Source organism: Gavia stellata, chromosome 5 (genome assembly GCF_030936135.1).
Source record: "Gavia stellata isolate bGavSte3 chromosome 5, bGavSte3.hap2, whole genome shotgun sequence".
NCBI classification, from domain to species: Eukaryota; Metazoa; Chordata; class Aves; order Gaviiformes; family Gaviidae; genus Gavia; species Gavia stellata.
In genome coordinates this window covers 17035769-17256923 of record NC_082598.1, presented here as the reverse complement: position 1 = coordinate 17256923, position 221155 = coordinate 17035769, and the positions used below count along the sequence as shown (strand labels likewise).

The 221155-nt window shown below is 39.4% G+C and overlaps 6 protein-coding genes across 8 annotated transcripts; 2 read left to right on the top strand and 4 right to left on the bottom strand.

The window, feature by feature from the left end:
* Nucleotides 1–12936: 12936 nt before the first annotated feature.
* On the top strand, nt 12937–15145 carry FGFBP1 (fibroblast growth factor binding protein 1). Its single transcript, XM_009820893.2, has 2 exons — nt 12937–13085; nt 14404–15145. Exon 2 carries the CDS (start codon nt 14429–14431, stop codon nt 15143–15145), a length of 717 nt encoding a protein of 238 aa, XP_009819195.2. The 5' UTR covers nt 12937–13085; nt 14404–14428.
* A 20107-nt stretch (nt 15146–35252) lies between these two features.
* Nucleotides 35253–58373, bottom strand: CD38 (CD38 molecule). The gene is made up of 8 exons (XM_009820892.2): nt 58145–58373; nt 44093–44222; nt 43292–43427; nt 42410–42492; nt 40583–40659; nt 39781–39873; nt 37415–37501; nt 35253–35526 (listed from the first exon to the last, which is right to left on the bottom strand). Exons 1-8 carry the CDS (start codon nt 58366–58368, stop codon nt 35445–35447), a joined length of 912 nt encoding a protein of 303 aa, XP_009819194.2. The 5' UTR covers nt 58369–58373; the 3' UTR covers nt 35253–35444.
* A 16864-nt stretch (nt 58374–75237) lies between these two features.
* Nucleotides 75238–93256, bottom strand: BST1 (bone marrow stromal cell antigen 1). Its single transcript, XM_059817935.1, has 9 exons — nt 92950–93256; nt 86292–86421; nt 85074–85209; nt 84503–84585; nt 83860–83936; nt 81546–81638; nt 79466–79552; nt 78977–79036; nt 75238–75854 (listed from the first exon to the last, which is right to left on the bottom strand). Exons 1-9 carry the CDS (start codon nt 93114–93116, stop codon nt 75740–75742), a joined length of 948 nt encoding a protein of 315 aa, XP_059673918.1. The 5' UTR covers nt 93117–93256; the 3' UTR covers nt 75238–75739.
* A 4118-nt stretch (nt 93257–97374) lies between these two features.
* FBXL5 (F-box and leucine rich repeat protein 5) lies at nt 97375–134057 on the top strand. 2 transcript variants are annotated; one of them, XM_059817608.1, is made up of 11 exons: nt 97375–97487; nt 110833–111048; nt 112839–112934; nt 113746–113929; nt 116226–116408; nt 118951–119076; nt 120020–120168; nt 120368–120450; nt 122175–122897; nt 125368–125516; nt 133426–134057. In XM_059817608.1, the coding sequence occupies exons 1-11, from the start codon at nt 97404–97406 to the stop codon at nt 133500–133502; spliced, it is 2070 nt and encodes a 689-aa protein (XP_059673591.1). In that variant the 5' UTR covers nt 97375–97403; the 3' UTR covers nt 133503–134057. The 2 variants fall into 2 exon arrangements, with proteins under 2 accessions (XP_059673591.1, XP_059673593.1); XM_059817610.1 differs by having other exon boundaries at nt 97399–97485; nt 110882–111048.
* A 1749-nt stretch (nt 134058–135806) lies between these two features.
* On the bottom strand, nt 135807–199607 carry CC2D2A (coiled-coil and C2 domain containing 2A). The gene is made up of 36 exons (XM_059817900.1): nt 199518–199607; nt 198356–198455; nt 190627–190715; nt 189993–190108; nt 188060–188141; nt 187065–187241; nt 186737–186890; nt 185194–185330; nt 183586–183717; nt 181451–181660; nt 178684–178790; nt 175685–175825; nt 175109–175265; nt 172755–172984; nt 171660–171837; nt 170280–170436; nt 168991–169138; nt 165615–165753; nt 164637–164840; nt 159650–159742; nt 156789–156880; nt 154870–155037; nt 153272–153377; nt 151831–151940; nt 151614–151710; nt 150288–150386; nt 147506–147682; nt 145538–145558; nt 144249–144452; nt 143660–143749; nt 142153–142266; nt 140467–140601; nt 138956–139078; nt 138286–138344; nt 137620–137797; nt 135807–136646 (listed from the first exon to the last, which is right to left on the bottom strand). The coding sequence occupies exons 1-36, from the start codon at nt 199605–199607 to the stop codon at nt 136458–136460; spliced, it is 4803 nt and encodes a 1600-aa protein (XP_059673883.1). The 3' UTR covers nt 135807–136457.
* Nucleotides 199608–210048: 10441 nt separating this feature from the next.
* C1QTNF7 (C1q and TNF related 7) lies at nt 210049–212947 on the bottom strand. Of its 2 annotated transcripts, XM_009810479.2 has the most exons (3): nt 212771–212947; nt 211606–211851; nt 210049–210875 (listed from the first exon to the last, which is right to left on the bottom strand). In XM_009810479.2, exons 2-3 carry the CDS (start codon nt 211841–211843, stop codon nt 210247–210249), a joined length of 867 nt encoding a protein of 288 aa, XP_009808781.1. In that variant the 5' UTR covers nt 211844–211851; nt 212771–212947; the 3' UTR covers nt 210049–210246. The 2 variants fall into 2 exon arrangements, with proteins under 2 accessions (XP_009808781.1, XP_059674187.1); XM_059818204.1 differs by lacking the exon at nt 212771–212947 and having other exon boundaries at nt 211606–211858.
* Between the last annotated feature and the right edge of the window lie 8208 nt (nt 212948–221155).

Below are 221155 nucleotides of genomic sequence, written 5' to 3'. Positions count from 1 at the left end.
AAGGGCAAACTTTTTTTTTTTTCTTCCTCACTGTTAATCATTTTTCTGTGGAGGCTTGTGTCATAAGTGTTTCTGACTTGAAAAGAATCCAGGATCCAAAATTAAAGATTACCTTAAATCTTTACCACCAGACAAATTATTCTTCTGGGTATATCATGGCCCTCTTTAAACATCTACATATTAGTTGAACTCGAATAGCGAGGAGCAATATATGACTACTTGGTGGCTTCGGCATAATTTACATGAGCAAAGAAAATACACTGTCAAGGACTAGAAAGCAATGTAGAAAACTGACTGCCTCCAGCATCTGTGAGAAGAAAGGTACGTCGTAAATATCTGAGCGAGAAGAAGGAATTCGTCTGAAAAGGAAATCCTCAGGTAATTAATTTTCCACGTCATCGTCGTGTCTATGTTTTCTGCTGCGTTATCTAAAAGTTATTCAAAACAAAAATAATTGTTGCTATTTAAAGAGACAGAGAACAATTTAATTGCTCGTGTGCTTTCTACAACAGCTTTGTGTAAGTGCATCACTTGTCAGCCTGTAGGCCTGGAAAGGAAAACTGAATACAACAGAACACTGAACGCAGCTAGAAGTTAGTTTCTCAGTTGTAGAAATTGTTTAAAATTGTAATACATTTTATTTCCACATTGCCTTCTATTTGTACATTTCAGGATGTTTACAAAAAAAGAAATATAAAGGTAACTTTCTTGATCTCTCTGACATAGACACGTATCATTATCCATCTTTAAAAGGTTAGGAAACAGACATGTAAGGGGCCTTCTGACAGCAGATGTTTCGACAGAAGCTAGTATGTTAAACAGTGTTAGCTGTGTATTTAAGCAGAAACAAAAATTTAACACACGTTTTTGAAATTCTACTGGATGAGTACACACATGGGGACAAAGTCCACCCCTCACTTGCCCCAGCTTTGGACCTTGAACATGCAGTGAGGGCTCTCAAGCAGAGCCAGCCCGTTACACAGTTTTACTGTGGCTGTAATCAGTAGGTTATGCATATAGATACAATAATGAAATTCTACACTTCAAACTCCATCTCTTTCTCACGTCTTGCTGCTTACAATTTTATCTGTTTGCATATCTGTTTGTCTGCATCTCATTAGTTCTTCCAACCGCAAATCTGTCATGCAGCAAAGTGCAGATTAATATATATAGTGTGTCCATTGAATACAGACCTGCCTATGTATGCCAGCAAATAGTTTAATGTAAATCTCCCATCTGAATGCAACAGTTTTTCTCTGGTCTAGTTACATTTATATTTAATTAAAGCCATTACTCTTTGGTTCTTTCTGTTCATTACCTTAAATATAATAATTTAGAGAAGGGAGAAAGACCTGATAAGGAGAAGAACAAAAATAATATTTAAAACCTAGTCTGTATTTTTATATTAAAAAAAAAAAAGCCTTGTACAAATAGTAAGCAACTGGTCTGGGGTTGCTGCAGGAACAGAGTACATATTGATGGGTTAACAGGAAAGGGCCCTTGAGAATGCCAAGATTTCACTGATTATTCCAAAACTAAAATTTACAAGTGTCTACATGGTGAGAAGACAGCAATGAGAAAGGTTGCTTTTGCCCTTTGTAGTCATTCTATTTTATGCCATCCTTAAAATAAATTACAGTTTGAAATGATTTTGTGAGATCATTTCACAGATTTTGTTTGTCTGCAAAAATCTCTTTTTGTTCTTTCAGAGCAGAAACTGTCCAAATGTTGTTATTTTTTTTCTTGATTTCAACCTAATGCTGGAGTGAAAGAAGCCTATCTGGTGCACCCCATCTTACTCCTTACCATAGCGGTGGGGCAGCCATCGAACCCTTTTGTGCTGTAGACCGTGGTTATGCAGAAGGCTTCAGTCAGCAGCTTATCCTAGTTCAGAGCAGCTTTGGGCTCTTAGTGGTGCTGAAATGAGGAAGGACTAAGGTTTCTTTGCTGAGCTCAAATGAGGAAGGATTAAGGTTTCTTTGCTGAGCTCAACTATACTTCAAAAAGCTATAAAATACTGTTCTCAAAAGGAACTGGCTAGCTCCATTTATTTTAAGATCTGAGGTCAAAACCTGGCCAGTGCTAACAGAAAGAATCCCACAACCATCCCTACCTATTCTGAGGCCTAGCTTAAGGAAACACTTTATAAAAGTATCAGGAAAGAGTGCTCTACGATGTATGAATTGCACTCTTGTACTAATCAATAGCAGATGTGAGTTCAGATCATTGGACATTTATTAAAAGTGTGGTTTGCAGGCCAAATGTCGTCGCACCTAGTGTCTCTCTTTTTTCCGTATTTTCCTCCATTTCCTATTCAACCTCAAACCTTCAATCAAAAGTATTAAACGATAACTTCTTGTAAGTTACAGGCATACATTGGGTATCCTTGTGATAACTGAAAGCTATCTGAACAACCTTTGAGAACGCTGGCCATTTCCAGTTCAGCTGTGCCAGTGCTTACTCTCCAAAATTCCTGTGGAGTATCAGGGGTTTCTCTTTTCTTACCTTTTCTGTTTGCCTCAAACCTAATGCTTATCAGTGTTTAATGAAGTCATTTGGACTGTGTCATCAATATGCAGCTAATATTCACTATCTGTTAAATAACTGTTTTAATTATTGCATTAAATAATCTAGGATGCAGTTTCTGAAGCCTGTGGACAGGCAGTGTGGGAAGTGGTTATGGGAAGGCTGTTCTTTACTAGATACAGCCTTCAGCCCTGTTCCCAACCATCAGGTTAGTTAACCAGGATTTAGGTCCTCTTTACCAACATACAGGAGAAAATCCCCGAATTCCCTGATAGCATAAAGTAGGACATAGATGTGAGATTTCTATACAGGCACACAAGAACAAATAGAATTAAACATGAGTAAAAAGTTAGTTTGCATAATTCGTGTGATAACAGAGGAAAAAAGGGTAATTTAAACTAGAATTGGAATTCTAACACTGCAGCATTAGCAGTGGCATTCTGATGTACAGAATTACTGCACTGCTTTTCACCCATTTTCAGAAAATGGGTTTCTGGCTGAACAGTATTGAATACCTCTAAAAAATGTCCTAAATATTCAGAATACTGCTAGTCCTCTGCAAAACCACAAAAAAAATTATTCATACCTAGTGTTTAGGATTATTAATTTCTTGTTGGTTAATGATCTCCACATGGAGGAGCTGTAGAGTTAGAAATGATCCGAGAAAAAAACACTTAATTTTTGAAAGAGCAATATAGTCAGAGACATCATATCTTCTCTTGGTTAACAGAGCAACCCCCAAATCTATCATAAATGCTGAGGGATGTGTGTCCTTTCAGCTTTTGCTAACCATAACAAGTTGCACTAGCACTTGGAAAGATGGCTCAAGAAACCTTTTTCTTAATGGCTTCTATTCACTATATACCCAAACACGCTGATCTCGGTAAAATTAAAATGGCAAATAAAATTTGTCCATACCCTTTGTCCTTTCTCTGTGCCTTCAGAGACTTATGTCAGATGTGAAAATGCTGAAAGCTACCAGCCCACACGGTAGCTGTGAAACACAGTCCTTTATAGTCATTCTTCTGACTTGCTGAGCTTTCAGCAGGACTTTTTGGAGCCCCTTCTGGATGTGAGCTCTTGAGCCTTACAGCCCAAGTGTGTTTAAAGGATGCTTATACTATGTTTCAAGGATAACCCAAAGATTATGGAGGATAAACTTTATGGCTAATCCTGTGAGTGCACAGGCCAGGCTATGGTGGCTGACGTGACTTGTGGAGACATAGTTTATGTTAGCCCAAGATCACTTTTTCCATATAGCTGAAACAGTTTCTTCAAATGTAGTAATCTAAATCAGCAAAGGAGTTGTCACAGCTGTGACTGTACCTTGCTGTCTTTGCTGTGATAACTGTTGCTGTTTAGAGGCATGGAGCCAAGGTGGTATCGGTGTAGCTTGGCCATCAGTATTTTTAGCGAAGGGGAGTTCTGCACATGGACTGAACTCTCTGTTGGTTTCTGTCCAACTGGAAATAAAAATTTCTGTTAGTTATTTGCAGGATTGAAGTCTCTGTGGTGGGTTGACCCCAGACAGAGAGGAAGCAGCCACCAGCCACTCACTCCCCCTCCTCAGTGGGATGGAGGAGAGAAACAGAAGAGCGAAAGAGAGAAAAAAATGTGGGTTGAGATAGGCAGCTTAATAAGTGAAGGGAAGAGGGGGAAAAAAACACCAGGTGATGCAAAGACATTCACTCTACACCTCTCACAAGCAGGCTGATGCCCAGCCAGTCTCCAGGCAGTAGCTACTCTGGAAAGACTACCCTCAGTTTTATTGCTGCGTGCAACATCATATGGTATGGAATATCCCTCAGGTCCCTTTGGTCAGCTGGGGTCAGCTGTCCTGGCTGTGTCCCCTCCCAATCTCTTGCCCACCCCTAGCCTACTCGCTGGAGAGGGGGCAGAGTGTGGAACAGAGAAGGCCTTGATGCTGTTTAGTAATAACTAAAACATCAGTTTTAGCACTGTTCTAGTCACAAATTTAAAACATAGCACCATATAGGCTGCTATAAAAAATTAATTCCATCCCAGCCAGACCCGGCACCTCTCCTATACCATAAAGTCCCTGGTTTTCCATTCCTGGTATCTGATTTCCTTTCTCCGGAACAATTTCTTGGTTCCTGTTTCCTTTTTCCTGCTATGTTTAAAAAGTGTACTTGAAATGAATGTTTGTTCCATAGCAAGTGCTAGAAACATCTTGCTGTGCTTGGAACCAGTGCTAAAACCCACAAAATTACCAGGCACTGATAAACTCCCTCTGCACACATATATATGCACCCCTTATTTCAACTAATATACTATAACGGAAGGAAGAAAACTATTCAATGCTTATTGTATCACATTATAGATAAATCTGTGTATATATGCACATGTATATTTATTGATACAGCTTAATTAATTTACAGAACAGCTTTAAGCTTTATGGAAAGGATCCTGAGAACAGATGAAGACCAGAGTTGTCACTGATATCAAAACCAGAATTTTGAAAGTCCATCTATTCTGACCAGGACTGCATTAGAGAAAAACTCGAAAGGAAATCTAAGTTGCTTTGATTTCTTAAAGTAAAAGGTAGAAAAGATAATTGTTGCATCTTCCTTGAAAAAAATACTGTTGATTATATCAGTTCAGATCAGATGTGGTTTACAGAAGCCCAGACGCAACCTCAAAAAAGGTGGTCAGCAGGTAGGAAAGAATTTCTTTCTAATATACCACATCTTGGCCCATACATTCTCTGTCTTCAACTCCATTCATGTTCACCCTGTAGCACTCTGCAACCACACCAAGGTGTGGAAGAATTTCACCACTGATCTTGTCAATATTTGAAATGTTCCAAACCACACTATAACCCTCAGCTGATCTTGGTTCCCTTCACTTATGCACGATCAATTAGTATTTTTGCTGCCTGTAAAGGAACTAATTCAGTGGAGACCACTGTGTATACATCAGAAAAAAACCTAAAAAAAGTGCCTAAGTAATTTCAAATTCCCACTAAGAAAAAAAAATCCTACTTTTATGAGAAGATGGATTAGAACTAGAAGAGGGCTGAATCTCATTTCTTACCCTCATCTGCTGTTAGTAACTCCACCAGTATTGCCTTAATGCAAAGGCTTTTTTCAGCTATTCATTTGAATAAGCATATGGGGAATTTTTTACTGCAATGTGTTAATGAGAGGTAAGGCATTTGTGACAGCTGAAAGACTTTTTTGGTTGGCGTGTTAAGCTCAGTGCTTATGGTAAACAGTGCTGCTCATAAGACAGTCCCTTGTGCTCTAGTGATACCTGCCTGATGATTTCATGTAACGTGTCGCATTCTTCCTTCTCAAAGATATGCAGGACTTGCCATTACCCTGAGTAGACTCCAGTCTAATGGCAGGCAGTAATTTACAATGGCATTTTTTTATTATTTTACTACTTTTGTCTTTCTGAAAGAGAGTAATCCTTTGTCTGATTGTATTTCTGAAGCTGTTCTGGTCTGACAGACAGGCTCTCGCATTGCTCTAAGCTATAAAAATCATAGCAGGCTAAATAGTTCAGATGGCAATTAGTCAATAGTTGTTTCTCCTGGCTGCCAAAACAACTCGAGCATGCCCTGAATATAGTGATTCTATGCTAATAAATCAAGCAGCCAGCCTGCTCAAATAAAATCACAGGACAATGAAATGATTGTGCTTGGAGAGTCTTTAGCTGTGATTGAGACGGAGAAGTGATAACTTCCATTAGAGCCAAAATTAGATAAAAATATGTAAAATTCAGATTTTGAGGTTAAGTTTTTCCTGATATTGGAAAAATCAGTATGGAAGACACATTTCAGTATAGTATCCCTCTATTTTACATTATTTTTCTTCCAAGTTTTTTTTTTTCTTTATAAAATATAGTCTTTGTATTGTGTGAAAGCTAAATACTAAAGAAGAGGAAAAACCAAATTTTTTTGTATCTGTCTAATCCCATCTCTTCTTTGGTGATGCTGTAGCATTATCAGATGCAAATATGCAGGGATGAAAATCTTAGGACCTGCTTAGATTTGGATATATTTCCCACTAATTCTTGTATAGTAACAATCATCTTTATCATGGTATCAGCATTTAACATCCTGCATAGAAGAAGGTAATCATGTTTAGTTAGCAATAGCAATTATTTAGATTACTTTGTCTTTGAATTGTTTCAGAATCAAGGTGAACTTTCTTTAAGGTTGGTTCAACATACTTTCACAATAAAATTAAGGGAGAAGAGGTATCTAAAATTTTCCTATCCTTGTTTGAATTTGGAAAGCCTCCTCCTGCCAAGGTGAAACACTCTTTCAACCCCATTTGGCATCAAAGTTTTCTGTCTCCTTTATATATGTGGTCCACAGAATTTTCCTCTGTATTATGTAATGAAACAAGAAGGATATCCTCATCATTTCAGAAACACATTCCTAATTGCTGTGTTCCATCACTGGCTTGAATCTCCTTGGGCTAATTAAAACCACTTTTATTTTTCTCCTGGGGCTAATTAAAACCACTGTCCTTCCCTACCAAGATAAAGCAATACCCTGCAAGTCTCAAAACAAACTCCCCCTTTTCTGACTGCATGTGGGAGTGTGTTCAATAAGCAGCTAGGTAATAGATGAACAACCAGGTATGAGCTGGGAGCCAACAGGGTTAGAGCTCTGCTGAAGAGAAACTATACCTTGGCAGTAATAAATTTCAGGATATTTTAATCAAAATGTTGCCAACATAATGCAGCAAGTAAATGAATAACACTGCAAGTAAGAACTACTGAATTTATAGATGGTGAAGATAATCAGTAATACTAGGGCTACAAATGATGGATGAAATTATTAAGCTGCTAGTTTCACCCACAGATAACCACGGTAGGAAGGAGCAGTGTTCACTTAATTTACTAGTGTTTCAGGAATTTAGTTCTTAATGAAAACGCCTGAGCATCTGCAAATGGGAACCTCAGCATGAACTGGTGTTTGCTGTAAAATAACCTTACTATTTAGTCTTGTAAGGTGTTCTTCTTTTTATTAGCTTATAATTAATATAAAGCAGTCATACAGTTTCTGTTGTTCTGTGATTAACTTAAAGTTAACAGTTGTTTGAATTAGCTAGTTTTTGTTTCTTTCTTATCTGGGTTTCATGATATCGGTTTTCACGTGGATGCTCTTCTGCCAAATTCACTTGTCAGTTTTGGCCAGTTTGTGAAATAATTGGATACTGTTAAAGTCTCAGTGAAGAGAGACTATGGTGCCTTTTTTTCATACATATTTAGCTAATGTGACTTTAACTCCAGGTCAGAAGTAACTGAAAATTATTGTTAACTGATGAGGTTTCTTCAACCTGCTTTCACATAATTATGCCTCCATGTAAAATAGTTAGTAAACAGATCTCAGTGCACTGAAACCGTCACCACATTTTAAATTAACTAGCCTCTTCCAGAGAAATGCCAGCAGGCTATGGAATATTCTTCTGACGTGTTGGGCACAGACGGTGAGATACAGAAAGGCTGGCATTGGTGCCACTGCCCTTGTGACAATTGTTTTGTTGCCACTTAAGAGGGCTTCAGCATTTAGGGCTGTCAGCTTACTGTCTTTTGCAGATACTAGATTCACAGAATGAAAAAGGAAATAAAGTTACGAGTTGCTTGCCTGAAGCTTGTTTACCTAGGGATGGAAGTGAGGTGCCAGAGAACAACCCACCACCAGTGTAAAAAGGGTATTGCACTTGGAGGTAGGGGTATGGCTGCCACATTTGTTAACATACCTAGTCTTTCAGCAAGTATATTCAGCAAAATGGTATACACCTACAGCCTGTACATGATTATATTTCGTTAGTAAACAGTACATGAACAGGCTAGTCTGTTTTAATTATAGTAAGAACTGCATATTAATAATGTGTGTACCTATACACTGTACATGTCTGGTTTACACATATTGATGGTATTCATTTACTTGCAGGGAACACCTGGAATGCTAGTCACAATAAAAATAAACAAAAAAAAACCCCAGAACCTGCTCCCCACCCCCCCCGAAAGTATGAGAATATGAAAGTAACTGCAGTTTAACATCATCCACTTAGTCAGGCTGGTAATTTTAAAAGGAACTTGGATGTAGGGTCCTTAATGTCATTCTTTCTTCAGGTCTTGCAGCAAATATGTATTAACTTCTAGCATATATGTAAAAGTAGAAAGTGAGATTTATAGTACACATGCCTGATCCTGCTCTTTTAACAAGGTTTGCAAACTTACTCTAGAGAATTGTGGCTTGATGGGCATGGTGCTGTGTGGTGGTGGGTGGGTTGGTTTTTGGTGTGTGTAGTTTTTTTTTTTTTAGGTTGGACTTGATGATCTTACAGGTCTTTTCCAACCTTAGTGATTCTGTGATTCTGATTCTGTGAATCACCGAGAGGTACATTCTACCAGGTGACAGTTTTCAAGGAAGCCTGTATGCAAACTGTTTACGCTAAAAGAAAAATTGTGACAGAGGGACTGATTCTACATGTGTCCCTGGAGTCCCATTAAAATCAAGTCCTCCTGTTATATCCTTGGAACATTACCTGATGCCGTGAGTCACTCTCCATCATCAGGATTGCTTGAATGCTGCAGAACGATACTCACGGACATTAATTTGCAATGTAAGCAGCTGTTCACTTCACTGATTCTGGATCTATTTTAATTCACTCTGCCTGAACGTTTGCATGGAGAACAACAGCCTGATGTCTACACGTATGACTGACAAATAGCTGATATTCTTATATGGAGCCACATTTGTAGGTGGTCAAGGGAATTCATCGATCATTTACTATTTGTAAATTAAATTAACTTTTTACTGTCTGTATATAAAATTAACTTTTTATTCTGTGGGGAAAAAAACTATAAATGAACATGAGCTTCACAATGTCACATAGATGACACCACAAGCAAATTGTAGTTTGCAAATAATGCACCAATGCAACTAATGGTTCAAAAAGATATAATTTCCTATTTGAAAATACATATATTTATGGATAATATATAAGGAGCAATAAGGACTAACTTAGAAAATACTGCACTTCTTCCACATAAATGAATCATAGTTAGGAATAAGGATAAAACAACTTCCTTTCTTTGCTTGAACAGCAGAAAGACACCAGTTAGATTTAATTATAACAGTTGTAATGAAAATTTTAAAATGCTGATGAACTGTCCCAGGTTTCAGTCAAAAGGCAGCAGGAGTATGTCTGGATTGAGATTTTCTATACAAAAGTCACATTGGGATTTGGGCATCCATGTTTGTAATTCTCAATGGTTACTTTTTTTTGCTAGTCCTGCCAAATATTTTCTGTGCCTTTCTATTTTAATAACTAAACAGCTCCCCATATCTTGCCAAATTAACTGTTCAAGTTTGCCATATGTTGCATGGATCAAATTGTCTTTCAATTACTAGTCTGCACTGTTTGTTTTGTGGCAAAACTGTGCCTGCAGTTTACAAGCAAACAGCGTTGCAGCTCAGCAAAGGGCAAGACTAAGGTATATTTTAAAATGTGCAAGACAAAGAAAAAAAAAACTTTAATGACAATCATATTATAAACAAGTTTTTGCACTAATTTTTTATTGACAATTAGATGCTAATTAGGCACCTAAGAAATTGAGATCCTACTTTAATTTTGTGTACTTTCTTTTCAAGATGAAAGTTGAAGAAAACAAATGTCCTGATCCCCTGGAGATAGTGATGAGGCAGCTCCCAGCAATATTATGAGGGTACAGTATGAACATGCACTATATGCCCAGGTAGGTAAAAGTCATCCATAAAACACCAGTTCATGTCTAATTAAAACAAAACAAAACAAAAAGATATTCTGGGAGCATAGCAATAAAACCGCAGGGTATCCGGAACAGCCTCCATAGACTGAGACTGTATTTTATGCATCTAAATAAGTAAATCTTGGTTTACTGCGATTTCGAAATCATGTAAGCAGGTTAGGCAAGAGGTCCAGCTGGGTCAAGATGGATCATCTCAAAGATGTAATTGCCCATATCATTGACCGCAGAATTCGCTACAGAAGTTTCTACGTGCTAAAGACGGGAAGAGCTAATGTGTGCCCAGTCTGCCACAACCTCAGGCAGGGAATATCAAAGCAGCAGAAAGGCAAATCTTCTCTTGCGCATTCTTTTCTCTCCCTGTCTCCCTCATTATTAGTCAAGTAGGAAGACTACGCTGACATGTCCCACCAACAATGGGGCAGCTGAACTGAGACTGACATTGAAACCTGATTTTCTAGGCAAAGCTGTCAAAATAGGCAATTTTGGAAGTGATGAATTGTGAAGGGCTTAAATATTTTCAATACATTGTGATTAGTTTCACCAGTAAATGGTATTTTGTAAACACCAACAAAAAAAATCATTGCAACGTCATCTACAAGAATAAGTATTATACTCCCTTTCCAGGTAAAGAACATCTGGCACCTCCTAGTGAATATCTCTGAGAAAGTCTGTGGCAGCACTGGGACAGGAGCGTGTAGTTCCCTACTGTAAACCTCTGCTTGGTCCCGTTGCCCGTGGTTCCTTACATACTTCTTTGTAACCTTCCTCTCTTCCCTATTTGTAGAAGTTGTTCAGCCACAGTAGCGGGGTGTGTGTTGGTGGTTTGGTGGTGGGTTTTTTTGGTGATATGCCTGAACCAACCCCCAAATCTGTCACACAAAAATCAATTTGTAGTATGCTTACACAAGGCAATGGTGCATGATAAAGACATACCTGAATTAGTGCCAGAACCTGAGGTAGTGTAGCCACTTTGGCTTGATGCTGTCCCCAAAGTAATTAGCCCTGATGAGAGGCTCATTATAGGGCATATAGCCACACTAATGCAGCTGCACAGTTTTGAGGGTGCACGCTAAATAGAATCATAGAATCATTTAGGTTGGAAAAGACCTTTAAGATCATCGAGTCCAACCGTAAATCTGATACTAACACATAATACTGTAAACCTAAATGCTAATACTCCAGATGATACTGTGGATACTATGTGGTGTTACTCCTGAGCAAGATAGTCCTTCCCTTACCTATCTCTTACATTATCCTTGTTCTCTGATTCCCATCCAACCTGACACACTGTTAAACATTTTCTGATGCATGAGTCATCCTTACACTATTCATTAGCCCTTGCCAGTGCTAACCACAAATCGTTCACATTTAGTGGACTGTTGTGAGTAGTTTCATACTAACTCATGCCAATCAAAGGTGCACAAGGGAGATCTCATGGTTGAACTTGATCAGAAAGCATCAAAGGTAGCTGAACATACATAGGTAGATTAGGACATAGTCCCAGCACACAGATCAGACCCTTAGTATTTCAACTAAATGAATCCCATTCCCCACATTTCTGTCCTGCACTCATCGCAGAATTAGACTTTTTCTTCCTTTTTTAGCTTCTGATTTTTTTAAAGAAAGTTAACAGCCTCCTCATAATAAAATGAGTCCAGACAATGCCTTGCCTTCAGATTTGTCCCTTTGTCTCATTCCATTTATATCTAATGGGAAAGAGTCAAAGAGAAAGACCTGCCTATATCTTACACCAATTTCTACTTTTATCTCTTCTTGCATCCCACCTTTTATTCTTGTAAGTATTTCTCAAGCACATATTACAAATATCCCACTTACTTACTCTTCTCCAGTAAAACCACCTGAAGCAACCAAGCCACAAAGATGCCAGCTGCTCTATCCATTCTTTAAGGGACGCCTTTTCCCAACTCTGAATGCATTTTTATATTTGTCTAATGCTTGTTCTTTCACTGTCATCATCTTTTTCAGATTAATATGCATTAGACGTAGTCCCATAATGAAATCTCGTGATGTAACCCACTTCTTTACATACACAAAAGCTGGCAGAGAGGGAGGACCATAGATCAGTGCTGTGCAATTGATCCCCGCTTTTAGACCCCATACAGTCACTAATTCTGAGGGAGTTTATATTTGTTTCTGAACTTTGTGCTTATGACCATCTCATCATAATGAATGCTGTCCATTTGATTTTTAAATGTTCTCCCATACATTTTATGACAGGAGGTAACAAAATGTTCAAAAGGTAACTTTGAAATGCTTTGTGGAATGGTTTTCATTTCACAAAGAATCACTGAACACTGCCCAAATTCTGCTAAACACAGTGGTAGGGCAACTTGTTGAGGGCATTGCAGGATACATCCCTCAATGGCTGGGAAAAGCACTTTTAGAGAAGTTCATGATCTAATAAAGTTATTATCGTTGTTCATGAAAAGGGAAGGACTTGGCTAAAGTAACATCTAATGTACGCAAACACACCTTGTCACCCCACCATAGCAGTTTTTGGTTGGTTTTGTTGGGGGTTTTTTGTTGTTGGGGTTTTTTTTTTATGCTAAGAATGAGAACTGGCACTTTTCCAAGGAGGTGTGTCAGAGGTAATGAACATGGCACTGAAGTATCCTATTGTGTTGTAAGAGTCTTGCTGGAGACTTGAAGGTGTGTCTCTGCCTTTATAAATACCATGCTGCTTTTACAACTAGCTGGGATTCTTTTGAAAGAGACAAGTTGCATCAGGAGTTGTGTTTGGATATCTCCAAGCTCTGTGCAAGGTATGTCTTTTAGTTATCTTACTTTTGTACTGTTCCACTTGCAACAGAAGGTTACTGTCACATCATTATTAATTCTAATGTTATTAGTTGCTGTATTTGCAAGAGAACTGTAAATACTACATGGTGTTCTCTAAAGAAGGTTTTATAGTGAAAATCTCTGTGTATAGTATAAGGCATAAAGCAAGTCAAGTAAGAACTATGCAGAAGTAGGACCTGCTTACATCTGCTGCTGCCTATGTATTCTAGATTCTACATTTATGTAACAAAAGGTATTTGCAGGTAGTTGAATGTTGAAATAGATTCCTTATTAGCATGCCTACACATGAATTTCTGCTTTCTAACACGGAAACTTGGCTACAGAAATGGCTATGATGGGAACATCTGAAAAATACATTTAGGGATTTAATCAACTAAATGCCAGTTTTAAACCCTCTACTATTATGGTATGCTCTGATCCTGAAAGCTGCTTCATAGCTTCGTAAAGAGAAACACCTACAGAAATAAATGTGCTCTGTGCAGATGCAGGGATCAGCTTGATAATGATCTGCTAAGTAGCTACATTTCAAAACTGAAGTTGCGTATTTGTCCCTTGAATTTGGTAGCTTTAAACACAGCCAAGTATACTGCAGGTGTCTTCAAAAGCAAAAAGATAGTTCGGTTTGTTTAGCAGTCAAGGCAGTAAAGAATGTATCAATAGTTACTTTTTGGTGTCTGGAAAAACTACTATCATTATTTTTTCCAACAGAAAACTGAAATACTGGCATAACCAGTGAATTAAGACAATTTTAGGGTGCCTAAGAAATAATTTTTTTCAACTTGAACCAAATGATTTCCTTTCTGTCTGGCATATTTTTGAAGAATAGCCAGACGTGGGAGTCAAAATTGCTTATGTGCCATTTACAAAACGGAGATCATGGGAAGAACAACTGCTTTATGTGTTATAACTTAAGATATCCATCTGAGATTGACAAATCCCAGACAAATTTCTTCTCTCACTGCAGAAGAGATTTTAATTAAGGTAACTCATTCAATGGGCAGTAGCACGTCCTGGGAGTGACTCTCTTCTGTTCCACATTGCATAGACAATTAAGTAGTTGGATCAGAAGGACTTGCTCCATAGCCATCTACAGTTCTCAAGGATAATACGTAGTAGTTCTAGAAACCAGGTATTATTCACACAAAGGACAGAAGATTGTGCCAGTAACATCATTTTAATAGGTTTCAAAGAGCAGTGCAATACCATGTCTGAAACACTGCAACTGCCAAATGGAGTCCAGCATTAAGTGAAAATGTTTTTATATTTTTGTTTGTTTTGAAGGCAGATAACAACCAAAACAGTGACCATGAGGATCAAAACCTTTGGACTTCTTTGTGTGTTGATTCTGGTCTCCCAGATGCTACTAGCCAACTGTGAAAGACAAAAGGAAAGAAAAAAGGGAAGACAAGGCATAGAAGACAGTGGAAAAAACCAAACTGAATCTAACCAAGAAAATGAAAAAGGGCGGAAGTCAAAAGGAGGAAAAGCATCTCCTAAAGGCAAGTTTAAAACCAAAGAAAATGCTGAGTGCACCTGGGCAGTGACCAACATGAATGCTGCTACTGTGCACGTAGAGTGCAAGCATGGTGACAGTGAGTTCTGGTGCGAATTCTCTGGAGACCCTTCCACCTGTCCGCAGTATGCAGCAAACCAGAAGTCCTACTGGAAACAGGTCTCCCGATCCTTAAAGAAGCAGAAGCAGATCTGTCAAGATCCCAAAAGTGCCCTAAAATCTAAAGTATGTAGGAAAGGCCCACGAAGCGCTCATCTCAAGTTGACCCACTCAAGCCTGCTAACGTCAGTGGGTCCTGCAAAAGGGAACACAATTCATCATGTAAAAGAAGTTGTTCAGACTCCAGCAGCTGCTTCGGTGACTGAAAAAATCCTAGAACACAGTCCTCAAGACTGTGTTGAAGACATAGATTACATTGATCAGAAAAAGGTGGCTGAGGAATACTGTCCAGAAAGCCTGCTTTCTTTCTGCAACTTTTTTATCGCAATGGTGCAAGACAAAAAATGCTGAGGAAGTGTTTCTAAAGCTCTGTATCATGAAAGTCCAGTCTCATCTAAGTTACTGCAAACTATTCCAGATTTATTCTCGTGTTACATAGTGTATATAAGTAAAAAAGGCATATATTTTTCTGATTTTGTATATACAAAACAGACTACACTTAACATAGCTGAAGATTTTATTTGCACGTAGATCGTTACACAGGTGTTACCAATGGATGTTACATACTCTACACGGAAGTATATAAGTAGTCTCCTTGCGCCTCTTTGAGCTGTGCTAGACAAAGTGTTGAATTCAGTGCTATGCACTTCTTGGTTATGTACAATACTTTTGACCTAAAAATTATTAAGAAAATAAATTTCAAAATATATTCAAAATATTGTCACTCTCTGTGTGTTTAACTAGATTTCTCTGTAAGTGCTAAGTCTTTGTCAAAGACTGATCTTTCACAGGATCTAGGCAAAGTGTTGCTTATAAAGCAGTTTTTAAAATACTCTGCAGCTTTGCAGACTTCAGCTTTCTCAGCCAGTGTAAGCAACATTTTGATAGGGAACTGCATTATCATTAGTTTTTCATCATTGTGATAATGAAGGGCAAAAAGATTTTCAATTTTTCCATAATTTTGCAAATCTTCGGCTTGCCAATCTCATCAAAGGATGTCAGAAAACATTGAAAACTTCGATCCTCTCTTTTCTCCTATAGTATGAAGCATGCTATACTCATTTTCTGGCAGGTAAACAGAGACACAGAGATAAAATGGCTTACACAGGTTCGTACATAGGCCCAAGACTGGACCCCTTACTTAAGCAGCTAAAGCACTTGTGCTCAACACTGCTTGTATGTTCTTTTGAACTTCATTTTCTGTTATCTTTTTGTATGGACAACACTAATAAATACTTTTCTATGCATTAGACTTCATCAGTACTTAAAAAAAAAGAAATCCAAACTCTGCAAAAATAGAGATTTTAGAAAATGTAAAGCTAAATAATGACAACTGAGCTTTGCTAATATTTGAAACTCTAGCTGGAAGAAATGTAATATACAACTTACACTTTTCTGGTGGCATGCAGCTGGGAAGGATGGTCTCCTACCATAGCAGTCCACTTGAAGAAACTTGAACTTTCATGAAATACAATTTTCCTGAGCATTTCTAGCAAATTAAAAAAATATTTCTCTTTCTTGAGAAAATATAGGCAGTTCCCTTCTATAATTATCTCACTGCTAGAATATTTGAGAAAATATTTGTAAGATGTTATGAGTAACTCACCTCCTGCAACTTCCCTCTTCTCCTTCATTGTCACATATACTCACTTTTTATTTAAATGAGCGTGTCTGGGGTGGGCATTTTAATGTTACTCTGTCTTGTCACTACAGCAATAAACGCCCTTGCCATTATTTAATATCAGTTGGTATTTTCTTTGCAATGAAGAATTAACTTAGTAAAAATACTTAAATTTAGATGGAAGTCCTCAATGAAAGAGGAAAGTGCTACTAAACACACAGCTTTACTTTTTTATTTTTTTGCTTGTTAGTAGGCATCAAGCCTTCTTACACAGGGTTGAAATTGTTTTGGCGGAGCTGGGAATAAGGCATGGCATCAGCTCAGGCATTAGCCACAGTATTTTAAAGAAGACAGTATTCTGGAGTCTCTCATAAGTACTTCATATGATATTAATTTACATTTTTTTGCTACTTAACAATATTGTGATCTCTGTGTGACTAATATCTTGAATATGGGATGCTGCTATTAGTCAGGCAAACTGCGTTTGAGAGGGATTCAGCTGTATTTTACCAAGTCTGAATGGCAAAAAAAGAAGCAGGTTCTTCTTACTGAAGTTCCAGCCTCTGCACGCCCTGTGGAAACACTGGGTATTACCAGGCTGTACAGGATTAATTCTGTTAAGACTGATGCCCACACCAAAGCAAAATTCTAGTTAAAAGGGGCATCAATACTAACTCCTGTGGAGGCTGGAAGATACAGCCACTCTGGTGCCAAGCAGAGTGGAAAACCAGGTACCAGCTCCTTACTATTAAGGTAGGTATGTAAGTATTGAAAGCGCAGGTGAGTTCCAGGTGCTAGATACTTTGTGTATTGGCCTACACCACTTTGCTTTAGGAGATCGTTGAGATAAGAAAGTCAAAAGATGCAGAGGAAGGATTAGGAGCACACATTGGGCTCAAGCAATCATACACTGTAGCAATTAATTATGAATATCTAATCCGGTATACAGACACCTGTATAATAGTCCCAGATCACAACCAGAGCACTGGGCAGGCCTGGCTTAAGAGGCTCAGTTGCTCCAGATGTTTTGGAAAATGTCCAGTCCTAGCTACCCTTAGCTGCTGTTACCCTCACGAGTACTACGGTAAGTACTTTGTTGCCTGAAGTGTGATCCGCCCCGCTCTGAGTTGCCAGGAGGCACCGCTCTCCCTGTGGCTGCCAGCCAGCCAGGCACACGGGCCAGCCAGGCACACCGAGTTTGCAGTGCCATATCCCAGAGCAAATTCCAGCTGGAGATTCCAGAGCTGTGAGTTACACCTCCGTGTGCAGGACTGTCAGCACCTGGACCCATGTGGGAGCTGCACGCTCCTCTCCAGGGATGCATTACATTTCTGCTGCTTCTTCTTGTTTAGTTTCAGGACTGACTTTTATCTTCACGCGTGGTTCTTTGCAGGAGGAAAACATGCTTGATCTCAACAGCTCCTGGGTGCATTTCACCTGTGATGCATGCAGTTGTGCCAGTATCCTACAAGGACAGTGTGGAGCATCAGGAGAAAAAGGAGATCTCCGTGCAGCCTTTTTCCTTGGAAGGTGGGCTAGTGTGAGAGTGCAGTTCTCAGAACTATCTCAACCAAAGGATGGGATTTTTAACGTACATGGGTATGTAGTTTTGGCTGTTCTTCAGAAGGGCACATTTCAGAATAGCAGGATCTGAGGCAAATATATCTGGAGTCTAACTTCATGAACAGCCTTTTCCGTGTTTGCACAGACTACAAGTTTACGGCTAACTGCGTCTAAGTTCTCATTGCACTTACCAAGCCTTGTGTTTCAGTCCTACATCTACAAAGCAATCACTTGACAGCAATTACATATGAGTCGCTTTCTTCTGGGCATTTACAGAGCCAGTTAGGTCAGTATAACTTTGGTGCTTCTGGAGTCAAGCTGGTTAGGATAAATAAAACATTTCCCGGCATTCTTCATCTTAGGATCTGTGGTCATTATGCAAAAGTTCACAGCTGAGCTCTATTCTGTGCCTCTTTTCCCCAGGTGCACCAGTTGTCATTGTGTCAGAACTTCATGTTTGAATAACTTGGAATAATGGTGGTAGTGACTTTTCTAACACCTTCTATAGTAGGGCAAGTTGGAACACAGTGAAGGAAAACAATGAACGGATTTAAATTATGTCTGTGCAGCCCAAGTCCTCTGTCCTACCATATTGAAAACATAAGGATCTCTGCTTTCTTAGCATCAACCTGAGTTATGGAAAATCAGTTCCGTTTTACACCTGGGGAAATGAGGTGTAGGAAAACTGGATGACCTTGACAGTGATGGGGAGAAAATCAATGGCTGAATCAGGAACCAAACAGAGGTCTTCAGAGTTCCAGTGGTCCCCTTCTCATGCCTTGTGATTAAATCATTCTGCACAAGAACTACACGTATTTGTTCTTGAAAATATCCAGCTAACTTCTAGGTATTTTAAAATTATTAAGAATATCTTTGGGAAAAAATAGGTTACTTTCTAGGCAATATAGTTTGTTTCTCCAGACAACCCTGGGTATTATAATTTGAATATTTACTTGGAAAGAAGGATAGGGCTTTTGAAGATAGGAAGCTTATTCTAGCTTCAGAGGTAAAGAAGTTTCAAGGAGTTTCCCTGCTCTTGCAATACGGAACACTTACACATTTGGTAACTGCTTTAGATTATGGATGATCTTTTTTGGTGGACCCAATGCCCACATACTCCTACAAATTCTCAAACTCTCACTAAACTTTGGAGAGTCAAAAAATTGATTTTTTTAAAAAAGGGGAGAGAAAAATTTGAAAGTAAGAGTTTTTGCAAAGTTATCTCCTAATATATGACAGTCTTACCTAGAAAATTTTAGATGTATCTTTGTATTCACTAGGAAATGGGGAGACATTGTTAATGCCCAGCAAATAGCTCTGGCAATGCAGTACTACTTAAGAATCTGTAAAATTTCAGCTCCTCTAACTTCAAAGTTTTATTCTTTTATTATTTTCTGCAGTGTATTTTCTACTTGCTTTCACACCCAATTTCATTTGAGTGAGTTTCCGTTCCTTTTGCAACCTTCTTTATTCATTTACCGCTTTGGCGACAGTACAGATTACATATCTAATCTCATATTTTGCATGACTACTTGTAGGAGAATCATGCTGAGTGACTCAACTTTCCTGCTTCCAGGAGTGCCCCACCCTTCTCTTCCCCTGAGGGGGCCAATGAGTACCTACCGCCTGATATCACCTCACCTGAATTTGACCAACCATAGCGGAGATTGAGTGTTCAGACAGGACACATTTTACACGGCCGTGCTCAATCCATGTAGACATAGCTGAACTTAGATAATACATTCCACTCCCTTTTCCACCTTTACCTTATTTTTTTTCTGATGCTGCCCTAAGCAAGGCAGCTCAATACTTGTTGGTAGCTGCTGCACCTCACCCGTGCCTTTGCCTGGTTTTCATTCCATTTCAATATATTATATTGTTTGTTCCTCTCGGCTGTTTCCAAGAGTGATGCCACTTTGATTAGCACACTGAGAACTGATCAGATGGAAAAATCCAGCTTCAAGGATGGGAAGTTCAGCAGGTTCCAGCCTGCAGAGGTTCCTTGCAATCTTGTCGCTAGGGTGGTGGTACCATCCCATCCCTGGCCGGAGCATGCATGGCTCCTGCCTGTTAGCACCGTCAATGATATAACAAATCCTATGGATCTCAAGACAACTGTAGGTATTCCTGTGTTCTAACATCTTTGAGCTTCTTTCCGCTCCCTCCCTTGAAAGAGCAGGGGAACTTTGAACCCCAGCTGCAGTCATCACCTCTCTTCAAGGAGCCAGAGAGGAGAAGGCAGAGTGCAAGAATCCTAGTAGGATTAGAGTTATCAGATACTGAACACCTAGAGGTTTCGAAAGGATATCCAGGTGCCTTGCTTGCTCCTTCCACTGCCTTTACTGCAGTGAGATAACACAGGGTCACAAATAAAGAGAGGGGACTGGCCATGTCACAAAGCTTTTTACCTGTTTGTAAAGTTACTACTAGCAGAAGAGGATGTATTAGGGCTCAGCTTATCTCTTTAACAAGGATTCATATGACAGGTTTCTCTGGAAACATGCTGCTTTCCATGTAAAATGTATGTTTTAGTCAGCTACTGGAACGTCTTCCTAAGTTGTTTCTTGATCCCACTAGAAATAGGTGTTTTAAGACAAAGAAGTGATAATGAGTAGGTGGAAGAACTGTGAAGACTTCCCATGAAGTTGTTGCCACCTGGCTGCCTCAGTCACTGGTCATACCAGGCCCCAAGTAGAAATGATAGACTAAATTAACCTGGAGCTCCCAGTGGACCTTGGAAGTCTCACACTGGTTTCCAGGCAACAGACAGACACATCAAAAGGACTCTGTTATCTAATGAAAGCCTGCAACATGTTGAAAACTGTCTGTGAGTGTGCATGTACAAGCACTCTGTGGTGCTTTGTGCACGTCAAGGAAGAGGAGAGTTGTTCCAGTCGGCCAAAACGTTTGATGTTAAGATGAATCTTAAAATCCAGGAATCACAATATTATCTGTAACAGGAATGTATTTTATACCTCCATAATATGTGCACTAATTATATGTAATGAGTATGCTTAATAATATAACATTATTTATATAATATGAGTTACCTTTACATCTGTTGCCTGAAGGTGATGTGGTTTCTAGTGTCACTCTAGAGCTGGTGTGATTCCCTGGAAAATCTTGGACTGCTTTTGGGCTATTCCACAGCAGCTGAATCCCTACAGATGGATGTGCTATGGCAGCTCTGTTCCTACTCCTTGTTCCAAAGGGCTCTCCGAAGGATGGCTGCAGTTCTTCCCTGCAGTGCAAACTTCCAGGGAATTTTGTGTCTTGTCTCTTATGCCTGCAGGTATGAACATGGTCTTTGCTCTGTATGTGTGGCAGCCTATAGACCTTAGTGTCCTATCAGGAGGACTCCAGTTAAGTGCTGATGTCAGAGACTCTGTATTCCTCACTTGCATGTGCAAATGACACAGAAGTGAGCTAAAGAGGTCAGTTTGTGGACAGAGAAAAGTTGGGACATCAGGGATGCTGGTTTGTGTGAGATTTCAGATGACATCTTGTCTCTGAAAAAATCCTCATGCAAAGCATTAGGGGTTGCATGCGCTGCTGCAGATGGGATGTTTGGGTTAACAACATTCCACTTGGGTGAACGATCAGGTTGCTGGTTGTACAGGGTCGTTAGAGCTCCCAGGTTACTATCATCGTAAGAGTGAAGATGGTAGCTGATGATGTCCTGGCCAATGTCCGGCCACGTAATTATACTCTGCCGCCCAAACTCTTCTTAGAATTTCAAACAGATGCAGCTTTCTTCACCACCTTAAACTGCTTTGTGCTCTGACCACTAACATTCAGATGTGGCTGATTTTACTTAGGGGGGGGGGGCTGGGAGGTTATTTACTGAAGTCCCTGCAAGCCTGAAGGAGGACCAGCTGTTAAGGTAATTTCCAACTGTTAGGCAAAAGGAAGGCAACTGAAGGCAAAAGGAAAATAAAAAGTGTAAAAACAAAAGCAGGAAAACTGCTGTTTTCAGGAAGGTAGAGTTAATGTTAACAGTTAGAATCAAAGTCTTCTTATCCAGTGCTTTTACCTTGAGCATCCTTGTGCTTGATGTTTCTTTTATACTACAACCCACAGAATCCTATGAAAATGTGAGTATCTTAGCTTTCATTCAAATAAAGGAATAGTCCAGCCCTCCCAGTATGAATAAGGCTTAAAAACACAGACAAGTCCACATCAGCAGTTCAAAAGCCAAATGCCAAATACAAAGACGTCCCCTATTTATTACTCCCTTAAAAACTGCATTCTAACTTTATCTTATAAGGGTGACCCATGACTTTTAAGTGCTTCGAATTGGTAAAATGAAGGGAGATGTTCCAGGCAACAAAATGAAAGCAATATTAATAGAAATTACATTTGTAAAGTTGACTTCTCTTTTCAAACTAAAAGGAGAGAAAATGTACATGCAAAAGAAATGCTAAGAAGTGATCACATGAGATTCTGTAGAAGTGATGCTTAGTGATGAATACAAATATAACTCACAGAAAACGGAGACTGATAATTTATGTGTACTTTGATTTCAGTGTATTTTATTCAGGGTATAGGGGAGGCTCATTAAAAAAAAATTCTATCCCCATAATTAAAAGGCTCTGAAGAATAGCGTGTGTTGTTACATTATGCAGAGAAAAAAAGAGGAAAGACCTGTTTTAACATAAAATAATTTTACTACCGAAAGTAAAACAAAGCTGTCATGGTATTAAAAAGACTTCTCAGAACCTGAGTATGTAGTTTTTCCTCATCCAGCTGGAGTATGTTTCCAAGCAAAGTTCCAATGGAGTTTCCCTTTTCAAAAGCTGGCAATGCTTAGCTGGATGCCACTGCTATCATACATAATATTTCTTGCTTGACATTATGAACCTACCCCTTATCTTCAGGTGGATATTCAAGTACCAACTTGTTTTATAGCCCTTTGTGGCAATGAAAGAATGGAAGAAGACGTATATAAGCCAGGATCACTCCACAAGAACATCATACAAATTTATGTCTCCTTCCTCGCTAAGAAGAACAGATGAAGTATGAGTCAGGGGCATATGGAAAAAAAACCAAACAAACCAGAATTGTATTAGAGCAGGTTTGGTGAGGCTTGGTGAGTCAGTACAACCACCTGAACTGGCAGGTGCTTGTTGGCTTTTTGAGCCCTTTCCCTTAAAAACTGTAGGCATTCCTTTTTTTCCTAATTTTTTTTTTTTTTTTTTTTTTGTACCTAGTATTGCAGAACTGAGGTCACCTTAATGCCTGAATTTAGGCTTTTATTAGGAGCTGATGATACCGCATCATACCTGCATGGCTCATCTGAATTTTCCCCGTGCTTGCTCCTGTAGACAGTTCTGGCAAGAGTACAACTAACATTTCTATTAGTATATTGGCTTCAGTCTTTGGAAGCGGGGCAAGATATATTTAGATATGAAAACTAACTCACCTTCCTAAAGAGCACCAGTCTTCATATCAGTCTTCCTATTTCTTGCCAAATGAATGTTGAATTTGGCTTCTCATTTGCATTTGAAAACTTTGTATTTGTATTCCTTGAGAGGCCCTGTGTTTTCCTCTTGAGGTCCACCCATTTACACAAAACCACTGTTTTAAGGGACATACATTTATTCAATACTAATGGAGCTCCTCTGGACTTACATAAGTACTGCTCAGAAGTAAATTTGGCTAATAGCCTATCATTAGGGTTAATTTTATTCTTTGAAATAGCTACTGTAATTTACTATTGACCAGTAAGCCAGAGTTGGCCAAATAATTAACTGCTTTCAGATAGAATTAATTGAATAACGGAAAACAGGACCAAAGGAGAAAGTAGCAAATGCACAAAAAATGACTGTCAACAGCTGACTCTTTCCGCACTATTCGATAATGTAAAGAAGTGTCATATCTCTTAGGCCTCTTCATGAATACAAGACATGACTGCTGCATGAGTTCAGCAAACATTCCAGTCAACATGACCCCACTGATACCTAGAGGTAAGGTATCTATCTGACCTGATGAATATGAAAGTTCTACAGTTTCCAAAAATATGCAGCTCAAATCTCTTCATGATGGCAGCCAGCATATTGAGCAGTACTTCTAGGCAATATATCTTCTACTTTGATGATGGGGTATCAAATGATGGTTATGTTTAAGCATACCTTTCTCCCTTACGTTTGCCTGCAATGTCTGGTTCAAGAGGATTGCTAGTCCATGCAGTACAGAATATTGACTTCCTAATGTTGTCTTATGAGATAGTTGTGTGATGCAAAGAGTTAACTTTTCATCCAGACAGCTTGTGGAATTAATTGAGAATAGTATTTGTGTAGTCATTAGCTTTGTTCTGCTCAGATAAATAGCACACTGTTACTTTTCCTGACAATAGATGTGTCAGGAAATTTTAAGAAAGGTAGAGGTTCTGTCTTTATGAATCCAAATAGCAAGATGAGAAGAGAAAGAGAAAATGTGCATTGCTGCAGGAACAACAGAAGCTTCTCTGTTGCTCAAGTTTGGACAATGGGAACTGTTTGGGGTTTTTTGGCGGGGAAAAAGGCAGACTCAGTAGGACTGACCAATATCCCCTTTATTATGTTTTCTGATTATGGAACTACAACTTTTAAAAAAGTTGAAAGCTCTTTGGGGTGTGATACAAGCAACGGACAAGATCAAAACCCTGGAAAGCAGATGAAGCCATCATGTATCTGTAGGTGTCCTCGCCAGTTCTAAAGACAATTGCCTTTCATGATTCCTGTGGAGCTGAAATAGGTTCTTCCACATATCACAGGAAGATTTGTCTTTCTCAGAACACGCTAAACAAAAATTAGCCACGTTTCATACATCTGCAGAATGCTAGGCGGGTGCTGTAATTAAATCTTTATGCTGCATTACTACCATTAGTCAAAGGCAGCAGGAAGCAAAAGAAACAACAAAATACTGAAGACTTTCATTCATATGGGGAGAAAGCCACCTCTGTGCAGGGAAACAACAAAAGGCCCAGCTCAATGACTCCATCTGAAGACCTTCAGAATGTTTATAAACCCTTTGCTTTTGCATCCTGCAGTTTTCTGTTCTGGACGACATTGAAAATCTGGTCTGGGTAGTTTTCTTTAAGTCTGAAGTACTGAAATACTCACCACTGCTGCTAAGTCAGGTAGATGAGAATTCATCCTCATGAAAATTCATGATTAGCAACATCCAGTATTCAACACAGAAATTAATGTACTGAGGTATACAAGCATAGGAAATAACAGATTAATTTATTTCTTGTTGGCAACCTTTGACTCTTACAAGTGCAACAGTTTAGATGCATTTATGTGTGTATGCAGGATGGCACGTACTTGAAGACAGATTCAGAGGGCAAAAAGTTAATTTAAAGACTTACAGTGTCACACATCATCTTAAAATTATATGCCAAAGTGTTTTATTCAGTAGATAGCTTTTTCTTGTTTTCTCAGTTGCAGGGTTTAGAAGGTAGAATTTATGTTTTTGAGGAACTGTGGGCAGAGCTGATCAATGAATTGTTACTTGCATATCACTGAGATTATTTCTGTTTTACAAATAAGGGAATGGAGACAGAAGACTAAAACAACTAAGGCTATATGTCAATGTAGAGGTAGAATCTGTAGGCTAAATCTGTTTGTAGTTTAAGCGCTTTCAAGTTTCTGGACTTATAGTAAGTATTAATTTGGTTTCAGAACTTGCAGATTTGAATGTTCAGTTCTTTGAGTTGCGACAGAATGGCACTTGGGAACATCACGAAGCCAAGTGACCAGGAGCTAGCAATTTCACTGCAACTTCTGATTAGTCTGTCTGAATGTAACAGTGCTCTCCTTGTAAATCTTGGATGACTTCCACCAGCACCTACACTCTCCAAGAGCTCAAAATGTCAACACTTGCACTGACTTCTCAGTTCCTCCAAAAACTGGAACTGTTTCTATGGGTGTATGGCTGAACATAAGCAATATGATCAATCATGAAGTGGGAATCCAACCTGTTCCTAGATTCTGGAAGAATTGATATGTAATGCAGAGCCAGGCTATAAACTTAATCCAACTCCCCTGTTAAAATTATCAGTCTAGTGGACAATCTAGTCTATTCACTAAATCTGCTGAATAGCTTTAATTTATAAGCAAAAGAAATCAACTTAAAATTTTGGGCATCTTAAAAACATTTTCATTAGATTATATAACCAATCATGTGAACAGAAATGTATAGAAAAAGGCAACTTAAAATTATATGCTCACATAAATTATATAAATTATGTAAAATAGTTGTGTGCCTAAAAAGATCCAGGCATATTTATTCTGGCTGGTATTGTGACTGGGACATCCAGTTATCATGGAGTGTTATTCCTATTCCTGGGTTGGTTGTTCCTGATTTTTGTTGGTGATGAAAAGTTTTTAAGGGTTCCATTCCATTGTAGCCCAGAGCTCACATTGATTGTTGGTAACGAGCAATAGTCTCAGCCAGTGGCTGCTATCATGTCACAATATCCTTCCGAATTTAATTACAGAAAGAGACAGATTTCACTGTTTGTAGTAACACTTGAAATGTTTGTTTTCTTTAGGCATGTTCCCACTAGTTTAAATGTTCTTGTTACTGCAATCAACTGCTCATCTTAGTCACCTCAGATTTCATCTACCAATTGCAGGCGTGCAAGAGACTACAACATACCTGCTGTTTGCTAGAAGTGCCTTTGAAACTAGACAATCTTATGGTCCTATTTTCTCTCCTGTATTTGGGGTGATAAGTGTTTCCAAATGCCTCTGGTCCTCAGAATTCAATCAATAGGGTCTAAAACTTGACCTCTGAACTCTGAATCTTATAAGAAAATGTATTTTCATGGAATCTTGGAGTCTTTGGATTTGATCCATCAGCTGATGAGTTACAGGTATCTGAATTGTGCTTCAGAGCTCTGATGGAGGATATGTAGCACTCCTTCTACTGTGTGCCATTTCATCATAGAGTACTAAATCACCAAACACACATACTGCTGGTACACAGGAAACAACAAATAATGGGCACAATCTGAGTGAGGCATTGCAGTGCAGACCACTCAGGGGCCGCAGGGGCTCCAGTCTGGAGGTACAAAAGAAATCTCCTTTGAAAATCATTGTAGAAAAACAATTACCAGTGGTCCTCTTGTACCAAGTTGATTTATTGCATGTTGGATATGCATCTGTCTGGCAACAAGCAGCACATATGAACAATGCTTTCTTTGCTCTTTCCAGAAACCAGCTTGCTTCACTGAGATTTGCAGAGACCTCCCGCTGAGATGCTAGTATGCAGTGAAATCTGTCTGATGAAGGCATCATTACTGGTGAGCTGCCAGGTAAGCTCCAGATTGGAAAAAGAGTTCAAAAAATATCCTTTTTCACCCACAAAGAAATTCATGTGCCTCTTTTGTGGTCAGCATCTCAAAATCTATGAACAATGGATGCAGCAAATGAAGCAAGCTGGCAATCCTGGCCACCACTGTGTGCAGACTTTGAAAATGCATGTGCAGTAACTTCAATTTTCTGCACAATTCAAAAAGTTTCACGTCTTCTACACCCACATTTAAATCACTCAAACCGGTATGTTGCACTATAGAAATGTCTTCCCTGGCCCCACCATTGCTTTAGACTTTCATACTACACTGACAGCTGAGCAAGTCTGCAGTATCCATCCTGCCTCAGAGAAAAAACACCATGCTCCAAGGAAGCTCCCGAAGTTGGAGGCGAGTCCCTTTCACACACCTCGTAGCTGAACTTGACTTGTGCTTGCCACTGTAAGGAAGACACAAATTCAGGTTAAATGCTGTCAAAATAGCCCCGCAGTTATCACAAAGGTGCACATATAAAAAACTCAGTCTTTGCTGGAAATTTTGGAAAAGTCAAAGATCAGTAATAGTATAATAATAAGATCAAGCAATGGTACCTGCTGCTAGACATTTCGTTTAATGGTCATTCATATGAAGAGATGGTTCAAATGTGGAATGAAATATTCAGTCATGCCTAAGACTTCCGTTTAGTCAAAAGCCTACAATTATTCGTTATTCATTCATTATATGTCATCTGCTAATGAAGAAAGATGAAGTGCCTCAGGATATATGAGGGATGTGTTTGACTGCATGTAGCATACTAACCAGATCTTTGTAGTGCTTAGTTACAAGCAGCAGTACAGAGTACCCTGATGAGGAAAGCTGTTGGCATTTTGGATCAGAGTGACAAGACCTGGGACAGGAATAAGATGGGAAATCATGAGCAGCAGCAGAGCAACAGTAATGGTCATGTTGAGTGGTGTTGCAAAAAGCATGAGTTTAACTCACCAGCAGCCCTGCACAGTCATTCTCAACCACAAGGGTTATATGATGGTAGTGAATACCTTGTTTGCTAATAATAGAGCAAAAAAGTGCTATAATAAATACTGTGGAGATAGGGGAAAAGAGAAATGTGTTGCAGCTTGATTTTCCTTTGGGGAAATCAACTAGAAGAGCAATGTGCATGGCCTTGCCTGTGCTTCATCTCTTTTTCCATCAAGAAGTGTTGTCCTGGATTTCTCTGAGGACTTCAGGCATTTACCTAGGACTCTGGGTATCTAGTAGTTTAAACAAAGCCGAAGGAAAACAGCACATGCATAGTATGTTACTAAATTCTGGATGTACTGGTGTCATTTCACATGCTGTCTGCAACCAGAGTCAAGTACAGTAGTTTTATCAGAGGAAACGCAGAGAGCAGTGACAAGCCTGCAGCAGCTTTAGGAATCTGTGACACCGATGCTAATCTAATCTGTGCTGCAACTTAGACACATGCCTTTGATGTGTGCTATTGTCCAAGGTCTTATAGGTCACAGATTGAGCTTCTGTTATTCCTGTGCTATTTCCACTACAGACTTACCCAGAACACGTAAAATAACCCTATCCTTACAAGCAGCATGTTGTCCATAGAACCTGCTGATGTTGATCCTGTCTGCAGAAAATTAAAAAATTAAAGCTAAAGCTGACAGGTCAAAATCCAACATTACTCACCCTTTACTTGCTTAGTACTATTGCCAGAAAACTGACAGAAACATTTCCTGGACAAGGGCATTCACCTGGGGCTATCATCTTGTGAATTTTACAGGAAGGAACATCCCAAGAAAAAATGTTTTCTATAGGGAACAGTTTGTTCTGTTTCAGTTGGTAACAAGAGCTGTAGTTTTGTTGAGACCTGTGTTGAGATACTATATCCACGACAGGGAAAACTATAATTACAATAATATAAGTTCCTTATATCTTGATTATGCTATTGTGTCATCATAATTACTAATACATGCATATTACCAGTAAATCTGTAATATTTCATTCAAGCACTGAATTTGGATTTAAATTCCCTGCATCTGCCAGTATGCTGAGCATCACAAAACTGTGGGTGTTTGGAGGGTGTTCCTGGGTGCTAAATGGGGAGCAGTCAGAGATGCTGGCTAATCCCACTTTCTTCTGACTGCAGTTAAGGCTGCAGTGTGCCCCGTGAGACCTTCCAGAGATTACATACCTTTTTCCCAGCATTAACCTTTTCTAAGGCTTGCATATTCTTAGGGGTAAGCAAAAATCCTGACAATCACACCAGGAAGAAAATTTCACCACTACCAATGATGCATCATATTTCTTCACTCCTCCTCCAGCTTTTTATTTCTGGGATATGTTGGGTCTCTGGTGACAGACCTCCTATCCAGGCCCTGGGGAATTTTTTCCTGCAGTGTCTCCTGTTTTTCCTTCCTCAGGTCTGAGATGCTGGCGCAAGCCCAGGGAACGGCTGATGCTCTCCTCCTCTGGGTAGTCTTCCACTGCCAGCACTGCTCTTCAAAATGGTGTCAGTCGCGAATTCTGACACACCACGGACCGGGCTGCTGTAGCACAGTCACTACATTAAGGGTACCGCTCCATCCACACGCGTGGGAGCTGGGCTGTTTCCTGGATGGGCTCACAACTGGGGGTGAAGCAGCACAAAAGGCTGGGTTCTGTCTCAGTAATGATTAACTGGAATATCCCTGCCAATACTAAGCAGACTTTTTAACTGAATTCCGATAATAATAACGACATTCTTATCTCTGGCTAGGGATGTTTTGCAACAGACTCTACCATAGGTTTATGGACCAGTAGGTGCCTATCAGCTCTTGGGACAGCCCAGGCATTTTCTACTTTTGCTGCCATTGATATTTAGTACAACTCACCTGCTGCTGAAAATAGTACTGGAGGAGATATATAAATAATTTCCCGTCCATTTTTAATTTACTGTGTCAAGTTTTATCATGCCCAGATTTGACCAAAGTAACCTTGCTTAAGCTAATTGAACATAATGTCAATGAAAAGAGTGGCAATTTTAGAAATGCAGAATGGTATATTTCTGCTGTGGGACTGTATAATTTTTGACATTGCAATTAAAAAGCAATTACTTTTGCACTGACACAATTTGTCATGGTGTACATCCCCAGATCAAAATCAGTCATGTCCCAATACATCATCTCTGTGCCACTTAGTTTAAGGTAATATTGTAAGACTGTGAACACAAGCAATCCAAACCAAAAGCACATGGAATATTAAGTGATTTTGCTCCTTTTCTTTGAAATGTCGATAACCTCTTTTTGGCTTCGATGTTCAGTTATATCCCACAGCCCATGTGCTTGTGCCTTCCATCCAGTTTACTTATGGGTGTCTCTGTTTCCCCGGGGGGACTGAGTAGAAATTAGGCATAAACAGTAAAAATGAGTAGAATTATGGTCAGATGGAACATGTGTGGCACTTGAGCAGGGTTGGGGCATTAAAAAGGACTACAGAGCATCTGCAGATCTAGAGCTATGTTTCCTTGACTTTCTGTGCTTCAATTTAGCCTTTAAATTAGGAAGGATCTCAGACATTGGTAAAGAGTTTTTAGCTTGCCAGAATTGTTGTTTTTCTCTTCGTAAATTAAGATATGTTGATGCTGGTTAGGGCTTTTTGGTTTTCAGGAAAGCTAATAAGTAAAGCTTGATACACATAATTTGTATTTGCAGGTATATTGCTATGTAGAAACTCTTTTTCTCAAGAAGGTTGGAGTGACAAAATGTCTGGATTAGAAAAGAAAAATCAACTTGTTATAGTTTTGTTAAGATAGAATGTTTGGGCTAATAATTGAAGAGAAAGGTTATTTTGTAATCAATTAACTATGGTAGAATGTCAAGAAAGTATTCTGGTGCAAGTTTGAAAAAAATCTTGCCTACTATAATATGTTAATTGATGCCATGATATTATGTCATGAAAAATAATGTATGAAAGAGACTAAATGAAAGACATACTTGAAAGAGAGGTTTCCTGAAACTTTCCTGCACCTGAGTATTTTGACCACAACGTCCAGCCACTTCTGCTTGTTAGAGTAACAACTGAGTTGGTTTTAAGTAGTAGAGAATCTGCCTCTCAACTTCGCTCCAACAAACCTGTGAGTACTTTCTGTAATCATTTTACTATGACTCATCAGTGATAAAGACAATAAAAGCAGGGAATTAATTTCAGTCTAGCTATGTCAATCTAATCTAACGGTCAACATGCCACAGAGGATATAAAATGTCTCTTTGCACTACAAGAATAATAAAAAATGGGAGAGGGCAAAGTAAAAAGTCACAGATTCTAGCGAATGTATCATCCTGAGATGTTTACAAAGCTTGATCTCTTTAATTGACTAGAAAAAGAGAGTGAGAAGTGTCTGGATTAAGGTTCCCTTTCAGGAGGAGAAGCTCCCCTTCCCCACAAGACAAAAGATCTTTAGCACAGGATACAAGAAGAAGAAGTTGCTAGAACATGAATATAGGCAAAGTATAAATTAATTTCCAATAATGGTGCTGAGTAATTACTGGAACAACCTAACATGGGAAGCGTCAATGCTTCATCGCCTCAGAGATGGAGGTGTTGAAGCATCGTTATCAGAGAGCATGCATGAGGCTACTGCCCCTCTGCAAAGGTTGCATTAGCCTAAAGCACAATTTGAGGAGAGAGCGGAGGCATGATATAGCATGAAACTGAGAAGTAGCATTCATAAGACCATTTAGATACTATGATAACCCTCATAATGTTAAAATTTTAAAATATCAACTTATTTTTCCTCCCATTCAGGCAGGAAGTCTCAAATTTGGAGATTAAATTTTTTGCCCAGTGTCACACAGCAAGTCCCTAGTAGCCCTAGAAATGAATCCTTATCTATATAGTGCATTCGATACAACTACAGCTCAAAGAAAAATGTAATTGATTAATGAAAAAAGGATTCGAGCATCCCAGGACTTGCTTAAACTTATCAAGCCATATGTTAGTTTTTTACTTCTTCACATGAAGCAGACACACATATCACATACTACATACCAGAAGTGTCTGATACTACTCACGAAAGTTATGAGCCTCTGATAAAAAATTGTGGAAACTGTCACTGTCTTTCTGCGTCCTGGTTTTAGTAATATTTTTAGTATAAGGAATGAGCTATTATCCATATTGCTATTTTGTTTATTTCTGTAATTTATGTTTGTCTAGACCACTTCTTATCTTTTCTTGATGTTTTCCTGCTGTAAACCAAACACATAGCCACATACTGATGTTGTTGAAAGTCTGACTTCAGGGGAAGCAAAGGTGGCTCCTTCTGGTCACCTAATGTTGTATGTAGCATATTATAGCACAAAAATACGGCTCTGCATAGGGCCTCATCATCAAGAAGTTTATCTATGCCAGTGCAGCTCCAACTGACTGTTTAGCGAATTGTATATCCCCTCTGTGTCTGACCCACAGAGAATGTAATTTTGGTAATATTCTCAGACAGGAGACCTTTTGCTCAAGTTCCTAAGGTTCAGACCTCAGCTGTGGAAGTCCCAGGACTAATTGCAATGCAACGCTATTGATTTGATTAGTATTTCAAGAAGAGTAGGAATGGAAAAAAAGTTTTTCCCTGGAGTTTGTCCCAGTCCTATGTAAACCATTAGCGTAACTCTCCTATATTGACTAATTTCTGGATTTTCAATTTCAATAAAAGAAAAAACATTTAGACTACCCTTTAAGCTATTTGCACTTTTTGAGTTGTGTTTTTACTCCATTAGGAAATAGGAAAGAAACTGTAAGATTTCTACCATGGTGGCATCAGGCAATTTTGGCCATGCTTCTGTAACTAAACTGGCCAAAAAAAAATCTTAAGAAGTACGGCATGTACACGAAAGGAAAATCCTAAAGCAGGCATAGGTGGTCTCAGTCTTGAAAATGGTGGCAGCCAACAGAACATAACCTATGAAATGGAGGCAGCAGATTAATAACAGCATATTTTTTTCTAGCACTATACTAGATTTTCCAACTGACTGCATCTCATATGCTTGAAAGACTGCATTATCACACAGTCAGCTCCTGAAACAGTCAGGAAATTTTAGAACAGGTGCTCTGCATACTCGTTTTTACATAGCTTTAAAAGAAAGGCATTTTGCTGGGAAAACGTTCATGCCAACCACCTGTGTTACAAAGCTGCCATTTACTGCAGCACAGTTGCCTGTATTAAGTGTGCACCTCAGCTTTCAAAAACACAGATTCGCTTCTTAACATTTTACTACATAACTGCTGATAAGAACAGTCATCTTTCTTAACTAATATGGCTGAGGACAACATACATATCTGGATGTCTCTGTTCAAGATAAAGACACAGGATGTTTCACTTCCTTCAGTTCCAGCCACCTAGAAAGACAATGACTTCTTGGTACAAGATGGAGAGTGAAGTGGTGAGAGTACAGTCCAAGGAGGACAGGCACTGTGACCTTTCTCTGGTTTCCTGGGTGGGTATATGTGGAGTTTCATACGTTGAATGAATTTCTGAGTTATTTTTAGGAAGTGGCTTATTTTCATGTTCAGTCTGAGGTTAAGTAGAATGTGAAACTTAAATAGCAACATTTGCCAACAGCAATTTTATTTTAGATCTTGATTTTACAGCCAAGATTTTATATTACAACAGAAGAGGTGCAAAAGTGAGCATGAAGACAAACTCTTGACCTACAGTCAGAAATAACCTATTTGAAAGTATTGGTATGTGTCTGAGTTGATGCATCTAAGTAGTTACATAACAGAGTGTGAATAAAAATACATTTCACTTAATGTAAACATTATGGGCGAGATCTTGGGTGTGGTCCAGATATGCTCAGTGCAGGCCTGTGTATTACAGAGCAAAGGTTTATCTTGAGATGCTCAAAATTACACCAGCTTGTATAGTTCCATAAGGATGCTTCGCACTGTGAGTAGTCACTAAAACATATGACATTATAACCTTCTGCCTGTGGGCTCACGGAAACCTCGGTCTGCCTAATGAACTGGCAACTGCTAGTTATGCTGACCATGCAACACCTAGGAGTATATCTGTAGCAAAGCCTGCTCTGTTCTCTTAGTGTCAATGGCACTGCACAAAGGCACTACAGCCAAGGCCACAAGCTGGCCTCAGATCTTTGTTATGAACGCTGCGCTTGAATATGCATATGAGACCAACAAAATGGAAATCAAAGGAAATCAATGAATCCTGCTGTTTCAGTGTATTACGGCATGTCCATGCCTGTGAATTATACACTGCAAGGCATCACCTTTCACCTCAGAAACAGAGGTCAGGAGAGACTCCTTATTGTGGCAACCTGTTCGTGTTTGTCTCTGTTCCACTGGATGGCCAAGCTGTGACCTGAGGGACCTTTTATGAAAGTTGGAAAGCTTATCCTTACTGCTGTATTAAGAATAAAATGTAATCTGAACTGTAACGGTGTTTCCAGTAGGATTTTAATGGCGTTGTCTGAGTCAGTCTTGCTATTTTCTCTCCCCAGCTACACACTCGGCCTCTTCTTACAGATGCTGGCAACCCTCTGAGGGGTTTCTGGTCTTGTCTTCACTCAGCTCAGCCGTTTCCCTACCAGCCACTTACTGTGATGCCCATTCAAAGGTAAGAACTGGTCTGCCTCTGCCATCGCTTGCTTGACCTGCTCAGAGGGGCCACGGTCCCTGGGAGAAACATGATTTATGCCATGTGCCACTGGGCAGTGTTCCCCTCTGGGGGATGTTGCGCTGGGATGCAGACAGAGTATAGCATGCTGCAGTCGCTTCCCATCCAGCCTTCCAGCAGGGAGCAAGCCAAGCGCTGATCCGGGCAAGTTCTGCTTCTGCTGGAAAATCTCTTTCTTCTCTGTGCCCGCCCCAGGGAATCCCTGTTCTGAGCCTCTGGGCACAAGGGGAGCTGTATAGGAGGCAGCAAACCAGGGCAAAGCATCTGCCCTCAACTGCTGAACATGCCCCTGGCCCCTCTGAAACAGTATGTTTGTGTGTGTGTGTGTGTACAGTAATCACACCTAAAGTATCACCTCCTGCTATTTGGCTGTTAGTATCACAGCAAGGATTTCTGGTTATGGACTCTGTACACACCATGCTACTATTTATCACTCTAAGCTATGTAGCCACATCTTTTCCAGCTTTCCACGCAAATAAGGAAAGTCTTCAGTAGCGCGGAGGACTCCGTTTCATGGAGTTGCCGTGGTGTTGGTGCAAAGTCTGCAGTCTGTGTGGTCAGGGTTATGCACACACTGAAGGAGCTGAACTGGCCTGTGATAAGACACAAAACCAAACAAATATTTAGTATCCACTTCGCAAGTACAACAGAAAAACTCCACAGTTACTAAATGCAACGTGAAATTCAAAGTGCATGTTACATCTGTGCTTATCAAGTGGATGTCTTTTCTTAGGATAATTTTTTTTAGATCTTGCTGCAGAAAGATAACTTTGGTCTTTATAGGGGCTAGGGACAAGAGCAAGTAAGTATGGAATAAAGTAGGGTGTGAACTCACAGCATGTCAGCTACACTGCGATAACAAGAATAATTACAACAATGTAAGATCTCTTGAACGGACTACAGAGTTGCTGCCATGCTGGAAGTTCACCATCTTGCCTACTCAGTGTTAACCCCTACTGCTACAACGTAAAGCTGTTGCTAAGAATGTCAGATACGATTGGATTTTTTGCTAGAAGTGCATCCAGTGAATCTATTTTTTGAGTTACTTCTGGAAGACACTGCTGACATGGACAAAAGCGTGAGAAAATGATCAGCATCAGTTGCTACGTGGCATGAAAAGCCAGATGCTCAGCTGATACGGACCCACACGGTTCTGTTTGCAATGACTTCAGGAGAATTAAGCTAACTTAAACAGTCTCTCCTGAAGAGTTTTACTGCACATGTAAATTGCTTACTTTATTATTGCTCTGTATATAAAATAGTAAAATTAATTGTCCATGTTGCTCTACACAGTTGTTCATGTACATGTTAGTTGAGTTCTGACAAAAAGCCCTACTTGTTATTCTATCTTAAGAAGCGAGTTGTGAGCCACAACAACAAGCGTGTCAACAACTCTTCATGATGTGTTACAGATTTCTCCTTGGACTGAGCACGAGGGATCTAAGCTACTACATATTTCTCCTTCTTCCCTGGCCCCTTAGCTTATTTCATCATAGGCTGAAATATTCTGTACCTACTTACAGGTCCTGGGAGTATTGGTTAAAGGCTGCATTTACCCAAAGAGAAAGCGAGTACACGAGCATCACGATTTGGCAGATTTATGCACTGCACCAGTGTTAATTTTTTTACAATGTGCAAAGCACCCATTAATCAGGTTCAGCAATACCTAAACAGGAATATATTGCTCTGCCTTCCGGATTAAAGTCCTGACACCAGATAAGACATTTGTCTCCTTTGCAGACCAACTTTTCCTTATTTAAAACTAATGTCACAGACTCAGTAGTTTGTAGAAATGTTTGTTTACTTCGGAAATGTTCTTACCCAAGTACGAGTTCTTCACTCTGAAAAGCTGTTCCTGACAGATGAGAGCAATATGGAACCTTTGCTTCCTTTCTAATGTCATTAAAGAACACTTTTGCTCTGTGTGAAGGTCTCTGAACCCACACAGAGGGACAAAGGGTCTCAGGCTTTTCAAACTTGGGCTGCTGTTTCCCAGACTCTTGTTTTTCTCTCCTGACAGTGGTGAATTATAGTAATTAATAATGCTTATCGTGCCTCATGCCTCACTCTCTGACAAAGCAGCTGGACAAACAGTAAGCTCAAACTATAGCGAAGGAAGTAAGGACCATCCTTGACATACTGTGTTACCTGCATGCAGCAGGGAGGAAAGCTGCCTATTTGGTTCTGATTATTGTAGGTAAAAGCCCAGTCAGATGAAAATCTGTTGAAGGAGGCTGGATTGCTCCTTCCCTGAAGACAACTGAACATGCTCAATGGCAAGTGCAGGACAGAGCGCAAGCCCCAGACCCAGCCAACATGAGGTCTGCAGCATGAGTGGAAGCACACAACCACATCAAAGGGATGTGATGGCAATAAGAGGGGAGTCTGCTGTAGCTTGCTGTAAACCTATATTAAGTCAAGAAGGAGATGCTGTATTAGTTTTATGTTAACAAGTTGTCACCAATAAGAGCAGGTAATTACCTGTAATTGTCTTCACAGGTGATCTTAAAGTTTCGCTCTTCTAAGATGCTTATTAGCCTCTTTATGGAATGACCTGAGCAGGATTCACTGGAGAGAAAAGTCTTTTGTTACTTGTGTTCCTTGTGTGTACAAGATGCTCAGCTAAATTCCACACTATGTCATTTTGCTTTATTTCAGGTAAGATTCTTTAAAAGCTTGTTTGCCAATGTGCTGCAAAGTCCATTGTGTTTGTGGAGTTTTGGTTACCATTGGGCCTTTGCTGGTAGAAACTGTGTGATGTTCAGCTGTGCATCTTGCACAAGAACTTTGTGCAGGAAGATATCTGTGGGAAATGAAATAACTCGGTTCCATTCACAGTTCAATGTGCTCTAGAACTGCTCCAGAGCTGCTGGTGTCCTCCATCCACAGGAGCATGATATAAGGCTCATTCAAATCTGTGGAGGGACAAAGGGATCAAATCCTCCATGTGATGAGAAAGGGCCAATCATGAAAACCAGCAGCTAAGTCTCGGGCAGGACGTAAGGAGAAAGCAAATAGAGAACATGGGAGGAAGCAGGCCAGGAGCACCTCCTGTCTGACTCAGTCTGTGGCTGCTGCTGCTTTGTTTTGAGAAGGGGCTGTTCCAAGTACTTTTCCATTGGTAGGAGCCTTAACTTTTGTATATCTTTTTCATCCGGCTAATGGTTTCATGAAGCATGTAGCATTGTCATACCTTTGAGATCTTTATCTCTATGCTTAATTTGCTTGAAATATCCCAAGGGGCTCTAAAGCTGTAGTGAGAGGATTGACAAATGTCATAGACACAGACAGAGACACTGCAAAAGACTTGTTACCTTGGGATAAAAATCATCTCCTGGTCCAGAGTATAGGACACACATCAGAGCAATAATATAATACTGGGGCAAACCCAGTTCCTAACATACAGCATTAGTGGAGAGCAGAGCCAGCTCTTCTTTGTTCACTAGACTTGCCAGATGTTATCAGTGATTCAACATGGAATACAAACCAGAAGATAAAAGGAATACATATTATTGGAGGTACCCTCCCTCCTTTTCCTTGGAAGTAAGTAGAAAATAAAAAGGAAACTGCTGTGCACTTGGCACAGGAGGGTGATGTGTCAAGAAGGCTGGCAGGGCACCAGGTTGTTGAAGCTGTTGAGGAGGAACACGATGGCTTTCCTGATGTTGGGAAATCATGGGAGAAAGGATCAAGTGCCATGTCTGGGGGAAGTAAAGTACAGATTACTCAATGTCCTTTTCTTCAGCAAACCTCTATGCAATGGGCCACAGGAGTATGTCTGGCATGCTGACCACAGGACAGATGCATGTCTGTGAGCTGTAACAGATATGTCAGCCTGTGTGGCAAAGAGACACTTGTGGGTGTCTGGGCTAGGGGAGGGATTGCAACACTGGAGCTGGTACTGTGTCAGACAGGAAGGCTGTCTGAGCACGGGTCTCTGCTGGGTCCACACTCATTCCCGAGTTGCACTGCATCATCACAGCCTGCTTTCTGACCCACAGCGTCAAAGCTGCTGCCTCTGTCATGGGCGGTCCTCAGGAAGGGGAGAGACCATGGCAGTGCATTATAACCACATGAACCACAGAACCGGCTCTGAATATAGGGGTCAAAGGCACTGACCCTCATGCTCAGTGCTTGAAATATGATAGATCTGCAAATGAATCTGATGCGGATGAAAAAGGTCACTCAGAAAGGCTCAGACGTGATTTGTGGCCACTATTCTGCTATCAGTAATTCCATGGTAAGCATTTAAGCTACAGATTTGTTATTAAAAATCACAGAATCATTTAGGTTGGAAGGGACTACTTGAGATCATCTAGTCCAACCAATATCAGCTAGAGCAGGTTGCCCAGGACACAGTCGGGTTTTGAGTACGACCACAGATGGAGACTCCACAATCTCCCTGGGAAACCTGTTCCAGCATTTGAAATTATTTTATCTAAAATGGTTCTGCTCAGCATAATTATACTATTCCTGTGGACAAACATATTTTCCAGCTGTTCACCCTTGCAAACATAGCCTGCTCTGTGACTTCAGTGCGGGACCCATAACAAACGTCTGTAGAGCTCAGTGGGGTTGGAAGGAATTTAAAGGGACCTCTTGAAAGCAAGGAAAATGTCATTGTGTCTTAGCTATAACTGTTCAGCAGTACCTATGAAAAACACTAACGAAAACAACAGTACAAATGTTATTCTTCCCAGTAAAGTAAGCAGCTAGGAGAGTGAATGTAGAGTAGGTTTCGTGAGCAGGTTTAAGACAGTGTCACTGTTAGACAGCCGCTTGTCAGAACTGAGCTGCGCCGTCTGCCTTCTACACACTGCTCGTGATTTCGTACCGATGTGACTTACCTTTGAGGTCCACCGATGTCATGCATAAGCCAAATGTGTACTGCAGAGACTTTATCTGGATTTAGGTTAAAAATCTCGATACTTCCAAAGATGCTGTAAGAATGGGACATGAAAAAGCAAAACATTCATAGTTATCTGAGAAAGACGTACAGAGTATGTTCCCCAAATACTAGTGCTTATTAGTGCTTCTATTATTCTCAGTGAAAGAACATTATGTTGCCAATGGATTTTCATAGACTATTTAATTGCCCTATGGTAAAATATTTTCTCCACGTTCTTATGTCACTTTCAGGAGAACTTTTGCAACTGTCTGCAGACTGAAACAAGCTGAAGTTTTCCCATCTCTAATGCCTTTTCTCCTGTTCGGTTTATTGGCTATTGATTTGGCTTGGTGCAAGGGAAATGAACATGGCTGTTCCCCCGACCAACATATTCTTCATCTTTCAATATTATTCAAAACTGCACTTCCAGTCAGGTAACCCAAGGAAGCACAGTCTGGAGGGATGAAATCCAGTCAGCTCCATGAACAGTTAGAAATATGTCATTCATGTGTAATGAATAAATAAACTGTAATAATACATTTACTTTGTGCAGTAAGAGCAAACTGGAAACCCCACCTGCATACCCTCTGAAGGATTTCAATTACAGTCACTGTCTAGAAGGAGTTAAGTGAATCAGCTCTACAACAGGCAATGATTTAGACCCCTATATGAGTTTAGGAAAATCCATTCTGCACTGGGACTCACTGGCAAAGACACGTTCACCAGCATGCAGGCCGCACAGAAACACGCTGGGTAAATACCTGCTGCTTCTGAAAGCTCCAGCTTCTACTGATCCATTGAGCATCACTTGAACTGCACCACAGGCTGCTTCTGCAAACTGAACAAGACAAATGGGCATTGTACTCTGACACTACATGCAGTGCCACATCAGACTCGGGGCTAGTAGAAATTAGTGTAACTTCTTTGCTGTCAACAGATCTGACTTATACAGGTAGAGGATCTGGCCAATATATTTGCAGAACATGTCAGTGCAAAGAAAACCCTCTAAAGGATATGGCAAAGCTGTGTTTAAGCTGCATTACCCAGCTATGAATTGGCAGTCTGAGGTTGCATGGGATTGGTATAGTAACTTTGCTGTCACTGCAATTTTCAGTTTTTATAGGGCTTTCCAGAGCCCCACCAGCTACAGCTGTCTGATGGGGCTGTAGTAACTTGGAATAAGCCTCAGACTGCTTTAACTCAGGCAGTGAGGACGAGCCAGAACAGAGGTACCACTAGTTTAAGGACACGCAAACTGTCATGTATTCATTACCTTGTGACTCATGCTCTGTGTTCTTTTGTGGCTTGGGATTTTTCTCCCCAGTGATTTTAGTAAAACTCATCACCGAATTTTCTTTGATTTGATTTTTAAATTACTGGATCATGTAATCACGGCTCTTTTATTCTTTAAAACTCATGTCCAAATATTTAAAGACTACTAAGGTTACAACATAAAGTACCCACTCTAGTTATATAATCCACTGGTAAGACAAATAATTTTTAAAAAGATTAACACAGGTGACTGTACTTATCAAATCTTCCAAGTCCTCTTACATCTAAATAATGTGGCCAAACTCAGATCTCCAGAGCTGTGAAGTTGCAGGAAAGTTTCATTATTTGTAAATTTTTAATGTAATAAGCATGCATTTTAGCAGATCTTAAATTTGTTTGGACTGGAAAGCCTGCAGTCGTGGAAGTCTGACTCTGTACGGTGGTTTATCCCTCCCAGACTCTGGAACTGAGGGGATTAATGAGAACATAGAAACTGTTTTGAGCTTGGAAAACTTATGTATACTAGTTTACCCACAAAATAATTTTTTTTTACGGTGAGTAGAGTTTTTCTTACGTACATGAGAGCTGAAGCATAAAGGAATGCTTGGTTTCCACCTGGGCAGTCATCTAATAGTCATATCAGGGGTGAAGTCTTGAGAGACATGTAAAATTAAACTGATACAGGAGAGCAGGTTTTTTTCTGGCAGTTGTTTTCTGTAAAGCGCTGATTCAACAAAGCCAGGCTCACTGCTTAACTGGGACTAGCAGGGTCTCATTCATGTGATGGGAGTTGGCACGTGCATACGGGTGGGTACATCATAGGAACCTTGCCAGATACCATTGTGGGAGGACGTACTCTTCAGGTTTATGCCAGGAAAGTGCAACGGGATTCTCAGCTGCTTGGAAAATTTCTGTGCCAATATGGGCACTGGTCTCTACATTCACATGCTAAAATGTATTTTATTTTAGCAATTTCAGTCCTGTGATTTAATTAAGGTGGTGATTATTATTATTGCAAGCATCATTTGCAAAGCTCCAGATGTCTGCCAAGTGTTGTTCTAGACACTGGCACACAGTCTCTGTCCACAAATAAGAATGCCCAAACTACAGTGACATTAAATATTGTACATAAAATCTGGGACCTTGGAAATACAAATTTCCAATGTCATGATTTTTAACACCTGAAGCTAAAGCTCCTATGAACTTTTACTGTTCCATGTTTTAAGTCCAATCTGCAAACTCACATTTTTGGCAGTGTCAGGAACTTAGTGTCTTTCAACATTCTTGGATTCGGGGAGATTTATTCTAGATCTTACCATCTTGGATGCCATTTTCCAGAATACAGAGCTAGGGTTGCTCTCACATTCACTTCGTTTTGGACAAGATTCATAGTTGATTCCTGAGAAGAAATACATTTATAGAATAGCTAAGGTTAGAATGAATATTGTTGCAATGTTTATATGGCTTTGAGAGTTCATTAATGATGGCAAAAAGATTTGCCCCGTACCAAAGCAAGAAGGCTACATGAGGAAAGGGCTCTAAGAGGAAAAAGAATTTGCATGTGCTCAAAGGGCCTCCTGTTTGCTCACTCCTGTTTCAGGGAGGCAGCTCCAGGCCCTGTATGCAAATAATTTCAGAAAAATGAGAAGGGAAAACATGTAGTCCTAAATGTGAGAAACACGTTGGCTCTTGACAAATACTTTCCAACTGCACTGGAAAACTAAATTTTGCCCAACATTTTCAGTAATTCCAGCCCAGTTTAGAGGTCGCTACCCTTAAGCACCAACCCAGGAGTCATGCGGGCAGCAAGAACCCCCGGCTACCTACATCCTGCCCCCACCACTTCGACTGGTCTATGCCCCGGACCTTTTTGAATGGCATTCTTGTTTTGCAATTTGTCCCACAGAAGTCACAGGAAGGAAGCAAGTAATCTAGATAAAGAGGGCTAGATGTGACCATTAGTCCAAGCAGCAACTTGGTGTTTTAATAACAGCCAAAGTTGTGGTTTTTAATTAACCTGAGAACTAAGTATTATTTTCAGTCTTCCATAACATGGGACAGAAATACAGGTAAGGTTTTAAACTAAATTATAAGAAAATACGTGAAAAGGATTCTGTTCAGGTCTAGATACACAAGAGAAAAACATAATCTGGAATTTCAGTGTTCATATTTGTTTCGCAAAAAATAGGACTTATTACCTGGGGCAGAGGGGTCTCCACACCATGAAACCCTATCAGCCATATAACCCAGCAAGGTGTCCTCCAAGGTAAGGAAATTTTGATTGGCTTTTGTATAACGATGAGCGAGGTCACTTGTCTTGCTCCAGAACAGTGACTGTGAAATAAGGTACAATGTGTAATAAGTGATACTTATACTAGAGCTGATCAGGAAATATTCCTGGAGAAAACCAAAAAGTTTTCATGACAATGAAGGAGTTTTAGTTTTTATTTAAATGCTGCAAATTCACCTTAGTGGGTCAGTTCTTATTTCTGCAGCCCACGCTCCCTTTTCCAAAATCTTTTTGGGTGGCTATTTTTTGTGGAAATGGATGTGTTCATCCTGTAAAGCATTTTGAAAGAAAGGTTTTGACTAGTTCTCATAGGATATATACCTGATTTGTTGTGTGCTTCTGAACTGCACATGGAAGAGCAGCTTTTTGGAAGCAGTGTCCCTCTAACAGCATGACAGCATGCTCTGTACAGAGAGCCGTATGCTCAGGGAACAAGGACATCTCCATCACTTCACCAGGAAGACCCCGGTACTGAGGTTTGAGGCAAGCCTTGCAGAGGGATGATTTCCAACAACAGAGAATGAACAGGGTTACTGGGGTCCAGAGGTGATAACTGCAGGACTACTGCGGTAAGTGCAAAATACCACTCTCGTCGACCTATAGACCCTCACAATTATTATGGACAAGAACCCATCACTCAGAGCAATGCACAGACATGCCATCCCACAACAATCCTACTTAAGCAGCCCACCATGCATTGTACTGTTACCTTGTTACAGGGTATAGGATGACTCGCTAACTCCATTAAAGGCTGATAATCTTCTGATGTAATATTACAGGGATTCTTGTAAATGAACGCATGTTTTAATGATTCCCATATTTTTAGGCAATCCTTATCTCTGCTGAAAGATTAAAACATAATTAATTAGTGTTTATGAGTATTTATGGCTGTCAAAGGATCTCCTTCTGTTATGGTCAAACACTATGGGTCAGATTTTAAAAGAGTTCTAACTATGCTCAGGTACCAAAATACATTATCCATTACAGAAGCAGAGTATCTTCAGCAAATTAAGTATAAAGTGAGGAGTGAGCTGTTCTAAAACATCTTTCTCTCTCTGCTGCATTTTAAATTACTGATTATTGCAATATCTGAATGTCGTCTACGTTTTTGTTCCTTAAAAAGAGCAGTGCAGATATCACATAGTCAGAAGATCAAATTTCTTGATTATTCATACCAAATCATGAGAAGCAAATGTGGCAAACTATAGCTTGTACATTTTAAAGATATGGCTGAAGGATACTGCCTTCTCAGGTACAGTGAGCCAAAAATATGCCCATGTGTCTCTCTGCAGAGTGTTCAACCCTACAGAAATAATATCTATAATTTTATCTAAAACAAAAGCAGAGCTCTGGCTGTTTTGGACCTGATATTACTTTCATTTATGCACTAATTTGCAGCTGTTGACTTTGCCAGAGCCACAGCTGATTTCCACATGTATAACCAAGATCCAGATCAGGTGCTTGGTCTCCAGTGGGTTTTTTCAGTCTCCCTCTGATCCTCCACTGCGTTACAAGTTCTGGCCCTTTTGCTCTCACTGGCACGAGTCAGAGGAATTCCACTAAATTTACATGGGGGCAACTGCTTCATGCCATGATACAACCCTATGACCTCAGCCTACACTTGTTTCTTAAGATGCTGCTTCGTTGGCCTAGGAAATAAAGCACCTCTCTGCTGACAGAAGCAGGGCTCCTTTCGTACTACAAGAGGTGTGGGCACAGTGCGGGCAAGCAATTGTATCTCTGTACTGAAGTAGTGCCATGCGCCCTTCCTGAGGCTGCAGCATGCCAGAACGTTTGGGACGGCTCAGGACATTTGCTGTCTTGTACTTGAGGTAATGACTGAAAACTTTGCATTAAGATAATTCATAATGATCGTCTGCCCAGTATGTGTTTTCAAGGCTGTCCCCTGTGGGTGCACTTCCCTTCCTCTTCATGCTCCCATAGCTTCAGGCCCATGTAGCAAGCCTGCCCCTCTCATCACAGCAGTGACAGTAATGCAGTCATTCTGCATCCTTCCCTTCCCTGTTTCTGCGCACATCTAAAATGCTGACTGCATGTCTGAATGGAGCTATTCTGACTGTCTTTGACTCATCCACTCTTTCTTCACTGTTTGCAATCATCTCCCAGTGTGTTCCCACTAAGAGCCATTTTAAGAATGGACTTTGTCTTGTGTGAAGAAACTAATGCCTTCAGAGCACTAGAAAAATAGCACTGATCAATTAGTACGTGACAGACAGACAGCTGCAGGCTTTGTTACCAGCTGGTACTTGGGTAACACGTAGGATGTGGAATTTGATTAGTCTTCAAAATAGTCCTAAATGGATGAAGAAAAACAGTAGTAACTCATTTTTCAAGTTAATCTTCCCTACAGTTCTGTGATCTCATTCCTACTACTGAACTTGATCATGGTTTCTACTGAGTGCCCATTTGAGCATTAGAGGGGCAAACTGGTTATCAGGAGGTCATACCACCAAGGTGGTTACTACAGCACGTTTCCATGCCCCAACTTCTTCCAGTCCTCCTCTGTGAAGGATCTATGCTGCCCTCATCTCTCACCTTTGGGGCAGCCAAGTGCACCATGCTGCAGAGCTCTGTCTGGGCTGCAGATATCCCTCAGCCTGACCTTGCTGATTTAAAACAGGTTTGCATATTGCCACTGTACATTGCCACTGTTGATATATTAAAAAATAAGCAGTGAGAAGACTTTAGGACTTTTAATCCCAGCTCCAGGAAGATACGTCACTCTTTCCAGCCTCACTGTTGAGGGAGACAACATTAATTCACCTGTCCCTTTTTCCAGCAGAGCAAGAAAATATTTGTCTGGTGTGCAGCATTTAACTCACACTGAGCAGAGGTAAGGGCAGACACCTGCTGTAGCTCTGGGCCTGCTGAAAACACAATATGAGAAGTTTGCTGGCACTTGGTATGCTAAAAATTCCAGCAAGAACAGTTTCAGGTTGAAACAAGCACATCTGCCTTGCCAAAAAAACCGCCTAGAAACAAATTGTCCTCTTAAGGCTGCTCCCAACTTCTTTTTGGGAAGTTGTCAGTCACAGAATGTGCTCATTTCGTTTTCTTTCTTGGTTTACAAAAGGAAGGAAGGGTGCGAAAGAGGTCACCAGTCTACCAGTTAATTAAACTTATCTAATTCAGATACAGGAGCCCATGGTGAATATGCATATGTACCACACTGCTGCAAGGCTTGTGCGCTCTCCTTCTCTGGTTTTTGTTTGTATGTTTTGGGTTGCATATTAATTCTGCATCATATCTTCAAAAAACATATTGTTATGCATAATGGATTTCTTTCTTTGAAGCTAACTTAGTTTATGCTGAAATATTAAAGGCCTTTCATTCTACTACAGAATCCAAAATACTTAATCCAAATTTGGTGACGTGTAAAATAAATATACTCTAATTTTATGTTTAATTTTTTCAAACCTTTTTTATGAATAGAGTTTGGGAAATGGTAAATGTGAAATAATAACTAACAGACTTAGAAGGAACACTGTGAAACCTGCTGTAAACTCAAGAACTGAACCTACAACCCTTTCTCTGGAAAGCAAGGATTGCAGAATTTGCCTTATGACCTTTTGGAGACAGAGACTATATCCTGCATCCAGTATAGCATTGAACAAGAGCTGGGATAGAAATAACCATTAAAATTACATTTCCTTATTAAATCTGAATGTTACATATACTGCAAAGTATATCCTGCATTTGTCCTTACATTTGGGTAGAAGTTGCATTTTCCAATGAATTTGAGTATTTCTATCCATTTACCTTTTATATGAATATCACATTAATCTATCAAACGGAAGCTGGAGCCAAGAATATTTCCATTAGCAGCTATCCTAGCAGCCAAACTTTAATGTGCATATTAGAGAAATGGACAGCTTCTGTATCATTATCTCTTGCATACCAGTACACTGGTCCGGCTGACCTTGAAAGAGTATCCTTTCACTTAAAGGAATGGGATGGCATTGAGCTACCTGGGAAATCACTATTAATATAGATCTTTTTTTTCTTTACTTTGTAATTTTATTTTTTCTTTAACTGGACGTGATGGAGCAAATTCATCCCCAATTGAAATCGATTTAATTGGTATAATATCAAGGATAAGTTTCATCCCTGCTGATTTCAGTTACACTGTGAACAGTGTCTTGCTTTCAGTTCAGCACTGGACTGACATTGGATTATAAAAACATCTTAAGAAGGGCAGTGTTCCCTTGGGCCATGTTGCCTCTAGTTTTTGACTCGAAAATTTGAGAGAGATGTTTCAAGTATGGGACCCATTTTAATTTTACAAGTGAATAATGTCTTCCAGGCTTTGTTCTGTAGATCTCAATCAACTCTGCCCATACTGTTCAATTCACTTTACCAGGCAGAGACACTTCCCTGGTGAGACATGATCTCCCCTGCAATCAATAGCAGCTTTTCCAAGAGCTCGAGGTTTCTTTCTAAAACATGACAGTGTCTTCAAGCCACACTGAGATTTTAATTGTGGCTCTGCAGTGAGTCTCTGAAGTTAGAGCTGGAAAAAGTCCCCTGAGTCCTTTATGTAACTGGCCTTTGCAGGGATCAAACCTCACCAGCAGATGCAATTTGTATAAGAAAATCCTTCTCATTTGCTACCACCGTTAGCCAAAACAGTAATGCAGATAAGCACCTAAGTATTCAGAAATCTGGTTCTTTAAAAAGTCAGTGAGAAGTTTGTGGTTGTAACAAAGCTGCTTAAAGACATAAAACCAATTCACACTCTGCTGGGAGTCTAAGGCATCGTCTTCACCTGTAAAAGCCCAGACGTCTCAGAAGAAGAATGCATATCAAAGGATCTAAATGTGTAGCAATATTTCTGCATCTAAAGACCCATCTTTGCCTGTGTGACAGCTTCTCTGCTTCTTTTAGGTAAACTCTGATGGCTGTAGACAGCGGTGAAATTTATACATCCCTATTCAATTTGTTTTTTTGTGTGAGCTTATGAGTAGCTATGTCTTTATGTTGTCAAAAATTATGCGACGAACAATAACCTTTATGCCTGTGTTGAGAGGAACCCGGAATCCTTCTGCTACCTTTCTTGCCCTAAATATTTCTCCTTTTCTTTCTGCTGTCCCTTCCCTTCCTCCAGCCTTGCTGTGTCTCACTGCTGCTTTGGAGTAGCTTTTTTGGAGCCACTGCCGAGCCCAGCCCAGGCAGCTGTGGTTGGAATTCTCTGCAGTCAACGTGAGCAGCAGGCGCGAGGAGCGAAACGCAGGAGCACACCGCCATCACGCGGGAGAAGGGACTTCTCGGGAGCAGCAGCTGAGGGCAACCCCAAAGGTGTGCGGTTCTTCGGGCCGGGTGACCGCCCGACCCATCTCCAGACCACTGAGACAGAAAGCGGGTCCGTGCATACAACGGATCAGCTTCGTTCCTACTATTCCAGCACCTAAAATCTCCCATCAGGTATCTTTGTGCTAAGTATCGGATAAATGGGAATGAAGAAAGGTCAGCCGATATGCTGTCATTGCTGAGGACTTGAGGAGACTATTGTCTGCCGCTTTTAGCATTAGGATAATAGAGAGGAGAACAATTACCAAGGGAAAGGATGAAGGAAAAAAATCATGGAAAAGCTGTCAATCTCAGCATCTTCAAGGAGCACCAGCCTCTCACTACCCACTTAGTTTAATTATTGCAAAGTGTCCGCCACCGTAATATTTATGGTGGCTGACCTTTTTTCCAATACGAGAATGACATACTTGATTTTTTTGCCAGCTTGATTTTGCAAGTATTGCTCTCTCTTAATTAAATAGTTCAAAAGCCAGTAAAGAAAGCGTTGCAGGTACTGGCTGGGGATAGAGACAGAGATCCAAAACTCTGCCTCAGAGAAAGATGACTTCTGGAAAGGCTGCCTGTAGGCAGAGCAATTAAATTCCCCATGGCAGAGCTGGGGAGTCTGGAGGTCTGGAAAAAGAAGTACGAGGTGAGATTTCCCCTGGGCACACCTCAGGGCTGTGTATGTTCGTGTACGAGGAATGACCTGGAACAAATGATAGCTCCTTGTCACACCGGTCCTTCACCTTTGGCAGGAATGAGAAGGGTTTAGGGCAGGTGTGCTTGTGGCTTTGGTTTATAGCTCCTAGAGTATTTTATGTGAGTTGGGAATTGGTGCTCCAGGACAACACTAAGCCTTATCACCCTTCCGGGAAGGGCTGAGCCAAGAGGTAGCAGCTATAAACCAACGAAGAGTTCATCTACATAAGCAGATTTTTTTGCTGGCTGGATTTCAGCTTTCCTGGGTGAAAAAACAAGCTGCTTAAGCAGGTGGTGTTTTCAGCAATGCTCTATAAGTGGATCGCAGCCTCTAGAAGAGCAGAAGTCTCAGCTGGACTGCATTTTTACAGAGTTATAGCTGCTCTACAGTTTAAGCTTCCAGGTGAGCGCCATGTCATCAACAGATATAGAAGGAACAAATTTAAACTGGCATCTTGCCCCTTGATTAGAAAGTGTATTTTTAGTATTGTTTTATTTTTAATATTAAACTTGGAAAAACACTTCTATAAGAGTGATCTAAATAGAAGAGTGTTATAGCAGGGAAACACTCAATGGCTTAATGCAGCTGCAGATTTTTTTTTCCCATAACACGAATTTGCAGTACATCGGGGTTTTTTTATAGCACTAAAACTGCTGGGATGTGTTATAAATGCAGTAAGTCAGGACAAGTCCCTACTTCAAGGGTGGCATGTGTCAGTAGGACAAGGACACAGGAACAGATCGGAGATTTAGCACGACTGTTGAGTGAGCTCCTTGCTAATACCTTATTTTGGTGTCATCTCCTGGGAAGATAGAATGCATCTTTAGCATCTTTTTTTACCCTTGGACACTTGAGGGAGATTTTCATTTGACTGTAGAGGGAAGAAGGATCTATTCCTCCTATCCCTATGGATAAGCAAAGTTATATTTCTCCATGGTGTTAACTCGGAGGTGTTAAACAGTTCTCAAGTTTTAACCACACCTTAGCAATGACAGCTGAACGATACCACCTCTGAGCACAGCTGTTTTCACTGACATCTCTACAGATGTTACAAGAAAACTGAAGCAGGGAGAGGTGGGAGGGAACAGGATTCCCTTTCAGCAACAACAAGCTCTTAGATTGGCTCATCCAAACATTTAATAATTTCAATCTTAGGGTGGTGCTATTATTTAGATAGCCACCAGTCATTGCCCTGTATAGCCAATTCTATAAAATCAATAAACAAGAGAGAGGGCAAAGAACAGGCAGATAACTGACTGTGCATGACTAAATAGCTGCATGAAGTTGCAGTACAAAACTAAAAGTTGAACAGTATTTCATCAACAAATACTTCTGATTAATGTGTAGAAGGCCAGTACAGACAGAATTATATTCTCTCTGGTATCTGGGATTAAAACCAAAAGAGGCTTTCATTGCAAGGAGATTTTAATATATGATGGTGGGGTAATCGCGATGCAAAATTCGTAGGCTAACTCAAATGTGAAAAATTATTTGAAATCCTACAGAATCTTGCAGTAAGAACCATTAAATATCTAACCACTGTTAAATAAATATAAGAAGTTTGAGTATATGAGAAGCATATAGTCATTTAATAACAATTTTTATATGATTATAACTCAATATAGACAACAGACAGATGAGTTGACATATGGCTGCCAAAACGAGAGATAAATTCAGATCTCAACGTTGATGTTGGCCATGGAGAAAAGACAATGCATCTTTTGACATCTCCCCCTTAAATTTGCAGGACAGTCTCAGACTTTGGCTTGCTGTTGTCAGTGGAGTTACAGCCTGGGAGAGTAAATTTTCTGCACAGAACTGAGTATGAGCTTTGTACAGAACTGGATGGCCTTTCACAGTCTAGCATTGATGTTTATACTCCAGAAGAGCAGAAATAAATATGTTGGCAATTAAATTATCTCAAGAATAAATAAATTATAGCTACCCACTGTCATATGAACTTGCCTCTTGCTAAAGAGAAAACTAATTCTTTCTAATGAACTTCCTCTATAAAGCGATGACAATAAACCCCAAATGGAGTGCTATCTTACAGACCAGAATAGTTATGGAAACTAGCCTTAAACAGCATGAGGACTCAGTTGAAGGACCAACTATAGAACCAGTAGCCCTACCTCTAAATCCTGAAGAGCTAATAACTGTCCATTTGTGCCTACTAAATGTTATATTCCAGTTCCCTCTTAAAGCTCAGTACAGCGTATTTCAATGGAAGTGTACCTTTAAGTAAGACTCAAACAATTGTTAATGTTTATAATCTTAGTTATCAGGAAATTACAAGAACAGTCAAAGTCACTCATATACAAGTTAGGGGAAAATAATTGTAAAAGAAGACCTTGTTATAAATATTGAAAGACAGAAGAAATGAAAAACAGAGCTATGCATGTTTCATATAACAAAGGCTAACACAGAAAAGATATTAAAGTCAACACATTGGCACACGAAATAGGGAGGGCAATATTAAGAGCATACACTGAAGCATTGTAACAAATCTTCTGACTTGGGCATTTTAATAAAGCAGTGTGTTGTTATGATGATACAGTGCCCATCTTACAAACCAAAAGTAGCAACAGGTATCAACATCATTGCCACTACAGATGAGACAAAATGTTTCTGTATCACTGTTTGTCCTAGTTACCTTTTGCAAGTCTAAAAGAGTTTTCTAAGAAATAGAAGAATTGCTCTCTACAATTACCTGAAAGGGGGTTGTGGTGAGGTGGGTGTTGGTCTCTTCTCCCAAGTGACAAGTGATAGAACAAGAGGAAATGGCCTCAAGTTGCACCAGGGGAGGTTTAGGCTGGATATTAGGAAAAATTTCTTCACTGAGAGAGTGGTGAATCATTGGAACAGGCTGCCCAGGGAGGTGGTGGAGTCACCATCACTGGAGGTGTTAAAAAAATGTGTAGACGTGGCACTTCAGGACATGGTTTAGTGGACATGGTGATGTTGGGTTGATGGTTGGACTTGGTGATCCTATAGGTCTTTTTCAACCTTTCTTTGATTCTGTGAAGGCACCTCTGGAAATTATCTAGTCCAACCCCTGGCTCAGAGAAGGTTGCTCAAGGTCGTGTCCAGTCTGGTTTTGAGTATCTCCAAGGATGGAGCCTCCACAAGCTCTCCAGACAACCTGTTCCACCCTTTGATCACCCTCACAGTAAAAAAAGGTTTTCTGTCTTATGTTTAAATGGAATTTCCTGTGTTTTAATTAGTGCCCACTGCCTCTTGTCCTGCAACTGGATACTACTGGGAAAAGCCTGTCTCTCTCTTCTTTACTCCCCTCATCAGGTATTTATACACACTGATAAGATCTCCCTGAACCCTCTCTTCTCCAGGCTGGACAGTCTCAGCTCTCTCAGCCTCTCCCTGTACATCAGACAATTCAATCATCTTTATGGTCCTTCGCTAGACATGCTCCCAGTATGTCCCCGACTTCCTTGTATTGGGGAGCCTAGAACTGGATCCAGCACTCCAGATGTGTCTCACCAGTGCTGAGCAGAGGGGAAGGATCACCTCCCTCCACTTGCTGCCAACACTCCTCCTCATGCAGCCCAAGACACCACTGGCCTTTGCCACAAGGGCACATTGGTGGCTCGTGTTCAGCTTGTCCACCAGGCCCCCGTGTCCTTTTCCACAGATAGATAGTGCAAATAAAAACATTTTTTTGCTCTGGAACCAAAAGAGATGGCATAACAATGGTAACAATTCCAGTTTTTTAGAAAGCATATTTTTAAAAATAAAGAAAAGCTAAATCCTTTGCAGTTTGATGCATATTAAATTGAGAAGTTTTAGAAGTCTGCAGCGCACTCTCATAGGGTGCTAATGCATTACGATTAGGTAGTAACACCATACTCTTCAGAAGACTCTTATTCAGTAAAGGTTTCTCTTATGTAAGGCATATCTTCTTAATGAAAAAACAAATCTCAGGTAAGTTTCAGTATAATGTCGTGGTTGTATAAAATAAAGCTAAGATTTTTGTGACACTGAATCAAATCATGGCTGTTCCTTAGTGCCACGCTTGACGTGAAAGTGTTAACAATCAATGAACAAATACAAGGAGGTAAATTAAAAATGCCTAGCAAAGCATCTAGGCAAAATGCAAAAGTAAGCGTACAACAAGCCCCAGATTTCTTTCTGGAAGAAATTACGCTGCAAGTGCAATAGTAGCTCACACAAAATCATGTTCCATATGTTCTTTTTGACAAAATGTATCTCCACCTCCACAGCTTGCAAAGGAATGGAAAGGCAAAATGCATTCATGATCATGCAGTCAGACAATAAAGCTCTCCTGGATGTGCACCAACTTTTACTAAATTTAATGGAACTACAGACTGTTAAAATTTGCTATAACAGGAATTTGCCGCTAACTATAAAAACAACATTAGTTGAGCCAATTGTATTTAAGGGGGAAATAAATCTTGTGTGTGCACACATTGTATTGAAAACGTAGTGAAGTGCTACGCTTTGCGTCTTCATCACAGGGTTTTTGCACTGCTTAGTCAGACACAGTAGGATTGCTGGGCCTGGAGAGTCACGTACGTTACTGAAGTGGCTCCCTGTCTCCATCCTTGGGGCTTTCTCACTGGCAGAGGTTAGACAAAAAATAAGCTGGTTTGACTTCAGGCATTTTTAAATAGTTGGTCCTTGCAAGCTTGGCTTAGCTTGGGTGAATCAGGAGACTGAGAAGTGACTGCAGATCTGAGGGGGGAGTAGTCATTATCTGGGAATGAAAAATCTCTTGAGCTGCAGATGTAAAATGAGTTTATTTCTAGTTTGCAAAAGCAGCATTGTTTGTGTCTCGAGGATCAGTGACTATGACCTCATTTTAGATGTTTCTTCCCCTCTCCTTCCCCAGGTCACAAAGTGCCGATTGTACCTGACCTCAGCCTGCCAATTCAAACACGGTGAAGAGGAAAACTAAACCAGTTAACTTGGGACCAACAGGTTTCACGCTACATCTGTTACTACCTGTTCTCCCCCAGCAGGCATCAAGGTGCAAACCCATGATAAACAACACCCTGCGAGCGCTGGGTAAGCTGTCGGGTTGCCACAACTGGTCTCGACCAGCACTGATCTGAATGAGCCGGCACTGACCTGGCCCCGCACAAGCCTGGTCCTGCTCCGCGCGCAGCTCTGCCTGCCCCATCGCGCTTCGCTCCTCTGCTGGTACCGGCGGTAAATTCATGGAAACTTGAATTTGTGTTGCCCGAGTCCCGGGTCTGAGACCTGCGAGCGTTTTGTCAGCCACGAGAGGGAGTCCGTGTTACGGGGAAAGAGGAGACGAAGTGCTTTGAGGTCAAACCCTTCGCACCAAACTGCCTTTGGCCTTTATTTGGACAAGACTACAATACATACCAATGGCCATGGTTGATGAGTAGGGGATTTTTGCAAGACTAGTGAAAGCAGAACTTGCAGCTTTTGTTAATGCTGAAAAAAGAATAAGACTATGGAGCTATGACAAACCACTGCTTTGGCTCTGTCTTCTGGCAGCAGCCAGTATTTTCCAGCGAAGCCAAAAAGAAACACTACTCTTTAATGTGTGTAGCTAAATGTGCAACGGTGTGTGCCGGTAACAAAACCCTAAAGCCTGCTGCTATACCATCTGCACCTTTTCCTAAAAATGAGGCTACTATTGCAAATGCATTATTTGAAGCATTTGGTATTCCCTACTTGTTTCTCCTCAGCTTTGGCACAATGACAGTTCTACGCAGGAAGACTAACTGAGGAAACTGTATGTGTACAAATGATAAGAGTCATCCAGCCAGCAGCAGAAATAAAACCAAGGATTGTATTGCATGCAGGCGGTTAAACAAAATTATTACCAGCAGGTGCTGTATACAGTACCTGAGAATTGCTCTTTAGCAAGCAAATTCAATACAGCGCCTGAATGTTTTGATGATCTTGGAGAATAAGCGAATCAACAGGATAAAATCTGATTGCATGAGGTGCTTACAAAACTTGACTGCAGACAGCAGGAGTCTTTCCAGTGGCTTCACTGGGCTTCAGTTCAGCCCACAATTCAGATGGGAAAAGACAAGAACACAACCAGAGCATTGACGACTGTGTATGGTGTCCAGAGCTCCAGTAAGACGACGGAGAGCGCAAGGAGGTATCCTCTAGGATTAAAGCAGTCGTGATGGTGAAGGTGTACATTAGCATGTCCGTGGCCTTCTCACATGATTTATAGCATGCAGTTGCAAAAGCAGAGCTAAATGGGGGCTGCAGATTTATAGCCCCTGTTAAATCCGTCTGATACCTAGAAAAGTTATAAAGTCCATAGTCGTATGTCAACAAACCCCCTTTATTCCAAAACCAGCCAGTTATTCCAATTTGAAATACGGCACTCCAAAATGTAGCAAATAGTCACACTAACTACTGAAGTAGAACAGATTGCTATTTTCTAAAAAAATTAAAATATTGTCAAAGATGGAACTCAGTGGCTCTGATATAAAAAAGTAAAAATATGAGGAAATGTCCATGAATGTACTAAAAGCAGAGTTTTTTAAACAAATGTGCATGCTGGTGTAAGATTAAAAGGGCAAGAACAGACTATGGACAAATTTATGAGGAAATTAGAAGATTTCTAACCAAGGCAGTGAGCTTCCCGTGGTGGGAGTAGTGGCAACAAAAGTCCTAACAGAGTATAGGAGACAGCTTGCTCAGCTCATAAGCCTGCCTGAGTGTCCGCAGTTCCCTGTTCCTACACCTTTTCTTTGATTAAGTGCTCCAAAGATCTCACACGACACAAGATCCAAGGCCTACATTAATGATGAAAGAGCGCAGGATGAAAGATACGGGGCTCTCTGATGCATCCTAATGGTACCCGCTTCATTATCAGAAAGTGCCAGTGACAGAAGCGGTCAGTTACACGACAAACTGCTCTGAGCTCAGCAGGATCAGAAATGAGGAATCTCAGGCTGGATTCCCAGAAAAGCACCTACGTTTAATTCTTTGTTCAGGAACCTCCTGAACATTGCAGGTGTATGTAAATGAGCATATTTTTCCCTTTTAGTGCTCTCTGTCTTGGATAAATTTCTCTCTTAAATAAACAAACAAAAAAGGGCCCTACTATAGAGAAGTCATTTCATCTGAAAGAAAGTGAGCTTACAGCCGTGAAGCTATTAAACACTGTTGGATTAAGAATAGCACAGTTCTGCCTTCTAAAGTTATGCCTTCTAAAAACAACCTTTTTAGAAAGCTTACGATCATGGGTTTGTGATTTTTTAAAAAGTGTCCTTGAAAGAATTGCTTAAACAAATTATTCTCAGGTCAGATTCAGACTGTGTTGTGAGTGAAAACACACATGACATTGGCTGGAAACTTATTCCCACAAAAGTTTTTTTTACATTTTCAGCACCCCAATTTGAATGAAACAAGCTAAAGTAATAAAGGCTATTAGGCTTCAAAATAATTTCAGATTTAAATATTGACTGTATACTTCTTTAATAAATTAATGTGTGCTTTTAGAAACATGTACACGATTTTGCAAAAGCTTCAGGAGCTTTTTAATTTTGTTTGTAAGAGAAACCCCCTTCGCTACACTAAACCCACTTAGGTGTTTGATGTAAAGCATGCACTTAAATCTCTGCATACTCAGGCCATGATTTTCCATGTGCCCACTTCCCTTCAAATGTTGCAAATCAGCTTTTTCATACAGCACCGGACATCCGAGGCCAAGAGAAGTTCAAACGCCAGCAAACTATGTACAGCTTTGTTTTTATCAGCTCAATGTCATGAAAACGAGAGGTGGCAATTGTCTTTTTGAAGACAAGACCATCGCGGTTCTGTCACCTGGCCGAGGTGTGGGGCAGCCCCACAGCACTCAGCCCAGGGTGGTGGAAATCTCTGCCAGAGGCTTACTGAGGACACAAAATAGAGTGGCTGGTGCCACAGAAGTGATGGCTGGGTCCCTGCTGAGAGACCCTGGCTGCCCTGGATCCCGCCCTGAGGGGCTGGGTGCCCCCAGTACCCGCAGGGACCCTGAGGCACTTCTTATTTCATACTCTGCCTTTCGCTGTGGCAAAGGGGATCAGAAAATCAGTTCTCAGCCCTGATACGCTATTGCAGACCTGGGCCCAGGGAGTCCTCTTCTGCAGCAGAGGAGTGGTGACCTGCGCAGGGCGTTACAATACCTGCTGCGATGGGCTGTGCAGACCATCCTTGGGTGAAGGTTTTGCCTGGGACTGCCGCGCTGGCACTGTGTTCCTTCTGTACTTCTCCGTGCAAGCTGGCTGTGCTCATCGCGAAGTCTTACCCGCACGCGAAAAACTTCTGTTTTGGATAACCCCAAGAAATTTCTCAACGCTTTTCTAACATCTTTGTCCATCCTATAAATTTGTGCTGAACATTGCCCTTTTCCTCCCTCCTCTGTAGTTTCAGTTACATGAACGCAGTGTCGCATGTTACCGTTTGGCTTTATAGCGAATTGCCTTCGCCTCCACGTACCCAAACCTGTTAGAATCCGGCTTTTATTTTAGCTGGCTTTCGGGAAGTTGCAAAATGCTTTTATGATTGAGTTTTGACCTAGGATTAGTATTAACTTACATTGGTTCTGCAGGAAGTTTCCTTAAAAAGCCACCACTCGGGCACCGACAGCCGCTGTCTGAGTTCGTACATTTTGCTACAAGACGGAGGCCTCACTCCCCCGATTTCTCTCACCACGGCAAACCCAGTGGACACGGCCAGGTGGAGGTTCTGGTCACCCCACACGCCTGGTGCACGACCGAGACCACTACTCACCCCAGCTGAGGGTAGTTGTAGCATCTTCCCAGGATGATTTCTTGCAGATTCTTAGTGGTCCCTCTGTCCTTCCACTTCAGCATTTTGGGACGGACTTCTTGCTTTCCGTGAGTCAGGAGAGAGGCCAGCACGACGGCGAGGACGAGGGCGGCCAGCAGGACCACGATCCCCACCAGAAGGACGGTGCGCTGCCGCGTCCGGGCAGAGCCCTGCCGGAAAGGCATCCTGCGAGGACGCGGTGAGCAGCAGCAGCAGCTGCTCCCCCAGCGCAAGGGGAAATCCGCCTCCCAGCCTGTCTCTGTGCGCCTGCCCCCCGGCCCCGCGCTCAGCCCCGGCGGCTGCCCGGGAGGCCGGGCTGATCCCCGCCCGCCCCGGGGTCAGCGGCCGCCCCGGGAGCCGCGGGGCGGCGGGCAGCCCCTGCGGTGCGCCGCGGGGCAGGGCCGGGCCGGGCGCGGGCGGACGGCGCAGCGAGTCCAGAGCAGGCGGCCGCTTCCCCCGCCCCGTCCCCGCAGCGGGCTCGGGCCAGCCCCGCCGTTTCCAAGGCCGAGCGACGGCTCCTGGGGCTCGACCCGTGAAGAGGAGGGCCGCGCCGCCGTTCGCCTTCTGTTTCTCGCTTTGCCGTGACCTCCCCGAGCTAAACTTCGCAAAGTTACCGGCGATAACTCACAGAAGTGACTCTCAGGAAATTACTCGTAAAACTCCTGAAGCCTGTGTCCGAAGAAAGACCACGTTGCAGCGACATGCCCCAGTAAAAGCTGAATTCAAACGACCCCCGCCTGTTTTCTCTACATTGATCTCGTTTTAAATGATAGGTGTTGAATCTGACTTTACCGAAGGCTATTATGAACTTTGCAGTAGTCATAAAAATAGAGTTCATCAACACGCAGGGGGGTATTTCATTTCTCTCCCTTGCAGATAGGCTTGGATTAGTTGTCACATGAATTTCTAAGACTAGTGTATAAATTGTGGGTGTTTGAGGATGTGTGAAATCATCTAACGAAGCATTAAGTGTTCTCTGGAAGAGGGAAGTTAGTTCGTTACTGTTCTCTCCAAATAGGGCGATTCTACTGCCTTAGTCAAAAGCAAACATAAAATAGTACTCAACTCTCATAATCTAAACAAAAGAAGCTATGCAATGTCAGAATAATGTTAACTATAAATTATTAATAAATTGTTAATAATTGTTTATCAAGCATCCATCTTTAACTGGTTGACTGTGAGGAAGGGCGTTTGTGACACATCTCAGTTAGGACTAAGCAGGTCTGAAAGACTTTAGAAATGCTGTGCTCCAACCAAAGCCTTCACTGGTAAGCAATGTGTTAAGCACATATTCTGATTTTTTTCTGATCCTGCTTACCGAGAAATGATGCAAACGTTGGGAGGGTTTTACTCGGAACTGAAGCTTCAGTTTTGGAGTGGCTGCGCCCTGAAGTGATCAGGCAGTTGGACTAGAAGATCATGGTAGGTCCCTTCCAACTGACATATTCTATATCTCTTCCTAACAGTGTCATCTCTTCATAACAGAGGTAACAGTGTTCTCTCTTCATGACACTGCTTGTGTCCCCTCAGTGGTCCCTACTGCAGGTTCTGCAAAAAGCGCAGGAAGCTCTGTAGGAGACAATTCAGTAAGAATTAGCTCATAAAGGAAGTTTTCCCCCATAATCCTTTCAGTAAACATGCGGGTTTTGCCTTGGCAAGCTGAGATGATCGTTCTTTACTTGTTCCTTGTTTTCATCATCATGTAAATATGAATGCAAGGTATTCACAACTGAACTTTGTGGTCTTTTATTATACACAAGAGAGATTATTTAATTTGGTGTATTTTTCCTTTAATGTTTGTTTGCGTGTGTTTTCAACTTGCTGCTCTTCAGTTTCATTAACTAAGCACATACCACGTTGGAAAAGACCCCAACTCGTTACCCTAAGCAGTTTATGCAGTAAAACTGCAGTCTCTGCTTGCTCTTGGTATTGAAGATACCTGTCTTCAGTAAGAGTCGCTTTTGGAGTTGAACAATTGAATAGTTAATTAAAAAGTTTAAAACTTTTTTAAAACACTCCTTTCTTCAGTAACCTGATGTAAGAAGGCTTTTTGCTTTCTGTTCAGATACGACATTGACTCATTAAGAATAAATAAATACGGTGAGTGCAGACTCAGTGGCTCTGGAAGGTGTCCTCGCTGCTGATTTTGTAACACCTCGAACTACAAAAGGAATGTCAAAGACAAGTAAATGTCAAGCCTCCTTTCAGCAAGCCTTGGCAGCCTAGTCGGGACGAATAAATAGGACAAGCAGAGTTGAGGGGGCAGCAGAAAAGCCAGTAAAAGGACATACTCCCAGTGGTTGAGAAGGTACTTTCTTTCCCAGTATGAATGTGAGCATGAACTCACTCCTTGCAAATGTTCTGGCCCAAGAGGGTTTCCACGAGAGGTGTAAGTAAGATGATAATGGTGCTTTAGCAAAGAAGGGATGAAACAGTATTCCGGGAAACGGCGCGGTGCAGGGGCAGCACAGAAGAGAAAGTGAAATGGGGAAGGATGGAGGAAGGGAGGTGAAAAGCAGCATGTTTTACAAGGGTCTTGCACCCTCTTAGGTCTGTGGAGTGAGCTGGATTTCACTTCTTTCCTAAGCAGTTTTCCCAAGCAGACGACCTTAAGCTGACTGACTATTCCACAGGAATTCAGTACCCTCAACAGGACCCTAAAGAAATGCTAATTTAGGATTTCCCCTGAGACTGCAGGGAAGCCTCATGGATCTGTATCCTTCCTGAACTGGTTTCCTAGTGGTTATTTTTGCTTTCTGTAAGGAAAATTACAGTTTTTAAAAGCACCGTGTCTCATAAACTGATAGACAACCTTAGGAGCCCTCTGAGCTACGTGAATTTCCAAGATAGCAAACCTAAACCAATCCTGGTCTTATCCAGGTGTGTCCACCCTTCTGCCAGCATTTACATGAAATCTTTGGCAGGGTGATTAGAAAGTGGGTGTAAAAGATCAGAAGATAGAAATACTTCAATCACGTAATTGCCAGCTTCTGCTTTGATACCATGTATTGCAGCAGGGGACTTCTATAAGAATGGACCTGTATTATGTCTAACTTACCAGCCTGCACACGTGCTGCTAGGAGTATTGTAAGAGAAAAGCAGCTAGCTCCCACTGCTACCCGCAACTTCTGCGGATGCTGTTTTTGAGGCAGCAAGGGATAACAAACAGCCCCCCAGCCATTCCCAAGGCCTGATGACTCAAAAGTTTGATTTATCCTTTTCTTTTTTACTATCTGTCAAATGTAGATAGTTCTGGCACCCAAAACACGGCCGAGGACACAAAGAATCCCTCACGGCAGAAATTGCTGGTAAAAGGTGGTGTGCAGCAGGTGGGACCGAACCTGTCCAGAACAACAGCGACGTGCAAACATAGGTAAGAAAATATATGTTGTGCATCTTTTCAGTGCTTCTAGGAAAATCTGGACATGTTTCTTCCTCAGTGAGTAAGAAGTTTGTTAGAAATATTTTATGATTGTGTGGTTTGCCTGTGTTTTGGTCACTCTTTGCTGGCCTCTGTTTCTCGCCCAGGTGTGCTGTGTGGCCAGCGCTCGGGTAGAAATGGTAAAAATGCCCCTGCCTTTAATGGAAGTGAGCTCAGTTATACTAGCAGTGAATTTGCCTGTATGATAGAAAAAAAGGCTGCTTCAAACGCTACACAGTTTAGGAGTCATGAAGACTCATTTTAATGTAATGTCTAGATTATAACAATACCGCAGTATTCACAGTGCCTCCAATCACTCCCAGTCTTGTGGACACCTGTAATTACTGGCTGTCACTTCACAGCAGAACTTATGAATGAGAGAATTTGAACTGAAAAAGCAGAAGCTGTTATAATAACTAAAGAAATTATGTCTTTCCTGGCTTTTGTAGGAATAGCAGTGACTCTCATCTTCTCATCGCTTATCAACTTCACAGGGTAAATGCTGTCATAACATTTAGAGAAGGCTTGAGATGAACACTGAAAATAAAATGATAAATGGGTTGGGATAAGGAAACCAGCTAGTACAAAGTGACAGCTGTGAAGCGCTGTATGCCATCCAACCGCACACACCAGCTCCTGTGAAAAATGCATTTGTAACTCAGTGTCTGGGCATCCCGTTCAGCTCTCCTTTCTTTCAACTCCTCTGCCTGCAACAACGTGAGCTTTCCTGGAGATCTGTGCTCTGGGCCAAGTGCGTGAGCACTTGCAGGATATAGGACAGTTACTTAACCTGTAAGTTGCTCTGTGTTTTCCTGGTGGCAGCCCCCACTGCACCTATCCTAGAGCTATAGGTGGACAAAGAGACCAACAGACACACAGGCAACAGTGTTCTAACTCTGAGCCTGCACTGGTGGCCATCTAAAGGACATGAAAAACGTCCCATTTGTGTCTTCTGCAAAGCCATATCCACTGCTGGGAACACTGACTGCACTATGCTCCTGTTTACCAGATGAGCTGTCTGGAGATGGTCTGAGCGCCAGCATTCCCTTCCTGACCCCAAATCTTTTTTTCTCAGTTGGTTGCCATTACCCAGTTGTCATCTTCAGCATGGTGGTATTGTTTTGCTCACTTCGTTGTTACTTGACACAAATTTCTACTCTGATTGCATTTTCTTCTCTTGTAAATTCTTTAAGATCACTTCTGATGACAAAACACTTCTTTATATGTTAAAGTCCGAGTATCAGATATTAGGGAGGGTTAATCTCCTCAAAACAGGACCGCATAGCTTCCATTCACAGCGACACATACCCTATCTAGGCAGGACCCCCCCACCAATGAGATGTAAATGTAAAATAACAATGTAATAATGTAAAATAACAAGAACAGCAGTTCTGCAGCCCAGTCCACTAGACTTTGGTTGACATTGGCCAATCACTTCACAATTTTTTGAGAGGGAAAGGGCTGACAGGTGTAGGGACAAGCAAACCAAGCAACTACATAGGCCTCCTTTCATCTGTAAACCAGGCTCAAGATAAATTATCGTCCCACTTATAAGGGTGCAAATGACTCTGCAACATCAATGATGAAAAGTGCTGTGTTGTGGTAAATAACAGTATGCTGACATTGCTAACTGCAGGTGCAGTATGAAATCTAGCTGATTAACTAGGTAATTGGCTTTCAGACCTTTGTCAGCTAATCTGATACCGCAATGTTTCATCATCTTTATTTTTTTAATATCTTCAGCATTTTCTGCATTCTTTGAAAGGCTATAGCATGCTTTTCTCTCTCTGCCTCTTTGCATGCAGAAGCTGTTTGAAAGTTCATAAGCCTTTTCTGTTTTCCTGTGTGGTTCATATATAGAGCACAGGGCTCTGCTGACATAGAGCAAAATGCTGCCCTGCATTAAATCCTGTGGCAAGTGTAGAGAGAGACTTTGCATCCTCTGAGCAACTGAAGCTGAGGGTTTGGTGCATTTGTCTTATAACCCTGGTCTATTCTGTTAAATTGTTGCCTGCTTTGAGTGGTGATTTAGTTCGTACCTGACCTATGTCTAGGTAGTTCACTGAAGCAATCACTAATGTAGATATAAAACTGACTGCTGAGTTGAAAGATGCATGTATTTGCATTTTCACCTTTTTATTTTAGAGACTTGCAGCTTTTCAGATCTATAAGATTTCAGACGTGAACTCATCTAATTATGCCGAAAAACTGTAGATAAATTAGTTGTGCAACAGTCCTCAAAAGTAAAAATGCTCTGTGTGTGTGCGTTGATTCATTGCTACTGAATTTTGTGTAAGGAGGGGCCCCTGAACTAATTTGTCGGAAAAATCAGTCTTAATTGCTGACTGCCTCTGAGTGGCTAATAGACCTGAACTTGTTAATACACCCATGTTTAAGCATCTGGGACTTTTCAGTCCAAATGGAAACGCCATTAGACCTTAGGCATCCTTACATTTAAGAATTATAGGCTAGAAAGTGGTGTGAAATTGCTTTCTCAAGGCCATATACCTATATTCTTCATAAAAGTGACGCTCTGTAGGTGTTCTGAATGTGGCCACTTTAATCTTATTTTTGCTGTAAGTAAGGATATGATCTCATGATCAGTATACCCTCAAGAGCAGATGTCCTAGGAAGGAGGAGAGGTATGCAGGGGGACCATTGCCATTACCTGCTGCTGTACACGTTATCACTTGGGTAGGAGACATACCATGTCCCATCAGCATTATCTAGCTGTGGACGCATGCACATCGCTCCATGCTGATGGCATGTTTTGGGGTTAACTTTCCTTACAGCATGTAGGTTTGAAATTGCAAAGTCGTCCGGGCTACTTCAAACACAAGTCCTCCCCTGAGAGCAGCAGGGGAGAGCAGGCGTGCCTGACTGCAGGGCAACAGGCTCAAGCTGCACCACCCAGAGGGCAGGAAATTGTCCTGTAAAATGGCACCCACGGGTCATGATTTGCAGTTTGCCCACTACAGCCTGCTGGGGCTTTCCGTCTCTTTCATCTGTATCACCTGTAAGCAGCCTGTTTTCCCACGTGGAAGTTATTAATTCTGTTTCACGTGCTGCTGAGGGGTTAGGTGGGGAAACGAGAGTGCTAGATTAGCCCGTGCTGACAAGCACGATGCCTGTCTCCTCTTGATAATGCATTCTGCTCTCTCAACTGGAATGTACTATTTTTTTCCTATGTGTTCTCACACATGAGGAGAGTGTGGGAGGACCAAATGTCACCACTGTGCCTTGTAGTTTTGTTGGTGACCTTTCTATTACCCTACATGCACTCCTGGCTATACGTGGTGTGGCTGCTTCTTGTCTCAAGAGCTGCGCAGGAAGTTGAGGGTGTAAGGAAAGAAAGAAAAAAACAATACAGAAAAAACCTAACAGATACGATAGTGTTTCTGCTTTTTGTGCAAATAATGCGAAGAAGCATGCGTATGAAGGGCTTAATGCTGGACTGCATCCCGAGGCTGATGCACCGGTTTTGAACTGTAGAGCCAGAAAGACTCAGCACAGCAGCACATGACAAAGGGACAGCTAAAATGAGAAGTCTTCATTCAAGACAAAACCTTCCTGTACTTGCACAGGCTCACGCCAGTCTCCCTCCCCCATCCCTTTTGCCTCCTGTTTCTCAAATACAATACTTGTGCCCTGCTGAAGGGCAGGGTGGAGTATGTCTGAAGGCCACCAGCACAAAGCCATTTCATTCCTGTGTGAGTCACTGGATGGTCTGGTCCATCTGTCTATCACCCCTCAGATCTGCATTTGGGCATAAGCTTAGATGGGCATGGGACAGTGCCCAGTAGACCTGCTTGGGTGGCTCAGGGAGATGCCCCCTCCACACTCCCAGCTCCTCTTGCCATCTTCCGCAGCTCTCTGCCTCAGCCCCACTTCTACGGTTTGTCTTTGTCCATGCAAAATCCACCTCCCAGGACAGATCAGTCCAATGCTCTGCTGTTGGGCATCAGCACTGACTGGCTTGTCTTTTAGGCACCTGGTGCAGCAGAGGCATGGTGCTTCGCTGTGTTTTATTGGGGATGAATTGATCTAGTAGTAGTTTTCTCAAAACCCATGGAGTCAGTGACCCATTTCTAGGGGTCACCCAATGGGGAATTTTTTGATCAGAACAATCAGTCAGAAATTACTGCTTAGGAAACATTGAAAAATGGCCTTATGAAGGAAGAACAGATACAGCACTGTAGATGCTCTCAGTTCAGTGTGACAGAAACGTTTGTGACTGAGTGACTGTGGCTCTTCCTGACCCCAGGGGACACTGAACGTCAAAGGAAACCAAGAGATTCAAGAACAATCTCCTCAAAGCACAAGAGTGGTCTATCCTGGTGGGCAGGAAGTCGAAGCTGTGGCAGGAGGCCAGCTTGGCCAAATCAGGAATTCCTGACTGAATTTAAATGTTGGAAGACAGTGTAGGGGGCGAGCGGAAGCAGGGAGGGGCTATCTGGGAGGAATGTAGAAGCATTGCTCAGACTGTTAAGTTATGTGATAAAGCTTATCTGCACGCCCACAAAGGTGCTCAGAGAGAAAACGGCAGGATGGGGAAACCAAGTAATACCCTGCCTGGCTCCGTCCAGGCCCATCACAGGGGCCATCTGCCCATCAAAAGCCCGTCTGCACAAGCCCAGAGGAGCACAGGGGCACAAAGGCAGGCAAGAACCCAAATTAAGGACTCCTGAGGAACAGCCACCTTGTCCAGCTCCCTCCAGGGCTGTCCCAGCAGAGCCGTAGCCCCAACATCCGGACGTGACACCCATCACCATGACCACTGGGAGCAACTCTCCAGATCACCTTTTGAACTAAAGGGCTTGTTGCCTAGGGGGGGATATATTGTGGGATGCAGGGGAAAAGCAGTTGATGATCACACAGGACTTACTATAGGATGTTTAGGAGGGCAAGCAAAGATGGGACAAGAGAGGGGTTTAGGTAATTTGGGAGGAAAAAGACTGGTAAAATAGAGGGGTAAGGGGATAGAAAGGGTGACTGCACATAAATAGTTGGCTGGTCAGTTCGCTTGGTTGGCCATGCCCTGTGCCTGACCAGGGCAATCTGTCCTGTCTTCTTCTTCAACTCCTTTCCAGCTACTCCCTGGGTGATGGCTCTCCAGTCTGTGTGTGCACGGGTGTGTACTGGGGTGTGAGTGCAGCAACGGGTTAGACCGTGGGTTGGAGGGTCCGTGTGTCCTTGGTGCCAGTGGCTGGAGTGAGCGCGGGTGTTTGAGTGACTGTGTGAGCGCTAGCAGAGATTAAGCTGGACAAGCTGGTGAGCAGGTGGCATGACTTGGGAGCAAGGGGGTGAGTGGGTCTCTGAGGGCCCGCTCTGGCTGTGAGAGCACCTGGGTGTCTCTAAAGTCAAGAGCATGGGGTGGGGGTCAGCTATGGAACCAGGGGAGACCTGGACAGCTCTGTGTGTCTGACAGACATGCAGGGAAGTAATTAAGAAAGTCAAACCTGAAACGAAGTTAAAACTGGTGAGGTGTGGAAGGGCACCAAGAATGGCTTCCACAGGCGCATCCACTGCGGGACGAAGACCAAGGAAAAGATGGAGCTGCTGCTCAATGGGGTAGGTGACCTAGTCTCAGAGGACACTGAAAAAGCAGAGGTGACTCAAAGCCTTGACTTACTCTTCACTGGCAAGGCCTGTTCTCAGGCTTTCTAGGTCTTTGTGTCTATGGTGCCCAGGTAGGAGTTTTGGGGAGAAAATTACTACCCATAGTAGAGAAAGATTGAGTTATGGACCATTTAAGCACACTTGTTGAATACAAGTCCCCGTGTCTAAATAAGATGCATCTGAGGGCAGTAGAGACAAGGTGGCTTACGTCACTGCAAAGCTGCTCTTGTCTTTGAGAGGTCCTTTCCAACCCATACAATTCTCTGAAGCTACAATTTTGTGATAATTATTTGCAGAATGCAGACAGAGCTCCATGCTTTCTAAAGAGTAAGTAGTGGAACTAAAGAACTTTATCAGACAGGTCTCCGAAGATACTGGGATTTAGGGAATTGAAGACAGATGGAAATCTAGCTAATCTTTCCTTGAAGACAATAGCTGAAATCAATTATGTGTAAGAGCAAGTCTCCAGGTAGCTTAAGGTTGACTGTGAATGCAACATGCTATTTGTGCTGCCTAAATTAGAATTTTAAATGTCCTTGATAAAACGTGTTAGCCATCAGGTTTTAAAATAAACACACCCAGTATGACTGACTGCTAAAATTCTATGGACAGCTAAAGATGTTACAAAAATAAAGCTGTCTTTCCAGTTGCACATTAGCGTTACGAAATAAAAAAGGAGACAGTACTATATATGACAGGCCCTTCCAGAAAGAAAACATTTAGTAATTGCCATTCTTGGAAAACTCACAGTATCATTGAACAATGTAGGTTGGAAGGGACCTCTGCAGGTTATCTGGTCCCATCACTTGCTCAAATCACGGCTAACTTCAAGGTTAGATTAGGTTGCTCAGGGCATTCTCCAGTGGAGTTTTGAAAACCTCCATGGATGGAGAATCCAGAACCTCTCTGGGCAGCCACCCTCATGGCGATTTTTTTTTTTTAATGTTTAATCAGAATTTCACTTGCTGCACTTTTTGACCATTGCCCCCACTCTTTTCACTGTGCGTCCCTGAAAAAGAGTATGGATCCATCTTCTCTACAATGCCCTCCAGATAGTGGAAGAAACTGTTCTTTCTGGATAACTTTCTGGATCTTCTTTTGGAATATTTGTTGCGGTAGCATACAGAAGTGTCTCATGGAGAGTCATGGTGTTCAGCCTTTTACAACAAGGTTTCTGACACCCATCCACCAGTCATTTCTAAAAGATTTTAAGAAATGCTTCCTCTTAGATGAATATTTTTGGAAGAAATAGATGAGATTAAGGGAAGCTGTGATAAAGAGTTACAGCATGGCTGTGTCAGGATCAATTCCTATTTTTTTTCATATTATTTCCGTTAGGGATTTGGTAAAGCAGAAACAGTTGTAGACCCTTCAGTTCGCTTGAGTCCTTGAGTCCTAGAATACAATCTCTGTCTCACCCTATTCTGTCCTTTCAAATGTCCTTACTTTCAAATGGGAGATCACAACTGGAGAAATAAAGGAAGCAATGTGTCTTTTCCTCTCATCAAACATTGTGCTTTAGTATGGAGGAGAAATCTTTAATCAGTAAGTGCTAAATTTTCCTGATCAGTAAATTAATTTTCCAAACCTTTCTGATTGCCTCAATAGGTAAGGTTTGTTTATATTTGTATGGATAATTATTCCTGTTTGCCTATATTCCTGTGATGTTCTTCTTTCAGTAATGATTCAGGGATGTTTTGAAAGGCTTTTTTAGTTGTATATATCTTAATTTTTCTAAAAAACTTTCTGATCAGGAAACTCCTACCAAACACCACATAGAAAACTAGCTCCAATCTTTTACATGTTATTGTTTCACAGCACGCTACAGAGATAGCATAAGGGATAGAGCTTTTCAGAGCCCACAACAGAGCTTAAGATCCCTAAATTAGTGGCCTGCTTTTTCCATTAGTGTTGTGCTCTGCTGGCACTGGAAGGGCACTGGAACGACTAGATTTCTAGGACGTTATTTATGGACAGTCAGATTATTTCAGCAGGATCAAGTATCCGGTGAGATACACTGACAAGAATATAGACGTAGCCTGAGATTTCTCAGAAGTCGTGACATCTGTCCTTCAGCTCAGATGTTTCGAACTGTACTGCAGTTTTGACTACCTTACAAATTAGTAACATTATGATGGGGTGTGCATTTAAAGCTCATGCCCAGGGAAGGGGTGTTTGGGAACAGCTATTCCTCAATCATTCTCCACACAGTCATGCACACAGACGTGCACATTCTAGGTCCTTTCCCCTTATCTGTCTGATTACCACTTGCTTCTCTGCTTGTTGCTGTGCAAGCTCACTTGTAGCCAGCTGGAGCCACAACAGTGCTGACTGTGCTGTTCAGTGTGAGACAGAGTAACAGACACTAATGACCGATTTTTCCTTTGTCTATTGCAAACAAAGATCCCAAAGGGTCCAAAACATTCTCACTCTTTGGACCAAGCTTCTGCCTCCAGTTTCTGTGCTTGTTTCCCTTGCTGGCTCTCTTGAGTGTCAGGCCATCTGCTCCTTCCCCTTCGCTTGGAGAGCCTGGCACTTGTACGGGTGCTTCCTAACCTTTGCTGGTGCCTGAAGAATTTCCTGCTGCCACCAGCGCTGCTTTTTGCATTTTGCAGTTCCCAATTTCTTTCTCACCCAAAGTGGCAGGTTTGTAACAAAACAAAGTCATAGCTGCGGTTTGTGCGTTGATTTTCTCACGGAACAAGGCAATGTGCCGAGAGATTCCCTGCATACAAACACACTGCTGGTGGGGAAGGAGGTGGAGTGGGGACACAAGCTGTGGCGTACCTCCAGAACAGTTTGAGGAAACGTGTTGCTTCATTCTTCTGTGTCACCTTCACCATTTTTTGTTATGCCTTTCTATTTAGACATGTCAGAAAATTATGTCCTAGACAAATTTAAAACCAACACATTCAAGGGTATAGTGTTTAAAGCACTAACCTGCAGGGTGGGAGACCCATGTTTAATGGGTCATGCACTCAGCATGAATCAGGCTATGAAGAAAATATTTTTTACTCAAGACTTGTTTAATTGATACAAAATGGAACAGCTGCAATAGAAGCTAGTTTGCAACTAAGTGAGAGCTATACCAAAGCTATAACCTAGCAGTGCGGGATCTTACCGTCATTTCTGACGAGGCTGCTGTAGCTTTTTGGGCAAAAACATTTTTCAAGGTTTAGTTTTAGTGCAGAGGAAAAGCAAATGCAGTAACCTCACCAACTTTTCATGAAATCAAGTGCTTGTTTTCTGGCCAGTACTAATTATTATGCTGCTCACACATTCTGAAGGGAAATACCCAGCAGGCTCCCATCCCACTGAGGCAGCCAAGGAAACAAAGTTGGTATAGAAGTACGCTTTGCAAGTCCAGGAGTGTGTAAACAGTAAAATTTCTCCTAGAAGAACTAAATGGGGTAGATATGCCACTTGGAAAGGATATGTGTGATGGTTCAAAGGTCAAAAACCAAGAAACTTGAAAAACAAGATCTTTCCTGGTTGCCAGCTATCTAAAATATGCTTTTGTATACATGTGTATAAATATTTGTCCAGGATTTGATGCTGTGGCTTCCAAGCCTATTGGTTATGCTTATTGTCCTTAACTTCTTTTCGCATGATATATGCCATATACTTCGCTTGTCATCACTCCTTTTTCATATTATTCCAGCAGCTCTTCTTTTATTTAACCCCATGCTAATGGGCACTGGTGACAGAAAGTTCAGTGTGAAAGCCCAGAGCATTCATTCTGCTTTGTGGAAATATCAACTCTAGATTTTCTGGCACTTTTCATTAAAACAAAGGGAAAAGTAAGAATGAAGTACAACACAGGCCAGCATGTCCTGCAGTTGGGATTTGATATCACAAGACTAAAATTTCCATGGAATACTTACTCCTGCTCATTTGCTTCTTCGTTTGCTGCTCTTCAAAATGGCAGCATGATGTAGGAGCTTTTCCACACCTGTACCTTGATTTAGTGTAGCATTATGGAATAGCTGTGATTTTCTTAGCATTGCTCTCTTGACTTTACCTGTTGCAAATGGGGAAAAAAAAAGAGTCTTCCTGCAGTTTGGTGGTCCAGCATTTGCCAAATTTTTGACCTGTAATTCTGGTTTCTCCCTTGTTAATTATTTATCCAAGCACTCATTAGCACCTGATACCCGACCATATCAGGTGTAATCACTAAGAGATGCCCATGCAAACACAGTTACTGGATTAAAAAATACTGTTCTTTGTTAATTATTGTAACTAATGGTATAAATCAAGTTACTCCAGACATACAGTTCTGGAGGATCCCCTCTGTTGGCACTTTGGGAACTTACCACACTTACTGCTTACATAGTGCAGAGGCATTCCTAGTCAAATAGTCACAAGTTACTTTACTTCACTGCCTACTACTGAAAGGAAATGTGTATTATAACTTCCTCATTCATTTTCCTCCTATAAAACTTCCAACATCATACTTTTCCGCTCACATATTCCACATATTCATCATATTCCACATATTCATCCGAACCGAGATCAGGTTCACTTTGCTGCAGCTGCAGGAAAGAGAGAAGGCAGGTGAAGAGGGGCTGACCAGGCAGAGTGGATACTCTGGCATGGTGTGAGGGTGGGTATGTGCGTGCCATGCTCCCAGGCTCCAGTTTCCTGCGCCCCTCTCCCCGCCAGCCTGCACTTGAACTGGGCTGCTGCACTGAGGGAAGGGGGACACCTCTGAGCTTGCCTTCATAATTCGCAGGGAACTGTAGGAAATTAAGATGCCTGCAGATTATAACCAACATCTGGCAGATTATATTCTTCACCTCTTAAATATAATGGCAAGTAAATTTAGACTGGGCAGAAACTGGAATTAGGAAAAACCTGAAAATCAGAGAAACACTTGTAAAGCGCTTGAGCCACCCTAACATTTGGCTAAATTGAGATACTGTACCTCCCCATACTGAGCTATTTTAAACCAAACAACTTCTTGGCTCTGCGAAAAGCACCCTTCTTCCACTTTACATGCTCTATTGTTGAAGCAGAATACATCAGAATGATTTCTAGCTAATCCAGCTGAAAATAAAAGTATCCAAAGAGTTTGCTTTCTTTGAACAATAAGTACTATGCAACTTCTTGAGGTTTCAGTTGAAGTTTCACTACATTTGAGATTGCTGATCGGAAACATATTCATATCAGCTGAATATCACATCAAGGCCCATAAGACAAAAATAAACACCAGCAGTATAAAAAGGGCAGAGAGGTGAACAAGTTGTCCTTGCTTTATTCTCATAACTTCCTACTCCAGAGCACTCGAGAGTTTGCATTTAAAAGTAGACAGAGCAGGTATGAGCAGATGTATATGTGTGCATGCACATACATGCTGAAAAAAGGAATTACTCTGAATTAGAGTTCGGCTTTTGTCAGATCCCATGACCGGAACAAGTGCAGCAGAAAAAAAAAAAGGTAGGTTAGCAGAAGGGGAGATTATATTTATTTCTACATAGGAATGAAGAGTGTGACATAACTGAGTTCTGAAGTGGTCCAAAAAATGGCCAAAGACAGGAAATACTACCTTAGTATCAGTAGCTTCCACAGATCTGTCTGCAGAAATGCAGGGCACCTTGTAATGCTCCTGTACGTGATGCTTTCATTTGCCATGAGTCGTTGGATATTAACAGATCTACGCAGGGCTGCAGCATCCAACTGGATTCAAAATGAAGTGATACACATAATGTCTTCATATGAAACATTTCCCCCCTTGAATTCAGGTACGAAGACATCTGTTTTTGCAGTACTGCTAATATAAGTATGAATGATTGAAACATTTTTAATCTATATTTGAAGCACCCTGCTGAACGTTACCAGGCTTGCATGAGTTTATGGAGAAGGGCAGATGCCTTTTAGACATTATGATTTCTCCAAATTTGGCACAGCTGTTACATGAGACATTGCTAATCAGAGCCTTTACTGACTGTTCAAGACAGAGCACAGGCATACCTAGGTGATTGTCACCACATAAGTGTAAAATATATGTGTAAATAGCACTATTCACACACTTTGTAGATGCAGAAATTAGAGAGATAGAGGGATTCTCTTGCTCACAACTTTTTGTTCGTATCTCTCCCTCCCTCTGGGAGTAACAAATTACTTTATTGTTTCTTGCTTTGCTGACACTTCTTCTGCCCCTCTGCTTCCAAGATGCCAGTCACACTGTTCTTTTGCACAGATTAAAACCATTATATTAAACTCAGAACAATACTCACCTTGAAATTTGCTGCCTTTAAGATCTCAGGTAGCCTATGTATCTAAAACTTCGCCTTCTTTTTTTTCCCCAGCTATATTAGTTGGTTAGCTAAAAATCTTTACAGATCTTCCCAAGCTTTTCCAGCAAATTTGAGATGTTTTATTCAAAAGATATTTGGGAAAAAAATTGCTCTCTTTGCTACCGAGTTGAAGTAATGGGAAAAGAGGCAAGAACATTAGAAATAAGAAAACACTGCAAGAGGTTTCTGAATGTGGTGTTCTTGATATAAGGTTATGCAGTAAATAACCTCAAATTAATTGAATCGTATCTATCCTACTTTGTATTTTACTTTTTTTTTTTCAAAACAGAATTAGTTAGTGCTTCCTACAGTGTGTTTGGTATCATATGTAACAGCCAGCACTGACTGCACTGCTGGAGTGGATTGCATCCAGAGCCTGGAAAACTTTCATAGGGTGGAAAGCAAAAGCTGGCCAGCTGGGATGCTTGGCTTGTGGACGGAAGTTGCCTAAGAGGCTTATGGCTTGTTAATAGTATTCAGCTATTCTCTGACTCCCGCACACACTATAATATGCAGGTCAGCGGGTAGGACAACACTAGACCAAACGATGGCTTAGACACCTACCTGTGAGCCTCATATGCACTACCTCTACAGCCTGCAGTCCAAAACGTGCCATGATGTAATCTACTGTGGACAAATAGAAGACTGATCAAAATTGCTTGGGTTTAGTTATCTGAGATGCATCTGTTACAAACAGATAGCTCACTTTTACTATTCTGGCAGCTGCTGTTAAGGACAGCATCAAACAAGCAATAAAAATGAGGCGGATGTTGAAGGAACTAATCAAAGGACTGATGTTTCAGCATAGGTAGGGAACAATTTTGAGGTGTAATACAGCCCAGATTTTCAAAGGTCTGCAACTTTTGATTTCAGTACTTTTGCAAGTGTCTGAAACAGACAGAAAAATCCTTCAAGCTGGAGCCTAAACCCAGCTGTGACACAGGCAAACGCAACTATGTGTGTAATATAAAGGGATTTGCATTAAAACCAAATTAAAGATTATTACAGGAACGAAAGCCAGACAAATAAGCAACAACATATTTCAGATATTTTATCTTTCAAACATACAACATGATATAGTTGTACCAGGGACTAAAAGGATGTAAATCTACTATGGAGTCCTAAATCAGATGCACTGAGATAACAGGAACATCCTATCCCAGACTCCTAACAACCAGCTAATACAAACAGAAATAAATAATACAGAAGCTAACAGAGAATGTGGAACAAAATTCTACTTAAAGTTATTTTCTAGAAGAACAACTATTTTTTTCCAAAGATTTATGTGTCATCTTGGTAGCTGGATGTCTTGGTGGTTTAGAGGAGCATCTAGCTGGAACACTTAGATAATTGAGAGAAGTAACTCAAGAGACCTTCAAGATGGTATCTGCTCTCTCCTCAATATATCCTCAAGCGTGCTGAGTTCACTGCAAGGAGGCAGATGTCTGACTTGGCAGATTATCATCTGAATTTTATATGCCGTAAATCACATCATGGTGATCAACCATCATATTATGGTGGAAAACCTGTGGAACTTTCTAGACCTGGTATTCCCGACTATTGGCCTATCCAGTGGCCAGGAAACAGCCAGCTGAGGAACAGCTCCGCGGATGACGAAGCAATCAATATTGTGTGGTAAAATACCGTATGCAAGTATGCAAGCCAGAATCTCGCTGTACGATAGTTTCAGGTAAGTTTGGCCCAAGTACTGGAGCACTTATGAAAATGAGTTTATTTTTTCCACTGTCTCAACTATTGTCTCTTGTACCAAGTGAGCAACCTAAGCTCTCTCCCATCTGAATTAGTATTTCCCCCTCCCAAAACACGATAATCAGACACTTAAGTTTCCAAGGCCAAATGCTAGGATTGTTTTTATGAACAAGTAAGCTGTGTGGGAGATGTATGACAGGCATAGTTTCACTTTTCTTTCTGAAATACGTGAACAAGTAATATTCTCAGTTTAATTCTGCAGAATAAAGATAAGAGGAAATAGCAATGGATTTCTTCTATTCAACAAAAGGAAATGAAGGATGAGGCTTTCTAGCAGCAGTAGAATATTTTTTTTACTAAAAGTAGTTGGTATCTAGATAGAAGTACGCAGGGTTTTAACACGCAGGTTTGCCAATCCCAGAACTAGGGTGAAATTGCAGTTAGAAATTATTTAAAGCCAAATTTTTAGCCAGTTAAGGCAAACAAAGGATATGGATTCAGTTGATTAACTTAGTACGCTAAAGCAAATCTGAACAAAAAGCCTACAAAAGAAACAAACATGAGCTTGTTCCAGTTGCCTCCTCTGTCTGAAGATATAGGTCCTCTTTGTGCTGCTGGTGCAGATCTAAAGAAAAGAAAACAAACAGGATGTTCACAGAACAGAGCTGAGTTAGGATTCTTTTAAATATCAGGGGTTTGTTGCCAAGGATGAAATTTGCACTCAAGTGCTAAGCTAGAAGTTTCTCTATAACAGCTCGCCACCAGATTCCCTTTGGCTGTCATGATTTTATAAACAGGATATCTGTGTGCAAAACCCCAGGAACACAACTTTCTACCTTAATACCTGAGCCTCCTTGTCTCTCCACATCCAGAGACATTGTAAAGTCTCTGGCCTTACACTTGAGATTGTATAGATCTCTTCTAGACAGCAGTGGTCCTAGAGGTCTACAGTTTTACAGCACTTGTATCCAGATCCATTTCGAAGTCTCCCCGACATTGCAATAATGCAAGTAATAAATACCACTACTAATGGGTTGCATCTGGCTTCCTTTCTGCTTATGTTTGTAAGCCATCTATGCCATCTAGTGGGTACTTTTTTACTTACAAGTTTTCCTCAAACATCAGAGTGTCAACTTAACAAGCCAAAGTCTAAATTTTGACTCAGCAGGAACACAGTTCAAGTCTGGAGAGGAGTTAAGGGGCACTATCACTACCCAAGAAGCCCCAAGTAAATTACAGCACCTTCTAGGTCATCCCTCTGCTACCCTGACACACCCCTACTCTGCCGATGTAACAGGAGTTGTGACAAGAAAGTCGCATGCACAACTCTGATATTTTCGGGCTTGGGACGTTATTCTCTGGAGGCTGAGAAGCCAGCTATCAGTCTTGTAACAGCAAACAGCCATTGTGAAATGGGATGCAATGGAGCCTGCATTCCTAGTCTCACTATTTATTATGGAAGTATGAAAATGGAACATGTGTACACTGAGCACACACTATGCAAAGGAAGCCTTTTCTTAAAGATACACACTCTTAATAGCAATACCACTACTGACCAAACTGTTCCCATGTCAGTTAATGGACCATCAGAGATCAGGGATCCATCCACAGAGAAAACAGATCTAGAAGATAATCATCAAATAATTTAAATACATCTGCTTAAGGCTCTTTCTGAAAGGGTAGCTAATTTCAATGGAGATGTTATTTATTGCAGAGAAGTAAGTGATTTGGTGAAAAATGTAAGTATTCATTGGATTGAAGTATTGTAGCTACTTAAATTTCAGGGAGAGGCAGTGATAATTAGCATTCAGATTGGGAAGCTCCATCTTGATTAGGGATAGCATAGATATAAAGTGAATCAAGGCTATTACATCCCCATGCATACAGGAGGGAATAGAAGGCTCAAGAAGGAAAGACATAAGGAAACTTTTCCTAAGGAGGATGGTAACAGCTGAGTTGCTTAGTAGTTACCCCAGGAGAGTATGAGACTGGTGCTTAGAATACACTAGTGATTCTGTTAAGTACCGACACGGATGGAAAGGAAGGGGTGGCTGCTCTCCTGCTTACATGCTGCAAGCACTATGTGGTAATACTGGAGAACTGGTATGCTCATCCCTTAGGTGAAAGAAAAAGACATTAATGGTTTCCAAAAGCCTTTTCATTCAGGTTTCCTCAGCTGAGGAATGTATCCACATCACAAAACTTTGAGGGAAATAGTTTAAAACCTGGGAGAAGAGACAAATTTTCCATTGAGACTTCACAATACTATATTTTTTAAACTCCTGTAAAGTGCTTTTTCCTCCAGTTTGTTAATATTGTCACCACGTTCACAGCTGTGATTTCGCATGGGACAACTGTATTTTCCTTCGACACATGAAGAAAAGCCCTACCATTCACTGGCAGAACAATCCACCATGCAAGAGATATCTAGTAACAAACAAATGCCTTAACAGGCCTGGGAGCCTGTTCTATGATCTACTACTACCTAGAAGGAGTCTGGAGGTATCAGTGATATCTAAAATGCCACTGTTTTCTTCACACATTTATAGGTTGGTGATGGATATAAGAATAAATGTTGCCACATGACAAGATGAGTACAAGCTTTCAGTGATCAGCAGGAACAGAGAATACTCACTTTCTCTGTAAGGGTGTATTAAAAACTGAACATATATTACATAAAGTGATGTACACCTCCTTTTCTGTACTTGTTAAAGCACTACTGCCACACAACCAGAGGCAGGCAAGCGGGAGTCGCACCTCTCTGCTGCCATAACCAGGGACAGCAAATCAGGTTTTACATAGCAGAAGTTATCATTGCAATATTACATGGGTATTAACATACGAAACATTTGCAGGTGCTTGAATTAGGGCAGAAAGGACAGTAGGAGATAGGATGTAGCCAAATGTATGGATTATGCATAAAAGTAATATAACTAAAGAACAACTTTTATGCATCTATGTATCCTGCAACTTTCCAAACTGTGAGGCGGTTTTCATATTCAGGTGTTCAAGTATCTCATGTGTACCTATACATGCAACAGTATATAGATTAAGAAACTTAAACACAATTGAAAACAGTCATCTTTACTGTAAATTCATTGAAATACATCATAAATTCATTTAATCCTCTTTACACAATAAAGAAAAATATGGATAGAAAGGGAAACTATTAAAACTTGTTTTGGGAGTGATGCTTGCTAATTAACAAAGTTGTATCTTGGATGTAATCTGCATTCTCTGCAGATAACCTACTGGCCCGAGTTAAATACATTAAAATATAGAAATTGGGTTTGCACACAAAATGGAAGATTAAAAAAAAACATCCTCAAAATTTGGAACTGGAAGTTCCAGTAGCTGGAGAAATGTTTTTTAGATCTCTTGTCATTCGACCTACAATTTCATTATCAAGGAAGAGTATTAATGAAAACAATTTCAAATTTGTAATAGATTTTGCATCAGAACACTGATATTGACAAACTTCATTCATACCATCAGTGTGATTGTGTGATTGATGAAAAAGGATTAACATCTAATTTTGAATACCAGGTGCTCACAAAAAATTGTGCACAATTTGTAGATAGAAACTGCTTACTCAATACACAGTAAGTCATAAATTCAAGAATACTGCATATTGCATATGGGTGATATATAATAGATGACAGAGGTGGAATCTGTTGAACTGTTGACCTTTGCATTATTTATTTGGTTGTAATGACACTGAGGATGGATTGAACTTCTTTTACTTACGATGAAAGGGTACACTTAGAATCATCAGGATAATCCAGGCAGAGTAAGAACATTACAGACCTGTGAAGATATAATTTTATTTAGCATCTTTAAGGCAGAAAACTGAGGAAAACAAATGAAGAAATGAAACAAACTCAACAGTATTATAATGTCTAAAATTTCCCTTAAATTATATTTATCTTAAATAACCAGAGCTGTGGATACTACTGTGAATAACTAGCAATTCTGCACACATTCAACAGTGTTTTTCATTGTTGTTTAGATTTTCAATCCAAATAAAGATTTTACAGTGAAGTGGAATAGATGAGGCCATCTTCTGTGTCTGACATGGGGTAAATACAATGTTCTACTTAATTATACAATTATACAATAAAGTGTAGTGTTTTGCTCAAAGCACGGCTGAAAAATGCTAAGTCTGAAAAATGTGAGATTTAAAATAGATGAGGTGTTTCTGCAAACACACTGTATTTATGAAGGACTTTGACTTACTTGTAATTGTCAGTGCAGGTGACATCATAACCAAGGGTTTTCAGCCTGTTTTCTAGTATCTTTACAGTATGAGTTCCACAGGAATCTCTGTGAGAAAGGATTTTAATATTATTGCAAGTCTTCTATCATCTAATTTCCTTTCAGTGAACTTGATGGAATTAATGAAGTAAATCCCCATTATTTTGCCTCTTCCATATTCCTTAACGCCTACAGAAAACTGGTGTACATTGCTATTTATAATGTTTCATTTGCTTACAGTTGTTTAATATTTTATACTCTGTTTACAGAGACTGGAAGATTGGCTTCAGCCTGTGTAGCGTTTGCAGATTCTATTAACCAATATTCCCACGTTTAATATTTCATTAGACAAACAGGAAAAGAGCTAAATAATTTTGTAAAATAATAAATAAGAGTTTCATTTGTAATATTCTTTGGCAGCTATTTAGATGGTGCTAAAGTTGATGATAGCTGCCTTTACAGAATAAGTTGGTTATAATATATTAGAATTATTCTTCTTGTTAGAAGCTTGTCCTGTCTTTAATACAGAACAATAGAAAAACACAGGGAGAACAAAAAAAACCCAGAAACAATCCTAAATGCAGCTTCTGTATCTAGCACTGATTTTTATTTTGTGGTTCAATTAGGAAAAGCAAGCTTGACATAGTACAGAACCTACTGAGACCTCTAAAGCTTGCACCAGTGTCAGGTATTAAGGTCAGTGTTACTTACCCATTGGTCAGTAAATACTCATGACTCTAAAGAAACCATATGGGGATGAACAAAATAATTGTAAAAAGCAATTAATACGCAAATATTCCCATGCATCCAGACAAGCACAAATGCAAAGATAAATCAACATTCAGTGCTTGTCTCAATTTTTCTTTGTAATAAGGGCAACTTCTGCAAAGATGAGCTATGTATTTTTTTTTCCAGAAGGGTATGATTCTTTGATTTAAAGAGAAAAGCTGAGAAATGCTAATCTGAACCATGCTTCTCTTGTAGACTCCACAGCACTATGGCAAAATACGTGGTTTGGGCTGGCCATGCCAAAATTTGATGAAAGAGAAGCAAAAGGAGATAGGAAAGAGAAGAGATGGGATGTGAAAGAGAAATGACAAAAAATTAATGGATATAACTAAAAAAGGTTGAGTAGCAAGAACAGAAGCCTCACGCTCCTAAGAATGCAGATGACACCAGGCATTCAGCCACCAGTGGTGGATACGGTGACATCTGAGTCTGTTTCTCTGGCCCTCTTCAGCCAGGGCAGTTTTAAGACTGATGAAGTGCCACCATATGTTATATTAAATTGCAGGGACCCTGCAGATGGTTGGGGTAAAATTGACTTCCTCTGCTCTTCCACCCTTGATTCATCTATGTACATTTGTATGGGTCCCCACAAAAGCTGTAATGAATTAATTCTTCCTTTAATCAGTCCCAAACCAGGCCCGATTATTTTATTAACATCAAAGTCCATTTTCTACTGTGTTTCTGTTGAAAATCCTCACTTGGTCTTTGACTATTTACCAACAGGCTATTCTGTTTGGACTGATCTGGTTTTTGTTTGTTCTAAATGTAATTAACAGCAGAATTAGACCTGTTAAAGCCTACTTTTTGTTGTTAGATTGATTTTAAGTATTGAGAGAAGATGAGCCCCCTGGTGGCATTTCCCTCCTTCTACTAATTTCCAAACAGTTAAGATAGGTGAAAATTAAAAGGATGCATTTGGCAAGGTGAAAGAAATATTTTATGTGAACATTTAATCTGAAATTCAGACTGACCCTTTTCTTAGTAAAACTGTTTGTGATGTATCTTCAACTCAAGGTCTGAGGTCCACACATGCATATCTCTAAACTAATGAGTGGACTCCAGACCTAATATTAGAATTCATTTTTATTTTTTCTAATTCTGGCACTTATATACTCTTTGGGAATGGCAGAGTGTGCCTTATGTGCTAGTGAAAGCATCTAAAATATTTTTATTTTAATTGCTGTACAAATATAACCAAATAGAAAACTAAGGTGACGTTTTAAAGACAGGTTCAAAAAGGAGAAATTAATTTTTTTTTTAAGATGTAACTTACATATCTGGTCCTTCAATATCATCCACGACCCAGATGACAATTTGTGAGATTTTGTCTTTCTGGAGATTAGGTATTTCATAATCTGCAAAAAAACTGATTCAAGAAACAAAGCTTTAGAACTAAAAAGAATAGGAAAATAAATCTTTCTTTTTTCTCTTTGTAGTAATCAAAGCTCTGATCCTCCTGTAGGATATGGGCTTACTTTACATTTATATCTTCTGATTACAATCAGACTCAACACAAAGTAGAAAAAATCTGATTGACATTCTGAATGTCCTCAAAGGTCAGAGGCATTTAATCAGAGGTTTTGTTCTCATATTCTTCATCTTAGAGGGGCTCAGCTGAAAAAAGGTTACAACTTAGAGGTGAATCAGAATGAAGTGAACTTCAACAAATGCAAAAACAAAAGGCATTTAATACTTAGTAAAAAAAAGAAAAAGCTTATTCTTGTAGTTATTGCTTTTAGACACAATACAGTTTTGCGTTAAATAAAAAAACAACAACAGCCACAAGACAAGTACATTTTCAGGTACAAAATCACAGCAACAATAACATGAAGTATTTGTCTAGGATTCGTAAGATCATAAAGGAGAATCTTCTAGTCATGTCCATCCCTGGCCTTGGAATAATCTTCCACTTTACTGCCTTGTGTAAATTGACTTCAATAGGTATTTAATTGACAATTAAAACAAGACAATAAAATGGCAACCAAATCTTCTTACATTAAATGGAAGATGCCAAATCCAAAGAATTATTTTAACGTCTGTAAATTGAATTTTTTGTGAGATGCAGGCATTTCAAAGCCATAGATTTCTAACCCTTCCAGCAAGATGTACTGTAATGATTTCCAACCTTTTAATTGCTATTTTTTTTTTTTTTTTCCTCAGAAAGCTTGTAAGGGCTGTGTCTGCACTGCGTGTTTGGTCCAAGCCTGAACCTAGGTGTGTGCTCTGATTTGCCTATCATGGGTCTTCTTAAATGCCTACATCTGGGCTGAAGTGTCTCTTAGCCACTTTAAATATTCTGAGAGCCCCCAGACTTGAAGGGACTGTTAGTTGTCACCTCCTGGATGAGACCAGCAGTGGCAACGTGACCACTGCTCTGTCCTCCCGCTGCCTGCAGGCAAACTACTGGTGCTCTGGTCTGGAAGCACAAGACGCGTGGTGGTTGTCAGTGTCTGTTGGCAGCAAGCCGAGACACGTTCGTGAGGTTAGCGAGTTAATTTAAACTTCTGGAGAAGTGGAACGTGAGGAGGCAGATACCAACAGTTGCCCTCTCTGGCCAAGTCTCATATGGTGGTGGCTAACTAGAGACCAGTAGCAGCAACAGTAGGTTTGCTGGTCTGTCTAAGGTGTCCATGCCAGTCTTAAACACATAGTGAAAATATAACAAAAAATAAAGATTCCAGTTATTTTTAACTAATTTCCTCATTCATGCATACGTTATGGCCAGCAAAAATACAGCTTCCTCCAAAATATAAAGAAATCTTTAACTAGAGGAGTCAGAAACTGTGGAGGAAACCAATTCTTGAACGGACTAATATTGTTAAAGAAGTCTGCCAACTACATTCAAACTGTGTGAATAAGCAAAGTTATTTTGCAGTGATGTGAGAAATAAATGTTAACTGAAATGATAACAGGTAACTTAATGATGATTTAAGTGTACAAATTCTACCACAGGATAAACTGTGTTATATACACAGGATAAGTTAAGATAAGATATAAACAGGGTAAGTTCTTAAGGGTGTATTTTTACAATAAATCTTAAATACAAGCTTAGATGAACTTCTGCATAGTGGTACACTTGTAAATCAAGGAAAATACATCTGTCCTTAATATATGAGGGAATAAGGAGAAAAGGGAGCTAATCCTTGCTATTATCCTTCTCAATGAGCTTTTTTGCTTTCTTAAACCATAATGGATCTCAAACTACCTCCGCTCTTAGTCATGGAGAAATAGCAGGACCAAGGACTTTTGCTATAGAACTTACCAAGTTTGCTCCTAGGCCTGACAGAGGCTACACTCCCTGCCACAGTATGTTGGCTGACTTAAAGGCTGCTTTCAAAGAGCATTTATCCTGCTTGTCACATCAGTTTGTAAAATGCAGGAGTCAAAAGGATTATTTTCATCCATTTCATGTTAATTCCTACAGCTGCAGACAATTAACATTTGTCCCCCAACTCAGCAGACTTTGCTGCAACAGGCTCTTTCAGCTACACTTCCCATGCTTTGTGCAGCAGGAGACCCAAACAACTGGTTGACCCTTTTTTTGCAGGCATCAGACCTTGTTCACATAAATCAGTCAGTTTTCTTACCCTGGGTCTGGATAAGCTCCTCCAACCGCAGAACCATTCAACAAGACATGTATCACCCCAGAACTGTGCCGTGCATACTGCAATATATAACAATTTTTTTCAGAACTCATCTTACAGATTTGTCATATGACTTGGTATTGTATTGCAAGCAACAATAACCAAGGAAAGAATTTTACCAAGAAGAGTATCAGGATTGTGAAAATAATAACAAACTAGCACCCTAGCAGGTCACTGCAGTAGAGAGGACAAGAATTCAATGCATCTTCTCAAACTATTTTCTCAAACCTATAGTTTCTTCAGCATAGGAAGAAAGCCCTCTGTGTTGGATTTGATCTGTGAATAAAGGCAGTCAAATGTCACTTAGGACCTGTATTCAGTAGAAAACTAGTGTGTTTATTCTGCTTAGTATATGCTTAATATATATTAACAAAGCTAGCACAGAATTTTAACACATTATCTAGCTAAGGTGAAAGTTAGATTCCCCTTTCTAAAACACTGTACCCAGTCTAAAAAGCGTATTTGTATCATAGGAAATAATCTAGCACAGTTACAGACTTAAATCTGTTTTGATCCGTTGATGTTTCCCTGACCCACCCAAGACACACTCACTAATGTATGAAGTCAGCACTAATGCACTATTTACAGTGATTGAGGCCATCCTCCAGAAAGATTCCACCGCATTGTTTTCACATTCCTCTGTGGTAGGGCAGGATTCATAGTCCAGTCCTGTAGGAAGGCATGTGATTTGTGCTATTAGAGAGACGATAATGACCGTAAAAAGTGACCTTAGAAAGCAATTAGATCTATTCCTGCATTACTCACTGAACATACAAGATGGTCTGACATAACACTGAAAGCTGACAGTTGTACTTTTTTCTATCATTTTCCACCCTTTGCAGTTCACACAAACAGCGACATTCTGTGGACTCAATAATTTGGCTGAAACGGCTCTAACTCTATACCTGGGATGCAGAGCGTTCCACGTCCAGAGGACTGAGAAGGAGGTTTAGCTCCTGTGCAGCACTGTTTAGATTCCACTGTGTGCTCCCCTGATTGCAGTGTTAAATATTCACACAAAACAGGAGAGAATGAGACAGTGGAGCTATGTCGGATTTTTCTTGGGGTAAGAGCAAAACTAGCTCCTCCAGAACACAGCAGTCAGTCTCCATTATGGTTTTACAGACAGATGTTTAACATAGCACTCATTGTCTTACCAGTGCTGTTTGCCTGCCCACACCAGTTTAGAAAATCTCCAAAGAAGCCAAACAGAGTATCACCCAGAGACATGTAGCGACGGCCTCTGCCAGCAAAGCTATTGACTAGCAGCTGATTATTTTCCCAGAAGAGAGACTATATAAAAAAAAAAGAGAAGAAATGAACCATCACTTGGGTGTGGACAATGAGACTATGGGGTGTTAAAAACAGTTTAAAACATGTTTTGATATTTCTTTCAAAATGAAGCTAATAACCAGAAATGTTAGCTATCTCTTTAGAGGAACAAAGTTTGTTCTTACAGTGGTGTAAATTATGATCGCTAGAGGCTTGAGGGGCATTCATACCACGCTGGGAATGGATATAGACCTATATTAAATACAGTTAGGCCTAGCTTTGCCTTCCTCAGCAGACAGATTTAGGAAAAGGGGAAAAAAAAGGGAAAACAGATATTTATAAATGAGATATATCTTACCAGAATTCTCTCATACTGCTATGTTGGCTTACAGTATGAAAAAATCATATGTCTAGCTGTTACTACTGTGTTTGCAAAACTCTTTCATGAATTAAGCTATGTTGACACAAATATTTGTTATTCCTTATCATTTAGAGATAAGGAATAATTGTGCTGGAAAAAAAACCTGTTTTAAAGCACAACCTTTTAGAGAAGGCCAAAACACACATTCTGATGTGATATGATGGCATGAAGAGCCATCTTTTTTGCACTTTCACAGTTCTCTGCAATTGCCAGCACATCAAACAGTTACTGTTTTCTAGCATAGAACTGTGTCCTATCTCATTTCTGCTTATGCTTGTTTAACATGTCAATGTTTAACATGTCATTGCCCTGAGAATTGGCTGTGAGGAGTGGAAACAAAAGACGACAGCAGGCACAATCTTTGCAGGCAGAGCACCTAATTTGTGGAAAAGTGGAAGAGGAAGTTCAGGGACTATAACAGAGCTCCTGGCACAGCAGGAAAAATGGGGGATCTTTGTAGAATGAAAATAGAGAAGTTGCTGAGAAGTTACTGCGTGAAATAAATGCAGCAAAACACACTGAAAAATGCCATCAAGCTTGAGCCTAGTTTGTAAACTACAGACAGGCCAAAAATAATGAATCATGAGTCAGCCACAGAAGGACTCTTGGTCAATTTTGAACTGTGTCATGGAAAATCTGCTGGGTGTCACAGGACTGTTAACATGACATTAATAATGATTACCTTGTTAGGTGGAATTGTGTGCAATGATAGGTTGATAAATAATTCATAGTCTTTAGGTAGAATGCTGCAAGGATCCTTGTTAATAAATGCATTTTTAAATGCTCCCCATATGTCTGAACAATTCTTCTCACTGTAATCATTAAAACAAACAAATGGCAGAATTATTTTTTCAAAGCAGAGCAAGAAACTAATTTGTTCCCAACTTCTTCAACTTCCCAAATTAAAAACCCCACAAGGTTAAGATAGAAAACTGAAGTGAGGGTGGTAGAAAACTTGCAACCCAGGAAGAGCATATACATCTTGTCTTTTCCTGACTCCTAATAGCAACAGATTAGGAAGAAGCAGCAATGAAAATACTAGGATTTACAGTGTGGAATTAGAAATACATAGTAATTCAACAAAAATCTTAGAAGGTACAGTATACACAGCGAGCTTGATACCCAGCATTGTAGAAATACTAAAGAAAACAGGTTGCTTTGAAATTTTCCAGATTCAAAAAGCCATTTCAATTAAAGCGTAGCTAAATGTGCAAAGCTACTGGAATGTAAAATTACTCTTAAAATATCAGATTCAAGTGCAGGAGGAGTGACTAAAAAGTTTCAATGGTAAAATAATGGTTTTGACAAAGAGATGTCTTCTGTGTATACAGGCCCTAGCATTACGCAGCTTTACGCTGCTGGAATGAGTACACTGACCGTGTGGGACACGTACTGTCTGTCACTGTGCAGTAGCTACAAGAATACTGTGAGGATTCAACGTTTAAACTGCTTGTGTAGGGGGGCCTGAAATAAGATGCTAGGCTGTGCACTTCAACAGTTCCCTCTGCTAGCTCGGCGTTGGGCACAATAATCTCCCAGGGAAGGACAGAACAGGCCATCTAGGGATGGAAGTGTCTTATCGCTCTGGATTTGCAGGATCTCATCTGTCACAGCTCTGAGCCTGCCTGGAGTAATTAAAAAGGGAATTGCTACTTTCACCACTTTCCCACTGTACCTTCCCCACATACACTGTGCCAATGTCTAGGCTGGGAACATTCTGCGGTAGAGAATAATGTATTTTATGTGCATACAGCATTCCTAACGCAAACAGCTGTAATTGCAAAAATGTAGCTTGAACAGTTAAGTAAACCAAGCTTTGCCATTAGAGTGTTTTGCTCATTTAACGTCATCCACAGACAGTGGGGTTTCTGCTGGTGCTTCCCCTCGTGAGATTCTTTAAGGAGCTGCTTTGTGATGCTGAATGTCACAGATACTTTAAAGTTAAAGGACTCCTTGTGAGGAGCTATGCCACTCCCATGCAGGAAACAGACCACAGATTCTCATACGGTAATCTCTGGTCATGCTTCCAACAACTATACAAAAAAACTCAGTATATCGTAAGTAAATACGTGATCTTGATGTGAAAGTCTTCAGTGATGCAATATGACCCTTGATCAGTAGTTCTGATGTTCAAATAGCCTTACTTGATAAAAGGATTTTCACCCTATTTCTGACTTCAAGCTGTTAAACTTTAGCTTCTGACAATTGTATATACTTATGTCTCATACTGCTAAAGTGATGGGCAAGGATGAGGGGGAAGGCCAACAAGCCGGATATCCTGCTGGGGGTCTGTTATAGACCACCCGACCAGGGCGTAGAAGCTGATGAAGTGTTCTTCAAGCGACTGGCAGAAGTCTCGCAGTCGCAAGCCCTTGTTCTTGTGGGGGACTTCAACTTACCGGATGTCTGCTGGAAGTACAACACAGCTAAGAGGAAACAGTCCCGGAGGTTCCTCGAGTGTGTGGAAGATAACTTCCTGACACAGCTGGTAAGCGAGCCTACAAGGGAAGGTGCCCTGCTTGACCTGCTGTTTACGAACAGAGAGGGTCTGGTGGGAGAAGTGAAGGTCGGAGGCCGTCTTGGGCTTAGCGACCATGATATGATAGAGTTTTCAATTTTTAGCCAAGTAAGGAGGGGGGTCAGCAATACCGCTACCATGGACTTCCGGAGGGCAGACTTTGCCCTGTTCAGGACACTGGTCGGGAGGGTCCCTTGGGAGACGGTCCTGAAGGGCAAAGGGGCCCAGGAAGGCTGGACCTTCTTCAAGAAGGAAATCTTGAAGGCGCAGGAGCAGGCAGTGCCCATGTGCTTGCTGTAAGAAGAGCCGGCGGGGAAGACGGCCGGCCTGGCTGAACAAGGAGCTTTTGCTGAGGCTCGGGGAAAAAAAGAGAACTTACCACCTCTGGAAAAAGGGGCAGGCAAGTGAAGAAGAATACAAGGACCTCGTTAGGTCATGCAGGGAGGGAATTAGGAAGGCGAAAGCCCAGCTAGAGCTCAACCTGGCCACGGTCGTGAGGGACAACAAAAAAAGCTTATATAAATACATTAACAACAAAAAGAGAGCCAAGGAGGATCTCCATCCTCTACTGGATGCGGCGGGGAACATTGTCACGAAGGATGAGGAAAAGGCTGAGGTACTTAATGCCTTCTTTGCCTCAGTCTTTAACAGCCACACAAAGTATCCTCAGGGTATCCGTCTCCCTGAGCTGAATGACAGGGATGGAGAGCAAAATAGGCTCCCCATGATCCAGGAGGAAACAGTTAACGACCTGCTATGCCACCTGGAGACTCATAAGTCTATGGGGCCTGATGGCATCCACCCAAGGGTGCTGAGGGAGCTGGCGGAGGAGCTTGCCAAGCCACTCTCCATCATTTATCAACAGTCCTGGTCAACGGGGGAGGTCCCGGATGACTGGAGGATTGCCAATGTGACGCCCATCTACAAGAAGGGTCGGAAGGAGGATCCGGGGAACTACAGGCCTGTCAGCCTGACCTCGGTGCCGGGGAAGGTTATGGAGAGGCTCATCTTGAGGGCGCTCACGGGACACGTGCAGGTTACCCAAGGGATCAGGCCAAGCCAGCACGGGTTCATGAAGGGCAGGTCCTGCTTGACCAACCTGATCTCCTTCTATGACCAGGTGACCTGCCTAGTGGATGAGGGGAAGGCTGTTGATGTTGTCTACCTGGACTTCAGCAAAGCCTTTGACACTGTTCCCCACAGTATTCTCCTGGAGAAGCTGGCGGCCCGTGGTTTAGACAGGTGTACTCTTTGCTGGGTAAAAAACTGGCTGGATGGCCGAGCCCAGAGAGTTGTAGTGAATGGGGTGAAATCCAGTTGGCGGCCGGTCACAAGCGGAGTCCCCCAGGGCTCAGTTTTGGGACCGGTCTTGTTTAATGTCTTTATTGATGATCTGGATGAGGGGATAGAGTGCTCCCTCAGCAAGTTTGCAGATGACACCAAGTTGGGAGGGAGTGTTGATCTGCTTGAGGGTAGGAAGGCTCTGCAGAGGGATCTGGACAGGCTGGATCGATGGGCTGAGGCCAACCGGATGAAGTTCAATAAGGCCAAGTGCCGGGTTCTACACTTCGGCCACAACAACCCCAGGCAACGCTACAGGCTTGGGGATGAGTGGCTGGAAAGTTCCCCCGCAGAAAAGGACCTGGGGGTGTTGATCGACAGCCGGCTGAATATGAGCCAGCAGTGTGCCCAGGTGGCCAAGAAGGCCAACGGCATCCTGGCTTGTATCAGAAATGGTGTGGCCAGCAGGAGTAGGGAGGTGATCATGCCCCTGTACTCGGCTCTGGTAAGGCCGCACCTCAAATACTGTGTTCAGTTTTGGGCCGCTCACTACAAGAAAGACATTGAGGTGCTGGAGCGTGTCCAGAGAAGGGCGACAAAGCTGGTGAGGGGTCTGGAACACAAGTCTTATGAGGAGCGGCTGAGGGAACTGGGGTTGTTCAGTCTGGAGAAGAGGAGGTTGAGGGGAGACCTTATCGCTCTCTACAACTACCTGAAAGGGGGTTGCAGAGAGGTGGGTGTTGGTCTCTTCTCCCAAGTGAAGAGTGACAGGACAAGAGGAAATGGCCTCAAGTTGCGCCAGGGGAGGTTCAGGCTGGATATTAGGAAAAAGTTCTTTACCGAGAGAGTAGTGAAACATTGGAATAGGCTGCCCAGGGAGGTGGTAGAGTCACCCTCCCTGGAGATATTCAAGGAGCGTGTGGATGTGGCATTGTGGGATGTAGATTGATGGACATGGTGCTGTGTGGTTTTGGGTGGGTTGTGGCTTGTTGTTGTTGTGTGGTGGTTTTTTTTTTTTTTTTTTTTTTTTTTTTTTTTTTTTCCCCAGGTTGGACTTGATGATCTTACAGGTCTTTTCCAACCGTAGTGATTCTGTGATTCTGTGATTTAAAGAGCTGTCTACTGTAAGCACTCACTTATTCATGCTAGTACTTGTAAATTATAATCAACGAACTCTTAACATCTTTCTTGACAGTTGAATCCAGCAGTAATTTTCTGGTTAATTCACTTGCTGCATTTTTTTTCTTCATGCCTTTGCATCCAGGTTTGAACAGCTTGTAAATTAAAAGGATTATTCTGCTCTGTTACTCAAAATTTCTTAGCTGGCAAAAATACTTTTTGAAACTACAGGGTGGGGAAAGACTAGTTCAGGACAATTACTTCCAATCTTAATAGACACTAATAAGTAGTGTTAGACTTATTTCATACTAGTCAGTTAAAAAAATATGTTTTCAAAACCTCCATTATATACTACCAATAAAGAAATATGGGAGAAATGCACTACAGGGACATTTCTGTTATACAGCATACTCCTAGTAGAAAATTTCAAATATGATTTTCATTCAAATCACTCGCTTGTACATGACCATAACTTTTTGTAAAATGCCTCTTTTAACTGCCATTTTGCATGTTCTGTTTTAACGTAAAGGAAAGGTTTTCTTCTGTTTCTGTAAACATCTGTATATTTAACTATGTTGCAGTGTTTTGCAGCTTTGCTAGCTTCCTTTCTGTTAGCAAAGTATTTTTAAAAAATTATTCTATTTACACATAAATTCAGAAGCAAAACCTATCCAGGTGGCTATGCCCCTGTACAAGCTAGCCTGGGGACAATTAAGAAACAGACAATTAAAAGGAAGGCTTATAAATAATTAGAATATCTGTTTTGCACCTGTGCAATATGAAATTTCCATTTTGTTTAGATTACACTATTTGTTTATAGACCTAAGGGAAAGAGAAAAAAACCATATAAAAAGAAGAGATGCACAATTAATTTCATATTATAATGCCATTTCGGGCCTTAATTTAGGAAAGCAGTCCAAATGTCCAGCCTGGCTTCATGCTATTCTGAGTAAGAATACTTTGATGAATGTGTTCAGACTTTTCAATTTTAGAATTATATTGTGAAAATGTCACAGGAATTAATTAGACCACAAAAGTGTCATAAACATGAGACATATAGAAATACTTTCAAGAATATTGTATTTACATTTCGAAACGCCCAAATCAGTTAATGATAAAGTTAACATTTCCATAATAACAATCCTTTATGATGCTCATTTTAGTGTATCCCGTATTATTAGTCATGTCCTCTTCAGATATAAAGGAAGTGACATCTGTTAACTCCAACAGGAACTCTACCTATCTAGAGCCTACTGCAAGACCAGACTTCATAAACCTACATAACTGTTAACTGACTTAAGTTTTCATAGTTTATATTATATATTATAGTTTATATTATATAGTTTACATTATATATTATATTGTAGATGTGTAGAAATTATATATTATATTGTAGGTGTGTAGTTAATGTTTACAGGCACCTTCCACTGTGACATGTTTATAAATTTGCCAAACTTGAATTGTTCAGCTGAAATTTTAGTACCATGTTATTGGGATTAGGATGATTCTTTCTTTTCATGGGGAACTTGAACCAAAACGCTTCTGGTAAGTTACGAATGTTACTAGGAAGAAACATGTTGTTTTGCCTTTGTTAAAAGCCATGAACCTATTTCCAGTCCTGTATCTTCCTCTTTTGCAGCAGGAACAGAAAATGGGAGGTTGGGGAAGGAGGTGATATTTGCTGATACCATGCAACATAATCATCTAATCCTGTTTAAGACCACAAGTCAAAGCTGCAGGAACCCAGCCAGGCCCCCCTTGCAAATACCTCTTCAAACTATCAGGAAGAATTCCAGTGGCAGAATAAAGGACTGAATTCCAGGAGACTGTTGTTCCTAGTTTTTCTCTTTTTACTGAAGCCCAAACAATGTAAGGAAGACAGAAAAAGTGCTCATTTCAGCAAAGTGTGTGACTTACCTCCAGTTCTGTGTAATTAACACAGACAATGAAAGCTCATGGGTAATCGTATTTCAGCACTTGATTACTACTTGATTTTTCAGGTGGATGAGGTAATCAGTCTCTTCCAGTACCACAGGATAGCTATAAAGTGTGGTGCTTTCCTTCTTACATGACCTGACATACAAGGCATGCAAAGTAAAGCTGGTCTTCCCAGGAGCACTGTCAGATTTGGTACTTCCCACCATCCCCACCATTTCTGTGCAGTGTTCTCCTTACAGAACACTGTGGCACTATGGGGGGAGAAATGTGAAATAAGAAGTTGAAGGATTAAAAATCTTGCCTTAATTACACTACTTTTATTAATAAGACATCCATCAAAGTTCATTTTTTGTTGCCAGACAGCTACAAGCATGTTGGCTTCAACAGGATCACTTTCAAGGCTAGAAACAAAACATCAGGCTTCTGATTAATAACCATTTTGTACAGAACATAAAAAACTGATCCGGAAACAAGCAAAACTTACCCAACAGCAGGATTCACAATTCTAATATAGTCATAGCATCTCCCAATGACAATACTTTCCAGGTTTTGCGTTGTACCTTCACCTTTCCATCTCCTTCCCTGCACTTCTGAGAAGCTGTTCATGAACAGAACAGGGACAAGTAAGAGAGACAAAAAAAGGCTCTTCATCACGAACTCTTGACAACCCAAGTTCTTAAAAAAAAAAAAGGAAAAAAAGGAGAGTTAAATGATATAATTTAAATGGAAACCTGGAGGCTTAACATTTACTATTTTCAATACTGGCTATAGCTCTGTACACAAATGACGAAGTTAGACGGAAATCTGAACGTTGCTGGGGACTGTAATCTTCCTGGAATGATTGCAGCACAGGGATACATCACTTCCTCATGCCTGTTCCCCACTTCAGAAAAACGAGACTTTTAAGGTCATGATATTGCCACCTGGTGATAACTCGGAAGAATTACAATATATTTCAATAAAAGGAGAAAAAAACCCTTATCACTTCAGTATTTATGATGCCTTAGGTTTCCTTAATACTCGTTGCCATGCTACACCTTCCTAAAACATCACAAGGGCTTGCAAGCAACATGTTTAAACCAGTTTCTTTTCATTTTAAAAGGGTTACGCTTTTTACACATATTTCTCTAATGGCTAAAAAAAAAAATCTCTGAAATACGTATCAAGAAATATGCAGGTAAAGTGCTGGTCTCATAAACACCCAAATTCTCAGGTGATCGTGTATGACACATAGGGGTAACATCAGTCAGCTCTTTTTCCACCTCTCCCCTGGATATGGACAGCAACATTTTGGTGCGATGATACGTGTTTTAAAGTCTTCTCCATGAACAAAACCACCTTGCAGTCAGGAATCAATCATAATGAGAACCAAAAGGATTGAGATGTACTTCCCATGCACTGAAGAAATCTCTTCAACTTCTGTTTACTCTTATTCTCCCTCCAGCTTCTTTTCCCTAAGTACTTTGTTAGATCATCAAATGGCATCAATTAACCTAATCTTCAGTGTAAATATTCTGTGGTATACACTGCTGCAAATACAGCCACACTACTTTTTTCCCTCTTTAAAAAAACCCATTTTTTCAACGTCAGAGTAATCTGCCTGTGGACTCACATTTCTGAGGAACATGCTGGTTCGTTTTCTCTTTCTATTAAACAGTCTCCATGCCTCAGTGAATATATAGATCTTTATTATTTATGTACTTCTCTATATAGTGTCATGCTTACATTGATGCACTGGTACTTAGCTGATGGATTTTGCTGAAGGCAAAATCTTGCCAATCATCAACTAAATTGCTGATGATGGAGTTCTCCTGTAAATGTGATAGAAAAGATAACCAGCTGGTTTGTTACCTGCAGCAGAGTCTTCAGGAAAGCCATATTTACCCAGAAATAGATGTGCAATGCTGTGCTTGATATGGTGGAGACACAGCAAATGCTGTATTTCACTTCAGTTACTTCTCTGATGCTTTTTCTCCCTATTTCTTTTCCTAATCTCTCTGAAACACGGCCGTGCTGATAGGGCACCAGCATGTTAATCAAACAGTTCCAAGTCACTGCTTTGGTACAGGATTAGAGAGTGCAATAATCCCTGGAAGTTAATGAATTTTTTTTATTATTATCAACTTTGCTGCAACTAAATTTTGCGCAATAATTTCAGGGCTAACAGAAACCAGAGGCATCACTGATGTGATCTTCTATATAGAACAGGGCAGAAATTGTCACTGATTTTTGCATCAAGACTAAAACTTCTGCTTAAAATATACAGTATAAGTTAAAAAGATATAAAGATGGATACAGAGTTTTGGAATGGCTTTTCTCCAAGGACACACCAGGTTAGGGCTCATCAACTTGGGTGCTGCTCAGCGGTGTTCTCCAAAAAAGAGACACCCTGTCATAACATCCCAGAAGAAATGGAAATAAGTCCAACAACTGCTGGAATCCCCATCTCATCCCCTACCGAGCTCCCTTTCCTCACTGACCACTTTTAGGAACACCACATCAGGCCAGCAGGGCCTCTGATCTGACTCAGCACAGCCATTTTAATTTATGTTCTTAGTTTTGATTCAAAACCTTCACATGATGGCTAACCTAACACACCTCCAGGGAAATTGTTCCAATGGTTTGATAGCCTTGAGAGTCAAACCTTAGCTCTGGACTGACCTTCATTTAGCTTCCAGTCATTGGATCTCATGATGTCTTTTCCTGTTATATTAATGAAGAATCTACCCTCAGAAATCTGTGTAAATACTTGTAGAAAATGACCGAGTATCCCCTTAAACTTGTCCATGAAAAAGTCAGTATTTTAATCCCATTGTCAGGCACTTTCTCTCATACTACTGTACTTCACTGCCACAAACTGGCTGTCCACCTTGCCTCCCAAGCTCTGGCAATTCATACTGGATGCAGATCACTGTCCCTCACTCTCTGCCCCTCTCTCCTAGAAGAGGTTATTGCTCATGAAGCAGAGTCAACAAAATTGGCAGCATATCTGCTCTGGAGATACTCTAGTTCACAAACTGAGTATTAACTCAAACGACCATGAAATTCAGCATATGTTTATATTCTGAAGCCCTGGAAGATGAGGAACAGACATGTTCTCTCTTGTTATTTCTACCAGATGGGAGTGGTTAACTTCCAGCAGAAGGAAGGTGTAACAGGTGGGAACATTAATCCTCTACTATTACTCAGGCACGAACTGCTGGCACAGTAACTCCAATTCTGTACGACTTCATGCTTTAGGCCTGGGAATATGACCTTGGAACTGCTCGTATTAACAAGCTCCTCTGTAAGCAATGAACTTCACCAAACATAGTTTCTTGAGTGTTTGTGTCTTTGCTGCATAATTCTACCTCCAGCAGTAACCCAAGGTCTCACCCCCTCCCTTGTATGCTATGATACACTCCCTGTGCAGGAAATGCACAGCCCAGAGCCATGCTTACTAGCCAAGCAGTAAATGCACCATGTGCTGGCTGGCCAGCTGCTTAACACCTGTGCTTTGCCTTCCTTTTCTTCTCTCATGTGTGACTGCTTTTTTTTCCCCCAAAGTCGTACGAATTTAACCTTCCAAGATATATACGTATTTGGAAATATGATTAAGTAGGCCAGAATGTTCAAAAGTCCTTGGAGGTAGAAAGGATGAATGGAAAAGGAAACACCCAAAACTGCAATTGCTTAAGCCTCCTTTCCTTAGATAAAGAGATAAAAAGATTATTGTGCACAGTGTGATCTAGATAACCCTCATCACGTGATCTCTCCTTCTCAATTCACTGTCTACTACTTTTACCAGCAATAATTTTGCATTTTATTCCCAAGTGTTAGTACATTGAGGAATACTGGACTAAAAACGTGTGCCTTTGCTTGAAATATTTATCTGTTTAAAATTAATGCTTAAATCTATAAATTAAGTACATTTTAATCTATTTAATATCTGCAAAATAGATTTTGTACAGTAATAGTTTTCAGTCAGAAAGGTCTACTGCTTTTATTATCTGTTTTGACAATGCATTTTTGGGACGTTTATTATACGTTGCCATGTTGGCTGACAGTTACACCTTTTGTCAAACTGATGTGTAATCTCAATTCTGCAAAGTATTCCTACTTTTTCTGAAACATTGCATGGGCAGATGAATATCAAAGGCTGGTGTTTCTGCTCCTTTTGTCTTGGACGTTACACGAACGCTGCATTTAACTCTGCTTATCTGGCACAAATGCTGCAGAAAGTTGGGCGCAGACTCCCCGCTGCAGTTTGGGACACACCATACACCTTCCCTCATAAACACCAGTCCATCTGCAGACACCCTCTTTATTCCTCACGTTGTCATCTCCTCAGTTTACCTGGATGAAGCGAGTTTTCTTTACTTCACGTAAACGCACAGTGCATTTTTAAATTCCTTCCGATTTAATTAAAGGCATAAAAACTGATGTGCCCCGGGCGTGCCAGGCTACCTGGTGAGCATGGAAACCCGCTACCACGGGCCAGCGGCCGTGCCCTGCGCGCAGCCCGGGCGCCCGCCTGCACCAGGAGCCCCTCCCGCCGCTCTGGTCAGCCTCCGCCCTCCCGCATCTTGCGGGCCTGGGCTCTGAGCGCTGCTCGCCACGCACAACCGCGGAGCAGCCGCGCTGCGCTGGGCCCAGGCGGGCGCCAGCCAGCCCCCCGCGGCCGCTGAGGGGCCGTCACCGCCATCAGCCCGCCGTAGGCCCGCTCCCTGCGGGGCCGCCATCAGCCCATCATCCCCTCTGCCGCCCGCTCCCCGCGAGACCGGCCGGGGAGGGCTGCGCATGCGCGCGGCAGTGGGCCGGGCGGCGGCGCTCGCGGGGCGGCCGTGGTCACGTGGCGCCGGGGTCGGCGGGGAGCTCGCCGCGGCGCGCCGCGCATGCGCGGGGCGTATGTTACCGCCGCCGTTAGCGCCGCCAGCGCGGGGGCTCTATGGGGAGAACATGGCTCCTTTCCCCGAGGAGGTGGACGTTTTCTCGGCTCCGCACTGGCGGATGAAGCAGCTCGTGGGGCTCTACTGCGACAAGGTAGTGGATGGGGGCGGCCTCTGCCCCGCTCCCCTGAGGCGGGAGGGAGGATTTCGGGAGTGCGCAACTGTCAGCGCCCCGCCGCCCCGGCCCCGGCAGTAACTTCTCCTCATCGCTGCCGCGGGGCTCCCGGGGGCTCCGGCCCTTCCGCCGCGGGCAGCGGGGCTGGCGGTGCCGCCTTCCTCCCCGCGCCCCACGCCCCGCTCGGGCCCTTCGGGGCCGGGCCGGGGCTCCCCTCGCTTCTCGTGCCCCACCGGCTCTGCTGCTGCTGGGCTGCGCAGCCCCCGGCGGGGTGTCCCGCTCTCTCCAGCTTGGAGCAGCGGCGCTTCCTCGCGGCGACCACGCCTTCCCTCTCGCCGGGCCGTGGGGGAGCGGGGCGCCAGCGCTCACCCCCCCGGACTTGCTGCCCTGGGGCTGAGGAGTGGGCGCTGGTGCCGGCCGCGGCGGAGCAGCCACCCCCGTTACGGCGAGGAGCTGCGAGTGTGGGTGCCTTTGGGCCCCGGAGGGGCCGTAGCGCTGAGGATGGCGGCGGGGAGGCAGGCAGCAAGCCCCGTCGGTTTTTGTTAGTTAACCGGTGTCAGGCAAGACACCGGTGCTGTGCATAGTGCTCGCTAACAGTCTGCAAACGGCTGTTTGCGTTTGCATGCGCAGCGTTTAATTGGTGAGTAGCTTAAAGATACCCTAGGTAGTTTTTTTTATTTTAAATATATATAATTTTACTTGTGGGCAAAAGTAATTTTTATTCTTGTATCGGGGTAGTTAGTAATCAAGGCTGATGTGTCACCTGAAAGGCAAACTTCCCTGCAGCAGCTTTGAGTGTAATGGATGGGTTTCAGGCAAGTACTTCAAAGCCAGCACTCATACTGAAAGAAGTACTGCCTCCTATCTCTGGACATAAATGGCTGTTTGGACAACCAAATTGGCTAACAGGCACTTAAAAGGAGGGTGAAGTTACATGAGAGACAGTATAATAGTTTACTGCTGCCGACAGGGTGGGGGAGTTCTCGCTTCCTTCCCCTGTTTTCCTCATGCCACCTTGTACTGCTCTGGGGCTCACCAGATCCCTTCGTGTGAGCCTGTTCAATTTGCTAATCGGGTAAAGAAAACGTGAGTTGTTTTTTCTTGGATTAGCTGACTGAACAGGCTGAGCAGAGGGCTTGGGGGGAGGAGAAGGTGTGAGACCTTGTGTAATTTCACTTTGCCTTTTATCTGTGAGTGCGTTTGCGGTTAACTTTGTTTTTAATCTGTGGCGTCATGAAAACTTGCGATAAGAGTGGATTTTACATGAAGGGAAGCAAACACCTGGGACTCTTTTCCCCCTGGTCCCCAGCAGGAGTATTAGCATATTGTTGACAGCAACTGAACAGGTTTTATTTGAACCTCCAGATATTGTAGTCATTTGGATTTTGTTCCTAGAGAGGCATTTCTGTCACTTTTGTTGAGCCTCCTACAAAGTTTTGACCAAATTTACCATGACTTGATAAAAGTAAAACTGCTTGGGCGGGAATGACTGGTTTTCCTAAATACTGGCAAATGTGATTAAAACTACCCAGTTCTCAATGAACATGGTCTCTCACTTTCTAAAGATTTTTATACAGGAGTTTGCTTGCTTCCTTCTTCTTTTGAAGAAGTGCAAGAATGAATGAATGGCACTTTTTCTGAAGTATTCAATCTTGCATCCTTTAACCCTGTTTTGGAACTTGGAGACTGTGCCTGGCCTATGACCTTTGTATTGGAGTAATGCTAGTTTTGCATCAGAAAAAAATCAGAACTGTGTTTGACTTTCTGTCTTGTGTGATTGACTGTAGTGCTGCTTACATGGCAATTATAATCTGTAAAGCCATGCTCTCTATAAAATTTGTTTGACCTTGAGGGGTCTTTAATTTTGTGAATTGTATGTTACCTGCTGTTCCTCATGTTTCCTGTACGCGGTAATATAGTTGCTATCTGTTAGTGCCTGAATTTAGTAAATTTCACCAAATGTTAGTGAGGGTGAAATGGGCTCATCTGTGCTTTGCTTTTCAGGGGAACAACGATAATGTTACTGGTGGGTAAAGTATGTAGGTACTTAATCCTTTAGGACAGAGAGACACAGTTTATTTTGTTCTTCCAGCACTTGATGTGAGACAGAAGAGTGAATCAAACATTTAAGATGTTTGGTGCATTAGGAAAGTTACCCTACTTCTTTTTTAACAGTTGCTAGCAGAGATCTCGCCATGTGTTTGCTGCATTCTTAAATGGCATTTTTACCTGCATGGTACACAGTGCCCTGGACTTGGATAGTAAGAATAACTAAAATTCTGTTTAGTAAGGAAACCCACAAAGTTGTCAAATCTATTGCCTACTTTGATGATAAGTAGATTCTTTAAGTCCTTAGAGGATGTACTTCCCTGGTAGTGAAGGGCTACAGCAGACAGTCTTTATAGTTAAAATGTTTTTCCTAATGCCTGACGTCATCTTTGCTACAAATAGAGCAGATTCTGTTTTCCTATCTCTAATGAACCGTTCTTCGTTTTCAGAAAGATCTTGTGCTGATTGGCAAATTGTAGCCATGTCCTCCATCTTAGTTATCTGTTTTCTGGCTTAAGCAAACTGATGCATTCTACTTCACTATATGGGTCACGCTTAGTGTACCCCAGTGTACTTGTTGCTTTTGTCAGGACTAAGCTGCCATTCTGTAACAATTTAAGCTATCTGACTGCTGCTGTTAGGACTGCGTGTGTTTCTTGCTCCCATCAGCACTTGAAGTGACTCACAAAGGCTCTAAGCTGGCAGAAAACTTTTTTTTTCTGAAGCGGGGTAGTTTTTCTGCTGATGTAGTGCTGCCAGCAAGCACTGGTCAGATGAGTACTGAAGCCAGTTCAAGGCAGAGGGTGGGACCGTGACAGCAAGCAACTAGATTGGCTTAAGCTACTGTGAAACCTCAGCCTAATTACGTCTATGTTTTCCTACAGTCTGTTGTGCAAAATGGGACACTGCTGGTGTTGAGTAGAGCAGATGTGTTCTGGATATGTTATTCTGCAAGCTCTTTTTTTAACAGCAGCATGCTCGCTTTGTGCTTCGTATAATCCCATGCTCCTCTGAGGACTGATACTCAAATTTGCTTTCATATTTATCATTAGACTTCTATCATGTATGTAGAAGTATGCACTTGTCCAAGTCAGCATGTTGGTGTCCAGTAGAGACCGTTTTGTTGTCGCATTATGATCTTGTGTTTCCCGCACTGGAGAATGTGCCACTCGTATTACCAGCTTCCTTGCTTTCCCAGCTATGGCTGAAAGTGTCGTGTCTGTCATGAGGCAGCACAGATTTCAACTGATCATGTATTGAAAATCCCATTATGGTTTCACTGGCAACATTGGTAGCTACGGCTTGAGAGCACTATTTGCAAGTGCTTAAACTACCCTGTGATTTCCTGTAGACTGTCTTAGTTTGCTGTAAGGCAAAACAGTATAAAAAACCTTAGAAAAATCATTATCTGTAACGTATATCGTCTCCCTCTTAAGTAGTTTGGTTATTGAAAGGAAATCAGATTATTTTTTCTAAACAAATCTGTGCTGGCTGATTCTTACTTCATTAGGTTCAAGATCAGGGCTACTCAAGTAGCAGACCGTGGTCTAGATACACACTGCGATTAGATTTTGGCTGGGCCTTCCCCAGAGACAAGATACCTGGTGTTGCTGTATGGGATTTCAAACTTCCTGCTGTCTTGTGAAGTTACTGCAGCTCAAGAGTGTGTTTTCAAATCTTTGTATTATAGAATTACCCAGCAAATTTAGGCTGCTCTACAAAAAGGAATAAGAAAAATAGTCATCTTCTAAACACTGTAATGCAGTAATTGGTGATTGATGACTTGTTCTCACGTCTTTCTGTTTGCCTCTGAAAACTAGTGTGAGACTTCATACTGTGACTGAGGGGCTCTAACAACTAGCTGCTGCTGGAAGGGTTAATTGTTGCTTGTCTGGCCCCTTGATGAGCAGCTAGTTCATCTAGTGCACTGAAGTGAAAGGTGATTCAGTAAAACCGGCTCACCAAGAGGTCAAACAAGCTCCAGAACCAGGTTGACAGTATGGGAGGAGGGAGCAGGACTAACCATTGCAGAAGTAAACAGCTGCTTTAATAGTTCAGCTTTATTGTGAAACCTTTGTGTGTTTCATCAAAAACATCTAAGGTCCTTCTTCTGTTTGCCTGACTTCAGTCTTCTGTGATCTCACCTTGCTACAAAAGATCTCTGCAGTTATTTCTCATGGTTCAGTAATTACTTCGGCTAGTTCTTCCAGGAAATTTGGATCAGTTTTGTCATGTTCTGCTGACTTGAATGCATTGAACTTGTATAAATATTTAACTAGTATTCTTCTTTTCTAGCCTATACTTCTGACTCCTTGTTAAAAATTAATTGCCATAAATATTTTTCATAATTAACTTCCTTATAAAGACTTGAGCAAAGAAGGCGTTTAATTTTGCTATGGTCATCTCTGTCTTTCCTGTTAAATAGGTGACTTAAAGTATCCCTTTTCTTCTTTTATCTAAGTATATATAGACTTTTTTGCTGTTTTTCTGTGTCCTCTGTTCTCCTCGTTTGAAGTCTAAATGGTGTTCTGCTCTACTTACCTGCAGTGATAAGTTCTTGGATATTTTTGTAGGATTCTTTTCAAAACTTCCATAGAGCTAAAAAGTTCCTCTCTTTATTTCCTAATAATGGTTTCTTTTGATAACTCGCATTTCTCTTTAATCTTTGTGTCTATGTCAGTAGCCTTCTATTGTGCTTCAGTCGTTTCTCTTGCAAGCTTTGGCCTCTGCTGAAGAGAATGAATTGTTTTCATGTGTTAAATTTGTGATGTTCTTACAATAAGGATATTGAGATGAACCATTGTAGGAGTGAAAAATACTCCTGAATTAAGTTGAATTGGCATTATAAAACATTGGGCAGGGAATTAGATGACCCCATTATGATTATACTTTTTGTGGTGGCAAGGGGGACTGAGATCTGAAAAGTTAGACAAATGAAGATAAGTCTCTTTCTGTTTCTAATCAACAAATGTTGGTAAAGCTTTCATTCTACTTTTGAAATCCCTTTTCAGTATTTCAGCCCACTGCCATTCATTTTTCCACTGCTGCTTCAAATGTGTGTGTGTTGATTTAGAAATTCATAGTATTTGGTTATTACCAATTAACATTCTGTAGCATTGAGCACTTGCCTTCACCTATGTTTAGAATGAACAAACAGCTATGTAGGATGCTTAGTGTTAATAAGTCTGCAAACGATGGGCTACACTATCACTACAGGCAGAAGATGGAAGGAAATTCCTTCCTTTGTGATGGAAGGAAATTAAACCTCCTCATTAGCATCCAGAGATAGGTGAGCATTTTGCTGTCCGTGTTTCTGACTATTTCATCAAAGACTCTACCAGTCGTCTTTCCATCTTAGCTTCTAGATGCTGAGTAGTTCAGTAACTTCTTGCTATGCCCATTGGGAAATAACAGCTTGCAATTAATTTTTCATGCGGAAGAATATTTTGAAGATGAATCTGGAACTGACAATGTGTTTTAAATATCTACATTTTAAAGCAAATGCGTTTTAAGTAAAGTGCTAAAGGAGGTCTGAAATGGGGGACAACAGTGATAAAGCAAGTTTGGAGTTTAAGTGAGGCTCTTCAGATCTGCATAGAAACTTCACCCCTTCTTTCAGGACACTTTTAGCTCTTGTTGCCACCTCAAATCTCCATTTCTTTATTTTTTGTCTAGCAAAACACCTATTTTTTCTTACCTATCAGATGCTTTGCCCTTTTGTATCTTTTTTTTGCCTTCATAAGAAAAACCTGAGGGTATTTTCTAATGCCAGACACAGTAGCAGGTTTTTTTCCAAGTAATTGCTTAGCACCTATTTTTGCCCTCAAATTGTAGGAAAAAACCTTTTCTGTTTGCCCTTTGCATGTTGCTTTGATCTCTTGTCCTCTCTTCCAGCCTGCTCTAGAGAGCAGTAATAACCCACCTTTGCCCTTCTCTGCTTTAAGCAGCAACATCTTACTCTCTTCTACTCTGTGGCACAAAAAAACCCCAACTGATGTGTTCTAAAAAGCTAGAGACTGTAATTAGTGCCTGTCAGTGTTCATACAGGTTTTATGCAGCTGTCCCAGGATATGCTTTAACTGATTAAATAGAGTATAAGTTGTAATTCTTGAGAGTCTTGGCACTTTGTTTTTGCAGAAAGTGCCCAAGATGGATTAAGCTGGAGTGGTGAATTTTTCTAGTGCCCACCTTCAGTTGTGTTAGGAAATTGCAGTGAGACTGGTTCAGACATTTCTGCTACGTTTGCAGTTTGTGAGTTACTGCAGTGGGAGAGTGGAGAGGAGCCTTGAGGCTGCTGTTATTTTGCTCCTGGTACTTTACATATCTCCTGACAGAAGGCCGAAAGGCCAGGTCTTGGCACGCATCTATTTGTGTGAGTATATGAGACAGGAAAGAAGTCTTCTGCAGCATCTAGAGTGAATATGAGAAATGCTGTGACACAGGTACCTAAATAACAGCATCCTTGCGAGTGTTCATGCTTTCATTTGAGGCCCTTGTATTTCATATCCTTGAAAGATTTTTCTTTAATGTTTTGTTGGGTTCATCTCTGCAGACCTGGTGACAGCGTGTGTCTCTTCATCCCTGGTAGACTTCTATTTGTAGAAGCTACATGGTGGAGGAGGCTCAGCTGATTTTACTAGTGCTTCCTGAGCTGTGCTTTCTGCTATGGTTCCCAAGGGGGTCTGACACTTGTAGCAATTGCATCACTGAAAATACAGCATTTTTGTTTCCACCTCCACTGTGCTCTTATGCTTGGCATTTGTCAGCTCGACTTTAGCCTTTCAATCTACAGAGAGTACAAGATTTTACCTGCTTTGTTCACTGTGCTCTTTGAAAAACAAAATTTTGTCTGCCTTAATCTTTGAGTTAATATAGTGTTTGTTGTTTGTTTTTTTTCCATTTTGAAAGGCTATCTCAAGATTTTAGTTAAATTGCAAAACAACTGACGAGATTACATACAGGACAGGGTTATATAGAGAAGATGACAGACAGAGATGGGCATTTGAAAGCTTTGGATTTCTTGTTGAGTTCTGCCAGATCCTGTCCTGCCTGCCTTACTAATTACTATTATTTTAGGTTGACCCACAGCCAAGAAAAGCACCCAGGGTAGAAAACCTGTATTACTACTCTGATTTAAGGCTTCATGTGTCCGAATAGCTGGAATGTGAAGTCATTTAGCTAACTCTCTTACTGTTCCCCTCATATACCTCTACATGAAGATAAGTCAAGGAGCAGGTGACACTGAAAGGACAGTCATCCTTTTTTGCTAGGCTATCTCGGCACTGTAGTGCTTTGTTGGGGACAATATAAGCTGAGCTGCTTGTTGTGGATTCCTAAGTAAGACATGATATGTAACTGGGCATCACTGCAGTCTGTCTGTCAGACTAGCGCACTGACCAGGTGAAAAATGAACCCACTAAAAAGGCACAACTTCTTACTGGATCAGTACACCAAACAGGTTCATTTTGCAGCTGCATAATTGCTAGAGCATATTTCAGGGAAGCGGTAGGAATGTGCAGCTGGAAACAGGGGCAGGGCTGCTGCTTCTGGGTGTTTCCTCCTCCATCCCCACCTCCTAATTTACAGCAGATTAAGTATAACATGAAACCGCATGCTTTTGGTGTTGACACAGGCACACCTTCTTATGGTCTTTGTCCCTCCATTTTCTTGCTCATAAAATTGAGATAATATCTCTGCAGAGTCCAAATTCCTGTCCTTTGAATTTTAGTGCTATTGCATGTGCTAAGTGATAGTACCTGATGATAATAATTGAGGTGCTTAGGGACATGGTTCAGTGGGAACTTTGCAGTGTTAGGTTTATGGTTGGACTTGATGATTAAAGGTCTTTTCCAACCTAAACGATTCTATGATTCTACCTAAAAATGTAAGAGTGAAAAGTTGTAGCTGACTAGTAATGCCATGCTGCTTTTTTTTTGTCCTGGTGCTATTCTATTCGAAAAATGTTAGGTTTTCTTATCAAAGTGGTCTGCCAGCTCCATAATGAAAACGATTTTTCTATTTTTTAATGAGTTTTAAATCTGCTGAGTTAACTAGTAGTAGAAATCTAGTCTGCGTTGATCATCAGGAATACTGTATCTTTATTTCACCGCCAGTGGCAATCAGCTGCTTGTATAGCTCTTCATGAGCACAGTGGTTACACATGGAAAGCAGACTATATAGGAATGACCTATCGAAAATATTAATTGTGATGATACATGAAAAGGAAGAAAACTGCCTTCAATTTTTTGAGATTCCAGACTGAATTTTTAGGGTTAGTGGTTGTTCAGAAGTTTAGGTCCTGATGGGGAAACCCTTCATTTGAAATAAACCAGTTTGTGAATTTGTAGCCACTTTTAGCTTCTTTAACCTTGAATAATTATTCCATTTTAAATTCATGAAATCTTTGGGCAGCATGAAAAAAACAAATTTCCCTTTTCTGTTCTCTTCCCTCATATTTTTGTTGTTTTCCAGCTTGTAGTTGGGAGTAAAGGGATACTTGTAACTGGGAAAGTTAGCACACAGTGTAGATGTTTGTTTACTGCTGTGCTAGTCTGATAAGAGCAGCATACTTCTTTTTCTTTATTCCTGTTTGCTACTTTCTCCTTGCCAGTTAACAGTATGCTTGGATATTTTTAAGGAAGAAGCAAAACTTTTCCACTCATTAAATGTATTTTTGGCATAGATACTATGAAATAACTGTTTCAGTTTACTCACTGTAAACTAACATTTCTGGAAAATTAATTTTATTCTTCTTCTAGGAAGACATTTTCCCATATTGGCACATATGTAAAACACTTTCAAAAACCAAGTGATACTGTGTTTTGTTCGGTGATATAATCAGCAGTCTTGAGCTTTCTTATTTATTCACAACATTTTGGGTAGAAATATGTCTTCATCTGACAGAAAGTTTCATTTTTTTTTTAATGAAAGCACTAAAGCCACAAAGAAGATGCAATAGTTGAATGTAGGATTACCTTCAGTTGAGCGTCATGAACATGAAGCACTGTATAAATAGCAGTTACTGTTAATCTTGCTGGTATTGTCACCTTGTTCTTGAAGAACAAAAATGAAATAATAGCTTACAGTAAGGAAGTGTGTTTGTTTTCTACATCTCTGTGCATTTATCTTGACTGTTTTAATGGCTCTGTTGTAGTCCGGTGGAGTTGGGCACTCACCTAAAACTGGTATACGATTGTCTGAGCTGCAAAGATTTTTCTAAGCATAGCTATTTTTCAGTTGCGTAATTTGAGGTTTAAAAAAAGATGTCCATCAAGCGATTTCTTAATTCAGAGTTACTATTTTTCATGCAAAGGAAGGATGGAATTACCTGATCTTGAATCAGTGGCAGAAAACTTCCAAGATCTACTTCTTAATAATCCTAATACTAGTTTACATACTGGTTTCAACCCTGGTGAAAAAATCAATACTTCTGATTTTTATTTCAGTCTTGATTTTAAGTATTGTATACTGCAGCCCCCCTAAATTGACCAGTTAATTATGAGGAACTTTAGAGAACAGCAGTCGTAGGTTAGCGTGACTATCTCCTTTTCATGCTGTCACTTGGAATAGATTTGGTACATTTTGTGACCTCATCTGTTACTTCACTGCTGGCACCACAGTGGCCTGTGGATTATTGATGTGCCTTCCCTAGTTTATGTGAAATAGAGTTGATGTGTGGTGGTGTGGGTGTTTTGGTTTTTTAAGGGTTTAATAAATAAAGTTAATCCTGAGTTTAACAGCTCCTGGCTACTTCTAGAGTATGCCTGCATCAGCCAAAGGTATCTGAAATGTTTCAGTCAGAATTTGCAATGTGATTCACTGTCTGTTGTTTGGCCTGTTTCTCAGGCTGTTTGGATTATGTAGAATTCTTAAATTTCATGAGGCTTCAGGAGGCACCATGACTGTTTCTCTTGTGGTACAGCTTGTCTATTGGAGTTTGCATTCCAAACACAAAACCAGTTGTGCTGTAATTTACAATTGTTTAAATCTAATGTCTTCAAAAGTCCGGAAAGCTCCCAGCTCTAACGCCTCTGGCTGTGATAATCAGTTTAGTGCAGTGTGTTTTAAGCCTGCTGAGGGATCACACATGCATTGTGCTTTATATTTTTGACCAGTCAGCAAATATCTTTAATACAATCCATTTCTTCCCCCTTGCCGTTCTCTTGGCATTCTCTGTCCAAGTTTGGTGGGTGGTGGTTTTCTTTTTGCACTACTAAACTCCTGCACTAGTTCTCCTTGTGTAGAGCTGGTGAAATGTGGACCTCAGGGTGTAGCAGCTGCTGTCTGTTAATAGTCTTGGTCCTGTATCATAAGACTTCATCAGTCCTGGTAATGAAATTACAGATCTGACCGAGTGACTTAGAGGACAGGTAGCCTAGCAACAGAAAAGCCAGTTTTCCTCAGCTTTGGCTGACCTTTTTAATGTACCAATTGCTGATTCAAGTACAGTCATTAAACTTCAATATCCTCTCCATAGTTCCTAATCTCTTGGATATCTGCTGGAAGCCTCAGTAGCAGAGGTGAATATGCAAGCATTGCATGCTACAGTGGCTTCTATAACAATACATTTATAACAGGAATTCTTAAATTGGATGCACAAATGGATTCTTTATTTATTCCAGATTTGTGGATGGTAATAGGTAGGTTCAACGGAAGTTTGAGTCCTGAAAAGATTTTGAGTCAGGAGGATGAGAAGATGCTATTTTGTATCAGGACTAATTTTGTGATTTTTTTTTTTTTTTGTTTTTGTTTAACACGACAGCAAAATACAATGGTTTTATCTAACCTTCCTGTTTACATACTTCAGCAGCCTTGTTTACATTTTTACATCAATCAAAATGCCAAGCATTTGGGAGCAAATGGGATTCTTGGGGGGGAAAAGGGTCTTTGGGGACTGACTTCAGGTATTGTAGATCCTTATGGGTAGAATGAACAATTTTGAGACACTCCTTGATCAAGAGAAATGCTATATTAGAAACCAAACTTCACCATTATTGAGGTCTGAATCACAAATGGCTGGAGGTGAGGAGGCTATCCTGAAGACGTATTTCTGCACACATCTCCTGTGCTTGTTCAAACTTCTGCTTTTCAGTGTGGAAGAGTCTAGCCTGTAGTTTCATCTAGTACCACTGCTCTGTATATTGCATTCTCTGAGCTTAGCAGAGGATAGAAATGGTCTTCGGAGCCAAGATCTTTTCCAGTTTGTGATATGTGTGTAACAATGCATGCCTCAAATCCTAACACAGTGCATCACAAACATAGGAATTTTTCTGACCTATCAGTAGTTAGTCTAAAAGATACTGGGACACACACACACACATACACGACACCCTTAATTTTGCCCTTTTTTCTATCTCTGCTGAGGCAAAGTAAATGTGTTTTTTTCATAATGACAGTCATTTTGCCTATATGTACAGCATGTAATGTACAGTAGGCACAGCTGAGTTGGAGTTGCGTAAGTACTTGGCAGATGTCCAGCGTGTTTTGGTTGCATTGCTAGTGGTTGCCAGGAAGTGGCAATGCAGTGTCAGAATGAGTAAGTGCATTTGGGTTTTTTTAAACGATGGAAGTTTTAGATATCTCAATTTATTGTTATTTTTATGTAAGTAAGTATTATGTATGAACATGTAAGTCTCAGAATCCCATTTCTAGTAAAACCCTTAAATTCCAGGATCTAAACTAAACCATTTCTGAATGCTCCAGTGGCTTGTCTCTGAATTAAATTAAAATATTTCTATTTTTAGAATGCTTGCTCTTGTATATTGCTGTAGGCTATGATTCTTGAATCTACACAAGGAATAAAACATAAGAATGGGAAAAAAAACCCTGGTTTTCTATACTCACCAAAGGAAAATGCAGTTTTAAAACATATTGTTGCTAATGGTGACTGTTTGTATGTATGTAGAAATGGCACTACTGTGTCACCTAGAACGTTGTGCTGTCTTGATCTGTTGTTTCTTGGTCCATTCACTTGGTAGGACTCGGAGTTCCTTGTGAATAATACATCCCTAAAGGTAGGCTCAGGGGCTTATGATAATGTCTTCTTAGTACGGACTAAAATGTAGATCTGGGAAAGTTGCTAAGCCTTTCAGTTACCTGCCAGGCTGGGTAGATTGCATTGATTTCTACCAGGAAATCTTTCTACACTTGTTTATCTCAAGGTTTCACAAGATTGGTTTATGTTCCTTAAATACAACTTTGATTTTACTGGCTTCTTAAAGCTAATGCTGTAACTGCATTGTTCTTTCAAGGATTATCTTCCTTTAAAAAGTTATCATACTACTTTGCTGTTTTCTTAAGCTCTGCTCATTCATGTGGAATGAGACAGTTGCCTTCAGAATTTGTGATGAAATGTAACATGCTTTTCTTTACAGTGTGCATTATTGCATATATTGTGCTTTGTTAAACTCTGGTCGTTATCTTATCATTAGTTCCTTGTAATATTTCTAGAATTCATAGCTTCATTTTTTTTCTTCAGAGCCTGTGATGGGAAATGCAGTTACATAGTTGCCACTGGAAATCAGAGAATTGTGCAATTAAATCCCTTAGTTTACTTAAACCTCATTTACAAAGCACAACATTGTTGTAGAACTGTTCTGTTAACTTATTTTCGGGAGTTAACAGAATCTGAGTGTGAATGGCTTACTGTTTTAATGAGCTACAAGAGGAAACATACATGAAATGACTATGCATAATGAGTTTTTGAAAGTTTTATAACAAGTTTGAGGGTTTTATATAGAATTTGTGTCAGTTCCTGTTAACAAATAAAAATCAAATGGCAAGTCAGTCATGAAGGTTAAAATAATTATGAATTCTGTGAATAATTTCAAAAGTGATATTAATAGAGATACTATATAAACGTTTTTTAATCTGTAATATTCAAATGTCAGTATTAATTCTGCCCACTTCTGGAAGAAGTTGTATTAAATTATACTTTAATGCACCAATTACATAAATTATGGGAGAGTTACTATTCAAATAGAAGACTCGTTTGTGTATTCCTATCTATACACTTGAATATTTGATTTTTATCTATTGCTCTTGAAGATTAGAATTAAAAGCATTCATTACTCTAATTTTTGTCTTTTGAAGTGAGTTGCTTGAATTGCAAATTCAATTTTTATTTTTGCCAGTTTTCTTTAAAACTGAAGGTTTTCAGCTTTTATGTTGTAAGTAATGGGAACAGTGAGTAACAGGAGCCAAATACCTGTTCTAAGGATTTAACTTGTCCTTGACATAATTTTCATTGATTTTTTTGAGCTTTTCTTTCTTCTAGCTTTCCAAGACGAACTTCTCCAACAACAATGATTTTCGGGCTCTTCTGCAATCTCTTTATGCCACATTCAAGGAATTTAAAATGCATGAGCAGATTGAAAATGAGTGTATCATTGGTTTACTTCAGCAACGTAGCCGGACAGTGTACAATGTGCACTCGGACAACAAACTCTCAGAGATGCTTAGCCTCTTTGAGAAAGGGTTAAAGAATGTAAAGGTAAGTAGACTATAAGAAGGACTTGTGTCTTAAGAAAACATGCTGTGATTACATATTAGCTTGCCTCAACTTTTCTTAATACTCTCTACAAATAAACTAAGGAGGAAGAAGAAACATCTGTAGTTTCTTGATACAGTAGTGAAAACTTTCCAGTCTGAAACACAAATTCTTTTGCCATTCATCACAGTTAGTAAATTTCCACTAAAGATTCTTTTCAGAGGTGTATTTTGTGACAGAAGTCCATCACTACATAATTGGAGGTGTTTTGAAGAGACAACATGGAAGTTTCAAATACAAAGATTGCTCTGCTAATTGGTCAAAACGGTTTTTGACTATAGAAATAATGTTTTTTATTAATTTGTTAGGAAACCATAAGTATCTGTTTTTGTGGCACACAACATTGTATTATTGTCACAAATGGAGATGATTACCAGACTTAAAACAAAAAAAAGGCAGCATTGTTTTATTCTGTTAGTGAGTCATGTACTCCTTCCAGTAATCTGTTGCTCAGTAATGCTGTTAATGTTCCAGTCCTCAAGAAATTCTAAAAGTTATTTCTCCAGTTGGCTTTTTCACGACTTAAAGTTGTTAAATGTTTTTTCAGTAGAATCCTACTTGAATTCTGCTGTGTCTTTCCTCTGGGGTACCTAACTTAACTGCTTCTTCCTGCACTCTAAGAACTATAGTCTCCAGTAATAATTTTTCATCCCATATTACATTTCAAGTTGATTGATTCCATTTTACTATCTAAGGCTGTTTTTGACCCAGGAATCCTGCAAATAAATTTTTTTCGCTGTGCATATCAAACCTTAAAATTTGTCCCAAGTTGTTTCCATTAACGAATTGGAAAATTAAGGAAAATGAAGGAGAGAGGAAATTTAACGCTTGGCTTTGTGTTGTACCTTCTCTGATAGGATGCTAGTGTTATTCCGTTACTGGACTTAAGTGTGGAAAAACAGATTTCTCTAGCTCTCTTTAGATATGTTAACTGTTTAACTTTTCTTGAGAGTGTGGTTAGTTTAATTTAAACTGACGGCTTAAGCTTTCTTCTGTAATAGTCAGGGTTTCTGGATGTTGTAGAAGTTTGAAAAGAAAAACTTGCAACATTTACTGTAAGAGCTATGAGGAACTTCAGTATGTTGCAATTACTGGGCAGACTTCAGAACCAGCTTCTTATTACTGGCACAGAGAACAAGCTAACAAATTGATAGATGAGGTTGGTCTAACTTTAACATTTAAAAGTCAGTTACATCTTTATTTAAGAGTTCTTTCCATTTCCAAAGTAAGTATCTATAGACAATGTCTGACTATAAATTCTGATTATAATTTGGAAGCTAGAATTGTAGTATAACTAATGTAAAATGTATGCAGTTAAAAGATGGAAGTGGAACTGCTGTATCCTAGAATAATTCCTATGCAAAATACGGAAATACTTAGATGAGTCTGTTATTACTTTGAACTTTGGGTGAGTCCGTAGATTGGCAGACTTCAGTCTTTGCTCCAAAGTAAAAATGTGATTAGACAAGTTAATTCATATCTGATAACAAAATAAATTGGAATCAGGCAGGAAGGGACTACTTTGTTCTGCCTAGTAACAGGCCAATACAGACTGTCAGCTTGTCATGAAGCTTTGTAAGTGAACACATTCTTACCATGGAATAGAGCAAACACGCTGCATGCATGGGGAAGACATAATGGACTTTACTTTGAAACACTGGTTTATTTAACAGTTCAACCCTTGAATGAATGGAGAAGATTAGATAATAGTTAAATCTTTGCTTTCTTCTCAGAATGAATATGAACAGCTAAACTATGCGAAACAGCTGAAAGAGAGATTGGAAGCCTTTACCAGGGATTTCCTTCCTCATATGAAAGAGGAAGAGGAGGTAGGTAAAAATCTTCCTCAAACATTATGCTGATCTTCCTTGGGGTTTGGAATTACTAAATAGAGACAAAGGGCTTAGAAGTTCAGTTTTTTCACAATTCTCTGTTTTTATTGCTATGCATTTTATTGCATTCAGGACTGTGGTGTCATTGTTCTGTTCTCTGACTGCAAAGTGACACATTCTGAAACAGTGAATATATTGAAAACCTATGATATTCTGGTCCTTTAAAAAATTGATAAGAAAAGTCCACTGGGGCTGGGATTTGTTTGCAGCAGGTAATTATTTAAGGGGATGTGTGGCAAAACTTAAGGGGAAAAAGAGAAGTCCTGTAAACCACTGCTTCATGACTCAACCTGACACTCCCAAACAGCCTCTGACCTATATTTGAAACATAGACTAGTACTGCCAGTCTGATGATTTATGGGTATCCAAAAACTGGGAAGCATCTTCTGGAGAGAGTAAATCTTCCGAAGTCTGTCCAAGAGAAATCTTTTCTCATGTTTTTCTTCCTTGCCACTTTGTCTTCCGTGTGAGTACCTTGATAAGTTCTATAGTTTAAGCAACTTTAATCACTTCCCTTTTCTGTTGGGGAAAACTAACAGCTTGCCTGAGACTATGCAGTGATCCATTGGCAGGCAGAGGGTTGGAACTCAAAACTTCCACGGTCCTGTCCTTAGGTTCACTTAATGTATGAGATGTTTTACTTGGAGAGAATTTGAAACAGGAAATTCTGTGTTGGTAGGTCTGTGTAGCATTATTGACTATCTCCATCAGCACCAGACGGTTTTTTTTCCTTTTTCCTTTGCTTTAGGTTTTTCAGCCAATGTTGATGGAATACTTTACTTACGAAGAATTGAAAGATATTAAGAAGAAAGTAATTGCACAGCACTGCTCACAGAAGGAGGCTGTAGAATTTAGAGGTCTTAGTAAGTGGAATCAAGCAGAAGAGCTTCAGAAGGTCTTCAAGTATTCTGTGGACGAGAAGGCAGATCAAGGTGAAGCATCTAATTAAAGTTAAAGTAATTCTCAAACTGCAATTTTATCTAAAAAGCCACACCAGTGACATAGCTAAAGTTACATACTGGCAGATGAAATAGTTTTTATAAAATGGGAATTTTTTCAAACGAGTTTTGAAACTTCAGGAACTTTACTGTTTGATACAGGCTTCTTGGCAGGTTGTAATGTAGATAGTACTTCACTGTTTACCTGTTCTCAACCTTCTTCCTCTCCCTTTCCTCCCATGGTAATATTTGATATAATAAACAGGCAAAAATAATAATTAGCTTCTAATTTCATACTTTAATTGAAGTGATATTTTCTATTTGCAGGCCCTGCATTTAATTCCTGGTTTTCAGGACCACTTTGTAAGCTTTTCTGTTGATGGTTTAATAACACAGAATAGTTAGCCAACTGACAATATTTCAGATTAAAAGCAACTCACGTTCTCCAACTCCACTACCTAACTTCCCTGAGCCTCTCGGGAATCAGAAAGGAAGAAACTGTGTGTAGTGATGCAAGGGAATGAATCCATGCAGTGTGTGAGTAGGTCAGATGAAACGTGCTCTCTGAAAGTGGGTATTTAATTTGTAACTGTAACTACCTTTCCTGATGAAACTTAGAGTAAATGGATAACTACTGAAGTGCAATTCAGGCTTGTTTTATGACTGTTAAAGCAGTCTAAGTTGTCTGTGTTTGCAGTTTTCACTCTTAACTAACAGAGAGGAGGAATTAATGTACCAAAAGTGTAATACTGGGGTGTGAGACTGATAAGTAGAGCAAGCCTTCATGACCTGACTTTGTGGTGTTGATAAGATGTGGTGCTCTTGTTAGGAAAAACTTGAAAAACTACTCTGTAATAAAATTGTTTTGATGAAACTTGACTTCTCTGAACTACTGAACTGGTCATTTTCTGCCCTCCAGGTGAAACCTTCAGAAAAGATCATGGTCCATGGTGTGAAATACTGTTGAGTCTGAACGGATGAATGTGGCAAAAGTAGCCTTATGGCATTACTTGCTGTTAAATCTAGCTGGGATAGCAGTTTTAGGACAGTAGTAATTCTGCAATGGTTGTGTGCTAGACTTTAGGGAGAAGAAAGTATGTGTCCTGCATCCGGTTTTTTAAAAAATGGAAGAAATAATGTAGCTTGCAGTTCTGTGCAGTTTTAACTGCATTTTAGTGTGAAATTATCTATAGTTTACCTGCAGTGACTTGCCACGTATACAAATAAATATATTGATTTATCAAGTGAAACTGTATTTAATTATATTTTTTTGAAGTAGCAATAGATTAACACAGGGGAAAGTTTACATTATGCTCACTTTTGAAGCTTCTTTGCAAAAAGAAACCTGATCCTTGTCTCACTGTAAAATCTTATGTACTTTGTGTCCTAACTTTAAAAATAAATGCCTATTAATTTGTGAAACTTGCTATTTCTAAGGGCTCCTGAAAACAATTTTAGAAATATTTTTCCTCAAGTAAATTGTCCTTAAACATAACCTTAAAAATTCTCTTAAAACGGCAAAAAAACCCATTAACCAAAGCACTGAATTTGTTATTTTGCGTAGCTTGCAGCTCTTTGTACTGTGGCAGTAAGGGAGAGCTATTGGAGATAGTTCCTACTGCTGTCCATTGAAGTATTAATGACAGTGGTCAAATTTTAGTCTCTAACCTAATATTTAGTATTACCTTCCAACCTGAATGGCTTGTCACCATTCAGAAGTTAAAATTAATTGTCTGTGCTAGCAGTTAAAGCTAGAAATAAAATACGAGACAGCTGCAAAGAGTGAAGCATGGACTACTTGCTGTCAAGAAGCTAAGTGCTTTCGCTGAGAGTGATCCCAGCTGGTAGATTGTGTGTGCTAGTACTGTTTCCTGAGAATGTGGCAAAGCAGGTGTATATATAACCTATGACATAAGGCATTTTTTAAAAGCATTTCATTTATAGCAGATACTGCTTTCATCTTGCTGTGGTTGAGTAGCAGCAGTTTACTTCTGTCCAGAGCTTTTTTTGGACCCTTGCGGGGTGAGAGTTGGAAGAAACACTAGCACGTTGAGAAAGTGGCAAACAGAAAACTAAGCTATTTTTTTGTTTGTTTGTTTAAGGTGGTATTACAGTCCAGCTTTTTAAAGCCCAAGCTATACCTATTTTTTTTTCAAATCTTTTGTCAAACAATTGTTTAAAATTCTTTTCAGACACTATTTTTTCTATTGCCCTAGTCAAAATGTGAGTTCCACTGTTATTTAAAGCTGTGAGGCTGTGCTTCACTTAACACACACTTTCTGTATTTCAGAAACCGAAGTAACAGGTCACACCACAAATATTACTGATCTTCCTCCTGAAGTAATGCTGACCATTTTCAGTTACCTTAACCCCCAAGAGTTATGTCAGTGTAGTCAAGTAAGCACTGAATGGTCGCAGTTGGCTAAAACTGGATCTCTCTGGAAACATCTTTACCCTGTTCGCTGGGCCAGAGGTAAGTTAAATTTAATTCTTCCTTTGAAAGTGTGTCAATTATTAGACTTTGAGTCTAGAGAAGAGAATGTTTCAGTATGGGCTGTCAACCTGACAGCCGAGTATGCTTCTGGCAAGGATGGTGCCCTGAAACTTGGTTAAATGTTAAAAATCCCCAAAACATATTTCCATCTTGTAGAATTAAGAAACTAAAAGTTGTCTTGGTTGTAACTCATGAGTAGCTCTTGTATACAAACTGTTAACTAGTTATACTGAGGTTTGTTTGCTTGTATGAATGCTAACAAGTATATTCACTAATACAACGTCTTAATTATGATTTAAGAATCTAAGGGGTTTTGAATTATAAATGCTGCTGTTAAACCTATATCAGTAACATTTTTATTTCATTAGGTTACTAGGTAGAAATAAAATACATCTGTTTTTGTTAGTTCCTGACTAGTACATTCTCCTCTGAGAGGTCTGTCTTGTGATTCAGACATAACTGCAGAATGGAAGTTCAAGACAAATGGAGTTCTAACATTTCCTCACAATCTATTCTTACTTTCTATATTCAGACTTCAAAGAAAACTGTATGAATGCTAGTTTTAGTATTGATTCTTTAGATTTATCACTTCAATAACTTCTCCTGCAGTAAGGACTAAGTGGTTTTTTTATAACTTCTGTTCATCAGACTCTCCTGTTAATTAAAATTTCCTGTTGAGAAATGTAACCCTTTTCAAAGGTACCTGTTCAAATAGACAAAATACGCTGTATTCCAATGAGGCCAGTTATGAGTCATCAGAGTATATTTGTAGCTTTAAATATTTGTATTTGTCCATATTTATGTGAGTACTAAACAGTCACTGGACTATGGCATTGCAGGCTTCATAGTTGCTGCCATGTGAGTGTAGCTGAGTAAAAAGGAGACCATCTGTGTTGTTTAATAAGCTATATTTTATGTGCCTTTGTAAGAATTTTAAGAGAGAAAGCTAAAATTATATAACTTTTGAGATACATAAAAGCTAAAAACTTCTTTCTGGACAGACCTTTATGGCTTCTAAAATCTGTACAAGGCAGAGAGGAGTTAAATGACTTTTGGTTCTGAATTAATTTTTTTGGTTGGATAAATCTTACTGAAAATAATAGACTGGTCCCTGAGCTGTAAAAGACTGAGTGAAGAAGGAGGGGTTTCAGAGTTTAAACTGTTAAATTTTCATCTAAAACCTAGTTATCTTGATAGCTCAGTGCTATGCAAAAAAGGTATTTGGCAATTGCTTAAAATTACTTAACCTGTTTTTGGCACAATGGGAAGCTAGTCTCATGATGTATTGTCTATACTACTACAGTTGTTTGTGCAGAAGTGCTCTAAACTGGGTGGAAGCTTCTCAGATAGGATTTACTGTTCTTTTGAACATAAAACTACAGGCTTAGTTAAATTTGGAACATTTTTTTTTCCTAATACAGAGAGGGTTTCTGAGGCTTTTTATATATTAGAAATATGGGTTAAAGAAGATGAGAATTGTTACTGAAACCTTTTGATTCACAGTTGGTTGACAATCAGTTAGGATTTCATTGTTACTGTGTTGCTCATGGAAGAAACCTTGTTCATTTGGATACCATTCAACAGGGGTTGCTCTTGCTTTGGGGATAGTAGGATCCCCTACTAGTGAGATAGTAGGATAAGCTGTTTCTGTTCTAAGCACATCTATGCTGAGGGAGGCAGCAGACCTTTTTATACCGAGCCCAACACTACAATATACCCAAACTAGAGGTAAATTATGCCTGTGCAGTAACCCTCGGGGAGAGGGAGTGCCCTACCAGCTGAAACTGTGGAGCTGTTGCTGATATTCCTGTTCATCCAGATGTTCTAAAAAATGATTGTCTATTGATTTGAGTCATATGTGTGATACAATCGAGTATTGGATAGCTGTTGTAAGTAGGCTACTTCTGAAACTTGGGTTTCTTGATCCTGGAGTTGTCATGTGCAATAACTAAAACCAGGCTAATAAAATACATCCTGGTTGACTGTGTATTTGTGAGATTCCAGACGAGAATGGAAATGTCTTAAAGTGTTATACTGAATGTTGATGGTTAATATATCTACCAGAAAGAACTTCAGCCCTACACAGTCCAAATATTCCATAATAGTTTCTGTTATTTTTGCAATCATATTGGTCCCTACTAAGAAAATAAGGACAACAGATATGTCTCAGAATAGCATAATAGGCTGTGAGTTCTGTAACGGTACTGAAACTGTTCCAGGAATCTTTTGAAGCTTTAAAATACAGATCAAATAAGAATTATGTCAAGGTTCAGTCCAACCTTAGTTGAGATGAATACAAAATTCAAGGTTCAGTCCAACCTTAGTTGAGATGAATACAAAATTCAAGGTTCAGTCCAACCTTAGTTGAGATGAATACAAAATTCATTTATATCTTTAGGTCAGGCTGCAGTATACTGAGAGGTTTATCATTGCTATTTTCTGTAGTGATGAGAAGTTTGTCTTGATTTCTTTTTTTTTTTTTCCCTTTTTTCTTTCCTTCTTTTTTGGGGGGGATGAGTAGGTGATTGGTATAGTGGTCCTGCAGCAGATCTTGAGACAGAACCTGATGAGGAATGGGTGAAAAATAGAAAATATGAAAGTCGTGCTTTCCAGGAATGGGATGAAGATGCTGACATAGATGAATCTGGTAGGTATATCTGATTTTGGTGAATTTTCTTTTCTCCCTGAAGATGACATAGCTATAATAAATAAATGTATAAAATGCAGTCTTTTCTGTAAAATCAGTTTAAAATACAGATTTTTTTCATAGTTGATTCCAGTACATTAAAATAATGACAAATGCAATAATACTTCTGTTCTGTCTAGATTAAATGCTTACTAAGCCAAGTAGACTTATACAGTAAAAAAGAACTTGGGAAGTTTTGTCTAGCAACTACTTAAGGTTTCTGAAAGGAGTGCTCTTCTTCCTCGTCTTCATCTCATCCTGATTCCCAGCTGGGTGAAAAAAAGGGGGAATGGGGGGTGAGAGGGTGAGAAGCAGGCAGCTGGTTTTAGTGAGCTGAATTAATATATCTAGGACAGCAAACACAAGTGCTTATGGGGATGTGTCTGGAGTTAGGAAGGAGGGTAAAAGCTAGGCTTCATCTCTTCAGGAAGTTTGGGTGAATCGTTTTGCATCCTAATGCATTCTAGGCTTAATTTAAAATTTGTCTTAATCTGTTATATCACAGAATATGAAATGCTCTGTGAGATAGTTTTCAAGGTATAAGGCAAGTTGGTGGAAACAGCTGCCCCAGACAGCCTTGAGCAGTACATAATCTGTAGTAAATATTTCTCCCAAGTTCTTTGATGATGATTTCCTGTTAAGACTCTTGCTGTTTTTCCTTGCTGTTGGAGTTAAACTTTTCAGGACTGTCAGAAAGACAAGCAGATAGTTTTTAAAGATGAGACTTAAGTAGTATGTTGAGCTCGAGTTCAGCAAAAGTTTGATGTAAGGGATTTTCTGAAATTTAACGCCTTGTTAAGCTTTCTTTAGTTTCCCGATAACTTGTTCCATGTAAGATAGCAATGTGAATTCCAAATGACTCAAAGCATATTTTAAGTCTTTCTCTTTTGGTTTTATTTTACAGAAGAAGCAGCTGAAGATTCACTTGCCATTAATATAGCACAAATGGAAAAACGTTTACTTCATGGCTTAATTCATAATGTCCTCCCACATGTAGGCTCCTCAGTGAAGACATTAGTATTGGCCTACAGTTCTGCAGTGTCTAGCAAAATGGTATGTAATTTGAAACTGGCATTTAATATTTGTGGCTGTGCAGCCTCTAATTAATAACTGATGTGCCCCAGTTTAAAACATTCGGGTAGTGAAAATGAGTTGCAATTCAAGAGAATGTTAATTTGTATGTTGTCTCTTGAGACTGTGTGCAGCCTTATTGGCTTGTGTCTTTACTGATTATTTTCCTTTCCTTTTCCAGGTTAGACAGATCTTGGAGCTTTGCCCCAACTTGGAATATTTGGATCTCACTCAAACTGATATTTCAGATTCTGCATTTGAAAGGTTAGATAATTGTTGTTTCCTTTAAAAAAAAAATAATCCAGCTTTTTGAGGGGGGGAAAACGTTCAAACATGTCTTAGTCCATTGCCAATAAAGAGAGAAATAGAGAAATCACATTCAGGATTTACACATAACTAAGAACTAAACCAGAGTAACAAATCAATGAAATAGCAAGTGAAGCATGTAACTTTGTAATGACCATTTAAAATGCTCTGTCTTCAATACTGGATATGTATTACCTATCAATGTGTAGCTATCCATAACAATAATTGTGGTTTGTTCTAGTATTAGCAACTTGAAATTGTCCATAGATTTTGCGGATTCAGTCAGTTATGTAGTTCTTGGTCCGATATAGCTGGTGGCGTTTGAAATACTGCTGTTTTTAAGAAACCAATCAAATGGTGGGCAAAGCTCTAAAGCTTAGGTGTAGTAACTGTGGATTCCTGAGTTTTACTGAAGGCTGCAGAAATTTCATTGATGTCAGTGGGATGGTGCATGGATGCAGAGCCTACACCAGTGGGTCTCATAGTGATACTGAAACTCAGTGGCTATTTCAGTGTTCAACACTTTCATCATATAGAGCTCTCAAGTTTTATGCGTTAACAACACAGAAAACTTTACCAGCATGGATGCTGGAAACAACACTCTGCAGCCTATGCAAGAAGTTTTAGTTGAATTAAAAGCCTTATGGAATTTCTGTGGCTCAGAAATCAATCTTTGTGAACTTTTGTTAATCTCTAGTGAAACTTGCATTATTTGCTGCTCCTCATATATCTGTATTTCCAACACCCCAATTTGTAACTGAAGAAATGAGTTTGGCTTGCTGTAAATATAAATAATCACTTATGGAAAGTAAATAGTTAACATAAAGTATGGATAGGTAAAGGTCACTTAAGCTGTATACTTTTATAGCTAATAATGTAACAATATTGCTGTATATCAAATTTCTGTTTCAGTTGAAAAAGATAAGGCTGAAGGGGTGAGGTTTTGTTAATTTGAAAAAGTCTGATTTGATTACCATCTCTAATCCTAATCACTTTTATGGAATAAATACTGTACACAGAATGTGTTTGAGGAATCCAGCTACTCTCTCTGAAAGAAATGGGAAATGACAGAAGGATGATCTAAGTACACTGATATTTCAAGATGTATAAACAGCCAAGCTTGAGAAGCTCAAATACCAGAAATGAATATTACATTTGAACTGAATATTACATCTCAGATGTATTTTTTTTTTGGGGGGGGGGTGAAATTTGCTAGTTCAGTAAGTTCACTTTTTTCAGCCTTCTGAGAAGTTAACTGTGATGTCTAGTAACTTAGATGCCTCTTGCTAACTGCATTATACACAACAAAAGCTGCTTCTTGAAATTGTTCTCACATATGTATTTGGTGTTTTCAGGCTGATCTACTGTTTAAAAATTTGTTCAATGTGTGGCAAATTTGGACTTTTAAGTCTCAGAATATGGAAAAAATACAGGTTGTTACTGATACATGATTAATTTCACATTTCTTTAGACGTAATTTTTCTAGGCATATATACAGCACTTGGAGTATCAAAAACTAACCTGTCTGGGGTATTTTCTTTAAATATTCTGTGAATTAATTTAAGTATTTTACTTATGAAATGTTCTTTTGTATATTTAGCCTTAACATGTGTTTCTGAACAAAACCAAAAAACGGCCAAAAACCCAAAAACCAACAAACCGCTTTTTTTCCCTGATTTCAGCTGGTCTTCAGTTGGTTGTTGTCAAAATCTCCGCCACCTTGACCTGTCTGGATGTGAAAAAATCACAGATGTGGCTATAGAGAGGATTTCCAGAGCACTGGGTATCATATCAACTCACCATAACAGAGGTATTCTGAAAAGCTGCAGAAACAGGAATGCTAAGACTTTGTGGAAAAACAGAGAGATTACTCTGCAGTCCAACAAGAAGTATAATTGTTTGCCTGAAATCAACAGTGAAAACTTTATTGAGGGAGGAGATAATGAGCAGCATTGGACTAAACCTGACGGCTCAGAAAACTTCAATTCTGCTTATGTGTGGATGTTAGATGCAGATGATTTAGCTGACATTGAAGATGCTGCAGAGTGGAGACACAGAAACGTTGAAGGATTTTGTCTTATGGAACCAACATCCCATATTAATTGTTCTGCATCTTGCTACAGTAGAGACATTTATGGATTAAGGACTAGAGGGTGGCAGCAGCACTGTGCTTCTACTGACTTGATTTATTGCGGTCACTCATTTTGTTGTGCTGGGACAGCACTAAGAACTATTCGAGCACTTCCAGAGTCCTCTGCACTGTGTAAAAAACCAACAAGGACTAAGCAGTCAGAGAAAAAAGACTCTGCATACTCTGGGAGTGAAAAAACAGATGAAGAGACTGCACGGGTTCTTCAGTTTCTCAGTCTGTCTGGATGTTACCAGATCACAGACCGTGCTCTCAGGTGAGGAGACATTTTTGAACTATTTTGCTGCAGTACACTTTTTCTAATTTTATTTGTTGGTTCATTCTGTGGTGAATCTGCCTAGTTTCGGTAGAAACATTTTTTTTATTGAAGAAACTCTGGTAAGTTTTAAGTGGTCTTTGCATCTTTAAATATTTATAGTCCCAGACTTTAAAACTGTCTCCAGCTTTTTCTCTGGGGATTTTTAAAAAAAAAAAAAGTCTTCTAGACGTATCCTCTGAAGTCAAGTATTTTTGTGAATTTGTTGTTCTAGGCAGCGTTGCTTTTAGATTTGATCTTTAGTGATTTCTTGATAGCAAATTGTGTTGATTCACTGGTTTGTTTCTTTTCATTATGCCTGTCAATACCCTTGAAACTTTATAAAAACTGGAGTAACAGCTCTTTTAACCTGTCTGGATAATGACATAATTTATGGACAGTCTGGATTGATGGGCTGAGGCCAACTGTATGAGATTCAACAAGGCCAAGTGCCGGGTCCTGCACTTGGCTCATAACAACCCCATGCAACGCTACAGGCTTGGGGAGGAGTGGCTGGAAAGCTGCCTGGCGGAAAAGGACCTGGGGGTGTTGGTGGACAACTGGCTGAATATGAGCCAAGAAGGCCAGTAGCACCCTGGCCTGTATCAGAAATAGTGTGGCCAGCAGGACTAGGGAAGTGATCATCACTTTGTACTTGGCGCTGGTGAGACCACACCTCAAACATTGTGTTCAGTTTTGGGCCCCTCGCTACAAGAAAGACATTGAGGTGCTGGAGCGTGTCCAGAGAAGGACAACGAAGCTGGTGAAGGGTCTAGAGAACAAGTCCTATGAGGAGCAGCTGAGAGAACTGGGCTTGTTTAGTCTGGAGAAAAGGAGGCTGAGGGGAGACCTTATTGCTCTCTACAGTTACCCGAAAGTGGGTTGCAGAGAGGTGGGTGTTGGTCTCTTCTCCTAAGGGACTAGCGATAGGACGAGAGGAAACTGCCTCAAGTTGTGCCAGGAGTGGTTTAGACTGGATATTAGGAAAAATTTCTTCACCGGAAGGGTTATCGGGCACTGGAACAGGCTGCCCAGGGAGGTGGTTGAGTCACCATCCCTGGAGGTATTTAAAAGATGTGTAGAGGTGGTGCTTAGGGACATGGTTTAGTGGTGGACTTAGTAGTGTTAGGTTTACAGTTGGACTTGATCTTAAGGATCTTTTCCAACCTAAATGATTCTGTGATTCTATGATAATTTTGTATGTGCAGAACATCATGTTAAATATGAATTCATATAACAATTAAAGGAGAAGAAAAAATAATTGACTTGAACATTGAGATGGCTTCAAGAGTTACAGAACTCCCTGTGTGTGGTAATATTTGCCATTGTTATTTTGTATTGTGTCAGAAAAATGTAGTTATTGCTTCATAATGAAAATGGCATGAGGCTGAAGTAGTTGCAGCTACCTGCTCAGGTGTGCTGCAGCACTTAAGGCTAATTAAAGCTGCTTGGAGTGGGAAGACTTCATGCATGTATTCAACTGAAATAGTGTGAGGTGCTGCTGGCATTGAGTTGTCTCTCCGGAGACTTCATCCCTATTTGATGTTCAGAAGTACCAGCTGTTCAAATGTCTCCCGTAGTAGTAGTTCTGATACTCTTTCACTTGCCAGTGTTAGTCTCGCTCAGAGTAAGCTTCACATAGCTGTGCTTTGCATTTGAGCTTGTTACTGTTCAAGTAGTGGAGTGGACTTCTACTGCTGAGTTTTGGTTTTGGTGCTGATGAGGTCATGCTGTGTGTAGTTTGCATGTTACTGGTCTGTTTTTTCATGACTCAGTAATCTAGGACCAAAGGGAGATTTGGTCATTGCTCAGGTGTGTGATACATCCATAACGCGGTTGCATCAGCAGCCAAACTCTCTTGCACTTGGAGGAAAAATAGAGAATTTCACTTGAATAATAAGCTGGTGTGTTGGCAGAGAGAGGCTCCGCTGTCAGATGCAGGAAAATACAACTATGGATTCCAAAATAATTTTAATAAAAAAGAAGACTCAAACTTTCGGAAGAGTAATGCACCAAACTTGGGAGTGTCATGTTTTCAGGGTGGGTTGTGGAATAGACATCACCTTGGAAGAGTTGCCAAAATCAGCGCTGTTTTGGAGAAGAATGTCTTGGTAGTTCTTTTAAATACGTGGTCATCTCTGGAGTCATTCATAAACGAAGTGATTTACCATTTAAGTCTGTCAGAAGGAATTGTTAGTTTCTGTAGTAATCGGTTCATTTTTCAGGTCTGTTATGCAGCTTCAGGGGTGATCCCCTTTATAGGGTATGAGACTGACAGATTTAAAACTACATGGTTTATTAGAGGTGCATGGGTTTGGTTTTTTTTTTTGGTTACAAAACACAATTAAGTCTGTGACTTGGTGAGGTAGTGGAGTACTTGTCAGTCTAGTGCTGTGTGGGCTCCTAACACCTCTCTTCTGTCTTTCAACAGGGCATTGACTCTGGGAGGAGGACTGCCGCATTTGGAACACCTTAACCTCTCGGGTTGTCTCACTGTAACTGGTGGAGGCCTGCAGGATTTAGTTTCTGCATGCCCTTCTCTAAATGATGAACACTTTTACTACTGTGACAACATTAACGGTAATGTCTTTTTATGAAGATATGATGCTTTTCTGGGGAGCGATGTTTGGTTTAAGGACACTTTTTAGAACAAAATAATCACTAAAGCCCCACTTTTTCTTGGCTGCATAGCACTGAGTTTCACTGATTATGAAATGACAACTGTTAAGTCAGTTTTTCCTCATTTGTTCTTTTGGGTTTTTTTGCTTGATGCTAGTACCGTTCTGTATTACCTAGGAAAGCATTTTTAGTCCATGTATCTCATAATTTAGTTTAGCATAAATAATAGGGGCTAGAATGTAAGTCTCCATATAGCTACTACACACTTGCCCTCTCCATGTGTTCCCTGTAAACCATGTAGTTGTATGCTTTCTTTATGGTCATAACTTCAGACAGAGGCTTCATTAGTTTGGTACCAAAGTGGTGATTTTTAGGAAAGGAATGACATGGTTTTGCCATGCACACCTCCCATATTGCAGTAGTTTTGGTATAGGATATATTTGATCCTACCATCATGTGTCCTTATGAAAAATGTAATTTAGTTTTTCTGGTTTTGCTTGAGTCAACTTTGGGATGGATCTAAGCTGGGGATGGATCTGGATAAATGCATAAAATACATTTATGGTGCAAGTCTTTTCAGCGTTTACCACACTAGAATTCAGTCTGTTAGGTCCAGTAAGCTTTCATAGCATTAGAGATGGGAACCATGGTGTGACTTGTATGCCACGTGTGAATTTAAAACAGGTAAGTGCAACAGAAACGAAGGGAAAAGGAGGGTAATAACTGAGTTCACAGGATTATAAGAGCTAATTGTGTGTAAAACAAAATTATATTCCCTGGTAGATCATGGTGTTCAGCTTGGTAATTTGCATCTATATTGAGATGCAGCCATGGCATGGGTACAGGATGCCAGAGCTGTGGTACTACAAGTAAATCTGTACTGACATTTGGGTATTCAATCCACTGACATTGGTATAAGATGATGCACTTGGATTGGATCCTAATATTAGAAGTGAAAGTATTAAATCATATTTTGCTTCCATAATTTTTGCACTACTTCATACACTTTTTTGACACTGACTGCTGTGGGTTTTTTCTTTTAAGACACTTGCTTTTTGTTACTTCCTTCCATTCCATCCAGACTACAGCTCTTAAAAATCTTCTAGCATTTCAACCTGAAAATTTTAAGGTTCCTTTTTTAAAATCCTTCGCTGACTCCTTCCTGCATCGTGTTGAGTTTAAAGATGTCTTCAAAGACCAGTTAAAAGCTTTTTTCCTTTTGCATCTGATTCCTTGCTGTTTTTCCTGTTTTCACTTCTGTCAGTAATACCGGACTTGGTGTTATGGTTTGTCTTCAGATGTTTCTGTTTCTCTCCTTGTCCCTAAAATACACTATGTTGTCTTAGTATTAATTTACAAGGCAGAATCTCTTGTGTGAGTCCACCACTTTAAAGCTTGACTGTTCCATAATATCCTCAAGAAATTATTTACATTTAAACAGAATATTTTTTGAATTATTCTGTAAAGTTGTCCTGATCCTCTTCCTGTTTATTTCCTTCTTTTTACTGCCTGCTGGAAGCTGTGAGCCTATAAGCTTTGCTTTGTTCTGTAAAGCATCATGCGTGCCTTTGGATGAACAGTTACTCCTGTAGAGAGAAATCAACAGGAGAGTGAGGCTGTGATGGTCTGACTTCTCACATCTATTGAGAAATAGTAGTATCTCAGAAGTTTGTGGCTGTTTTCTTTAAGAAGGAAGTTGATAAAAACTTATAGGGGTGTCCTAGCAAAATTCTGAAATGGGAAATAACCTTTTATAACTGAATCCCCTGCAGTTTTATCTGGGTACCATTCTTTGGTATTTTCATTCAAACTTAATTGTGATAGGGCTGTTCAGTGTGAAACTAATGCCTTATTCCACTCTGTGGGCAGCAGGATTTCTGTGACAGCTTGAACTATTTCTGTATCATTTGGTATTTCTAAAGTAACTGTAGGGAAAGCAATAGCTGTTTCATGTAAGTCAATCCATATCTGAAGCTGTTTGTTTTTGTTTGCACGTATATAGATTGTATTATTAACTGCTGCACAAAGATTACTGGTCTGTAAGCATTTAGAGAATAATTTCATAATTTTCTTTGCCCACCAGCTTATCAGGGATTGTTTTCGGGAAAGGAGATAAGTTCTGGGATCATGTTGGAAACCCCGTCAGTCTTGCAGAACAACAAATGGAGCCAACAGCATGGAATTTAGTCATCTTTGAATAACAAAGATACCACTTTGTCGTTTGATGACATATAAGGGCTTTACTTTCACCTACAGCCTATTTTCAGATTTTTTTTTTTCTGTAAAAAGTGAGCCTAACGGGGGCCCTTACACACAGCTTCATTGGATTTTCTTTGTGGAGGACTTGCTGGACTTGTTTGGTAGGCATGTTTGTTTGCAATTTTCAGATTTTCATTGCAAGTGCTGGTCAAACCGTAGCTGCTCTACTTTTTTAGTAGGCTAAAACTAAAAAGGTAGAGCAGCTATGGTTAGATAGACTCACTTGGGTCTGAGTCACAGACTGCTGTTGCACAGCAGTAATATGATGCAATTTTTATGAGCAGAGACCATGAATTTGTGCACACTTCCAAATTTATTTTCTGTTTGTTTAGTATGACTTCAGTTCTTGGTTTGCATACTAATGTTCAGGATCTCTACCTGTGTTTTGCTCAACACTGGAGACCTGTAGTTAGATGTTTTCAGCTGTAGCTGAGGGTTAAATCTCTCAGTAAACACCCCTTCTAACTGCTGATTTTTGTTTAATGTCTAAACCACATTTCATTGTAAATCACACTGAATTCAGTAAGAAGAGTTTAATGTCTGAGTTACCTCTTGCCATTTAGAAGTTTATATTTTCTCATAGGCCGTTTTGTCCAGCTGTGTTCAGTCTCCTTAGTGTAGTCTCCGTTTTAAAGCCTGGAGTGCTGTTAGCTTCAGGATTACAAAATGGGGTTCCCTAATTTCTGCAGCAGTAGCTCTTTGCAGCTTTTAAGTATGATTCAGTTTCTAGAGTTTTTTGATAATGTAGTCCTCAAGTGCTGTAATTAAAGAAATACGGCATTAATGAAATAAAGTTGTGGTGATTCTGATGAGTCACTTTTCTTCTGGCATTTAGAATTTCATTGGTCATAGTTTGCTCTGTCTTCCAGCAATGGAGCCAAGACTTTGCAATTTCTGTTAAGATTTATGGACTCCTGTGTGCAGATTTATATGAGAATGCATTGTTGTTAGAGAGACCAAACTCTTAAAGTCTAAGTTCTACAGATAACCAAGGTGTTCTCATAAAGGTCTGTAAGTGTAACTTCACCAAAGGCTAATAGAGAGTAGCACTTAGTAAACTCGAATTTGAATTTAATATTGCCTTTATATATTTTTTAAAATCTAATGCTTAATTTGATCACTTTTTTGTAATTCCTTTGTAATGTATTACTTTTGCTACATTACCATCAAATATGGTATGCAGTGTTGATGATGGAGCCTCTCGCTGTGGGTGGCTGTGAAAAAGAACTCTTTCCTTATCTCCTTTGCGTTCCTCCTAGTTCATTTTTACTGCCTTCCTGTGGGCAGCATTAGTCTTTGTGTGGCTACTTGGTAAACTCAATAACTCAATCAAGAACTGGGGTAGCTGAAAGCTGCTTTTTTTTTTTCTAGATGGGTCAGGGATTCATCTTCCTGTAGACTGCATAAATATTTCTGCTGCCACAGGCGAGAGGTAGAACAAGTGGCTAAAGAGACGTGGTAGTGGCAGCCAGTTGTCCTGGCTGGGGTGGCTCTTTCACCGTGGTCTTGGTCTGGGTTGTCATGTATTCTTGATGAAATGCCTGACTTCTTTTTAGGAAATTTTGACCTAATTTTTCGTTTCACTAGTACATGTAACAAAATGGAGTAATCAAATAGTTATGCTCCTTTCTTACATTGCAAGATGTGTTTATATGTACTTTATTTGAAAACACTGGGAGCTGTTCATCATGAGTAAACAGGCCCGTATTCTGGGTCACCTGAAGCACCTGAGTAATCAGACATGCATGTAAAGAGCATTACAGTAATCCAGATTAGAGGTAACTAAACCAGTAATGTAGACTGTGGCAGGTTAGACGAGAATCTTATGAACTTTGCTTTCCCAAGTGAACCATCCCAAAATGTTTAACTTAGGCACTTCACTGCTAGCACTTGTTAGGTCTTCATGATCGGTAGAAAGAGAGGAGGGACCCTTCTGAAGGTGATTCAGCTGCACTGTAAGATCTGAAATGACCATCTCACTCACTGGATAATATAAAAGCAACTGTATACAGTTACCATATTGCTTAACTTGGTGCATCAGTGAGGTGAGATGAATTGGAGACCTTGTATATAGAGTCCAAAGGAAACAGGAAGGAGTGGTTTTGGCAAGATTAAAGAGGCCATTTGAACTTAAACAGAAGATTTATGGACTCCTGTGTGCAGATTTATATGAGAATGCATTGTTGTTAGAGAGACCAAACTCTTAAAGTCTAAGTTCTACAGATAACCAAGGTGTTTTGTTTGAAAACAAAGTCCAATCCATATGAGGTCAGTAGGACTGGGGAAATCGGAGATTAGGAAACCAATGAGATATAGCCAAAGGTCAGTTGTAGTAAATAAAGCAAGGGAAGCAAAACCAGTCTCTGTGGCTATCAAAAGCAAAGGCATTTGAATTTTGCTATCTTTATTGAATGTAAAAAGAACAAGCTAAGGAGGGCTAGGGCATTTATAGAGGAAATAAATAACCTGTGATGGAGGAGATGAACTGACATGTCAAAACATAAATAAAATGAGTCATAACCAAATAGCCTTACTGTTAAAACCACCATTAATGATGCTTACTACCTTGTAGTAAGAGCATAAATACCCTCCAAATTATGGGAATTGCCTGTATATGCTAAGAAAGATTGCAAGGTGGCAGATCTCAGGAGATGTGTTTTGAACCCTGAATATTCCATTTTATTAGAGTTCTTTACCAGAGGCTGTAAAGGAAAGTTAGTGAGGACTAGATATGGGATGAGAAATGCAGCATAGGAAGAAGGGTGGATTTTCACTGTGGTGTGGTTAATGTCATTTGTAATTCAGTGCCTCATAAATTAGGAAGTAAATGTATAAACTTTTCAGATGGTGCAGTTTACTTGAAAGTTTGTAAGTTTTTGAGATTTTAAAGTTGCTATAAGACTGGTTTAAATGTAAAAACTCAAAGCTAATTAAAGGATAGGAAGAAAGGGCAGGGCTTAATGGTCACTCTTTAGGATGGACAGGAGCCTGCGAGGTGACATCTCCCCCCGCCCCCCAAGAGTTCTGTGCTGCGATCAGTATTATTCAGCGTTTCCTTTGCTGTTGTGGTGTAAGAAATGCACACAGTAATTTCCAAGCTTTTGAGTGGTACTGAGCTGCCTCAAGTAACGATACTGGTGGTGAAGACTTTCAGAAGGACTTCTTATGAGCTTCAATATAGCTGTATGTATCGTTATATCTCTGGGTGGTTGGGAATAATCAAACTGTGATTGCATGAAACTGCATTCAGAGCTGGCAGTTTTGATGTGGAGACAATAATTTCAGAGAACTGTCGGTGCTAATTCTGAGATCTTTCCTGTTTGCAGCAGCAGCCAAAAAAGCCACCAATGCTATGCATCAGCAGGGTGTTGAGAACAAGATAGAGGGTGTTGCTGCATGGTCCTGGAAGCCTTGGGGCACTCACATTTGGAGTACTGCATGCGATTTTGGTCTCTCCATCTCGAGGAGTGTATGTAATGGAGTTACAGAAGATACAGAAGAGGTCTACTAAAAAGAGTTAGGGAACTGAGCAGCTGTCTTGCAAGGAGACACTCTAATGGCTGGGATGTTTCAATATGGGAATGAGAAGGCATGAAGGGGGATGACTTTACAGAACTGGGAAGGCAGTAGATGAGGTGAATGTGCAACAGCAACTCACGAAATTCTGCAGTGTTAGAGCTCAGCGACAGTAGATGAAGTGGGTAGGTGATTGATTTAAAGCAGATGCACAATGTAGTGAACTTCTGGAACTTGGTCCTGTGGGGTATTGTGGAAGCAGTTAGTATTAGCAGGTTTAAAGAGGTTAAACAAATGCATGCACAACTGAGCTATAAACAAATACTAAAGGGAATGGACTTTAATGTCCCTACTACAAGTTAGGAATGCTGGGAGTACATAAAAGGTATGCATGATAGGCTTATATTGTCTCCCTAGATAACACTTGAGCTGTTGCCAGGGCTGAAGGTAGGGGTTAGATGGACTGTCGGTCAGACCTAGAAGGGCAGTTTTCATATTCCAGTTATGAGCATCAGGAAGAACATTCTTAAAATGAGCAAGAAAAGGATGGAAAACAATATTAAAGTATATACTGAGTATTCCCTTCCTTGGGATGTTGTGGTTCTGTACGTTTTGTCAACAAGCATTTTACTAGAAATGTGACAGTTGCTTCAAAATTACTGATGCACTGCTTAGCTGTGGCAATGATGAGGAAGGTCAGCTACGACTTGGAAAATGCTGCTGCACAGAACATGCTCTGCTAAACCAGCTATTCAGAAGCACCGAGTCTCCTTTTTAAAGGACTTACGAAGAAGCTTTCAAACTCTAGCTCGTAAGTGACTTGGAGGATCAAAATTTAGTTCAGGTGAATAAAAAGATTTGAAAATGGAAATGAGTTTATTGACAAATGAAAAGTTTACTATTTTGCATACTGTAACTGTTGTCCTTCATTATAGCTTCAGGTTTGTTTTATTCAGTCTCATGCATGCTAACTTAATCACCTTGTAGAATATTGCTCATCGGTGTGTGGCATGAAGCAGAAATCTGATTTTCAGGCACCAGGTTCTTGGAAATTTAATTGAATTACAACTTTAAATTACTGTTCAAAGGGGAAAAAAACCAAGCCAGGCATAGCATGGTACCCTAGTTCATTACATGATTTTGCTCATCTTTTCTAAATGTATTAAAAACACCTTAAATATCCTTTGATTTGTCTCAAATACAAAGCGGGGGGGGAATGTGGGTTGTCCTGGTTAGGTCTTTACCAGTGTGTTTTAGTTAACTCAGCAACCCACTTCCAATTTATGATGGGTGCCAGAGTTCAGCCAACCTGAATGTAAATGTTTGTGTCTCTAAAGCAGGCATATATGGCTGCAGGAAATAAAATCCTGTACTATTAAATTTAATAGTTTCTTATCTCATGATCATTTTAACATTTCAAATTAAAGGGATAACAGTAAGTGAAGGTAAGTGGAGGTGGGTAGAACTACAGTGTTGGTTTATACTGTCTGTGCTCACAACTTTCTCTTTCTTTCTGAATGGCTAGTTGTTAGCCTTGTGGCTGCTGGTAACTGCAGTGATACTAAAGGTGACTTTTTGGCTTTTGAATTTCCAGTCAGAGGACATGAGTTCTCCCATGAGGTGTTCATGGAGAAAAAACCTTCCAGACTAAAAAACTATTTCCATTATAGTAGAAATAGTTTTGGAGATTATGGTTTCTTTGGTAATGCCGTGAAGTCATCATCATCTGAATTTGTAAAATGGCAGTTAAATATGCATTGTGAAAATATACCTCAATTCTGAAAGCTAGCTGTGAGATCTTGCTTAAACTTGCTCAAACTTGTTCATTTATTGTTGCTCATCGTACATCTGTGTCATTTTGAATGTGTTATCTTCATGGGACTAAGCTATCAGAGCAAAAATCTCTTGAAAAATAACTGTTCCAGTGGAGGTTTTTATACTGGGATAGTACTGGCAGTGTTTTGGACTTCATAGTGCTGAATGAAGCTTAATATATTAAAAAAAGGAGACATTTTCTGAATTACCAGTTTACGAGAATTCTGAATCTAAATAAATGGCTTTTTCTTCTTTTCACATTTGTTCTGTTTTTGTGCAGGTCCTCATGCTGAAACCGCCAGTGGATGCCAGAATTTGCAGTGTGGTTTTCGGGCCTGCTGCCGCTCTGGCGAATGACCGCTGACTTCTCATCTTTCAGTCTACTTCATTTAGCTGAGCAGGCTTCCTTTCATGCACTTTACTTACAGTTCGCATCTTCTGTTAACAGTCCTTGGAGTGAGAGTTGTTATACTAGCCTGACCCTGCCCACAACTTCAAAATCTTAATTATGAGTGTACTGTACAGTGTTGTAACAATCTCACAAAATCTCATTTGGTTTGCAGGGTGTTCGGTTGTGTTTTACTTAATTTGGGGAAGATGGGAAAACATTCAGATTTTTTTAAATGCCACTTTCTTCTAAGTTTGGCACTTAAATATACTTTACTGGATTATTTTGTGTTAAGTGAATGGTTTTTTTATTTTGAATCTGTAAGTACAATACAAAGCTCTGCAGAGAATTTGAAATGTATTGTTTGCATTTGGGTAACAACTATACATCTTTAGGAGCCTTGTTTCTTCCCCTTTTCTCTCATCCTGAAGTCGTTCCTTTATATTGCAAGATTAGGGAAATTCCCACCTTCCTTCTGCATTTGGTTTTGTATTTGGGCTTGAAAGATATACTCAAATAAAACATTCCCACCAATAAAAAAAATATGTAGCAGTTGAATATATATGCTTTTAAGGTGTGACATCCAGACACACAATGCCAGTAGGCTGCAGAGATTGAGTGGGTGGGTGTTGCAGTGGTTGCAGAGCTGTGAACCTTGCAATGTGTGTGGGGTTTTTGTTTTTTTTTCTTCCCATGGCTGTGTTAAGATGCATTTTTGAAACAGCTTCCAAGGAAGTCAGTTTTCATATGAAATCCGTGGAAGACAACAATACATTTTCCCCATTGCTTTGATTTTTAAGACGACCCCTTGTTGAACAGACCAACAGGGAGGCAGAGAATCCATTGTTGGGCTGTGTGAAACCTGTGCTAGGAGGAGAGATGAGTGATGTATGAGTAGTGCCTGAGTGTGTGTATGTGGGGTGGCATGGGGAAAAGCCCATGGCAAGAGGAAGTGAGTACTGCAGCCCTTGTTAAGTTGCAAACTTTAATGGCCATCTGCTCATGAGTGGCATAGTTGCAGGTTGTTTTTCTCTTGGGCAGAGGAGGGGTAGGTGGCAGCCTTTGTAGAAGGCAGGCAGGTATTTTTTCCCCCATCCTGCCTAATATTGAAGGCTGACAATATGTCAAACTCATAGTTTTTACCTGTTTTACTAATTGGATAAATTCTTTTGAGTAGTGTTTATTTAGGATAGCAGCCATGATGATATATGTAGCTTTCAGGATTCTTGGTGTCTGGGAAGTCAGCTTACAGGTGTAGCTGGAGATTACAATGAACTGCAAGTTTTGACACCATCTTGCTCCTACTAACATGGAAGAGTAGCAAGGTAAGAAAAATACCAGTGAATGCAGAGTTGGTGCAGAGTTGGCTGTTCACAGTTAACAGCTGAACACGAGCTAGAGGCAGAATGTACAGTGCTCAGTTAGTAGCCTACAGAAGATGTATAAAAGGATACCATTTTTCCAGCAACTGTTGCTTCAAGCAAGCTGCGTTAAATTGACTTTGGTGCCCAAAGGCTAGAGTAGATACATGGCCATTTGTGTAGTGCTGACTGAGGCGTGATGAGAATAGTAAGGTACACAGTGGGCTTTCTTATATCTGTCCTTGTTCCAGAACTCTCGGTTCTGATGCTGGGAAGGTGCAGCTAGAGGTCCTTGTCCTCCTTCCTGCTAGGTGGTGGTGGTTTCTGTGCAGATTGGTAGACACACAGCTGAGGGCTGAATCGGCTGCAGAAAGTTCTGTTCACTTACATCATGTTTCTTTTTCGTGCTTCTCTGAAGGGAAGTTGGACTAAACTTAGGGGATGTCATCAAGATTGTTCAGCAAAACATCACATGATGACAATGTAGCTATTCCTTTCTGCTGGAGGCTTATAGAGGGAACCTGTGGCAGCCACAGGCTCTAAACTAAAGATTTTTGTCTAGTGTTTATTAGATGGACTGAGTCCAGTTTGGAATTAAGCTCAAGAACTTAACTTTGTTATGTTCTGATGAATATCCTTCCTAGTTCAACCCACCATCATTTTTGCTTGGAAGAGTTTAATTAGTAAGGTAACTGCAGGAAAAGGATATGTATTTATGTCAGCATTTAACAGTTAACACCACTACTTACACACTAATAAGCAAATCTGATTTTTAGTAAACTTACTCTTTTGATAATCTTTTACTAGGGTAATTTGCAAATAAGGATCTTGTACTCCAAAGTAATTTAATCATTCTTGTATAAAATGAATGAGCCTTCCACTTAAGTTTGTGGTATAAATATTTATTAAATACTTCAACTTTTAAAGAAAATGTTGCCTTACAACCTCTAAATGGTGCTGGCATTATATAGACACTAACTATGAAGTAGCAGAAGAAGCAGCTTCTTAAAAATTGAAGTATGGCCTTCACTGATGGATCTTTGGCACATGAAATTTATTAATGGATAAACAGTCCTGGTCTTCATTCAGGAACTCAGGTACTGGAAAACTGTAACTATTTGTATTGTAACTGAATGACAGTGTCTTTGAAGAGGAAGAAGGTCTGTAGCTAAAATAAACTGACTAGCTAAAAACAGTCTTCAAGGCATGATTCCAGGAACCAAGTTTCACCTGAAAATAAGGTGGCCAAACTACCATTTTACTCTGCAATGTCACTATATGTGAGCATGTGTAATGCTTTTAAAAGAGCGTGATGCCCCACTAGGAGCTATAAACTACTGTAAAAACATCACCTGTTAGTACTGGAATTTTAAGCTCTCAGTCTCTTCCTTAGCAGTAATAAGAAGTTCAGCAGTTGTGGGGTGAATAAAGCTCATGTGTTTGCAGCTACTAAAAATCAGGTTCTCACTCTATTTTTAAAATACTTGGGACAGCTCAAATCAGCAGTGTGAACATTTATCCCCTACATAAGCAAATTTCTTGAGGTATTCTGACTTGTCTATACTACCTATTCCGAACAAGTGAAGCAACATAAATCCATACAGAGAGAACATTTTGGGGATAAGCATGAATATACACGGCTAGAGCAAATTCAACATTGGAAACTTCAATGGTATGAACTCCTGTGCTGTGTACAGCTTCGATTAAAGGTCTGACTTCAGAAAATGGCATATGAATAGGAAATCCAGACACCTGGGAGAAAGAACGAGGAAAAAACACATAAGGTAAGACAAAAAGGTAAAGGCACCTGAATAAATACAGTTTTAAAAATCTGTTTTACTGTGCATGTGAATTTATCTTTCCTGTTGCTGGCCTGAGGAGATGCAATAAAGCCCATTTTGTGTTTTAGTACTGCCTCCCTATTTTCATATACTCCAGGCAAGCTTCTGACATTTTTCCTCTTTAGTTGGTTTAAGTTCAAAGTGAAGATCTTTAGAATCCACTAGAATAAAGTTGCATTATTGAATACATACACCATAACTTTGCTGCTTTTCTGCCTCTTAACTGATTTTAACTCATTGTGTTCTCCTGCCCAGAACACACTTTGGGTCCAACAGGAACTGAAACCTCAACTCATTTTGAAAACTGCCACAGTATTGTTTCCATGTGTGTTTCACGGGAAGAGCAGAAGGACCTAACTGTTAGAACAGCCTGGAAGAAGAATGCATGAGTACACTGGTGGCTGCAGTGAATACCTAAGTAAACTTTCTTCTGTCTTTAAAAAGTGGAGCAAAGAGTAGACAACTGAAGTAAAGCACTTGTTAAGTAGACTGTGTGTAGCACTGCTAGGCACCAGTGCCAGATTGTTACTGACCAGACTTGAGAGCTAGTGCAGCAATCGACCCATAAGCATCCAGTGCTAAGAGACTGCACTTTTATTTATGCACTGGAGGTAGTGACTGTTGTGGTACAGCACTAATACAAGAACAGCGCAGCCCATTTAACTTGCTGTTGTATGTAAAGGTAAGAACATAATTGTCAGTATCTACAACTGAAATAAAATAGTTCATCACTCCTTCACTCTCTAAATACTACATTGGTTTATCTTTGGTATAAAAGCTCTTGTGATTTTTGGTAGTAGAGGAAATAAATAGCCTAGGACACGAGGCTATAGCAATACTAAATCCTGCTTCCATGCACAAGTCATGTATGTTCACAGCTGTACCCTGTAGTCTCCCAGCTGTTTTTGCAGCTCTGCCTGATGGTTGTCTTCTACATCTTTGCCTCGGTTTTGTTCCAGCAGCGGCAGAAAGTTATGTAGGGTAGAGGTACAGTATCTGTTCCAACGAGTTACATGCCTTGGTCTCCATTCCATAATCTTATCTTTCAATATTTTTTCAATCCTGCAATAAAATAGACTGATTATTACAATTCTGTTATTTACTGGACACCTGATGTCCCTTGACACACTTTGTACAGATTATGGGGAACATAAATAACCTCAGTTAAATTTGCTGCTACCCAAAAGCACAGAAAAGCAAGGCCAGCATAGCTATATGGTGCCTGTGCGTTCAGTAACAGAATGCGAGGCCAGGAGGCTTACAACCCTGTTTAGTTTAGTTTACACCCTCTCATCCCTCTACAGCATTTTGCTTATTGGGAAACTGTAGAGCAATGCTTGATCAGTAGTAGAGATTACCAGCCAGAAAGTAAAGAAAGCCCTGTGAACTACAGCTTCTGATTATTATTATTTTTTTTTAGGCCATTCTCAATTCCTAGCATTCAAAGCAGATTTTTTAGGACCTATCTGTGAATGTGCTTGAGGAACATAAGAAGATGCTTTACCTCTAGTGAACAGCACTGACAGCATTTGTTTTGGAGGTAGAATTACCTGCCCTGCAGTTCCACCGCAGCAGCCTTGTCTGAATCCTGATAAACTAATTCTTCAGGCTAGCAATAAATAAAAAGTTTAAATATCAAAAAGTGCAATATTCTCTAGTTATACAGCAATGTAACTTCAGGAGTTACTACCTTTAAGGCACTTGCATGTGTTCACAATTATGCTAAAATCTATTATTTAGTAGAGACATAATAAAAACATTAATGAGGATGATTATTTGTGTGTAATGCTGTTTTTTTTTCTTTTCCCAGTAAACTTCAAACTGCTTATACCTTTGATAAACTAGAAAGATTCCTGTTTGTTCACTAAGGATGTGTGTGCAGCTTGAAATAACGCCTGCCTAGCTGTAAGACAAAAATTGACATTTTCTTTACAATACTGAGCTACTTAGGACAAATCTTTAACACAACCCTATCGCATTTACTTCACTGTTAGGTCCTAAGCTCTTTCTTACATAGGTATTTAGAGGACAGATGTGCATTCATTCTGTATAAAACCAAATACTTTGATGTATTCTGCTTTCATTTTTTATGGATGGCCTGGGAAAATCTTTTTAAAGCCAAATGCTATTACATAAATCTACTTAACCATAGAAGTCCAAAGAACTAAGTCTGTGATCTCTCAACCCCTCCAATGAAGCTGGTAATAGATACATTAATACCTGAACGCTGCAGAGACCAGGGTATGGCAAGCTTCTTGAAAAGAAAGACTTCCACAATTTTGGTTTGCTGATATCAAAATTTATCCTTACTGGGGAATCATATTCTTGCATATTAAACCAAATCTACAAGAAAGCAAGTTTGTTTTAACTTTTAGTATATCATCACAGCTATGGGACACATTCTACTTAGATGCTCAGTCACATGTAGATTGCAGTTAGTTGCCTTGAAAGATGTTGTTGGGCTCTGTAGTTCAAGGTTAGCTGATTAGGTTGTCAGTGCTGAAGTCTTTAGTTGCTTCTTCCAGCAATTAACAATTAAGTTATTTTTCTTAACTGTAGGTTTAGTAGTACTTAAAAAAAACACAAAACAACCCAAACCAATTCAACCACTCCCCAGAACACTTTGAATGAAAGACAGAACTGACACTTTTAAAATACATGTGATTTAGAATATTAAATTCTCATCCAAAGAAGATTAAAAATCAAAGCAAACCAAAACTTACAATGCATGACACTTCAAACAACTTCTCCAGGTATGTTTTCAATACAGAAAATAAAAGCAAATCTTTGCTATATTTTGGTGCGCAGTGGAAGCCTGACTCACTGTTTCCATACAGTGGTTCAAAAAACTGAGGAGCAAACTTAAACTCAACTTCCAGTTTTCATTCAAATAAATTCTAGGGTTCTTTTTTCAAACTCACCTTCTTTTTCCTGCTTCGGACATCTCCCTACCTCGCTATCATGTCCCCAGAAGCTGTGAGGGTTGGCCTCCAGACGACTCGGGGAATGCTGCTGGCAGGGAACTGCCCAGGGTTTCTGTCCCTCCTGACACAGGTTCAGCTCTGCCCCGTGCTGCGGCCTTGGGTTCACCTGCCCTGAGCTGTGCAGCTCTTACGATGTCTCCTCCGTCCTTTCCCTCACTGCTATCTCTCAGAGGGCTTCCAGCCACACAATAAATAATATATTGTGAACAGGCACTAGCATTACTTGTATTTTATAGCAAATAAACAGGAGGGCTTGACACCAGGCAGAAAATCAATACAGTTTTTGTGCCCTGTAGTGCCAGCTCTGTGTTCTGCACATTGGACCATTCAGGGCTGTGCCTGCCCTTATGTATGCAACTCAAGTGACTCCTTCCAATATGCTTTATTTTTCATTTTTCACCTGCAAACTATTAGCTTTGCTGAATTACTACTCCTCAGCTAAGCAGTGGTAAACTGAACATACTCTTAGGCCATCCAAGTTGGAAAACATGTAAGTAAGGTAAAACCCAGTAACGAAAATTATTTGAATGGATGTCATGATCCACCTAAATGTTGATTAAAAAAAAAAACTTTCTTATTTTAAATATTTAAAGTAGCTGAAAAACCTACTTAAGATTCAATAAAATCACTAATAACATGACAGCATAAATACAGTTACACTGATGAACAAATGATGCATAAGGTCAAGAAAAATATCGTTACCAGCTCTTATGTGTATAGAAATGTGACAAGACTGGGTACACTTACATTATCACAGCTGATAAGACAGCACACATTTTGTAAGGGGCAGAAAGTATCATACTGCCCATAAAAGCATCCAGTACTGGGATTCCAAATTACATACTGACTTTGTTCCAAAGTTAGTACATATGCAGTTGGTCCCTAGGAAGAAAAAAACATGACAAAAATGTTTTAAAACTGGCTACAAAGACAGTATAGTTTGTATTGTTCAGAATATTAAATTTTTACTAATGAGATTAATAGTACTTTTTAGGGCAAAATGGTTGGAAGAATTTACAGGTTCATTACAATTCAACCAACTACCAATAAGTACTTTTTGTCTCCTTTAGGTGTCAGAGAAATATTAAACATACGCAGCCTCAAGCCATTCTTATCACATGGATTCTGAAAGTCATCTTAGTTCATCTAAGAACTGATATGAAATTCCATATACAGGAATATTTAATGTATGCCACTTCGGTATCAGCACATCCTATTTGGCTACTGCCACAAGTCTCTTCCATGGGTAATCTCTGAGTTGAAGGACTGCTGCCTAGGCAGCACACTTTGTGTCTCATCCATCAGCCTGCCCTCATACAGGCACATAAAGAATTTCCCAGCTATCTTTTTATATTCTCCATCAGAAATCCCTAAACTGCTCTTCTATTTTCTTGTTATCTCCCACATTTTCCAGGTACCGTGAAATACCTGGAATAATCCTCCTCCTTAGAGCATGCATAAACTGAATGCTTTCTTAAGGACTACCATCTCCATCAGATTTGGAGGAGAAGGAATATACCTGAGTACCTGTTCCTGCTGTGCAGTATCTGAGAATGTGCTAAAGAAACTAGTTTTGACAGGGATTTTTACTAAAATTCTGTTTGGCAAAACTTTCACATGTGCTTGGTAATCTGAGATACTACCGGTGGAAATTTCCATTATAATCAGTCTTACAATCTCTTTGAAAAGAGCAGTATTGGTTACTTGGAAATCCCAGTGGTTCCTTGAGAACAAATGCATCTCCTAATGGGCAAAAGAATCTAACTGTTTTCATTCTTAGCCAGTCTAAACCAGACTGCTGCCACAGGGGGCTCACAACAATGACAGGGTACACAGCAGCCCAAGGCAAAGCAGACTGCCTAACCTGCCTGTATTACAGAAGGCAGATGAAGATTGACTGGTCAAGCCTGAACAGATCTATCATTACTCGCACTGCAGATTTGCCATCAGCTGGAGAGAGAATCGAGAGCCCAGTACATACCATAAGAATCCCAGGCAAGCCCCTCACCCCCTCGTGCCACCTCCCAACTGTTACCCAGTCCCCACCCCCACTCTGCCACAGGCTGTGTATTCACAACTGAGATGCTGTGAATGGACTGTCTCTACTACCGTTATCATGGACACACCATTTATACAAGCTAAAAGTCCAATCAAGGTTTACAGATGCTTGGTATTGTAGTATGAGGATGACAGCTACTACCAGATTAAGCGTGGAAGTGTGGGTCCAGAAAAAAACCCAGACAATATTTATACTAAGCTATACATTCAACTTACATTTTTTGCTCTCTGAAAAAAATCAGTACCAGCAGCACCAATGTTTAGATAACTTCCTGGAAAAACATGCCAGCAAGAAACAATTCTATCCATTGGTGGGAACTGAAGACTTCACAGAATAGAAGTTAATATTCATACCAAACGAAAAAATTATCTTACCTCAGGAATAGCATTTCCAATGATAAGCCAGGCTTTTTTCCCCATACCAAGAAAATAATTACACAAGAGCACAGCATGTTCTTCCTCATCTCCCGCCAGAAGATAAAGAAATTGCTAATTGAGATAAAAAAAAAAGTCTTTCTATGCAGTTATCAACTGTGTTTTCAACTTACAACTTTTATTAATACTTATTAACACTTGTGAAGCAGAAGAGTCCTCTCAGACCTTTGCAACTGATCTTTATTGTTTATTGGGCACTGTTTCAACATGCAGGACCAAAGAGTGAATGCTGTGAAAATCCATGATGCAAATCTGAGATTTTACCACAAGAACCAAGTTCTTTGTCTTTTGAGTTATTCTGAATTTTGCAGAAAAGTTTTGAGATAGTGTGCTGGTTTTGGCTGGGATAGAGTTAATTTTATTCATAGTAGCTAGTATAGGGCTTTGTTTTGGATTTGTACTAAAAACAGTACTGATACACAGGGATGTTTTAGTTACTGCTGAGCAGTGCTTACACAGAGTCCAGGCCTTTTCTGCTCCTCACACCACCCTGCCAGCAAGTAGGCTGGGGGTGCATGAGAAGTTGGGAGGGGACACAGCCGGGACAGCTGACCCCAACTGCCCAAAGGGATATTCCATACCATATGATGTCACGCTCAGTATATAAACTAGGGGGAAAGCTGGCCGGGGACCGCTGCTTGGGCTGGGCATCGGTCAGAGGGTGGTGAGCAATTTTTTTCATTTGCATCACTTGCCTTTCTTGTTTGTTGTTGTTTTCATTACAATTTTTATTATCATTATTATTATTATTTTACTTCATTTCATTTATTAAACTGTTTTTATCTCAACCCACGAGCTTTCTCGCTTTTACTTTTCCTACTCTCTCCCCCATCCCACTGGGGCAGGGGGGGAGTGAGCAAGCGGCTGTGTGGTGCTTAGTTGCCAGCTGCGCTTAAACCATGACAGATGGTAAAAACATAATCTGTGATTAAGTTAATGTTTGCTGTTATTCTATAGATGACAGGATTTATTTGTATGTGACAGAGAAGGGTAAATATCCCATTATTGCTGACATTACATGCAATATTTCTTCTGTAGTTTCCTGGAACTACAATGATCCATTTCAACTCTAGTTTTAAAGTCTCCATCAGTTAGCATCCTTTCACTTGTGCATGACTAGCCATTTTGGATTGTTTTATAACTGACAAAAAACAGGAATTGCTTAAAGCCCTAAGTATTCTTAGGGTCAATCAATTGCAACCTATCAAGGATAAAAATTTTGGCTTATATCAGGATGAGCAGCTTTTCTCAAGCTTTGGTCCTCATTCTTTGAAATAAGTGGCTTATAAAGAAAAATAGTCCTCACAAGAATAGAATCACAGAATAATTCAGGTCTGAAGGGACCTCAAGAGCTCATCTAGTACAATCACCCCCCAAAAGCAGGGGCTGCTAGGATGTTACATCACATTCAAGAGGATAAAGAACTTCTGTTTAATGCATTACTTACGTCTGATGTACTCCATAAATCACAAATTCCAGCAAATGACACACTATCTGGCAAAAAAGGAATCAAAGCAACGTATCGAGCCACCAATTCCTGCAAGAAAATAAAACTGAGCAAGTCACCCCTTCAATTCACGACACAAATATCTAACAATAGTATTATTATACCAGATGTGAAGCATAGTGCTGTTCCCACAGATAACGATGACAAAACACTGTCTAACCTCATTACAGTAGCAGCTGGCTCATTTTAGAACCTCTATCAAAGACTGATACGATTTACTCCCACTGAGGTTTGACAGAATTCTTTGCCTTTTAAAGGCCAATACTCATTAATATACCTATATTTTTCCAGAGAAGACAAATATCCTTTTCCAGCAGCATTATGGATAGACTGTGTGTCACACATAGTCATTACTACTTTATTTTGTATCTCTAGTTTTCCCTTTACAAAAAGGAAACTATAGCTATATAGCTATACAGCAAACATATAAAAATGTTATGTGCCTATGTGCATGTGCACGTGCACATGCGAACACACACATTCTGAAATCTATATCCCAGAAACTTCACTACCTTTTCTAAGTACTTACTGCTGCTGTTTGAGAACTATTTGGGACGACATCAAGAAGCTCCTGTGGTGGATTCAGAGGTTTGATATATCTGGTAATAAAAACTGTTTTCCCATTGAGGTCGATTACAGTTGTTAGGCATTGGCGGCTTGGAAACTTTGATGTACATTCAGCTTCATATTTTTCTGCTGCCTGGAGCAATTTCTCATCTTCTTGGGTATCAAACTTCAAAAGACAGTAGAATTTACACAAAAATAATTTTATTTATAATTTGGGCCTAAGTCTTTACTATGTTTGGCATTATTTCACCATTTACAGGGGCACAGAAGGAGTGTAAAACTCTTTCCTAACAGCATTTTGAACTTTCCTTGTAGTATACACTTTGGCTCATAGACATGTAAGAAAGGTAATGGAAAATGAAGCAATTTGCATTTACTTATGAATGCACATAATAACCTGTACCTATAGCTGGCTTTATTAAAGCACTAAAAATGTAGTGAAAGTTATGGCCAAGTAAAACTGCAGGGATGAGTATGTAACACCACATATTAATTCAAAGGTAAAAAATTATGGTTAGGTACTAATCCTACATGCTATTCACATCACCTCCATTAAAACCACAACTGAGGTCATGCACAAAATCCCAGTAATTTTTATATAAATAATACTGTGACAACTGTGCACAGTGCCAAAATATTTGCAGAGAAGGTCCAAGTAATTTTTAGATAAATACTTATAATTGCGACTTGTCTAAAATTTTAATGCTTTTAGATAGGATTTTCCAGAAGCAAATCTAGGACTCAAAAGCACATATTATTTCTGTAACAATGACAATTATTTGCTCATATGTCACCTAAGATGTCATCTTTTAAAGGTCTTAGGATCAGTCAAAATAGTTTTTTACATCTACTTAGAATCCCTTGTATTTTTCTGGTGGTGCTGAGAATTAAAGCTCATCCTTCCTAATATTTTTGTTGAAAATAAACCACTTGTCATTTGTTACCCTTCTTCTCAAACTAACCAGAGGTGGAACAGCTGGGCAGGGCCCTGCAGCCAGACCTGCAAGTCAGCAGAGAAGGCACACGATGATTCTTCTCAACCGTAATTAACAGCTGAAATATACAGCCTTGAGCACTTTGTAAATTTAAACTAGTAACTCACTGCAAATATGATGGACAAATAAACAACTACTATGTCAGAGTCAAGTAACACACAATGCAAAAAGATTGCTGAATGGCACAAAACCAAGCTAAATCTTAAACAGGGAACAACAGGAATCTCTCAACTGATTTAGTTTATTAATATTGTACCTTCTTAAGCATTTCATTCATCTATATAGAGATTCAGGAAGGACAGCAAGAAAGACAGGAAAAATATGTAAAGAAATAAAAAAAGGTAATGTAAAATTGAACCAAAATTAAGCTTAGCATCCTAAAACGGTACACAAGTATTTCAAATGACTTAACTACAGAAGGAATGGCTAGGAATAGGAACAAAGGACAGCAGAAATAGTTTTTGTCATTTTATGCCAAACATTTTCTATAATAAGTATGTGTGTTACATTTGGGGAGTTGCAGCACAGAATAACTACTTTTTCAGTCACAGAATACACACACATGTCACTTCAGTAGTGTTTTTATGTACAGATTTCATTAGCTACATATCACTTAAAATAGAACAGTCTCTTAATGAATTCCGTCCTGCTTTACCAAGTTTCCTCTGACATGAAATTGTATTTTATAGTTTCCTATTTATATTGCTTTGAAAAAAATGGATTATTTGAAAATTCTGTACAATGTTTGCTAAAGAAATAATTTGGTTTGGCTTAGTATCCAAGGTAAACAAATCATCTGCTGCTGAGTAAAATTTTTGTAAGATTTAGAAAAATCTCTAAAGCAAAGAGTGAACAAAAATTTGGCAAAACTCCTACTGATTTATTAATCACAACTGTTTTTTCACTGTTCTTAAAATTTTAGAAAAAAGATCTTATGTACCAATAGTTTTCTTACCTCAGCAACATTTTCCTTATTCCTGGTTTTACTCTCAATGCACTTCAGTGACAATGCATACTTGTTGGTATAGTTTAGCTTTGATAGAATCATAGAACAGCCCAGGGTGAAAGGGACTTTGAAAGACCATCTGGTCCAACCTTTTGTTGGAGGGGAGCCCAGATGAGATTGTCTAGCACCCTGTCCAATTGCATCTCGAAAACCTCCAGTGACGGGGACTCCACCATGTCCCTGGGGAGACTGAGTGAATGATTGTTGTCGCTCTAAAACATTCCTTTTTTACATCAAGATAAAACCTCTCCCGGTGCAACTTGTACTCATTGCCCCTTGTCTTCTCAGTGTGGCTCCCTGTGAGGAGAAGCTTTGCCATTTAGTATTTCTTGATACTTAGAACAGGACTCATTTCCTGCGTTGTGATTTAGTGTGCTATGATTCTTTGCTGCATCTTCAGAATGGATGGTACTTCAGCCTCTTTCTAGTTCTTTATGTCTGAGTTTTGGCAAGGGGCAGTTAGCTCCTACCGTCATATTTGAAATGAAAGAGCCTTATGTCAGAAAGATCTATGACTTTAATATGCTGGTTTTTTCCCTCCGAAGTGTTCAAATCAATTCTAAATATAGCTACCAAACCGCACCATTTTACTAAGCATTAATACAATACATAACCTTTTGCTAACTAAGCATCAAACTGCATCTGTGCAAGAAATTCTGAACATTTGCTCATTATTTAAAGAAGTCAAGATTCACAACATATAATCCATAATATTTTACAATAATCTCGCCTCTTATTTGAATTTCTATGATTTTTCTTTTGAAACAGTACTGGAGACAGGTCTTTCTATAAACAGAGATCTGTTTCTTTACTAATTCTGTAATTTTTTTTCCCAGCAACTAATTACTGTATGTGAAGATTAAGACTATGAAACTCTTGAATAAGGTCTCATCTATTAAAGGTGCTTCAAGGCTGTTAAGTTTATATTTATGGTTTCGAGTCCTAGTAATAATCTTACCATTCAAACTAACTAACCTTAAAAGGCATTCATGAATGCACTTTACTAATTTTCTTTATTTCCAACAGTACTAAATTCTAACAATTCCCACAGTATACCATGAAAGCAAGAAAATGTAGGACTGGATATTTTCCAAGACTATAATTTAACAGGAAGAAGGGTTTTTAGAATGCATCATACAATTTTATATGTATATGCATCTCAAGAACTGCAGCACTGGAAAGAAAAAGCAAGGGTATGATGAATTACTAATGAGTTACCTTTTCTCTGACTGACTCTCCAGGAATGAGCTGTGGTTCAATGGTAATAAACAGCGTTATATACGAGCCCTCACTCAGATTTCGCATAGAATCATAACCTCTCTCGACTCCCAGGTTCTTTTCTTTGCTGTAGCCAAGGAGGACTGGAGGAATATCCACCTTAAATGTACCATCAATCTACAACATACACAGAGAAATACTTCTCATTAGAAGCAAAAAAGCAAAACTTCCTTCTCAAATACATTTACTACTTGTATTCAAATATTCTATTTCTTTATTAATCTGAATTACAAAACAATGAAGTGAGAGAATATGACATATATACTGATTAACTGTGGGGAAAACTTGAGACATCTCATTGTTAAATGTATTAATTACAACTGGATTTCAGCCTCTCTTGCATATTATGGACACTAATATTTAATGTAATGGAAATTATACACACTAGTTCTTAGAGAAAGAAGGAGTGCCAGCCATTCACTGTTTTTCTTTCAAACAGCAATCTCCACGTGGCACTATTTACCTGGCAAAATGACAAAATACAGGTTGCAGGACTATGCTTCTGAAGGCAGCATCACACCAACAGGCCTGTGTCTACATTTGAGTGATGTGGGAATGATGCTCCAGCTTTCCACAGAGGACACTTTCCACACAGAAGCTGCTGATGCTTCTTGGGTGCAGCTGGAACTGGGCCCATTCAGCCAGCTTCCCCATGGAAGAGTGCTCTGACAGACTCACCAGCCCTTCGCACCTCCCTCTGCCATCACAAACAGAAGATAAGGTCTTTCTGAAAGGTCACAAGAGATGGCATAGCCCACACTTGCTCAGGCAAGTCTCAATAGTGGAAGTACATAGCTTTAAGAGAAGAGCAAGAAGATTAACCTCCTGATTTGGGCGGTATTCAGACGACTGCCATCAGGAAGGACATCTTCAATGGGTGTAGAAGATGAACGGATGACTCACTGGGCTGGCCATCAAACATTTAAGAACAAAATTAACTTTTGATGAGGAGAAAACTCTAAATAAATCACTCAGAATTTCTGCTGCAGTATAGCGGAAGGGGATGAAGAAATGCTTCATTTACTACTGAAATTTAATTGCACCTTGATATAACCACTGGACTGATCGGGCTTTTTCAAATTCAGTAAGAAATCCTGTTCAAATTAAAAGAATCTCTAACGCTGGGAAGATCTATTCAGGCACTCACGCTATGCTTAGGGAATCACAAACTGCAACACCTCCTCAAAAAGAGTCAGGAGTGCATCTGACAGGAATCCTGAAGCTACTCTGGTTCTACAACAGAAAGACTGATATACCAACAAGAAGTATGAAGAACAGAGGTTGACATCAGTATTGCTAATCCTCAAACATGGATTATAGGCTGTGTCCTTCACTAAGTATTAGTAAGCAGTCTGTTAAAATGTCGAAGTCTGCCCATTAAGTCTCTCAGGACTGTGAGTAGACACACTTCTCAGGTGAATTTCATGCATTCAGCATGGAACATTTCTCTAAAAAGAGTAAATGATGTTGTTCTTTCTTGTTTGTTGACCTATAACAACGGTGATCACATTATGTGACATTGTCTGCACAGGATGGCCAAAGACTCATGAAAAGAAGGCTAGACCTTCTTACTACTTACATCATCTTTGAAGTCAATGAAAGCTTCATTCTACAGGGCACCACAACCCTCAAACACCTAAATTCATTGATTAACCTCCCAAGCTGAAGATAGCACATTATTAATGATCTAGCAGAAGCAAGTGGCCTAGCACTGTTTATACACTGTCCAAAATTTCTCAGCAATGAAAAGAATCCCATGACAATTACATTCTCTTATTCCTTACAAATGGAGAGCCCAAGAAAACCACTTTGAACTCCAAGCACTGCACTTAAATTAAATGAGACCCCTACAGACTTGTCCTCCACTCAAAGAATCCAGGAGGCTCACAGTACATCTTAAAGCCCTTACGGTTCTGAGAAGTCCCCCATATAGCCAGAGAAGGGCAAATTAATGTGTCATTAGTTATGCAACTAATGTCAGAATCTTCATGAAGTAAGAAACTGAGACTTTTGTGATATGATGACTTGATCCTCATATGAAAGTAAGTGCCCTGCAGAAAAAGAGTCCTACAGCAAGATTACAATATGATAGGACTACTGATGTGAAAAATTAGTTTCCTTAACCTATGTCCAGGATGGGTGGCTGGACAAAAAAATGCCTTTCCCAATGAAAAAACTGCATGTTTTACTATCGCTTCCATGACTAACTGTTGATATCTCTTGAAGAAAGCTTCTCTTGAGAAGTTCTAAAAATGAAGGAAAGAAGGGATTGAGAAAGCAAAGGTGAAAATCTGGCGATTCATGAGAAGTGTGAAAAAAGAAGAGTTAGGTCAAGTTTCCTATCACCCATCTAGGTGATATTCCTATTCCTAGTTCACCTAGGTTGTGCAATACCAGAGATCTCAAAAGCCACTGACAAAAAAAACATCTGAAGAATTTGCACTTCTAACCTCATTACTGAAAGAAGCCAGGCTGCATTGTCAGTGTAGAAGTATGTTTGTCTATCTCTTCTGCCTTCAAAACATTGAACTTACTGACAGATACTCACCAAATTTCACCAAACCACCAAAAAACAGTGGTTTCAAAGACATTTTCAAACAATTCCTTAAAAATAAACTAACAGGTACAGAGAACATCATTAAATCTGACATTCTATTACCAGCCCCTTTCCATTCTCCTGTTTTGTATTTTAAGAGATTTACTCCAAGTTATTGATACTTACCCTTGCTTGAAAATATATCGTAGTAAATGGAATCTTAACACATCCCAGCCAGTGTCTCTCAAAACAAGTACGGATTCCACTTCCTCTTTCACGATCATCCTATTAAAAAGTTGCCCAATATAAAACTTTGTAAGACAGATTCATTTCCCTTAATTCAATCATCAGTTTCATCAAGGCATTAATAAAAATTCTATATTGTTTTAATAATTTACTATAAACATAAGTTCAGTTACTAGTATGGCAAGGATTATTCTGCATGCTTTTCAAGCATGCCAGATGCTGGACAAATACAAGAACATCATGGTCCATGATACAATGTGCTTGCACTTCAGGGTTCAACTGATGTATAACCTGTGATGGAGAAGTCAAAAATCTGACAAGGAGTCCACAAGAGTCTGCTCACACAAAGTAAATTAAGCTATGGTCTTCTAATGAAATATTTTACTAGTATTTAAAAAAGCTTTTTGAAGGTAAAATTCCATGAAAATCTAACTAAACCCTGTGGAATGGAAGCATTGTTTTCATGTGTATTGCCTATCAGGGATTTCCAAATCTAGTATGATCAGCCTACAAGTTATTTATAAAAAAAAATTTCTCTAAAGGCTAGAGTGACATCTGAGTTTCAAGTCTGCTGCACCAAATTCCATTTCAGTTTTGAGGACAGAATTCTGTTCTCAACAAAAAGGAGTGCATTATTTATTTTTGGGTTATATTTTCAAGAATGTTGAGTGCTGCTATTTTTGTGCATGCTGAATTGACTGGGAAAGCTTTCATCGGTTTGAACAGGGGAAGGAGTTATGCCAGTGCTGAGAGCTTACAAAAATTTCTTGTTACTAGTACTTGCAGTTTTTATCTCATTCCAAAAAATTAATATATACAACCAAAAGATTTTTTTTTCACCAAACAGCTTGTAAAACAGGTGAGACAGAACATAAAAAGATAGTTAATAAAAAATACAGGAACTGGGATCATTCATCTGAATTTAGTAAAAATCCCAATTAAGTTTAAGAAGAATAGAATTCAGATTACAATTCATATGTTGCCTCTCAATTTTAAATATCTCCAATTTAAAAATATTAGTAAAATAGCTTACATACGTGCTCAATTCTAGCAGATTACATAGTACAATCTTAATTTGTACAGGCAAAGGTTAACACTGTAAAGACTGCTCTCTCTAACAGTCTTGCAGTATTGACTAGATAGAAAACCATAAGGAATGACATAATAGAGAAGAGAGAGACACAGGAGGGTGAAAGCTATTACACTTCAACTTCAAAAAGCTCACAATATTCTGTAATGTACACTGTCCTTCAATTATGAACTCACCTCTACAGCATCATGAAGTACTTCATCAAAAACATTAATGAAGACTTCATCCTTCACTGACTGTAAACTGTGGGTGCTGTAATCACCATTAGGAGCTCTGAAAAGGTTAAATAAACCAAAAAAGTGATTTGAACAGAACAGGAAAATTTGAATAAATCTGAATGCTCAAATTAAATTATTATTACTCAGAAATAAATTTTATTTCATTTTCCCAAACCTAAATGGAAGCTCAAGTTCCTCATTCCAGTTCGGGTTCGGACCCTCTGCTGTTGTTGTCCGGCAGACTGTTCGCTGAAAAGAAACTTCTACAAAAGGACGGACTAGAACCTATAAACAGAGATCAAAACAAAGGTAACATATTTCTACAAAAATTAATCAGAACATATTAAATTACACATTTTCACGTATTTAGAAAAATAAACGTATACTTTGTGGAGATCAGGCTGGTCCAGCCCAGATAAAACTTTAATACACCTTAAATATTGCACTTCTCAGGTCCTAAGTATTTATGAAGCTTTTAAAAATATTTTATATGTTAGCATTTCCAAAAGATTATGACATATTTATATACACCAGCAAAAACACATTTTCCCCTCTGGGTGGGAAAGCTACTGGCTATCTAATCAAAGAAGGTAACTGAAACAGAACATGTGATCCAGACACCAGGGGGAAAAAAGTGCATTTGTATCCTCTTATCTGTAATCCAAGAAGCCTACTGTTACAACCCTGGTTGTCTCTGACACTGGTTCCTATTACAGATCAGCAACTCCTACTAGACACAACCCCTAATGCGATTAAAAATGCCTTAATGAAGCATTTCATTAGCGTTCAAAAGCATATGGCAGAACCTCTTCTACTTTTCAAGAAACAATAATTTTGAGGGAAAATCATAAGAAAAACAGGAAGAAACCCTGAAGGGCTTCCATCTTCATTCAGAAGGATGCTGAATTTAGCTTTCAATAGCAAGCAAATGTAGTTTCAGTATCAGCCATAAGAATGGCTGTGAAAATGGCCATCAGCAGACACATACAGAAGAGTAAGAACAGAGCAGGCATATATGATATCTTCTCCTATTACACTTACAGGCTTCAACCATTTTCAGATGAAGGACTTTTCTAAGCCTGTAATGATTTTTCTATTTAGTAACTCCCAATGGATCACTTGTCCAATACCCACTTCAATGCAAGCAAACCTCTTTAGTCCACATTACACGTAAGCAACTTTTCTGGGCACCTATTAACTGCTGCATGAAGAATCACAACCTTCTCTTTGTTTTGAGCCTAACTCCTACCAGCTTCATTTGACGATCCCTCACTCTTGTATTGAAAGAGCCAGTAAACAGTCAATCCCTATCCACAATCTCTGTATCACTCATGATTTTGTGCCTCTCTACCATATTTCTCCTCCCGTACTTGCAGGTACTGCCATTCTGGCTGAAAAGCCCTACCATTTTTCACTGTACAGTAGCCATTCTGTATTTCTGACATCCTTAATCACCCTTCTCTGAAATTTTTGCAGCTTTAATATCTTTTTGGAGTTCAAGGAGTGGGGAAGCCAACCTCACTAATAAGATCTCTTTCTGATGGTAAATGTTACCGTCTGTGGAAAAGAGGAACGTTCACAACTTCACGTAAGAAAATATTAGTTTTGTAATATACCTGATTGAACGCCCAGTCTGGGCTATCAGTTGGGCTCTGAGCTGACGGAGAGGCTGCAAACATCTCATTAAAGGACCTTGAAGATTTGGATGGTTGTTGAAGTTTGCTACAAGAGGAAACAGACAGCAACAAGAAAAGACAGAGAACACATTACAAAATAGGAATCCCTCACATTCTGTATCAACCATACAGAATTCTGGAAGTACTTCTGATGTTTTTGTGTTACGACTTTAACCTTGGAAAGATATTTATTTGATCAAATAACACAAAAAGAATGCCGGAAAGGGGTAGCGAGTATATAGGTCTTGTAAGCCTCATTGCAAAAAGAGTGCTTTGTGCCTGGAGGCTGTCTTTTCTGAAGAGCTTATCAACCCCAGACTTCTTTTTTTTTTGCCTCCCCTGTACAATCTCCTTGAGCTACAGGTTTTTCAGTTTAAGGAGATGAATCCCCACAGAATTCATGAATAGTGTAGACTTCATGGTATCCAGGCAAGCTCTCTATGACAAAATGAAATCCATATGAATCTTACACAATCGGCAACCCATGAGTGATGTGAAATAAAATAAATGTTAATACATTTATTTTTACGGTCTTTCCACATAACTTTTTTTGTAATAACACTGCAGTAGAGATTATAAAAGAATAACTATTCATGGAGAAAGCAGCTCAAAATAAGATATCATATGATGCAAAAGGATGGGTGGGGTTTTACTTATTTTTTGTAATACTGATAATGAATAGAAATTGTCACCTTTTCCTTCCTGTCAACGTTTCTAATATGAATTGCTTTTCTCAGTATGAACTTATTTACAGAAGTCCAACAGAATCTTTATTATAGTAAAGGGATACAACAGCAGAAGATGCAAAATTCTCTATGCACAGTAGTTGGTCAGCTTGAAAACACCAAGTTAAATGTGAGGTGTATTCATTTTGGGAGAGAGAGAACGCTGCGCTAATACATTGCTTCTGGAACTGAACCAGACTGTTCAGAACTCAAGTACCTTTACATGATGCAGCATCACGCAGTGCAGGCATTGCCTTAATGTGCCTGAAGGTAATGGTCACCTTCAAAATTAGTCAGAGCCAAATTAGGCTCAGTCCATTAACTTAAACCAGTTCATGAAGGAGAAGACCAACATGCCACATTCAGGAGACAAATATAGTATCCCACAATGAAGAACTGGATTTTTTTAATACTTACTTTCGGTATTTAATTAAGATATCATGAATTAAAATTGCCCTGAGTATAACTACCAGGTTTGCTTAAGGTGTAATTCATCTGATATTACCAGAGTTATAATGTTGTGAAAGCTGTAAGTTATCTTTCAGACAGTTCTTTCCTCAAGCAGATGAATACAGTTTTTGGTAAAATATTTCTTGAATTTAGCAGTTATCGAGAAATGATCATATTATTCTACAAACTTACAAAACAGCAGTTCTTTATCATTATTAATAAAAAGATAAATATATATATGTTTTTATCATGAGGATCAAAACAACACACAAGGCTGAATTTCAACATTAGTTGCTTCAGCTGTCCTCAAAACAGCTGCAACCAGAAAATGAATCTGTACTGGAAACAGGCATTTAAACATACCTCATCACTGGTTTTCTTACTGGAATATCATAAGCTCTAACGATGTTCACTAACAGCTTTATGTCTCCATCTGATAAATTCTGTGCTGTGACTTTCTTCCTTTCTTTTCTTCTTGGCTTTAATGGTCGTTTTGGTTCTGCCAGTTTAAAGAGGCTGAGTCCCAAAACACTAATGATCATAAAACAGATATTTAGTCATTTTTGCATAGAATCCAGCATTCTGGTGTTTCCATGACACACATCCAAATTATGCACTAACAGAAAAAGGAAATATATGCTCCTGTTAGTGCCATACAAAACTCTATGAAATGTCAAAACTTTTCAGTTTTTTTAGTACTACACAATCCAGTTCTGTCTTATATTTCAGAAATTATAACTTAAATGTGCAAAAAAGGTTTTTTTCCAAAACTAGGTAAGATACAAATAAGACAATTACACAGCTTCAAGACAGATCTAAACTACAGTGCTATAAACAAGGTATCTAGCAGATGACGACAACCACTGTATGGAATAGGCAAAAAAATCTAATTACACAGCTATACAGAACAAACAATAGGCTATAGAAAGGAAGCAGAATGAATATGCCACAACATACCCTGGACCCTCAGAACTTATAACCCAAGGCAAAGCAGAATCAAAGGGAAAAAAAAAAACAAAACGGGAAAAGAATAAAAAGCAGATGTATGTTTTTACACATCATTGATATTAACTGCAGACATTCCAAAATCTACTTTAAAAACTGATAGCCAATGGCATTATTTCCTTATACATCATTAAAAAAAAAAACCAAACCCCACAGTAATTGCTGTTAAAATAACACAAAACTATGAGTTACTGAAATACCTCACTAAGTAGATGATTTAAACAAATCATGGTGTATTTTAAATTCACTAACCATATAAATCGGCAAATAGAATCTAATACGAATTAGTATTCGTGATAAGAAAATACCAATGAAGCACTTGATTTTAAACAACTCCAAAGGCTAATTATAGTCTCATTTGGATTTTTCCATTCTGTGATGTGGAAACACGAACTAAAAAATAGGATGAAGTCTTTTATAAGAGAGCAAGTCTCTCTATCTCCAGCAGATGGGACTGTTCAGATTTACACTGCTGATTGGAAAAACTTTGGCTGTACTTTAAGGTTGTCACGTTTATAGTGAACACAAGCAGCTTCTACATGAAAGAAAAAATAACTGTCTTCACAACTTGTTTACTTACATAGATTTTAAGTGAGCAACACTAATTAAGAGTCATCTAATGCTGTAATGATTAATAAATGTCAAAATCAACAAGTATGGGATTTGGAAGAAAAATTAAAAGAATGTGCTTAAGTAATAAAACAAATAATAATCTTAAAAGAAAAAAAGAAGTAATTTCCAAACTCAGTAACATTTCTTAAAGTAAACAGCATATGATTAGATCCAGCAACAGCGAACAGAAATACATGAGAAGTAAAATAAAGAAAGTAACTGTTAAAAAAAATAAATCTATTGCACATTATTCGCAGGGCATATGCACCGACTCAAAGTGAGCATCACCTATAGAACCGGTAGCAGTGTAACTATCTCTGGTGCTTGTCTGATACTTAGAAATCATTCAATCCGGCACCACCTAGGGCTATGATCAGCTCATCAGATCACAGCCTGATGCATTGTATCATGCTAAATCTTATTTACATAGTGTCATATTACTTCTGCCAAAACCAGATTTTTTTCTTAAAAAAACGTTTTTACGCACTTTGTGTATCAATACACTGCCTATACTGGCAGAGGTGTATGTAGTGATTAAAAGCTTATATATTACACTAAACACAAAATTGCATCAGTTGGTCACATCAATACATGTTGCAAAAACAGATCAAAGATGGTTTTACATAATTATTTTGATTTAGAACAAATCAAGATAGCTCCCTTACCCCAGGCTGGGAATTTCCTCTTCATTGACAAGGTCAGAAAGAAGGAAACGGTGTTTTGCTATGAGGAAACGGTTTATTACTGATTCTCGAACCTGTGAATGGGGAGGGAGAAGAGACAAGAATATTTGTATTCTGCCCATTAAACACAAACAAAATGTCCAAATATACATTTGTTATTTTTTCCCAGTTTCAAGAGAGTCACAGTCCAAGGAAAATTTTCTTTCCACCAGGTATTTCTTCAGAACATAATATAAGCTCATTTTATGAATACAATGATTCTCTAAAAACATACTGGCTAGCCAGATATAAGAACATATGTATGAAAGCATGCAATCAGAAAATGAAGTCTTATCTGCTTACAGCTAGCTAGTCATCAGAAACAATCACAACAATAAATGACACTAACAGACATCTCTCTTCCATGTCTAAATAAAGTTGCGGAAAAGGCTGTAGAGAAATCTGTATGGTATTAGTTATGGCAAAAAAAAACAACACTTCAGACTGCAGAACAATTGATGAAGCCTGTTATTACAAATACTATGATTTCAAATAAATGTTTAAAATCCTTTCATTTCTATGCTGAGGTCATACACTGAAGTACAGAGATGGAAGTCTTCCCTCTTCTCCCAACAACTATGTGGAAGCAGACTGACAGAGTATTGCCTTTGTCCTTTTTTCCTACCACTAACACTAGTAACGCCTTTATATGCTGTGTTATTACCAGATCAGTTGCAGAACAGCAATAACAATTTGCTGCAATACATCTCCCTTTGTTATTTTTAAAAGTTCTAATTTATTATATAGTTGTGTTGAAGTGATAGGCAAAGATCACATTTCAGAGTGAACTGAATTTCAGTTCTGATGTGAGCAATCTAATTTTCAAGCACATCCAACAATTTAGAAAAGTGCAAAATAACCAAATATTATTTAAAAAAAGGCTACTCATATTTAATCTAAAAGAGTGACAAATAAAGGTACTATAATATATGTTACTCTGTAATACTATACTGTTATTCAGTACGCTGCATAAACCATATAGACTGATAGAATCATAGAATAGTTTAGGTTGGAAAAGACCCTTAAGATCATCAAGTCCAACTGTAAACCTAACACTGCGAAGTCCACCACTAAACCATGTCCCTAAGCACCTCATCCACAGATCTTTTAAATACCTCCAGGGATGGTGACTCAGCCACCTCCCTGGGCAGCCTGTTCCAATGTCTGATAACCCCTTCAGTGAAGAAGTTTTTCCTAATATCCAGCCTGAACCTCCCCTGGCGCAACTTGAGGCCATTTCCTCTTGTCCTGTCACTCATCGCTTGGGAGAAGCGACCAACACCCACCTCTGTGCAACCTCCTTTTCAGGTAGTTGTAGAGCGTGATAAGGTCTCCCCTCAGCCTCCTCTTCTCCAGTCTAAACAACCCCAGTTGCCTCAGCCACTCCTCATAAGACTTGTGCTCCAGACCCCTCACCAGCTTCGTCGCCCTTCTCTGGACATGCTCCAGCACCTCAATGTCTTTCTTGTAGTGAGGGGCCCAAAACTGAACACAGTGTTTGAGGTGCGGCCTCACCAGTGCTGAGTACAGAGGCACGATCACCTCCCTGCTCCTGCTGGCCACACTATTTCTGATACAGGCCAGGATGCCGTTGGCCTTCTTGGCCACCTGGGCACACTGCTGGCTCACCTTCAGCCGGCTGTCAACCAGCACCCCCAGGTCCTTTTCTGCGGGGCAGCTTTCCAGCCACTCGTCCCCAAGCCTGTAGCGTTGCATGGGGTTGCTGTTACCCAAGTGCAGGACCCGGCACTTGGCCTTGTTGAACCTCATACAATTGGCCTTAGCCCATCGATCCAGCCTGTCCTGATCCCTCTGCAGAGCCTTCCTACCCTCAAGCAGATGTTTGAGTATACACTTAAATACCATGCAAAACAGATGGGGCTGACACAGACATGACAGCTCTGTTAAAAATAATTTTTTTGTATTATCATACTGAATCTGGGCTTTGGCACTTGCCTGGAAGATTTAAACACTCTTAATTTCTACATTCTTTTACAAACCATTCTTTCTAACAGACAATTTGTTTTGCCCTACATCAAATCAACCTTATCATCATATTACATGTTTTGCTGGCTGGCTAGGATTTAACATGCTTTTTGATATTTCCAGTACTGGTAAGAAACTGGTAGCCACTTTCTGCACTTGCTATTTTGCCAAAATAATCTGGAATTGGAAACTTCTCTTGGTTATATGACCAATGTTTTCCCTTAATTTTTTTCCCTAAGGATTAAACAGAATGTCATCCTAACAGAATGAAGAGACTAGAAAAATAAATTAAATCAAGATAAGGGGGAAAAGATGTTACTCTAATACCACAGTGAAGGTAATGTGATGGAATATATGCCCTCTGCCTTAGGCTGCAGGACAAGACACTCTGTGTATTGCATTAAATGATTTTTGACAGTGGTTAGGGCCACTTTCATGAAGATAATTAAATTCTTAGCATCACAGCTTACAAGAAGGAAAATAGGGAGCAGAGGGAAATCAGTCAATACCTGGGACACAACAGTACACATCTCTGGGACACTGGAGCAAAAAAGAATTTACGGAACTGCTAGAAAAATCCAGAATGGCTGTGGTCATTTTATATATTGCATCTTTTTCAATAGCATTAAATGAGTCATTCACAAACCTCCACTTGTTCAATTAGATCAGTGTCAGGCCTAACTTGGAATTTTAAAGACGTCTGTAGGTCATGTTTAGAGATTAATCAGTTTTTAGTATTCATGGAAATAAAGCATCCAAGTCTAGAAGCAACACAGGGCCTACAGAAATACCGTGGATCCATATTTTTTGCAGCTTACCTTCTGTAGATAGTTGGCAACAACTGCTCTGTGTGCATTTAGGTAATTTTTGCTGTCAATCACATCCCTCTCTTGCAGCCTCTTCTCATAGTCCTAAAGATATTTACTAGAGTTTGTGATTCGATACATATTTAGTGCTTTATTACATACAAGAAAAATGGTAAATATTTCATTATTATTAACGTATGGCTCACAGTAAACCAAAACAGATGTCAGAAGTTTATAAAACTATTTTTAATGCTAATGTATACAGCAATAGCATCGCTAAACTTCAGTCAATAGAGACAAGAATTCCATTAAGTTACAAGACTCATGTGGTTTAAATTACTATGAATACCTTGAAGATTTCCCTCTCTTCTTTTAAAGCTGAACTTTGAACTGCTGCTGTAAACTGAAATTCCATTTGAACTGGAAATGGCTTCTCTTATAAAGGGAGAATCCTTTATAAACAGAAGCGATGCAGTATTCACGGAAGATGACCTGAAATCTGAACTGTGTTTTAATGCACATAACTAGTTTTCATAGTGTCTAACGCTGGAAGAAACTCTATTTGTGGGAGAGTTTGTTGCAAAACAATTATTGAGCTACTTTTAAGTTCTATTCAAGAAATGAAGAGATTTAATATCATAATAAAAATCTTTGGTTGTACATTGTGGGAAAGTGAAAGCTCTTTAAGCAGTTGGAGTGTGAACATTTTGCTTCGCCTGATGTTTGATAAAAGAGACTGTAGCCTAACCGAGGGGCTAAGATGAATGCTTGTTACCACCACAAGAAAAGATTTATGACAAGCACTTTGTTCTTGGGGAGAAGTATGTTAATGAAATATTTCTCAGGGTTGTAGTTACTATTCTGGTGGTTTACAATGAAAGCTGTACTGACAGATGCAACTTTTATTCACAAGTTTAGGAAAGTGTCTCATAAATTAAGAAAAGGCTAGAGCTGACACTTGGCTTCCAAGCAAAACACAGAGCCTGCAAGTCCAGGGTGTCTCCCAGGACCTGCAGCTTAACAACAGTCTGCAAATCAGGTTGGCTTTAGAACCACAGCTAGTATCATGTAAAAGCTACTCAGTAAAACTAATCTTCAGGTCATTTTGCTACTATTGTTATTTAAGAGAACAAAATTTTTCCTAAGACAAAGGGTCCAGAAAGCACATTCTGGAACCACAGTGCTTCATTATTTCCACAATAAGTCTTTACCTAACTTTTCCAGTGCATAGTAATTGTTGAACAACTACAGATTAGCAACAAAGTAAGAATAGTTCTTCTGAGCCAGAAGTCTTAATTTTTAGGCAGCTCTGGTAATGACTAAGCTGGCCCCAACTCTGGCGTTGAACCCCAAACTGAAACTCTTCCCATTTGACCCAAGACACTTGTGTTGCTTTATTTCTGTAAGCGTATCAAGATATTCTGTTGGCCCATGAGCATAGGATGTCTTGGATTATCAAAATCCTACAGCCCATGCTGCTGGGTTCAGTGGTAGAGATGATGGACCCATTTGTTCTGAGGAACACCAGGAACCAAAAATATAAAGCAAAAGAAGATTTCATAGTAGTATTGCATATTAGTGCTGTACACTGTAGAAAGACTGGAGAGGACAAATACAACAGAATCACTTGGGGAAACACCACAGTGGGGGGAAAAAAGATAATTTCATGGCCTAATTTTATTGGGTCTGGCTGGGATGGGCTTAATTTCTCCATAGCACCCGGTATGGCGCTGTTTTTTCAATCTGTGAGTAAAATGGTGTTGATAACACACCAGTGTTTTCACTATTGTTGAGCAGTGCTTGCACAGTGTCAACATTATCCCTTTTTCCAACTACCCCCAGCAAGTAGGTTGGGGGTGCGCAAGAAGTTGGGAGGGGATGCAACAAGAACACCTAACCTAAAATGACCAAAGGGATATTCCATGCCATATAAAGCCATGATCAAGCAGTAAAATGGAAGGGAGGGGGATTTTGGGGAAGGCAGCCATTGCTCAGAGACTGGCTAGGGATCAGTCTACATGTGGGAGGTGGCAAGTGCCTTTATATCCATTTTTTCTTTCTTCTTCCTCTTTCCTTCACTTATAAAACTATCTCAACTCATGAGTTTTCTTGCTTTTTGCTTTTGCTTTACTTGTTCTCTCCCCTGTCCAGGGTGGGAGGGAGAGTGGAAGTGAACAAGCATCTGTGTGGTGCTTAACTGCCTACCACAGTTAACCAACAGCAGGAAACTTCCATTATCAGGTTTAGGTACATCTACAGAATTTGTCGTTTAGAAATAGAGCTGGGATATAGACTGAAAATATCACTACTGTCAACAAAAGTAGAATGCAGTTCTTCCTGGCTGGGATAACCTGAGGAAGTATGGATTTGAAGGGCCTGCTTGCTGGGTTGAAAACAGGATGGACAACTGAGCTCTAACAGTAAGGATCAACAGCTCCGTGTCCAGCTGGCATCCTCTACCTAGCAAAGTACTCCAGGATTGATTATATGGCCAATATTACTCAGGATCTTTACCACTGACCTGGACAAGGAGACACAATACACTGTCAGTAATTTAGCCAACGATACTTGATTAGGAAGAGTGGTTAATACAATGAATGACTGAACCACAGTTCAACTATGACAACTGAAGTCTCAATGAAGAAAAGGCAAAATTCTGTACTGAGGGTGGAGTAACTCCATGTGCTGGCACAGACTGGAAAGCAACCAGCAGAATAACAGCCATATTGAAAAAAAAATCTGGGAGTTATGGTTTAATGACAACCAAAGTCTTCCTTTGGCAAAAGGCAAACCACAGGTTACATTAGGAGTAGCATGGCCTACAGACAAAGGGAAATTACTAGCCCCTCCAGCTTGGCACTTGTGAGGGCACACCTGAAATATTGTGTCCTGTTTGGGGTTGCCAGTTCAAGAAGCATGTGGAAAAACTGGATGGGGTCCACTGAAGGACTATAAGACAGTCAGAGGCCTTGAGTATATGACCTACAAGAAGAGGTCAGAATCTTGAGGATAATGTAGGTTGGAAAAGACTTTTGGTGGTCATCTGACCCAAACCCTCACTCAAAGCAGGAACAACTCCAATCAGGATGCTCAGGACCTTTGCCAGTTGAATTTTCAGTGTCTCTAGAAATGGCAATTCTACAAACTTGCTGGATGTGTTCTAGAATTTCAATACATTTTTTGTGAAAAATGTTTTCATTATATCTAACTGGAATTTCTCTTGCAGTAACTTGTGTCTATCATCATCCTGCCTCTAAGGTGAGTCTTACTCTGTTTTCTCTCACCGTCTCGCTAGATACCTGAAGGAAGCAGTGAGATACCCCTTAGCCTTGCCTGCTTAGGCCAAAACAATCTTAGTTCTTTCAACCTCTCCTTGTACATTGTGTGCTCCAGCCATGTAGATATTCTGGTAGCTCTGTGCTGGACTTGCTCCAGTGTTTCAGTGTCTTTCTTGCACTGGACAAGGTGTTCAACTCAATTAGTCTGGTGAGGAAGAGATTAATGAACAATCCAGTATCTGCCCACAACTATTTGAGGGGCAGTTACAAAGAAGAGAGTGCCAAACCCATGTCTGTAGTTCCAGACAATATAACAAGGGAAAACAGCCATTAAATACAAATTGGAAGGCTCAGGTTGGATGTGATTTTTTTTTTTTTTCCTTAAATAATCACTGGAAGGATAGTGCAGCACTGGAACAGGTTATCCAGAAAGGCTGTGGTATCTCCCATTTCAAGGTTTTCAAGACTTGGCTACACAAATACACAGCTGAACTCATCTAGTGCTGGCAACAGTCCCACCACTTCAGTGGAAAGCAGGACTAGAAGACCTCCAGACAATATTTTCCAAACAATATTTCCATGATTCTATGAATTTTCAGACTTCTTTGCCAAATAGCTAGTAAACCAACCAGGAACAATACCGCTTTAAACTTAGTTTTGAAGATCATGTCATATAAAATGAACTTGGAATGGGTGATCATGAGTTTATCCAGTTTATCCTTAATGAAAAAAAAAAAAAACAAACCACCAAATACAACTATTCTTTAACTATGGTTTTCAATTTTAAATGGTAACATGAAAGAACAAAGTTAGTCCATAAAATCAACTGGATCAGAAATGTATATCAAAGATGTGTCATATCTTTAAATAAAAGATACAAAACGAATTTAAAATTTAAAAAGGAAAAATATTTATTGTAAAGAGCCAGACTTCACTGAATTAATAAACATATTTTTTTAAAGATATAATCCAAAAGAAACGGAGGAAAGGAATTTTTCAAAGAAATTTATGTAAGAAGAAGTAGGGATAAAGCAGCAGTTCCCAGAATCTGAGATGATTCTGATCCTGCTAAGGAATGAACACACTAATACGCTCCTTACCCACACGAATTGCTAAAGAACAAAAGAATGTGTGTCTTAACACTAATAATGGAGTTGAGATTAAAAATAATTGAAGTATGACCCAAACAAAAAATGCACACCTTGCATTTCAGTAAGGTAATTAACAGACAGGCAAGGACAGGGTAAGCTAATTGGAACAACATACTAAACCAGAAATAACTGCAACATAGGCTGTAGTAAAACATAAGAAGGTTTTAATTCTCATTAGTCATTGCTTCCAGCAATGTCCACAGCAAGGGCTCAAAAGTTAATAAGCCTAAACCCAAATTATCTTTGCATTACCTTTCTATATTTGAAATCACCTTTAAAAAAAAATGTCTCTTACCTTTGGAAAAAAAAAAAGTATCTTAGAACATTTGTGTCTGCGGCAGTTGCTGTGTTTTATTTTTCTCCTTCCACAGTATAGCTGTGGAAATACTGCCTTGGAAGCAAGTTATCTTAATTAGATTAAAATAACACGAGAAAAGACTGAAGGAATGAAATTCTCATTTTTTACTCATCAGCATAGCTGTACACTCTTTAAGGGACCAACTGACTTAATTGCAAGTCAAATATTACTAGCATTAAAATTAGAAAGAAGTATTTCAGATAACACTCTACCTGGAAGATTTTCTCACTGATTTCTCGTTCGTGTAAAGGGACTTGCTTATAGTTTCGGAACTCTGCCACCTCCCCGTTTCTGAGCTGCAAGAGTCGGAATCTCTTTGATCTATTAAATTCCTTATCAGAAACAAAATTAAATTCTTGCTGCAACTGTTCCAATCTGAAGAAATCAGGAACGTGTGCCTCTCCACTTGTGGCAACCTAAATTAGTCCAAAAATTATTAACCTTTTCATATGAAATTACAATAGTCTATAAAATAACTTTCTTAAGTCTTACATACATACTGCAAGGATGTTCATTTTAAGCAAAAGCAACTGAGATGGATCAAACTGAGACTGAAACACTAAGTGTTTTAAAGCAGGTTTTTGTTGAGCAAGGTATATGAGATTATACATTTAAGAATACAATAGAATTCTATTTCCCTGTAACATAAACAAAACATTAAAGAGCAGGAAAACTATAACATAGCAGAGTAACCTAGGAAGCTGTACTGTAAAGACAATTCATTGACACAACTTCAGCTATGTAAATAGCTCCTCAATTTGATGTTTAGAAAAGTCCCAACTTCTACAATACACTAGATCTCTTTGTGCAATTGTCTCTAATGAGCAACTTCCTAGTTAATACCATACAAGTACACTGGGAATACCCCTGGCACTTTAAGGAAACAACAAACTCAAAATTTGTATTTGTTTTTGATTTATAAATTAATCAGTTTGCGTATTCCCTTATACCTATTTTTCACCAGACTACTACTGAATGGATTAATAAATCACACTCATGAATAAATCATTAACCCACTACTAAATGGATTAATAAATCATACTTTCAATAGACATTTTGCTTCTTAACACTGACACAGGTATATCACAAATTCAAATGCTACTACCTTCCTGGCACATTGCCTGAGAAGGTACTGGTAACTAGGTGTTTCACAACCCCATTAGCCCTACAGCTCTGAAAAAGCCACCTACCATGATCAGCTGCATCAGAGCTGCATTGTTTGGGTCATTTGGATCAAGTTTTGCTTCTGCTGCCCACTTAGCTAGTTTCTTCATGTCAGTTAAGCCCGATGTGCCAATGGATGCAATAGCATCAATATTTTTTAAAGCACTGAAAAGACAGAATTGACAGAACTTATACCCAAAACACATATGACTTAGCAATATAAAAAAAGTATTTAAAACAATCTTGGAAGAAACCAAAAAGCTCCCCACAACCTGAATAGTAAATTCCACTACACAATTACACAGTATCACAAAATCACAGAATGATAGGGGTTGGAAGGGACCTCTGGAGATCATCTAGTCCAACCTCCTGCCAAAGCAGGCTCATCTAGAGAAGGTTGCACAGGAATGCAACCAGGTGAGTTTTTAATATCTCCAGAGAAGGAGACTCCACAACCTCTCCGGGCAGCTTGTTCCAGTGCTCTGCCACTCTCAAAGTAAAGAAGTGCCTCCTCACGTTTAGATGGAACTTCCTATGACCAAGTTTGTGCCCATTACCTCTTGTCCTGTCACTGAGCTCCACTGAAAAAAGACTGGCCCCATCCTCCTGGCACCCACCCCTTAAGTATTCATAAACCTTAATAAGATCAGTCTTCTCTTCTCCAGGCTAAAAAGACCCAAATCCCTCAGCCCTTCCTCATAAGAAAGATGTTCCAATTCTTAGTTGTGGGAATGCAACTGAGGGAATAATGAATTGCAAAGAAAAGTAAGGAGTAAATATGAAGGAACCGGTGGAAGGGACCTTTTACACAGGGTAATAAGGCACTTACTGATATTTGATACACCTATACTATTCCATGTTCCACATGTTCCAATATTCCACACAGCATGAAAGGTAACATAAAAGTTCTGACAATCCCTCCTGAAAGGAACTTCTCAGATGTACAGTCCTTGTTTGCGCTATGTCTTAAATCCTGTCTTTGACCTGTTTCCTGGATGGCTCTCTCAGACCTGCATTGTAGCCTTGGTCTCTGCCTCCTTCCCTGCTGTTCCTGGATAGACCCCAGGGCCCGATTCATCCCCTCGCCATGTCTGGGACTGCTGCCAGCACCCTGCTCTGCCTGTCATGTTCAACTCCTGTACGCCTGCAAGATGACTGGCAAGGGCACTGCCTGTGCTGGGACACCCTTGCAGCCTTTTCCCTTGTGGTGCAGCCCTGCTTTTCGTCCTTCCTGACACTACGAGTCCCAGCTCCACTCCTTATCCTTTGGATGCCCCTCCTCACTTTCTTGTATTCACAGTAGGCAAGGAAGTATGGTAGGTAGTCTGAAGGCCATTTGTACACTGACTTGCTGGTCAGGCTTCTAGCATCTTCTCACAAAAGCCACCCCTGAAGCCCCACTGCTACCAAAACCTTGCCACATAAACCCAATATACCAGGACATGAATGTTACTAGCCAAGTACCACAGAAAGTGTATGTTGCCCCTTCTCTTGTTAGGGGTGCTAATTTGAGTCTTTGTTCTCTACTTATCTGAATATTTTCAAGAAAGCTTTAAGAACTTAAGGATCTTTCTTGTGCTTGGTTAGAATAAGCCAAACATCCAGCAGTTACTGGAGCAGCAGATAAAGCGGTAACATCAAGGTCTTTTCTTTAGGCATTGGTCTTGAACAAACGCACACTGAATCACAATTGTGCCGGAAAGCTAATGGGCAGCAAATACTAACTTCAGGCATGAAAATCCTGTCTCTGACTTTCACAACAGACAATGGAAAGTCACAGAGGGCTGTTCATCTCTAGAGGGTGATTCAAAGAAGAGTGTTTTACAGCTAACTCCCTTCTGAAATTCCCCATTTTCCCATTTACTAGGATGATTAGTCTCCCGAGTTTAAAGTTAGCCTTTGGGAATGCATTCTTATGTTTTAATCTCATGCTATTCTAGTCTCATTGAAGTCAGCAGGTTACTCATATGCTGATCAGCAAATTACTCTAATGGCTGCAGCTTGGGTCAAAAATAGTAATAGAGTGATTTGGATGCCAATGTCCAGCCTCTAAATAAATAAAAATCTGACAGAATTTAATCAGCTGGAAGAGGTACTTGATCAGTGTTAGTAAGTCTGGGAAAACTCTTAAGACTTTACAGTGAAGTTATCTGAGAACATTACAAAAGCAGACGTTACATATCATCTCCTTGACCTTACTGGAATTATATAAAAGCAACAAAATGGACAAATATTCTGCAATATCCAACTTGCAGCCACAGGGCAAATTAGATTGTTTTGAACGAAGTAGCCTACTCATTTCTGCAGGTCAACAGGTTTCTGATGGACAAAAAAAATAATGTAAAGGTGTTATCTTGGAATGATCTGACAGATGAGAAATTTTTCACCAATTAGTTCACTAACAGTGTCAAGCCCCCATACTAACTTATACTGCTTTCATAGCATAATTTTTATCATTAAGTACAGAAAAGGCATTTAAAGCATGTGTCCCAACAGCCTCCCCAGATGCACTTTGGGTAAGAAGGAGCTTCAGCTTCTGTTCTTAGCTAAATGATTACAGAAAAGTTCCTTGCCAATATATACATCTTCTATTAAAAAAAAAAATCACAGAACTGAATGAATCAGCTTGAGTTTAACTTCAATATTGTCTATAAATAATATACTAAAAGATAAAAATTTCTAACTAAAATGCCCCTGTACTCAGCGCTGGTGAGGCCGCACCTCGAATACTGTGTTCAGGTTTGGGCCCCTCACTACAAGAAAGACATTGAGTTGCTGGAGCGTGTCCAGAGAAGGGTGACGAAGCTGGTGAGGGGTCTGGAGCACAAGTCTTATGAGGAGCGGTTGACGGAACTGGGGTTGTTTAGTCTGGAGAAGAGGAGGCTGAGGGGAGACATCATCGCTCTCTACAATTACCTGAAAGGAGGTTGCACAGAGGTGGGTGTTGGCCTCTTCTCCCAAGTGATGAGTGACAGGACAAGAGGAAATGGCCTTAAGTTGCGCCAGGGGAGGTTTAGACTGGATATTAGGAAAAAGTTCTTTACTGAGAGAGTGGTGAAACACTGGAACAGGCTGCCCAGGGAAGTGGTGGAGTCACCATCCCTGGAGGTGTTCAAGGAACATGTGGACGAGGCATTGTGGGACATGGTTTAATGGGCATGGAGGTGTTAGTTGATGGCTGGACTTGATGATCTTGCAGGTCTTTTCCAACCTTAGTGATTCTGTGAAAATCTATTTACCAAAAATGTGTACCCTAAGATATCTGCAGGGGATTACAGCACAAAGTAAAATATCTAAACTTAAGGAAAAAGATTATGAAAATTCTTGATTACAAAGTCTATTTTTATAAAATACTAGTATAATCAGTTTCCCATGAATCACTGAAAATTCGTATCACATTACCTTGGAATGCTTGTGTTTTGCTGAGATATTGGAGGGATTAAGGGGATTCCTTTTTCTCCAACTGCCCAAGAGACACTATTGGATACTTTCCCAGAGGTCATTAAAGTCATTTTGTTGCTACCATCAGCTTCAAATGAAAAGGACACACCTATCAAGGGGGGAAAAAACCCAAAGCAGTATATTTATGCATTCAAACACTATGTCTAAACATTTTTAAAAATACTTCCTAAAAATAAGTAGTCAAATAACCTGTACCTTTACATAAATGGAGTAATGTGAAACGACTTGATTCTGCTGCATGCTGTGAGGAAGGACTCTGCTCTACAAAAGGAGTGAAAGATTCCATTCCACCTACAGAAAGTCTTTCCATTTGGCTTGGAAGGAAAGGCTATGCCTTGAAAGCTATGCCAAAGGCTGCGCTTTTTTTTTTTCCCTTCACAGGCACACACTATTTAATATTTCTGGTAGTTTTCAGATTCAGCATACTGTTATTAATGAAACAGAAATTCAGAGTCAAGAGAATTATGCATGACTGAAAAGTCAGTCCTAAAGCTTTGTGATACACAATTATATATACAGTCATCATGGTCAATGATATTTACACACACATTTGTTGTAATGATTTTTACCACATTTCTTTCCTCCACAGCTTTTTAGCTATTCTTCTGCTCTAGCTTGATCTGTATTTCATATATGGGAAATCTTTGCAAGTCAGTCATCTCATAATGCTGTTCAAACTTACGTAATAAACTTGAAAATTCTGTATGCTACTATGTATTAATCTTGTGTCCTCTTTTCCTCTCTCTCCCTGGTTTTATCTTTCTAAAGTCCCAGGGATAAAATGTGTTGCAGGATGTCAACAAAGCAAATAGGAAGACAAAAAAAAATTACTCTGCATATACACTTACACAGTCAGTTCTTCAGTGGTTTAAAACATTAAAATCACTGGAGCTATACTGATTAATACCATCTACTTGCTCTGCAGTGTCAGAGGCTTGATTACTTAAATACTAAAAAAACCCCAAACACCTTCCACAGCTAGTAGAGCTCCACTAATACTACAAGCCAAGTAATAAACACACATTCATTATATACAGCTTAAAATTAGTAAGACACAAAGATTCCACAGCAAACTTATAAAACAGTCATGATTCTTATTATTAAAGATTCAGTTACAGAAGCTCTAAATGCTCTTAACAGAATTTACTCTGAAACTTATGCCAGCCTGTTACTGCTACACGGTTTCAGCAAAATGGGAAACATTGAACTGAGAAAGACAGAGTCCCTACCACTCCCAACTCCTTCATGGTCCAATATCACACGCTGATTGCTGCTGAACTCTATTTCTTCCATAGGAGCACTGCCTGTCAGAATTGTAGTCTCAGGAACAGGTATGAACACTTCAGCCAACAAGGTGGTACTGCTCATACCCATTGTTTCATATAACTAGAAAAAAACCATGGTAACAGACATAGTAAAAAAATTACACATATATTCTTAAGAAGTTGAAAACATGTTGTAGGGTATTTAGACAAAAGGTTTTAGTATGACTTAAGCATGAAATAATTCACTTAAGGCAATTGTATTCATTTCTTTTCTAAAATATCCAATTAGCAGACATTTCAGCTACCAGCAGCTAACTTGGTCTGAATTCTTCTTAAAAGTATATCCTCCTCACCTTTCTAATGCACCTGAGAATAGTACAACAAACTCTAGGCTTTGAAGAGCATCATTGTACAATATTCAACTGATTGTGACAGTGACTGGCATCAGGTGAAGATGCCAGAGGGATTCTGCCTCACTAATTCTCCCTTACCACAAAACACAGGGTAAGGATCACAGTGCCCATTCTGGAAGTATTGCAGGCTGCTTCCCTCTTTCCTGGCCAGGCTCAGAGTGATGTGAGCGATTTCTCCATTCAGATGTTTTTAATCCAAGATGATGATATTCCTTTTCTCTTTCAATTTGGGCATTACATAAATGGAGCAGGCAAGGGGTATACACCCTCCCCTGAACGACCAGTGGTAAGTTACCTAACAGGAAAAGTTATTTTACAGGAGCGCTAGGATCCTGACCGTGTTCCTCCTAAAAATATATTGTATTGGCTCTGAAAGTTATTCATGTGACTCATTCATTAATTCATACTTGGAATGGGGGTGGTTTGACTTAACTGCACTGTTGATCAAGTCAAGTGCAATATGGACATTACTAGCAATGAATTTTTTTTCTTATCTCCCTCCAGCAAACATTATGATCATTTTACTGTGTGGACAATAACGTTTTAAGATGACCATTTTGGCAAGTTTATCTGCAACACAGATCAGTTTTTCTAAAACTAAGAATCTGCTCCACTAACACATTTAATCACAAGTCCCAATTATTTAATTTCCCCCATGCAGCCCATAGTCATGTTACATATAACATATACACATATATAAAAGGCATATTTTTTATATATATATGCACAAGCATAAAAAATGTAGCCGTGAAGTTGAAAGTTTGTGATTGGAGAAGAAAGGAAGGGCTACAAAACACTGATGATTTACAAAGGATCTTTCACAGGTTTTTCAGCCTTTACAACACTACCATAGAGCAAAATATAAGCATTACAGGAGTAATTACATTTCATATTATCTTTTTAAAAGTTACTATGATAAACCATTATCTACCTGTAGTTTCAAACTCTCTGGCCAATTGAATATTTGTAAATTGAAAATCTGTCCGAAGTGAACTCTGAAATCTGAACTTATTGGTCGGGTAACAGTCCTCGATACTTCTTTGGAGTTGAAAAGGACTTTTATAAATGCTGAGCGTTTCTTCACATCTTCTCGTCGCAAAACTTCTGCTCTGTAAATATGTCAAACAAGCTGTCATATAATCTTTAATAATATTTTTATTCTTTGGTTATTTTTAATGAGAATCTGATTCCTCAAGGGGAAAGAGAAGTCACCTAAATAAAGATGGTATTCTTCTGAAAGTGTCACTACACAGGAATGCCTTTAAAACTATTATTTAACAATTGATTTATTTTCTCATTAATATAAAATGATTTAAAAATGAACAGGTCAAATTTTAGATCCACTAAAGGCACCTCCATATAAAAGGAGTTATTTAGGGAAAGAAAATTCCCTTCTACTCCCTTCCTCCAAAGCATGAGAAATTATATCAAACTGAGTTAAGATTTTGAAGTTTTTAGTCATTGGGAGCAGAAGAGCCAAGCAATAATCCTTGATGAGGCTATTTGCTGAATAAGTACGAAACAAAGCATTTTTTAAATTACTAAAATCTGCTAGATGTATGTTAAATTGTGTGTGTAAATGTGGAAAGTAACACAAACAAGTAAATTTATTTCTTTTATCCACAGTGAAATCTCTGGGTTACTACACGATTTCTTTATTTTCCCTTTGTTGACTATAGCACAGGCCTGGTGTAAAGGACTAGCTAGTGAGAGTGGTACTGCCAGAAGTGACCTAGACTCTACACTGAAAACAACTTCTTTATATATACACCACTGTTCTATGCAGATGCTCAAGGAACATCAGAAGGTTCCAAGGGAATGTGTAGACATGCATTGTCCAAGCCCAGTATATATAAGGTTATATGCAACTTGAAAACAAATTAAGTTGCATCAGCTTCAGAAGCAGAAGTTTTATCACTAGGCTAAACAGAATGGTTAGCACATGCTTCTGAAGTTGTACAATCAATCAATAAATAACTGCAGAAAATCATAAACAAAGTAATTTGCAGGCCAACATTTATCTTACCGAGGACACAGCTCAGTTGGAGTTATGCTTGCTGACAGGACCAGTTCAGGAATTAGAGCAGGCTCTCCAGGTTTCCTTCTGCAGTTGACAGCTTTTTCTCTAACCTGCTGCTCTATTTCCAGCCTATTGGCCATTTCAGGTGGGATGGGTTTTACGAGTTCCTCACCAAGATCATAATCTTCTATTGATTCTTCTTCATGAATGTCTTTTTTCTTCTTTTTCTTCTTGGACTTCTGCATATAAAAATAATAATGTTCTTCCTAAACTTGTTTCAATCAGTAGATTTTTTTTCCTCTTGTTCTCTTGATTCACAAGTGTTATACAGTAATTTCTCATACATGTTTAATTTTAAAATCACCACACACAAAAATAAAATTTCTCTCATTCTATAGTACTACTTCAGATTCAGAATTCAGCAATGCATTCCATTCATATGCTTCAAAAAAATAATGTGCTTCAAACAAAACATTTATTTAACCTTTCCAACCAACTTACAAAATAAACAAGTTTCTTGAACATTCTGGCTAGCAGCTGACTTCTCATTTAGCCAGAGTTACCATGTGCATTCTATTAGGATTGAAGGAAGGTTACTCAACCAGTAGACACAGTTCTTAGAGATGTATTGTCCGCATAGACATTGACAAAGTGAATGCACATGTGCCACAAACTTTGGAGCACAAGCTTTTTAGCTTAGCAGTATCTTTAGCATGAGCAGAATGATCCCCTCCCTTCCTCTATGCCAAACAGAAGAATGCCTTTCAGCATCTCCTAAATGGCAGAACTCCAGTGATCATGTGCATGTTCAGCTATAAACAACTGCCAGCAAATCCCTCCTTCCGCAGACTTACAGATTACTTGGAAGTACAGCTTGCTTGGAAGCACCAGCCACTTCATAATTTAAGTCACCATAAGCAAAAGAGGAGGAGGTGAGGAAAGCAAACAGCTTCTCCTCACTAACTGAAGTATTTAGTCAAACAACTTGTTCACATGTTTTTATTAATAAATATCCTTTCTTTCTTGGTCTAATTTCATGTTACCCTTTTTGTTCTTTTATTTCCTTTTAAATTTATCTAGTCTCTTCTTCCTCTAGTGTCTTCCTTAGATTCATGTGATCTGTGCTAGTAAGACACCAACAGCAGTGACCAACCAACAAAGTACTTTAAGTAAAATAAAATGAAGTACTTCTGGGCATGAAAGGAAGGTCTGTGTACTACATTTCACTCTAAACAGAAAGAACCACAGTCATCTCAGTCTCAAGACAGTTTGTGAATAACACAATAAAAAGATGCTGAGAGCAGCTTTGGCTGGAACTACCCACCATGGTATTTGTGAAAGCATAACTCGCTACAGGTAGATGAACAGTTCCCATTAGGATCAATACTCAAGACCATCTGCCTTCACTTTAGGGTTTACAGTTATTCATCTTATCCTATGAGTGAATTGACATGATACTAATAAGTCATGTGCCCACTAATGTTCTGATAACAGGAATTTCCAATACTGGCAGATCAGCTTCCCCTCAAACATCTGACATGCCTTCCATAGATGCTGCTATGTGACAAAACTTTTCATAAAAGTATCAGCAGATGCACTAGATTCTTGAAAACTGTATTTGAAGCATTTCCTTAAACTTTATTTTGCTTTGGCATCCAAAAATCCACAGTGTTCAAACTGGGCAGTAATTATATTCAAGTATAACCACCATTACCCTGGGGTATCCAGTACATTGCCATGTAACTATGAAAGCAAGTTTGATTTTGCTGGCACTGCCAGAGGCTATTTCAAAGATCATCCTGTTGCAGTGTATTGTTCTAGCTCCTGTGTTTGTGAATATCCCCTTGAAGCACAACTGAGACCTTAACTACAGTACAGATTATAAGCAATAAAGCTTTTCAGAGGTAAAAGACTAGAATATTAACTAAATTTTTCAGTTTTGGGACATTCCTGAACATAAATCTACATGAGATGACATCAACTGCTTGTTCATTAGAAACACCCCATAATTATTTTGCTTCACCACTCAAACACACACAAAATTCATCCATGTTTTTTCCTTGCAAGAAGGACATGAATTTGATGGGAATGCTGCAAAACTATTAAAGAAAGAACTGCTGAAGTGCTGAAAATCAATAGCAGGAAGACAATGCTCCACAAAAACCTAGCACATTTTAACTTTTTAAATTAACAATTAATTTACTAACTAATTCTAAGTAGACAGAATGTATGTAAATACATTACAAAATGTATGCGTAACTATCCTGAAATAGATTTTTTTTTCTGTATTAGAAGGACAAATTTTGAACACATTTAGTAATAATTTTATTTTCTTCTGAAACTGAATGATTTAAACAAACCTGTGTTTTCTTCCAGGATTTCCACTCTTGTAGCTCAGTTTTATACTCCTCCATCTTCTTTTCATATTCTTCCATACATTCTTCTAGTAATTCATTTATCTCAGCCTGAATTTCTGCTTCATATGCTTTTTCATCTAATCTCCGATCAACCTCTTCCCTTCAAAACAATAGTTATCAACATGTTGCATAAATTAACATAAGGGCTGCAATTAAGTCTATAACACAGTAAGTCTACTTCTCCATGAATTAATTTCATTATATCAAAAGTGTGTTCTATTTATAAATACTAGCATAGATAGTTCAAGAGTTGATAGCAGATAGTTACCATCCACAATGAATATAATTACTTTTTCTTTACTCATTAGCCTTTAGAAATTCCTTTCTGTTACTTGTTATTTTAACCTTCCTTCCTCCCCAAACTCAAAAACAACAGTGGCAGGCTCAACCAGTGCCAGACACTACTCAAATTCTTACTTTTGCACCCTTCATATCAGAGTTGCGAGTTCCCAAATTGACTAATCTTATTAAAACTCCACTGCTGGCAAATGAAGTTCAAAAAGTGTTATCAAAACATACTTCCTCAAATAAAGTTTCATGGGTGTGTTAGTAAACTTCTGAAAGTCACGAAGGGATTTAATTTGTTTCCAAACTTTTATTATGGTCTTCAGCAACATTCTGTCTTTTTCTTGTTCAGCATCACGAAGTCTTCTGGTTTGCCTAGAAATATATATGCATATGCACAAAATCAATCAGAATTGTATAACTCAGTGGAACAACCGAGTGAAAACTTGCGATATCAAAAGACAAATGATGTGGGTTTCAATTTGATTGATGGCTGTAGTGCTTTAAATCCAAGGAGCATAAAACCCAGACTTGAAGATGGCAGGATTTAACTTCCTTCTGTAGTCTAGTATCTTGCATTTTGGACAATCTGACTTCAATTACAGTTCATTCTCTAGAGATCTCAAAGTTTTCTGAAATGTTTATTACAGCTGTACATTATTAAAAACATTTTAAAGTCAATTAATGTAAACAACCGCCCAGGAAACCTATGGTGCTGCTATGAAGTAATGGTTATTATAATTGTACATTACAAAATATGTTTTAAACTTAACATGCTTCTAGCTCCAGTAAAAAGGACTTGCAGAGATGAAGTAACATAGAAATGTATGAAGTAATGTAAGTCCTTTAACAGCCCTACAAGATTCTTAACACAAACAAAATTAACAGGGCTTTTTTTTTTGCCTCAGAATTGCTATTTCACATTTCCACCCTCTAATCTGTTTGTAAAAGAGCTATTCATTAGCACTTTTAATGACCAACACACACTTCTGATGTAAATGTCTCTGCAGCACAAGCACAGACTGTTTCCAGTACTATCTTCATAGCTAAACATGTCTAGTAAAAATAAAGAGATTAAAAAAAAAAGTGAACTAACACATTACTACTTGTAATATTCAGAGAATATAGAAGACAGGGAGGCTGAGTTAGAGCTGAGAGAAGAAATACATCACACATTATTTAAAAGCCTAAGCAAATTTAGTAAAAACAATAAACAAAGATGAAATACAGACTTTCCAGAAAGCAATATGAGTAACTTCTCCACTTCATTAGCTAGCAGTTTGAATATTACTTATCCATGCAGCTTAACAACCTTTTCTTCTTTGTCTACCAAATGAAGCTAGAAGACAAAGCATAAAGATATGAGGAACATACAGGTAAGTAATTACACTTATCTAATGTATTCAATTTGGAAGCAGGACCTTTCAGTAGAGAATCTCCTCTGCTAAAATACATCAGCCAGAAGAGCCTGAAACCTGCAATCCGCAGCATACATTGGCTTCATCCTCAGCAAATGAGGACAGTAGGGCTGAAATTGCTAATTTGCAGAAGTTTTCTGCATTCAGATGACATTTCTTCCTCAAACTGATGGAAAACTACAGCTCTGATTTTCAGACAGCAAAGAGTACACATCAGTTATGTTATTGGAGGGTGGAGGAAACAATTATTTTCTGTGCTCTCTGCACATCTGTAATTTCTCATGAGTCTACTACATTGACCATCAGGGAAATGCAATGTTAAAAGAGAGACAAGGCAGGTCAGATGTTTTTACCAACATATGTGGTCCAAGTTAGTATTAAACACCATGACAGTAAAAATTCCTGAGCCCATCTGAGCCTCATGTGTGTAACAGCTTCCAGCAAGAGCTGTAACCAGGAAGAATTACAGATACGAACAGCCCTAGAAAAATCCCAGCCAAGCTCATCTCACATTACTTACGCCAACACTGATCTCACTGATTTCAGCTGAGATTCTCCCGATTCATAATAATGTGACACCAAACTAAAGCACTCAAGACCTAGAAAAACACTTAAGAGAACCAGAAGAAATATTCTGTCTAATTAGACTTAACCATCAAGCAAGCCTCAGAGTTGGTGACAAAATCCAAGAATCTCCTTTCAACAGTGAACCTTCTCATTACTACTCTCATGCTTTCCCTAGTGAGAGCTCCTGTCTCTAAGGAACTGTATGGTAACTGCACACCTCCTGCTCCTAGTCCTCTAGCAGATATGTTAAGAAAATATTAATAAAAGCTACTCCTTTTTCAATGGAAGGAAGACTTTGTCCTTCAATATAAAATAGCACATTACAGACTTCTGTATGTCCTGCACAGAGACCAATGTATTACAAGACAGTGTACCTGAAGGATGAAAATCTGAAGAAGTAATTCCCAAACTAAGAGTAATGAGTGGATGTGTAAGTGTCAGCAGATGTAGATTTCAAGGCTGAAATTAGAATTGTTATTAAAAAAAAATAATCTATTTTTAAAAAATATTACGTTATCTTGTGACACATTACATCCTTGTAAATTTCTGTTTATATAAATTAATACATTACTGCCCACTTTCAGATTTTTATTAAGTATCTACTAGTTAAAAGGCTGTTCAGCACAGACCTCCAAAATAAGTTATTTTTATCATACTGCTTACACTTACAACTCACCACTGTCCATTTGCCAAAAATCACACTAACTTTCACTACCAAGCCAAAAACTGTAATATATTTTTACTACGCAGTTACTGTCCAAGAACAATAACTGTAATCTTGTAAAACAAAATTTATATATATTAACCCATTGGCAAAAACATGGCCAAAATACCTACGAATGGGAACTGAATCAAGAACACTTGCGTAATGAGGAAGAAACCGGAAAAAACTAGGGCTTTTGCCCGTTCAAAAAATTACATCACTTGCATTGTTGTGAGTTTCATGCAGCCAGCTGATGTCTATTGAAACCTTATTTTAATTAAATTTTAATTGTGCGAAACACACCAGTAAATAGTTACTAATTAATAAAGTTCATCAAATTAGACTATTTTTGAATCAAGATTTCACCCTAAGCTATATTTTCTTTACTCAACTTATCAGTAAGAACTCTTAAGCCCCCAAAATTCTTCTAGAGCTGTTTACAGCAGAATTTAAAAGTCTGACATGAATCATATTCTGCAACAGCATGGAAAGGAAAAAAAGGAATACAGTTTTAAAAAGCAATGATTTAATGATTCAATACCTACCTGATCTCAACTTTGTATTCAAGTATGCTCTGTTGTGCCACAGGACTAGGAATACCAGCACCACCACCGTCTATGCTACATTGCACAGCGTTCCTCAAAGCATGCAGCTTAAACAAACAAACAATTAAACACACGGTTTGACATCTGTGAGGCATACAGTGTAATGCACCTTGACATGAAAGAGCTAGTTACTACATAACAGAATTGTCTTGATTCTTTATTTACACGGTTTTGCCATGTCTGTAAGTGCTGATTCTTCAAGATGAAATTCTAATTAGGATCCCTGGACATATGAGGGAGATTTACTGACTTTGATCACTGTGACAGATCTAAACAAGGGGACAAGACTGATCTAGAGTTTATTCTGAAAGCTCATGAATCAAAGGGGTAGGAAAAAAAGAGCCTGCCAAAAAAAACCACCTTCTAGAAAAGGTGTTTTTGGGATTAGGAAGGGCCACTAAAGGTAACCCTAGAAAAATAAATGAGTGGATTGTGGATTTGATGAGTGCCTTACAGAAGCTGGGCACCTTGCAACAAAGCATTTAAGCATAATATATTGCATGTAACAACTGGAAGAAGAGAAGGTCTAAGGACGAGACAGAACTGGGAGCAATGGAACAGTTCAAATGCACTTCTGAAGCCATGCTGTTGAGACAAGAGGCCACCCCTCAACTAAGATTTGAAGATAGGCATCAAACGATTACATGGAAGATAGACACCTAGTTTAGGAGAATGCAAAAAATATACATGGCTGTGAAGACAAGAGAATGTGAAGGACTGGCTATAAGAAGAGAGAAAAATAAGAAACAGCAGTAAGATAGGAACTAAAATTTTCGTTATTATGTTGCTGTAGATCTCCTTAAGGATAATACTGAATGTGAAACCAGAATGGCTAATGGCACTGCAGGAGACGAAAGCAACTACATCCAAACCAGAAACAATGAAATTACAGATCAAGGAGCAAAAATTCTTTAAACAAATCTATCAAACTGGAGAGAGAATATAACTGGAGAGCAGGAAGCATACAGGTGAAAACATACATGGGCAACCACAATATGAAACTCACTGGTATAAAAAAAAAAAAAAGACATTGAAAGAAATTTTCAAAGAGAGAATAACTGAACACATGGAAAGCTGCTAGTATCATCTGGGGCACAAAGAGCATGTTTTATAAAAGGGGACAGAAAATGCAGTTTCTTTAGCCTGCCAAAATGAGGACTGAAAGGTGACATATTTTAAGATACAAAGAGCAAGCATCAGGAATGGATAAGGAGAAGTCCACAGGGACATGTTGGGGGGGGGAAGGGGAAAGGGAGGAAGAGTTGTTTAGGCTTAAGAACAATTTGGCTGCAACAGTCATTATTCAATGGCCAGATTGTTAGAGGGAACAGGTTTTAAAACTGCCTGTCAATAGCAGAATGGTGGCTAAAATACCCAATTGTTAAAATCTGTTTATGAAAAATATATTATGCAGTTGCCTACAATACGGCAAAGTATTGTGGAAACACTCAGGAAATCCCTTCCACACGTAGGATTCTGTAATGCAGGCACGGAGAACCCAAATGTCCTATTTCACTGTTTCATGGAAAACTAAAACCAATCCTTCAAAAGTAATGACAGACTAAAGTATCTCAAATAATTATTTTGAGACCCTGTATGAAATATTTGGCCAGCATTAGAACTACAACCTAATGCTTTATACCAAAATTCAGAAGTATCTGTACAGCACCTACTGACCCTCATTACAGTAATATAAAAGTGACCTTGCATACAGTGATTATTTTTCCCTTATAATAGCCCTTTAAGGTAGAGAATCATCATCACCTTTAATTTATGGATAGCTGAATTTATATGTACTTAATAATCAAACTATTTTACCAGACCAGCCCTACTACACAATATCACAATATTTACCTCACATTTCTCAAGAACTGTTATCCTTTCAGATTTCAAAATCCAAAGATTTTAGAATGCTCTAAAAATGTTCTTGTGTGCCCTGATGATATTAGAATTGTACTAACAATGACTAACATTCATGTACAAATTTACACCACAGAAGACCACTATGATTACTTCCAGTGTACAGGTGGAGGAGGAGTGATGGTATGCAGAGGGTAAGCAGCCCAGCCAAGGTCAGCTAGCAAGTCAGTAACTCAGCCAGGAACAGAAGAGTCTATGTTTGGCTAGGGTTTTGCCATGTTACAAGAATGACATAATAAATGTGACAACAGTATGCATTTAAAACACAGCATCTGTCATGGATACATACCTGAAAATGGGTCATCAACTTTTGTAGACTTTGGTGAAATTAAACTGCTTCCTTTTACTTTTAATTGACAACTGAAAATAAACTTCACTAACTTCCCTTCATCCTTCAATACTGTCTTTTGCTGTCTACCTATCAGAGTGTCTGCTGTGCACAATCCTGTAAAGTCTTATCTGTCATTCACTGGAAAACATTTTGGATACTCTAAGGAATACTACGTAAATGTTACTGTATTTTAACAATTATATTCTCTTTACCTCAGAACCTGCATAGAGTTCATTTTAAATAGAAATTCAAAGACATTAATAATCTTAAAAATGTAGTTCTGCACTGAACACACATCAACCTAGGTGAAACACTTAGGTTTTTACCTTCTGACAGAACACCATTCACTACATACAATTAGAATTTCATCACTCTACTCTGAAGAAACAAATCCAGCTTTTACCTTAAACTGTCACATCATTATCTCAAGAAGCTACGATGATGGAACAGAAATACCTTGTCTGTGAGAAGTTTGGTAAGATTCTTCTGTTTTCTTGCTAAATACTGATCATATAACTGAGCCAATTTAGCTGCTAATACATGCTCACGGCTAAAACAGGGGTGATGGGTGAATATCAGTCCAGAAATATCAATATCCAATTGAAATGGCCCCTGAAAATCTCCAGGTCCAACAAGATACTGATTGGCAGCTGTCATTTTTATTGCCTGAAAGAAAAAAAGAATAAAATGGATTTACAAGCCCTGACAAAACTATCTTGCAAAGAGATTCTGTGATAGAAAATGACCCATTTAGTACTGCTTACCATCTAACTACTGAGTCTTAAACTGTAAAGGCTTCTGCAGTAACCTCTTTGCTTTATTGACAATGGGTGGCATAAAACCACCATGGGTATTCTACACAACAGGATTTTGATAGCCCATATGAGGCTGAAATAAGAAGTAATCTGCCTGTACTGCAGGCTTCGCTGAGCAATGAAGACGATGACACTGAATTGGAAAAAGAAAAGCCTGCTAGTTCTCTTTTTACCTGTTTGTTTAGTATTGCTTTATTTCCTCTTAGAACTGAGCTCTAAGATAAACAGTCCAGCTCTCAGAGAGCAGCTTTCCTTGTAGACCCCTGGGATTGTGCAGAAGAGGACATACGTGATTTGCTTCCCCATTCTAATGCCAGGGAAATTCACATCAACAAAGCCCAATGAAAGCTTAGAGTCCACTTCAACACACTGCAACCGAATAGCAATCATGTCTTATATCCTCAGGTTACTGAAATCAGAAGAGAATTAGCAGTGCCTCCTGCCTGACCACTGCTGCTCCCCTCTTAGAATTCTTCAGAAGAGATTCATCAGAGTTATTCTGGTACCACAGCAGATGAAGTTGTTAGTTACGTAGTGTTCATTGCAGCTCCTTCATAAGAACTGGAAAAAGGGGGATTGCGAGGGGAATTCAGCTGCTGCATAGCGCTTTTACAGGACTGGTATAAATGGCACGAAACACACTTACGTCCACCTGATCCTTTCACATTCAGTTTTTCATCAAAATGTTTAATATGACATATTCTGTCATAAAAATGACAGCTTTGAATTCCTTATGCTTTAACTATTTTTCTCCCCATAAAGGACCCCTAAGCTTAATGTCTTACTTTCAACAGCAATTTGGGTATTTACATGTCACTATTCATGTAAACATAGTGTTCTTGAAACATAAGCTCTCTCAGCCTATCTTTACTAAGATCTAAGCAGCTACCACTTTTCCTGCTTGCAGAAACATCCTGCATAGATCTGTGGTACTGGATGCATCCCGAGAATTACGTATTTGTAACCAGAATCAATTAAAGGGAAGCATTCAAATCTGTACCAACAGCAGCAGACAGAAACACTTGTACCCCCCAAAAGAGTAATCTACTTTAGAGTCTAAAAAGTCAGTTTTTCCAAGAGGGTAATAGAGTGCTAACAAGCCGAACAATTAGAGCTTGCTTAAAGCCTGCTGAATGGTTTTAATTAAAACTTATTTTGCTTTGTACTGACTGCACACTGCAACTGCTGTTTGCCAGTGTAGGTATGCTGTGGTTGAGGGAAAACCAAAGAAACAAAAAAAGATGTGAACTGATGCAACATAACTCAAAATTAGTTGCTTTCTACATGAGTGAACTGCATGTAAAGACTTATTTTGGAAGAGTTCCATCACTGTAAAATAACCATCACACACATGCCCTTCAATTATTTCTTTCTTAAGCTGCAGAGAGCACTTCTGTCCTGATCACCAAGTCTGTCAACACTAATATAGGAACTAATATAGGAACTACCCTACTTTGGCGTGACATTATCTAAGGGTGCCTCACAGAGACCTTAGTGACTCACAGACTTGAAGCAGTTTGTCATGGACTGTGACTTTACTATTTTAACCAGTACTAGCAGCTAAATTCTTCATCCTTTTGTATGCATTATTTTTACAGAAAATACAGGTGGAATACTCTTGAAAATGTACAGCACATTTAAAGACCAGTTGTGGAACCCCAAAAAGCAGTCAGTACTCATGGTTCTTAGCACAAAACCCTTCAGCTCACCAGGGTTTCTGGTACAGAACAACTGGGATATTGGGTCTCAGGAACCACATATATGAAATATCCCTACCTTTCTATACACTGTTTCAAGTTCTGGTGCAATGCCTTCTTCCAATGAGAATATTGGAGGCCTAGTAGAAGACTGTTTAATTGGATTAGGCAATGCTAAGATTTTGCCGTCGTCACCAAACCACTCTTTCCCCTACAGATAAAAACATAATTTTAAATTGTTTCTTACTTTATATAGTAATAACTTGCAAAACTGTAATTCTTATGAAAAGCAATTACAGAAGAAAAGGTGACTATGAATTGTTCATGACTGAATTAACCAAAACTTTTATAAGACACCAAAGTGAAATCTTCAAATATACTACACGTAAGTTTTGAAATCAAGAGCTTGCTCAAACTTTAAATACACTGAATTTTTTCCTTCAACCTTCAGTGTTACAGATTTGAAAGAAAAAAAAAAAAACAACCCAACACTTACATCACTTAACATTTAGATGTTACGTTTTCTTAAATCACTAAAATTGAAAGAATTATGTTTTACACAAGACTACCATCCACATCTTCAAATTGGATTATAAAAATCATAAAGCAAAAGATTTAAAGAGCTAACTAGCAGCTCAGAGAGATCATTTATCAAAGCATCTCTCAACTCTTCTAGTCCACAACCTGAACTAATTAAACAGCATCTATGAAAGCAGGTGAGGTAAGTATCTTACACACCTCTGCTCTCATGATCTGGAATCAAGAATAGCTTAAAACAGCGCAGCTGCTGAAAGATGCTGGCCTGTCACTCCCACATCTGGTTTAAGCTGACCCTAGAACCAAACATTGATGTGGTAACACGGTGAAGCAAACCAGGAAACTAACTGGGTTGATGCTGGCCAGTTAAAAATTTTACATCCAAATATTCCCAATCTGATTCAAAAAAGTACCTCTGCTAGCCCACAAAGAATTCACAGAATCATAATAAAATTTAAAGGGCAACTACTGTATAGTAGCTTAAATTTATACTAGACTATACAGATGTTACTGTGTATAGGAATTTAATATAGCAGGATAAAATATATCCAAGCCACCTTCACAGGTGTTTCCATAAGCCATTCTTAAAAAACTAAAAGGATTCTAAAACCTCTCCAGATAATTTATACCGATACTTAATTATCCTTACAGTCTGATCAGCAAATTTCTGCAAGTCTGTTACTTCATATTATCTTCAATGGACACAGAAAACAGCCATTCCATATTCCTTCCTTTTGTTATGATCTTCTAATAAATAATAACAACAGTGCCCATCTCTTGCATAAGTCTTTATACATACCCCTAGCTCTCGCAGCATTTTATAAAAAAAAGTAAATTATAATTACCCCTATTGTAATGGCAACTAAACTCTGGCACAGACAAGTGAAGTGATTTGTTCCCCAACAGGCTACAAGCAGAGCCAGGAAAAGACACCAGTTTTGTAAGACCAAGTCTGGTGCTCTGACTATTGGGATACACTAAAATACACTCCTACGAAAAATCCACATTTCCTGACATCTGATACTGCTAAATATTTTAAAGGTAAAAGCCCCATATTACCATGACCATCTACCTACTTAACTGTAACAAAATAAAATTCTGATAAATAAAGGATTTTAAAAAGACAACTAAGAAGGTAGTGGTGACTTACTTGCTCCTGTCTGAGTATTCTGTTTTCTACAATATTTTGATTAGACTGTGATACAAAGGGCCTTTCTCCTGTGTAAAGACCCTCATCCTCAAGGTACCTAGGCTGCATGTTTCCAGGCATCTTCTCAGAAGTGGGCACTAATGAGAAATTAAATAGAAAAGCATGTAAAATATCTTATAACTCTGTTCTAGTTTATTAATTGTCTAAGAGCCTATGCCATTCTTAAAATGAATGGCACTGCATATTAAGCATGCCGTCAGAAATATTTTCCTAACTAGGAAAAAAGAAATAAATATATAACCAAAACAGGTTCTTTTCTTAATCAAGACAGATCCACAGTTTAAATCTATCATAGAACTGTCACAAGTTTTCCAAAACAGATAATTAAACATTTTCTCACCAAAACAATACTTCAAATAACTTAGTGGAGTTTAGTTTTAACAGTTGCTTGCACAACAGTGTAAAAACCCTTTAGCAGCAACAACTGAGTAGACAAACATTTCTAAACCTTTCCCATATAAAGTGAAACTTTAACTAAGATTAATCTGAACTACTATTACTGGTTTGCTTAAGCTACTCTTGTACAAAATATAGAACATGCACATAAAGTCATGTTAGCCCAATAACAGCAGGTGAAATTCTTTAAAGCCTGCCTGCAGGACTATGTCACTGGTGTGTATAGGCTCAGTATTTTTCAAGGAGCAATCTCAAAATGGGGAGAGATTATACTGTATACTATACAATAAAAGTTATCCCCTAAATCAGAATACAGTGGACCGCACTGGAAGCAGTCAGAACTAAGCTACAAGACACAAAAAAACAGAGGCACCCAACGTCAAATATGGCATGGCATTGCAAGCTGTGCTGATACCATTCTGGTACAGACCACTGAGAGACTCATTTCTGTTTCTTCCACTTCAAATATTAAATAGCAAGTGCTATTACAAAGCAATTTTTTTGGACTTTGCAGTTCTATGGGAATAAGGCGAAAAGGTCAGAGACATGATCAATGTTGACTAACTATTTCCAATTCACAAAATCAGGTTTTGGGAAAAGGGCCCCTTGAATTAAAAAAATCCTTACGTTACTTACATGACTTTTGACAAAGCTGCCACATGGAAAAAACTGGAGATGTGGCCAAGTGAAAAAATAGTATAAGTTATAATGTACAGTGCATGGGCCACTCTTAGTACCTAAATGTGTGCACCCAGTAACCTGTTGCGTATGTTAAATAATGTAATAGCTAAACCTCAGTGAAAGAGGGTTTACTATAGACAGCACTAAGGTAATTACACCAGAGCAACTGGTGTGCCCTAAGTTCACTTGCTAGCATACCAGCTGGTGACCTGCTGAGGTGGGCATGTTCCTAGTTAATCCATTTTGTCACACCTTTTCAGACTTGACTGGATGATCACTGTCAGAGAACCGCAATGAAATACCTCTCTACTGCTAGAGACAGTCTGATACAAGACTTTTCAGCAGATCAAAGTGTGCCATGCTATGCAAAATCCAGGAACAAAATGGATAAGCATGATCTTCATACCTGCTTGCATGCTGGGAGTGAAGAGAAATTCTTTTTCCTTTTTCAGTTGCTCAGAATAGCTTTCACAATCAGCAGGTTTCTTTACTAGAAAATCTTCTGCTGTCTGCCCTATAACGAATAAATCATCATCTTTAACTAGGCGTACATCTTCATCCTATAGTTTAAGTGCAAACGTCTCTGTTAGTTCATTATTTCTTAAAATGGAGATCTTCAGAAAGTATGCTTTCAGAATTTTTAAAGAAACAAAAGCTGTTCTTTTGTATCAGATGATTACAATTAATTCAAGAAGTCTGAATAAAAATGTGAACATTTATTCTATAGCTCACACCATTTCATCCTCCTCTTGTTCATCCTCATGGGTTTCTACGCATTCTTCTTCTGCCTCCTCTTCTTCATTTAATTCATTCCTTTTCCTGGCTCCAGCCTTTATACTCTCTGGTTCAGGATCAAAATTGAAGGTAAAGAAATTATATGCTTCTTCAGCAGAAGGAAAATCATTCTGGAACTAAGAAAAGAAGACAAAGATACTTTAACATGACATTTGTAAGAAATTTAGGGCAAATGAAGGTACCTTTCTATTAATAATAGCAATAACAGCATGTATAAACACTTGTCACAGGTTAATAGTTATTTTATCTCAAAGCGAACTCACCCAAATGCTGAAGCTGACTGAAATTTTTAAATCATGCATGAAACTTTCTCTATTGCTATACCATTACTTCATTAAACATTTCTTGCCACGTTTCATTAAAAGAAGCTACCTGGTTTAATTTTAACCAGCTTATTGTTTTAAATATAAACAATTTGCAAATGAGAAATGCCAAAGTTTAAATTCTGGCCATAATACAAATATCCAGGTGAATGATAGGAAGAGAGACTTCTAATGGTATTTTGCCTCTGAAGGATCCAGGCACCGTCAGTGTTAGGATGAATCCTCTAACAAAATAATTAGTAGTAGCATTTTGTGGCTAATAAATATCAATATACTAATCTGTAAATTGCTTTAACTGCCAATTGGTGGCATTCAATAAAAAGGATTTAAACAGAAGAAACATTTTTCCTCCAAGCTCCAGTAATTGTGTCCAGGTGGATTTACTTTATTCTTTTTTTTAAATCAAATGACCCAAAGCCATTCTTATATTTGACGAATTATTTTTATACTTCAATTGTTGGCACATACTGTTTGTGACTTTTTAAATTAAATAAAACCCTCTCCACTGCTTAAGACTGAATTCTGTCTGCTTCTTCAAACAGAATCATGAAGCCATATAAAGTTTAAATTAAATTAATATCAGTTATTGAAATGAAGGGATTGGTACTTACTGTGGACTTTTGCTTAAGCTTTTTTACAGAATCACGAAACTTTATTTTTGATGGTAAGTGGGATTCATCCTCTTGCATCTCCCTAAATTTATCATTATCAGACTGCATAAAAATATATACATAAGTGAAAGCATACATTTACTGATCCATTAAAAAGAAACCAAACAAATACCTGAATACAGAGCTTAGATATTGCATTTTCACAGCAAAAATAAAAATGAAAAATAAACACAGTCACTGTGGTAACAATTATACTGATTTTGTATCTTCCAAAAGGGTACCTCTAATTATTACTTAACTCCCTTCTCCTTTGGGGGTCAAGAAATAGACTGCAAAGTATCAAGAAATGGTTCACTGCATAAATGTTAGCTTACTTTCTTCACTGCTGATGAGATCATTGTTTCTGCAGTTCAAAACACAAGCAACAACACGCTAATCTCCGCAAGGGCGAGAAAATGGGGTAGCAATGCGAAATCTTCTCATCTACAAATGAAAGGCTGACAGACAGCACAAGCCAGGCAGCAATGGCAAGGGTGCTGCTGACAGACACTTCTGACTAGGGAAGGGAATCAAGGAGCTAAGGCCAGCTTCTCATATAGCCCCTGCTGCAATCAGGAAAAGCCTGATTAGGTATTATTCAGAAAAGATGGTGTCCATTGCTTGGGTGCTTAAATACAGACTTGATTATTTGTTTTGTTCTCTCTCAAACATCGCTAGACTACTCTAAAACTCCATAGATGATACCTTCTACCTTTTCAAGAAACGTGGCATGGTTATCCATTCCCAGTTTTCTGAAGCCTTATCTGTACCTATGCATAGATCACTGTAAACATCACCAGTTAAGAGAACCTGCTGAAGCAACCTCAAAAGTGCTTCAAAGCGATTTTCATCAGGCCCAGCCAACATAAACACATCTAACATTCTACATGTTTTTCCACCTTGTGGCCTGAATTCTTAAATTAAAGGAAGACATTTTTCAAGTTTACATCTATTCAACCTGAACTTGAAAACAATAATAGCAAAAAGAAAATCTCAAACCCTGGCAACCTGATGGCCAGTTGTTTAACAACAAAACAATACTTCATACATGTGTAAGTAAGTACAGGAAACAAAACCAACACATGGAAGGTTTCAGAGATACTTTATATAAAATTAGTAACCAACTTTAATAAGGGTATAACTTTCATATTTTCCTAAAACAAACATATTAAAACAATACTACTTAACTGAAAGCTATGACAATTACTTTTCATAAGAAAACACTGCCAAAAACCTCCCCACAACCTACATGAATATGTAATTCTCCCTTAGACAAGGAATTTAGCCAGGATAATTCATATTGTTTGGAATTCCAGATAAAAATGTTACTGCTACATGCTGTTATTTCCTGGGCATACACATTCTTTGAAACATGTTTTCTACAGGCAAGCAATCTCATTGTGAATTCTGAAGAATATCTGGGTGCAAGTTCTGCACAGGGATGGCCTTTGTTACTTTTCTAATACAAAAATTCATTTTCTAACAAAGAACATGCTTATACTAACAAAAAAACCTGAATGTAAAATAGCAACAAGGAAATACAATACAGTACAATGACATAAAGTTAATATCCAGCCTTTAGCAATTACACTGTGCATATTTATATAAAGCTATAATACAGTGGTCCTTTCTGTTACAGTAACTCTTAAATACTTCAAGGCATCTTAAGTGACAGAAGTCATGAACCTGTAAATGACAGACGTTTCATATGATGTCTATACTACAATGAAAGCAAATTATTATTGTTAAATATGTACATCAAAAGCAATAATCAGAAAGGTTCCTTCTAATTTTGATCCCATTGAAATAAATGAAATTAATCTTCAAGACTATGTGTAGTCTTCGATTTATTTCATCTTTCGCATTCATTTTCTCATTATCAGAATAGTAAGACCCAATGTACCTTCTTACCGCTTTATCCAGTCTGACTGTTTTCCTTTCTCTGATGCTTTTTAAACGCCTTGGTCGTGGACTGGGGTCTTCTCGCAATAAAGTAATTTCTGCTTTTGACTAAGCAAATAAAAAAAATTGCTTAGCTATAATAGAAATATAATAAGACCAAAGCTACAATAAATCCCAGGAGCTCAACAACTTATGCATGCTTGTGTTAGAGACAGAATCTTTTAACTATATAATCAGCTTAAGTGATTTTACAGACCTAGCTGTTAATACCCCTTATTAAACTGCACAGTGAACTTGCAAGGAAATCCATTGATTTCAAAATAGTGTAAGAAATTTTTTGACAAAAACACAGAAGGCTCTTGTTATGATTATATCATTTGAATTATAAAACAATGATAACTTTTACATCATTACAAACAAATTAAACACAAACTTTAGAAAAAAAAAAACAGCAATAGAAATATACCAGAAAATAACTGTACTGGTGAACTGAGTATTATTTCAGCATTAGAAATAAAAAAGCAGATATCCCAACTCAGATTCACATAGCACTAAGAAAGCAAAATTAAGGGGGTGGTACTTATGAGGGTAAAGTCAACAAAACAGGACTTCTGAAGGATTCTCACCCTTGCTGCTTTTAGTTTCTCCCTCATTCGCTCCCTAACAGAAAATTCTGCAAAGTCTGTCCTCGATGTAGAAGGAACAGGTGGCAAGTCTAAAACACAGAAAACATGGAAACGTGTTTAAATTAAGTATTTTCTAAAAGAAACTTAAAATTATGTAAAATAAAACCATATAGAGTCCCATGTTCCAACAGAAAGAACTTGCATGAGAAAACGTGAAGGAATGAAACATTTTGTGGAATTCAGACCTTATAGACTACCACTTAAATGCCTTTAGCTATGATGGATCTAGCTTTCATTATATACACTATGAACCACCTTAAGTAAAGCACAGACACACTTTTTTCCTATTAAAAATATGTAAAGAATTAACTAGCATTTTATAAGCTGTTAGCCAGAGCTGTCTAGATCTAATTTTGAATGGTGATGTGCTCTAAATCCTCATACAGGTGTGATCAGAACAGTAAAGAATTTACAGACTTCCTTCCTTTTTCAGCCTAGAGCTACCTGCTTTTTCTAGTGACAAAATATTAATTTCTCCAGCAGTGTTTTTGTGCTATAGCTCTAATACAATCAAGAGAGTAAGATGCATTCTACCCTGTCCCATGTATGACTGACAGAGACCAGTGGAAAAGCCTGGGGCAGCAAAAACTCACCCTCAGTAGAGGAAGATCAAGTAAGGCCACATTTAAACAAACTGGGCATACACAAATCCATGGATCCTAACAGGATGTTCCCATGAGTGCCGAGGGAGCTGGTCAAAGTCACCTCAAGGCCACTCTCAATTATCTTGAAAAGATTGTGGTGATGATCAAGGGAGGTTCCTGAGGACTGGAAGTGAGCAAACATCACTCCTGTCTTCAGGGAGGAAAATCTGGGGAACTACAGGCTGATCAGCCTCATCTTGACGCCCAAGAAGGTGATGGAGCAAATAATCCTGGAAACCATTGCCAAATATGCTAAGTACAAGATGAAAACTCGGAGTCACCAGCATGGATTTATGAAGGGGAAAAACTTCTACCTGACCAATAAGACAACTGTCTATGATGAGATAATTGGGTTAGCGGACAAAGGGAAAGCAGCGCATGTTGTTTATCGCTGTTTCGTGTAACACCCTTATAGAGAAACTGATGAAATATGGACTACATAAGTAGGTGGACTTAAAATTGACTGAACTCTTGGGCTCAAACGGTTGTGATCAGTAGCGCTAAGTACAGCTGGAGGCCATTACTACAGCTGTACCCCTGGGGTTGATTTCAAAACAAACAAAAAAAAAAATCCCACAGCCCACCCTCCAACCCCAAGAACTCATCAAATCTCTACAACCTTTAGGATCAAGTATTCTCTGCTGATCTTGTGAAACACAGAAATCTGAGTTTTAAATCAGTGGCATATATTTAGATTTTCTGATAGGTAGTAAATACCAGGTTTGGGCACTGACTTGGGTAATCACGTGATTATGGAAAGAGAATTACTGTTTGTTGCAGTCTTTGAATTGCTGCTCCCAAAAAGCCCAGGCTTTTCTTCCATAATTAAAACTAAATGAGAACGTGTCTTTGATAACCAAACTTATCAGGGCCTCCTTTTCCTTTGAAGGACTGATGGCATTCCTCCCCCTTATCTCTCACATATCATATCCTCTTAGATTACAATTTCTTCAGGTAGATTCAGTAAATATCATTAGGGTGACTGACCCTACTGCATTCCCTGATGTCTAAATGAAAAGAATGAGTAATTATCCAGTTGTTTACAGAGAAGATACGCTCTTGGGGTCAGAAATACAAAGTAGTGGATACCTACAACCCTTCCTCTCATATAAACACAAATTAAAAACATTTTAAACGTACAATATAAATGAGATTGTATGCGCAAGCAAATGGCAATGCTTCCAGCAGCTCTATATATTAAACACAATTATGGTTGTCTTCTGCATGGTATTTTGAGAAGGTACCCATCTCCCTCTCATGGATTGCCGTACCACTGTAAAAGAGTGAAGGTTATCCTCTTTATAAAACTCTCCAAAATAAAACATAGTTTTATACACCTAATAGCTTAGAAAGTAATCACTTAAGTATTTTTCTTTCTGAAAGATCTAATTCAATTCTTCATTAACAAAACTGATTCTAGCTACATAATTGTCTCCCCATCTGCACAGACCTGTTCAGTCTCACTGGAGCCCTCGAGTTCACCTGGAAATTCTCAGGAGCTTACTGAAAGTTTAACTTTGACTGCTATATGCAATATCAATTTTTTAAAGAGAAATGCTTTACATCCCTTCTTATATGTGTAATCCTCAGATCTTAGGTTTTTTTCTGCTGAACTTGTAACTAGCTTTTATTTCCAGAAGGAGCTCCATCGTTCCACACAGAACACACTAGCCCTTTCACTGGAACAACTGTAAGATGATTACCAGGGAAAACTGTAGCTCTTCTCACACATGTGCTTTGTGGTGCATGGCTTTTTTTTGTCTTTAATTTTTAGTCTGTGAACACATGACATTCTGAGCAAATAGTTTTTCTAGTTATCTCCACTTACAGTATTATATTACGTGTCAGTTCTTTGAGCTAAACACTGATTTGTTCTTCGCCCTTACGAAAGAACATTGTTTGCCAAGGTCTAAGTAAAGGGTGATTTCAGGTTTATATAAGGCATTAAATTCACGAAAAGGAGATAAAGCAGCAAAGGGTAAGGGCTTAGAAGTGGTAATGTCACACAACATATATCGCATTATGGCTGATTCAATATTATTACAAGAGATTTACTGGTAGCAGAAGATACTGTAGGTTGAATGAATATACAACTTAAAACATTTAAAGGCTACCTACTATACCAAAGTCAAAGTGCAATCTAATTTCTAGGATGACCTTAGTCCATTGTCATTTAGAAAAGAAAAATACATTAAGATAAACCCTACTAATACTGAGTCTATTCAGAAACATCAAAAGATTTAGGAGAATCCTAATCTTTTCAAATTACATAATTTACTGCCTGAATTTATAAAAAGAAGCATTCATTGTATTTGGAAACTTTCAAAAGAAAGAACAAGGCACAAAGTGAGTATCACTAGCATGAGACACATAACAGAAAAGCAAGCATCCCATAGCCACTTCCTTACCGAGAGGAATACTAGAAACAGAAATAAGCAAGTACTCAGTAGAGACACTAAGAGATGACACACAGAAAAGCCTATCTGCATTTTGTCTTTTCTAACAAGGAATGCAGTATGAGTAAGAACAGGGTGAGAATTAATGACAAAACAGAGAACAAGATCTAGATAAATATTCATCAGACTGAGCTAATTAAAAACCACCATTGCAGGGTATTCAATAATGAACTGGCTGCAGCAAAATCAGAACCGTCAGTGGTTCTAAGTGATGGAGAAGAGGCAAGTTCCAAAATCCCGGGCAAGTGCCTTTTTTAAGAAATGTGAAAGAGCGAGCTGCAGAAGCATACACAGGTCAGTCTAACGTCAACTCTACAAAAAGATACTCAGCCTATTTGTAAATATTTAGAAGACAGTAAAATATTAAGCAACAGAAGGCCTAGATTAGCCGAGATCAAGACCTGTCAAGACAATTGAATGTTCTTTAACATATATTCTACCCATTCTTGTAAATAATGCAAAAAGCATACATCTCAACTTTTGAGCTTGCCTTACAGAAAGCATGTCTCAGTAGGAAATATTTTGATTAAATGATGGGGGGCGGGGGGTGCATGCAAGTCACTGCAACACCATATTTAAAAACATAAGCAAGTAACAGTGAATAAATTCAAACCCCATACTGAGTAGGTATTTTCAGGGTCTGCCTCAATCTAATGCCTTTAAAACATTTATTAATAATTTGAATGATAGAATAATGTCTATCTGTGTATAAAACATGTAGGCAAGAAATGTCAGAAGTCACATTTGCTCAAAGACTGAGTTTGAAGAGGTTTTGGAATGGATAAAAAACTTCAACATCTTTTACAACTTCAAGCCCACAAAAGGTTGTTGCACACAGAAGGGCCCTGGGGTATTCTAGCATTGGAACTGACTCCTTTAAATAGTTACAGAATCTTCACTGGTGCAAGCTTGTAACTTAAAACAACCAATCGGAAGACCCCCAAAACAACCCAACCAAACATAAAAACCCCCACCAAAAGCAGGTATCAAGACTTAAGGAGAGTTGAAACAACTTAAGGGGCGAAGTTGGTCTAAGTTACCTTTTGATGTATATTTTATTTGATTGTAGCTTCATTTCAATTACATTCAGATAAATGAAAACTAGAAAGCAACAGATTAGAACCTGCTTTTGATCTCCTGAAAAACTTGACAATTGCTTGTAAACATTTCCAGACAAGACAGGTTAAAGTGAACAGCGTAAACATGCAAAGTTAATGCAGAAACAATCTGCCACTACTTTAAGCACCTCAAAGCATCAGAACTGATGCTCTGTATGCAGAATTCTTTATGAATGAACCAGTTCCTTGTGATAACAGAGGTATTATCCTTTCTATACATAATGAAAAACATTTTAAAGCTTTAACAGTTGCAGTAAAATTAATTCAATGCATCAACTATTGTGGGATCCTGTGGTCCCTTGGAAAAAAGGGCCACATAAAAAAATATTTTTGCTACTTTATTTCTCTGTATGTATGCTTTTGTTCTGCTTATGTGAATGGGCTCTACAGCCAACTAATTTGTGCTTAACTTCAAAATATATTTTTGAAGTGAAAGAATAAGACTGATATCCATGAGATGATTACTTCGCAGGATCACTGTTACAGGCCTGTATCAAAAAAAATTTAAACCACATTTTATGTTGAAAGTGTCATTATTCTACAATGGCTCCATATTTTACTTCAGGCAGATCTAATAGCTTTCTGGAGAGTCAAACTGAAATTAAGCCAAACTGAGAACCTGAAAATGTCATCTAATAAGTCTCTCCCTTGATTTCACCTGCACCCGGAGAAGCCCAAACCCACTAGGCCTCTGTGTGACGTCAAAGCTCTCTACACTGATGCAGACCCAGAACTGCTGCAAATATGTTGACATCAATCCCGTATCCGAAGAGGATGCGGAAACCAGGCGCGAGGGAAAGCAGACAGACATTTATGCTGTGACCAAGCATCAGTTACCTGAAAGAAAATAGGGAATGGTAACTTCCAGCAGAGGTCCTAGAAACACTTCTTTATTTTTCATGGATACAATCATTGCATAAATGCATAGCAAGACACTCCAGAAACTGCAACCAAATAACTAACAAATTCAAAAAACCCAACAATGCAGAAAAAGATTTTGTAACGCTGCAGTTGTCCTGGCTTCACAAAGGAATAACTTAACAGACATGGGCTTTTTATTTAAAGCAATTCTTCTTTTGCAACTCTTAGCTATATGTCAGTCCACTAGTCAAACTAGTAAATAAGTCTGTCCGTTTAAGAAAGGTATATAGGCATCTTAGCACACACATAATTAGATTAAGTGAAATAATAAATTTCTGCCATCGGGCTGCATTAAAAAAATAGTAGAGACCAACTGAACGCTTGAAAGACTAATAGGGATAAACAGAGACTATAATGAATATTAAGTGAAGAAATAGTTAACAGATATGTTTCAAGATAAGTTTGCCATACTGGGACCAGAATGAGAAAATTATCATACCATGCTAGCATAAAATAAACCAAGTATTTGAGGGACATCACAAATTGATAATTTCACAAACTTCACCTACTTTCCACTTGTGTTATAATACAGTTCCCTTTTCATAAACCGGGTGCATGCATATGTACTTTTAAAACCACGAATTTAACATAAACAATGAACAAATACGGTGACAACCATGGCAAACTAAAAAGGCCTAGGAATAGAGGCAATGTGTTATCACAGGCACTAAAGCAAAACCAAAACAAGATAGTAGAGGAAACAGCCTATGTAGAATTTTTCAATAGCACCTGGTAAGTGGTGGGGGGGGGGAGGTTTGTTACATTTTATTATTTTTTTTTAAATGGTTAGTTATCACTTGGCAAGACAATGATAAGCAGAAATTCATACACAGATCATCTGCCTAATAAAGGCTGTGAGGAACTGAAAAGAAAGCTACTTTTACCTTATGACCGGGCAACACAACAGCAAACATCAGTGTCAGCATATTCAAAAGCTTAATATATAGAAGATGGAAATTTAAATTATTTATAAATCTGTCAGACTGAATTCCAGGAGGAAAAAAAAATGAAAGAAATTTTGGATAGATGCATGAAAACTTCAGCTCAAGGTGCAGTCTTTTTCAAATTTAAGATGCAATTTTAAAAAAATAAATCAGATGGATAAATTATTAACTTAAGTAAACCACTGATACAGTCTATTCAGAATACCACATGCAGTACTTTTCACTCAATCATACAAAATTAGCAGAATAACAGCGATTTCAGAAGCAGCAACAACAACAAGTAACAGAGCAAAATACTTAAGAAAACAAAACATTTATCACATAAGGAAACCAATGGCTGGTTTTCTTCTCAGAGTACTGCTGTGCTGTTCTGTTTATTCTTGGGAAATGAGCTTCTGTGAAAGAAAACAGCCATCACTAGAGGGTGTCTCTTGATTTCCCCATGCAATCAATTCTGAAAACTGTTTGGACTCCATCTGTCAACAGTATATCACTTCCTAGCACAAGCTGGCATGGTAAGACTCAAAAAACATTCAAAAGAAAAGTACACAGGCCTTGAAAGAGCTGGAAACATCCCTAAACTGTAGATGTCTGTAACAAATACCGTATTTTGCTAAAATGAGTTTAAGGATCGTACATACATTTTATTTTTATAAACCTCGATGTTGATGAAAGAATAAGCATGTTTCACCTCACTGGATTTTGGTTTTATTGACTTTTTAATGCTCTGTTCTTAATCAGCTCTTTTATGCATCCTATTTAGGTAAGCCCGTAAAACCATGCAGTAAGATTCACAACATTAATGCTGTCCAAACTGTTTAATAGGAATATTGCAGAGATTCCACCAAAGAAATTGAAGATTAGTTTTCAAGTACCAGCAACCTCCACTCTTTCCAAGCCTGCAATTAGACATTCACTTCTACCAGCTTCCCCCTGCATCACTCTCTTGCAGTTTTCCACTTTGTGAATAAATAGAGTATTTCATATATGACAGTTAAAATAGCCAATCAATAAATATATATGCCATGATAAGCATGAATAACACTTCAAGCACAAGATATGAGGTTCACTTTCAAATATGTAAATACTGCATGTCTACACTTTGAAAGTGTTGTGTATTTTATGTGATAACATTTCGAAATCCACTCATGTTTAAATACTGTAGGAGCATCCCTTTGAGTGCAGCGCTGACTGTATGCATAATGCTCCGAGCTGACTTGGCACATGACAGACACACACAGACACTCCTCCATCCCTGCTCTAATACTGCGAATTAAAAGCGATCTTAAGGATGCTCTTCAAGGGCAAGAGTAATTAGCGCGCACCACGCTCCTCCCCTTACACGTGGATCCCGCTGCAATTTTTCTGTCTATGAGCTGAAGGCAATCTCAAAGTGGAAACGCTTAACCCAAGCAACCCCACTACGGCGAAGGCAACGCTGCCCCTTTGGCTCGGGGACACCACCAGTGACGGGCAGCCGAAAGGGTGCCGCAGCTCCCGCCTCTGGCTCAGCGCCATATGGAACATGGCGGAAGCGCGCCCCGCCCCCGGCCCCGCCCCGCCGCGGCCGTTGGAGAGTCACTCACCGCGCAGTGCCTGAGGGGCAGCGCCGGAGGCGGTTGCCGCCATCCTGCCGCCGCTGCTTTCCTCCGCCCGCGGCTCGGGGGGACCGACAGCCTCCGGCAGCTGCAGCGGGACAGAAGGGGAGAGGGACGGCGCATGAGTGAGGGGGGCCGAGACAGGACAAGAAGCGGCCCAGGGCCTGCAGCCGCCGCCGTTGGGACCCCAACCCTGAGGGGGAGAGAGCGCGCGCGCGCATGCGCACAGCTGCTCTTAGAGTCATGTGCGCATGCGCGGTAGTCGCAGCGGCCCGCCGGCAACCCGCGGGAGGGTCCCGCGGAGGCGGGGGTGGGAAAGGGGTCGCGGAGCTGAGGGTGCTCACCGTTGTCTTTCTCCTGTGCCTGCGAGTTGCCAAGGCTCTCCTCAGCCTTTCCACCTGAGCGGGGTCCTCATCCGGGAGCTCCTCCTTTCACAGAGAGAGAGGGAGTGAGCTGCGCTGTGGGGTAGAGGCTGGCCGTGTCCTCAGACCCACGGAAATAATCTCTGGTCTATGAAAATACCCGATTTAAGAAATTTTCCCTATGTATATATATAAAATATGTTCCACTGCTGCCATTGGCAGACTACAGTGCCTACGCTGGCTGAAGTTAGCACATACTGCTATTTGTTAGCAAGATTACTGCCAGCGCTAAAGCATCTTTCCTTATTGTTAGTTTATCTCCTCATGCCATGGAGAGGGGTTTTTTTTGTTTCTGGTTTTTTCCTTCTGATATTTTATTGACAAAGCACCAGGCACAGTTTAAACATGATGAAAAGCATTTCTACAGATGAGAAAACATAACTTCCTGGGTTTTGTAACCTACTCAAGACTAAATATATTTAACCAATAATCTGAAGATAATCAACTGATTGTTGGATCAATAGGAAATAGAATAAAAAACCACATTAAAGGTGCCTATTTCACAGCATATGGTATCTATGGTTGCAATGCATTTGCACAGAAATGAATAATTATGCACACCTGCATTAACTAGAATGGTACAGACTGATAATAGGATTAGCAAGAGCTTGCAAGACACTCTTGACTTACTTATTTAACTTTTCTCAGTTACATATATAAAAGATAACTATAACTCTCAGTGAAAAATGATCATACACCATTTTTGTCGCAACAATCTGGGCACTAACCTCCATGATTATCGTCTGGGATTCTTCACTGGGATTCATCTGGTTGGTGGCTGACACCTGGCTGTCACAAGCAATGCAGGAATTACTCATGAGAGATGCAATTTAATACATGCATAATGATAATGAGATACATTCCATGTAACCTTTGCACCCTGAACACTCAAATGACATACCATTTAACATACAGCCTTAGTATTTAAAAATCCTGATTTTTTTTTTTCAGAATGGAATGATTCAAAAATATATGTATCCATTTATTTAATTATTCCATATAATAGTGAATAATGTGGGCCTGTATACACTGTATGAACACTTTTGTTACTTTTTTTTTAATAAACAACCCACCTATAGTTTATAAAAGTCAGCTGCAAGATTCAGATCACAGAGGCATGTTCAATCCCTTTTTTGCTCCACTTCCAGCATTGGGCTTGCTTGGGGTTTCAATTTTACCAAACGTGGAATCCACCAAATCACTTCAGCTTTGTTTACACTAAAAAGTTGCTGTATTTGAATTCAAGCATTTAGGAAATTGTGAACTTTATATCTGTATAACTCAATGCATTGCTACTATTACTGCAGGTTCCTGTCCTGCATTACCTTTAACCAACAGGAAAGTGACCTCAGCTGTACTTGTTCCTGGCACAAAGCTTGCACCAACGTAGCTGCACTGGTGCAAAAGCTGAGTGCTGATGTACAGAGCTAACAGATGAAGTCACTCACAACAGCATAGTTTATTCTGGATTTCAAAATCCCCATGAAACAACTCGTGGGAGTAAGATGTGGGGCCTTTTTCTGTACCTGGCTAAATCTCCACAAGCAAGAGGGCTGAGACCTACACAGGTCACCCTTTGTTTCCCCACCCCTTTTTTGTACTGGGTACGTACAGGCTAGTGCATACTTGCCTCAAAAAATGTTTCCAGCCCAGGCTGAAATATGAAGAGTGATCTTTATATACCTCTTTATCTCTTAGGAGATGCCTAATAAAAATGCAGAAGAAGCAGAGGAGGAACAACATGGTTATCTCCTGCCTGAGGCTTAGCCCTTACCAGCTACTAGCCCCAAGGATTTTCAGGTTTGTAAATAAGTCTCAACTTGTACAAGGAGCTGAACGCACCATAAACAAGTGGTTTTCTTACACAAATGTGACTATCTCCCAAACCACCTGTGCATTTGCCTCAGCACCAATTCTCTCAGTAAGTATCTCACACCAGGGCTAAGGGTGATGTACCCAAAAATGGCAACATTTACTTGCTGCAGACAAGGTTCATCAAATACCCTCTTCACAGCACAAAAATGCAACGGCATTTTCATTACTTGGCACATAAACCTCTTTTTCATATCAAGCTTTATGTATCAAATTTAAAGAGTCTTTCCTAAAGGCACATGTAAATGGAGAATGCTGGCAACATAGCAGAAGGGCCTTATGGCCACTTTCTGTAACAATTTTCTAGCATTTCTTGAAGTTAAGTACTACAACAGGCACTTTAAAATGTAATAAACAGCCGAATGCAAGAACTATAAAGCTCTCCATTAGCTCAGAGACCGTTTCCAAAGCAGTTAAAACTGACAACAGAAATGCAGTGAAGTTTCTCTCACTCCTCTTTAAAAACTTAATTACATCAAAAATACCTAGGAAATAATTTTGCAGATTTTGGATTCTTAAATCTGTCTAATTCATGCAAACACTCAGAATGCAATGATATCGAAACAGATCTAAAGGAAAATGTTTGTTTCCTACCTGGGTTTTCTTATACAGCAGCTTTCAGAGTACAGACAAGAGCCAAGCACAACACTCCCCCTAGCAACACAGCCTCAGCTTTGCTTTTTAAAGAGGAAGAGTCAGATTCTCCTCCTCAAGCCACTAAAACAGTTCCGGAGGACTTCTTTTTTGTAAACAATGTCTTTTACAGTAAAAGGGAAAGTCATGAATAAAGTATGGGGGGATGAAGTGGTTGCAGCTCCTGCAGACAGCAATGCATTTTCGGTTACTGCAGTGACTTGAAAAAAAAAAATACCCATGGTATATTTTTGGAGGATGAAGGATGGTTATTTCAGACTGAAATACAATAAAGACAGTCACTCCTCCTAACTTTAAGTACCTAACTTTGCTAAATTATCTGACTTAATTTCTGTGTACTTCTGTAACTAGAGGAGAGACACAGACTCTTCTTGGGATGTGTGTGACTCAGAGCAGTGATTCCTGAATACCAATCATTTGCGGAAGAGCCTGTCTCACTCTGTTGACTAAAGGGAGATGTTAAACCTGTACTTCAGACTATATGCCAACATTCCAGCAAATAAAAAAATGTTTAGATTAATATTAATCTGAAAAAAGTCCCTTATATCAGTCATGTAGGGATAAATCCTTGAAGTGGATGCTTAGTAGCTAGTTGTTTTCCAAGTGCTGTCTCTGTTTTCCAAGGCATTAAAGTACTCAGAGTATTAACCGAAGCCGTACCAGGGGGACGACGATGCATTATTCTGTACAGATGACCTTTACAAATCAGCATAAGCCTCAGCAAACTTCTTAGCATGTCATTTTGGGGTAAAGTAATGAGAAACATAGCAGAGTTAAAAAAGGTAGTCTCTCAACAGCTGTAATTGGCAAAGGCAGGCTTTTAGCCTGTGCTGGTTTTGCCTGGGATAGAGTTAATTTTCTTCATAGTAGCTAGTACGGGGCCACGTTTTGGATTTGTGCTGAAAACAGTGTTGATAATACAGAGATGTTTTCGTTATTGCTGAGCAGTGCTTACACAGAGTCAAGGCCTTTTCTGCATCTCGCCCCCCTCCCCCAGCGAGTGGGCTGGGGGTGCACAAGAAGTTGGGAGGGGACACAGCCGGGACAGCTGACCACAACTGACCAAAGGGATATTCCATACCATATGATGTCATGCTCAGTATATAAACTAGGGGGAAAGCTGGCCAGGGGGACCATGGCTTGGGCTGGGCATCGGTCAGAGGGTGGTGAGCAATTGGTTTCATTTGCGTCACTTGCCTTTCTTGTTTGTTGTTATTTTCCGTTTCATTACAATTTTTATTATTATTTTCATTTTATTTCATTTCACTTACTAAACTGTTCTTATCTCAACCCATGAGCTTTCTTGCTTTTACTATTCCTATTCTCTCCCCCACCCCGCTGGGGCAGGGGGGGAGTGAGCGAGCGGCTGTGTGGTGCTTAGTTGCCGGCTGGGGTTAAACCATGACACCATGATTAAAAAATGTATCAGTAAATGCCCTGAGTCTAGGGAAGGCGGACTGCAAAACCAAAGTAAGAAGTAAGACAAGTCATAACTTTATAAAGTTATCAATATACTTTAATACTTCCATAACAGAAAAAAGAAAGAGATGAAGTCTTCATTAGGGTGGTTCTAGAGCCTGCTTAAAGGGAAATATAATCCCACAACCCTGCTTCTTTGCATTTGTTAAATGCTCACAACCAGCTTATGCAGATAGTAGGAATGGCAGAAATATCAGTGCTATTAGATAGGTTGTAGAAATGTAGATTATCTTATACACAATTCCTAATTTTTATAGGTACAAAGCGGTTTATAGTTTTCCTATCAAATCTGCAGAGGGGTCTTTTCTGCTGCACTGAATTGTTAACAAAGTAATTTCTTGTGTTAACATGTGCGTTAGTATTTTTAGTACAACCAGAATAAATTATATTGGTGATACTAAATGGAGTTGTTATGAGACCTATTTAAAAACAGTCCTTATAACATCTGAAGGTCTGTTACTGCAAAGTTTTAGTAGCTGGAATCACATGAAAAGAGATGGCTAAATTGTTTCCCATTTCTGAATACTGTTGTAAGAAGGAGATCATGGGAAGAAGTAAACAGTCATAGTAAATAAAAAGATTTTAACTGCTAAAAGAGGAACTATCACGGCTAGAAGACACCTGACATGACAACAGCTTTCAAGAAGGGAAAGAAATGTAATCAGAAGACAGGTTTCTTAGGGTAACATATACAGCACACAATCTCTATTATCTGCTAAGTCTCACTGTATGTGGGACTGTGGAAATGATCCAGTGGGTGAATCTTCATACAAAGTTTTGGCAAGGACTTGGGTTCAACATCTTGTTTTGCTAATAAGACTGTGTCCCAACAAATTATTCCAGTCTCAGAAACAGTTGTACAAACAGTTCAAACGATGGACAAAAATGAACAGTATTATGTAAGGAACATTACTGTAATACCCTAAAGGAGCAGTGGGGGTCCTTTGCTTAACAGGATGGAAAGCTGCTTAAAACCACATGTCAGTACAATGACTTTACTCACAGGAGACATAGAGAATTCAAACCCCGTATGTTTCCTGGGGCAGAGAACAACTCATTTATCTCAGTCAGCATTATAAAAACAAAGGCAAGCCCAATGTCATTGATTATTCTGGACAGCAGATTTAGTGCTCCAAATAAAATGATGTGAGCCGCTCTACTTTGTTAGATGTGACACTGTCAAACAGTTATTTTGTTTTGGCACAGGCAGGTTAATCGGCAGCTTGTAATGACACATGGTGCAGGCTGCCCCAGGAGCGGGCAGGCTAAGGGATCGCAGACCCCAAGTTCAGCAGTCAAACAGTTTTAAAATGTAAGGTTTGGATTGCCATATACACTGTTTTTTACCCGCCTTGCCTTTTTACAAGATAAAACTTGTAAAACCAAATGAAAACAGAAGTGAAACTCCAAATCTTACAAGCCATTTACAACATTTACAAAATAAGAGCAGGTTTTGCTGTGTTCTTAGAATAGGAATATCAAATACTATGTGCAGCTCTACAGTGATCTCGGTTTCGTGGAGGTTACAAACAAGGGAGAACAAACTGGTCATCTTGATGATTTAAAACTGATCGCATCTTACTTCAACATGACAGAAATCACAAAATTTCCTGAAATTTGTCACGGGTGGAGAAGAAATCCGAGTTCATGTATCAGAATGTCTGACAGAGTGTGTGTAAATGCAGGTGGTGCATGGAAGGGACATCAGCATCAGTGGTAGGCAAGTTTTCAGATGATTAAAGAGATTATTCTTCAACTCAAAAATTTTAAATCCTTTCCACTGTCTTCCAAGCCTAGGGATAACATGTTGAAAGCAGAGAAAGAAAAGGGACTGCCGGTACATTTCCTTCATACAATTCACTCATTTCTAGAAATCCCATCTGCTTCTTGCTAAAAGTTCGCTTTAGAGCCTGCTGAGAATCATAGTTCATTTATGTTTTTCAAGAATTCAGTATTTTTTGTCCCTTTGTTAACATGACATGAACAAGGCTATTCTTTCACAGATATGACTTTACAAATATTGCATTACGTTTTGTATTGTATTTAGGATTTTGATGGGTAGTTTAAAGTTGAAAAGAAACAAATTTATAATTTTTTTGGTATAAGTAGAAACAGTCCAGGATACATTTAGGCTTTCTACACCTAAAATTAAGTATCCTTCAAAACTTCAATATTTCATATATACTTAAGTGTGTTGAATTTGGAGGCATGAGAGGGTTATCTAGCCTGCCTTAATATACTGTAAAACTTTTTGGAGGACAGCCAAGTTACTGCAGTTGAAGTTGTCCCAGAAGGAACTTGAGCAATACTTTACAAAAGGTCTGACAAGAGGTCACTTCCATCACTATAAGGGTACTTCTATGTTCTCATCATTCCACATCTTCTCTCTAATTGTGAGACATATAAATTGCCAAATCAAATTATGCCAATTTTTCCACTTTGCAGGTTGTTCTCCAAGAGCAGACATCTTACTTAACTCAAAGTTAAAGGCTACTCTAAGTTAGTCACGTAGATACAGGTTATGTGAAGACCTTCTTAAAGTAGGTGTCTAATACAGTGTCAGCAAGAGATTTACCCCACCTATTTCTTTGCACTGATGACAGGAGAGGTAACAACTAATTTAGCCTAGGCAATGATCTTTGAGCTTTTAGAGATTGAAGTCAGGTAAGATAAAATTTATACTAATACTTGCTGCTGCAGGAACAATCTGCATAGAGAAAAAATCTCCTTACACCTCATCCAGCAGGTAGTTGCTGGATCGTACCAAAATAATTATTCTCAGAGTTGGGGGATATAAGCCAAATGCCAAATGACCCAAGACACTTTTTTCTTTGTATATATTTACTATTAAAAAATATGTGTATAATAGGTCTAATTAATTTTTCTTTTGCTTTAGGTAGTAACTGTCATGAATTGATCTGATGTATGCACCTAGGACAAACCCAGGTATCAGAGACTGAGAATTTCGTGACAGTACTTGGAAATGTCTTCATGTTGATGTGAGGAAGAATCATGCCTCTGAAATTCAGAAATACTGACATAGCCTCAGTTTGGAGTGTTGACATAAGGAGTTACAGGGAAGTGAAGATAACCTCTAACTGCTCTCTGAGGTGAAATCTAAATGGTTTATACTGAAAGCAATAAATTGCTTCTTGAAAGCAATGTATTACTCATTGAGAAAGATTGTGGTATATTGCTTTCTCAACTTTTATTTTTCTCCTGTTTACTCTCCTGCAGTATTTCTTGGATGGGGTTCATCACCTGCTGAAGTACGTATATAAAGTAAGCCACATTTCCACATAAAACTGAAGTTCCTACTGACCAAATTGCCCAGTACAGTATCAGTATAGTTATCCTGAGTATGAATTACCTGCCAATGGATAAATTAAACCAACTAGGGAAAAGTAAATTATTCAGTAAATGTCTTAGTGAATGAATATGAACTGTACCTAGTGGGTGACCTGTGGAAGGTAAATAAAAATAAAGTATTATACAAACTGCACCAACTAATGAAATATACTTGGTAGGGAATGAAATAAGATGCTTGTCAGTTTTATATTTTTTTGCCTATCCCAACAGTACATAAATGGCATTAGGTAGATTTAAAAAAGATTTGAAGAATGTAGGTAATGTTCTCAGTACTGATATCCATTGGTAACTATTTCCTCTGTATTGTCTGAGAATTGTACAAGATTCTTCAGGACCTATTTCTCCTGAAAAAATTGTACAGCCTAGACCATAAGGATGTGAATACCAGTAGTGAAGAAAGTGAAGGTATTTGTTCGAAGTAACATGCTCATATCAGTTTGAAGATGGAGTTTAATGTTTAATTTATTATCTAGGTTAAAACTGTTCAACAATGGAACATGTGACTGACTTCTTCCTTGATGTCACTGTACCAGGTATAAAGAAAGTCTGAAAGAGTAAAAGATTGTGGGGAGCTATTTTGTTTCAAATAACTTTATTTTTCTTATGTATATTTACATACATATATCCCAAGTAAATATATCTATTTCTTTACTTATGAATCTCAGGAACACTGGTTTCCTGGTGGTCTCAGGTTTGTTCTTGCTGTCTCGATCAGGAAGCCCAAGAGTTGGTGCCGCAGCAAAGACACACTTCCTCCTGGGAGTTTCTCCTGGTGATACTAATTTCTCCCTGCTGATTGTAGGCAAAGTCTAGATGACTAACTTGTTCTGGATGCCTAATTTTATATGGTATTTTGGCACGTGTAGAATGACACATATATTGTGTAGAAATGTTTGATTAATTTCAAATTTAATCCCAAAGAGATTTTGCTCTTTGTTATCCTACAACATCGTGAAACCAAACCAGACCTCCCCACCTACTGGTGTAAGTAGTGGGAAGACTTCAGCCCGAGATATTTTCCATATAAATTCAAATTTAGACAGAGGAATACCCCTAATGAAATATCATGTCATCAAAGTTGAACTGCTTTCAAGTAAAATAATAGCAATAACAATGACTTACTTTAGGGTAACGTCTTGAGATCCTGAATGGGGGCAGGGACACATGCTACTTGTGTACATGTTGTCCATACATGTATTAATAAGTTTATTCTTGCCAAAACCTATAGGAATAATTCAACAGAATTACTTATTTTTAACAGTTCATGCCAAAATATTAAACTATTCAAATAAGAATCCAAATGGGAAAACTTAGGGAAGCTAAAATGATTTTTCTACGATTGTACAAACATAAATCCAAAATTATGAAGTAAAGGAAAGCAATAACTCTTGGCTTACTTATTCCCATGATGTCATTTTCAACATAGGTGTGGTTAAAATATTTCTTTTATATTTCATTCATTTTTACAAGATTATTACATGGAAGCTGTTTGCTTTTAGTTAGGATTGCAACCAGGAACATTTCACTATAAAGCTCTATTTTTTCTCTATTCAATTGTGAAAAATCATTTTTTTCTGAAAATTTCCGTATTTATTATAACTACCGAATGCATTTCTGTAGAGTCCGAAGAAAATCGGTCATACTATTTTCTTAAGTTTGACTTTATAGGAGATTTTCTAATTCTAATAAAAATTAACTTGTTACTTCTAACATAAACTTTCTGTTGATTCAAATGTCGTAAACCTATTTCCATATATTTTAAAATAAACATAGAATTAAATACTTCTATTAGTTGCTTTTGCTGCTTAATACATGTTATAGGTCCAATCCTGCATCTGTTGAATTATGCTTCTTGGAAGTCATGGGCCTGATACAGTTGTCTGTTCTGTCCTGCGGAGTTTCATTGCAGACAGCACTGAGCAATGCCGATAGTCTTTGTGCCTTGTATAGGCACTGACGGCTGTGAAGCATTAGCATCAATCATTGCTGTAAATGATGATTGGGCTGCATTTTGCACTCATATTGTGCTTAATTTGCAGGTGTATGAATGATTGTACAGCACGGTGATAAACTGAATCTGTAAGTGTTCTCTTCCATATTTTTCACAGGAAGCAGCCCTTGTATAACACTAATAAATTAGATGGCTAGTTAGAAAAATAATCCACTTTTGTCTTCTACCACACATCTCTCACTGTCAAATGAAATAAGGGTTGTACAGGCATTGCCAGTTTGATTTGTGGACAGGACTTTGCACCTGTTCACTGCATAAAGCAACAATCATGTACCCTAAGACATGCATGTTAATGTGTGGGGAAATGAGGGTGCAGATACAGGGTGCATAGATTAATGTTCCATACATAGCTGTAGTGCTAACATTTCCTCATTTTGCAATCTCAGTGGTATTTTTATGTAATTTTATTTGGTTGTAATTTTCTTAATTAAGTCAAGTACACAGAAAAACCCCAGAAATTTCCCTCCACCTTGGTCATAAATGAAGTAAGAGCAGGAGTTGTGCAACACAAACCACTAGCATTTGAAACTATCTGAATAACTGGTAAAAATAGCAGGTACTTGTAAATCTGGAATGAATAAAATAAGATTGTACATTCTTGGAAGGTAAGAACACCCAATTAAAGATTGCCACTCTTGACTTAAAGATGTTGAATGCTGGAGAACTCATGAAGTTCCTAGGTAATTTTGCAACGATTACCACTACTGGTAAAATGGGTTCCTCATTTCCAGTAGGAATTGGTACAGTTTCTTGCCAGTGGATCTTGCTGTGCTCCTATCTGCTAGAAGGAAGTGCCAGCTACTACCAGAAATTTTATCTCTGGATGGGTACATGCAGACTGTTATCAAATCACCTCTTAACCTCATTGACAAGAAAAATAAATTGACCCTATTACATCTATTGTGTAATCTGCATGGGTAGAATTACAACCTTTTTTTTTAATTTTCCAGTAAGTTTTTGAAACATTGACAGAAACAGCAGCTTCATAAGTAACTACTCCTTACTCGTACTTGTAATTCCATTTATCATACATCCAAAGGGCTGTAGCAACAGCCTACTCTGAATCCTCATATTTAGCTGACTGTCCATGAGGTCCCATGTACCTTTTCCAAGTTCACTGATTTCCTGAATGCAGTTTTTCATCTTGTGTGTGACCTACATTTAGTTCATTGCATTTGGCCATATTGGAATATAAGTAAGTCTGCTTTACTGATGTGACTCAGTTTGTTCCATATAATTTATTCTTGTTACTGGTTACTGTTCTCAGTTTTTTGCATTCCATAATTTTTTTCAGCAAAAAGTTTGTATTTTCTTCCACATTTCTCATAAAGATACTGAATAGCATTGAAAGAATAGCAAACCCACTTAGAATCACACTGAAAATACCCACGTTGAGTACTGATTGTCTATTTCCAAGTTTTCAGATCTCCCAGTTTTTAATTATTTTATATATTTAATACCTTTGTTCTGTTCTTTTATGACTCTCGTTGGGCAGTCCTCAGCTAGTACAAATCTTCATGTATTTATTAGGAGGTTAGTTAATTATGAATATAATTTTGTTGGTGTAAGTATCAGATAGGACTGTCCTGGTGACCTGTTCAGCTGCATGCTGAAGCAGACATTCCTATTTTATTCCTCTCAATGTTTTCTCTGTTTTTAATGTATTTCCTGTCTTAAAATGACCAAAGATGATATTGCCGTCAGTTGTTCAATTTTACTTTAATGTCATATACAAAATATCCATTCTACATTACAACTTAATATATTTTATATAAAATCCAATGTACAGTATCTTAAATTTGTTTAAATAGTATTATAAATGTAACTTTCAGGAGGAGTTAGTCCTGGAGTGATGCAGTCTTTTGTTAATTACAGTTCCTTTTGATATCCTTGCTGTTCGGTAAAAAATCCAGCTCAGATTCTAGAATGATCTTTATGAGCTCAGATTTGGTTCCTGTCAAAGCAAAAATAAACTCCCAGATTATCTGTTTTTCACCTTTGTGTCCCCCACACAGCTAGATACTATCCTGTGCTGGGGTGTCCAGTTTGAATGTCATTTGACATCATCTGCTTCAGAGCTCATCATCCGATAAAGCATCAAGGTAATCTGTATCAACGTATAAGAGAAATCCAGAAAACAAACTGTCTGCCCATGTTGGATCAGAAAAGAGACCATTTTGGTCAGTGTAGAAGATCTCAAGCCATACTTCGTCTTCTGGCTGAAGGTAGATCACTGTGGATCCAGAAGCTACATCGTGGTTGCCTGTGTTCGCATCAAATGTCTTTATCCGGTACTTCCCATTGTGAACCAGCCCAATTGCAAGATGTTTGTTTGCTAAGGTGATATCATAAGAAAAATAATAAATCCCTGGGATGGCACAAATAAACTTCCCTGTGGAAGGGTTGTAATGGTCCCCCTCGTTGAAGAGGACTTTATTGAATACAATTGGTAATCTTTCCTCTGGGTAGCTGGTGGTGATGCCAACAGAAAAGGCAGATTTCAGCACTATCTTTCCACACTTACAGACCCCTGGTGCACCTGGCTCTCCTCGGTCTCCTTTATCTCCCTTAGGTCCAGGTGGTCCAGCTGGACCTACTTCACCTTTGGCACCAGTCAATCCTCCAGGTCCTTTTTTACCAGACTGACCTTGGTCTCCTTTCTCTCCAGCTGGTCCTAATGGCCCAGTCTTTCCTCTTAAACCTTCAAAAACATTTTAAGTTAGTTAATCGTTGCACATATCATCTCAGTAAATGATTGTGTGGGCTACTGTGTGTGTCTGAACAAACAAGAAAAACATGGTCAAAATTTCAAAATACTCCAAAACTACTTTCAAAATTTTCTAGTAAGTTTGTGAAAGGAATGACAGGTTGGAACAGAGGACCAGGCTCCACAGCCCGGGGGTCCTTCGTTTCTATATTCCTACTTTTCTTCATATGTCTTGATTACACATTGAAGAATTTTATACGTAATCAGTCCGTTTCTGATTGAACTATGGGCACTGCTGATGGGAAGGACAGCAGCGTGGCTACCTATATAATGATACTTGTACAAAAATATCTCTTAGTGTTTGAGCATTTATAGTGTTTACCTAAAAGCCTGCTAATCTTTTATTCCTGGCTAATGGCACAAATGAGACTATTTATTTGACACCACAAATGCTTCATTTTTCCCAAACTTTTTTCTTAGCACCTATGCACAGGAACGCTATGCATTTACATTTATTTACACAAATTTCAGTATATGAATATTAGACATGTCTAAAATATATCTGCATATTTTCTTTCTCTCTCTATATGCACATTCATCACATTTAAACCCACAGGCACATACACACATTCATCATGTGTATATAAATATATATGTATAACAGTGACAATGAAAGGTCTTACTTTGTTGTACTACTGTGTTAGATGACACAAATATTCAATACCTGCGCTCCCCTTTTCACCTTTTTCTCCCTTCCTGCCATCTCTACCATCTCTTCCTGGAAGACCAATGCGTCCGTGTGGCCCTGGGGATCCACCGGCTCCAGGGGGACCCGCAGGGCCTGGCAAACCAGGGATGCTACAGATATATCTGGTGTAGTAATTTTCTCCTTTGAACTGGCTTTGAAGAGGTTGTTCGCTTGTATAGATGGCAAAACTTGTAATGTAAAGCAACACAAACATCCTTGGATCTAGAAAAAATACATACGAACAAGACTATTTATGCATATTATGGCACGCTAGTCACATAGAGATGGCTCTGAATATGCGAATAAGTGTGACACTGCGGTGCATTATGCACAGGTACACGTGCAGAGATCAACCTGGGATTTCTGCATTACCAGAATCCATGTAGGAGGCAAGGAGGAGAGTCTGTCAGGTTGGACCATTTTCTGGTCACCGTATATGTTACTGTAGGTCTTTCAAATAGCCTGTAGACTGACATAGTATAACTGGCGAATACCAGCTTTTTTGGACCAAATTTTGACATGTTAAAAAAAGAATCTGGATTTTTGAATGCAAAGTCCTTTGCTTGCGTAGTTTATTTTGTCTTTAGGACCTATATAAGTTTTACAGAGAAGAGGCCTCTTGCTGGAGGGAGTTATAGCTGTGCTAGGAGGATGTGCCCGTAGGAGCAGTCTCTTCTAGTGAGAACAAAGCCTACACCTTCATTTCATTTTGAAATTTGCCCTTATGGTTACAAATGAATCTCCAACCTGAATAACTGCAGCAGAAACTTGCTGAGTCTGCAGAAGGGATACCAGTAAGAGAGCTACAGCTTCGTGCCTGGCTGGAAACCCTGATGACTGCAGCACAAATAACCACTTGACCCTAATCGGGTCAGGTCAAATCAGGCAGCTGCCCTGCAGGGAACGAAATAGTGTGAATGGGCTGCTGACAGGTTGGGGTTTTTTAAACCTGGCTTGGACTGTCATATGAAATGGACTGAGTTGCAGTATATTGCAAGAAAATTGTTTAAAGCTTTTTATATAATATACGAGTGTTTTCACAAACAATTGAATGTAAATTGGATTTCTCTGTTCCACTATATATTGCGAGACTAAAGAAAAAACACTGTACAAACAGTAACATGCTGAGGACTTGCAGTACCTGATGTACAAAGGTGTCTTAAATTAGTGTTGCATTAGCAGAGAGTCGGTCATGGGTCAGGTGAGATTTTGCAAGTCAAGCTGGTTTTTCTAGTTCCCTTGCTGGCTTCTCAGAAGACTTGTGTGGGGTTTTTTGTTGGAGTTGTCCATTCCTTCAGAGCTAATTTACAGCATTCAAGGAAATCGGAGTCCACTGGTTTCTGTGGGGAGAAAAAGAAGAAATGGAGTGCAAGATTCAGAAAAATATCTGTGTGAAATACCATCTACCTTTTTTTACAGTGAAACTCAAGATTCATTCTCAAACTCGGAGTTAAAGAACTTGCAAAGGGAATTAAACTAGAAATTGTTGTTCCCATTCCCTTCTCTGTGATACTGATTGGCATGGACTGATATAAAAACCCAAACCATTACATTTATCTGCAGTTCATGATATTTCAACTGGTATATGGCATGGTCAAATCTATTCAGCAGGGAAAAGGACCAGCTTATACACATACACAGTCTTTATGAAGAATCTTTTCTGTTTTGCAGTGTAGAAAATTAGAAACTGTCTTGGTATCAATGGCAATGCAGAAAAAAGCATGAAAATATTGTTTGAGAGAAATAAGCAATGCTCCAAAATTCTCTTCAGTGATGTATATTCTGCTTTTCATACTAAGCATCTTGTATCAAATTGGTGGAAACCAAACTATTAATTTTGCTGTCATTTGATAAAGCCTTACAGTACAGTCAGGCACAACAGCCTCCAAGAGTGGATTAACATATGAATGCTTAACATTACAGCAGAGCAGCAAATGATAACTCCAAGGCAGTAGTTAGTTACAAGCACAAACTTCACAGCGACGTTTGCTCTGAGGTACTACTGAGTGTACCCAGATAAAGCTCGTGGATTTTCATAGGACTTAAATCAAGGACAACAAAGCTCTCTGCAGAGAAGAACAACTTTAAGCACTTAGCCAGGAGGGAGCAGCTTGCAGGGAGTTCATGCCTAAGACTGCATATGCATTTTACACAAAGCTGATGGATAAGAGGCAGACACGACCTAAGCATCAAGGGCTGGAACAAAAACTGCCCTTTGCCAGATGAAAGTCTGAATCAGTAGGCTAGATGTTCCCACACTGCGTTGTGCGTAAGCCAAGCAAAAACAATCTCAACAACTGCTGGTTTTGCTTATGTTCAGGATCTTTTACAAATCAAAGTAAGAGCCTTCACACAGCTGCTCCCGTCACTGGCTAGCCAGTACCTTATTGATACGTGAAGCTGTCTCCAGCTCCCAGACCTCCCCTGCTGTTCTTCTCATGTGCCTACAGGAAATTAATTAGTCTGGGACATGTGTTTCTGCTAAGGCCATGGGAAAAAAGTCATTTGGGGAAGGTGAGCGGAATGGGGTTGTTGAGATAGGGATGTGCCTTAAATAGCTGGGGCATTGTGGTTGGAGAACCAATTTGGGAAGGAGAAGGCATAGAGGGGAACATGTGGAGCTTTCAGCTATGGGTTGGGGGTTGTAAGGAGTAATGGGGCTGTGAAGCAGAATGGTGGGACTGCAGGAAGGGGAACAGAGCTGGAACTGGGAGAAAATGGTGATAATGTTCAGGTGATGATGTTTACAGTCCTGAATTTAGGCTTGGCGGGAATACAGAAGGCTGCTTCCAACAGTGGCACTCAACAAACGGCATTTGGGAAACCATGCATTAGGCCACAGAATCAGGACTTCTCTTGCCCTTTGACTTCAGACTTTTGCATATCTTCCTGTGTAATGGTCCAGTTTTAAAAGGAGGGGTGGAAGGTGCCTCTCTTTGTTATTGCAGCAGATTCTTGGAAAGTGTGAATCTCCTTACACCAAGGAAGGATGTACGGTGTTGAACCCATGCCCCCTGTTCCCTCGTGAGTGCTCTAAAAGGTAAATTAATGCTAAAGGTGAATGATAACGTATGGCCATGCTTTTGAAATTTCAGGCTGAATTAGGCCAAAATCAGAGATTTCAGTTCACCTGGGCTTATGAAGTTAAAGGGTGGAATAGACCTCCCAGATCACTTTCTCAGGAGTCACCTATGTTGCAGTGAAATACTTGATCACAGAGAGTTAACTGGTAGGCAGAAAGCGAGTCATAAATTACACTTTGGTCCTGGCTTCTGGTTGTCCTTTTCAAAGATACAAACTCTTGTCCATAAACTGGGGTAGGAAACAGTGTCATTTATATATGCCAAATAATTTTTCTTCAGGGAAAACCAACACTTGAGGAGTTCATTTTTTTTTCCAAATATTGAAAGCCAGAACAAGCACATGGTATTCTTGTTCACAACAATAACAATCATCTTCATCAAAACCATCACCAAAAATAATAATGAGAATGATAAGAACTCAGGATTAGGATAATGTTATTCCAAGTTTAGAAAATGGCATTTCAATATGTTCCAAATCCACTAGGTAGAGCAAGAGTGCATGCCAAGGCATTCACTGGAAGACGATGGACATGCTGATCAGTTCCAATGTGCAGTGATTTTTGGAACAGCTTTTCTAAGTGAGGGTGGCAGATTCATTTGTTTCGTCACTGTTCAAATTGCACAAGCAGCATAATCACTGCGCTTGTGCATAAACCCAAAAGATCATCTGATTCATTCGATATTGGAAAAATATTAAAAAAGCTATTCGGGACCTAATACCTTCTTGCAGTCAGTTAAGGTGACAGATCTAAAGAATCAAAAGAAGCATCAGAAGAAGCATGGCCAGCAGGTCGAGGGAGGTGATTCTGCCCCTCTACTCTGCTCTGGTGAGACCCCACCTGGAGTACCGTGTCCAGCTCTAGTTCTCAGTACAGGAAAGACATGGACCTGTTGGAGTGGGTCCAGAGGAGGGCCACAAAAATGATCAGAGGGATGGAACGCCTCTCCTAGGAGGAAAGGCTGAGAGAGTTGGGGTTGTTCATCCTGGAGAAGAGAAGGCTCCAGGGAGACCTTATTGCGGTCTTTCAGTACTTAAAGTGGCCTTATAAGAAAGACGGGGACAAACTTTTTAGTAGGGCCTGTTGCGATAGGACAAGGGTTAATGGTTTTAAACTAAAAGAGGGTAGATTTAGACTAGCTGTAAGGAGGAAGTTTTTTACAATGAGGATGGTGAAACACTGGAACAGGTTGCCCAGAGAAGTGGTCTATGCCCCATCCCTAGAAACGTTCAAGGTCAGGCTGCATGGGGCTCTGAGCAACCTGATCTAGTTGAAAATGTCCCTGCTCATTGCAAGGGGGTTGGACTAGATGGCCTTTAAAGGTCCCTTCCAACCCAAACTATTCTATGATTCTATGATTCTATGATTCTGTGATCTGCCTTGAGAAGATACTCTGTATGTTACATTCCCATTGAAACTAGGTGCTGGGCAGGGGGTCTTTAACATCAAGCCTTTAGGAAATCTCACTTCATTACTAATATACTCAGACTATCTGATTAACATTTTGTTAAGCTTAGGAATTAAGGGATTGTAGCAAATTCCCAAGTTGGAGACTTCCTGGTATATGATCTAACCTTCCTCTCTTGTCCAGCTATGCAGGTCTTAATTCTAAAATTTACTAATTGGCATTGTTTTGAAACAATTCTAGAAGATTTCCCAAATATCTGTTATAAATAAAGGCTGGGTCAAAAGCCAGTAATTATTAATCACAAGTTATCCTGGCTGTGTTCTTACTTCTGTCTTTCCTTGCTAGCTTTGAATTCATGTCCAATACATATGCACAACTGTTTGAGAAGGAGAAGATGATGTGTTGTAACTTCCTTGTGCGAAAAGATGTAGACGAGAAGTAGCGATGTTCCTGGGCCTTTTTTGTCTGCAGCACTGGCAATGGCTTAGGGGTGCAGAACAAGATAGTTTATACATCCTCTGGCTTTCAATAGCAAAGGCCCCTACTACCTCAGATCACTACCTTGCATCCCCACTGTGGGATGTACAGACCTTCCCCAGTTCTCCCATCCAGGAGAGCTGTGGTAGCAGAAACAAGGTGGAGAAGGAGGTAATAAGTCAGGATGAGAAGCAGGGAGAGACACCCTCAACAATTAACTTGAAATCTCACTAGCTGTGCCTGTCTTTTCCCTCTCAAAACACGATCCACAAAAATCAGTTGTGTCCACATGCCTGAAGGTTCCAAACCTGCCATTCAATTTGCCACCAACACTAACCTTTCTACAATGCCTCAGAAACAGTGGCTTGCAGTTTAGCACACCATGATCTGCAGTTTCTTTGCACCGCATGATTTTTATGCTATTTAAAATACAAGTCTTAATTTTGGATTTTTTCCCAGGTATTTTACATTGATCATCCATCTTACGCTGGGCACAGGTTTATGCATCTCCCAGCTTGTTTTGTGTCATGGGGGCTATGCTGGACTTCCAAGGCTCCATCTGTAAGACCATGCCTTACTCTAAGGAATCAAGACCACAGCTGGCCACCACCATGCTCCTTGGGCTAGCTACACAATCCAGCAATCTTCACATGGCTTTACATTGTCTTTACTTCCCTTGCGTAAGAAGGGGAGAGTGACCTGACACTTTTTGAGCAGTCTGAACTTTTGATTCCCAGTCCCAGAATGGCTGATGGTGTCCAAAGGGATCAATCAGCCAATGGGAAGGAATGTTAGCTAAATATTTCTGAGAAAACAATCCTTAAAGGCCTTATTAGCAATGCTGACGTTTAACAGTCTCACTCGCTTAATTTTGTACTCAGTCATGTTTGAACAGTCTCCTTCATAACTACATTAAATGCAGTCAGATTCTACCATGTCTCAAGCTTTCATGAAAAATAGAGTGCTTATAATCAAGACCAGCAGTTCAATGTGTTTGATTTTCAAAATATCAAAGGAGTGGGAGTCATTTTATTTCTCAGTGTCTGACTTGAAACGTAATTTCTCTTTCTGGTTCCAGCCATTCCCATTATTTGGAAGGTTGTTTTTCCTGAAAATGCCCTAGAAGCTGGTCAAGGCATGTATCAGTGAGATAGTCTGACTCAGCTGGGGGGAATTTTAACATAAGGGCTGGCAGGCAAAGCAGTTTCGCTGCCAGCTGTACCAGCACACACAAATAAATGAAACCTGACAGAATTTGTCTTGACAGAGAGCCGAGAAGCTAGGCCAGTTGCTTGCAGTTGGCAATTAACACGGAGACAATAATACGTTTGCTTGCAGCGTAGAGAAAAATGGCCAGGATTAAACACTGGAAGACTTGGGATACAAGTGTCCCTCCCCCTTGGGTACAGGCTTCTTTAAAAGGTTTCCTCTATTTTCTTAAAATAAAAAAAAAAAAGGAGACAGGAGCCATAAATCACAAGCTGTCTTCAGGGATGACCTGCAATTTGCAGGGTTAGTTATGAATCTGAACTGGAGTCAAGCATGTGGAAGTATGTAGGCATCTAAATATGTGGATAGATGCCTGGAGTAGTGTGCCCATCTCCCATGGAGTGCCTTTCAGTTCAAGCAGGCTTCCTCTTCTTAGTTCCTCCCCAGCCCTTGCCAGGAGAATTTCTATCTCCTATCTTAGATCATTCTGCTTTATCAACCTTGCGATGATAGGAGAGAAATGGAGAACAGACTGGAAAAACCATTTCGGATGGCACGGAAAGAGGAAAAACAGAGGGCACACAAAGAAAATGTCAGACTGAAAGGCACATGAGGAAAAACAAGAACAGAAATCATAGATTATCGCCACAGGTCATAGAGGTCGGACTTCCACTGCCTTGAGCCTTGTGCTCACTTGTGTTCACACCTGGGCTTTGTGAGCAGAAGTCCATAAAGAGCTCCCGTCATGAGAGCAATCACTTTGCACAGGGGTGGATGATGGGGTCCAGCCAGCAAAGTTTGCTCAGGACACACACAGCAAGAACAACTTTGGGAACTTCGCTGGATTTCTGGCTGAATATGTTCTAGTCCCTGAGCATGGCTTAGTTCTCATCCCCTCAAGGGATCACGGACACCTCTGAAGATGGATTCTCCTTCACCAAGTTGCTCCCTTGGTGACAGCACATTTTACCAAAGAAAGAACTGTGTTCACCATTTAAAAAGATAATCGTGCAGAGCAGAAAGCTTCCAGACCCTGAAAGGGACACTCCTCCCCCAGCACATTGTTTTCGTCTGGACGTTCATCAAATGATATCACCCGGGCAATGTGCCTTTCTGGGAACCCTGCGGAAAAGTAGGCATCCAGCCAGGGACTACATTCTACATCAAACTAGGCAAAGACCAAAGGAGCAATTTTAATGCTTGGGCGGGACTAAGCTGGTTGATTTCCCCTGAAGCAAGTTGGGGAAGGCTCCCATAAACTTCTCTGCCAGAGGAGCAGCCGAGGCTGTGACCTGGGGCAGGGAGCAGCTGTGTTCAGCTGAGTGGCAACCTCCTGCCCCTGTTCTGCTGTACATGGAAGGGGACATCTGTCCTGGGCTTGACATGAGTAAAATTCTTCACACTGCAAACAGTCATAGTTAAGTTAGTTAGCAATATTTTTAAGTGTACAAAGGCTCTCTCTGCACTGCTGGTGCAACACAGCAAGCCATTAGCTTTTCCAAGAGGGGAACTGGAAATTTTGCCTGCGTGGGCAAATCCCCAGCTAGAAATGGCGTGCTAAACACTGTGGTCCCTTCAATCCAGGTGATATTGTAAACAGTCCTTAACGTGCTGGGGAGTGCAAAGGTAGGGTAAAGAATAAATTTTCTAACTTCAAAATTTGGATAAGTATTCATGTCCGACAAGACTGTGGAGGACTAATTAGTTTTTATTTATATGACACTTAGAAGATGGAAGGCATTGTAGAAACCTTATAGTATGAATTTAATTATCTTAAACCACTCTGAATTTTATTACTGAGAGTTTATATGTTGCAGCATAAAAGCAGGAATTTCTGAAGCGCTCCATGATAGCCAGACTGTTCTCCCAGGAATGGCAAAACTGCACAACAGAGCTCAGATAATACCAGTCCTGAAGAAAACTCACTACACCTCCCAGGTTCCTGCTTGAGAACCTTCAAAAGATAACTGCACAATTGTGCATTTGAAAACAGACGTCAGAAAATCAGCATTCTGGAATGAAATATTCCTGGGTAAGAAATAACTTTGTGGTGCTAAGATCTTTGGGCTGAATTTACAGAAGTTCCTATAAGGGCCAGCTTTTACATATAACTTTCACACATAGAAAATGCATCTTGGGGGGGAATTGGGTACCTAAGTCCAAATGAATGAACCATAAAACCTGGGCATACCTACTGGAGCACGAGAGGCTGCCTTAGCCTAGAGTTTCTGAAGAGGGTCTCTCCAGGCACATCTGCAGGAGCAGCGCTGTGCAACACAGATGCTCAGGACAGCAACGTGAGACCCAGGCTGTGCACACCTGACATAGCTCAGCGCTCAAGCAACCTGTAGCCGTGAAATACTGCTAGCTTTCTTGCAGGACTTCGTCCACAGGGCACTGCACTATCCACTGCCCAGAGGTCTCCCTCTTCTGATCCTTGGTGCACTGGTGGCATGTTCAGGAGCACCAAAGAGAGAGCCTCAACATGAAACTGGAGAGTCAAACTTAAGGGAGAGGTTGTGGCTGTGAAGCTGAATCTCACAGAGGTGTGAGTCTTAGAAAGCCGTGTCTCATCGGCACAAACGATAAATGCATTTAAAAGCTTAAGCCTTAGTGTAAATCAGTGGGCCTTGAACTTCTGAAAGCCAAGGGCATTTTGAAAATGGCACGAGAGCTTTGAAGCCTCACGTGCTTTTCAAAATGCCACCCACATTAACGTATGTCCCCAGCCTCTGGGACTGCCAGGCTCTCACATCAACCCCGGTGGTGTCCTCCACACTGGTGTTCTAAATTGTCAGTGCAGGAGATAAAAATCTGGCCTCAAAATCAGCATACTTTCCTGACTGTGGCTGTTCTGAGAAAAATCCTGTTCTCGTGGAGTGAGTCTACCTCAAAGCTATTACTTCAACAGTATTACTTCTATATTTATGCTGGAATAGAAAAAAGAGAATTTGGCCTGGTTTAGTCACATGTGTGATTGTTATGGTTAATGTCAGATTCAGAAGATTGGAGCCAAGAAGATACAAAAATAGAATGAAATTTATGTAATGTCTGCTTTTGGGTAATAGCATGTTTTTAAGTATGCTTTTTCCTGATTAAATCAAACCTTTAAATAACAACTTGATTTTCAGTGAGGTTGACCTCTTTACGAGACTGAAGGACATGCACGTTAGAAAGATAGCTCTAAACAGTTTGGAGCTGTAAAATAGAATTCCATTTAAATTCTGTATGGTATAGTATTTTCTTATTGAAACAAAGACTTGTGTTTCCACAGAAGAGCAAAAGGGACAATGGATCCTGCCTCCCATCAGGCTTCACAGGAACACCAGCTCCACCCAAGCCCACCCTCC

Bases quoted from the DNA above. Each gene is read 5' to 3' on its own strand.
- FGFBP1 (XM_009820893.2), top strand. From the start codon at position 14,429: ATGAGGATCAAAACCTTTGGACTTCTTTGTGTGTTGATTCTGGTCTCC.
- CD38 (XM_009820892.2), bottom strand. From the start codon at position 58,368: ATGCCTTTCCGGCAGGGCTCTGCCCGGACGCGGCAGCGCACCGTCCTT. The intron at 42,493-43,291 runs GTAATAAGTCCT...ATTTCTTCTCAG, and splicing joins TGGAGACCCCTCTGCCCCAG to GAATCAACTATGAATCTTGT. The intron at 39,874-40,582 runs GTATTTACCCAG...CCATTCTTACAG, and splicing joins GGAGCTTTCAGAAGCAGCAG to CATCTTTGGAAGTATCGAGA.
- BST1 (XM_059817935.1), bottom strand. From the start codon at position 93,116: ATGAAGAGCCTTTTTTTGTCTCTCTTACTTGTCCCTGTTCTGTTCATG. The intron at 86,422-92,949 runs GTAAGTTTTGCT...TAATGATTACAG, and splicing joins ATTGTGAATCCTGCTGTTGG to TGAGAAGAATTGTTCAGACA. The intron at 84,586-85,073 runs GTAAGACAATGA...GCCTTCCTACAG, and splicing joins TGGGCAGGCAAACAGCACTG to GACTGGACTATGAATCCTGC.
- FBXL5 (XM_059817608.1), top strand. From the start codon at position 97,404: ATGGCTCCTTTCCCCGAGGAGGTGGACGTTTTCTCGGCTCCGCACTGG. The intron at 97,488-110,832 runs GTAGTGGATGGG...TCTTTCTTCTAG, and splicing joins TGGGGCTCTACTGCGACAAG to CTTTCCAAGACGAACTTCTC. The intron at 116,409-118,950 runs GTAAGTTAAATT...GGGGATGAGTAG, and splicing joins CCCTGTTCGCTGGGCCAGAG to GTGATTGGTATAGTGGTCCT.
- C1QTNF7 (XM_009810479.2), bottom strand. From the start codon at position 211,843: ATGTTTGTGTTGCTTTACATTACAAGTTTTGCCATCTATACAAGCGAA. The intron at 210,876-211,605 runs GTATTGAATATT...ATGTTTTTGAAG, and splicing joins AGGTGAAAAGGGGAGCGCAG to GTTTAAGAGGAAAGACTGGG.
- CC2D2A (XM_059817900.1), bottom strand. From the start codon at position 199,607: ATGAGTAATTCCTGCATTGCTTGTGACAGCCAGGTGTCAGCCACCAAC. The intron at 156,881-159,649 runs GTAAGCTGCAAA...CCCCATTCACAG, and splicing joins TTGCCAACTATCTACAGAAG to GTTCGAGAATCAGTAATAAA. The intron at 153,378-154,869 runs GTATGTTTAAAT...TTCCTCTTGTAG, and splicing joins GTAAGAAAACCAGTGATGAG to CAAACTTCAACAACCATCCA.